The 259,149-nt window shown below is 43.1% G+C and overlaps 6 protein-coding genes across 8 annotated transcripts; 4 read left to right on the top strand and 2 right to left on the bottom strand.

The window, feature by feature from the left end:
* Nucleotides 1-30,486: 30,486 nt before the first annotated feature.
* On the bottom strand, nucleotides 30,487-47,147 carry LOC139584498 (carbohydrate sulfotransferase 1-like). Of its 2 annotated transcripts, none has more exons than XM_071416439.1 (3): nucleotides 46,778-47,147; nucleotides 36,451-36,625; nucleotides 30,487-32,866 (listed from the first exon to the last, which is right to left on the bottom strand). In XM_071416439.1, exons 1-3 carry the CDS (start codon nucleotides 46,778-46,780, stop codon nucleotides 31,722-31,724), a joined length of 1,323 nt encoding a protein of 440 aa, XP_071272540.1. In that variant the 5' UTR covers nucleotides 46,781-47,147; the 3' UTR covers nucleotides 30,487-31,721. The 2 variants fall into 2 exon arrangements, with proteins under 2 accessions (XP_071272540.1, XP_071272539.1); XM_071416438.1 differs by having other exon boundaries at nucleotides 36,451-36,739; nucleotides 46,778-47,085.
* A 24,760-nt stretch (nucleotides 47,148-71,907) lies between these two features.
* LOC139584497 (transcription termination factor 2, mitochondrial-like) lies at nucleotides 71,908-74,069 on the top strand. The gene is made up of 2 exons (XM_071416437.1): nucleotides 71,908-72,026; nucleotides 72,441-74,069. Exon 2 carries the CDS (start codon nucleotides 72,452-72,454, stop codon nucleotides 73,595-73,597), a length of 1,146 nt encoding a protein of 381 aa, XP_071272538.1. The 5' UTR covers nucleotides 71,908-72,026; nucleotides 72,441-72,451; the 3' UTR covers nucleotides 73,598-74,069.
* A 7,638-nt stretch (nucleotides 74,070-81,707) lies between these two features.
* On the bottom strand, nucleotides 81,708-100,063 carry LOC139584496 (cryptochrome-1-like). Its single transcript, XM_071416436.1, has 9 exons — nucleotides 99,312-100,063; nucleotides 90,115-90,223; nucleotides 89,580-89,722; nucleotides 88,855-89,128; nucleotides 88,202-88,654; nucleotides 87,942-88,093; nucleotides 86,667-86,869; nucleotides 84,842-84,940; nucleotides 81,708-82,745 (listed from the first exon to the last, which is right to left on the bottom strand). The coding sequence occupies exons 1-9, from the start codon at nucleotides 99,467-99,469 to the stop codon at nucleotides 82,660-82,662; spliced, it is 1,677 nt and encodes a 558-aa protein (XP_071272537.1). The 5' UTR covers nucleotides 99,470-100,063; the 3' UTR covers nucleotides 81,708-82,659.
* A 3,013-nt stretch (nucleotides 100,064-103,076) lies between these two features.
* LOC139583975 (ankyrin repeat and BTB/POZ domain-containing protein 3-B-like) lies at nucleotides 103,077-220,636 on the top strand. Of its 2 annotated transcripts, XM_071415463.1 has the most exons (17): nucleotides 103,077-104,215; nucleotides 187,417-187,566; nucleotides 195,739-195,943; nucleotides 200,044-200,196; nucleotides 201,363-201,525; nucleotides 204,969-205,058; nucleotides 206,493-206,594; nucleotides 207,353-207,446; nucleotides 207,644-207,779; nucleotides 208,000-208,232; nucleotides 209,384-209,562; nucleotides 211,229-211,334; nucleotides 211,524-211,626; nucleotides 217,128-217,209; nucleotides 217,436-217,504; nucleotides 218,071-218,184; nucleotides 218,830-220,636. In XM_071415463.1, exons 1-17 carry the CDS (start codon nucleotides 103,348-103,350, stop codon nucleotides 219,037-219,039), a joined length of 3,057 nt encoding a protein of 1,018 aa, XP_071271564.1. In that variant the 5' UTR covers nucleotides 103,077-103,347; the 3' UTR covers nucleotides 219,040-220,636. The 2 variants fall into 2 exon arrangements, with proteins under 2 accessions (XP_071271564.1, XP_071271565.1); XM_071415464.1 differs by lacking the exon at nucleotides 206,493-206,594.
* A 7,125-nt stretch (nucleotides 220,637-227,761) lies between these two features.
* LOC139530932 (membrane protein MLC1-like) lies at nucleotides 227,762-239,512 on the top strand. Its single transcript, XM_071327744.1, has 8 exons — nucleotides 227,762-228,054; nucleotides 228,517-228,606; nucleotides 230,094-230,243; nucleotides 233,777-233,893; nucleotides 234,078-234,134; nucleotides 234,232-234,354; nucleotides 235,201-235,362; nucleotides 239,501-239,512. Exons 1-8 carry the CDS (start codon nucleotides 227,821-227,823, stop codon nucleotides 239,510-239,512), a joined length of 945 nt encoding a protein of 314 aa, XP_071183845.1. The 5' UTR covers nucleotides 227,762-227,820.
* On the top strand, nucleotides 237,829-254,580 carry LOC139583974 (pannexin-2-like). The gene is made up of 6 exons (XM_071415462.1): nucleotides 237,829-238,603; nucleotides 243,371-244,243; nucleotides 246,684-247,798; nucleotides 250,812-250,944; nucleotides 251,199-251,387; nucleotides 251,732-254,580. Exons 2-6 carry the CDS (start codon nucleotides 244,015-244,017, stop codon nucleotides 252,037-252,039), a joined length of 1,974 nt encoding a protein of 657 aa, XP_071271563.1. The 5' UTR covers nucleotides 237,829-238,603; nucleotides 243,371-244,014; the 3' UTR covers nucleotides 252,040-254,580.
* Nucleotides 254,581-259,149: the final 4,569 nt, after the last annotated feature.

The raw sequence follows: 259,149 nt of genomic DNA, 5'->3' as shown, positions 1-259,149 counted from the left end.
CACTTTTTGTACATAGTCCCCAAAAGTATTTAATTCACTTATGTGTATTAAAGTAGTAATGAATTAAGCATTTGGTCCAATATTCATAGCATGCAATGACTACATCAAGCTTGCAACTCTACAAATGTGTTGGATGCATTTGCTCTTTGTTTTGGTTGTGTTTCAGATTATTTTGTGCCCAATAGAAATGAATGAAAATAATGTATTGTGTCATTTGAGAGTCACTTTTATTGTAAATAATCAAATCAAGTTTATTTTATATAGCCCTTCGTACATCAGCTAATATCTCGAAGTGCTGTACAGAAACCCAGCCTAAAACCCCAAACAGCAAGCAATGCAGGTGAAGAAGCACGGCGGCTAGGAAAAACTCCCTAGAAAGGCCAAAACCTAGGAAGAAACCTAGAGAGGAACCAGGCTATGAGGGGTGGCCAGTCCTCTTCTGGCTGTGCCGGGTGGAGATTATAACAGAACATGGCCAAGATGTTCAAATGTTCATAAATGACCAGCATGGTCAAATAATAATCAGGAGTAAATGTCAGTTGGCTTTTCATAGCCGATCATTAAGAGTGTCTCTACCGCTCCTGCGGTCTCTAGAGAGTTGAAAACAGCATGTCTGGGACAGGTAGCACGTCCGGTGGACAGGTCAGGGTTCCATAGCCGCAGAAGAGTTGAAACTGGAACAGCAGCAAGGCCAGGTGGACTGGGGACAGCAAGGAGTCATCATGCCCGGTAGTCCTGACGCATGGCCCTAGGGCTCAGGTCCTCCGAGAGAGAGAAAGAAAGAGAGAAGGAGAGAATTAGAGAGAGCATACTTAAATTCACACAGGACACCGGATAAGACAGGAGAAGTACTCCAGATATAACCAACTGACCCTAGCCCCCCGACACATAAACTACTGCAGCATAAATACTGGAGGCTGACAGGAGGGGTCAGGAGACACTGTGGCCCCATCCGATGATGGGACAGGGACAGGGCCAAACAGGAAGGATATAACCCCACCCACTTTGCCAAAGCACAGCCCCCACACCACTAGAGGGATATCTTCAACCACCAACTTACCATCCTGAGACAAGGCTGAGTATAGCCCACAAAGATCTCCACCACAGCACAAACCAAGGGGGGGCGCCAACCCAGACAGGAAGATCACGTCAGTAACTCAACCCACTCAAGTGACGCACCCCTCCTAGGAACGACATGAAAGAGCACCAGTAAGCCAGTGACTCAGCCCCTGTAATAGGGTTAGAGGCAGAGAATCGCAGTGGAGAGAGGGGAACAGGCCAGGCAGAGACAGCAAGGGCGGTTCGTTGCTCCAGAGCCTTTCCGTTCACCTTCACACTCCTGGGCCAGACTACACTCAATCATATGACCTACTGAAGAGATTCAGTAAAGACTTAAAGGTTGAGACCGAGTCTGCGTCTCTCACATGGGTAGGCAGACCATTCCATAAAAATGGAGATCTATAGGAGAAAGCCCTGCCCCCAGCTGTTTGCTTAGAAATTCTAGAGACAATTAGGAGGCCTGCGTCTTGTGACCGTAGCGTACGTTTAGGTATGTACGGCAGGACCAACAATAAGAATATAATATGTTTCTAAACACTGCTACATTAATGTGGATGCTACCATGATTATGGATAATCCCAAATTAATTGTGAATAATGTTGAGTGAAAGAGTTACAAAGGCATAAATATCATACCCCCAAAATGCTGACCTCCCCTGTAATTGTAATGGTGAGAGCTTAGCATGTCTTTGCGTTATGATATTTGTGTGTCTGTAACTCATTTGAAATGGATCTGGCAGACTGTGGCCTTACTTCACAGATAGATGACAAACTCAATGTATTCAAGGCCGAGATGGAGAACTCTGTACTGACATTGAGAGGACACAGAAGGATAGGTAAACCTACTGCAGTAGAGCAGATAAAAGGCCTACCTATGTCCTCACAGTCCAGGATTAATGTCATGTCACATACTGTAGCTGTGGAATGTGTGACGCAGTGTGGGTTTGATTAAACTCCATCACTTAAAATGATAGAGGAACTCAGTGAAGAAAGTCCCTTGATGAAGCTGTAAACATTTTGAGGAACAACTACAGAAACACTTAAAGTAACGAGGCTGAAAACGGAAAAAGTCTCCTGAATGTACAATGGCAAATTGTGGGGAGTGGGGAGTAATACTTGCCAGGAGTCCAGTGTGTGCATAGAGTCAGTGCAAGAGAGTTTGTTTAAAAAAATAAAAGGTCAATGCAGGTAGTCCGGGTAGCCATTTGATTAGCTATTTAGCACTCATGGCTTGGGGGTAGAAGCTGTTCAGGGTCCTTTTGGTCTCAGACTTGGTGCACTGGTACCGTTTTCTGTGCGATAGCAGAGAGAACAGTCTATGGCTTGGGTGGCTGGAGTCTTTGACAATTATTTGTGCCTTCCTCTGACACCGCCTGGTATAGAGGTCCTCGATGGCAGGGTGCTCGGCCCCAGTTATGTACTGAGTCGTACTCACCACCCTCTGTAGCGCCTTGCAGCCGCGTGCCTTGCAGTTGCCATACCAAGCGTTGATGCAGCCAGGCAAGATTCTCTCAATGGTGCAGCTGTATAACATTTTGAGGTTCTAAGAGGCCATGCCAAATCTTTTCAGCCTCCAGAGGGGGAAGAGGTGCTGTCGTGCCCTCTTCACAACTGTGTGGTTGTGTGTGAACCATGTTAATTCCTTAGTGATGTGGACTCCAAGGATCTAGAAGCTCTCGACCCGCTCTACTACAGCCCCATCAATGTGGAGGGGGCATGCTCGCCCCTCCTTTTCCTGTATTCCACAATCAGCTCCTTTTGTCTTTCTGACGTTGAAGGAGAGGTTGTTGTCCTGGCACCACACTGCCAGGTCTCTGACCTCCTCCCTATAGGCTGCCTCATCTTCATCGGTGATCAGTACTACCACCCTTGTGTTGTCAGCAAACATAATGATGGTGTTGGAGTCGTGCCTGGCCGTGTAGTCATGAGTGAACAGGGATTGCAGGAGGGAACTGAGGGGGCCCGTGTTGATGGTCAGTGTGGCGGATATGTTGTTACCTACCTTCACTGCTTGGGGGCAGCCCGTAAGGAAGTCCAGGATCGAGTTGCAGAGGGAGGTGTTCAGTCCCAGGGTCCTTAGCTTAGTGATGAGCTTGGAGGGCACTAAAATGTTGAACACTGAGCTGTAGTCAATGAACAGCATTCTCACGTAGGTGTTGCTTTTGTCCAGGTGGGAAAGGGCAGTGTGGAGTGTAATAGAGTTTGCGCCATCTGTGGATCTGTTGGGGCGGTATGCGAATTGGAGTGGGTCCAGGGTTTCTGGGATAATGGTGTTGATGTGAGCCATGACCAGCGTTTCAAAGCATTTCATGGCTACAGATGTGACTGTTACGGAGTGGTTGATGAAGGGGAGAAGACAGGTTAGAGAAGGATTTTTAAGCCTTGAGACAATTGAGACATGGATTATGTGTGCTATTCAGAGACTGAATGGGCAAGACAAAAGATTTAAGTGCCTTTGAACGGGGTTTGGTAGAAAGTGCAGTGGCAATTTTAGCATGTAAATCTTGGTGGGGGAAAAAAATGGGATGCATGCCAGCAAAGCCACAACACTAAACAATACATTAATTGCACTATAATGGTGACAAACGGTGCCCACAAACTGTTAGGGCCAACATAAAGCTGTCCCAACACCTTACCACTGCTACACCTGGCTATCAGCGGAGCCTTGTCTGGCAGTGAAACAGTTCATTCAGCCTCATTTACTACCTTTTTAAAAAACATAGCTGATATGGCTGACTTGCTGTCAGGACCCGGTGCGAGAAACAGTCACTAATAATCGTCAGAACCCAGAAGATGAGGCAGACACAGCAGTACTAGAGATGGTGGTTTAATTAAAGAACAAAATCTTCAGGCAAAGAAACTAAATCCACAATGTCCAAAAATAAAGCCAAGAGGCACAAAATGGAAATCCTCCAAAATACAAAAGAAACTCCACAAAGTGGTAAAAAACAGCAGGGAAAAAACAAACCTCAAAAGACTACTCAAAATATACACAAGAACTAAACCAGAGAACCTCTGGAAAATCCAATAAAATAAATATCTGTAAAGAACAAGGCTTGGGCTGAGGCTGGGTGCTAACTTACAAACACTGAGCAAGGAACTGAGGAACACACAGGGTTTAAATACTAACAAGGGAATGACCTACAGGTGCAAACAATAATTAGAGCAAGAAAAACAAAAGGTACAAAAAAGGTGCAATGGGGACATCTAGTGACCAAAACCCGAACAGTCTTGGCCAAAACCTGACACTTGCTTAAACAAATTGGTTTCTACTGACAATTGAGAGGTACAAACTATGGCATAAGGGGACGATAAGAGGCAATCCGTAATTTCGATTAAGACATTAATGAGCGAGCTAGGACGGACATAGTCAATATAACTATTTGTTCAGCACTTTTGAAATATACAGTAACAGAATTCAGAACATGGGCCGTTCTTACAGTGTTCTCCCTGTACACCAAGTCAGAACCGTAGGATAAATAAAGGGGGCATATAAGCAGACAATGAAAGCTCTTAAAATATTCAATGATTACATTTGTCAAAAACAGGTTATAGGGTACATGTGCACCACCAACAGGTTATAGGGTACATGTGCACCACCAAGTCAGAACAGTTGGCAAAATTAAGAGGTGGAAATAGACTAAATTATTAGGAAGAGGCACATGGGCTACTAACAGCTTACTACACAACATACACTTAGTATTACTGTCTTAGCTACAGTATACATATCTCCCTGGCATATTACATTATTTATGCAGCAGCATACAATACATTTGTGGACTCACCTTGTTGTGCTGCGCTCACTTGAACAGGAAGGGGGCGCGGCAGTCCTTTGTGGGCAAATGTTGTCATCAAACTTTGTCATCAAAGACTTGCATTCTCTGGATTTATGGTGCTTTCACGACAACTGGGAACTCAAAAAAAAAGGTTGAATCATGATGACGTCAGTGATCTTCATGTCGTATCTCTAGAAAGAGGCCCGAGTTCCGAATATACAATTCCAAGTTGGATGAAAGTTCAAAATGTATTTACCCAGTCGTAGATCATTTTTCCCGAGATCCCAGTTGTCTTGAACTCACTAAAGTCAGATTTTGCAGTTCCGAGTTAACAGTTGTTTTGAGCGCGGCACAAATCAGGTTTCATTGACAGCATAGCCAATGTTGAATGTTTATAATTTTAAACTAGAGAAAAGAGACCTGTAGTCTTATATTTGGGACCACACAGCCACTCCACTGAATAGCCGGCTAATGATTGCTTTGCAATACTTGCAGTTAGCCACACTGATTTCTTCCAAACCACTCATTGTTGAATTTGCGATTTCCAACTTGTTGTGTAATGTTTATGTCCAATGGCCGATGAGCACCGATACATTTTATCTATAATTTCTCTTCATTATTTCTCTTCATATGACAAGGATAAAAAAGGATTTGCCAGTAGATTGTCGACTTGATTCATGATGATGACTGCTAGCTAAGATTTTGAAAGTATGATGTTGACATGATCAGTCCAATTAAAGCTACTGTATTGTGATTTGATGTCATTTTATCTGTGGCCAATAACCTTGAGCCTTCTTGGATGGGCACTTCTAATATAACTCTAGGGCAGCACCCAAGGGGCAAAATTTTTCGAGCTCTACTTGACTTGGCGGTGATGTAGTGTACCCATGAGTGACAGAACACTGAGCCAATCACGGCGCAACACTTCGTAGCACTGAGCTAGGCTGAAACACCTGCATTTTGGAGCTGCCTTACTCAAGAAAACAAAAAATAGACCACATTTGTATGCAGCTTTATTAACTCAATTATATATATATTTTTTTTTTTATTGTTTGCAAACTGAAATGTGACACATATTAATTCCAAAATAACATGCAAAACAGGAAACCTACCCTGAATGACAGGTCATCACTGTGTCAAGAACTACAACGCTGCTGGGTTTTTCATGCTCAACAATTTCCCGTGTGTATCATGAATGGTCCACCACCCAAAGGGCATCCAGCCAACTTGACACAACTCCGGCATCCTTGGGATGTCCCTACCCCATTGAAGTTGAAATTTAAAATGGTTACGGTTAGGGTAGCGGTAGGTATTAATGTTAGGGTTTAGGGTAGGGACGTCCTATGGATCTCGGATAGTACTGACCCTTCTTCAGTCTGGCCAGAGTCCGTTGAAGAACAGGAAGTTACTTGTGGTTGTGGTTTTTGACGATGGGTTTATTGGATCGCTAGTCAGCAACTTGTAAACAATTACACATTACTATAAGTGAGTAGTATTTTAATAGTACGTAAAAAATAATACACTTTGGCTGTTAAGCCAATTATACTTTCTGACTGTTGCCTCCCGTTTTAGTTTATTGTGATGGTAATGACGTTTGTTTTTGATTACAATTACTAAGTGGAAGTAGCTGGCTACAGAATAGCCTAGCTCAAGGATGGGCAACTAAACGATATCATAAACAATATCAGAACTGCCATCGATAAAAGACAGTACTGTGCAGCCGTCTTCATCGACCTGGCCAAGGCTTTCGACTCTGTCAATCACCATATTCTTATCGGGAGACTCAACAGCCTTGGTTTCTCTAATGACTGCCTCACCTGGTTCACTAACTACTTCTCAGATAGAGTTCAGTGTGTCAAATCGGAGGGCCTGTTGTCTGGACCTCTGGCAGTCTCTATGGGGGTTCCACAGGGTTCAATTCTCTGGCCCACTCTTGTCTCTGTATTTATCAATGATGTCGCTCTTGCTTCGGGTGATTCTTTGATTCACCTCTACGCAGACGACACCATTCTGTATACATCTGTCGCTTCTTTAGACACTGTTAACAAACCTCCAAACGCGCTTCTGACCTAGAATATGTTGACAACTATAAATACCTAGGTGTCTGGCTAGACTGTAAACTCTCCTTCCAGACTCACATTAAGCATCTCCAATCCAAAGTAAAATCTTGAATTGGCTTCCTATTTCGCAACAAAGCCTCCTTCACTTATGCTGCCAAACTTACCCTCGTAAAACGGACAATCCTACCGATCCTTGACTTCGGGGATGTACAAATTGGCCTCCAAGCAAATTGGATGCAGTCTATCACAGTGCCATCCGTTTTGTCACCAAAGCCCCATATACTACCCACCACTGCGACCTATATACTCTCGTTGGCTGGTCCTCGCTACATATTCGTCGCCAAACCCACTGGCTCCAGAACATCTATAAGTCTTTGCTAGGTATACAGTTGAAGTCAGAAGTTTACATACACTTAGGTTGGAGTCATTAAAACTCATTTTTCAACCACTCCACAAATTTCTTGTTAACAAACTATAGTTTTGGCAAGTCGGTTAGGATATCTACTTTGTGCATGACACAAGTCATTTTTCCAAAAATTGTTTACAGACAGATTATTTCAGTTATAATTCACTGTATCACAATTCCAGTGGGTCCGAAGTTCACATACACTAAGTTGACTGTGCCTTTGAACAGCTTGGAAAATTCCAGAAAATGATGTCATGGCTTTAGAAGCTGCTGATAGGCTAATTTACATCATTTGAGTCAATTGGAGGTGTACCTGTGGATGTATTTCAAGGCTTACCTTCAAACTCAGTGCCTCTTTGCTTGACATCATGGGAAAATCAAAATTTAGACCTCCACAAGTCTGGTTCATCCTTGGGAGCAATTTCCAATTGCTTGAAGGTACCACGTTCATCTGTACAAACAATAGTACACAAGTATAAACACCATGGGACCGCTCAGCCGTCATACCGCTCAGGAAGGAGACGCGTTCTGTCTCCTAGAGATTAACGTACTTTGGTGCGAAAAGTTCAAATCAATCCCAGAACAGCAGCAAAGGACCTTGTGAAGATGCTGGAGGAAACAGGTACAAAAATATCAATATCCACTGTAAAACAAGTCATATATCGACATAACCTGAAAGGCTGCTCAGCAAGGAAGACGCCACTGCTCCAAAACTGAAATAAAAAAGCCAGACTACGTTTTGCAACTGCATATGGGGACAAAGATTGTACTTTTTGGAGAAATGTCCCTTCGTCTGATGAAACAAAAATATAACTTTTTGGCCCTAATGACCATCGTTATGTTTGGAGGAAAAAGGAGGAGGCTTGAAAGTCGAAGAACACCATCCCAACCGTATAGCACGGTGGTGGCAGCATCATGTTGTGGGGGTGCTTTGCTGCAGGAGGGACTGGTTTACTTCACAAAATAGATGGCTTCATGAGGGAGGGAAATTATGTGGATATATTGAAGCAACATCTCAAGACATCAGTCAGGAAGTTAAAGCTTGGTCGCAAATGGGTCTTCCAAATGGACAATGACCCCAAGCATACTTCCAAAGTTGTGGCAAAATGGCTTAAAGACAACAAAGTCAAGGTATTGGAGTGGCCACCACAAAGCCCTGACCTCAATCCTATAGAAAATTATGGGTTAAAAAGCGTGGAGGCCGACAAACCTGACTCAGTTACACCAGCTTTGTCAGGAGGAATGGGCCAAAATTAACCCAACTTATTGTGGGAAGCTTGTGGAAGGCTACCTGAAACATTTGACCCAAGTGAAACAATTTAAAGGCAATGCTACCAAATACTAATTGAGTGTATGTAAACTTCTGACCCACTGGGAATTTCACATTCTTAAAATAAAGTGGTGATCCTAACTGACCTAAAACAGGGAATTTTTACTAGGATTATATGTCAGGAATTGTGAAAAACTGAGTTTAAATGTATTTGGCTAAGGTGTATGTAAACTTCCGACTTCAACTGTAGCTCCATCTTATCTCAGCTCACTGGTCACCCTTAGCAACACCCACCCGTAGCACGTGCTCCAGCAGGTATATTTCACTGGTCATCCTTAAAGCCAACACCTCATTGGCCGCCTTTCCTTCCAGTTCTCTGCTGCAAATGACTGGAACGAATTGCAAAAATGACTGAAGTTGGAGACTTTTATCTCCCTCACTAACTTTAAGCATCAGCTGTCAGAGCAGCAGCTGTACACAGCCCATCTGTAAATAGCCCATCCAACCAACTACCTACCTCATCCCCATATTTGTTTTTGTTTTTCTGCTCTTTTGCACACCAGTATTTCTACTTGCACATCCTCATCTGCACATATATCACTCCAGTGTAAATTGTTAAATTGTAATTACTTTGCCACTATTGGCCTATTTATTGCCTTACCTCCTTACTTAATTTGCACACACTGTATACATATTTTTCTATTGTGTTATTGACTGTACATTTGTTTATCCCATGTGTAACTTTGTGTTGTTGTTTTTGTTTGCACTGCTTTGCTTTATTTTGGCCAGGTCGCAGTTGTAAATGAGAACTTGTTTTCAACTGGCCTACCTGGTTAAATAAAGGTGAAATATATATATTTTTTAAATAAAAACTAATGTCTCAACTTATTGTTGAGATTTAGAGTAGTAGAATACACAAGGTGGAATTTTGAAATTTGGTTGTGCATCAGCAGTTTTTCTCTTGTTAAGTCAGTCAATCAATTAGACCAAGTCTAGCCAGCTATCTAAACTTGTAGAAATAATTTCAATTACCGATCCGGGGGAAAATTTATTTTGTTCGTCACGCTCACTCAGATATCATATTAAAAATGTCAAACCTTTCTCTTCGCCCAATGACAAAATTTGTACAATTGCAGGAAATTAGCTGTAAAACTGCTGATTATTCTCTCCGCCCCATGGCAAAATTGGTAGAATAGCAGCCAACGTTGTTTCAACGTCATTTGTCAATGTATTGTGTCATGGAATCTACGTGAAAAATACATTGGATTTAAAAAAAGTAATCAACTTAAACTGTTGTTTTGAGAGTGACATTTCAACCCCATGATTATGTCATCATTGTAATCAAATTTCAAATAGACAAACCTTGGCTCAGATGGAACTATCCAAGCAGTAGATACAGCTTCTTGAAATGTTGATATTTGGTCGAGTTTTCAACCAAACAGAATTCAATATGATCTTTTATAATACTGTAAATAGCTTAAGGCTTAACCTATAAGGTTAAGGCTATTTTACAAACTAATGTAACATTCGACCTTAAAATGAGTAACACATCCATGACCACATTTTGAGGTTACTGTAACTATACATTTATTTTTATGTAATCATATAAAGCGTGCATGTTCAGGCCGTCACAACTCAATATCTGACATTGTATTTCCATTTGAACTTTGCTGTGCTTTTAAATGGTTCAAAGCGCAGTGAAGCAAAAAAGAGAAAAACATCTTGTTCGTGAGTGTCTCCCCTTTCCATAGTGTTCCATATTACTTTGTAGCTCAAATGTTTTTTTGACGCTACAGACAGAAGTTGGCATACCGACTTCAGACGAGTCCCGTGACACTTGTGGGGGTCGTAGAGCAAAAACTGAGAGTCTTCGCTTTCCATAGAGTGGTCATAATAGTTTGTAGGCTGGAATTTCTCATGGTCTGACAAACACCGCTGTAGCTCGGCCACCTTCCACCGCAGATGCGGAAGGCCGACATAGGCAGATGCGTTAGATTATATATATTTTTATCCTGAAAACTCCCCAGTGCTTAACTATTACAAGCATATTTTTATATTTTTAGTAAATTTTTTACCCCTTTTTTCTCCCCAATTTCTTGGTATCCAATTGGTAGTTACAGTCTTGTCTCATCGCTGCAACTCCCATACGGACTCGGGAGAGGCGAAGGCCGAGATCCGTGCGTCCTCCGAAACACAACCCAGCCAAGCCGCACTGCTTCTTGACACAATGCCCACTTAACCCGGAAGCCAGCCGCACCAATGTGTCAGAGGAAACACCGTACACCTGGCGACCGTGTCAGCGTGCACTGCGCCCGGCCCGCCACAGGAGTCGCTAGTGCGCGATGGGACAAAGACATCCCTGCCGGCCAAACCCTCCCCTAACCCGGACGATGCTGGGCCAATTGTTCGCCGCCCCATGGGTCTCCCAGTCGCGGCCGGCTGCGACAGAGCCTGGACTCGAACCCAGAATCTCTAGTGGTACAGCTAGCACTGCGATGCAGTGCCTTAGAACCCCTGCGCCGCTCGGGAGGGCCCAACGATTACAAGCATACCCATAACACGATGCAGTCACCACCATGCTTGAAAATATGGAGAGTGGTACTCAGTAATGTTTTGTATCAGATTTGCCCCAAACATAACACTTTGTATTCAAGACAGAAAGTTATTTGCTCTGGCACATTTTATTCAGTATTACTTTAGTGCCTTGTTGCAAACAGGATGCATGTTTTGGAATATATACAGGCTTCCTTATTTTCACTCTGTCAATTTGGTTGGTATTGTGGACTAACTACAATGTTTTTGAGCCATCCTCAGTTTTCTCCTATCACAGCCATTAACCGTTAAACTCTATAACTGTTTTAAAGGCACCATTGGCCTCATGGTGAAATCCCTGAGCGGTGTCCTTCTTCTACAGCAACTGAGTTAGGAAGAACGCCTAAATCTTTGTAGTGACTGGATATATTGCTACACCATCCAAAGTATAATTACGGTAATAACGTCACTATGCTTAAAGGGATATTCAATGTCTGCTTTTTTTTTTTTTTACCCATCTACCAATAGGTGACATTTTTTGCGAGGCATTGGAAAACCTCCCTGGTCTGTGGTTGAACCTGTGTTTGAAATTCACTGCTCGACTGAGGGATCTTACAGATAATGGTATGTGTGGGGTACAGAGATGAGGTAGTCATTAAAAAATTCTGTTAAACACTTATTACACACAGCGAGTCCATGCAACTTATTATGTGACTTGTTAAGCACATTTTTACTCCTGAACTTATTTAGGCTGCCATATCAAAGGGGTTGAATACTTATTGACTCAAGACTTCATTTTTTAGTTTTTTAATTCATCTGTAAAAATGTCAAAAAACATAATTCCACTTTGACATTATGGGATATTGTGCGTAGGCCAGTGACAAAAAAATCTAAATTTAATCCATTTAAAATTCAGCCTGTAACACAACAAAATGTGTAAAAAGTCAAGGTGCGTGAATACTTTCTGAAGTCACTTTACATGTAAACAGGGCTGAAAAGTGACTGGTATTTTCTCTGTACTATCAGAAGAGTTTTTCCTGACCACATGACCTGATCAAGAAAAAGTCCAGACCCTAAGGCTTTTTCAATCTCACCTCTCCTTTTTCTTATGACCTTAATTCATACAACAACGCAGGTTTCTTCTACTGCAGCACAGTAGCAAAACAACAGGCCCACTTTGACTCTCAGTTGTAAAGACCAAGACACTCCTTGTATTGTAAAATACTCATTAGAGAACCTGTGGGGTAGAATCCAGGAAATCAAGTAAACAGTTCTCTGAAGGACTGACTTGGTTATTTCCCTTTATGTAGTGGAGTCGTAGTAACTGCACGGATGTGCCTTTGGGAAATACAACCCAGCCAAAGAGGGTTGGGTAACCTTGTTAGTGTGTGCGTGCGCGTGTGTGCGTGCGTGTGGATGTTTGCAGGCGTTTGTGTGTGTGCAAAATAGTTTGTCTGAGGCTGTTGAACCATGTGTCTGGAGTTTCTGAAAATCGCAGTTTTTAGAAGTAATTTGCCTTTCAACTAATTTTAGAGTGTAATATGCTCTAAGCTCTGGGCATGCTGAATGGTGTTGGTACAGAGTCTCATTGTTTGGCCATCAGCAACCAGGTGCAGTCATTATACACAATCATTAAATAATACCCAACGACCTGCATGGATTGACACTAGGGTAGCTGGACTAGACATTCGAACAGGGTTGGATTGTTTGGATTGTTTATGGTTGTCACACTCTTTCTACACCCACGTTGGTGTACTGTACAGTTCAATAGTTAATTGGTCAACTCAGTAGTTCAACTCAGGTTATTATTGATCCCACACCATGATATCTCTCTGGCAAATGTTGTGATTGGTCCTTATTGGTAATTAAATGTCCCCGTTAATTGTCTTCAGGTCCATTTCTCCAGGACACTAGGTCAACAAGAAGGTCAGAGCCAAAGTTATTTTGTTCGTATTGTCTTAATGGCATCTGCATAGTTGATCAAGGTCTTAAACAAAATTGTGGACTCAACATTCACAGATGGTGATTAGTCGAGGTTTCTCAACACAGTTGTCAGGAGACAACAGCAGAGTCCCATCGCAGCAGGTTATGCTCGGCACTTTGTTACGCCAGGCAGAGGGATAGAGAGAAAGTAAGAGAGAGAAGAGAAAGTGAAAAAGAAAGAGAATCCCTGTCTATGATACGTGACACTCCACCACTCCATCGCAAGGTTCTGGCTTATCACACCTCAGAGCTTAAGCTGCTAAATGTTTCCCCTGGAGATGTGCTTAATCATACAAATGTCACCACAACAATATAATGAAATAGGTTGTTTCCCCCTCTAATGACTCCTGCTCCAAAGGCAGCAGTGACACGATAGGTAGTAAGGAGGCATTCTGAGCTTCCTGGTGGATAGCACATGCAGAGGGAAGATGGATTGTGCAAGTAGCAGCAGACCCGCATGCCTCTATAAATATTCCACATGTTACAGTCGTTACATAATATCTTTGAGAAATTAGGACTTTGATTTGTGAGTTTTCTCATAGCCAAACTGGTTTTCCAAATGTAACCGGTGGAAATCAAACCTGGGTTTCCGGCTTGCTAACCCAATGTCTTAACCTTCGACTTCCTTCGGGTCGAAGGGTGACAATTGAGTTTATGTCTTCCCTTCGCTATACACAAATATTCCTCAAATTAGACAGGAAACCTTTAGCACCTTATACCAATGAAGAAAAAAGACTGTCTTTCTGTATTCTTATAGTTAGCCAGCTTCCTCTCTCCATTTGGCAAGGTATCATAGTACCCAATGGGACAAGGTCATTGATGTTGGATTGTGTAACTCACAACCATTTAGTTAAACAAAGGTACAGATTATGGAATATGATATTATGAGTACTGTTAAATAGCTGGATATTTGACAATTAAATGAACTGAAGGTGAACTGAAGACGTAAACTCAGGTGTCCTGACTCCACACAGCATTCCATTCACTGAGCACCCACTCTCTCAGACAACATTCTAGATAACATTTTACAAGACTGAGATTAGTGAGAAGCTCCCAGAGGCTTTTTAGCTGGTTGATTGCTTGAGAGTTGTTATTGTAGGACACACAAACCTGTTTTGGTTCTTGAATTATGTTCTGAAAGGCTTATTTGTTGTTTTGTTGATGTATTCATGCTCTGTCCCTGCTGTATGCAGTCCAGCTCTAAGGATATTGATATGCTCTTACTGTTCCTATTAGCCTGATGGACAAGCCCAGCAATCCATGAATGCACTTGAGAAAAAGAGAGTAAAATACAGGTACCTAAGAAACAAATTACACTGACAGATTACACAAATTGAGAACACGTGGCTTTGAGTTTCTTTCACTCATGGTCATGGCAGTATAAAGGTCTCATTTATTCCCATGTGATCAATAATGATTTTATAACTGGCCTAATTCAACTTGCTGCTCAAAGGTTTCATTGACTAATCTGTCAAACATACAATTTGCGCTGTGTGTGTTTTTAGATTCCCCGGGAAAACACAATCGAGCAGAGCGGACAGTTCATCTTGTGCAGACATCCGTAGACACCCTATTCATTCCACCTTTTGCTTTCAGCACACACAGCACAGGTAATAGTAATGGAGAACAAACCCTCAGTCGGTGTTACAAGGAGACTTGTCTTGCCGAAGGGTGTGTTCCTCGAATCTCGTTTTCTCCCCTTGTCTCGTCTTCAACACTTAATACACTGTATGAGTGGGAGGCTGCGGCAAACATGCTGTGAGCCTCTTTTCTCTCCAAAGAAGTGGGTGTCTGGGCTGGCTCGGTGGCCTGATTGGGGGAGAGAAGCAGGGTTCTCCTCCAGCAAAGTCACTGTGGCCCTCCCGGCTCACGTTGGCAATGGTGTGGGTCATGCTCCAGGAGCACAGTCATTATGCTAAAAAAGCCCATAGCAAGATGTAACAACCAACAGCCTCTGCTGCTGCTCAACACAGTTCATATGCAGAGCCCATGGGCTGTGTGTACTGTAGGTTCAGAACTTCTGAGAAATAGCACAATTGAAAATATGTCAAATAAAAATCAGACCTGGATGCTCTTCAGAGATAGATGAGAGGGGTTGAGGGTAGCTGAAGGTAGGGACCAAAAACGAACGAAAGATAACTATTGTGAAAAATACTGTGTCCGTCAAATGTATATAGCATGTATAAGCTGGAAGTAGAATCTTAACACGGAACCCAAACCGGCTGCGCGCGTGCGCCATCGTGCATACATTTATTTTGTCCCCCTACACCAAACGCGATCACGACACACAGGTTAAAATATCAAACAAACTCTGAACCAATGACATTCATTTGGGGACAGGTCGAAAAGCATTAAACATTTATGGCAATTTAGTTTGCACTTACTAGCTAATTTGTCCTATATAGCTAGCTTGTTGTTGCTAGCTAATTTGTCATGGGATATAAACATTAGGTTGTTATTTTACCTGAAATGCACAAGGTCCTCTACTCCGACAATTAATCCACACATAAAAACGGTCAACTGAATCGTTTCTAGTCATCTCTCCTCCTTCCAGGCTTTTTCATCGTTTAACTTATATAGTGATTGGCATCTAAACTTTCATAGTATTACCATGACAACCGGCAACAGTTCATCTTTCAATCACCCACGTGGGTATAACCAATGAGGAGATGGCACGTGGGTACCTGCTTCTATAAACCAATGAGGAGATGGGAGAGGCAGGACTTGCAGCGCGATCTGCGTCAGAAATAGGAATTACTTATATTTTAGCCCTTGGCAACACAGACACTAATTGACGCGCGCGAGCAGTGTGGGTGCAATAATTGAATAACATAGATTCCTACATTTATTTTGCAACGCTCGCGCACGCGAAGCGAGCGGTGTGGTCAGCCTGTAAATCTTGTTGTACATTAGGTTACTCCAATTAGGGGAGGGGTGATAGGGTTAGGGGAAAATAATAAAGAAAAATATATACAAATATGTATATTTTATATATACAGTTGAAGTCGGAAGTTTACATACACCTAAGCCAAATTCATTTAAACTCAGTTTTTCACAATTCCTGACATTTAATCTGAGAAAAATTCCCTGTTTTAGGTCAGTTAGGATCACCACTTTATTTTAAGAATGTGAAATGTCAGAATAATAGTTGAGAGAATTATTTTTTTCAGCTTAAATTTTTTGCATCACATTCCCAGTGGGTCAGAAGTTTACATACACTCAATTAGTATTTGGTAGCATTGCCTTTAACTTGGGTCAAATGTTTCAGGTAGCCTTCCACAAGCTTCCCACAATAAGTTGACCTATCCCACAATAGGTTGTCCTAATTTAGGCCTATTCCTCCTGACAGAGCTGGTGTAACTGAGTCAGGTTTGTAGGCCTCCTTGCTCACACATGCTTTTTCAGTTCTGCCCACAAATTTTCAATAGGATTGAGGTCAGGGCTTTGTGATGGCCACTCCTATACGTTGACTTTGTTGTCTTTAAGCCATTTTGCCACAACTTTGGGAGTATGCTTGGGGTCATTGTCCATTTGGAAGACCCATTTGCGACCAAGCTTTAACTTCCTGACTGATGTCTTGAGATGTTGCTTCAATATATCCACATAATTTCCCTTTCTCATGATGCCATCTATTTTGTGAAGTAAACCAGTCCCTCCTGCAACAAAGCACCCCCACAACATGATGCCTCCACTCCCGTGCTTCACAGTTGGGATGGTGTTCTTCAGCTTTCAAGCCTCCCCCTTTTTCCTCCAAACATAACGATGGTCATTATGGCCAAACAGTTCTATATTTGTTTCATCAGACCAGAGGACATTTCTCCAAAAAGTACGATCTTTGTCCTCATGTGCAATTGCAAACCATAGTCTGGCTTTTTTATGTCCGTTTTGGAGCAGTGGCTTCTTCCTTGCTGAGCGGCCTTTCAGGTTATGTCGATATAGGACTCGTTTTACTGTGGACATAGATACTTTTGTACCTGTTTCCTCCAGCATCTTCACAAGATCCTTTGCTATTGTTCTGGGATTGATTTTGTACTTTTCGCACCAAAGTACGTTCATCTCTAGGAGACAGAACACTTCTCCTTCCTGAGCGGTATGACGGCTGCGTGGTCCCATGGTGTTTGTACTTGCGTACTATTGTTTGTACAGATGAACGTGGTACCTTCAGGCGTTTGGAAATAGCTCCCAAGGATGAACCAGACTTGTGGAGGTCTACAATTTTTTTTCTGAGGTCTTGGCTGATTTCTTTCGATTTTCCCATGATGTCAAGCAAAGAGGCACTGAGTTTGAAGGTAAGCCTTGAAATACATCCACAGGTACACCTCAAAGTGACTCAAATGATGTAAATTAGCCTATCAGCAGCTTCTAAAGCCATGACAGAAATATTCTGTCTGTAAACAATTGTTGGAAAAATGACTTGTGTCATGCACAAAGTAGATGTCCTAACCGACTTGTCAAAACTATAGTTTTGACAAGAGATTTGTGGAGTGGTTGAAAAACAAGTTTTAATGACTTCAACCTAAGTGTATGTAAACTTCCGACTTCAACTGTATATATACAAAACATATATATGGGGGATTGGAAATAATGCTGACAATTACGTTGATGGAAGCTGATCTACCCCCAAAAAATCACAATAAATATATCTAAATGATGCCCCTCTGTGTTGGAGGGGGAGAGGCTCAGAGATGTAGGCTATTTGCAGGGGGGCATCAGAATCCCAGTTGGGGTTCTTTGCTAAAGTGAACATAAGATAATTCAAGTATGGTAATGGACCACAGATGTTGAAGGCAGGTTTGTGGTGGAGATTGCCAAGAAGAGTTTTTGCCCAGCATTGTGATGTGTTTCCTTGAAATTCATACGCCAAGGGCAAGAATTAGCGCTCAAAGAAGATGCCATCCATAAAAGGATAACCCTGTGCCTACTACTTCTCTGAGGATATCCTTAACCATGGTGACCTGTCTGAATTCAGTAGAGTGAGGTTTAATCCATTCAAGTTTTATCTTCATTTTTTCCTTTTTCAAGTTCCGATCTCTTCTCAGAAAGAAAGATAATGTTGTATGAGATTTCACACTTACCATCATACGACTTAAAGGTCTTTTCAAAATGGTGAAAGTGTGGCTTTCAGAGCCACAAATTTCCTGTGACTTTCGTGTTTATCAGAATAAAGGGGGCCCTTTCATGTTCTGCATGGTTGACAGAGTCAGTATTCATCTTTGGGAGCTGTAGAATGAGAGCCTTTTCATGGCTATATTCTTCTCTTTGACCGCAGAAGTCCTTTCCCTCTCCTGAAACTGGAGATATAAACCAGTAGCCACACTACTAAGGAAAAGGTTGAATGCAGTCTAATGCTAACCATGCTGCATCTCTGTATCTATGGTTTCTGACTTTAGTTGAAAAGTTTTCTTATTGATAATAAAGCCAGGCACTTTAATAACTTGAAAGTATTTTTTCAACCTCTCACAGCCACTCTTGACTTCCAAGAGTTGAAAAGCTAAATTGTTCACTGTTGTAGATGGAAACCGGTGCTCAAATTAAAATGTTTGTCATTTAGCAGGCACTCTTTTACAGAGTGATTTACAGGAGCAATTAGGATTAAGTGTCTTGCTCAACGGCACGTCGACAGATTTTTCACCAGCGACCTTTCAGTTATTGGACCAACACTATTAACCGCTAGGCTACCTGCCACTATCAAATGCACAGAATTGTATTATTCTCTTATTGCGTTGTGAGGTAGCCTACATTTGGCTATAAGCCTATTTCAAACCAATTCAGGTCAGTTCACTCAAATGCTTTCTGAAAAGGCAGCATGCTATAGGACCTACAGTATGCTACTACACTAAATAGCTAAGTAAGGCTACTGCTGTAAAGATAATTTACTTTTAAAGTAATTTCATTTCAACATTCAAGCCTACTTGAAGGGGCCTGCCAGCAGACACAAGCCTCAATCATTTTAATCAGATTTTTAAAATAGCATGTGCATGAGCCAATGCTTCTCGGTATCTTCTTTAATATATTTGTCCATTGGCAAGGGCGGATCTACACAATCACAATTTGAGACAAGACCGTTGTGTTTATTCTATTAGTGGCAAGAACTCGGATTATAAAAGCTTGCTTAAAACCCTGCTTTATGTCCCCGATAAGCCAATAAATTCTTCTTCATCAGTTTAATGTTCAAATCCATTAGAGGGACCACTCTCTTAAGAAAAATTACCCAAAATGCTTATAAAAGATACCACTTAAGTAATATGAAAACAGACACACAATACTCCTGGGGTCAGAAAGATATCTGGGGTACTGGGGTCAGAAAGATATCTGGGGTACAAAAGCCTGCTTCACAGATATCATTTTCAGACAAATCAGATCCTGTAAATGTTTTTCCAATCTTTTGGGGCATATTGTATGTGTGTGTGTTTGTGTGTGTGTGCGCTTGTTTGCATTTGTTTGTGTATCTGCCCCCGTGTGTGTGTGTGTGTGTGTGTGTGTGTGTGTGTATATATATATATATATATATATATATATATATATATATATATATGTGCTTTTGTGTGGAGACCAAGGCTCAGGTGGCCAGGAAGCATGCTAATTAATTCAGCAAGTGAACTCAACAATGTGAATTGGGCTGGAAATGCCTGTGAATCCCACACTATGGGCCGCACTGCAAGAAATGGTCTCAACCAGGTCTAACACATCTATGGGGAGGGAGATGAGATGGTTTACACTAATTAAACATGCCATATGTTGCCACTCTCCCCCAGCACAGCAGATGCTCTGACAAACGATCAATTATTGTGCAAATTAAACCTATCAGGAGGACATAGACAGCAGAGACCTTCAACACAATGATGACTGCTCAAATCTAGGCTGTCCTGGCATATAGACTATATGTTAGCTCAGCTACAGCACTGAATACTTTGGTTTCTTCTGTTTGGGAGTCATTAACAGGTGCCCATCACTGTCCAAGTACCCATTAGCTACTTCTGCTTGTTTATAGTAATCAAATGAGGTGAAGACATAATTTCCCACAGTCTTTCATAATACAAAGTTTCAGAATTCATCATTTGATTTTCTATGAGAATAGATATGATGTGCTTTGTTGGTATTAACACCTAAGGAAACGGTAATAAACAGCAATGCTCACTCGGCTTACCATAGCTAGCATCAAGAGCCTCCAGATCTCTTGCTGCGTCTGAGGGCAACGTGAGGAGCAGAGAAGATTTTCTGTTGTCAGGATACTGATGTTCTCAAGGGACTTTCGGCTGCCTACATCTGTGCTAATTAGACCCTCAGTCTTTGAGAACCTGCTAGAACCCGTCAATTGTATCTTTGTTAAGATCATTTGCACCCCGACATGTTTTAAATCTACAGACTGAAGCTCTGGACGCCTAGTCGATATAGCTAGCGTTCTCATGGACCAAAAGCTGGGCCTCTGGATCGATGATGATGATCCTCAACAACCATCAACTGGGATTACCATTCTCAGGATGCGTTTGAGGCCAAAGTAGCTAAGACTCGTTTAAAGCTAATTAGGTTTGCTATTATTGAGAGTGGAGGCTTTTGAAAGAGGCTCCGATTCAGCAGAACATGTTGTTTGAGCCTATTCAATGACCCTTCCTAAAGATTCTGTCAACGTTGGAAAACGTTAGTACAGGCTATATTCACGCAGGAACGAAGAGGATAAAGTATGTAAATTGCTAAATATTGGGCAATGGGCATAATAGCTGACTATGGTCAAATTATGAATGAGCCATGCCATTGTTTTCAAGTTCACTTCCATTCATCACTTGTGATTCTTTTAACCAGCAGTAGTCACTTATCTTCTGGTACAGTATATTCATTCTCTTCATCAATGTAAATGTATCTGGTGTAGTTCGAAGCAATACTATTCCCAGTCTCATACACAAAAACAAATAATCATGATTGCAGAGGGGGCATCAATTACTCTTCTATTAACCAATCAACCTAGCTGGGGCATTTTCACTTGTTACTTCCTCCTCCCATTAGATCGGCTGACAAATGGGCTGGCTGAATTGGTTTCCTGTTCATTATTCTTAGGACGCAAAACAACGTTGGGTCTGATGGATGAACATCAATAGCGTGAGTTTGCCATGTGGGCACGTTCCCTGTTCTGTTGTTAATCTGGTTGCAGTATCTGTGTACTCTGAAAAACAGGACAGAGGAGAGAGCAGCAGTATACAGACCCTCTGATTATATTTATGAAATTCAATTACTTTGACATAGACAGATGGAGCCGCTGTCAGGGGGGAGGTCCGTCATTTGTTAGCATCAGCTGATGTGTCAGCCAGGGGTGCTGATGGGACCCAACCTGTGTGACTGGAAACAAGAGGAGTGGGGGAGCAGAGAGGAAAGGAGAGGAGAGAGGAGGTTTGCAGTGAGGGCAGCTGGTCTGTCAGGTTCAGGGCAGATTTTCCATTGGTTGCTGAAAGCCCAGGATTAGACTGTATGCCATCTTTCCCAACAGTTACTCACAGGTCCGTTCAAACTCTTACTACTTCCACTGAGTTTGGATCTGTGGCATAAAAAATATAAACAGCTTTAAAAACACTTAAATGACCACCTTTGAACCAAAAGAGACAGCTTCATGTGTGTGTCACAAAAAGCTATTGCTACAATATCTCGTATATGGTTCTATCTCCCTCTCTTTGCCTGTTTCTATCCCTTTCGCATATTGAAATGAGCAATACCTTGGGACTAGAAAGTCTGAAAAAAAAAATTCAAAAATTTGTTTGTCACATGTAACGGATCTTTAGATGGTTCTTCATAAGTCTGTGAAGTTAGATTTTTTGAATAAGTAAGTGAAAAAAATGAACAACTAGAAAATTCTGTCTGCATGAACCCATTTGAATTTATGGTTCTATCTGCAATCCAATCACAAGCCTGAATTTATACAGATGGACCAATCAGAACACGTCTTTGCCATCTCCCTATAAGTATGGTCTAGGCTAGTCTAGCCAGCGATAATGGCACACAAAAAAAACAACTAAACTCAGAAATCTTAAGGTAAATTATGTTGTCACATTGTTGTTCAGTGATGACAGTTATTAATCTTAATGTATTTCATAATGTGTTCTGACTATATCTTGATAAAATAAGGATATAATTTATGTATTCAAATAGCTACAGATTTTTCAACTCAACATGTCTAATTCAGAAGTGTAAGATAGAACCTCAAACCCAGATTGACATTTCAGAGCTTTAAGGTTCTATCTGCAATTGCATCCCCCTAAAGAATCTGATTTACAAATGTCTCAGGATTTTGATACTCTGTACCTTTGTTACCTTTAAAGTAAGGACCTTAATGGGATATGAAAGAAGAATTCTCTACAAACAGTTCTGAGATCTGGCATGTGAAAACTTTGATTCTCAATATCTCAGAACTATGCTACAGTGCCTTGCAAAAGTATTCATCCCCCTTGGCGTTTTTCCTATTTTGTTGCATTACAACCTGTAATTTAAATGGGTTTTTATTTTGATTTCATGTAATGGACATACACAAAATAGTCCGAATTGATTAAGTGAAATTTAAAAAATAACTTGTTTAAAAAAATTCTAAAGAATTACAAATAGAAAAGTGGTGGGTGCATATGTATTCACTCCCTTCGCTATGAAGCCCCTAAATAAGATCTGGTGCAACCAATTACCTTCAGAAGTCACATAATTAGTTAGATTGCACACAGGTGGACTTTATTTAAGTGTCACATGATCTATCACATGATCTCAGTATGTATACACCTGTTCTGAAAGGCCCCAGAGTCTGCAATACCACAAAGCAAGCGGCACCATGAAGACCAAGGAGCTCTCCAAACAGGTCAGGGACAAAGTTGTGTAGAAGTACAGATCAGGGTTGGGTTATAAAAAATATCAAACTTTGAACATCCCACGGAGCACCATTAAATCCATTATTTTTTTAAATGGAAAGAATGTGGCACCACAACAAACCTGCCAAGAGACGGCCGCCCACCAAAACTCACAGACCAGGGAAGGAGGGCATTAATCAGAGAGGAAACAAAGAGACCAAAGATAACCCTGAAGGAGCTGCAAAGCTTCACAGCGGAGATTGGAATATCTGTCCATAGGACCACTTTAAGCCGTACATTCCACAGAGCTGGGCTTTACAGAAGAGTGGCCAGATAAAAAGCCATTGCTTAAAGAAGAAAATAAGCAAACATGTTTGGTGTTTGCCAAAAGGCATCTGGGAGAATCCCCAAAAATATGGAAGACTGTACTCTGGTCAGATGAGACTAAAATTGAGCTTTTTAGCCATCAAGGAAAACTCTGTCTGGTGCAAACCCAATACCTCTCATCACCCCAAGAACACCATGTTTTTCATCGGCAGGGACTGGGAAACTGGTCAGAATTGAAGGAATGATGGATGGTGCTAAATACAGGGAAATTCTTGAGGGAAACCTGTTTCAGTCTTCCAGAGATGGGCCTAGTCAAAGCCCAGACCTCAATCCAATTGAGAATATGTGGTATGACTTAAAGATTGCTGTACACCAGCGGAACCCTTCCAACTTGAAGGAGCTGGAGCAGTTTTGCCTTGAAGAATGGACAAAAATCCCAGTGGCTAGATATGCCAAGCTTTTAGAGACATACCCCAAGACTTGCAGCTGTAATTGCTGAGAAAGGTGGCTCTACAAAGTTTTGACTTTGGGGGGTGAAAAGTTATGCACGCTCAAGTTTTCTGTTTTTTTGTCTTATTTCTTGTTTGTTTCACACCAAAAAATATTTTGCATCTTCAAAGTGGTAGGCATGTTGTGTAAATCAAATGATACAAACCTCCCAAAAATCCATTTTAATTCCAGGTTGTAAGGCAACAAAATAGAAAAAATGCCAAGGGGGTGAATACTTTTGCAAGCCACTATATGCGCAGATTGAACCTTAAAGTCACAATTCGCTGCCTCGCTAATTTACACACATCCTATTGAAACAAGACCAAGAGGTAAAGCTAGTTGAAGAAGCATATTACCCAGTTAGGTTCAGTTCCGTTCTGTGCCCTTTGCCAGTGAATTATGTATGAGTTTCCCTGTGAAGATGAGAGTAGTGTGGAATTCATTGAGGAACTGCTGACAGTTCTGGTGCACCTTTATCCAGAGGGGAAAAAGAAACAAAAATAAAAGGAGTCCAATGTAAAGTGAGCCTATCCCCTTCAGGGTGTTGGAATATTAGCATAGAAGGAGAGAGTGCTGCAGCATTCCCCCAGACCCCACCATTATTCTGGCATAGCATGGAAGTTCTATATAAGGGGGCGTGGAGCTCCCGGTAACAGGGGAGAGGTAAATGGTACTAATATAAGCAGCATGTGTGATCTGTTGAGATTCAGGGAGGTTTTGATCCTAGCACACATTCTCACCCTCTCTCAGATACATTATGTCTGAGGTCTCTACCCACTGGGCACAGACATCGTACTTTTTGAAAATCAAATCAGTTTTCCATGTTGAATCACCGTCATCACATTACATTTTTGGGTTGAAATGATATGGAAACAATGTTGATTTAACCAGTTTTTGCCCAGTGGGTAGTCTCTCAACTCCTTACCTCCCCTAATCGTCAGGGTCGGTATTCATAAAGCATCTAAGACTAGGAGTGCTTATAAATTCAGGTCCCCCCTCTTATTCTTTATGACTTAAAAGGCGAATATGATCCTAGATCAGCACTCCTGTTCTGAAATGATTACAGACCCAGCTCTAGAGTTCCATGAAAACAAAACAACTTCCTCCTTGAGATGTCTATTAAAAAGCAAAGCTGGATGAAATAGAAGAAGGGAGAGCTGCAAGCCAGTAGGGAACAATAGCCACGTTGAAAAAAGAGTGTAGCCGCTCACTGTAAGGGATCTGCCTGATGATAGATGTGAGTATCCCACTGAGATTGAAGACTTTTATAGTCTTGAAAAGTTTAGCCGAGAGAAGATTCACAGGCACAAAGCAGCCTTTAAATCAGTGCTCTTAGCGATGTGCATTTCATATGTGAAACAGTGAAAGGACACATACTGTAGCCTACATTTAAAGAGCTACAGAATTTACTCTATAGCATCTAGATTTCCCTTTCTTCTTTAAACTGGAACTCAAGCACTTTAACCGTTTAATTTAATATACAGTATTGTTCCAATTTCAGTAGACCAATGTTATGTATAATAACTACAGTATTGGAATACTCACAACATCTATCCAAGCCTATGTGAAGGTCTGTTTCTGATTTTGCTCATGGAATTGTCATGCCAAATGTGAGAAGAGAGCAGTAACAGACTGACACCCAGGCTACATCAATCCATACAGGGATGTACATCATCCGTCACTGTGTTTTCCTTTCTATTTCAAGTCCTTATCTCTCTCCTTTAATGCCATACTACATATAAAATACTTAAAATAGCTCTCCCCTCTTTATGAAAATATGACGCCGTTTGAAATGTCATTTTATGACATCTATTACCTCAAATTGTAATATGCCTAATTACACTTAGCGTTATCACAGCAATTTAGCAATCATCATATGCCCTTGTGGTGCAGCGAACATTCTACTCAATCGGCCACTAAGGGATGGGATCAATTAGCCATTTAATTATTGTAATGATGTGGACCTATGATTTAGCTCCCACTGACAGTTTCAAGAGAGTCACAGATGTGTGTGTAGTATTTAAATGGGTTGCTGTGGTTGACCTATATGTATAAAGCTTTAGTGCAGCGGTTGGTATGGAGTGTTGTGAGTGCTTGAGTACATCATCGTGCTGCCTTTGTGAGCTGTGTAGTGTGTAGTATCGCTGACAGTACTACATTTGGTGTTGCTGGCTCGCATTTAGCTTGAGGAGTTGTATTCAAGACGCTACTCTGCTGACTGGACTGCTCACTATGAAAAGCCTGGCTCATGTAAGTCAACACATAGAAGATACAACGGCTGCCAGCAATGGAATATAGGCCAGAGTACAAGACAATGGAATATTAATAATGAAACTTAAACTTTAGAAACTAATATCTGATAGTGATGTTATACAGTGCCTATGGTGCATGTCAGAGGAGGCTGGTGGGAGGGGCTATAGGAGGACAGGCACATTGTAATGGCTGGAAAGGAATAAATGGAAACCACGTTTGAATCCATTCCATGAATTCCATTCCAACCATTACAATGAGCTCGTCTTCCTATAGCTCCTCCCACCAGCCTCCTCTGGTACATGTTAGGCAGACTGTATATAGGCCTAACCATGTTGAAAAATGTAGTGTGTTTGTGTGTGCCATGTGTGTGCCTTGCCCGTCGTGTGTGTGTACAGTATGCGTGCACCGTGTGCACACATGTGCGACCACGTGTGAATGTCAGAATCTTCCCATTAAATCCATCATGAGGATTCCACTGTCAGTGCAGTAGGTGAGGAATGAAATATAGTTGAGGTGTAGGACTATGAGTGTGCTAGAAGTGGTTAGGAGGCAGTGGCGGGATGAGGATGGAGGGTGCATCTCTGAGCAGGAGAAAATAACAGTGTGTGAGTGATGAGGATGACAGAAGCTGATGTGTGCTCAGGGCCTGTGTGGCTCCTGTAATAAAGATACGGAGCCACAGAGTGGTCTCTTAACCGCTCCTTAATCCCTCAGTAAATGACATGTTCGGCTCCCCAAGAGGCGAGTGAAAAATGCTAACAGTTTGTCCACTGTTGGGACCTTGATAGCGTCTGGAAAACATTTTGCATACTGTATAATATCAAGGAGAGATCATTTTTTATTTTGGATTTTGTATAAAATAAATTTGAACCTTTAGGAAGTCTAAGAACAAGGCGTAGCCTAATGCTAGAAATATCAAAGAAATGACAATTGATCATTTCAGCTGTGGACCGATCTTTGAGTGCAAGCTGGATAGCATTTCACAATTGGTTTCCGTAGCCGTTGTAACTGGAAAGTCTGCTTTCTTCTTTCACCAGCACGTGGCCTTTGCTTGATCAATGTTTCCCGAGAAGGAAGTCGTTTGTGTCTTTCACTGAAGAGCAGAGATGGTTCTCTTCTCTCCCCCCATTGGCTGTAAAGTGTCCTCTTTATATTGGAATCAATGGAATGGAGTCAAACACGTTGTCTCCATGTGTTTGGTACCATTCCATTGATTTCATTCCAGCCATTACAATGAGCCCATCCCCCTATATCTCCTCCCACCAGCCTCTTCTGGTGCACACGCACACAAAGCACTCACACTTTACAATGTCAGCACTGTATCTGATGACAGCCAATGGTGATGGCCAGCCTCGATAAGTCCAAATTTGTCAGCAGGGTTAAGGACAGAGAGAAGAGAGAGAGGGGTATCGAGTGTGAAGAGATGGGCGATTAGCTAGCGGACTGAGTCAGGCCACTCGCAGCTTTGTGTGTCAGAGTAGGATGGAAAAGCCAATGAAACACTTCTCTAAGGGTGTCATAAACCCTGCTTTATGGTTGGTTTGTGTAGCCTTGCAGATTAGGTTCAAAGAAAGACAGCTCCTCTCTTTCTCGCCACGCATCTTAAATCCTGTTTCTATTCAGTTTCCTCTGTAGATAGATTCTCAGGGCGGCTGTGAAATATCCCCGGAGTCAGCAGCTATGGAACAGCTACGGGGTCGGGTGAAGTTACATTACCACAGGGACTATTTAACTATTTGAGCACAGGAGAGAAGAGCATGAATATGCTAATCAAAGAACACACATTTCTGCCATTTTGGTATGATTTGCTCTTGGTATTGGCATTAATAGTTCCTAAGGAAGCTGAGAATATCTGTGTTCAAAGGGGAAAGCTGCAATGTCTGCACTTGAAAGGGTGGGAAATCAAAATCCAATCAATATTGCTAGCTATATACAATGATTAATGCAATCCCAGCTAGCACATTTGGCTCCTTGGAAGTGGTGGGAACGTACGTTTTTGGTTTCCCATTGGTTCTGGATAAGAAGCCATGAATTTTTAGGTTGCAGGGAGGTTCTGAGAATGTTTTACTATGGTTCCCTGAAAGCTTTCCTGGGAGGTTTTATTAACGTTCCAAGAACAGAAATGGTAGGTTATTTGAAGGCAATTAAATAACCTTCAGAGAACATGTTTCTTTTTTTTTTTTTATTAATTTTTTAATTTTACCCCCTTTTCTCCCCAATTTTCGTGGTATCCAATCGCTAGTAATTACTATCTTGTCTCATCGCTACAACTCCTGTACGGGCTCGGGAGAGACGAAGGTCGAAAGCCACGCGTCCTCCGAAGCACAACCCAACCAAGCCGCACTGCTTCTTAACACAGCGCGCCTCCAACCCGGAAGCCAGCCGCACCAATGTGTCGGAGGAAACACCGTGCACCTGGCCCCCCTTGGCTAGCGCGCACTGCGCCCGGCCCGCCACAGGAGTCGCTGGAGCGCGATGAGACAAGGATATCCCTACCGGCCAAACCCTCCCTAACCCGGACGACGCTAGCCCAATTGTGCGTCGCCCCACGGACCCCCCGGTCGCGGCCGGCTGCGACAGAGCCTGGGCGCGAACCCAGAGACTCTGGTGGCGCAGCTAGCACTGCGATGCAGTGCCCTAGACCACTGCGCCACCCGGGAGGCCCCCAGAGAACATGTTTCAATAAGACTTTTAATAACACTGCTAGCTTAGGTTGATTGCTTTGAACCAATAAAAAAAGAAATGTGTTTGCATGATTAATGCCTAAGCAAATAACCATGTGTCCTATCTGTGCTTGGAGTTCCCACCTGAACACACTTAACAAGATAGAGGATAGAGAGAGTTATGTTGATGCTGAGAACGGCATGTATATGTTTTTAAATAACCTTTTTATAACTCTGAACATTACTGAAGTTTTCTTGTGGGAGGAGGTCAGACCTGGCCGTGTGGTGCCAGGACAACAACCTCTCCCTCAACGTGATCAAGACTAAGAAACAACATGTTGTTTCTTAATGTTCTCTGAACTATTTGAGAACATTCCCAATGACAAACCGGTTGGAGAACATTCCTCGGACATTAACAACGTTTTAATTAAATTGAACCATGTTTGAACTTTTAGGAAAGGTTTTGTTAAAGTAATGAAATAGCAATATTTTTTGTTGTTGTTGTCAAGTTACTTAAATGTGCTGAGAATGTTCCAAAGCCAAGCTACTATCCTACACCATTCCCAGAAAGTTGTGGGAAGGTTGTTTGTAAAATAACCATAGGACAACCACGCTCTCACCAAGCTCTAAGAAGCATATGGTTTTTAGAACATTATGTGCTAGTTGGGCAATGCGTTTCCTTCAGGAACTACTTGCGGAACTCATCTCAATAAGTAAGCCTGAGGAGAGTGTCTCAACAGTGAAATGGTGTCTCGAGATGGCACGTTACCTCTCACTGTTTTGGGCACTGAGGCCAATTGCAAATGGGAAACCTGGCAAAGGACCCATGGCTGTCTCCTCTCCTGTTTGTGAGATGCAGCCTGCCATAGAGAGGCTGTTAGATGAACTAATTGAATCATAGGCTGCCCAGCTAGCACATTTGGTTCATTGGATGTGGTGGGAACGTACGTTTTTGGTTTCCCATTGGTTCTGGGAACGAAGCCACACGTTTCCTGACAGATAAAACTGAGCATTTTTTAAAGGTTCTGAGAACATGAAAATGAATTTGCTTAGATATTTCAAAGATATTTCTTTTTTTATTGTGGCACGGTGTTGGTGAGATTCGAACTTATGTTCTCTATCCATGGAATTAGTCCACTGTACCATCAGGATAGAGCTAGCATGCCACGTTTTTTTAAGTCATTCAAAGCTGTTCATTTTAGTCTATACAAACCCCATTTTAATGAAAACAAGCACTCATTAAGATCAGGTGTGGCCAATTAGTGGGTGCGGCCAACACACCTGAACACGCTGAACAAGATAGAGGATAGAATTTTGTTGATGCTGAGAAAGGAATGTATGTTTTTAAATAACATTCTTAGAATGTTTTCTTGTGGGTTTTTTTATGGAAAGTTTTCTTAATGTTCTGAGAACATGACTTTAAATAGAACCATGAGGAAACCTGTAGAAAATGTTATGATGAATTACTGAAATTCTCACCTAAGAAACATGGTTCTCAGATAATCAGATAACATATGGTTCGCAAAATAATCATAGGAGAACCATGCTTTCACCAAACTTTAAGAAACCTTTAACATTATACATCAATTCTGTCCACTAGGATTCTCTCAGAGTCAATACTATTGATTGTTTATTTCCCCACATCAGCAATGACAAGATTTAGGTTTGGTTTGAAGACAATCCAAATTCGATAGGAGCGGAAATAAAATGATAGATGTTGAATTAGCACCAGGCTCAGTTACATAAATTATTCTAACCACAATGTCCTTGTCTGTAGGTTTTCATTTTGATATTGAAGGATTGTCGTTTGACTGACTTCAGCACAATTAGCCTAACTTAATCAAATAAACACAATTTGTTTATGTTAAATCGATTTATTTAGAAAATATTACATTTATAAACATAGCTTTATGATATTTTGACAAACATGATTTACAGTTGATGGTTACAGACTTAAGACAAAGCACTGACACCTTTTATAACACATATATTATAGTATATACAGTGTACCAACCAAAGGCCTCTGTCTGAAGTGTTCTGAAGTGTACATTTGAAATCAGGTTGCAATACAAAGTAGGATACAGGCTCTGATCTTCATGGTGTGGTTACCTGTGACATTTTAAGCCGTTTCCAGGCATCATTCAGAGCATTTTCGAAGATGCTTTGTCAGGCAAGCACTATAATTTTCATTTCACAAAAATCCCCTCCATCCCTTTAAGGTGAGCATAAATGGATGACCTGCATCGAGCCATTCTCAGAAAACATAACACCATTAGAGTGACTTGAGGCTAGAATTACTGTACTAAGCGCTGGCATCAGTGCAACGTCAGCAATTGATATTCTAGGAAATAAAACATGAATACATTGGACATAGACACATTGAATTTCCAGGAAAAAGAACATAGAAACAATATTATTTCCAGGATTAAAAACATAACATTCTAAGGTAAAGTATAAATATGGCCTTAAGTATACATGTAGCTTCCCCGGGTCATTGCTGTGAAAGAGAATATGTTGTCAGTCAATTTACCAGGTAAAATAAGGGTGAATAAATAAGAGCAGAGCCAGGAACTTTGAATGGAGCAGCACATAAACACGTACACTAAGAAGCTTTATCTAAGACAACTCAAAAACCTGAGATTCTCCTCGATACTGTCAGGTAACATACTGGACTGGCAGTTGAGTTGTCGGTTTTTGGAGTGTAATTTTCAAACCACATGCAAACTGTAAATGAAATGCATTAAATTCCCAACAATTTTGGGGGTAAATATCTTAAATTGCTAGGCATAAACAAAACATGCTTGGAGATATTAAATGCAATGAAGACACACACAGACAGAGTCATAATCATAGTCATAAAACGTTTCTGTGAAATAAAACGTTGTATCATTGGCTGCATTTACACAGGCAGCCCAATTCTGATTGTTTGCCCAATTATAGGCAAAAGAGCTGATCTGATTGGTCAAAAGACCAATTAGTGGTTAAAGAACAAAATTGGATTGCCTGTGTTCGAGTGAAGACACAGACAACATATCAGTTACACTATGGAGCTCTTGTAGCATTATATCCAACCACCTGCATGGTCACAGTTATACGAGAGTCTGAAAAGGCCTGGGCTCCACCAGACTATTAGACATGTTTCTCAGATCAGCCACAGAGTGGACCACCCTGTAGCCTAAAAGAGAGAGTGTATCATTGCACAAAGTCTGCAAAGTCCTCACTATATCAAACCCTAGTCTCAGCCTCCAGCTCTCTGCTGTGGCTTTGGAGTCTCTGGTGGTGGAGTACTTATAGTTCCACTCGGATGTAGGAGGCGCGCTGTTGTTGGTGTTATGTGCGATCCACGAGCGCACGCTTTCATCCATCTCCAACCCCACAAACCTGTAGATCTCCTGAGCCTTCTCCTTGGGGTTGAGGGCCAGGTCCTCGTAGCGCACCAAGAGGTAGCGTCCACGCAGCCACGCCGGCCTCTGCAGCATTGTCTCTGCTGAGTCTGCCATGTCCCTGCAGGTGCTGGTGATCTGAGCTAGGTCTACGTAGCGCGGCTGCCTGCCTGTAGCGTTCCAGATCTTCCAGGCATGAAACTGCTCAGAGAATGCCATCATGCGCGAGGCCAGGATGGCTCTGGGGTCGCGCACCAGGTGAACGATCCTTAGGTCTAGCCGAGGGTCCTCGGTCAGGGTGCGCAGGTCCCCCACCTCAGGGACACGCACTGTCTTGATGGCCACGTGGCCCCGTGAAAGACACGCGATGGAGGCCAGGGTGAGGTTCAGCGCCCCGCACTTCTTGGGGCACCAGGTCTCATCAGGCTGACTCCCAGAGGCTGAGGCCCCCTCACCACCCTCGGGGCACACAGGGGGGGAGCAGAGAGCTCGGCTAGAGCTCCGGCGGAAGAAGGACCCAGTGATGTGGTCCTGGGGCTCAGGGCGGATGTAGTTCTCCAGGAAGCGTAGGTCACAGGTGTAGAGGTTAAGGAGGAGGTCCCGGTAGGCCCCCAGCAGGGCCCGGCGGTCCAGGGCCCGACGCAGTCTGCCACTGGAGTTGGTGAAGGCCTGCTGGACGTGGTAGAGGGGCTCGAACGCGTAGAAGATGGCCGGATGCTGATTGAAGAGCTGACCGGTGAAGGAGGAGCCGCTGCGGGTGGTGGCGAACAGGAGGATGTGGCGCCGGGAGGCCATGGCCGATGTTTCCATGGGCAACGTGTTGTCCTCACACAGAGCTCTCCACCTGGAGTCTAGAAGGACAAGGGGACAAGGAGATGATATCTGTACCCATGTAATACACATAGCCTATTGTACTGTGATAGTTGCAATAACTACAATAGCTGCATATCTTTCTAGAATATGATACAGTTGATTAAGTATTTAAAAAGTCTATATACAACAGTATGGGTCTTAGTTGACTTATTTAGAGGGCAACTTCATGATTGTTCTTTATTTTACTACTTTATAAGTAACTGTTAATATTAATTGGTTGACTTTCATACAATTTCAGATAAAGACATTCTGCAACCAATCCTAAGCTCTTGGCACATGGACACGTGGAATGAAAGAAGTTTATAAAAGTAAAATAGAATCCGGTATCATCATCATAACAGAGGACTAAGAAAAACCAACTGAAGACTCTATCCAGCCAATTTGCTTAAATAATTCAGAAAGTAGGCTAAACATGCATGAGTAAGATGCTTGTCTGCCGATGTTTACCCAAGGACTGGTGAAATGTCTCTTCTCTAAATATAGAGCGGATTGCTAACGTGTAATTACTGCTGATGAGAAGTTGATTGCAAAGGGGTCGTTACTTTTATCTGGAGACGAGCTTGACGAAAGGCGTATACAGCCACCCCGCGAAAGCTGATTAATGAGGATAAACTGGAGGATAATTGTCAAATGAATAAAAATGAATCACAGATATTACATCTCTCTCATCCTCTCCTCAATGAAAAGGGGACTTCCCTTGGGTAAGTATTAGCTTACTATTTGCTCTCTCCCTCTGCTCCTCGAGAGTCACTGACTAATGACCCACGCAAACAAACTTTCTTCCCGTATGAATACCACATAAATGTTTTATGTGGGCAAAAATTCACAAAATCAAACTTGTGAACCCTGAATATATATACTCAATTAGGAGGTTTTTGAAATATATTATCAAGCAATTGTAAAATAAAATGTCTATGTATGCCCTCTACTGGTCGCATTTAAAGTGACTGCTGGCCATCAGTTGAGTCACAAGTTATTTCTACTGTCTAATCAGTGGCTGTCAGTGCCGTTTAAGATGAGGGAGGACGATTATTTTTTTCATGAGCATGGCCTTATTTCTATTACAGCATATTGGATGACTGTCATTCATATTCCATTCACCCAGTTCAATGTAACATTGATAGGTTTATGCTACTACATGATACAACAATTTTCCCTATACCCATCATGAGTTTGCTACAACCTAGCCTATGAATGAAAGTTACAACGTAGGTGCACACAGGTCGAGAGGAGAAAGATTTTAGGTGACAGACAGTGACACATGGACAGACAGTGACACATTCAATACCAAGTTACACACTCTTGCCTGTACCTAGCTGATCAGGAATATAATCTCTGAAACTGGAAACACTTAACTCCCTCACTAGCTTTAAGCACCAGCTGTCAGAGCAGCTCATAGATTACTGCACCTGTACATAGCCCATCTATAATTTAGCCCAAACAACTACCTCTTTACCTACTGTATTTATTTATTTATTTTGCTCCTTTGCACCCCATTATTTCTATCTCTACTTTACACTTTCTTCCACTGCAAACCAACCATTCCAGTGTTTTTTTTACTTGCTATATTGTATTTACTTCGCCACCATGGCCTTTTTTATATTTTTATTTATTTATATATATATTTTATATATTTTGTTTGCCTTCACCTCCTTTATCTCACCTCACTTGCTCACATTGTATATAGACTTATTTTTCACTGTATTATTGACTGTATGTTTGTTTTACTCCATGTGTAACTATGTGTTGTTGTATGTGTCGAACTGCTTTGCTTTATCTTGGCCAGGTCGCAATTGTAAATGAGAACGTGTTCTCAATTTGCCTACCTGGTTAAATAAAGGTGAAATAAATAAATAAATAAAATCATTAGTCCAGCAGTTGCAAACGAGAATTTCTATTGGACAAATTCAGGTATATTTATCCCCGTTTCGTTCTGTTTGCTTCCGTTTAAGAAACGTTTTTCAACAGAATCCTTTCACCTTTTCCCTTTGCTTGTGGACTTCAATGCACAGCACATCAGCTGTCTGTTGGCCAGGCAAAAAAGCCTTTCCAAGCCAAACCTTCATATCATAACCGCTACAGAGAGCCTACATTGTTGTCACCATATTAGCTAAAGCAACATCATAGTCAACATAGTTAATAGAATTAACGCGTTAGTAAACCCGCTACAATCGTGTAGTGCAGTATACAGCCTGTAAGCCGTTTAGTAGTTAAACCGGTGGGACCCGGTGGCAATAAATTAGTAAAGCCAAAAGCTTACCTTGACTTGGAAGAGTTCCAGTGTTGGATAGTCATAGCCAGCTAGCTAACATAGCATTCCTCTGTTTGAGCAGGGTGTTTGAGTAGGCTAAACTACAGTAGCTAGCTGCATTTGCTACCTAAATAAGTGAAAGTAAAAAAATATATCTCACTTGCTCCTCCTTCATTTTTGAATTAATTAATTTGTTCAAAACTGTTCACCTATTGTCTTTCTCTCACTTTGAGTCAACTACTCACCACATTTTATGCACTGCTGAGCTAGCTGTAGCTTATGCTTTCAGTTCTAGATTCAGTCTCTGATCCTTTGATTCGGTGGACAACATGTCAGTTCATGCTGTAAGAGCTCTGATAGGTTGGAGGATGTCCTCCGGAAGTTGTCATAATTACAGTGTAAGTGAGAACCATGATCCTCCTAGGTTTTGTATTGAAGTCAATGTACACAGAGGAGGACGGAAGCTAGCTAGCTGTCCTCCAACTACACCATGGTGCTACCCTACAAAGTTGTTGAGGCTCCTGTAGACCTTCGTTGCAAAACTGTGTGTTTTAATTAATTATTTGGTGGAATGTGAATATATTTTGTGTAGTTTTATCTATATAAAATATATTTTCTTAAATGAAATTCACTGTGGAGGATGGTTCTCCCCTTCCTCCTCTGAGGAGCCTCCACTAGTCTAGCTACATAATAGAGGCCTCAGTTTAAACCCTACCAGTTACTGAGCAAGACTAGAACACAGTCTCAATTAAAATTCTACTTTAATTAAAGAACAAAATACATACAGTCGAATGTATAGCTACTTCTGTTTGTTGCTCAGTCTTGTTATGTGCTTTGCAAATAGAGCCTTACCTTTGGGCTGTTGGCTCTCACAGCGGTAGACACACACTAAGTACATACAGTATAATGCAGGCTCCCATGTGTGCTCCCTAAGCCATATATACAGTCCAGCCACTTTGTGCTTGTTCTATATTAGTGGTTACATGCTTGGCAGAGATATGCCTAGACCTTTGGGCAGCTGGCTTTGGCAGTGGTAGACACACACAAAGTAGGCTAGAACATACAGCAGAATGTGTGCTCCCTAAGCCATATACTAGCATAGCCACTTTGTGCTTATTTTTCTGAGTTAGTGGGGACATGCTTGGCAGAGTTTTGACCCTACCTTTGGGGTGTGGGCTCTGGCAATGTAAGACTCCTCAGTAGACACACAAAGTAGATACACTGGAATGTATGCTCCCTAAGCCATGTAGAGTACAGCCAATTGTGCTTGTTGTTGTGCATTAGTGGTTTCATGCTTGAGTTTTCTCTTACCTTTGGGCTGTCGGTTTTGACAGTGGTAGACGCCACCGTGGCAGGGCCCGGACAGGGAGTCTCTCAGGGTGCGGATGGCTGTGTACTGGACCCCCAGAGAGGCACACACCAGCAGCAGCACTGTCTTCCAGGAACACTCCATCCTGCGTCCTCCTCCGGCCTTACATCCTTCACGCTGCAGCCACCAGGGGAAACACAGAGAGGTGACACTCCTCACACACTGTCCTCAGGGAGAACAAGAGCGATGCAGAAGAGCAGTCCTCTGGGATTTTAACTTTCTGCAGACATTCTGACCAGAGCAGGAAATAAAAAAATATTTTACGAGCAGCTTTTTTCCTTCTTCGTAACGTTGCAAAAATCAGAAACTTTATGTCAAAAAAGTATGCAGAAAATGTATCCATGCCTTTGTCACAGATTAAACTACTGCAATGCTCTACTATCCGGCTACCTGGGTAAGGCACTAACTAAACTTCAGCTAGTGCAAAATACGGCGGCTATAACCTTGACTAAACCCCAAAAAGTGTGATCATATTACTCCAGTGTTAGCTTCTCTACACTGGCCTCCTGTTAATGCTAAGGCTGATTTCAAGGTTTTACTGTTAACCTATAAAGAATTACATAGACTTGCTCCTATTTACAGTGCCTTCAGGAAGTATTCACACCCCTTGACTTTTTCCTCATTTTGTTGTGTTAACAAAAAAATGTTTGATTTTGAATCACTGGCTTACACACAATAACCCATAATGTCAAAGTGAATTATGTTTTTAGGAATTTTGACAAATTAATTCAAATCAAAAGCTGAAATGTCTTGAGGCAATAAGTATTCAACAAATTTGTTTACATTTAAAAAATAATCATTATCTAACCTTTATTTAACTAAGCAAGTCAGTTAAGAATAAATTCTTATTTACAATGACGGTCAAACCCGGACGGCGCTGGGCCAATTGTGCGCCGCACTATGGGACTCCCAATCACAGCCGGTTGTGAGACATTGTTATGGCTAGCCTAAATAAGATCAGGAGTGAAAATGTGCTTAGCAAGTCACACAATAAGTTGCATGGACTAAGTGTGCAATAATAGTGTTTAGCATGATTTTGGAATGACTGCCTCATCTCTGTACCCCACACATAAAATTATCTGTAAGATCCCTCAGTCGAGCTGTGAATATCAAACACAGATTAAACCACAAAGACCAGGGATGTTTTCCAATGCCTCGCAAAGAAGGGCACCTATTGGTTGATGGGTAAAAATAAAAAAGAAGACATTAAATATTCCTTTGAGCATGGTGAAGTTATCAATTACACTTTGGATGGTGTATCAATACACCCAGTCACTACAAAGACACAGGCATCCTTCCTAACTCAGTGGCCGGAGAGGAAGGAAATAGCTCAGGGATTTCACCATGAGGCCAATGGTGACTTTAAAACAGTTACAGTGTTCAATGGCTGCGATAAGAGAAAAATGTGTTTTTAAACAAATTAGAACGTAACTGAAAAGGAGATGAACCATTGAAATGAAACAAGGAGGGGGTGAACAGTGGTAAGTTCTTGACTTAAAAAAAAGAAGAATATAAATATATATACAGTGGGGAGAACAAGTATTTGATACACTGCCGATTTTGCAGGTTTTCCTACTTACAAAGCATGTAGAGGTCTGTAATTTTTTATCATAGGTACACTTCAACTGTGAGAGACGGAATCTAAAACAAAAATCCAGAAAATCACATTGTATGATTTTTAAGTAATTAATTCGCATTTTATTGCATGACATAAGTATTTGATACATCAGAAAAGCAGAACTTAATATTTGGTACAGAAACCTTTGTTTGCAATTACAGAGATCATACGTTTCCTGTAGTTCTTGACCAGGTTTGCACACACTGCAGCAGGGATTTTGGCCCACTCCTCCATACAGACCTTCTCCAGATCCTTCAGGTTTCGGGGCTGTCGCTGGGCAATACGGACTTTCAGCTCCCTCCAAAGATTTTCTATTGGGTTCAGGTCTGGAGACTGGCTAGGCCACTCCAGGACCTTGAGATGCTTCTTACGGAGCCACTCCTTAGTTGCCCTGGCTGTGTGTTTCGGGTCGTTGTCATGCTGGAAGACCCAGCCACGACCTATCTTCAATGCTCTTACTGAGGGATGGAGGTTGTTGGCCAAGATCTCGCGATGCATGGCCCCATCCATCCTCCCCTCAATACGGTGCAGTCATCCTGTCCCCTTTGCAGAAAAGCATCCCCAAAGAATGATGTTTCCACCTCCAAGCTTCACGGTTAGGATGGTGTTCTTGGGGTTGTACTAATCCTTCTTCTTCCTCCAAACACGGCGAGTGGAGTTTAGACCAAAAAGCTCTATTAATGTCTCATCAGACCACATGACCTTCTCCAATTCCTCCTCTGGATCATCCAGATGGTCATTGGCAAACTTCAGACGGGCCTGGACATGCGCTGGCTTGAGCAGGGGGACCTTGCGTGCGCTGCAGGATTTTAATCCATGACGGCGTAGTGTGTTACTAATGGTTTTCTTTGAGACTGTGGTCCCAGCTCTCTTCAGGTCATTAACCAGGTCCTGCCGTGTAGTTCTGGGCTGATCCCTCACCTTCCTCATGATCATTGATGCCCCACGAGGTGAGATCTTGCATGGAGCCCCAGACCGAGGGTGATTGACCGTCATCTTGAACTTCTTCCATTTTCTAATAATTGCGCCAACAGTTGTTGCCTTCTCACCAAACTGCTTACCTATTGTCCTGTAGCCCATCCCAGCCTTGTGCAGGTCTACAATTTTATCCCTGATGTCCTTACACAGCTCTCTGGTCTTGGCCATTGTGGAGAGGTTGGAGTCTGTTTGATTGAGTGGGTGGACAGGTGTCTTTTATACAGGTAACGAGTTCAAACAGGTGCAGTTAATACAGGTAATGAGTGGAGAACAGGAGGGCTTCTTAAAGAAAAACTAACAGGTCTGTGAGAGCCGGAATTCTTACTGGTTGGTAGGTGATCAAATACTTATGTCATGCAATAAAATGCAAATTAATTACTTAAAAATCATACAATGTGATTTTCTGGATTTTTGTTTTAAATTCCGTCTCTCACAGTTGAAGTGTACCTATGATAAAAATTACAGACCTCTACATGCTTTGTAAGTAGGAAAACCTGCAAAATCGGCAGTGTATCAAATACTTGTTCTCCCCACTGTATATATATGTAATGTAACTTGCAATGTATGATATTAATCCAGTTTAAACATAATAAATCAAATCAAATGTCACATGCCAAATACAACAATGAAATGCTTACTTACAAGCCCTTAACCAATGATGCAGTTTTAAGAAAATACCTAAAAAAAAAAGAAGTAAGAGATAAGAAAAACAAATAATTAAAGAGCAGCAGTAAATAACAATAGCTGGGCTATATACAGGGGGTACCAGTATAGAGTCAATGTGCGGGGGCACTGGTGTCGAGGTGTTTGAGATAATTATGGACACGCAGGTAGGGTTGTTAAAGTGGCTATGCATAGTTGGGGAGGTGCAAATAGTCTGGCTAGCCATTTGATTAGCTGTTCAGGAGTCGTATGGCTTGGGGGTAGAAGCTGTTTAGAAGCCTTTTGGACCTAAGCGCTCTGGTACCGCTTGCCGTGCAGTAGCAGAGAGAACAGTCTATGACTAGGGTGGCTGGAGTCTTTGACGAATTTTAGGGTCTTCCTCTGACTCCTCCTGGTATAGAGGTCCTGGACGGCAGGAAGCTTGGCCCCGGTGATGTACTGGGCCGTACACACTACCCTCCGTAGTGCCTTGCGGTTGGAGGCCGAGCAGTTGCCATACCAGGCAGTGATGCAACCCGTCAGGATGCTCTCGATGGTGCAGCTGTAAAATCTTTTGAGGATCTGAGGACCCATGCAGAGTCTTTTCAGTCTCCTGAGGGGGAATAGGTTTTGTCGTACCCTCTTTATGACTGTCTTGGTGTGCTTGAACCATGTTCGTTTGTTGATGGTGTGGACGCCAAGGAACTTGAAGCTCTCAACCTGCTCTAGTACAGCCCCGTCGATGAGAATAGGGGCGTGCTTGGTCCTCCTTTTCCTGTAGTCCACAATCATCTCCTTTGTCTTGATCACGTTGAGGGAGAAGTTGTTGTCCTTTCACCACATGGTCAGGTCTCTGACCTCCTCCCTATAGGCTGTCTCATCGTTGTCGGTGATCACGCCTACCACTGTTGTGTCATCAGCAAACTTAATGATGGTGTTGGAGTTGTGCCTGGCCATGCAGTCATGAGTGAACAGGGAGTACAGGAGCGGACTGAGCACACACCCCTGAGGGGCCCCCGTGTTGAGGATCAGTGTGGCGGATGTGTTGTTACCTACCCTTACCACCTGGGGACGGCCTGTCAGGAAGTCTAGGATCCAGTTGCAGAGGGATCTGTTTAGTCCCAGGGTCCTTAGCTTAGTGATGATCTTTGAGGGCACTATGGTGTTGAACGCTGAGCTGTAGTCAATGAATAGCATTCTCACATACAGTAGGTGTTCCTTTTGTCCAGGTGGGAAAGGGCAGTGTGGAGTGCAATAGAGATTGCATCATCTGTGGATCTGTTGGTGCGGTATGCAAATTGGAGTGGGTCTAGGGTTTCTGGGATAATGGTGTTTCAAAGCATTTCATGGCTACAGAAGTGAGTGGTACGGGTTGATGGTCATTTAGGCAGGTTACCTTAGTGTTCTTGGGCACAGGGACTATGGTGGTCTGCTTGAAACATGTTGGTATTACAGACTTGTGAATGTTGACCTGTTTAAAGGTCTTACTCACATCGGCTGCGGAGAGTGTGATCACACAGTCATCCGGAACAGTTGGTGCTCTCATGCATGTTTCAGTGTTACTTGCCTCGAAGCGAGCATAGAAGTTATTTAGTTCGTCTGGTAGGCTCGTGTCACTGGGCAGCTCTCGGCTGTGCTTCCCTTTGTAGTCTGTAATAGTTTGCAAGCCCTGCCACATCCGACGAGGATCGGAGCCGGTGTAGTACGATTAAAAATAGCCAAATTATTTTTTTCAATCAACAAAGAAATTACAATCAGTTGTTTGCATCATTTCTTGTTTTGTATCTCATGAAATAGAAAATAAGCAGATAAATGTGGTTTTAAAACTGATCTTGTTTCAAATAAAGAATTTATAAATAAGAGAAAACAGAGGATGGATCAACAACATTGTAGTTACTCTACAATACTAACCTAAATGACAGAGTGAAGAAAATAAGGAAGCCTGTACAGAATAAAAATATTCCAAAACATGCATCCTGTTTGCAATAAGGCACTAAAGTAAAACTGCAAAAAATGTAATGCCATAGAAAATAACTTTATTTCCTGAATACAAAGCGTTATGTTTGGGGAAAATCCAAAACAACACATCACTGAGTACCACTCTTCATATTTTCAAGCATGGTGGTGGCTGAATAATGTTATGGGTATGGTTGTAATCGGCAAGGAATTAGGAATTTTTGGGGATAAAATGAAACGGATAGGCAAAATCCTAGAGGAAAACCTGGTTCAGTCTGGTTTCCAACAGACACTGGGAGACAAATTTGTCACGAATCCCGCTTCCTGAGTCTGTTTTTGCCTGTGTTCTGTCCTGGAGTGTTTTTCCGGTGTCCTGGAACGCACCCTGTCTGGTTGCCGGGCGTAGTAGCTAGTTGGGAGATCTCTGATTACCCGCACCTGTATCCCATCAGCTATCTGCACACCTGGTCCTGATCATCACCCCTCCACTTCATAAGCTCTGACCTGACATCCATTCCCTGCCGGATCGTTAGCCATGAACAGTATGTTGTGCCAGCGTATCAGCCTCCAGTTTGTTAGAGTTTGTTTTGTTGTTTGGTACGTCTTGCTTGCCTTGAACTTACCTCCGTTTGTTCTGTCTACAGTCATTTACCCAGAACACTCACCCCATCCCTGCCTGGTCGTCGGTGGCTTCTGTTACTCCCTTGGATCTGCCTATTCACTCCCATCAACTCACCTCCGCTGCCCGCTCCGCCACCTGGATCTTTCTACCTCTACGTTTACACTTGTAAATAAATACTCACCTTCGTCCTACTCTCCTTGTCCTGGTCTGCTTCTGGGTTCTATTTTAGAAGACCGTGACACAAATTCACCTTTCAGCAGAACAATAACCTAAAACGCAAGGCCAAATATACACTGGAGTTGCTTACCAAGTAGACATTGAATGTTCCTGAGTAGGGTGGAGGCGGTCACGAAATTTTGTCCGCTGGTGATCATCAAGCAAATAACTGTTGGTCTCACGGTAATTGACCGTTAATTAACATAAACACATTTAGCATCTCCTGGCTTCCAGCCCACCGATGCAGACCTTTGGAACATCTACATTTTAAAAAGTCAAATAAATCCATGTCATATAGCCTACAACTTCACAATAAATCCATTATTTATTTTAGACTGGTCTAAAGAAGCATGATATGAAAAAATGTAGTCTATTTCAGAAGAACAGAATAGCATACTCTGAGTTGTCCTTTTGTTAGGTCCTGATCTGGCTATGCCAAATGGCTGTGGGTTACACTAGTTCATAGCAGACAAGATTTTCTTAGAATTCCGTGGCATTATTTTATATTCTGTTATAGTATGAAGAATACAATTGAACAAAGCTGAATAAAATAGAAAGGATATTTCCCCCAAACGATTTGAGGAAGTTTACACATGTGGCTATTCTGTGTTGAGCGGTTAACAAAGAAATAGGTACTCCTATATGCTTAATTTAGAGTTATTAATGTAACTTTAGTTGTTCTACAAATGTTGAACTCTATGTTTTGATTTTTAATACATTGTAAGGCTGCATGATGCAACAATAATTTAGTTTTTTTTAGTTGCTTGAAAAGCATGAGCTCTGCTTAGTTTTTTTGCACAGGCTGTACACACTTCGTCAGTCTCTCATTCACAATTTTAGAAGCACCTGATAATGCCACGAATTTCCCTGCAGCATCCCCTTTGTGTGACCACGATGCACCCTAAAAAAAATCCAGGCCATTTGCAGCCCTTCTCCCTAAATGCTGCTCGCTCTGAAGCACCTCTCATCTCACTCACACAGCTCTCCATCACGTGATCGGGTCTTTCTCACAGGCTACAAGTGAAGACTTGACCTATTCTATTCTGTGCAAGAAATAAATATTCCAAACATGGTCTGGGACAGTTGTGGGATGCGATAGATGCCAAATTAATACAACCACGCAATGAGGCTATTGAACAGATGAGAACATTTAGCTTAAAATGTTGATAAACTATTAGGCTATTTCTTCATATTATAAGCACAGCAATGCACACATGGCAGTTGGCTTTAAGCGTGAATGATCCATTAGTGGGAAAACACCATTATCAAAAGTGACCACAAATGTGATTATGCATGTAATGCTTTTATTATAAAGGCGCATTTTTATGGTGAAAATGATCTTCCCCAAACTTGAAACTCACACGCTGCTTATGTATGCCAGTTAGGCTCTACACCCCTTGTAAAGCGGATTAATGTGCTTAAATTTAAGAAGTTATTTGGCCCCTTTAGTTGTGATACAAACCTTATTAAAACATATAGGCCCTATGGGCTAGGCTACATGAGGTGTGCGACTATGATTGAAAAACTCGCAAAAAAAGGCTTTTTCTTATGGTAGACATCATTCACAAGTGATAACATATAATTCACAAGTGATAGGCTAATATTGTCACCAATCAGACTATTCTTGATTTAATCTTGTCTTTACATATACTAAATAATATGTGTGAACCATTTTTTTAAATTTAGAATGAACCATTATCATGCACCTGTATCGAAACAGGGGCAGCAGAAAAATAGCGAATGGAGGACACTTTTCCCCGGTGGTTTATTTTCATGCCAGCCAGGTAGGCTATACTCCTGTTGTAAATACAAGCAATGTGCTTAATATTAGGAAGGTTATATAAATATAGTAGGCCTAGCCTATAGAAACTGATCCTCCTCTTTTCAGTAGAGGCTTATCACTCTGTTTTCTCACGCAATTGCATACATAGCCTATTGAAATGGGCTCTCATGAAGTGTTTGATTAGATTTTCAAATACATTTGCATTGGTGTCAGAGTGATTGGAGGGACAATAGAGTGCTGAGTACCAGGCAGTTGGTAGGCTACTAATGACCATCAGTAGCATCAGAGCTTGGAGAAGCCTAATTACATGACCAAACGGTCACATGGAATTTGACTGCCTTCATGACTCGTGACCGCCGGTAATACGGTCACCGCAACAGCCCTATTCCTGAGTGGCGTAGTTAAAGTTTTAGCTTAAATCGGCTTGAAAAGCTATTTCAAGACTTGAAAATGGCTGTCTAGCAATAATCAACAACCAAATTGACAGAGCTTGCAGAATTTTTTAAAGAATAATATTGTGCAATCCAGGTGTGCAAAGCTCTTAAAGACTTACCCAAAATGACTCACAGCTGTAATCGCTGCCAAAGGGGATTCTAACATTGACTCAGTGGTGTGAACACTTAAGTAAATTAGATATTTCTGTTCTTAATTTACTATAAATTTGCCAACATTTCTAAAAACATATTTTAACTTTTTCATTATGGGGTATTGTGTGTAGATGGGTGAGAAAAAAAAGTATATTTAATCCTTTTGAATTCAGGCTGTAATAACAAAATATGCTTTTTCTGGTTTCCTGTGTGATCTTAGGTATGCTCTCTCTCTCCCCTCCCAGAGAACCTGAACCCTAAGACCATGCCCCAGGCCTGACGACTCCTGGCTGTCCCCGTCCCCAGTCCACCTGGTGGTGCTGCTACTCCAGTTTCTGCTGTTCTGCCTGTGGCTATGGAAACCTGACCTGTTCCCTGGAGGTGCTACCCAGACCTCTCTCTCTCTCTCTCTGCTCGGCTATGAAAAGCCAACTGACATTTACTCCTGAGGTGCTGACCTGTTGAACCCTCTATCACCACTGTGATTATTATTTGACCTATGAATGTTTAAACATCTTTGATTTGGCTTTAATGGCCATGTACTCTTATAATCTCCATCTGGCACAGCCAGAAGAGGACTGGCCAACCTTTGGGCCTCGTTTCTCTCTAGGTTTTTTCTTAGGTTCCTGCGTTTCTAGGAAGTTTTTCCTAGCCACCGTGCTTCTACATTTGCATTGCTTGCTCTTTGGGGTTTAAGGCTGGGTATCTGTATAGGCACTTTGTGACAACTGCTAATGTGAAAAGGGCTTTATAAATACATTTGATTGATAGATAGATAGCGGGGTTTTAGGGAAGCAGGTGAAAGAAGTGACAATGGACAATGCTGACAGCTAAAAGTATGAATACACCATTTTAAAAAATTGGTTAGGGCCCCCCTGAGTGGATCTTGCTTGCCAGAATCTCCCCCAACTCTCTCCTCTGCCAGGGGGGCAAGTCACATACAGTAGCTGACATGCAACAGCCACAGGCAGACCAGCTGAGAGAGAAGGGCGCACAGAGAGAGAAGCTCTACTGACCTGAGGCTACAGACTAACCCCGGTGATATGACAGAAGATGAATCTAGTCCTACATGTCTCCCTGTACCTCACAGAAAAGAGAAATGCAAACTGGCACTTTGAGATGTGGAAAGGTCAATTGTGGATCTTATCTTGTACATTTTGACTTACAGCACCTGTCTTTACACTGAATGCATAGACATGATTATTAAACAGGACATAAATGCCTCATGCAACATGCAAACTTATGCAGGTGTGTGCATTTACACACACACAATCACATAGGCTATATACAACCCACAGAGCATAATCAAGTAGTTAGAAAGACAATAGATAAACTACAAAGGAAATATCTAACATTTGATGGTGGTGGTGTTGTGGTGCTCATGAAAGTTTATAATCATCTCATGTAAAAAAATGGCAAGTGTTAATAAAATATTGAACATATAGGTGCATTTTAAACAAAATAGTGATATCTAAATGTTATTCAAATAAAACGTTATATATGTCTCCTCCATCAACTCAGAGCAACAGGGTGTAAGGCGTCGTGTACATGGTGCCAAGAAAATGCACAGTCAATGACATGTTCTCTAAGATATAAGATAAGAAATCACACAATAATGCAAACTATCGGTGGCGCGGCGCCAACATCCTCCAACATAACCGTAGCCTATATGTTGCACGGTTCGGTAACCTGTGCAGTCCAGGTAAGCCTAAACGTGAGTTCAAGTCCGTCGTAATTCATCACTGGCAGTTACTATATCTGATAATAATAACAGTGTAGATAATATACTAGTTCACAGTCACACAAATGTTGCCGTATGAACCAACACTAAATACAAAACAGCAATAAATAAATAAATGCATCTTACCATATAAACTCTGCCAAATCAGCTCGGTAAAGTCAAATTCATTGGTGGCACCCTTTTAGAGGAGCTCCGTAAGCATCTTCGTGTTCTCAACGGTTTGTCCAGTAGCGGAGTGGGATGAGCAGTGGGAACTGAGAGGACGAGCAGCGCCGGGTTGTGGAAACGCGCAAAGGAATTGAGCAGCAGAGAGCGCTTGAAGAGGCAAAGCAGTAAGCCTCCCCCGTGTCATTTTCAGCCCATAGCTGACTCAATAGTTGGTTTCTTTCGATGTCTTATATAATAGGCTTATAATAGGCTTTGAATCATCACACATTTTAGAATAACTGTAAAACTATACTAGATTTGGGAAAGCAGGTTCATATGGTAACCAAAACAACCTGCCCAGATAGCACATTTTGTTCCTTTGAAGTTGTAGGAACAAATGTTTTTGGTTTCACATTGATTGTGGGATCAAAGCCATAGGTTTCCTGACCGGTAAAATGTAACGTTTTTTAAATGTTCTGAGAAGAGATGTAAGAGTTTTCCCTGTTCGGGTAACATTTATTTTTAGGTTCTAGGGAGGTTCTGAGAACGTTTTACTCTGGTTCCTTGAAAGTTTTCCTGGGAGGTTTTATTGACATTGAGAATGGAAATCATAGGTTATTTGGAGGTTTTGAATAACTTCCTCAAAACTTTAACTGAATGTTTCAGTAAGACTTAATGACACTGCTAGGTAATTTTGCGTTCACTGTTTTAAACTCCAAGCACAGATAGAACACATGGAACTTAATTTCCTTAGGCATGCAACCACATCGGTGAGACTCAAACCTACAATCCTCTGTTTTCTGTCCATGGAATTAGTCCTCTGTGCCACCAGGATGGAGCTTTTTGCTACGCATACAAAGCTGGTCATTTTAGTCTATTCAAACAGACCCCATTTCAAAGGAAAACAAGCACTCATTAAGATCAGGTGTGGCCATCACACCTGAACACACTTAACAATATAGAGGATAGAGAGAGTTTTATTGATGCTGAGAACGGAATGTATATGTGTTTAAATAACATTCTTAGAATGTTTTCTTGTGGTTTTAATGGAAAGCTTTCTTAATGTTCTCGCAACAATTTGAGGACATTACTTTAAATAGAACAATGAGGAAACCAGTAGGAAACGTTATGCTGAAGTACTGAAATTCCCACAGAAGAACGTTGTTTCTTAACATTCTCGTAACAATTTGAGAACATGACTTTAAATAGAACCACGAGGAAACCTGTATAAAACCTTGTGCTGAAGTACTGAAAATCCCACAGAAGAATGTTGTTTCTTAACGTTCTCTGAACTATTTGAGAACATTCCCAATGTCAAACCAGTTGGACAACGTTCCTATAACATTACCAAAATTGAAATTAAATACAATCATGTTTGAATTTTTATGAAACCTTCTGTTAAAGTAATGAAATACCAAGAAAATACCCACTGGGCACAGACGTCAGCTCAACATCTAGTTTTGTATTACGTTTGGATGAGTTGTCAATTAACGTGAGTTCAATGTGAAATCAACCAAAATTAGGTGAAGAAAATAAGAAATTCCCTTACGCTGATGACTTTTTTCACATCCAATCAGTTTTCCACGTTGATTCAGCAATTGTTTTGCCCAGTGGGTAACGTTTTTTTGTCAAGTCCCTTAAAAGTGCTGAGAATGTTCCAAAGCCAAGCAACAATCCTGCACCATTCACAGAAAGTTGTGGGAAGGTTGTATGTAAAATAACCATAGGACAACCACGCTCTCACCAAGCTCTAAGAAGCATATGGTTCTCAGAACAGTATGTGCTAGCTGGGTGATAGGATATTGGTAACTATTGAAACTCTTCTCTAACATAATATATCAGTGCAGTGTGTCCGTTTTGGTCAGCCTTATGTGGATATATACTGTAATTCGGCAGTGTGCAGAATATCTCAACAGACACGGTCGCCCTAGTCAGAATCAAGCAGCGTTCATACCTGCCGAGTATATTACTCGCTAATGTTTAGTCCCTGGACAATTAAGTAGACGAGCTCAGGGCAAGGATCTCCTTCCAAAGAGACATCAGGGACTGTAACATAATCTGTTTTACGGAATTATGTCTCTCTCCGAATATATTGTCTCTGTCCATCGCACTGACAGGAAGACTGAACTCAGGAAAATAAAAGCGGATTGTGGTAATGTACTGGAACTCAAGTCCTCACCATTAACTGTTGACCGCATTATCAAATGTTGACCGCGTTACCTCCCGAGATTATTTTCTTCGGTCATCGACACTACTGTGTATATTCCCTCCAAAGCCGACACCGCGATGGCTCTCAAGGAACTACACGGGACTATATGCAAACTGGAAACCTGAGGCTACAAGGCCCTCCCGCCCCCCCTTTGACAGATCATATCAAGCTTCTATTCTGCTCCTCCCCACCTATAGGCAGAAACGTAAACAGGAAGCTCCCGTGGTAAGGACTGTTCAACATTGGTCTGACCGATCGGAATCTATGCTTCAAGATTGTTTTGATCATGCGGACTGGGAAAGGTTCCAGGTCACCTATGAGAATAGTATAAAAGTATACACTGACTCTGTGACGTGGTTCATCAGGAAGTGCATAGAAGATGTTGTTCCCACTGTGACAGTTAGAACTTATCCAAACCAAAAAACATGGATAGATGGCAGCATTTGCGTAAAATTGAAAGCGCGAACCACTGCATTTAACAATGGCAAGGTGACTGGGACCATGGACGTGTACGAACAGACCAGCTTTGACCTCCGTAAGGCAATCAAAGAGGCAAAACAATAGTACAGGGACAAAGTGGAGTCGCAATTCAATGGCTCAGACCCAAGACGTATGTGGCAGGGATTCCAGACAATCACGTATTATAAAGGGAAAGCCAACCACGTCGTGGACACCGACGCCTCGCTCCCGGACTAGCTCAACACCTTCACCCGCTTCAAGGAAAACCACATCGAGATGCCGACGTAGGCCCCCGATGCTTACGAGAACTGTGTGCTCTCGTTCTCTGTGGCCGGCGTGAGTAAGTCATTTAAGTGTGTTAACCCTTGCAAGGCTGCCGGCCCAGACGGCATCCCAAGCCGCATCCTCAGAGCATGTGCAGACCAGTTGGCAGGAGTGTTTACGGATATATTACATTTCTCCATATCCCAGTCTGTTGTTCCCACTTGCTTCAAGATGTCCACCATTGTTCCTGTACCCAAGAAAGTGAAGGTAACTGAATTAAATGTCTATTGCCCCATTGCACTCACTTCTGTCATCATGAAGTGCTTTGAGAGGCTAGTTAAGGATCATATCACTTCCACCTAACCCAACATCCTAGACCCACTACAATTCACATATCGCCCCAACAGATCTATGAACGACGCAATCGCCATTGCACTGCACAATGTCCTATCCCACCGGGACAAGAGAAATATCTATGTAAGAATGCTATTCATCGACTACAGCTCAGCCTTCAACACCATAGTACTCTCCAAGTTCATCTCTAAGCTCAGCTCAGTCTGAACCCCTTCCTGTGCAACTGAGGCCTGGACTTCCTGACAAGCCGACCGCATGTAGTGAAGGTAGGCAACAACATCTCCGCCACGCTGATCCTCAACACGGGGGCCCCACAGGGGTGTGTGCTCAGCCCCCACCTGTACTCCCTGTTCCCCCATGACTGCGTGGCCATGCATGTATCCAACTCATCACCAACAACGATGAGAAGTCCAACAGGGAGGAGGTAAGAGCACTGGCGGAGTGGTACCAGGAAAATAACCTCTCCTTCAATGTCAATAAAACGAAGGAGCAGATCGTGGATTACAGGAAACAGCAGAGAGAGCATTCCCCCATCCACATAAACGGGGCCACAGTGAAGAGGGTCAAAAGCTTCAAGTTCCTCGGCGTGCACATCACTGACACCCTGAAATGGTCGCTTCACACAGACAGCGTGGTGAAGAAGGCGCAACAGCACCTCTTCAACTTCAAGAGGCTGTAGAAATTTGGCTTGGCCACTAAGACCCTCACAAACTTCTACAGATATACCATTGAGAGCATCCTGTCGGGCTGTATCACCACCTGGTACGACAATTGCATCGTATGCAACCACAGGGTTCTCCAGAGGGTGGTGCGGTCAGATCAACGCACCACCCAGCACTCTACCCTGCACCGTATAGACTGCTGCCCTATGTACATCAAGTCATTGAACACTGGTCACTTTAAAAATGTTTACATACTGTTTTACCCACTGTATATGCATATACTGTATTCTAGTCATTGAACACTTGTCACTTAAATAATGTTTACATGCTGTTTTACCCATTTTATATGTACTGTACATACTGTATTCGAGTCGTGTCTCATCCGATATAACTAGTGCTGTACACACCTTTTCTATTCATATACTATCCATACCATCGTTACACACCATTGTATATATATATATATATATATATATATATATATATATATATATATATATATATATATATATATATATATATATACAGTGGGGAGAACAAGTATTTGATACACTGCCGATTTTGCAGGTTTTCCTACTTACAAAGCATGTAGAGGTCTGTCATTTTTTATCATAGGTACACTTCAACTGTGAGAGACGGAATCTAAAACAAAAATCCAGAAAATCACATTGTATGATTTTTAAGTAATTAATTTGCATTTTATTGCATGACATAAGTGTTTGATCACCTACCAACCAGTAAGAATTCCGGCTCTCACAGACCTGTTAGTTTTTCTTTAAGAAGCCCTCCTGTTCTCCACTCATTACCTGTATTAACTGCACCTGTTTGAACTCGTTACCTGTATAAAAGACACCTGTCCACACACTCAATCAAACAGACTCCAACCTCTCCACAATGGCCAAGACCAGAGAGCTGTGTAAGGACATCAGGGATAAAATTGTAGACCTGCACAAGGCTGGAATGGGCTACAGGACAATAGGCAAGCAGCTTGGTGAGAAGGCAACAACTGTTGGCGCAATTATTAGAAAATGGAAGAAGTTTAAGATGACGGTCAATCACCCTCGGTCTGGGGCGCCATGCAAGATCTCACCTCGTGGGGCATCAATGATCATGAGGAAGGTGAGGGATCAGCCCAGAACTACACGGCAGGACCTGGTCAATGACCCGAAGAGAGCTGGGACCACAGTCTCAAAGAAAACCATTAGTAACACACTACGCCGTCATGGATTAAAATCCTGCAGCGCACGCAAGGTCCCCCTGCTCAAGCCAGCGCATGTCCAGGCCCGTCTGAAGTTTGCCAATGACCATCTGGATGATCCAGAGGAGGAATGGGAGAAAGCCATGTGGTCTGATGAGACAAAAATAGAGCTTTTTGGTCTAAACTCCCCTCGCCGTGTTTGGAGGAAGAAGAAGGATGAGTACAACCCCAAGAACACCATCCCAACCGTGAAGCATGGAGGTGGAAACATCATTCTTTGGGGATGCTTTTCTGCAAAGGGGACAGGACGACTGCACCGTATTGAGGGGAGGATGGATGGGGCCATGTATCGCGAGATCTTGGCCAACAACCTCCTTCCCTCAGTAAGAGCATTGAAGATGGGTCGTGGCTGGGTCTTCCAGCATGACAACAACCCGAAACACACAGCCAGGGCAACTAAGGAATGGCTCCGTAAGAAGCATCTCAAGGTCCTGGAGTGGCCTAGCCAGTCTCCAGACCTGAACCCAATAGAAAATCTTTGGAGGGAGCTGAAAGTCCGTATTGCCCAGCGACAGCCCCGAAACCTGAAGGATCTGGAGAAGGTCTGTATGGAGGAGTGGGCCAAAATCCCTGCTGCAGTGTGTGCAAACCTGGTCAAGAACTACAGGAAACGTATGATCTCTGTAATTGCAAACAAAGGTTTCTGTACCAAATATTAAGTTCTGCTTTTCTGATGTATCAAATACTTATGTCATGCAATAAAATGCAAATTCATTACTTAAAAATCATACAATGTGTTTTTCTGGATTTTTGTTTTAGATTCCGTCTCTCACAGTTGAAGTGTACCTATGATAAAAATTACAGACCTCTACATGCTTTGTAAGTAGGAAAACCTGCAAAATCGGCAGTGTATCAAATACTTGTTCTCCCCACTGTATATATACTACCGGTCAAAAGTTTTAGAACACCTCAAGGGTTTTTATTTATTTTTTACTATTTTCTACATTGTAGAATAATAGTGAAGACATCAAAACTATGAAATAACACATATGGAATCATGTACTAACCAAAAAAGTGTTAAACAAATCAAAATATATTTTATATTTGAGATTCTTCAAATAGCCACCCTTTGCCTTGATGACAGCTTTGCACACAATTGGCATTCTCTCAACCAGCTACATGAGGTAGTCACCTGGAATCCATTTCAATTAACAGGTGTGCCTTCTTAAAAGTTAATTTGTGGAATTCCTTTCTTTCTTAATCTGTTTGAGCCAATCAGTTGTGTTGTGACAATGTAGAGGTGGTATACAGAAGATGGTCTTTTACCAATTAGGGCTAAGTCCATATTATGGCAAGAACAACTCAAATAAGAATAGTAGGTGTTCTAAAACTTTTGACCGGTAGTGTATAAATATATATATATATACACACATTATACTGTATGAATATACATTTATATTCCAGTCTCTGACATTACTCATTCTGATATTTCTTAATTGCTCTTGATTATGTGTGTATTGTTTTCAACATTTATATTGCTAGGTATTACTGCACTGTTGGAGCTAAAAACACAAGCATTTCGCTGCACCTAACATCTGCAAATCTGTGTACGCGCCCAATAAACTTTGATTTGATCATCAAGATCTATTTTCATCAATGCAGCCAGGAGGGATGCCCCACTGCTCACCCAGATCATCAGAGGCAGTTTACAATACATCACTGCCACGCTATAAACAGGGATTTACCCTGGACCCGCTACTTACTCCTCAAATGGAGCGGCAACAGCAAGCATTTCTCTCCATGTCAGCACACACACAGCCTCCCCACGAGATTACAGTGACACAATGACCCCTATTTTTCTTCATTTTCTGTGGAGGACACCTGCTGTCATAACCCATGTAGCCCTGATAGCAGCCTAGCAGGCTCGCTCAGTTGACTCTGTGCCTGTGGGGGAAAGGGTCCTCTAGCTCCTCTTGACCGAGGGATTATTTAGGGGTCAGTGCTCACCTTTAACAGCTCAATTACTCCCGGGTGGTCGATTTTGTTAACCGTGTTTCAGATCTATCCCACTGTTTCCACGCTATGACAAAGTCACATTGCAAACGTAGGATATTGGCTCAGAGACTGGCTACACATGGCAGCAGCTGTCTTGGAGATGATATTTCTCAGACGTCCGAGTATATTTCCTTTATTGCAGTTCAGGATAATTTTTTGTAGCTGCCCTTTCATCTTAGAATTGTTTGTCCCTCTGACAGTGCTATTTATAACCACCTGAGTTTGTGTGCCCTATTATGACCCTTGTTTTAACCTTTAAACGTCTCCAGAAAACACAGCAAAACAAAGCAAAAACAAAAGTGATCCCCAAGCAGGGTTTTGGGCCGCATCTACCTACACAGAACACTGCTACATTAAAACACAAAGCTAGGCCAAGCAAGATTTCCAGACAAAGTTATCCTGTACTGTACAAGGCAAGCACACACAAAGGAGTTTGAGCTGCCAAAAACACTGAGGGGGTGCGTTGCTCTCAACTGTATCTCTCTCTGGTCCTCCATTCCTGCCTTTCTATTATATTGTACCATCCATCCTCAACTCTAACCAACATAATGCCCACACATCTCCCTTAGACGACTAATCTTGAATTTCTGTGGGGGTTTAGACCGCCATTAAGAGAATAGTGATTTTTTACTGTGTGTGATGTAAGACTCCCTGGGTCGCCCTGTTGCCTCATGCCCACTATTGCAACTTGGACTCAGGGGTAGATGTAACATAGTAAACAAAGATCCAGGACCCTCAAATTTGTATGATATGTTACATTTGGTATGGTGTGTATTAATTTGTGGATGTCCATCAACCATTTCATATGATATGTTACGAATTGCAACCTTTGGCTTGCTAGACGTTCGTGTTAAATGCCTACCCATCCACCCCGACCAACCATTTTTGCCTTAAGTAACCTTCTGTCTTATGTAACCATACCAAACTTAACATATCATTTTAATATGAGTGGCCTGGATTTTTGTTTACTATGTTTCGTCTAGTCTGTGAGACCAGCCTGACTATTGAGCTTGCACCCCCCCATTACTATTGAGCTTGCACCCCCCCATTACTTGTGACAGATCACCCCCCCCCCCCCCCACTTCGGTTGCCAGCTGTACAGTGTTTCCTCCAGCAAATTGGTGCGGCTGGCTTCCAGGTTAAGTGAGCAGTGTGTCAAGACGCAGTGCGGCTTGGGTCATTTTGGAGGATGCATGGCTCTCGACCTTCGCCTCTGCTGAGTCTGTACAGGAGTTGCGGCGATGGGACAAGACTGTAACTACCAATTGGGGAGAAAAAGTGGTAAAAAGTACAAAAAAAGAAAGATACTCTTTGAAGAGACAGGGTTCCAGAATTTTTTGGGGAAGAAGTTTTCAGTAATATGGCAGTAATATAGAAACAAATACAGTTTATACCCTACAAATATATTTAATAGTTTGAAATATAAGTAGTTTATTAATATAGTTTAACTTTATACAATGTGACATTCATTTAATTGGCCAGTCTCTTAGCCTTAGTTTATTATCTATGTTTTGAGTATCTTCAAAGTTTGTGTAGAGATGTTGTTTCAACGTTTCATTACTACAGAATGCTACATTCTGTGATCAAATTGAAATTTAACTAAATTAATTAATGAAAAGTTACAGTAGATCAAATCTCAGGTCACAGATGACTCTATGGACATTTTTTATTTTATTTTTACTTTTATTTATTCAGGGGAACCCTTTGAGACCAAGGTCTCATTTACAATGGTGCCCTGAGGACAGCAATACAACACATTCAAAATGATCAATAAAAATGTAATAAATTACACATTACAGAAACAACACTACAACATCAAATACCACAAATACAAGTATTTACATTAAATCCAAACAGTTCCAATTCTCATTAAAGTCATTCAACATTAAAGTCCTAAATTGCCCTAGAAGCACCAGAGAGTCAAGATGTAGGGAGTTTTGTAGGCTATTACAAAAATGGGGGGCACTAAAATTGAAGGCGTATTTTCCCAGATCGGTATGTACTAGTGGAACCTTGAGAGTTAACCATCCCTGGGAACGGTGGTGTCTCATTTTTTAAAATTTTGACAGTGAAGTGAGGTAGGTCAGAAGCTTGTGTAGTAGAGCTTTGTTAACAAAAAGGGAGTAATGAAATGATCTACGGGACTTTAATGAGGACTATCAATTTGAGCATGGCTGGGCAGGTGATGATGGTTTGTGTGGGTGGGTTTTACATCTCTGTGTATTAAATGTGTTTCTTCTGGCATGTAATCATCTATGTGTTTTGCTTTAAACATGACTGTAGGATTGTTTTTTGAATGGGAGCTCACTTATAGATGATCTCATTTTGACTCCACTTGTGCTCAGGAACATCAGTTACTCCTCACCCGAAAGAAACGGAAAGCATAGATTGACCATAATGGGATGTGGGTTGTTTGCATGATACAACCTTACCTCATATCCTTTTAGGATTTTATTTTTCAACTACAAGATGCTCATGTGAATGGACAAGTCTATATTTGAATACTGTTCAGAACAGAACTCAGACATTTACAGAGTCTCCGAGGTCTGCTGAGTTTCATCGGCTCCGGGAAAAGGTGAGTCGGCAGACCTCGGAGACTCTCGGGGGAACTCGGGTAAGCTCAGATTCTCTCAGGGACGTAGACGCCGGGGACTTCCGGGGTTTCTCGGAGGCAAGGTGGGATCCTTGGGCGAGCGATTGTGACCAGAATCAGACCTCCTCTCCCTCCTTCGTTCCCGTAGCCACCCATCGATCCGGATGATCAAGGCGATAAGCGAGACCTAGACTGTCTCCAGCCGAATGCTTATCGAACTTAACAGCCAGAGTTGTCTGTATTGCGGAACTGCCGGTCATTATGTGTCTACCTGTCCATTGAAAGGACCAGGCTCATCAGTAGGTACGAGTACTCTGGTGGGCCATATGGATAATTTTTCTTCTCCCCTTACTCACACCCCTCTTCATGCCATCCTGCTGTGGGGCGACCAATTGAACTCTCCTCGGGTTCTCATTGACTCTGGGGCCGACGAGAATTTCATGGACGCCACCCTGGTGTCCAGCTGGGCATCCCCACTCAGCCCCTCTCCATTCCCATGGACGTTAGAGCACTGGATGGGTGCTCTATAGGCAGGGTCACCCAAAATACTACTCCTATCCACCTCTGTGTGTCTGGGAACCACAGTGAGTCTATACAGTTTATGTTCATCAAGTCTTCTCAGGCTCCTGTGGTATTGGGGTTTTTGTGGCTCCAGTGCCACAACTGGACTGCTGGTACTATCATGGGCTGGAGCCCGTTCTGCCATGCCCATTGCCTGGGGACGTCTTCCTGTGAGCTCGGATGTTTGTCCCAGATGCTGCCCGCTCCCCGGTCCTGGAACGGGCTCATTCCTCCAGGCTTGCCTGCCACCCTGGCTCCCGTCAGACCCTGGCCTGCGACAACACTTATGGTGGCCCAACATGGTCCCTGACGTCTCCGCGTTCCTAGCCGCCTACACTGTTTGTGCTCAGAACAAGACTCCTCGGCAAGCTCTGGCTGGCCTCCTTCAACCTATTCCTGTCCCTCACCGTCCCTGGTCACATATATCCCTGGATTTCGTCACTGGTCTCCCTTCGTCTGATGGAAACACCACTATCCTCATGGTGGATAGATTTTCCAAAGCTGCCTATTTCATTCCCCTCCCCAAGCTACCTTCTGCCAAGGAGACGGCCCAGCACATGGTGCAGCACGTCTTCCGGATTCATGGACTTCCGGTGGACATGGTCTCCAACCAGGGTCCTCAGTTCTTGTCCCGGTTTTGGAAGGCGTTCTGCACACTCATTGGGTCATCGGCCAGCCTGTCCTGCGGGCTTCATCCTCAATCCAACGGCCAGTTGGAGTGTGCCAATCAGGACCTGGAGACGACTCTTCGGTGCCTTGTCTCGGCCAACCCCACCACCTGGAGCCAGCAACTCGTGTGGGTGGAGTTTGCCCGGAACACCCTTCCCTGCTCGGCCACTGGGCTCTCGTCCTTCGGGTGCTCTGTGGGTTATCAGCCCCCACTCTTCCTAGAGGAAGAGGTCAACATACCCTCAGCCCAGATGTTCATCTGCCGCTGCCGGCGTACCTGGAAGAGAGCTCGGTTCGCTCTTCTCAAGACCACCTCCAGGTATCGTCGACAGGCAGACAGCCATCGGACCCCGGCTCCCCGCTATCATCTCAGGCAGAGGGTATGGCTATCCACTCGGGATCTAACCCTCCGGGTAGAGTCCTGCAAACTTTCCACCCGTTTTATCGCCCCTTTCCCCATCTCCAAGATCCTTAGCCTCTCTACTGTTCGTCTTCTGTTGCCCCCCACCCTCCGTATACATCCCACGTTTCATGTATCAAGGATTAAACCTCTGTCTCACAGCCCTCTGTCTCCTCTTTCCCGGAGGAAATTTATACCTGTGTTTTCTGTTTGTCTGTTGCCAGTTCGTCTTGTCTCGTCAAGCCTACCAGCATTTTTCCCCGTACTCCTGTTTCTTGTTAGTTCCTGTTTTCTAGTTCTCCCGGTTTTTGACCATTCTGCCTGCCCTGAACCTGAGCCTGCCTGCCGTTCTGTACCTCTTGACACTGCCCTGGATTACTGACCTCTGCCTGCCTGTCGTTTGCCTGCCCCCTGTTTTGTAAATAAGCATTTGTTATTTCGAACTGTCTGCATCTGGGTCTTATCCTGAGGTCTGATATTATTAGAATGATTCACTGTCCTGGTTTTATGGTGAGAATGTCCGTGGCGCGCACACAAGCAACTTCTTGAGAAGTGTGAATGCGATCTGTAAGATGGTTCCAATATGTAGGCCTATATAAAACATTATATTTGGGAGCAGTATAAGGGTGAGTGGACATTCTCCCTTTCTCTTTATATTGGATCTTTGTCCAGCTACTGTAAAAATGTTAGATGGGCTTAAAACCCTCCATAGTCTGCGTTGTTTTAATACTATATGCCCAAGGGAAGCAATTACGGTGCCTGTAAGTATATTTAGACATAGCCTATTTAAAAGAAGTTGTTGTTTTAATTTGTTTAAAATTTGAATTATTTCCTCTCTTTTTAGTGAATTTAATCTTTTAACATTTGGCATGTCCATGCTCAGCCATAATGCAATTTACAGTAGGCCTATCCCCTCTATCAGTGCGAATGCTATGTATATATTTCAACATTGAAGCCATGAAATTAATCAGAACAATGTGTACTGCAAACAGGTTCAAGTTAACATATTTAGCAAATATGGGATAGGTCTACATTTTGTTATTTTGTTTCTGTAAGCTGTATAATAAACTATAACTAACATTGGAATTGGAGTTGATTCCAAGGCAATACATGAAAGACCGTAAATACACAACTTGAAGCAATCACATATTTAGCCATGATGCACGTTCTGATTGGCCAGTGAGGGACCAAGACTCGAAGCACCCACAACTAGTTTATTCATCAAAACTCAGCCCTTTCGCGCCCACGCCAGCAATTGCGCTGATATGTTGTCATAGAAAAATGAACATAAATCTCTGTCTCCCCTGGACAGAATAGACACCTGACAGGAGAGACCAAACCAGTAATTGTGTGTTCAGACCCCAATGACTTGTCCTCACCCCTGTCTGGCTCATATTGTTTGGGCAATTCCCTCCCTCCCTCCCTCCCTCCCTCCCTCCCTCCCTCCCTCCCTCCCTCCCTCCCTCCCTCCCTCCCTCCCTCCCTCTCTTTCTCTGTCCCCCCCATCAGCGCTGCTCTCTGGTGCATAATTGGGGCCATTAACACAGCACATCGCTCTCCAGACACCAACAGCCCAGCCACCTCTCTCTCCTCTCCTCTCCCCTCCTCTCCTCTCTCTCGCCAACTATTTCACACTCACAGTCACAGGGCTCGCATCCATTATATTCACAGGCAGGAGTAATGGACCTGGCAAATTACAGCCAAGCACACTAAGCAGCACCACAGGCTCAGCCAGTCAGGCAGCTGCCAGGGACTCACCAGGGACACCAAGCAGCACATAGCCTGATTCTACATGCCCCCTGATCACATGAGGCTGGAGGGGCAGTGAGGAATCTTGCCTGCATCTGTTGATTGTGATGGTGAGAGATGTGGGATAGATAATCAGTGTTTTGGGATTCTGGTCAGTGGCAAAATGTTTTCTGGAGAGGGGTGTACGGGCCCAAGTGAAACAAAGGGAGATTTTGGGCAAACAGTTGGGCTAGCTTAATTTCCTTACATCATTTCATTGGTGAGCTTGTAGAATATTTAGTTATGCTTTTTTTTCATTCCTTACTGTACCATGTGTTGTTTTAATATCTTCCTCTGTTAAGATCCCTTTTTTTTGCATTACACACACACACACACACACACACACACACACACACACACACACACACACACACACACACACACACACACACACACACACACACACACACACACACACACACACACACACACAGTTAGGCTGATCCATTGCCAGTCTTATCACTCCCACTTTCACCCTACAAACTAGAAAGTGTGTTTGAGGGGTGTTCTTTGCTATCACTTTTGCGTGTTTGAGCTCTCAGGGCCGGTGTGTGTCCATTCTTAAATAGGCATGAGAACCTGCAGCAGCTGCTCATCTCTAACATCTGTGAAGTTATCGATCCACGTTCCGGCCTCCCTGTGACAAGTTGAATTTAAAACAGATAGAAATCTGTGATAGTTGATACATGTGTGTGTGCGTGCGTGCGTGCGTGTGTGTGCGTACGTTTACTTATATGTGTGTGTGTGTGTGTGTGTGGATGTGTGTGTGTGTACTGTGTGTGTTATTGAGTGACATAAAACTCAATTACACATTTGATCCATTATATTTCCAAATAAACCTTCAAAAATGGACTGTGTTTTCTCTCTCTCTCTCTCTCTCTCTCTCTCTCTCTCTCTCTCTCTCTCTCTCTCTCTCTCTCTCTCTCTCTCTCTCTCTCTCTCTCTCTCTCTCTCATACACAATGAGTTGGGGAACCTAGATTTATAATGAAGTGTTCCTGTCTGCAGTGTATCAGTGTATCTAGCAGTGAATTATACTCCTGATTATGCACTGAGACTGCCCTTTGTTCTAGTGAAGGTGAGTTGTACAGCTTGTCCCCTGAGTATTTATGTCTTCTTTAATGTAGTTATTTAATGTCATAATGTAATGTATTATAGAATCATTTATGAAAGCTGAGGGTCACCTTGCAAAAAAATAGGACTAAATATATATCCTTATAAAAAATTATACATGTTTATCACCTCAGCAGAAATCTTTTAAAATAAGATGTTCTATTTTCATTGCATTAAGTTATTTTTCATTCCATATACTGTTTGTGGCAAATCTGTAAAGTAGTTTAAGTCAGTAATGCTATGCATATTTGTATGAATAGACTTGTACACATAAAACACATAATTATTAAGATCTTATTACGATAATAAGTGTATCAATTTCAACCCACTGTAAAATCAGATACTCATATCAGTTACAAGACGGAAACCTAATCCCACCAATTTAAAGTCCTCTCTTCTAAAACATATAAAAACAACAAAGACTTCAAATGCATTTTGACAACATTAAACCACCATGGCAACATGAACATAAAGGACTATATGGTAGGTAAGAATAATTCCTCTCAAGCTTTGGGAAAGCTTTTCAATGTACTTTTTAAAGTCTGTTTATTTTCGCATACCGACTGCATTTTATGCATATATTCGACATAAAGGACTATATGGTAGGTAAGAAAAATTCCTCTCATGCTTTGGGAAAGCTTTTCAAATTACTTTTTAAAGTCTGTTTATTTTCGCATACCGACTGCATTTTATGGCCTAAAGCTGTTTCAGATTACAGTCATACCTCATTTCAGTTATGTATCTGTACCAAATATATATTTTTCTTTCTTTAGATTCCATTTGAACAAAAAAGGTCTGTTATGAATATTTACAGTAACGTTGCCTTGTTGTCTCTGATTACACTACTTTTGCAAATCAGACCTTTTTTGTGGTGCGCATGTACTCTGTATACCACAAATCACTTTTTAAAACACAGCATTATGAAAGCATATCATCAGGAAATAAGGAGAATGACAGAAACCTAGAGCAATGATTAGTAAAAAAATATATATCTGGAGATCAGCTGAGAAAGTGTCCATTTAAACCCATAGATTCATGGAGTGCCTAGTGGGAAGAGCATTGTGCCAGTAACCGAAAGATCTCTGGTTTGAATCCCTGAGCTAACTAAGTAAAAAAATTATGTGCCCTTGAGCAAGGCATTTAACCCTAACTGATCTGGATAAGAGCATCTGCTAAATGACAATAATGTAAAATGTATGTTCTATTGGCCCAGTACACATCCTTAGGATTAGGCTATCAAATTAAGCTCTGCATTGAAAACAGAATCATGACACGGGATCAACCATTCGATCCATCAAATCAGTAAATAGTTTTGAACTAAGTATTTAAAGGGTAAAAAAACAAACATAACACAAGTCCAAAGCTGTTAGGGGCCTTGTCCATTTGGGTCCAGTTTTTCCTCCTCACTCAGCCCAGTGTCCATTGTTTTCGATCCAGACCCCATGGCCTCTCCTCTCTCTGTATCGGCGGCTTTTCTCCGACGCACAACCACCACAGCTGCTATGACCACCACGACTACAAGCCCAGCCAGCACTCCACACACAGCAATTACCATTGTGTTGGAGTCATTGTCTGGTTCTGGTTCCGGTGATGTGTTGGGGTCGGTTCCTCTGCATTTGACTATGTCCTCTGGTTTCTCTCTTATCAGAGTCAGAGAGGTCACCTGTTTAGAAATGCATGTGTCTATGTTGTCCTCTAGCCAGATGATGTCCTTGTTGCCATCATCATCATTGCCCTCAGTGTATTCATCATCATCAAAACTGCCTGCGTAGTCGTAACCGTCAATATAGTCTGGGCTGCCCAGAACCACGCACCAGAATTCCCCTCTGTCCCCCTCGTTGAGGTCAGACAGTTGGAGAGAGGAATCCTGCTCAGAGAAAACCACTCTGCCCCTCAGATCAGCAGGAATGGCAATAGTTTTATCATTCGAGTCCAGAATCAGTTGTTCTTCTTCCAGTGGTCTTCTGTAATACCACTGCACACGGTGAGACTCCTCTTTGCCTTGGGAACATTGTAGAACAGCATCCCCTCCATAAGAAAACTGTCTCTCAGTGAGTTCTCCACTGGGGCAAAGAACCAAGGCATACTCAGAAACAAGTAGTGAGGCAGAGAAACATTTATATTCCCCAGAGTAGTTGGCAGAAAGTACATGAACAACCAATGAGAACTTCTCATCATCATCATCACCACTGACCAACATGTCAGACTTTACTGACTCAGAGTTAACATTGCCCATTGGTGTCTCCCATTTCTGATCATGGCTCTTCGCCTCAGAAGGACAGGTGAGAAGCACTTTCTCTCCCACAGATGTGAAGACAGTCTTGGGGTTGACATAGTCAATGTTGGGGATGTACATGTTCTGAAAGCTGAGGCATCTCTGTCTATCCATCACCAGGCAGTAAAAGTGATGACTGTCCTTCAGCATGCTACCAGAAACATTGAGAAAAACGCCTCTGTCCTTCACCTCGATGACCCCCTGTAGCTCCTCCTGTAGGGGTACCAGAGACACACTGGTGTCCAGGAAAAGGGTAGCCTTATATTTGGGGAACACCTCATGGTACCATCGAATGGTCTTCCCCTCCAGACTTGTGGCAGTGATGTTACAGTTCAGTTCTGCCCCTCCGTCTGGCCGCTCAGAAATCTCAACAGAGCTGATTTCCAGGTTACACACAGACAGCACGTGTTCATGCTTGTTGGCCAGCGCCTTGTCCTTCCAGCATTCCCTCCTGTACATGCCTGAGTCGGACTGTCTGAGCTGGCTGATCTGGAGGCCCAGCAGCTGGAGCTGGTAGGTGAGTTTGATGCGGCCCTCGAAGTCTGTGGGAGGCGAAAGGGGTGCCGTCTCATCCGAAGAATTAACCAGTAGCTGGTCTCCCTCAAGAGCTGATCTGAAAACAGTGATGTAGTCGACTCCAAAGCAGTATCCCATTTCTATGACACCTCCCTCTGTTCTGAAGATGGCCCCTGGTACCGCTGGCGCCTCACAGTAGGCTGTGTTGACTATAAAGAACAGTAGAAATTCCCTAACAGTGGTCATTCTGTTCTGTACTTTACTCCTTGTCCATGTGGTAGTCACACTCTGGGGATGTGCTCTCCAACTATGCCAACTCAGAGTAACCTTTTATGGGTTGTCAATGAGATCCTCCCCCTTAGCCCATATCTCAGCTGCCTCATCTCCCCCCCCACCCCCACCCCCACCCCTCCACACCCAGTCATGCACACACACAAAGAAACACACACACACACACACACACACACACACACACACACACACACACACACACACACACACACACACACACACACACACACACACACACACACACACACACACACACACACACACACACACACACACACACACACATACATACATACATACATACATACAAACACTAACACTTTCTCTTTCATTATTTTAGCTAGGGTGGACCTGAGTATGGAAAAAGTGTCAGGTGTAGGTGTAAAGTCATCAGAGTCATTATTCTTTCATTCTCTACTCTGTGAAGAGCGCTAAGAAGACAGCAATAAGTGTGTGGAAAGAAATATGAATTAAAAGTCATGTTCCCTGATGTCACTTTGCAGTGTCTATGCATGGTTGGACTGGTTTGACTCAGTCATGGGTGCAGTTTATTACCATGCCAAAGGCCTCTGAGGGTGGATCCAAGTGTGTGTGTGTGTCTCCTTGCGTGCGTGCAGGCATGAGTGCATGTATGCAAGTGCATATGTGCATTGTTATGTTCCTCGCCATTGTGCAACGAGCTGGAAGTTGCAACTTGCTCTGTATTTGGCACGATTTGATCAGTTTGTTGTTTGATGATAGTCATTTAGTGTACATGGTGTAATACAACCAACGCCAAATCCAAAGCCAAAATACTTTGGTAGGTTATGGATGGGCAGAATAGCATGCAGAAACATCATTCTGCTGCACCACATTCTACATGTGGCTACATTGTACAGTGTGGCTTTGATTTTAGGTAACCGTTTCATTTCAGACCGGGCACATTGCAAGTTGCAATTTTTTTATTTCTTCACACAAGGCATTTTTTCATATCTAATTTTAATCATTTTAGTCGTGACAGGATGGCAGGAAGGGATGGCAGGAAGCTTGGCCCCAGTGATGTACTGGGCCGTACGCACTACCCTCTGTAGTGCCTTGCGGTCGTAGGCCGAGCACTTGCCATACCAGGCAGTGATGCAACCAGTCAGGATGTTCTTGATGGTGAAACTGTAGAACATTTTGAGGATCTGAGAACCCATGCCAAATCTTTTCAGTCTCCTGGATGGGAATAGGCTTTGTCATGCCCTCTTCACGACTGTCTTGGTGTGTTTGGACCATGATAATTTGTTGGTGATGTGGACACCAAGGAACTTGAAGCTCTCATCCTGCTCCACTACAGCCCCGTCGATGAGAATGTGGGAGTGCTCGGTTCTCCTTTTCCTGTAGTCCACAATCATCTCCTTTGTCTTGATCACGTTGAGGGAGAGGTTGTTATCCTGGCATCACACGGCCAGGTCTCTGACCTCCTCCCTATAGGCTGTCTCATTATTGTTGGTGATCAGGCCTACCACTGTTGTGTTGTCGGCAAACTTAATGATGGTGTTGGAGTCTTGCCTGGCCATGCAGTCATGGGTGAACAGGGAGTACAGGAGGGGACTGAGCACGCACCCCTGAGGGGCCCCCATGTTGAGGATCAGCGTGGCAGATGTGTTGTTACCCACCCTTACCACCTGGGGGCAGCCCGTCAGGAAGTCCAGGATCCAGTTGTAGAGGGAGGTGTTTAGTCCCAGGGTCCTTATCTTAGTGATGAGCTTTGAGGGCACTATGGTGTTGAACGCTGAACGCCCTGACCAAACCAAAATAGAGACATAAAAAGGATCTCTAAGGTCAGGGCGTGACAATATTTATGTATTCTTATTCCATTCCGTTCCTTATTCCATTAGGTATGTGTTGTGGAATTGTTAGATATTACTTGTTAGATATTGCTGAACTGTCGGAACTGGAAACACAAGCATTTTGCTACACTCGCAATCTGCTAGCCATGTATATGTCACCAATAAAATGAAGTTGGCCTTATCGAGTGTCTGAAGTAAATCCTTTGCGTCCGACTTGTTAAAGAAAAAATCTTTGTCCAGTACGAGGTGCGTAATCGCTGTCCTGATATCCAGAAGCTTTTTTCGGTCATGAGAAATGGTGGCAGAAACATTATGTACAAAATAAGTTACAAATAACTGGAAAAAACACACACAATAGTACAGTTGGTTAAGAGCCCGTAAAACGGCAGCCATCCCTCCTGCACCATTCCTGCTTGGACTCGAGGCAGAGTCACAAATTTAATGACTTAAGACTCAACTTGATAGAAAATAAAATAAATTGAGACTTGACTTGGAGCCTCAAGACTCGGGACTCGACTTTGGCTTGAGACTGAGGACTTTAACTTATCTGGACAGGTTTTGTCATGTTTTGTCACTCATTTTGTGGCACAGAGTCTACATGGATTACTCTACACGAGGCAAGAGACAGTAGCCGCAGCATCGCCCTTGGCTAGTGAAACGGAGCAGCACACTGTCAATCAACACAGGTCGTGTAAGCTAGCGAACAGATTGCTGATTTGCTGTGGTGTACAGCTTTAGGATCGGGTGCAGCTCAAACGTCAAATTGTAGGAAGAGAGGATTGCCATAATAAATAAATATGCAGTTCCAAAAATGGTTTGGTGATCAAGAATATTAACTTTGCAAGCTCACTAGCAACGGAGCAACAATTACTAGCATAGGCTTACTGGTCTTTTGTTGTGTATTAATTGCTCGAAATTGATAATTTATTTATGAAGCTTGCATTTGGAATTTGTTGTTAAAATTAATTATTACTGTGGCGAAAATGCACTATTGGCAAGGCTCTTCACTAGCTCTCTCCAAACTCCCGCCAGTGGAGAATGCTTTTTTTCTCTTGTTGAAATGTTTACTGTTGCTTTAAATACATAGGCCAGTGGCGGTCGGTGCCATTTAAGACAATAATTTTTTTTCATGAGCATGGCCTTATTTCTATTAAAGCGTATTGGATGACTGTCATTCACATTCCATTCACCCAGTTCAATGTAACAGCGATAGGTTTAAGCTACTACAGTACAAGGATTCTCAAATTTTCTCTATACCCATCATGAGGTTTCTACAACAGCCTATGAAATAAAGTTTACAACATTTGAGGTAACAGACAGTGACACATGGACAGACAGACTGACACATTCAATACTGCCTTGCAGTTGCAAACGAGAGTTTCTATTGTACAAATTCAGCTATGTTAATACCAGTTTCGTTACGTTTGCTTCCGATTAAGAAACATTTTTCAACAGAATCGGCGGAATGAATACGTGTAGACATAGTTCACTTTCATAGCAGCCACCTTGTATTCCTTCTCGAATCTATGCGCTCTCCTCCTCTCACCTTTTCCCTTCGCTTATGGACTTCAATGCTCAACCCATCAGCTGTATGTGACCAGGCGAAAAAACCTTTCCAAGACAAACCATATAATAACTGCTACACACAGCCTACATCGTTGTCATAATATTATCTAAAGTAACGTAATAGTAAACATAGCTATTAGAACTAATGCATTAGTAAACCCGCTACAATCATGCAGTAACGTTAAAGTGTACCGTCAGTAAGCAGTTTATCACTTATACCGGCAGGCCCCGGTGGCAAAATTTGTAAAACCAAAAGCTTACCTTGACTTGGAAGAGTTCCAGTGTTGTGTTGGATAGTCATAGCCAGCTAGCTAACATAGCAACCCTCTTTTTGAGCAGGGTGTTTGAGTAGGCTAAATTAGCTAGCTGCATTTGCTAGCTAAGTAAGTCAAACTGAAAGTGAATAAAAATGAAGAAATCTCTCTCTCTCTTGCTTCTCCTTCATTTTGGAAGAAATTAATTGACTACTCACCACATTTTATGCACTGCAGTGCTAGCTAGCTGTAGCTTATGCTTTCAGTACCACATTTATTCTCTGATCAGCTGGGCTAGACAATCTGGACCCTCTCTTCCTAAAATTCCTAAAATCCGCTGCCATTGTTGCAACCCCTATTACTAGTCTGTTCAACCTCTCTTTCGTATCATCTAAGATTCCTAAAGATTGGAAAGCGGCCGTGGTCATCCCCCTCTTCAAAGGGGGAGAAACTCGAGAACCAAACTGTTACAGACCTATATCCATCCTGCCCTGCCATTCTAAAGTCTTCGAAAGCCAAGTGAACAAGCAGATCACCAACCATTTCGGATCCCACCGTACCTTCTCCGCTATGCAATCTAGTTTCCGAGTTGGTCACGGGTGCACCTCAGCCACGCTCAAGGTTCTAAATGATATCCTAACCACCATCGATAAATGACAGTACTGTGCAGCTGTCTTCATCGACCTGGCCAAGGCTTGCGACTCTGTCAATCACCGTATTCTTATCGGCAGACTCAACAGCCTTGGTTTCTCAAATGACTGCCTCGTCTGGTTCACCAACTACTTCTCAGATAAAGTTCAGTGTGTCAAATCGGAAGGCCTGTTGTCCGGACCTCTGGCAGTCTCTATGGGGGTTCAACAGGGTTCAATTCTCGGCCCGACGCTTTCTCTGCGGGTGATTCTTTGATCCACCTCTACGCAGACAACACCATTCTTTTTTATTTTTTTAAATTAAAATAAATAAATAATTTTACCCCCTTTTCGTGGTATCCAATTGCTAGTAATTACTATCTTGTCTCATCGCTACAACTACCGTATGGGCTCAGGAGAGACGAAGGTCGAAAGCCATGCGTCCTCCGAAACACAACCCAACCAAACCGCACTGCTTCTTAACACAGCGCGCCTCCAACCCGGAAGCCAGCCGCACCAATGTGCCGGAGGAAACACCGTGCACCTGGCTCCCTTGGTTAGCGCGCACTGCGCCCGGCCCGCCACAGGAGTCGCTGGTGCGCGATGAGACAAGGATACCCCTACCGGCCAAACCCTCCCTAACCCGGACGACGCTAGGCCAATTGTGCGTTGCCCCACGGACCTCCCGGTCACGGCCGGCTGCGACAGAGCCTGGGCGCGAACCCAGAGTCTCTGGGCGCCACCCGGGAGGCCAGACAACACCATTCTGTATACATCTGGCCCTTCTTTAGACACTGTGTTAACAAATTTCCAAACGAGCTTCAACGCCATACAACACTCCTTCCGTGGCCTCCAACTGCTCTTAAATGCTAGTAAAACTTAATGCATGCTCTTCAACCGATCGCTGCACGCACCCGCCCTCCTGACTAGCATCACTACTCTGGACGGTTCTGACTTAGAATATGTGGACAACTATAAATACCTAGGTGTCTGGCTAGACTGTAAACTCTCCTTCCAGATTCACATTAAGCATCTCCAATCCAAAATTAAATCTAGAATCGGCTTCCTATTTTGCAACAAAGCCTCCTTCACTCATGCTGCCAAACATACCCTCGTAAAACTGACTATCCTACCGATCCTTGACTTCGGGATGTCATTTACAAAATAGCCTCCAACACTCCACTCAGCAAAGTGGATGCAGTCTATCACAGTGCCAACCGTTTTGTCACCAACGCCCCATATACTACTCACCACTGCGACCTGTATGCTCTCGTTGGCTGGTCCTCGCTACATATTCGTCGCCAAACCCACTGGCTCCAGGTCATCTATAAGTCTTTGCTAGGTAAAGCTCCGCCTTATCTCAGCTCACTGGTAACCATAGCAACACCCACCCGTAGCATGCGCTCCAGCAGGTATATTTCACTGGTCATCCCCAAAGCCATAACCTCATTGGTCGCCTTTCTTTCCAGTTCTCTGCTGCCAATGACCGGAACGAATTGCAAAAATCACTGAAGTTGGGGACTTATCTCCCTCACTAACTTTAAGCGTCAGCTGTCAGAGCAGCTTACCGATAGCTGCAGCTGTACACAGCCCATCTGTAAATAGCCCATCCAACCAACTACCTACCTCATCCCCATATTTGTTTTTGTTTTCTGCTCTTTTGCACACCAGTATTTCTACTTGCACATCCTCATCTGCACGTATATCACTCCAGTGTAAATTGCTAATTTGTAATTCCTTCCACACTATTGGCCTATTTATTGCCTTACCTCCTTACTTAATTTGCACACACTGTACACAGATTGTTCTGTTGTGTTATTGACTTTCTTTATCCAATGTGTAACTCTGTGTTGTTGTTTTTGTCACACTGCTTTGCTTTATTTTGGCCAGGTCGCAGTTGTAAACTTGTTCTCGACTGGCCTACCTGGTTGAATAAAGGTGAAATAATATATATTTTTTTAAATCATTTGATTGGGCGGACAACATGTCAGTTCATGCTGCAAGAGCTCTGATTGGAGGACTCCCTCAGGAAGTTGTCATAATTACTGTGTAAGTCTATGGAAGGGGGTGAGAACCATGATCCTCCTAGGTTTTGTATTGAAGTCAATGTACCCAGAGGAGGACGGAAGCTAGGTGTCCTCTGGCTACACCATGATGCTACCCTACAGAGCACTGTTGAGGCTACTGTAGACCTTCATTGCAAAACAGTGTTTTTTAATAAATTATTTGGTGACATCAATATATTTACTATAGTTTTTTCTAAAAAGGATAACTTTTTAAATGTTTTACAAGGCCCTATGTAGTAAATCTATATTCCATATAATATTACAATAATTTGCTAGCGTTTCATCATTCCATCACCGTACTGTCACCGTTCACGTTTGATAGGCTTACGATACATTTTAATTTAGCCAACCATTCCTTTCCCTGCTCTGAGTGGGCGCGATGTTTATAGTGCATTTGAACGTTCACAAGACTCAGGAGGTAGAAGTTCTGTTTATTTAATTTAAAGTATGGCTTCCTTCGTTCATATTTCTTGGGTTATGTCGGAGTTCCCTGTTTCTGTCCTATAGTCTCTGTCATTATGGTTGTGCATGATAGGAGCAACATAGAAAAAAACAACCTAGATTACCCACCCTAGTCACACCCGACCTAACCAACATAGAGAATAAAAAGTCTCTCTATGGTCAGGGCGTGACATGCGTCCCCAAAAATTGTCCAACCTCAGTCTTACTCCCTGACCTCTACAAAAACTAAGGGGTGCTGATTACATGAGCTACATACAATAGTACTGCTGATTAGGTAGATCAGATCTAATTATGCCATAGTACCTGCCTGGCTGCCTGCATTCAAGCCATTATCCCCAGGTGCCTTTAAATATTATGCAGACTTACAATAATGAGCTCCAATTTCCTCTCAGTCACCAGATTGGGAAGCTACATACATTTCCTGAACTGGGCTGGCAGAACAGCCTGTGGAGCTGGTGATCAAGCAGTGTGATTAAGCCCCAACTGTGAGAAACTTTCCCTCTCTGTTCACTCCAGTTTAGCTCTGTGCTGATTACAGTGATCAGTGTCTGTCCCATATGTTGCTGCTTCTGAGATGCATCGACTGCTATTTGATTTGAAATATACATTTGCCAAAATACCCTAATTACTGGAAGTGTATGGTGCAAGACCAGAGCTCTGACGGAGAAATGTAAAGATAAGAAGATCAGAGAAGGATACTGGGAGTTGTTACTGTTCTGCTTCCTGCAAGCAAGTTTAGTCAGAAGCAGAAGGAAAGCACTGCTGCATTACATCTCTTCTGTGATCTATAGGATCTATGTAAACTTCGTTTATTATCCATTTTAAGCTGGAATAATTTTAGTCTGCCTTTCAGTGGCTTGAGGGATGAGTTTAGATTTTTGCATACTGTGTCAGCTGTGCATTACCGTTCTTGTACAATGAGTTGCGCTGTGGTGCATCTGCAGATAGTACCACACAGCCATACACCAAAGAAGAAAAGTTCAGTTTCATAACGAAACGTCACACCCGCTGAACGCTGCTAACAAACTCAGGTACAGTTATGTACTTCTCTTTTGTTTCTGTTTGGAAAGTACAAGGGACATGCATTTTAATTGAATCAATTGTCAGTTTGCAATAGTTTTGTCTTCACAGCATCGTCGGGTGTCATCACAATTGATCCTGCTTGCCTTTAGCAACCTATCATAGCTGTCAAGGCAGCTAGCTAATTTAGCTAACCTTAGCTAGATGACTAACTCAGACATTGACAGACCAATGTTATGACCATATGACTGATGTGATATTTGTACAATTCTTCATTATTACTAAGTTGTTTAGTGCTGAGTTTATGTTCCCTTTGTTTTGATTCACAAAAAATATATGTTTTGTATTTTTTATAGTCAAGAGTCTGTAGCAAGCTATTTTGAAAAAGAAAGGTCATATTACTATCTTTGTTATATCACCCCTAGGTCAGACCTGCATGGTCTGTGACTGTGCACCCATGTTGCGATTAGTCACAACGTCGCTATGCCGCCACTGTCAGCGGGTTCGACGTCTCCCCCCTCTCAGGGCCTTCTCAAACCCGGGAGGCCCAGCAGAGAACCAGGTGACCGTGGAAGCCCTCTATGACCTTTCTGTGGACATCCAGAAGATCCGCCAGCTCAAGGGCTGGGTCCTGCATCAGAGCCCTGCCTATGTGAGTGAGACGGCCAGCCTGCTGCGGGACATGGGAGCAGAGGGGCCCATGATTGCCCGGGTCCTGGAGCTCTACCCCGAGGCGGTCCTCTGCAGCCCGGAGCAGCAGCAGGCCCAGAGGGAGCTGTGGAGGTCCATCTGCCCCAGAGAGAGAGACCTAGTGGGCATCATTGAGAAGTTTCCCGCCTCCTTCTTTACCTCCAGTCACCACGCCAACCAGAGGGCCAACATCGACTTTTTCCAGAGTTTACACCTAAACAAGCGTATTGTCACCAAGCTGATGGCCAGCGCCCCCCAGAGTTTCAGCTGCCCCGTGGGGCAGAACGAGGAGATGGTCTGCACACTGCAGCAGGCCTATCTGGAGCTGGGGGGCGACGCAGCTAACATGAAGATCTGGCTGCAGAAGCTGCTTAGTCAGAACCCCTTTGTCCTCCTCAAACCCCCGGAGGTGCTGAGGGACAACCTGCTGTTCCTCAGAGACCGGGGTTTCACCACCTCAGAGCTCCTCCGCCTCCTCTCCAAACTCAGGGGGTTTGTTGTCGAGCTCAACCCGGACAGCATGCGCCACACCCTGGCCTACTCGCAGGTGACCCTGGGCTGCTCAGAGGCTGAGCTCCGGGACATGGTCCTCAACTGCCCAGCCTTGCTTTACTACCCTGAGGTCATCCTGGCTGAACGCTTCGATGGCCTGCTCAGAGCTGGAGTCACTATGGCTCAGATTACACAGACTCCGACCATTCTGGAGCTGACCACACAGATTGTAAGTTACCGGATCCAAAGACTGAGGTCATATGGCTATGATGTACGGACAGGCAGCCTACAGGCCCTCAACGGCACTAAGAAGGACTTTGAGATGAGTTCTGGTAAACTGCAGCTGCGAAGGGAAAGACCACTCTTCAACCCTGTTGCCCCATTAAAGGGTGATGATTGACCTTGATTTCATGGTCTAAAATGCAGAACATTCTTATATCACCATAGGGAGAACTTGAATCAGGATTTTCTTTCAGCTGAATTGTATTACTGAGGTTAGGAGACAAGCTTGTCTTGAAAGTAGTCTTAAACAGCAGACAATTCCTCCCCAAGTGCATTTAGCCTGGGGATAAGGTTACCTTGTGCATTTAGCCTGGGGATAAGGTTACCTTGTGCATTTAGCCTGGGGATGAGGTTACCTTGTGCATTTAGCCTGGGGATAAGGTTACCTTGAAAGAGGCAACGCTTCATTTTATCTGTGCAATATTTAAATACTATTAGGATAACAATAATATTTCGATATTATGATGCAATGTTGAATACGTGTTAAACAGATGTTTTGCTGTGTGTTGGGAATTGCCTATGTATTGAAGCCAATATGTGTCAAAATAACCCCCTCAAAACATCCTAATAAAACAATTTTATTGATTATTCATGGTTTTGTGTATGAAAGGTATCATTGAAGGTACACTTTTATAAACAGTAATGAGCCATAAACTTGTTTGCTCTACAGCCAGTGTCATTGTCGATAACATAATCTCAGTGTCTTGATGGCAGCATCACTTTTGTCCCCTTAAGCAAGTGTTTTGTACAGGGTTTTTGTTTTATTGGCTGATAAGATTACTCTATTAGTCTTTGAAGTGCTGGAATCATATTCCAGTTAATTTCTGCCTGACTGGGAAAGCAAAATATGATTTATTTGGTTGGATTTGCAAGAACTTTATTACCTGTGTGTATAGGTCTAACACACACTGTCATGTCTGATTTGTCATGGGTATAGAACTGATATTGATCTGTCAAATGCAGCTGCCAACTTGGCTTGTATTGAGAACTGAAGTGGAGTTGCATTCAATATGTGCAGAAACTAATTTGGACAGCTTTTCACCTGCCTTACACCTGCCGTGGTTTTAGATTAGTGCGCAAGGTAAAAATCACTATGCAGCCTTGCTAAGCATATAGGCCTACCCCAAATACTGTACTGTAAGCTTCTTTTAAAGGCCTCGCTGAGAGTTTAAAGCCTGCTGGAGCCCTTGAAACATGTTCAGAGTGCTTTTTAATGGGGAATGAGCAGCACAGCTAACAAAGTCATGACTTTATGCTTCAAGGTTTCCAGCTCACTGCCAACCAACAAACTTTGGCAGCATCTGAACCAGCACCCTATTGCCTATAGAGAACTACTTTTGACCAGAGCCCTAGTGAATAGGGTGCCATTTCAGATGCTTCTATAGTCTGACCAGAGCCCTAGTGAATAGGGTGCCATTTCAGATGCTTCTATAGTCTGACCAGAGCCCTAGTGAATAGGGTGCCATTTCAGATGCTTCTATAGTCTGACCAGAGCCCTAGTGAATAGGGTGCCATTTCAGATGCTTCTATAGTCTGACCAGAGATCCAGCTTAACAAGACTGCTGTAATCATGGCAATAACAAAAGTATATGTACATGTTAATGAATTTGGGTTCTCCAAAGGGTATTTTTATATGATTTGGGTCTAGTTCCGAGTCATGTACAATTTCAAAACCAGCCGGCTATAAGGATATGTTTGGGGACATATTGCAGTGCCAAAAGTTCACTTTTATTTTCTACAGTTGGTTTCAATGTCAGTGACTTCTCCCTCGTACGTTGTCACACCGAGTTATATTCAGTAACCTCCAAATTTGGTGCCATCATTTTAAAACAGAGTACTACCCACTGACCTCTTTTGGTACAACCTCAACTTGTTTTATGAGCTCAAATACAGTATGTTTTCTGTTAAAAGGTTTGCTTCCATTTGAGTGTAATGAACAAGACCATGCGAAGTGTATAAATGCAAATTCCGTTTTCACTTCTTTCTCCCTCTCTCTTCCTTGTTCCCTCTCAATGATGATCCACTGTCACCATGTCCTGTCTGCTGCCCTACGGCAACTATGTCAGTCTGAATTATCTCTTAAAGCAGGAGAGGTTAATAAGAGGCCGTATAAATTGTTATTTTTCATTTCAAATGTGACACCTGGTATTATTAGCCTGGGTTACACATTGTTTTTATGGGGCATAAATCAGGTTAAATATGAAAATAGATGACACCTGCAATTAAAATGTATGATTTTCAGCTGCAGCGATAGCATTGCAGTGTATTAAGGTGGTAAATATTCCATGAACGAGGTCAGTAGGACTTGGAGAATGAATGTGTGCTCAGAAACCACGGCTAAGCATCTTTCTCCTCAGCTGTTATAATACCAGGATATCCCCAGACATAATGTGCGTCCCAAATGACACTTTATTCCCTATGTAGTGCACTACTTTTGACCAGGGCCCATGAGGATTTAGGTGCCATTTGGGACATATCGATAATGTCTCTCAGTAAAGGTGACCCTTCTGGGATACATTTCCATATAGTAATTTCTGTTGTGTTGTGGTATACACAAGTTGTCTGAGTGGATGTGGACAAGAAGTTCTTTGATACACAATTATATAGAGGACATAAGGTCCTAATCTGTCTGACAGTAATCAGTCAGTTTAAGTAAAGTTCTAAGAAACTGGTTCACACACCACATCATATCCACATCCATGACATTGGATAAATGTTGTAGTAAGAGGGAGGGAAAACGGAAATTGGTTTCAGGGGCCGTACCCACTCTTTTCTCTATGTCCTGTCTTATGTCTCCATCTAGAGGATCACTTACTCCAACACTGTATACTGAAAGATGGAGTTGAATGAATTATTACTGATGACAAGTATTCGATTAGCCATGATGACAAATACAATATCACGGCAAGTTGAAGAATTTCTTCATTCTTCAATAGTAAATATTTGCAAGAAATCTAATGGCTCTTCTACACCTTTCAAGAAACATAATTCAGAATAAACATTCAATAATATATATTTCCTGTATCATTTAAAGCACCAGTTGACATGAAACACTTTTGAAATCATCATAATTACAAGTATTAAAACCATTCCAGCCTTTGGGTGGTGACTCCATACCGTAAATTGCCATATGATATGAAATCTTCAGTCATAAATATCAGCGCATACGTTAGAGCAAGAGTGGCATGGGGTGAGTCATAGCAATGTGGGCACTTCCAGGAACAACCCCCCCCCCCCCCATCCCTGGTACCCATGTTGCTATTACACTCTTGCTCTGATGTAGGCTCTGAATCAGAGAGAGCCATTGGTTTGGACCTTGCAGAATATTACTGATGAGGGGAGAGGATAACAGGGGATTTATTATGCATCAGACAAGGAAGGCCACTATATGGGACAGCAGTGGCTCAATCGTCAACTAATTTGATTCATGAGTGTTATGGAACTGTGCTGATGCAGTCACAGACACATGAGATGAGAGGCAGAGTGAGTGGGGCATTTGTAATATACAAATGGATAATAATTTTTATTAGAATTGCACTGGACAACAGAACACAAGGTTCCGATAGGATACCCTTCTTATTGTATGTGGTGTAGTAAACATTGTTTAGTGCATTCATACAGTTCTTCACTACATTTTATGTTAGTTTCACTAGTAGATCTGAATAAACATCATAAAAATAAAACAGGATATACATGAGTAGAAACCGACATCAACATAACATCTCAATCCACAATGCCAGTTAAAAAAGGCACTGAAGGTCTGACAAAGAATAGTCAGAATGTTTGTATTTATTCAGCTCCACAGATCTCCCTCTTGAAAACTTCAAATTTAAATGTAACCCCATTGTCCTCTTGAATCTCATTTGGTACTCCAGGAAACCTAGTTTGAGGTTAAGGGAAACAAAGGGACAATTTAGACAGATTGATGATGACGCAAAGAGCTTTCTAACACTTGGCCTGACGTGTGTGGAGTGGACCTGGTCAGTCAGAACAGAGAATATATCCACTTATCAAAACAGTCCAAAGTGTAAGCAAACAGTGCTGCATTGCTTAGAGCCAAGAGAGCAGAGAATAAAATATGCTTCCTCACCTCTCTTGTTTTCTAAAAATGCTTCGGTCAAACTGCGGGGAGAAGACATCACAGTGGAAGTCAGCCATTTATTTGTCACATACACATGGTTAGCAGATGTTAATGCGAGTGTAGCGAAATGCTTGTGCTTCTAGTTCCAACAATGCAGTAATAACCAACGAGTAATCTAACCTAACAATTCCACAACTACTACCTTATACACACAAGCGTAAAGGGATAAAGAATATGTACATAAAGATATATGAATGAGTGATGGTACAGAACGGCATAGGCAAGATGCAGTAGATGGTATCGAGTACAGTCTATACATATGAGATGAGTAATGTAGGGTATGTAAACATAAAAGTGGCATAGTTTAAAGTGACTAGTGATACATGTATTACATAAAGATGGCAAGATGCAGTAGATGATATAGAGTACAGTATATACATATACATTATATATTAAGTGGCATTGTTTAAAGTGGCTAGTGATACATTTTTGATACATTTCCATCAATTTCCATTATTAAAGTGGCTGGAGTTGAGTCAGTATGTTGGCAGCAGCCACTCAATGTTAGTGGTGGCTGTTTAACAGTCTGATGGCCTCGAGATAGAAGCTGTTTTTCAGTCTCTCGATCCCTGCTTCGATGCACCTGTACTGACCTCGCCTTCTGGATGATAGCGGGGTGAACAGGCAGTGGCTCGGGTGGTTGTTGTCCTTGATGATCTTTATGGCCTTCCTGTGACATCGGGTGGTGTAGGTGTCCTGGAGGGCAGGTAGTTTGCCCCCAGTGATGCGTTGTGCAGACCTCACTACCCTCTGGAGAGCCTTACGGTTGTGGGCGGAGCAGTTGCCGTACCAGGCGGTGATACAGCCCGACAGGAGGCTCTCGATTGTGCATCTGTAGAAGTCTGTGAGTGCTTTTGGTGACAAGCCGAATTTCTTCAGCCTCCTGGTCGCCGAGGAACTTAAAACTTACTACCCTCTCCACTACTGTTCCGTCGATGTGGATAGGGGGGTGCTCCCTCTGCTGTTTCCTGAAGTCCACAATCATCTCCTTTGTTTTGTTGACGTTGAGTGTGAGGTTATTTTCCTGACACCACACTCCAAGGGCCCTCACCTCCTCCCTGTAGGGCATCTCGTCGTTGTTGGTAATCAAGCCTACCACTGTAGTGTCGTCCTCAAACTTGATGATTGAGTTGGAGGCGTGCATGGCCACGCAGTCGTGGGTGAACAGGGAGTACAGGAGAGGGCTCAGAACGCATCCTTGTGGGGCCCCAGTGTTGAGGATCAGCGGGGTGGAGATGTTGTTACCTACCCTCACCACCTGGGGGCGGCCCGTCAGGAAGTCCAGTACCCAGTTGCACAGGGCGGGGTCGAGACCCAGGGTCTCGAGCTTGATGACGAGTTTGGAGGGTACTATGGTGTTAAATGCTGAGCTGTAGTCGATGAACAGCATTCTCACATAGGTATTCCTCTTTTCCAGATGGTTTAGGGCAGTGTGCAGTGTGGTTGCGATTGCGTCGTCTGTGGACCTATTGGGGCGGTAAGCAAATTGGAGTGGGTCTAGGGTGTCAGGTAGGGTGGAGGTGATATGGTCCTTGACTAGTCTCTCAAAGCACTTCATGATGACGGAAGTGAGTGCTACGGGGCGGTAGTCGTTTAGCTCAGTTACCTTAGCTTTCTTGGGAACAGGAACAATGGTGGCCCTCTTGAAGCATGTGGGAACAGCAGACTGGGCTAAGGATTGATTGAATATATCCGTAAACACACCAGCCAGCTGGTCTGCGCATGCTCTGAGGACGCGGCTGGGGATGCCGTCTGGGCCTGCAGCCTTGCGAGGGTTAACGCGTTTAAATGTTTTACTCACTTCGGCTGCAGTGAAGGAGAGTCCGCAGGTTTAGGTAGCAGGCCGTGTCAGTGGCACTGTACTGTCCTCAAAGTGAGCAAAGAAGTTATTTAGTCTGTCTGGGAGCAAGACATCCTGGTCCGCGACGGGGCTGGATTCTTTTTGTCAGTGAGGTAGACAAGGTCACACCAGGGATGCATTAGGACCTCCTGATTACAAGGGAAAGTAATGACCTAATTTAGTAGATGGACTGTCCTAGTATAATGAACAACTTAATCCATTTTGATCCACTTAAAATTCCTAACCCATATATTGGATTTAAAGTCCTGGGCCCATTTTAATAATGCATCTCAGAGTAGTGCTGATCTAAGATCAGGTCCCCCCATCCATGTAATCTTATTCATTATGATCTAAAATGATAAACTTATCCTAGATCAGAATTCCTACTCTGAGAGGTTTTATGAATAAGGGCCCAGATCATACTGTACAACAAACTTCCCACCAGCCACAATGAGATACAACAGTTACCTGATAGACCTGTGGGCCACCCACCACCCAGATGGTCTCCACCAGATCACAGAGGGGTTGAATAATGCTAACAATCACTGTTGCGTCAAAAAACAGAACACTCAAAACATGAGCACAATGGCAGCTCTTCCTTTAAAGAACTCCAGGCCTCAAGAGGGCAGATAACCCAAAAACACGGGTGGAACTAAAAAATTGAGCCAGGATTTCTGGAGGGACTACTTTTACATGCGCACCTGGCAGATAAGCATGGGTATAAAATGTTTGGGCTTAGCTTTGCTTGGGTCCTCAACATACAAACAGCTCATTGTTCAACCCTAAAGACGCAACTGGTATGTAATGTTTGGAATTATTTATTATGTTGCATCCAGTGCTTAGCACAATTTACATGTTTAACTCTGGTAGGAGTGGTGACTTCTTTTGTTGTGGATATTTTTTGACTGCAGAAGTAATTGCTTGAAGTGCTAGATTAAATTGTTTAAACTTTTACTTTATTCAAAGCCATGCTTTGTTGCTGTGTCATGCATTGTTTATTGTGTAAAATAATGCATGTTTATTCTCTTTATCTTCCTATTTCCGATTCCCTAATCCTTATTCCTCTGTCATTCAACTACTCTATTCAACAAATCAACTGTTTCAACATATTCAACAAATGGCATCAACACCATAATAAAACACTAAAAAGGAATTGAGTTGTCCCTTTGCATCCTTCACGTGTTGAGCAAGCCGTTTTCAAGTTTGGGCAGAGCTGAAATAATTATAACACCTAGACAACTTGACTATCACGCAATTGTGTAATTTGTAATGCTGGCTTTTAAATAGCCTACATTTGAAACAGTTACATTATAAAACATCGCCTAATACAAAATCCATAAGGGAAAAGGAATAATGAGTTCTCTCACGGTAAATGCCATTGCAACTGTTCATTTTGTCCTATTCCCATGTTGCACGCAGCGACGATGAGCCGCAGAGGTTTCCTCTGTACTTTGTCCGCACACATCACCGATACAATCGAAGGTATAACTGTCTGGTTTACAGACAGTTGCAACGTGGTCTCAGAGCATTTCGTATTATTCAGTAAGTAAATCTGAGAACCTATAGTATAATATGTTACATTTCGTATAGTATGTATTAATTTGTGGATATCCATCAACCATTTCGTATGATATGTTACGAGTTACATGTTACGAATTGCATTAAGTACAAATGGCTAGGATTAGGGTAAGGGTTAGCTAACATGCAAAGTAACTAAAAAGTAGTAAGTAGTTGCAAAGTTGCTAATTAGCTCAAATGCAAAAGTTGTCCATGATGAGATTCGAACACACAACCTTTACTTAATTTGGTTGCTGGACGTATGCTTATATGCCTAACCAACCATTCCAGACATTGTATTTGATATCTTCACGGTTGTCTGATCCCTCCTGATGACCCAGTTGGACATGACAGGTCCACCAGGAGGGATCAGCCAATGAAGTTGGAAGTCCCACCCAGTTGACTTAATTTTTATGGTGGAAGCCCTCAGTGGCGCTGCCAATGTTAATAGTCTTTTGGTTACACATCTGGAACAGGTTTTCTGGATGCAACGTGACCAAAGGGGCTCCATGTTTACCACTGATTACAGCATAGATACATTGCAGCAATTGGAAGCTTTTAGTTTTGATTCATTTAATTTGCATCACTTTCACTTTGCATTCCTCATTGCGCTTTACAACAAACAATATTTGCATATCCATGACATAAAACAAACCATTAGCCTACAATAAATATTACTTTGAGCCGGTGTTACACTTTGCACCTTTTATTACAGCACTATACAGAACAGTCAGTCTTTATACAAAAATAACAATTGGTTTACAACTTCACCAGAAAAAATAATAAAACAAAAAACATGCAACATACCACTTTTACTGTATACATTTTGAGTTGAATTACTCACACGCTTATACAGAAACGTTTACATCATTCCCTTAAGGTTTTACAGAGGTTATGCTGCCTTGAAAATGTTTATTGGAACCTCATATTTCTGAACTTCTGACAGCATTATACCTCATAGAATAATAAGTGTTTCCTGACCAGTTGACCTGACAATTCCAAGTTGGGTCATCAGGCATCAGCTTAAGGCTGATGCCATTCTCCATGCCTAGGACTGCACATAACATGCCCTCAGGCTCAAACAGTCACCACCCAGTGTTCTTTCACCAAATATAACGTGTTCCTCCATGTTCTATACATACATGTATCCCCAAAGGGACCACATATTTTTCCATAGACATTTTGGGGCAAGAGGACAAACGTGTGCGTATCATCTTTTATTAGGCGTGTATTCCCAGCACCACAAAGAAGACAGTTTGGTGGTGTGCATGTTAAAGAGTATTGGGAGTCATCTTGTGAAAGGGCTTCTGTCCTGACACCATCACCTCTATCTATTAACACTGGGAACAGTGCGACTGTTTGCGATTCTCCACAGAGGTTGAATGTCACAGACCGCGATGCTGCGATCAGTTCTCTGGGCATCATGTGATTTGATGTTCCCCATAGTTCAATGTGGGATGTTAGCAGCCTCCTTTCCTCTGCTCTATCTCTTCCTACTGCTGCTCACACCACTGAGGTAGATGTGCTCCTGTAGAGTTGAAGAGTCAGGGGAGGAGGATGCAGTGCTTCAAGTGCTGGTGGAGCCTACTGGAGATCAACAGGGTAGCTGGTACCCCATCTCCTCTACCCTTCACATCAGGGACTAGTTGCTGGTCTGCCTCTGGGCCTTGTTGCTACCCCCCGGTGTGAGGTCCTCATTGCTACGCTTCACGGCAGCATGTCCTCTGCCTGAAAAAAAATAGATGATATTGTTCCCTATTAAATTGGTTATGGGTGTCTGCTTTGACTCTTGTAACTTCCACCCACGGCCCACATCTGAGATGGATGAAGTCACAGTTCAATCTTGATGTAGATGAGATGGGCAGATAACATGCAAGTTAACTTTTACTGCCTCAGAAACCCGGATCCGGGAGCACCCCCCACCCCCCACACACTGATTAGCATAGATAGCATAGCTTCAGAAGTAGATAGTAGCATCTAAATATCATTAAATCACAAGTCCAAGACACCAGATGAAAGATACAGATCTTGTGAATAAAGCCACCATTTCAGATTTTTAAAATGTTTTACAGGGAAGACAAAATATGTAAATCTATTAGCTAAACACGTTAGCAAAATACACCACTATTCTAACTCCATCAGTTTCTTACTCCTTCAGGTGCTATCACCAATTCGGCTCAACTAAGATATTGATAGCCAATAACCTATAAAAAAACCCATCAGATGACAGTCTGATAACATATTCATGGTATAGGATAGTTTTTGTTAGAAAAAAGTGCATATTTCAGGTAGAAATCACAGTTTACAATTGCACCGACCATCACAAATCCACTAGAATTACTAGATAGAGCAACGTGTATGACCAATTTACTCATCATAAAACATTTCATAAAAATAGACAAAGCATAGCAATGGAAAGACCCAGTTCTTGTGATTTCAGACCATATTTCAGATTTTCTAAGCGTTTTTCAGCGAAAACACAATAAATCGATAAGTTAGCATACTACATGTTCCAACGTTACCAGAGCATCGATTCCAGCCAAAGAGCGCTATAACGTAACCACCGCCAAAAGATATTAATTTTTTCACTAACCTTCTCAGAATTCTTCCGATGACACTCCTGTAACATCATTTTACAACATACATATACAGTTTGTTCGAAAAGGTGCATATTTAGCCATACAAAACCGTGGTTACACAATGAAAATACTAGGAAATCAAGCCTCAATATGTCTGACGTCATCTATCAGAGTGATCTAGTTTAATTAAAAGCTAATCATATACTTGACTAAAAAATACAGGGTTGACAGGAATCGAAAGACAAATTAGTTCTTAATGCAACCGCTGATTTACATTTTTAAAATTATCCTTACTTTTCAATACAGGGTTGGCCAAGTGAAGCTATACCAAACAAAATGGCGATGTATGCGTTTAAAATATTTCGACAGAAACACGGTTTATCATATTAAATATTGCTTACTTTGAGCTGATCTTCCATCATATTCTTGGGCAATGTATCCTTTCTATGTTATAAACGTCTTTTGGTCGATAGATGTCCTCTGTCCTTCGAAATGTCCACTAACAACGACCGAGACCGCGAAACGTTCCCAAAGCTAGAAAGTGCACGACAAATAAATTCCTCAGAATCGCACTAAACGGATATAAATTGCTATAAAACGGTTAAAATTCACTACCTTATGATGTTTTTAACAACTATAACGACTGAAAACATGACCGGAGAAATACTGCTGGTTAGAAAACGATTTGGAACGAGGCAGGTCCGATGGCCTTCACGCTTGAGGCGCACGTTGAGAAAGAGGGGTCTCTGTACATTTTTGTCATTTATAATGGCTGTGAACGTCCCATAGAGTTCATTGAAAACGTGATGACGTACAGACACCCAGAGGAAGACGTAGGTAGTGTCGGTTTCTTCATAGCATTCACTGTGGCCTTATAAACAGACCCCAGATCAGAGGTAAAAATTTCTGAAATCTGAACCCTGTCATGAAAAGTGCTGTAGAAATTGTTCTGTACCACTCAGAGACAAAATTTCAACTCCTATAGAAACTATAGACTGTTTTCTATCCAATAATAACAATAATATGCATATTGTACGATCAAGAATTGAGTACGAGGCAGTTTAATTTGGAAATGTAAAAAAAAAAATAATGCTAACAGCTCCCCCTATTGACAAAAGGTTAAAGGACAAGTTCAATTTGGTTAAAAAAAAGTGAATTTGTCCTTTAACCCTACTCTTTAGAAAATGCAGGTTTTGCTGTGGTAAGGACAGCCAAGGAACCGAGGAGGATGGAGAGGGTCTTTACCTGCTTTACCTTTACCTGCCTCATGCTGGATTTCTTCAGGGGAGGTCCCCACACCATTTCCACCATTGTTAGGATTGGCAGGCACTGTCGCGAGCAGCCCTGTGAAGTGGGGACAAAAGAAGAGTTGTGCAGTCAGTCTACCACACCCCCATAGAGAACAATTGATAATGATAATATAAAAGACAACAAAGTCACTATCGGCAAAGAATCTCAGAATAGGCGTACTGATCTACGATCTCCCTTATTCATTATGATTGTCATGACGTTGGCAGTGGGGGTAGGTTTATGACCGTCATAAATACCTCTTTCCCCCCTCCCCCGTTCCTCTTCCCTACTGATGTGACATAAGAAAACCCCTTGGTTAACATAGAGATTCTGGGGACATCAGAAAGTGGGGGGAAATGAACTATATTCTGGTAATCCGACCAACTGAACACATGCGGTGGTACTTAAGGTATATTATGTCAGTTCGGTTGCCCTCTGACACATCCTCATCAATGATAGAATGACAAACTCTACTGTAGAAAGTCTAAACGTCAGAGGTATCGGATTCACATGGAATTGTTGTTTAATTGAAATGTTTGAATATGACATTATTTGTGAAGAGGTGAAATGTAATTTTAGCTTCCAAATGAGAGATCTGTGCTTTCAGAAGTTTTCCTCTGCTCACAGTGGCCCGCCCCTGTGAAGAGGCATGGGTTAGAAACTTTTCAGACACACCCCTCTCCCTCCACTATATAAATCCATTGACAAGAATATAACTTCCTGTTCCGGGTACACCAGGATGACGGTCCTGTGTCAGAATGGTTCAGACAATAACTACAGAACTAGGCCAACATCAGCATGGACTTTGATTGTGAATGGTATGAACTTTGAACTCGTATTCACTACAGAAGTGATATCTCCTAACCGTTGAGTTAGCAACAGCTAAACGCAGGTTAGGAAGGACAGTCCGAGTATCCCGTCTACTACATACAACGTTACTACAACGTATCCCGTGACAACCAGAGACATTCTTCAAAGGACAGAGGACTCGGGTTGGCGACACGGTCCATCTACCACCAACCTACTGAAGCGCAGCTCAGAGTAAATATGTATTGCATTTTCTTTTTCAAATGGGCGGTAATTTAGAATGCATCAGATACTGTATTTACGACAGCACAGCTTGCCTATGTTCCAGTCTCCCGCTCTTTCACTAAAATCCCGCCCCTTTCCTTTGTGTAACAAGCTGTCATATCTATAACGCCCGCTAGGGACGTTTTTCTGTATGACGTAATTTGTGATCAAGTGATTTAATTGTGTATGTGTGTTTCTGTGTGATTAGTTAGGTATTTAGTAAATAAATAATTAAACCCAATTTTGTATTGCTGATTCAACTTGTTAGCCAGGATTCTTGCAGATAATCAAGGACTTACAACTTTCAGATGAGACTGAATAAAATGACGATTAATGTGACTGCTATTTAGTAAAATATTACTAAATCTTTAAGAGTTTATTCGAAAGATAACAGCTCTATAAATATTATTTCGTGGTGTCCCTCTCTAGTTAATTAATATTTACATGATTAGTTCAATCAGGTAATATTAATTACGGAGAAATTATTTTATAGAATAGCATGTCATAGCAATCAATCTGGCATAGTCAAAGACACGACATGATTAAAAAGGCAAAACTGATCCTAGATCAGTATGCCTATTCTGAGACACTTTGAATAGCTGAATAGTTTATCATTGAAATCATTTGAATAAGTACCAGAAAATGGCTGATTTTAAGTGGATTTTCAGGCTATTAGCTGTAGTTTCAGCAGGTTGTGCTCGGTGCTCACCCAGACCGCGGTAGCAGGAGAGCTGTTGGTAGATCTGCGTCATCCTCTGGATGTTGAGGCGGCTGGCCTCGGTGTGGTGCACTATGGTCTTGGGGTAATGCATGCCGATCACGCACTTGGCTGCCTTCTGCACGCTCTCGGGCGCGTTCCAGGGGTCGAAGATGTACTTGGCTGGGAAGGCCTTCAGTATGGGCAGATAGCGCCTGGAAGAACCAAACAGAAATTACATTGTTTAAAAAAAAAGAACCACAGTGACACACTTCTTCTGCAATGAACAATCGAGAAACAAATGTACATTTCTAGTGGGTACAGCATGGACATTTAACCAAGACTCTATGAAGTGTATGACATGACCTCTAGCAGTTTGTCATGGTATTCTACATGTTGTCACAAGCATGGTGAAATAAAGCACTGAGGTCTATTACTTTGAGAGTACTTCAAAGGGAAAATAACTTGTGTACCACACTGGCTAAATATAGTGGAGGGGTGGACAACCGGGTGTAGGGAGACAACCGGGTGTAGGGAGGGTCTAACATCAAGGCGGTGACCCGTTCCTGTAGGTTCATGCTCTACAACATTCGCAGAGTACGACCCTGCCTCACACAGGAAGCGGCGCAGGTCCTAATCCAGGCACTTGTCATCTCCCGTCTGGATTACTGCAACTCGCTGTTGGCTGGGCTCCCTGCCTGTGCCATTAAACCCCTACAACTCATGCAGAACGCCGCAGCCCGTCTGGTGTTCAACCTTCCCAAGTTCTCTCACGTCACCCCGCTCCTCCTCTCTCTCCACTGGCTTCCAGTTGAAGCTCGCATCCGCTACAAGACCATGGTGCTTGCCTACGGAGCTGTGAGGGGAACGGCACCTCCGTACCTTCAGGCTCTGATCAGGCCCTACACCCAAACAAGGGCACTGCGTTCATCCACCTCTGGCCTGCTCGCCTCCCTACCTCTGTGGAAGTACAGTTCCCGCTCAGCCCAGTCAAAACTGTTCGCTGCTCTGGCACCCCAATGGTGGAACAAACTCCCTCACGACGCCAGGTCAGCGGAGTCAATCACCACCTTCCGGAGACACCTGAAACCCCACCTCTTTAAGGAATACCTAGGATAGGATAAAGTAATCCTTCTAACCCCCCCCCCCCCCCCCCCCCTTAAAAGAGTTAGATGCACTATTGTAAAGTGGTTGTTCCACTGGATATCATAAGGTGAATGCACCAATTTGTAAGTCGCTCTGGATAAGAGCGTCTGCTAAATGACTTAAATGTAAATGTCTTCTCACCGTATGTAGTCTCCGTTTGGGTCCGTCCTCCTGCCGAAGCCCACAGGGCAGTAGCAGTGGAAAAACTGCTGGAAGAAGGAGCTGCACGAGAGCCACATCCAGCTGCCTGCATTCACACTCCAGTCTGCATCCAGGAGCAGCTCCTCAAATACCTGACAGGTAAATAAACACACAGGTCAGATATCACAGTCATACATTTTCTACCTACTTGTCATTTTGTCTCCCCACTCCCTCTAACATCCCCTTCCTCCAGTATCTACCTTCATGCCCTCCTCCCAGCTGATCCACAGGTCTCCTCTAGTGAGAAAGCAGGCCACAGCATGTCTGGCCAGGTGGTGGATCCAGCCCTCCTGCCTCAGCTGGGTCATGATGGCGTCAATCCAGGGGAACCCTGTCCTCCCCTCGGCCCACTTGGCCAGTGCTTCCGGGTTGCGGTCCCAGGGGATCTGCACACACACCGGATTGCCCTCCATTTTGTCGAAGCGGGGGTTGTTGGTGGCTGTGGTGTAGAAGAACTCGCGCCACAACAGCTGGCCATAGAGCGAGAGGGGCGGAGAGCTGTTTTTCTTCACCTTCCTGTAGAGGTCAGTGAGTTTGAAGTAAAAGAGGCGACAGGAGAGGCAGCCGAAGCGGAGGTAGGGGCTGAGGCCTGTGGGGCTGGCCAGCAGGGAGTTGGCGTTCATCCGGGGACGCTCAAAGTTGGCCACCCATGCCTGGAACACAGAAGGTTAGTGTTTGGGTCACAGTGCAACACACTGACAAGGAGTTCAGAAAATAAAGTCAACAAGGTAGTTTTTTTGGAGGGGGGTTGAATTGACTGAATTGAAATGGAATTGACCCCAACCCTAGTACTGTATGTGTCCACCACACTGGTTCAGTAGTGCTGGGATATAAAGAAGGGACTACTCCTCACCTTTCTCTCCAGGTGCCTCTCCAGGCGAGTGAGGGCCTCCGTCTCTCCCCCCGGCCATACTGCTGTAGCCAGGCCTTCGGTCTCAAAGCCAAGCTCCTCCAGGGAGGGTACGGCAAACTTGTCGTCGTGGTCATCACTGATGGGCGTGGCACACTTCCTCATGACCTCAGCAGTGATGGTCTCAGCGGGCGATTCCACGGCATCCATGTGACTGATGAGCGCCTGGAAACGCTTGTAGGTGAGAGGGGACTGGCCTCCGTTTAGCTCGATGATCCTACAGAGACACATGGACAGACATGGAGGTATTTAGTGCATCACATAACACTAGCATCATGGTATTATTCATGAATATGTTGCTAATACATAATGTTTGCGTATTTGCACAACTTGATCACTTGGGTTGTATTCTCACAATATTTACTGTGTGTGTGTCTGTTTCTTGTGGGGACCAGAAGTCCCCACAAGAATAGTAAATGAACAATAACTTGACCAACTGGGGACATTTTGTTAGTCCCCACGAGGTCAAATGCTATTTCTAGGGGGGTTAAGGTTAGGATTAGTGTTAGGGTTAGAATTACGTTAAGGGTAGTTTTAGGGTTAGGAGATAGAGATAGAGTTAGGTTTTGGGTTAAGGTATGGGATGGGGTTCTGGAAAATATAATTTTGAATGGGACTGAATTGTGTGTCCCCACAAGATTAGCTGTACAAGACTGTGTGCCACTCACTTGTCCAGGTCGTAGAGCGTGTGGGAGACTTTGACAGTAACCTCCACACCGGCCTCGCTGGCCAACTTCTGGATGGCGGCGTCACGTTCCTTGCCAAAGGGCTCAGAGTCGTACTCATAAGACAGCTGTCTGGTCTGCCATTCCTGGGAAGCAGAGAGAGAGGGGAACAAGGTCAGTCAACATGATAAATAGGGGACCTTTACCGTTGTAAATATAGAGATAGTGGATGTCACAAAGGTCCTCATAGAAAATAACATGGATTCCAATGGAATTCAAATACTTTCACATATACACTGAATATACAAAATATTAATAAACACCCCCCCACCCCCACTGTATCAGCATATCTGATAAAGTGGACTTACGGTTCAGTTACTGTGACAGTGTTTCTATGGGGCATACTGTATTTCTATGTGACATAGCCTAATGTATTTCTATGAGTTATAGGCTACATGAATATTACCGTAAGTGTATGTATGGTACAGTAGTGTAATGGGTTTACTACAGTAAAGTAAGTATGACTGTATGACTATACCTGGAACAGCCTAGGGAAGACATCAGTAGGCTGGCCCCGGATGACAAACAGACGGGAGTTGAGCTTGCGGAGGCTGGCGTCTAGGTCCTCCAGACATTGTAGTAAGAACCTGGAATCAGAGGGGATGATCAATCAAGTGATTGTATATCAGAGAGGAAATAGTTTTAGGCATTGATTTAGTTAAATACAGTAAATTAATGGGTACTGCAGTGAATTGGGTACTTGTCTTCAGGAAAACAACAGGTCATGGTATTTCAGTTGAATGATGATCCAAAAGCCACATTAGTGACTGAACAAATGATCCATGTTTCATATGATCCATCATGTGAGGCATGTTGTATCATAGGTCTTCATGTCAAAAGCCTTGGCTTCTTCAAAATGATAATAGCTTGAGCCGGAAAGATCAGAGGGCTAGTGGAGAGGAAGTACAAACATGCAATGCTACTTCTCTCAGTTCGTCACATTATTCAGAATGACTTAGCATCTTAGCCTATCGAACAATGTCCTCCTGAACAACAAGTCAATCAGTTAGGCTAGAAGATGTTAGATGAATATTCCCTCAATCAGTTTCCCTCATAAACACTCAAACAAACAGGTGACAATATAGGCTAGGCTAATGATGAAAGAAAACATTTCACCACCAAAATGATTCATGCCCTCGCATTTAACCTACATACATAGGCCTTCTCCTCTGTCTGCTGGTATAGAACTGGCCTAATTGGCCTACCATTTAAAACATCAAGTGGAAACATCCAGTGGACAATCTTGACCGAATGAAACTTACATTCCATTACCTTAACAATAAGGTCACTAACATCCCAGCCTTGTAGTACACTTCAGCCCACAGCAAAGTAGTTCAACAAAATTACAGCTGCTTGCCTCCCTCAACAGGCAAATCACAGCTAGTGCAACAAGGCCTCATAAGAATGGGAGTATACATTCCTGATTAAGCGAACACAAAGTCTGTATCAACATTTAAAGAACATCTCTGGCTAACAGTAGTTCTCCGCTGAGGTAAACTAGTATACTTTGTGATAAGCCTGGGCCCCTGGGGCAGGACTTCTGGACTGACCCTCTACAACAATCCTCGGCTCGACCTTCTCCATTCTGCTGTGATATTGTCCTCAAACTACATAGGCAGTGTTGATGACAACACAGTGGTCCTCTATAGCTCAGTTGGTAGAGCATGGCACTTGCAATGCAAAGATAGTGGGTTTGATTCCCAGGACAACCTGTTCGTAAAATGGATGCACGCATGACTAAGTTGCTTTGGTTAAAAGTGTCTGCTAAGTGGCATATATTAGTGTCGTCATTGTGTTATGCAGCCAATAAATTTGCCTATTGTTTGATATGACAACATGGATATCAACCAAGTTAAGAGAGGGCGACTGACATTCTGTTCTGTGTTAGGTGACTAACTTCCCCTAGGGTGGCATCCCATCACCCGGCCTATACCCTCAACTGAGAATGGTGTCCTCCTGTTGTGTTTTTCAATTCACACTTCAGTAAATGCTGTCTGGGGCTTGTCACCAGCTGTACTCTACTTGGAACTCTTATGAAACATGTAGAGTGGTTAGCAGTAGCACTGCAGGGAGGTTTTAAAATGTGATATCTGAAAGGGTAGTGTAGCCTATGACTTATGACAACTAGTGGCCCTACAAGAAATGTAATTTTCATGCATACACTTGAAAAGTGGGGTAATGCAAGGTGACCACAATGCGAACATAGCACAATATCGAAAGGTTGCAAACTGAATTTGAATGAATGCAAGCCTCTGTGTCCAATGGTGAGATGTTACCAGACTACAAAATAGATGCTATGGGGCTCAGGGACAGCGTTATGGACGGGTTTGTGGACCTGGCCTGCCCAACCTCCTTGCCAGTCAAAATAAAATATTTGTATATTATTTATTTGCAGAGCCGGTGCCAGAACGAATCAGATGGACACTCATTTGATTTCTATAGGCAGGCCCGTTTTTTTTTCACGGGACCTCCTGTGTGCAATGGGTGTTCTAGTAAAGACCATAGGCAACTCGTGAGTTTCAAGTTTGGGGAAGCTTACAATTTATCCTACCAATCTACGTGGCAGGTATGATAATTTTTTTATATGCGCATTTTCGTGGTAAACAGTTTCATTTTAATAATAACGTTTTAGTTTCTCAAAATAATTGACACATGGTTAATCATAAAAATGCAAGATCACCAGCCTTTGCCATATGGACACATTGGTACACCGTGATCCATGGGCGACTAAAGAAATGAGAACATGGAAGTCAGAGATAGGCAAATGCAGCAGTAGGCCTATAACTTCCATCGTCAATTAAGTAAAATACATAGGCCTAAAGCCGACAAATACATTTATTTTTTGGGGGAAATATCCTGATGGAAATTCAGGTTCTTTCAATCGCATGAATCACTACTCCGCCTGTCTGCCTCCCTTTCTATCTGACTTGACATATCATATCATTAGTTAAGTGCAACATTGTATCAACTCAGAAGGTTGGCAAGCTTGTTCCCTCAACCTTAGCAGGACAGAGAAACCACATAGATGCTCATTGTTCACATGGAGCATTACAAACAAAATATGATTTTATTTTACAAAACCCCTAAATGATGGTTATGACATAAACCAAAACTAGTTTGTCACAAGTGTAGCAGGTTGTGAACTCTGCAAACAATGTTTCCACTCCGAGGATGAGAACAATAAATGACTAATACAGAAATTAATGTAACCAAATGACAGGGATTAACGGTACATTTACTAGGCCTAATGGTTACTAGGTCTAATGGGGAATTGATAAAAATAAACAATCAAAGGGCAAACAATTCACACAATGAAACAAGGAATGTGCAAGAATTGGCAGGAGACAAAGGAGCACATTCTGGAGAGCTGGGTGCATGCATTCTGGAGAGCTGGGTGCATGCATTCTGGAGAGCTGGGTGCATGCATTCTGGAGAGCTGGGTGCATGCATTCTGGAGAGCTGAGTGCATGCATTCTGGAGAGCTGAGTGCATGCATTCTGGAGAGCTGAGTGCATGCATTCTGGAGAGCTGAGTGCATGCATTCTGGAGAGCTGAGTGCATGCATTCTGGAGAGCTGAGTGCATGCATTCTGGAGAGCTGAGTGCATGCATTCTGGAGAGCTGAGTGCATGCATTCTGGAGAGCTGAGTGCATGCATTCTGGAGAGCTGGGTGCATGCATTCTGGAGAGCTGGGTGCATGCATTCTGGAGAGCTGGGTGCATGCATTCTGGAGAGCTGGGTGCATGCATTCTGGAGAAAGACACCCATATCTTTGACACACACCCCTCCCATTCTTGTCTCAACATTTGAAATTATACTCAAGACATTATCTCCACACATTTTAGATGATTTTCACTGACAGCCTCAACTCAATAATCAGTTAGGCCTATTGCCACACGCTCTGCCCAAATTGCTGGCTTCCCAAATAGGCATAAGCACTTGTGATTTGAAACAATCCACAGCAAAAAAAATTAAGAAGCTAATGATCCTCTGTGGCTAAGCCAAGCTCTATGGTAAAATATTTTGAATGATTTTATTTAGACTGGAGTAATTATATAATTTTGCCAAAACATCAATTTACTTTAGGGGAAGCCAGCATCCCAACAGTGCACCTGCCAACTTACCATTCTAATTCACAATTGGCTGAAACCAGAGTTCTGTATACAATGACGAGATGCTCATGTCTCTGCTTAACAATGTGAGTCATTGTCCCAACGGCGGGAATACAGGTGACAATCTTAGGTCTGCATATTATGACCATAGAAACACATTGGGCTAATTCAGGATAGATTTTGGCGAAAGTGAGCTCTCTCGCTTCGCCTCTTCCTCTCTGCTGAAACTAGCGAGCGAAACAGTGTCGCTCGGGTCTTACTACAAGCATTTCGCTACACCTGCAATAACATCTGCTAAATATGTGTATGCAACCAATACAATTTGATTTTACTATATGTATCTGATGCTGTCTGGACAGAAAAACGCATGACATGCTGTAATCTTTTTGTCCAGACAGCATCAGATACATGGTCTACACCTACGGCGACAGAGGGGCGTCGTTTCGTTCGCTCTGATGATTTATCTGAGATTGATGGGTCTCTTTCTGTCGGCGCACATCTAGGTCAAAGAAAAAAAGCCAGGTTGATGATAACGTTGTTTTGCGTCACCCACCCAGAATGAGTAGACGCTCGAGCAGGGACGATGACTACTACTTTACTAGTACATAATGAGTTATTAGCCCAGGTATAGATAATGTGTAGTCAGCAATGTGGGAGTGGTTGCTTTCTACAAGAGCACAAAATGTGGACATTTCTAGACCTCTTTGAAAAGTGTCAGATAAAAAATATTTTTGTTGTCTTAAAGGGCCAATGTTGTATTTGTTGCTAAGTAGCCAATAGGCAGTAGCATAATGCGTCTGATTCTCTGTAATAATGGTATGGGAATAATGCATTTTGTTTTGTAAAGTGGTTTCTTGCATCAAACACAACATTTACATAAGTATTCAGACCCTTTGCTATGAGACTCGAATTTGATCTCATGTGCATCCTGTTTCCATTGATCATCCTTGAGATGTTTCTACAACTTGATTGGGTTCCACCTGTGGTAAATTCAATTGATTGGACATGATTTGGAAAGGCACACACCTGTCTATATAAGGTCCCACAGATGACAATGACTGTCAGAGCAAAAACCAAGCCATGAGGTCGAAGGAATTGTCCGTAGATTGTGTCGAGGCACACATCTGGGGAAGGGTACCAAAAAATGTCTGCAGCTTTGAAGGTCTCCAAGAACACAGTGGTCTCCATCATTCTTAAATGGAAGACGTTTGGAACCACCAACCACTCTTCTTATAGCTGGCCACCTGGCCAAACTGCAATTGGTGGAGAAGGGCCTTGGTCAGGGAGGTGACCAAGAACCCGAAGGTCACTCTGACAGAGCTCTAGAGTTCCTCTGTGGAGAAGGGAGAACCTTCCAGAAGGCCAACCATCTCTGCAGCACTCTACCAATCAGGCCTTTATGGTAGAGTGGCCAGAAAGAAGTCACTCGTTAGTAAAAAGCACATGACAGCCCACTTGGAGTTTGCCAAAAGGCACCTAAAGACTCTTAGACCAAGAGAAACAAGATTTTCTGGTCTGATAAAACCAAGATTGAGCTCTTTGGCCTGAATGCCAAGTGTCACGTCTGGAGGAAACCTGCCACCATCCCTACGGTGAAGCATTGTGGTGACAGCATCCTGCTGTGGGGATGTTTTTCAGCAGCAGGGACTGGGAGACTAGTCAGGATAAAGGCAAAGATGAACAGCACAAAGTACAGAGAGATCCTTGATGAAAACCTGCTCCAGAGCGCTCAGGATCTCAGGCTGGGGCGAAGTTTAACCTTCCAACAGGACAATGACCTTAAGCACACAGCCAAGACAATGCAGGAGTGGCTTCAGGACATGTCTTTGAATGTCATTGAGTGGCCGAGCCAGAGCCCGGACTTGAACCGGACCGGACAGCTCTGAAGAGACCTGAAAAAAGCTGTGCAGCAACACTCCATCCAACCTGACAGAGCTTGAGAGGATCTGCAGAGAAGAATTGGAGAAACTCCCCAACTACAGGTCTGCCAAGCTTTTAGCGTCATACCCAAGAAGACTCGAGGGTGTAATCGCTGCCAAGGTACATCAACAATGTACTGAGTAAAGGGTCTGAATACTTCTGTGATATTTGCGTTTATTTTTAATTAATTAGGAAAACTTGTAGAAACCAGTTTTTGCTTTGTCATTATGGGGTATGGTGCGTAGATTTATTTTCACTATTTATCTAGCACTCTTGGTGCTTCTAATGATGTTTAGGCTACTGATGTTTTCATAATTTAACCACGCATCTTGCTGACCGTGCATCTTGGAGGTTGGGGTATTCATTTTTTTTTGTCGTGATAAAAATAAGCTCTTTCCGCATTCCGTCACATCCTTTCTGTTTCATAGTTGTAAAAAAGGCACTCCACATATTTTTTTTATTGAACACTTGAATGTGTTTTTACATGCATCTTACAGTTACAGAAACTAATAAATGCTTTTGTATTATTATTTGAAGAAAATGTTTTTCTAATATTACCTAAGTTATTCATAAACACAACCAAATGATTATTTTTGCAATACCATATATGAAATGTATTAATTACATTGTTATAATGTTTTAGTCAGAATAACTGCTCATTAGCTCGAGGTCCAGCGACTCTAATTTAAAAATGTTTTATTGTGCAGCGCATGCACACATAGGAGGTCCCGTGAAAAAACACATACCCCCTTATGGAAATCAAATGCCAGTCCAACTGATTCATTCTGGGGGCGGCCCTGATGATCAGATGAAGCAAACCATTCAGAAAAATATATAGGAACAGAAACAATGTCTATGACTAAAATGCATACATTTTAATGAATATTTCTGGCGTTGTTACAATTAGTCTAATAGTAACGGTTTATATCCTCTGGACAGCGCACTCCGACACCAGGTCAAACACACGCTCTCCAGACGAAGCCTCTAAAGGGCTGGCTAGGCTAAATCCTGTCTAAGCTTCAGTTGTTCCATTGACCTGGAGCAGATTACACACACACACACACAACTTTATATTGCCTAGGCCTATTTATAAACTGGGTGGTTCAAGCGTTGAATGCTGATTGGCTGACAGACGTGGTATATCGAAACGTATACCACGGGTATGACAAAACATGTATTTTTACTGCTCTAATTAAGTTGGTAATCAGTTTATATATGGCCAATATTCCACGGCTAATGGGTGTTTCCAGGCACTCTGCGTTGCGTCGTGGTTAAGAATAGCCCTTAGCTGTGGTATATTGGCCATATAGCACACCCCTTGGGCCTTATTGCTTAAATATACACTATATACACTACCAGTCAAAGGTTTGGGCACACTTACTCATTCAAGGGTTTTTCTTTATTTTTTACATTGTAGAATAATAGTGAAGACATCAAAACTATGAAATAACACATTAACCACAAGTGTTAAACAAATCTAAATATATTTCCGATTTGAGATTCTTCAACGTAGCCACCCTTTGCCTTGATGACAGCTTTGCACACTCTTGGCATTCTCTCAACCAGCTACATGAGGTAGTCCACTACCTGTAATGCATTTCAATAAACAGGCGTGCCTTGTTAAAAGTTCATTTGTGGAATTTCTTTCCTTCTTAATGCGTTTCAGCCAATCAGTTGTGTTGTGACAATGTAGAGGTGGTATACAGAAGATAGCCCTATTTGGTAAAAGACCAAGTCCATATTATGGCAAGAACAGCTCAAACAAGCAAAGAGAAACAACAGTACATCATTACTTTAAGACATGAAGGTCAGTCAACGTGAAAAACTTCAAGTTTCTTCAAGTGCAGTCGCAAAAACCATCAAGCACTATGATGAAAATGGGTCTCATGAGGACCGCCACTGGAAAGGAAGACCCTGAGTTACTTCTGCTGCAGAGGATAAGTTCATTAGACTTAACAGCCTCAGAAAATGCAGCCCAGATAAATGTTTCACAGAGTTCAAGTAACAGACACATCTCAACATCAACTGTTCAGAGGAGACTGCGTGAATCAGGCCTTCATGGTCAAATTGCTGCAAAGAAACCACTACTAAAGGACACCAAAAAGAAGAGACTTGCTTGGGCCAACAAACACGTGCAATGGACATTAGACCGGTGGAAATCTGTCCTTTCGTCTGATGCGAGTAGGTGAACGGATGATCTCTGCACGTGTGTTTCCCACCGTGAAGCACGGAGGAGGTTTGATGGTGCTTTGCTGGTGACACGGTCTGTGATTTATTTAGAATTCAAGATTCAATTTAGAATTCATTTGTTTTTCAACAGGACAATGACCCAACACACCTTCGGGCTGTGTAAGGGCTATTTGACCAAGAAGTAGAGTGATGGAGTGCTGCATCAGATGACCTGGCCTCCACAAGCACCTGACCTCAACCCAAGTGAGATGGTTTGGGATGAGTTGGACCGCAGAGTGAAGGAAAAGCAGCCAAGTGCTCAGCATATGTGGGAACTCCTTCAAGACTGTTGGAAAAGCATTCCAGGTGAAGCTGGTTGACAGAATGCCAAGAGTGTGCAAAGCTGTCGTCAAGGCAAAGGGTGGCTACTTTGAAGAATCTCAAATATAAAGTATATTTTTATTTGACACTTTTTTTTGGTTACTACATGATTCCATGTATTATTTCATAATTTGATATCTTCACTATTATTCTACAATGTAGAAAATAGTAAAAATTAAATAAAACACTTGAATGAGTAGGTGTGTCCAAACTTTTGACTGGTACTGTAGGTCACAGCTGCATAGGTCAGAGCTGCGAGGAGAGCAGAGTGCCATAACCACCCTAATGACACAGTGCCCCGTTTCCCCTACTAAGCCCTGCCTTCCAGGGTAACTTACATCATTGTTACTGCTACGCATGTTCTCAAACCTGCAGAAATGTACTCTCCTGAACACATGTTTCAATGAAGAACACATCACCACAACGCTCACCATTGTTATGGTCCTAGAAACTGAGTTTCCCCACATACAGGGTATGTTTTCTACATGTCATTCTCCCTTTCGCTTCTCTAAACTGAGTATGTTATTCTCCCCTTCTCGTTATGCTTTAAATTAAAATTGTCATAAGTGTCCAAACTAAAGCAACATAGTATCTGGGCTAAATGAAAGGGAATTCAAGGTCAAGCAGTTATTGCACCAGTCATTGGTCCCTTGGAATGCCATCGCTTCCAGTTTTGCACATAGTTGTTTAACTCAATTTACTGTAGGCTAATAATTTTCTCAGTATTTTTTTGTAATAAGTTAGTCATTTGCAGTCAATGTACTATAACTGTGTACATAAGTGTGGTGCTTTTAGGGATACCCTTCTTTCTTGCCTAGGGGCACACACACTAATGCCATTCATAACCACTAGGCCCTACTTTTAAAATGTACTATAACTGTTTTCATGCACTGCATAACAATATCCTATTCCGCGTGGTGCTTCTAGGGATGCCCTACTTTACTGCCTAGGTGGCACTCCAAACACACTAATGTCATTCATAACTAAATATTTCTGAATGCAGGATGTGTGACCTACATCTGCGCTACACACATCTGTGTTTGGTGTGAGTGCAACACATTGTGAGATGGCAAAACAAAAAAAACGTCCTTGCCTCCACCTGCTGATGCCCACGTTGGAGGACCCTGCAAACCAGGGGTCTAGGATGTAAACACAGCGAAGGGTGTCAGCTCCCCGTATAGACTCCTTCAGCGAGGGGTTGTCGTGGAGCCGCAGGCCCTTCCTGAACCAGTGGATCGTGTTGCCGACCATTTCACTTGCTGTCCCTTCTTGTTATGTACACGAGTCTTCTTTGATGCCGCAGAGTTGACCACAAAACGCTCACGAATTAAAACAATATCCTCGCCTGCCCAAAATGTGCTTCGGTTCTGTCGCCTTGCTGGTTTTATAATGTAGAGCTACTAAAGTTATCTAACCTTGTTCCACCAATTTGTCCATTGTGATGAGTTCTCTGTTGCCGCATTGATTTGGTGGCCTCTGATAAATACAGTGTAAGGACAGGTCTCGCTCGCATCAACTTTGTATAGAGCGCATTAAATGTAAGACATTGTTTTATATTTGCTAATTATTTTCAACACGAAAGTAAAAATACCACTTAAAAAGGATGTTCGACCTGCTATCTTGCTTGTTTTCCTATAGCAGTTCGAAAAAAATGAATCCTTGCGTTGTCGTAGCGAGTGAACTAAAATAGGCCTATAGCAATATCTAGCTAGAAAGTTTTGATCAGAAATTAGTGTTCCAATATCATTCGAATGTATTCCAATAAGCAATTGTAATGTTCGTTTTCAGACGGCATTGTCAACCACACGAAATAAATGTTATTTGCCAACATCTCCACCCACAGAGGTACAGGATAGAGATGGACGAATCTGATTGGTCAATGTCACCAGTTATGTAAGGTTCGCTCGCTCACGTTTCTGTGGTGTGCTTACATTGGCTTACTTCTTGCTATTTTGTTTTTTCCCACAAAGGCATAATTTATAGTTACTATCCTAGCAACACAATGTGTTATGTTTAATCAGTTATTTACAGCCTACTTTAAACACCATAGTTTGAATATTGAGTTTATTTTGTAGGTTGTTGGCTAAAGTGTTTGCTGCCTGCCCGCGTCATGAATAGTTGCGCACGACCCGGATAAGCACGTGTACTAAGGAAAGGCAAAAAAATATTACACAATGTATAGGTAGGCCTAGTGGGCAGCCCATCACAATCACAAGCCTACGCATGTGATGCATCTTTATTATGTGTTGCCGTGAGACTATGTATGGACCTATATGTATTTATGTTAAAATGCTATCATTTCAAAATTGATTTCAACCAAATAACGCCTATTTTAGCCTAGATATTAGCTCTACCAATGCAGAATTTCAGATGTGATCAAATTTCAATCAAAAACCTCTGCAAGGATCATAAGGTAAACACCATCTCTGAGATTAATCTAATATTCAAACCCTATTGTATTATGGCCTAAAATGTAATTACATTGTCCTGAAGCATGCGGTAAGGGGAACATCATAATTTGGGTGATGGTGAGCGTGATACTGTAGTTAGTAGTTTGTATTCATGAGACAAGGGATTGGTGGGTAGTTGGGTGAGGTAAAAACATGCAGTTTGAATATCTAGACACTAGATGGCAACATGCAATCACTATATAGGTATAGTATAGTGGATGATATAGGCTACGTTTATCAAGGAAAGGTTCAGAGACATGACTGTGTGACCTTTGCATATGTAAAACAAATATGTAAAAATTGTTTTGATTAAGTAGCCTTCCTTATCTGGAAATGTATGGTGGGGATAGATCTTTGACATATTGATTGAGGTTTGTAAACTGAGCACCATGGTGCAGTGTTGCTTCAATGATAAGCAGCCTACAACTACAGTCTAATGTACCAACAAAACAGTGCCCCATATCAGGATGATTTACAGTTAAATTATAAATATTCTATGTCCCAATTATCTCTCCTTCCTCCCAAAGTGTGTGATAGTTTACTTCCCTTTACTGACTAATATGGTGGAACATCCCACTAGCCCAAGCCTCCACCAATCCAATGCTTTTAAATTTGTCTGAAGTAGCCTAGTGAACAAGTGTACACTTTAGGAGAAAGGAAATATTATTGGGATGCGGCCATGGCTATCTATGGCATAGGGCTATCAATCAGCTATGGGACATTTTCTGTTGTTGCACATGTTGACAATATGGTATGTACATGTCTCTCTCGCTTTCTCTATCTCCCTCTCTACTCCTCTATCTATATGTATATTGCCCTCTCTCTACTCCTCTATCTATCTATCTGTCTATCTATCTATCTATATATCTCCCTCTCTACTCCTCTATCTATATATCTCCCTCTCTCTACTCCTCTATCTATATGTATATCTCCCTCTCTCTACTCCTCTATCTATATGTATATCTCCCTCTCTCTACTCCTCTATCTATATGTCTATCTCCCTCTCTCTACTCCTCTATCTATATGTATATTGCCCTCTCTCTACTCCTCTATCTATCTATCTGTCTATCTCCCTCTCTCTACTCCTCTATCTATCTATATGTCTATCTCCCTCTCTCTACTCCTCTATCTATATGTCTATCTCCCTCTCTCTACTCCTCTATCTATCTATCTGTCTATCTCCCTCTCTCTACTCCTCTATCTATCTATATGTCTATCTCCCTCTCTCTACTCCTCTATCTATATGTCTATCTCCCTCTCTCTACTCCTCTATCTATATGTATATCTCCCTCTCTCTACTCCTCTATCTATATGTATATCTCCCTCTCTCTACTCCTCTATCTATATGTCTATCTCCCTCTCTCTACTCCTCTATCTATATGTATATTGCCCTCTCTCTACTCCTCTATCTATCTATCTGTCTATCTCCCTCTCTCTACTCCTCTATCTATCTATATGTCTATCTCCCTCTCTCTACTCCTCTATCTATATGTCTATCTCCCTCTCTCTACTCCTCTATCTATCTATATGTCTACCTCCCTCTCTCTACTCCTCTATCTATCTGTCTATCTCCCTCTCTCTACTCCTCTATCTATCTATATGTCTACCTCCCTCTCTCTACTCCTCTATCTATCTATCTGTCTATCTCCCTCTCTCTACTCCTCTATCTATATGTATATTGCCCTCTCTCTACTCCTCTATCTATATGTCTATCTCCCTCTCTCTCAAACACATTCAGTTTGTGGGTGCCTGTAACACTTTTCAGCCTGTCGAAGGCTCAATCCACACACACACACACACCTCTCTCTCTCTCGCTCTCTCTGATTGTGATCAAGCCTTGGTCAATAAAATGATGCATCTTTAATAGTCAATGATGCAGTATAATGTCTGACCTTGGCAAGGAATTCAGATGTCTACTTTTCAATGAGCTCTAGCTATCTCCTTGTAAGGGACCACAGAGAGAGATACATTATGCATGTCATCCATTATTAATGGCTTTGAGTCATGTTACCATTATTGCTGTCAGAAAAGATGCCTAAGGGACTTTGCTATCCATAGCATGACACATTATGTGGATAATCACATTATCCAGTTTATCCAATCCATTACAGTCAGACCATTAGCCTTGAATTTTGAAATCGTGTTCAAGTTACAGCATGTGAAAGGACTGCTTCATTTATGAAGGTATAGTTTCAAATAGTAAGTAAAAAAAAAAGAAAAGAAAGGAAATTAGATGAATTTGAAGAGAAAATAATTATATAGATATTTCATATCCACTCCCCATATGGGCTATACATTGAATTGAGTAGCCTAATGTAAATTCAATTGTATGATGAGGTGATCCTAATTCAAAATTTCTCTCACTGCTCGAGTTATGCCGAGAGTGTATTGGCCGTTTGAAGAACATAGCCCCGCCTCCATCTACCAGGATCTTACTGCGTAAAACACAGACCACTGTAGCTGCTCTATGTGCTATGATGGAAACACTTCGAAGTTTTAGTTTGGATTGAGAAATATCAACTTGATTCGTTTCCACTGAAGGCAACGGGATAAAATATTGACACTTCAAAATACATCGCAGTCGGGCTTTAATTGCGTTCATTTAATTGCATTGGGCGACGTTGTGAGACATTTTGAGCCATTCATTCCAAAGTCCTCTTTACAGTATGAGGTGCAGTTATGGCAAGCAGTAGTAAGAAGTCAGTGGCGAGGACCCTGGAGGATCTGACGCTTGATTCGGGTTATGGTGGCGCAGCAGACTCCTTTAGGTCTTCCAGTGCTTCACTGTGCTGTTCCGAGGCACATATACCTTATGCGCATGGGGGGAATTTTTGGCATTTAACCGACTCCATGCACAGTCGCCACAACAGCCTGGACACGGTCAACACAGTCTTGGTCGAAGACCCCGATATCCTGGATTGCTCCGGCCAGTGCGCTAAACTACCCGAGCTCGAGGACGTGCCATGGAGCCTCGGGGAAGTAGAGAGCGCACTGAACAAGGACGAAGAGTTGAGGCTGGGGGTCGTGTCACAGGAGATCCTGGCTAGGCTCTCGGTCCTCATAAGCCGCGCACTCGTGAGGGTCGCCAAGGAAGCGCAGCGCCTGAGTTTGCGCTATGCCAAATGCACCAAATATGAGATTCAAAGTGCCATAAAGGTTGTCATGTCTTGGACAGTCTCGGTGAACTGCATCACCGCCGCACTCAGTGCCTTGTCTATGTACAACATGAGCACCGAGGACAAGTTCAGCCGCGGAAAGTCACTCAGATGCGGACTCATTTTCAACGTGGGGAAGTTCTTCAGGTGGATGGTGGACAGCCGAGTTGCGGTGAGGATCCACGAGCACGCTGCCATCTACCTGACAGCATGCATGGAGAGTCTTTTCCGAGAGGTGTACGCACGCGCACTGCGCAGCGCGCTCGTGGAGAAAGATAATGGGATCCCTAAGTTCACTGTTGAGTCCCTCGAACAGGCCATCAACAACGATTCGGAGTTATGGGGGTTCCTGCAGCAGTATCAATACCTCATTTGTGGGAAGAATGCAAGTGGTAAGTTGTGTGTACATGACTAGTTCTGTGACGCATCTACTCAGTGCGTAATTCTAACGAATTGTTCATAATTGTGCCCAAAACACGGTGAAGTGATTTCTTTTCACCATCTGTAATAAAGTCATTATCAAGTTAGGAGTTTACTTTCTCACACTACAACATTTCTCGATGGACAGTGACAAATAAGGAGAAATAATCATGACTTCACATATCCCCTCTGAATTAGCCCATGTATTTTTTCCTGTGTCTGACATGGCAGGATCATCCTGGGTCCTGGGTAACCTCTTTGTTGAGTTACTCTATTCAATATGTTGATGTATGAGCACAGAGAATGGCCCCTTCTGCCACTGACATCAATGAGCATGGTTTATTTATGATCATGGAAGGGAGCACCTAACCCCTCTTGGCTATAATCCATCTATTTAATAGATGACATTCTCAGAGTTCTTCTTCAGTGTTGTGGTACTGTGAATGCATGGTACATTGAAGCAGGCTATAATTCACCGGGGGAATATCTTGTGGATTTTTGTTCATGTCTTTAGCTTCTCATGCTTATAAGGGAATTTACCTCATTGCTGTGCAATACAGCTTTCGAACCTAAAAAAGGCCCATTTTAAACGTAAGCTCTTACCTTCAGACATCTTCATTGCTCATCCATACAGCAATACATTTAATCAGTTATAACCTAATGTAATAGCAGACTGTATTACCTCTGTGGTAGATGCATTTAAAGTGCTACTGTGGCTCCATACTCCAACAGGGTTATGTAATACAGAGCCCCAGGACACATAAGTGTTATCATGCGTTATTTTGAGTGATGTGAATGGGACTGAGTTGAAAACACAGAGGAGAAGTCCCTACTGATGCTGTGTTAAAGAGAGCTAAGGGGCAGGAGAAAGAGGACATGTCAAATGGCTCACACAATGGTCAGAAGGTGGTGGCTCCTAAAGCCAAACAATTTTTACATTGCACATTGTCACACCTATTGCAATGGCGACAAGAGAAGGCCTTAACTGTGGCTTAACTGTAGAAGGTCATGACTTTCACAGCATTCTCATTTCCAATCTGTAACGATTGATCAATTATCTCAGTGCTGGTTGGCCTTTTCACCTCATCCCAACCTCAACCCCTTTATATCGTTCCAGCCATTCTTTCTCTGCCAAGTAGGAGTAGGCTAATTGAGGTGATTTTTCAGTATTATGGTCATGTCGGCTCCTCTCTCAGACTCAAGCGATGCATATCTTAATAGCATCTCTGTTGCAAACCAGAGCTATTTTCTTTCGCTGGTGCTTTTCATAAATATAACTCCAAATACATTGAGGTGTTTAAATCTCCCTGTATGACTCCCGCTCCCCTCTTCATCCATCCTCCCCTCCCTGAAGCCCTGGAGTAGAACCCCTTTGCTGGCAGCGTGGGCTACTTGGTCAGAGAGTGTATTTGTCCTGCAAGTTGGAGGTCAGAACACCTATTTTGCAAGTGTAATTGTTATAGGGCTCAGAGTTTCTCCTGACCATGTGATCTGACCAGGGAAAACTCTGGGCCTTATAGGCTAAGGTCCAAGAGGTCCTCGTCAGGTCATGTGGTTAACTAAAACTAGGTTCCAGTAGTATTTACTAACGCCTTACTTTTCAAATGTCAAAGACCAAGAGAGCAGCATGTTATATCTAAAGAAAACAAACTATCATTCATTGGAAAGAGCTGTTATTATACAATCCTCTACATTCCCCACTTTCCGGTGTGAAGTAAAGACGTATTAATGTACTGTATGTGGTGAGCATTTCAAGTCATGGAAACCATTGGAACACAACAGGGTCCATTACCTCGACCACACACTGCTTCTGCTTACACAACACTCTTCCTCCTATTCCTTCCCCTGTTCTCACGTATACTGTAGTTACTAGCGGTTCTCCGTTGGCACATCAGGCATATGGTAACCCTGGCTCACCCCTCCCACACACCCGGGGGTTCAATTCAGCAGCTACTGCCTCAGTATTCTGCTCAGGTGTTGGGTTCCCCTCTCTGGCTTTGGTATCCTGTCAAGACAGGAAGCTTGTTCGGTGGTGGAATTGCAGTGGCAGCCCCCGCAAGCTCAATGCAGGGGTTGCTTGTAATTTCCCTTTGTACATGTCACAAAAAATGTATCGAGAAACAGGACACTGATGCCCAGGGGTTTCTACCACCTGAGGATGACTCATAATCACACCTTGGCTGTGAGATGTCATGACTTTAGTGATGCACCTTTTCAAGTCTGGGCAGATGTTATGGAGATAGATGGTAGCTGGGAGGAGGGTCTCACCTCATGTGGTAGAACCCTCTCCCATGGCATTTGACCCTTCACACAGCTCCCACTCCATCAAACGGTGACATCCAAGTACAGAAATGCTTCGCAGAGTACATAGCTCTTTGAGATGCAGGAAAATACAGCACTAGAATGAATAGGCCTTCTGGGAATGGCAATCAAAAATTGACATTTAAGCAACAAAAATCTAAATATATTTTCCTCCATAATTGTATTTTTATTTTGCTGCATGCAGCGCTAGTTAGACACCTGAGGCTTACTTCGTTTAGGCTTAAGTTAATAAGATGTTTTATGTCAGTATGATATGCTGTGTATGGGTGTGTGTCTCTAGAGTCTATGAAGACTGCAGCTGTGAGAGAATGTGTAGGTTGAAGTTCCATTCAGGGGGTTCCATTCAGGCCAGGGCTCCTTTGTGCCTTATCCAGTGTTTCCCTGTGAGGTCGGTGCCTGGCGGCTGGTGCCCACAGTATGACATGTGCTGTGGTAAGCATTGTGGTCCACCAGGAATGACAGCGGTCTGCTGTGGTACCAGCCTGTACCAAACACTGTAATGTCTGGGGCTGGGATATCTGTGGCAGATAAAAACACACACATACACAAATTCATACACGCACACGCATAAAGTGTACACACACACACACACACTGTCTCACACACAGTCACACACACGTTATGTTATTCTATCCTCATGGGGACCTAAAATACATTTCCATTCAAAATCCTATTTTCCCTAACCCCTAAACCTATCCTTAACCCGTAACCCTAAACCTAACTCCTAAACCTAACCACTAACCCCTTACCCTAATTGTAACCCTAACCCCTAAGCTTAAAATAGCCTTTGTCCTCATGTTTTACTATCCTTGTGGGGACTTTTGTGGATTTTAGGTCCCCACAAGGATAGAATAACCAACACACACACACACACACACACACAAGCCCCTTGCAATTACAGAGCAGAACTGGGTTTAATAATGAGGAGCTAGGGCAGGCAATGTTAATGTTAGATGGTGTGTGGCAGTGATTTCACAGACATTTGAGGCGAGGAGGGATTCTTGCCAACTTTACCTCAGATGATCAAGCACTAAGACGTGATCAAAACCAGGCAACTCCCCACCCTGGACCCAAGGTGGAGATAAACTTTAGAAGCACAATCTATCTTCAACATTAGGCCTTAGAGGCCTAAAAGGATTTCTGAAAAACATTTAGCCGTCTTCCTTTCTCATCCACTGCTGCGCATGATGACACATGTAGCTGGCAGACTGGCACTAAGTACTGTCACTTTGCACCAGAAAGACAGAAACTGAGCATCAGCACTATTGTATCCAAGAAGAGCTTGGAAATATAATCCTATGAAAAACCTGCAGTCTGCAGTGCTGTACCAGCAAGCAAGTGCATGCAATAGGGAAACCACAATAGTTATCCGCCAGGGATTTGAGACGTCGGGGTGAATCCTAACTTCCAAATGTATGTAGCCTCCCATTGATATCACTGCATGACTAAGTAAACATTTTATTTAAGTGTAAGTTAGGATTCAACCCATAGTGAATGGTTCATGGTGTGTGGAAAATCTGGAATTTTTGTAAAGAGGCTTTTGGCATGAGGAAGTTAACAACAGATCAGTACTTCTGAATTTAGCTGGAAGAAGACAGTTTACAAGTTTCAACATGTGGATTAGTCAGACAAAACTGTGCTGTCACACAATCATTCTATATAGCCTTGCTACTAGTGATTACTTATCTTACTGTAGCTTGGAGGCACAATCTAGTTCAGCATGCAGTATTTGGGTTGAACATTTGTTCTGGATGAAAATGTATTAAATAAACTAGCAATAGTTTATATATTATTTTGTTTTTCATTTTATGTAATTGCGCAATTCAAAATGAATATAGCCAACAATAGAATTTGATTTGTAATTTGTTGTCATTTAATACAATGCTGCAAAAGGCTTATTGTCAGTGACAATGTGTGTTTCACCTTGCTGCTGCCTATGGGAAGGAGAATAGCTCAAATTGACTCACAGTGTGGCATGTCGGGGCAAGACATGATAGGTGAACTATGAACAATGGTCTCTCTGTCTTTCTCTCTCTTTCGCTCTCTCTCTTCCCATTGTCTTTTCTCTGCTATGTTTCTGTTTCCCTCAGCCGACACCAGATTTAGTCAAATAAAGCCTCTAATCTGGTCAAAGATCAACATCAGGGTCTTTCTATAAATAAAGGGGCCAATGTGTGACTTCAGGGTAAAAAAAATAATGGTTTGATATACATTTAAATATACATTTTCTTGCAGCTTCACATGTGTAGTTAGAGGATTAAGAGTCTAGATAGGCACAATGAGACCGTAACTCTTAGCAACAACAAAACATCTACATCATTCAAAATGTCACATGAAATATGGACATTGAATGTTTCTTTGTCATGCCTAGTTGCCAGGTCTGATTGTGCTTTAGTCAACATCTATATCATTTATAGCCATGCTAATCCTTCCAGAAGAATGAAGAAGATAAACAACAGCATTTCTATATATTTGTTAATGGTTGATATAATCATGTAATACAATAATATAATACAATGGGTTCTGTCAACAAAGTCACTGATAATAATAATAACCAAGAATGAAATCATTATAATCAGTAAACTCTTCAAGCAGTGTGTGTGTGAACTAGACAGCACATTCTTGCTTCCTATGTCCTTGTTTTCTCCACTCCTTGCCTCTCCTTGAAAGTGCATTGGAGACAGTGGGGAGGAACCTTCTCTCCTCTCCCTCAATGTGCTTTGTGAGGAATGGAGGAAACAAAGGGAGAATCTCAATTGCATTTCCTTCATTCCTCACGTCTGATCTTCACCTCTGTTCTCATCCAATGGGTTTTGAGAATGAGACGAGGAGAGAGGATGCAGCAAATCAAGGAAATGCTATTGAGGACAGAGGAAGCAAGTATTTGACAGCTATTAACAAGTTTTGACAGTGCCAGACTGACTGACTGACAAACTGAGCTACCATAAAACCCATGGCGTGTCCAGAAACATCCCCTAGCCCCTACTGCACAGAGTCTAGACACTTGTGGAGATCTGAGCGGGATTGATAGGTAGTGACATGGTGAGAGCTCCACCTTACCCTCTGAAAGTCTTTGTGCAATTTTGGCAGTATTGCTTACACCTGTCCAGTTTTCTCAGATCTCCACAAGTGTCTATGGGTAGGGCTAGCGGTTGTTTCTGGACAGGACCCCACAACCATTCAGGTGTGTGGTGGACCTACAGCAAGACACTTGAGGTATTGGTTGGATGTTTCATTCCATTGCTATACACACACAGATTTGCACAGGTGTAAGCTGGACACACCCACAACAACCCATTAGGCTGATCAGACAGGTTTGGGTAGCTGGAGACCTGCTGCAAACAGTTAAAGGATATATGTACATGTCTACTATTCACACCCGTGCTTCATTCCAGCTAGTTAGATGTGCAACCACTGACTAACTATAGTTAAGCCATATCTATTGTATAGCAATATATAATGTTGTTTTGGCTGTATAGCATCATTTAATAAGATTTTTTAACTAGGCAAGTCAGTTAAGAACAAATTCTTAATTACAATGACGGCCTAGGAACAGTGGGTTAACTGCCTTGTTCAGGGGCAGAACGACAGACCTTGTCAGCTCAGGGATTCGATCTAGCAACATTTCGGTTACTGGCCCAACACTCTAACCACTAGGCTACCTGCCTCCCCAGATTACCAATGGTTAGCTAGGTAGCTAGGAATTATCAGTCAGCTAACCATGTACAGTAACAGCAGTTCATTAATAAGTTAATACACAGTAAATCTTATGCAGAAATGTAGAAATCTTACCTTATCTTGGAACTGTGGCACGGTATGAGCAGAAATGATTGAATAGATTTATAGAATGGAGTTGGAAGGGTGACCTCCTACTTTGAAAGGACAGGAAGAGTTGGCTCTGCACTTGACCAGGCATTCCACATTTAACCCCAACCACATTTGAACAGCAAAATATCAAGTAGTTTTTTGGTTTTATATGCAAAAACAAAAAAACATCAATTTTTGGTGGGGATTTCTATTCAAAAACGAATAAACAGGCAGTTTTCATGTTCCCGATTGCTCAGTTTTAACTTGGAAAACAAAAGACCAAAACATACACAGACAATAATCTTATCTTACGAATCTTGATTTAATGTTGTCCGGGAAGTAGGCTAATTATCTTGAGCGTCATAACAACAGACAAAATGCTCTGTCAATCCTCCAGATCAACATTCATTCCAGCCCTTTGGCTGTTAAACTGCGTGCAGTATCACACTCTTTAACACTCGACTGTCATTCAGAAAATTATTTCCTGAATCAGCTGATGTTGCGTGATAATGTCCCCGTGAAACTAAACAGCTAGACATCAAACGCGCATCAAACAACTATTATGTGTAATTATTGAAGAACCCCGTTAATGACAGTATCGATTTTTGTTTTATTACTCATATTAAAGTTACTCTTTCTGTTTGAAGCATTGTATTTTGCAATCACATACATTATTTTGCATCAATGTGTAATTCAATTGATAAATGCTTAGTATATTATATAAGAAGAAGAACATGTATCATAAATGTAAGGAAAGAAAGGTAGTGTTTAAAGTCACCCCATTTTTGTCAAATCTGTGAAGATTACAAGCGTTAGAAAGGGTTTATACATAGATTTTGATTCAACTCATGAAATATATTGAATGTATCTATGTTCCCCGGTTATATCTTAATGTATTCACATGTAAAAAAGGCTGAAAGCTCCAAACAGTTGTCCACTTGTCACGCCCTGACCTTAGTTCCTTGTTTATGTCTCTATTTTGGTTTGGTCAGGGCGTGAGTTGGGGTGGGCATTCTATGTTTTGTTCTATGTTTTGTATTTCTAGGTGTTTGGCCTGGTATGGTTCCCAATCAGAGGCAGCTGTCAATAGTTGTCTCTGATTGAGAACCATACTTAGGTAGCCTGTTTCCCACCTGTGTTTGTGGGTAGTTGTTTTCTGTTTAGTTTTATTGCACCTTGCAGAACTGTTCGTTTGTTGCTTTGTTGTTTTTTGTTCAAGTGTTAGTATTTATTAAAAGTTAATATGGACACTTACCACGCTGCACCTTGGTCCTTTTCTCCTTCTCCCGACGACAATCGTTACACCACTACAACAAATGCTCACTGGTACCCTAGTTTATAGAAAGACCCATCAACAGAAAGGCTTCCAGATTACCAAAAAGATCTTCTTGATTACAACAAATCCACCACCCTATTTCTCACCATTGAAAGAAACAGTGAGGACCTGCACTCCCAATACCCCCTAACAAACTCTGATTCTCTGACTGATCGGCCTCGGCTGGTGCAGTGCTGGTCCGTACTCCGCTTTAGGATTACCACACGCTCAGAAGAGTTTACACATTTACATGCTTCTCCCCACTCAAACACCAGCCATTACATCACTGTTGATGGGTTTGAAAGGTCTCTGATGATCACCTCCTCCACTAGTCTATTGACACTAAGAAGATGGTGAATAGGGCCTGATTGTATGATTACTGAACCTATGGGGTATTACGTAGTAATGGTGTGTGTTTATCTCTACAGAACACCCTTCATATGTGTTATCCGAGGATAGCTGGGGTGATTTTAGTTGTAGATGTTTGCATCGCTTATCCAGTCACTTGAATATGGGAGCTCAAGACTGGTTGAGAGAGTCATAAACAGACCAATAACTACAGAGATTGAAACCAATTGAATGAAATAAAGATGGCTAGATACCTAATCGACACCACTGACTCTTAAAAAGGTATTGGTTTAGGATCATTTACTTTATTATAATTTTCACTTAAATTATTTAGCAGACACTCTTATCCAGAGTGACTTCCAGTAGTGCGTGCAAACATTTTCATAAATTTTTGTACTGGTCCCCCGTAGGAATCGAACCCACAACCCTGGCGTTGCAGCTGAGCCACACAGGATTATAATATATTTTGCCACATTCTGAGGTGTTCTTAACCTTTAACAGTTGTTTGATGGTATGAAATGCCAATGGGAACACTATAATATACTATTTCCACTAATCCTCAGCTATGGCAATGGGGCTCTGTCTTGTGGCTTTGTGAGATAAAGGTATAGGGACACTATTATTCTAGCCTTGTGTAAACCACTTTGTGTGCTTCCCCTACAGAGGGGAAATAAATTACTATCAGCTGTACAAACACAGAGCCTGATGTAGTTCATATAGAAGATATAAACATCTTCGCTCCAGGCATGTCACCGTCTCAGAGAAATAAACATGTACCTTTTCCCATGTGATTTCTCATTTGTAGTGTTATTGAAGGTAAAGACGGTTCAGGGCACGGGGAACAACATTAAGACAATTTATTCAACATACTGACGATGTCACCGCAGACATGATCCGTGTGTGTGTGTGTTTGTGTGTTTGTGTATGTTTGAGAAAGAGAACAGCAATCACATAATTATACTTTTTTTGCTGGGTCACTTCCTAGAGCCCAGTGGAACTGCTGATGGAATACTGATTCTGCTCCGAAGGACCACTATCCCATTACCTCCCATGTGAGATCAGAACGGTGACCTCAGGATTGTGTGTGTGCACTTCCTCCCTCTGCCCCTAACAGCTCTCACAGCCATGGCCCTTGCTTCAGTCCAAAAAAACTCTAACCTCCCTCCACCCTAGTCGGATGGATTCCATAAGATTACTCCTGAAAAGAGAGGATATCTCTATTCTCTCTCTTCTCTGAGTCTCCTTTCTCAGTGCATTCATAATGAGGCACCTTTCTGTCATGGCTTTTATTCAGAGTAAGAGAGGTCGTATTCACTACAGTTCTATTTAATTGAATTAGGCAACAAATGGAAGAAAATGGACTGAAACAGGGAGAAACTACCTGAACTTGTCCAATAAGAAACACTCATTTTCTATGGAATTTGTTTTGCTACGGTGTTCAGAACCATGAGTTTGGGTGACCTTGTCCTTTCCTGGCTGTCTGGCAGGGGTCTAATAGTGCTGTCAGTCCAGACATTGAGGGCCCCGCTGGGAACCCATTCCTCCCTTCAGCCCTGCCTACTGCAGACTGAGAGACAGACACATTTATTTTTATTTTTTTTATTTCACCTTTATTTAACCAGGTAGGCTAGTTGAGAACAAGTTCTCATTTGCAACTGCGACCTGGCCAAGATAAAGCATAGCAGTGTGAACAGACAACACAGAGTTAAACATGGAGTAAACAATAAACAAGTCAATAACATGGTAGAAAAAAAGAGAATCTATATACAATGTGTGCAAAAGGCATGAGGTAGGCAATAAATCGAATAATTACAATTTAGCAGATTAACACTGGAGTGATAAATCATCAGATGATCATGTGCAAGAAGAGATACTGGTACTGGTGTGCAAAAGAGCAGAAAAGTAAATAAATAAAAGCAGTATGGGGGGTGAGGTAGGTAAATTGGGTGGGTAGTTTACAGATGGACTATGTACAGCTGCAGCGATCGGTTAGCTGCTCGGATAGCAGATTTTTAAAGTTGTTGAGGGAGATAAAAGTCTCCAACTTCAGAGATTTTTGCAATTCGTTCCAGTCGCAGGCAGCAGAGAACTGGAAGGAAAGGCGTCCAAATGAGGTTTTAGCTTTAGGGATGATCAGTGAGATACACCTGCTGGAGCGCGTGCTGCGGGTGGGTGTAGCCATCGTGACCAGTGAACTGAGATAAGGCGGCACTTTACCTAGCATAGCCTTGTAGATGACCTGGAGCCAGTGGGTCTGACGACGAACATGTAGCGAGGGCCAGCCGACTAGGGCATACAGGTCGCAGTGGTGGGTCGTATAAGGTGCTTTAGTAACAAAACGAATGGCACTGTGATAAACTGCATCCAGTTTGCTGAGTAGAGTGTTGGAAGCTATTTTGTAGATGACATCGCCGAAGTCGAGGATCGGCAGGATAGTCAGTTTTACTAGGGTAAGTTTGGCGGCGTGAGTGAAGGAGGCTTTGTTGCGGAATAGAAAGCCGATTCTTGATTTGATTTTGGATTGGAGATGTTTGATATGAGTCTGGAAGGAGAGTTTGCAGTCTAGCCAGACACCTAGGTACTTATAGATGTCCACATATTCTAGGTCGGAACCGTCCAGGGTGGTGATGCTAGTCGGGCGTGCGGGTGCAGGCAGCGAACGGTTGAAAAGCATGCATTTGGTTTTACTAGCGTTTAAGAGCAGTTGGAGGCCACGGAAGGAGTGTTGTATGGCATTGAAGCTCGTTTGGAGGTTAGATAGCACAGTGTCCAAGGAAGGGCCGGAAGTATATAGAATGGTGTCGTCTGCGTAGAGGTGGATCAGGGAATCGCCCGCAGCAAGAGCAACATCATTGATGTATACAGAGAAAAGAGTCGGCCCGAGAATTGAACCCTGTGGTACCCCCATAGAGACTGCCAGAGGACCGGACAACATGCCCTCCGATTTGACACACTGAACTCTGTCTGCAAAGTAGTTGGTGAACCAGGCAAGGCAGTCATTAGAAAAACCGAGGCTACTGAGTCTGCCGATAAGAATATGGTGATTGACAGAGTCGAAAGCCTTGGCCAGGTCGATGAAGACGGCTGCACAGTAATGTCTTTTATCGATGGCGGTTATGATGTCGTTTAGTACCTTGAGCGTGGCTGAGGTGCACCCGTGACCGGCTCGGAAACCGGATTGCACAGCGGAGAAGGTACGGTGGGATTCGAGATGGTCAGTGATCTGTTTGTTGACTTGGCTTTCGAAGACCTTAGATAGGCAGGGCAGGATGGATATAGGTCTGTAACAGTTTGGGTCCAGGGTGTCTCCCCCTTTGAAGAGGGGGATGACCGCGGCAGCTTTCCAACAGGCTGGTAATAGGGGGTGCGACAATGGCGGCGGACAGTTTCAGAAATAGGGGGTCCAGATTGTCAAGCCCAGCTGATTTGTATGGGTCCAGGTTTTCCAGCTCTTTCAGAACATCTGCTATCTGGATTTGGGTAAAGGAGAAGCTGGGGAGGCTTGGGCGAGTAGCAGCGGGGGGGGCGGGGCTGTTGGCCAAGGTTGGAGTCGCCAGGAAGAAGGCATGGCCAGCCATTGAGAAATGCTTGTTGAAGTCTTCGATTATCACGGATTTATCGGTGGTGACCGTGTTACCTAGCCTCAGTGCAGTGGGCAGCTGGGAGGAGGTGCTCTTGTTCTCCATGGACTTTACAGTATCCCAGAACTTTTTGGAGTTAGAGCTACAGGATGCGAATTTCTGCTTGAAAAAGCTGGCCTTTGCTTTCCTGACTGACTGCGTGTATTGGTTCCTGACTTCCCTGAACAGTTGCATATCGCGGGGGCTCTTCGATGCTATTGCAGTTCGCCACAGGATGTTTTTGTGCTGGTCGAGGGCAGTCAGGTCTGGAGTGAACCAAGGGCTATATCTGTTCTTGGTTCTGCATTTTTTGAACGGAGCATGCTTGTCTAATATGGTGAGGAAGTAACATTTAAAGAATGACCAGGCATCCTCAACTGACGGGATGAGGTCAATATCCTTCCAGGGTACCCGGGCCAGGTCGATTAGAAAGGCCTGCTCGCAGAAGTGTTTTAGGGAGCGTTTGACAGTGATGAGGGGTGGTCGTTTAACCGCAGACCCGTGGCGGATACAGGCAATGAGGCAGTGATCGCTGAGATCTTGATTGAAGACAGCAGAGGTGTATTTGGAGGGCAGGTTGGTCAGGATAATGTCTATTAGGGTGCCCATGTTTACGGATTTAGGGTTGTACCTGGTGGGTTCCTTGATGATTTGTGTGAGATTGAGGGCATCAAGCTTGGATTGTAGGACTGCCGGGGTGTTAAGCATATCCCAGTTTAGGTCACCTAACAGAACAAACTCTGAAGCTAGATGGGGAGCGATCAATTCACAGATGGTGTCCAGGGCACAGCTGGGAGCTGAGGGGGGTCGGTAGCAGGCGGCAACAGTGAGAGACTTATTTCTGGAGAGATTAATTTTTAAAATTAGAAGTTCGAACTGTTTGGGCATAGACCTGGAAAGTATGACAGAACTTTGCAGGCTATCTCTGCAGTAGATTGCAACTCCTCCCCCTTTGGCAGTTCTATCTTGACGGAAAGTGTTATAGTTGGGTATGGAAATCTCAGAATTTTTGGTGGCCTTCCTAAGCCAGGATTCGGACACGGCAAGGACATCAGGATTGGCAGAGTGTGCTAAAGCGGTGAGTAAGGCAAACTTAGGGAGGAGGCTTCTGATGTTGACATGCATGAGGCCAAGGCTTTTTCGATCGCAGAAGTCAACAAATGAGGGTGACTGGGGACATGCAGGGCCTGGGTTTACCTCCACATCACCCGAGGAACAGAGGAGTAGTAGGATGAGGGTGCGGCTAAAGGCTATCAAAACTGGTCGCCTAGAGCGTTGGGGACAAAGAATAAAAGGAGCAGATTTATGGGCGTGGTAGAATAGATTCTGGGCATAATGTGCAGACAGGGGTATGGAGGGGCGCGGGTACAGCGGAGGCAAGCCCAGGCACTGGGTGATGATAAGAGAGGTTCTATCTCTGGACATGCTGGTCTCAATGGGTGAGGTCACCGCATGTGTGGGGGGTGGGACAAAGGGGGTATCAGAGGTACGGAGAGTGGAACTACAGGGTCCATTGCAAACCAAAACAATGACAATGAAAACTAGCCTGAACAACAGTATGCAAGGCATATTGATATTTGAGAGAGACATACAATAAGGCATAAAGTGATTGCAGGTCTTGATTGGGAGAGCTAGCTAAAACAACAGGTAAGATAACAGCAGCAATAACAGGGTGCTAGTCTGACACAGCAACAACAGGTAAAAATGGCGACGACTAGGCAGAGAGGGTCGGATTAACTACACACAGATCCTGAGTTAAAGCACAGAGCCGACAGATAAGACACAAATAAACAGAATGGAGTACCGTGAATTAATGGACAGTCAAGCATGCATCAGCTATGTAGCCAAGTGATCATAGTGTCCAGGGGGCAGCCGTAGATGGAGCAGAGGAGGCCTCCACTAAGCTAGCACGCGGCGTGTAAAGTTAGTAGCCCGGGGGGTGGTCTGCTCAGACGGAGGGGGTCTGCTCAGACGTGGTTGTGTCGACAGAGAATCCAAGCCAGATGGCGATGGCGAAAGAGAGGTTGTGAATTGTAGAATAGTGTTTGCTAACTGGTGCTAGCTTCGTGGCAGTGGCACTAGCTCTTCAGCTAGCCGGCAGATGGGCCTAGCTCGAGGCTAGCTCAAGGCTAACTGGTGCTTGCTTCGGGACAGAGGTGTTAGCCAGTAGTAGCCACTCGGTTGCAGCTAGCTAGCTGTGATGATACGGTGTAATTGTCCAGAGCTTGCGTCAGGAATCCGGTGATGTGGTAGAGAAAAAGCAGTCCTATATGCTCTGGGTTGATATCGCGCTTGCAGCTAGCCGGCAGATGGGCCTAGCTCGAGGCTAGCTCAAGGCTAACTGGTGCTTGCTTCGGGACAGAGGTGTTAGCCAGTAGTAGCCACTCGGTTGCAGCTAGCTAGCTGTGATGATACGGTGTAATTGTCCAGAGCTTGCGTCAGGAATCAGGTGATGTGGTAGAGAAAAAGCATTCCTATATGCTCTGGGTTGATATCGCGCTGCAGCTAGCCGGCAGATGGGCCTAGCTCGAGGCTAGCTCAAGGCTAACTGGTGCTTGCTTCGGGACAGAGGTGTTAGCCAGTAGTAGCCACTCGGTTGCAGCTAGCTAGCTGTGATAATACGGTGTAATTGTCCAGAGCTTGCGTCAGGAATCCGGTGATGTGGTAGAGAAAAAGCAGTCCTATATGCTCTGGGTTGATATCGCGCTTGCAGACTGGCAGGTATCGGCCCGGTATTGAAGCTGGCTGTGTCCGAGTTAAGGGCGAAGACCGCGGCAGTGGCTAACTGACTACTAGCTAGTAGCTAGTTATCTGGCTAGCTTCTGATTGTGGTTACGGTTCTAAAGTATATAAAAAATAGCAGGTCCGTACCACATTGGGTGAGGCGGAATGTAGGAATGTATATTCAGTTCCTAGATGGAAAGTGAAATTAAAATAAATACGAAATGTATACGAAAAATACGAATACTATTTACACGGGACAAGACAGGACAAAGACACATCCGACTGCTACGCCATCTTGGACACATGTGCCTGGGCCTTGACAGATATCCCCCTATCCAGCTTCCTTCTCTAGTTTCAGTATGTGTGTGTCTGTGATGGGTGGAGGTGGGTAGATGGGTATGTATGTGTGTGTGGGTGCATGTGTGTGGGTCTGTGGAAGTGTGTGTGAGTCTGTGTAAAGTGAAAGCCTGTCAGAAACCACATTCATACAGGCAGCTCTCTCTCTTCCCCCCTAACTCTTAGACACTGACTGAGTAGCTCCGCTCAGCCTTGTCTAGTACCCACGACATATGGTACGCATTACTCCTCGAAATGCATTACTCCTCGAAATGCATTACTCCTCAAAATGCATTACTCCTAAAAAACATTACTACTCGAAACACATTACTTGTTGAAACGCAGTACTCATAAAAACACATTACTCTTCAAAATGCATTACTCCTCGAAATGCATTACTCCTAAAAAAACATTACTCCTCGAAACACATTACTCCTCGAAACGCATTACTCCTCGAAACGCATGACTCCTAAAAACATTACTCCTCGAAATGCATTACTCCTTGAAATGCATTACTCCTAAAAACATATTGCTCCTCGAAACGCATTACCTCTAAAAACATTACTCCTCGAAATGCATTACTCCTCGAAATGCATTACTCCTGAAAGGTATATGTATTTTTGTTTCATTACATTTTTTTATTGCAAACAGATGGTGGTTTCTGTGTGACTCTTATTTCATCCTCACTGAGGATCAGTGACACACAGAATAACAGGCTCGTTGTGACAAAACAGATGGAGTGTAGGTAAAGCATGGCCCTTCATTTTGGCACCTTATTCCCTACATAGTACGTCCATGTGTTGGGGGAGAGGGAAGGACACTTAAGATTAGATTTATATTTGCCTTAAATAACCGAAATAAAGAATCTCAAATTGTTTCTCTATCGAGGGAGCATTTTGTAGTTTTACTTAAAGCTAACTGTTTGTTTTGCCATATATATTTGCTTTATGGCTTAGTAACATGGAGTAATGAAGAACACTTCAAAATCTCAGTGCTTTACAGGGTAATGTTCAATAAGGGAAATATTTATTGTGCAGTTGTATCTGGTAACTTGATCTATTCAGCAGAGTCCAGAAATTACAATAATTGGACTCAAGAGAGATTAAAGGGGTACACACAGAGGGAGAGAAGGAGAGAGATAGGTGATAGCACTTGCAACAGTTTGAGATTTTATCAGCTCTAACTCCAGAAGGCTACCACTATTTCACTGTTGTGTGTTGTTCTGTACTAGATGTGTTCAAAGTTAGTTCACCCTAGTGATTTCTGATTAATGGCCAGTCACCACTGGGTGGTAGATAAGTAGATGATGTGGTCGTTGTCTTTATTTTCTCAGTATCAGTCATCAGACAGACACTGAAACTAAATGTACAGTGATTCACAGGGACTGGCAGAGCAGGTGACAGGTTAGCTTGTGACAGGTGTGTCAGGCCTTGTCTCAGCATGTCACCCTTTGTGAGCCAGACAGGTGTGTGTGAGAGAGTCTGGCACACTTCCTGCACTGTGGAAGTCTCCTGTTCAAAGGCGCCACAGATCAAGTAAGGACGTTCACTAAGAACAAGTTACCAACAGGTTTGCATAGCTAGAGACCAGGCTGGAGTTAGAGTGGTGATATGGTATATAAGTATTCTTGAGAGGCAAAAATCTAATTCGGAAATAAGTGAAATAAGTGTAGTCAGTGACTTTGTGTCGTTTGCTACCGTGGAGTTATCAGCCATAACAAGCCTAGGCAGTGCAGTTGCTTATATTATCAAATGAATAATTAGACACACAAACTCCTACATTAAAGCCTTTCTAACTCACATCCCCCAAATGAATGAACACCTTCATCAGATTTCCTGTTCCTGTGTCTGTCTGTGGGCCCATGCAAGTGAAGCTCAGTCACAGAGAAGAAAGCTCTCAGGTCACATGATTCAAATAATGAAGCTCTCTCTCATTAAGTCCCTGACTGTGGGCCGTGGAGCTGAGTGCTGTGTCTGGCTGGCTTGTCTGTGATCACAGAGACAAAAGACAGTGTGTTTGATGAAATTAAACAGCGGCAAGCTAATTACGGTGATGAATGCTAACAAATGTGTCTCTTCCTATCTGGGGTTGTAAGGAAGGAGGTTAGCTAGTCCAGTAGAACTCCAGTGGTTCTGTAACGTTCCTCCTAATGTTTTATGGTAATATTATTATTCTCAGGATGGCAGGGGGCCCGGGGATAAGGGACGAGGGACTGTGTTGAAATGGCAAAACCGCCATATTTTTCTCCCATAGCTTTTTAGTAAATGTCACATTCAGATCTGAAGGCACTGGTTCAATACTCATCTATATTGAAGTTCCCTTTTGGAAAAATAAAGTTATTCTATTCCATTCCATTCTACTTTATTGCTCCCCAGAAGACTATGATAGATGTTAAAACAGTATTATCTGCCCCTATAACCTTCTGCAAACCTGCAGACCTTATCACCTCCTAGTTGGTCATCTCATTCACAGCTGCAGTCAGTGAGAGACAGACTTTGACTGGTTGGTGCACATCGTATTGCTACCAGATCCAGAGCTGAGCGATAGAGAGATAAATAAGGAGGCACAGAGAGTGAGAGAAAGAAAGAGATAAACAGAGACAGAGAGAGGGGGAAGTGAAGGAGAGAAAGAGAGACAGAGAGAGAAAAAAGAGCACTAAGCCCTGCACCCTGCAGTGAACTCCTGGGGCTGTCTGCAGCGTGCTGGCAGGGTGAATCTGAATCCATCCAATTTGGTCTATTTGCTCTGCTAACGGTGTCTAAAAGTAGGCCAGCCTGTGCCTAAAAGCAGAGCTGCCAAAATGACTGCACAAGCACAGGCCTGCGCTTGACAAGGAGGATGACAAGAGGTCTGGCAGGAAGGGCAGGACACAGGGCTGCGATTGAGAAGAGGAAGTCCTTAAATATAAGTCAAAAGGAGACCTGGACAGCCGTACTATTATTACTACAACCAACCAGCCCACATTGTTAAACAAAGCTAAGCTGTGTGGTATGGTGCTTCATGCTTGTGGTAGCTAGTAAACTGGTTGTGTTCTACTATAGTACACTGTCCTTCTCTCAGCACATGCAGGCTAAGGTTAAATCTAGACTTGGTTCCCTCTATCGTAATTGCTCCTCTTTCACCCCAGCTGCCAAACTAACACTGATTAGTGTTAGACGTAATTTATAATTTATAGATTGGCAGGTAAGGGTGCCATCGATCGGCTAGATGTTCTTTACCATTTGGCCATCAGATTTACCACCAATGCTCCTTATAGGAGGCCTCCCTCCCCACTATCTGAGATACCTACTGCAACCCTCGTTCTCCACATACAACACCCGTTCTGCCAGTCACATTCTGTTAAAGGTCCCCAAAGCCCACACATCCCTGGGTCGCTCCTCTTTTCAGTTCGCTGCCACTAGCGACTGGAACGAGCTGCAAAAAACACTCAAACTGGACAGTTTTATCTCTATCTCTACATTCAAAGACTCAATCATAGACACTTACTGACACTTGTGGCTGCTTCACGTGATGCATTGTTGTCTCTACCTTTTTGCCCTTCGTGCTGTACCATGCTTGTGCTGCTGCCATGTTGTGTTGCTACAGTGTTGTTGTCATGTTGTGTTGCTACCATGCTGTGTTGTCATGTGTTGATACCATGCTGTGTTGTCATGTGTTGCTACCATGCTGTGTTGTTGTCTTAGGTCTCTCTTTATGTAGTGTTGTGGTGTCTCTCTTGTCATGATGTGTGTTTTGTCCTACTTTTTTTTTATCCCAGCCATCGTCCTCACAGGAGGCCTTTTGTCTCTTGATAGGCTGTCATTGTAAATACGAATCTGTTCTTAAATGACTTGCCTACTTAAATAAAGGTTAAATGAAAAAGAAAAACAAAAAACAAAAACAAAGCTCAGAGAACAGAGCAAAAAAGACCAACGGAAATGTATGGCTATAGGCTAATACTAGCACCATTTGGTCTTATGCTTATTTTGTTATGTAATCTTTTCATCACATTGTGCTATAGGCTGCAGATGGATGGTGATGCATTGTGACACCCTGTACAGGGATGTACACAGTCATAGCCATAGCCACAGGGCAGTGTCCTGTGATAATGGGGTGTAAGGGCATTCTGATAGACCCTTGGCCCCCTCTGCTCTCTCTATCTCTCAGCACCTCCAGCTGTGTGATAACCAAAACAGAGGCAGAGGGTCGTCAGGACGGACGATTGATGCTGACCCCTGTGCTCTCCACTCTCCCCGGGGGTCCCGAGTTGTCACGTGGACCTCAATACACCCGCAGAGGCTACCACAGGCTATAGGGGGGTGTTGAGTAACCAGCCGTGTGCCCCCAGGAAGTGAATAGATCCATACTTGATTAAACGATTTAACATTCCACAGCATCAGATTCAGAGAACTCTTTTGTTGTTCTGAAAACCCCTCCCACCCCTCTGAATAGAAAGGTCCAATGCAAAGCATTGATTTTCAGACCAGTTTCTGCTCTAATGGATAGAACGATGGGCTTCATTTTGCTGTGATGGGAGCCTGTCAAGCCCTCTGGCCATAGTCGATAGTGATGGGCCAACTATCAGCAGCAAAGCTAGAGACTAGAGAAAACTAGAGAAAGACAAACGGATAAAGAGAGACAGCTCTTATTGCCCAGAGGGATAGGCTAAGGTGGCTGTGAAGCCAATATTCCAACTGACCCACCTCACCCAGCCACAGGGGAGGGCAAATCTGTCATGCTGTTTATAGCAAGATGTTCTTTGCTTCTCATCCTATAGGAATCATAGTGAGAGAGCCAGATAGCGTTTTCTTGAGTAATAAGGGAAGAGAAAGGGAAATGGGATATCTAGTCAGTTGCACAACTGAATTCCTTCAACCGAAATGTGTCTTCCGCATTTAAACTAAGCCCTCTGAATCAGAGAGGTGCGGGGGGCTGCCTTAATCGACGTCCACATCATCGGCACCCGGGGAGCATTTGTTGTTGAGGTTAACTGCCTTGCTCAAGGGCAGAACGGCAGATTTTTCCACCTTGTACATTGTAACATACATTGTAACGATCAGTAGCATGTTTCCTATACCCAAGAGGAATTAAATAGATGTATCTGATGTTGCTGTAACATGTTTTTTTAAAGGACAGTGGGTGCAATTCAATGCATGATAAAATCCTTTGCATGTCAGTGCTGGCAGGCTGAAGAAATATGAAAGCGTACTGTCCTGTCTTTTATCACAATGTGTATATACAGTTGAAGTCAGAAGTTTACATAGACCTTAGCCAAACACATTTAAACTCAGTTTTTCACAATTCCTGACATTTAATCCTAGTAAAAATTCCCTGTCTTAGGTCAGTTAGGATCACCATTTTATTTTAAGAATGGGAAATGTCAGAATAATAGTAGAGAGAATTATTTATTTCAGCTTTTATTTCTTTCATCACATTCCCAGTGGGTCAGGAGTTTACATACACTCAATTAGTATTTGGTAGCATTGCCTTCCTTGGGTCAAACATTTCAGGAAGCCTTCCACAAGCTTCCCACAATAAGTTGGGTGAATTTTGGCCCATTCCTCCTGACAGAGCTGGTGTAACTGAGTCAGGTTTGTAGGCCTCCTCACTCACACACACTTTTTCAGTTCTGCCCACAAATGTTCTATAGTATTGAGGTCAGAGCTTTGTGATGGCCACTCCAATACCTTGACTTTGTTGTCCTTAAGCCATTTTGCCAAAACTTGGAAGTATGCTTGGGGTCATTGTCCATTTGGAAGACCCATTTGCAACCAAGCTTTAACTTCTTGACTGATGTCTTGAGATGTTGCTTCAATAGATCCACATAATTTTCCGTCCTCATGATGCCATCTATTTTGTAAGTGCACCAGTCCCCCCTGCAGCAAAGCACCCCCACAACATGATGCTGCCACTCCCGGTTTCACGGTTGGGATGGTGTTCTTCGGCTTGCCAGCTTCCTACCCCCTTTTTCCTCCAAACATAACGATGGTCATTATGGCCAAACAGTTCTATTTTTGTTTCATCAGACCAGAGGACATTTCTCTAAAAAGTACGAACTTTGTCCCCATGTGCAGTTGCAAACCGTAGTCTGGCTTTTTTATGCTGGTTTTGTAGCAGTGGCTTCTTCCTTGCTGATCGGCCTTTCAGGTTATGTCGATATAGGACTCGTTTTACTGTGGATATAGATACTTTTGTACCTGTTTCCTCCAGCATCTTCACAGGGTCCTTTGCTGTTGTTCTGGGATTGATTTGCACTTTTCGCACCAAAGTACGTTCATCTCTAGGAGACAGAATTATATATACCGCTCCTTCCTGAGCGGTATAATGGCTGCGTGGTCCCATGGTGTTTATACTTGCGTACTATTGTTTGTACAGATGAATGTGGTACCTTCAGGCATTTGGAAATTGCTTCCAAGGATGAACTAGACTTGTGGAGGTCAACATTTTTTTTTCTGAGGTCTTGGCTGATTTCTTTTGATTTTCCCATGATGTCAAGCAAAGAGGCACTGAGTTTGAAGGTAGGCCTTGAAACACATCCACAGATACACCTCCTATTGACTCAAATTATGTCAATTAGCCTATCAGAAGCTTCTAAAGCCATGACATAATTTTCTGGAATTTTCCAAGCTGTTTAAAGGCACAGTCAACTTAGTGTATGTAAACTTCTGACCCACTGGAATTGTGACACAGTGAGTTATAAGTGAAATAATCTGTCTTTAAATTTTTTTTGAAAAATTGCTTGTGTCAGGCACAAAGTAGATGTCCTAACCGACTTGCCAAAACTATAGTTCGTTAACAAGACATTTGTGGAGTGGTTATAAAACAAGTTTTAAGGACTCCAACCTAAGTGTATGTAAACTTCCGACTTCAACTGTATATTGGATTCTTGATGTGAGGGATAACTGAATTGCCTGTGCTCCAGACATTGTTTAGGGCATCCATGAAGGTTAAGAGTATGATTGTGTAGGGAGATTTATATGCCACCATAGAAGGTTATTGTGTATATAATCTAACTGCGTAGACCATGAGCTGTGCAAATTGTGTTAGGATTTGAATCATTTCCTCGGGTTCTGTTTCAGACTCCCACAAATAAATCACTTCTTATCACAGGAGCTTTGCCTCTCAAGGCCTGATTGTCAATGGAGAAAAATGTGAAAGTAGCGGAGGATGATTTTGATCTGTTCAGGGACCTCATACAAATAAATCACGCTACATCAGTCACTCCAGCTAGCAAAGTCACATTCACCATCCATTCTCATCAGAAATAGTGACAGTTGAAAAGCAACTCAGACAGGAACTACAAAAACTTGAAGTTAATGCATTACATAATGCGTTCAGAAGTCCAAGTGGTAGGGTTACACTTGTAGCTCTACTTATGAATGCATTCATAAAGCCTTCATAACAGCTATGTAAGACCTAACATTCATCATAGGCAGGCATAAACATTATGAACAATGGCATAAGAGAGCAGTCAGGCTTTCTAAGTAATTAGTTTCCTTCTGGGTGTGATAATGAGATATTGTCAACTAATGTGGTAGTTATTAGATATTTCTTCTGGCATCTCAGAATCTCAGGAGTACATTTGATGGCTGGAGGCCTGTATGAAACCCTCCCCAGCCTAGCCATCCCGTCCTAGATGATAGGGTTTGATGAAGTGAAAGTCAGTCAGAGTGACAGGGACCGTGTCCTGGGATGCTTGGCCAAGCTTCGTTCACTTCTGGTGCACTCACCCATCACTATTGCTCAACCGTGCCTAGTCAGAGAAAAACCTCACAAGCTAAAAGTTTATTCAGCGGTACGTAGGTATGTACAAACGTACTATCTCTGCAACACCGATCTCTACCTGTGGTAGAAGAATGATGGGCGTTATTCTTTATTTGAAAATGCAGTACATGTTTTTGTTTTGCCTTTGGGGTATATAACTATCAGTGTGTTTTCAGCTGTAACTATCCGGTGTGTCCGTGTTGTAGAGATGCATTAGAACTGAAATAAAAGAGACTGCCACAGTATATGAACTGAATCAATTCAGTCTTGTCAAAGACCTCTCTAGAATCTGGTAGATATACATTTTGTTTTTTCATAGCTGCTGCTCAGTGTTCTACTGTTAGACCTGTCATGGTTCTGAACATGGAATAATCTCTTTCTTGGAAACACTGTAGAGAACATGAGAAATATGAGACTACAGTCATTTTTTATTGCCATCCATTATGTTGTCCCTTCTGTGCATTACATTGATCTTTATTTCCCTGCCCGGTCCTGTCTTTCCCCATCCAAGAATAAACCACTCATAAGTCTTTATTGCCTTAAGAGGCAGGGGGTTTACCTACATTACATTTTGAATGACGATGAATGCATACGAGCATTGACTGTATAGGATATCTCTCTGAAATCATGTCTCATATGGGCTGCTCTCTTTGCTCAGAAATTGTATCTCCTCACCCAAGTGGAAGGCATCATAAGGCATCATGGGAAAATGACTCAAGATACTCTATGCTCAGTAGGACCATTAAGCTCTTTACTTTCCACTGAATTCACTCTGTGCGACTGGCTGAGCCTCAATGGCGTTCAAGCGCCATTAAGGGTCCATTAAGTTATGCTTTATTTGAAAATTAAATCCACTTCATTAGCCTTGGGAAGGAAAATAAGTGCTTTGCCTTATTTTAGATAGTGCCGCGGTTACCGACGAAGCTAATGGCATTATATGAAGCTAGCTATTAGGAATGCTATGCAGTTCCTTGAAAGAATTGTGTTTGGTGACAGTCTCAGAAGGTATAAGTAGTTCAACAGCAAGGGTATATTGCCATATGGAATATGCCCCAGTCAGTCACCTTCTAGGCTGTGAACACTAGTAACGCTAAACCCATGCTTTAAATACATCACAGTCACTTGAAACTATCTCAGGAATCCCCCTCAAACACCCAACAAAATTATATCATCACCCCTCGCCACATTCAAAACAAACACACTTGGGCAGCCCACTCCAACCCTTTGTGTATTCCAAAGCATCAGTTATTTTATGTGTTCAGTGCTGCTAATGAGTACAGTGCTCTTAGGGTATGACTTTATGCATGATTTATTTATTTTTTACCTTTATTTAACTAGGCAAGTCAGTTAAGAACAAATTCTTATTTCCAATGACGGCCTAGGAACAGTGGGTTAACTGCCTTGTTCAGGGGCAGAATGACAGATTTTTACCTTGTCAGCTCAGGGATTCGATCTTGCAACCTTTCGGTTACTAGTCCAACGCCTCTGGACCTATTGGGATCTGGGATGGGAGAGGGGACCAACATGTTTGGTGGCTTGGTTTGTGGGTTTGTTGGCATTGGGGGTTTTCAGGCCCTTGGTATAATGAGGGAAAGATGGCACTGAGCCTTATAAAGCAAAGAGCCATTATGAGAACAACATTCCCTTATCCACAAGCAAGAACCCCCCCAAGAACATGCACTGTGTGATGACAGCAGTCCATTCTCTGATGCCAGGCATATACGCTGTAGCTCGATGTGAAACAACAGAGGTGTCTATTTATTGAGTTTGACTGGATTTGTTGAAGTTGTACTCTCGTAAATTGTTCAAACACGGGTTAATATGGGGATTTTCATGTTCTTTATAGGTTCGGAATAATAAAAAGACTTGGGTTTCATGGCTGGTATTTAGACAGTCAAACAATATATACGAAAGTTTTGTAATATTTTTTTTTTTACTGTTTGTGTATGATTATGTGACATTTTAGTGATTTGTTTTGTGTTTGTTCAGGACTTGTCAATAATATAGATTTAGGCTATACAGACAGAAACATATTTCATAATGACCTTATATCACAAGTTCAATTTTATGCTGATGTAGACATAAAAGCTTGCGGAGATGGAACGAAAGATAGAGATAGAAAGTGAAAAATAGTGATGGATATATATACGTATATAAACTGAGCAAAAAAAGAAAGGTCCCTTTTTCAGGACCCTGTCTTTCAAAGATAATTCGTAAAAATCCAAATAACTTCACAGATCTTCATTGTAAAGGGTTTAAACACTGTTTCCCATGCTTGTCCAATGAACCATAAACAATTAATGAACATGCACCTGTAAAATGGTCGTTAAGACACTAACAGCTTACAGACGGTAGGCAATTAAGGTCACAGTTATGAAAACGTAGGACACTAAAGAGGCCTTTCTACTGACTCTGAAAAACACCAAAAGAAAGATGCCCAGGGCCCTGCTCATCTGCTTAAAGGTGCCTTAGGCATGCTGCAAGGAGGCATGAGGACTGCAGATGTGGCCAGAGCAATAAATTGCAATGTCCATACTGTGAGATACCTAAGACAGCGCTACAGGGAGACAGGACGGACAGCTGATCGTCCTCGCAGTGGCAGACCACGTGTAACAACACCTGCACAGGATCGGTACATCCAAACATCACACCTGCGGGACAGGTACAGGACGGCAACAACAACTGCCCGAGTTACACCAGGAACGCACAATCCCTCCATCAGTGCTCAGACTGTCCGCAATAGGCTGAGAGAGGCTGGACTGAGGGCTTGTAGGCCTGTTGTAAGGCAGGTCCTCACCAGACATCACCGGCAACAATGTCGCCTATGGGCACAAACCCACCGTCGCTGGACCAGACAGGACTCTTCACTGACGCGTCACAGTTTTGTCTCACCAGGGGTGATGGTCGTATTCGCGTTTATCATTGAAGGAATGAGCGTTACACCGATGCCTGTACACTGGAGCGGGATCAATTTGGAGGTGGAGGGTCCGTCATGGTCTGGGGCGGTGTGTCACAGCATCATCGGCCTGAGCTTGTTGTCATTGCAGGCAATCTCAATGCTGTGCGTTACAGGGAAGACATCCTCCTCCCTCATATGGTACCCTTCCTGCAGGCTCATCCTGACATGACACTCCAGTATGACAATGCCACCAGCCATACTGCTCGTTCTATGCGTGATTTCCTGCCAGACAGGAATGTCAGTGTTCTGCCATGGCCAGCGAAGAGCCCTGGTCTCAATCCTATTGAGCACGTTTGGGACCTGTTGGATCGGAGGGTGAGGGCTAGGGCCATTCCCCCCAGAAATGTCCTGGAACTTGCAGGTGCCTTGTTGGAAGAGAGGGGTAACATCTCACAGCAAGAACTGGCACATCTGGTGCAGTCCATGAGGAGGAGATGCACTGCAGTACTTAATGCGGCTGGTGGCCACACCAGATACTGACTGTCTTTCAAAGCACTCCATGGCTACAGATAGAGATGACACGGAAAATTTCATATCACGGTTATGGTGACCAAAATTATCACGGTTTTCAGTATTATCGCGGTATTGTTAAAATGTGCTGGAAATGTTCAAAAAGTACTGATACACACACTGGAATCATTTCACCAAGTTTTATATGAAAACCAACAAACAACAAATAAAATTAGCAGCACTATGCACTTTTTGTGTGCATAAACATTAAAATAATAACCTTAACATTAAAGAATGCACCATATGGCCATGAGAGGTAAGTTTCCCTAGTGCAGGTTTAAATGAACACAACCTTAAGTAAGCAAATCCAATAAACAAACAGCAAATAAAATTAGCAGCATTCACTTTGTAGTGAGGCACGGCAACCTTCATCAGCCTCAGAAAGCCAAGCCTCTCAACAATATGAAATGGCATCATGTCCTTTGCAATGTAATATGAAAGGGCTGCAGTGAGGTCTTGAGCATGTTTTGATGTGGGTGCATAAGCAGACTGCCTTTTAAATTCTTGCTCGAGTGTCTGTGTCACAACTGTAGACGAGGAGGGACTAGTAGCATCACTGGGTTTGCTTGCTGCACACCCACTCTGTAAACAAGGGAATAGCAAATGTATTATTATTATTATTGGTGTTGTTACATTATATTTATTATTATTATTATTCTCACACACACACACACACACACACACACATACACACACACACACACACACACACACACACACACACACACACACACACACACACACACACACACACACACACACACACACACACACACACACACACACACACACACACACACACACACACACACACACACACACACACAGACAGTCTATCTTCTGTGTTGCATTTGTGTATATGCAATGACCCCATGCACAATATACATAAATACAAATTAGTCTTAAACCTCTCTAGGGTACGTGAGACGGTAGCGTCCCACCTCTTCAACAGCCAGTGAAACTGCAGGGCGCCAAATTCAAAACAACAGAAATCCCATAATTAAAATTCCTCAAACATACATGTATTTTACACCAATTTAGAGATACACTTGTTGTAAATCCAGCCACAGTGTCCGATTTCAAAAAGGCTTTACGACGAAAGCAAACCAAACGATTATGTTAGGTGAGTGCCTATTCACAGAATAACACAGCCATTTTTCCAGCCAAAGAGAGGATTCACAAAAAGCAGAAATATAGATAAAATGAATAACTAACCTTTGATGATCTTCATCAGATGACACTCATAGGACTTCATGTTACACAATACATGTATGTTTTGTTCGGTAAAGTTCATATTTATATCCAAAAATCTGAGTTTACATTGGTGCCTTACGTTCAGAAGTTCCAAAACATCCTTTGATTTTGCAGAGAGCCACATCAATTTATAGGAATACTCATAATAAACATTGCTAAAAGATACAACTGTTATGCATGGAATTTTAGATGCACTTCTCCTTAATGCAACCGCTGTGTCAGATTTGAAGCTTTACGAAAAAAGCTAACCATGCAATAATCTGAGTCGGCGCTCAGAGCCCAATCAAGACACAAATATATGCGCCATATTATGCAGTCAACAGAAGTCAGAAGTAACATTATAAACATTCACTTACCTTTGATGATCTTCATCAGAATGCACTCCCAGGAATCCCAGTTCCACAATAAATGTTTGTTTTGTTCGATAATGTCCATCATTTATATTCAAATTCCTTCTTGTTGTTCTAGCGTTCAGTACACTCTCCAAACTCACGACGCGCGGGCAGGTCCAGCGGAAAGTACGGACTAAAAGTTTAAAAAGTTATGGTTTTTGAGGATATGGCTCAGATTAAGGAACATTCCTCCATTCCACTTGGCAGTGTTCAAAACTACACGGTTTCGTGTAGTGGCAGGGGGTATGCGATACCATATCCTCAATTCACGGGGTTGCATTCCCTTTAGACCCGGAGGTCTGTCTACTGGGCAACTTTACTAACACCAATCTTAGGCAAAGCCATACTATAAAGCTAACAGAAATATTGCTAGCGATTGCCAAGAAATGTATTGCCTTGAAATGGAAATTGGATTCCTCCCTGCCAGTTGCAATGTGGCTATCAGAAGTTAATAGTTGTATCCCACTGGAGAAAATTACTTACTGCTTGAGGAATAAGTTAAAGACATTTTACAGAATTTGGCAACCTTTTATTGACTATATGAAGAATCTCCCCCCACATCACATTGAATGAATCTCTATATTATCCTTATATAATGTTTCACACGTAATGTATAATATGTAGCATACGGCAGGTGACCGACCATATGATCCAATGTCTCATTATTATTATTATTTTTATTGTATGTTTGTATATATAATTATAATTTGTTTTATTTTTTCTTTCTTTGTTACGCTCGTCTGTTACTGTCACTTTGTCCTATTGTTGTCTAATATCTTTTCACTTTTGTCTTGAGTGTTGTTAATTGGAAAATGCAAAAAAAAAAAAAAAGTTATGTTTTTAACATAATTCTTCAATAATGTTCCAACCGGAGTATTCCATTGTCTTCAGAAGTGCGATGGAACAGAGCTCGCTCTCACATGAACGCGCATGTTCAGGTCATGTTAGACCTGACTCATTCCTCTCTGCTTCGGCCCCACTTCACAGTAGACGCATCAGACAAGGTTCTAACGACTGTTGACATCTAGTGGAAGCCTTAGGGAGTGCAACTTTACCAATATCCCACTGTATCTTCAATAGGAGCTGAGTTGAAAATTGACCAAACTCAGATTTCCCACTTCCTGGTTGGATTTTTTCTCAGGTTTTTGCCTGCCATATGAGTTCTGTTATACTCACAGACATCATTCAAACAGTTTTAGAAACTTCAAAGTGTTTTCTATCCAAATCTACTAATAATATGCATATTCGAGCTTTTATGGCTTTGTAGCAGGCCGTTTACTCTGGACATGCTTTTCATCCGGACTTGAAAATACTGCCCCCTACCCCAAAGAGTGATAGTAATTGCAATGAGCCCAACAATTGACATAAATGCAGGAGTCTTGTATAGGAGTCTATAGTGTTTCTCCTGTTGGAACACTTTTACAACCAAGTGGACGACTGCCGGGTTTTAAATGAACAAAATATGTTGGTTGGGTGACTAAACTACATAACGTGTTATCGTGTGCAATGAGCGAATAGAGTCTGCAGACACATGACGCATACAGCAGCAGAACAACGTGTAGTGTTTTTACAAGAGTAGGTAACACTGAAAGCTTTAGTTCACATTATTGACAAGCTATTAGCAAGTTACAGACAAACCATGACATGTTCCCCCATTCCGAAGTCCCCACATCATGCATTGAGCTAAAAGTTAACTTACCTTGCATTCGCTATAAAGTAGTAGGTGGTGGTCCCGAAGATGACTCAAGATATTTGAAGTATTGCCCCCTTTCGCAGCATTTTCTTTCTGCATGTTCTGCAGAAAGAGTGACCATCTTTGATTAAGTTTCCCTCAGCACTCTTGTAAAACCGAAAATATGACCACAAAATCTCCGGAGCGCTGTCACTGCCTTCCGCCATGTTTTCACACAAAACAAAACCCACGTTGCGTGCTTTTGATCAAACACGGTTTTAATGATGATACAAATTTGAAATGGTAATACTAATCGTCAGGAATTTTACTGTGGTTTATCGTGAAACCGGTAACCGTTTCATCCCTAGCTACAGACGTGAGTGCTACGGGTCGGTAGTCATTTAGACAGGTTAACTTAGTGTTCTTGGGCACAGGCACTATGGTTGTCTGCTTAAAACATGTTGGTATTACAGACTCAGACAGAGAGAGGTTAAAAATGTCAGAGAAGACACTTGCCAGTTGGTCAGCTCATGCTCGCAGTACATGTCCTGGTAATCCGTCTGGCCCTGCGGCCTTGTGAATGTTGACCTGTTTAAAGGTCTTACTCACATCGGCTGCGGAGAGTGTGATCACACAGTCATCCGGAACAGCTGGTGCTCTCATGCATGTTTTAGATTTATTTGCCTCGAAGCGAGCATAGAAGTAGTTTAGCTCGTCTGGTAGCTTGTGTCAACTGGGCAGCTCTCGGCTGTGCTTCCCTTTGTAGTCTGTAATAGTTTGCAAGCCCTGCCACATCCGACGAGCGTCACAGCTGGTGTAGTTCGATTCGATCTTAGTCCTGTATTGACGCTTTGCCTGTTTGATCAATGCGAGACGCTGCGTCTCTGATCCATAACCCTGTGCTCACTCATTCAGTCATAAAGATGCATACAGTATCTATCCCTATGGGTTCAGCAGTGTAGTCCTCACATCAATGGCCTGAACTAACATAGGCAGAACAACACACAACAGTGAAATAGTGGTAGCCTTCTGGAGTTAGAGCTGATAAAATCTCGAACTGTTGCAAGTGCTATCACCTCTCTCTCTCTCTGAGGGACTTATTTGACTGTGGCATCTGGGAGTAGTTTTAGTATAAATGTCGAATCAATAAAAAACACCATATTTTTGGCTGTAAATTCATGCCTGAGAGACGCTCTCCTTTGTGCAGTGGATTCAATCAGATCAGAGCCATGAGTTATATTGCTGGCTGCACACCACAACTGCCAGCTGGGTTAATAGCTCTCTGTGCCTTTCTTAATCTTTATTTTGCCCCCCCCTCACACCAAACGCGATCACGACACGCAGGTTAAAATATCAAAACAAACTCTCAACCAATGACATTAATTAGGGGACAGGTCGAAAAGCATTAAACATGTATGGCAATTTAGCAAGTTAGCTTGCACTTGCTAGCTAACGTTAATTTGTCCTATTTAGCTAGCTTGCTGTTGCTAGCTAATTTTTCCTGGGATATCAACATTGAGTTGTTATTTTACCTGAAATGCACAAGGACCTCTACTCCGACAATTAATCCAAAACGGCCAACCGAATTGTTTCTAGTCATCTCTCCTCCTTCCAGGCTTTTTCATCTTTGAACTTATATGGTGATCGCATCTAAACTTTCATTGTATTACCACGACAACTGGAAACAAAGTTCGTCTTTCAATCACCCGCGTGGGTATAACCAATGAGGAGATGGCACGTGGGTACCTGCTTCTATAAACCAATGAGGAGATGGGAGAGGCAGGACTTTCAGCGCAATCTGCGTCAGAAATAGGAATGACTTCTATGTTAGCCCTTGGCGTCGTAGACGCTCGTTGGCGCGCGCGAATAGTGGTGCAATAATTTAATAACATGGATTTCTAAATTTATTTTGCGACGCTCGCGATGTGTCCGGTCTGGTCAGCATGTTAATCTAAACATTTTTCACTTTAAACTCTCACACAGTCACAGCCAGGCCAACTACACTACATGGTGATCTTAGGCTTGTGTGCGGCTGTTCGGCCATGGAAACCCATTTCATGAAGCTCCCGACTAACAGTTATTGTGCTGACATTGCTTCCAGAGACAGTTTGGAACTTGGTAGTGAGTGCTGCAATCGAGGACAGACGATTTTTACACGCTTCAGCACTCGGCGGCCCTTTTCTGTGAGCATGTGTGGCCTACCACTTCGTGGCTGAGCCTTTGTTGCTCCTAGAGGTTTCCACTTCACAATAACAGCACTTACAGTTGACTGGGGCAGCTTTAGCAGGGCAGAAATTTGATGAACTGACTTGTTGGAAAGGTGGCATCCTATGACGGTGCCACTTTGAAAGTCACTGAGCTCTGCAGTAAGGCTAATCTACTGCCAATGTTTGTCTATGGAGATTGCATGGCTGTTTGCTCGATTTTATACACCTCTCAGCAACAGGTGTGGCTGAAATAGCCTAATTCACTAATTTGAAGGGGTGTCCATATATTTTTTTATATATAGTATACATACCTCAAAAAACAAAGAGAAAAGGTTGATCCACTGTCAACAATTCAGCTTTTATTTGAAGGTCTTACCACTCAAATGGCTTTTATGTCCAAAGGGCAGTCCATGTGTATTGCAGTGGGGCTGATCAATGTCACATGTGAGGACATGAGTGGTACAGGCAGTACACTAACTAACTCTATCCTAGGGCAGTATGGGCATGGCCTAATATGGCATTGGTAGACAGTGGCCATTCAGCACTCTCTGTTCAGTACAATGGGACAGAGTGAGGTACAGAACAACAACAATAACAGAATCATGGCGACTACAATAGAGGATCCCAGCCCTCCCACAACTTCTACTGATGCAGAGGGTGAGCTACCATTACTCATTTCAATAAGAATAACAAGCTTCAGCGTTTATGGTCCGCTCACACTGCCCCCCCAAAAAAGCCAGAAGAAGCAATTTCATTGGTTCTAGCCAGCAGAATATGGGGTGTGTCTGTGCAAGGTTGCGGTTCATTGGTTTACTTTCTGGCATCGATTTTTTTACGCAAGTAGTGTGAAGGGACCCTAATGTTAAAAAAATGCATATTCATGCTTTTGAATGGAGTACTTTCTGGCAGTGAATGGAGTACTTTCTGGCAGTGAATGGAGTACTTTCTGTACCTTTGTACTTGTTTTTAATTTGACCAGATAAAAGTACTTACACTAATACTACTACAGAGCTGCCAACTCTCACACATTGGCTGTGACAAACACTCTTCTCACACACTCACGGCCCACCTCTTACATCTAACTCATTGAAAACGACTGCTTTTATTTTTCTAATTTGTCCGTTGTTTTGAACTCAAAGCATCTGTGCCTGCAAGTTGTGTTTCTTACATTGGATAAAAGTAGCGACTCAGAGCTAGAAAATGGTACATCATACACTACAGTTGAGGAACAATGGGAAAGTAATTCTGCTTTGAAAGTTGATAAACTTGTAACCCCACTTTTGAGAAAATGGTCTTTGAATGTTTTTGTAAATCTACTGGATAGCTCTTCTTTATCTACACCTATTCAGCATCGTTCACACCCTCTTAAGCCCCACCCATCTCTTTAATGATTCACATGCCATGTGCTAAACAGAGTACTCTAGTGTACTAAACAACCAAAGATTTCAAGACTGAAGGCTGGTTTATACTACGTCTATCGACATGTCTGTATACAGTTGTCGCAGTGACATCATGAACATTATATTATTGTCCGACATCAAACTTGTCGTTGCCGTTTATGTAAAAGTATAAACACAAAAACGACAGGCTGCAGGACATCAGCAGCCTGGTAGTCCAAAATAGCATAACTGGTGTATTTTAACACCAATAAACCTATCCGTTTAAAAATGTATTTAGTACATATTGATCTAGCAAACCAGGCAACTAAAATCAACTTTCTAAACAATGTTTTGGTTTGTTTCTGGCTTGTTAGCTAGCTAGCTAACCTTAAATTACCTGGCTAGCCAGTTCATATAATAACCATATCATATAGTTGACAATGTCTTAACTTTAGCTAATTTGTATTCATTATTACAGGAAAATAAACTCACAACAAGATCATTATTTACAAGTTAATGGCGAGCTAATTACAGAAAATAGCTTATGTTTGTGAGTGTGAAGAATTAAAAGCAGGGCATTCTACCGGAGAATTTTAGAACCTGGACACTGTCTTGTTGGCCTAACGTTATATCCTAATTTGACTTTGATGCAGGTCATGTTCTTTTTCACATTACCATCTCTCACTATATCAAATAAAATCTAAGTTTATTTGTCACATGCACAGGATACAGAAGGTGTAAACGGTACAGTGAAATGGTTACTTGCATAGTGGAGTCTTCTGTTTAGACATGTAGCTAGCTAAACAATTAACCATAATCCCTACTCATAACATTACTACCCTCATAACGTTACTACCCTGCAACGTTACTACCCTACAGGTAGCTAAAGCTAACCAACTAGGTTCAATGTTAGCTAGCTAGCTAACATTAGGTTTTAACTAGCAATGCAAATGGCTCTGAGATACAAATAATATTTCTACACAGATCATAAATGTAACATTAGCTAGCGAACCAGCCAGCTAATGTTAGCTAGCTAGCTAACAGTACGCTTTAACTTGCAATGAAAACAACTTTCTGACAATATCTGAAACGTATAATATCTAAAAATGTAGCTAGCTAGACTCTCTTACCCCTATACATGGATGAATGCTTCTCCCTCTGTCACAGATACCATGGTTGCCCTTAGTTTGAAGATGTAGTCCAGAGACAGGTGTTTTATACAACAGCCTTCTGTATTCTCTTTTCAACTCCCTCCGATTTGCAATCAAACGCCTGAATTTTCTCTATCTCCTTAGCTATTATACTCTGCTTCCACCAGGCCTTCCACTGATTTCAAAATTCGGTCCTCCAGAAAGTGGAGAGCCTAAACTCTTTTACAGTTATTCATGATATCTTTTTAAAAAAAAGGCGCTTTAGGAAGCTTTAAAAAGGCGCTTTAGAATCCTGAATATATTTTATTTTCACCCTGGTCATAGGCCTAAGCCATGCCAAAATACGTAGAGTTTGAGGAAATTAGCTTTAAAACAGTAACATTTTCCCAGTCCCCCTTCTAAGGATTGTGACGGGGGCAATGAAATTCTCGCTCAAAGCTTTCTTCAAAAGTTGGCAGCCCTGCTACTACCTCCCACCTGTGTTAACGACCTGCAGCAACCTACATCATGCCCGTCTTTTATCAGACAGCCCTCCCCTCTTTCCCTCCTTCCCTTTTATGTGATTTATGCACCAAGTTGTGTTTTATGGAAATCGTACACTTATACTAAGTGGACTAAAGAGTCGGGTTTGTAGTAACCCTTTGAACTGCCATATTTTCCCTGGTGTTTATTTTGGTGAGAATATTCTGCTGTTTTAGCTGGCTCAGTGTGAACACTGTTACTAGCCTAGACAGGTAGCTATAATGACCAGTCTCAGATATCATGTTCCATCCCTGGGACATTTGTCTCAGTACTCAGTTTCACAGTTGAGAATTAGAATTTGTCCGACAGGTCACCCATGAACTACTCAGAAGTATTTTCTCTGCATTTGCATGATTGTCCTTCATTTATTCTAAGCTCAGAATGCAAAACCAAATTACACACTAGCAATCTTTAATTGAGATTGCTAGCTAAAAGTTTGTCATTACTCAGGAGATTAGATTTATTCCAAAATATTCTCAAATATATAGGCCTACAACTGAAACTCATCTGCTTTTCGAAAAATATGGAAATGACTGTCTGCATTGTAAGCGCAGGCCGCAGAGATTCCTGTAATATATGGAGCCTGATTTTCCCATGAACTGATCAGAGAGCCTCCTACACCCCACAGTCTGCATGCTGTACACATTAAACCATGGGTTGGTGAGGTTTCTGGCCTACGCTCTCGTGTCAGTCCAACATGCAGTTCTCAGATTGCTCTCTGCTCTGTCAGTTCCACGCCTTGTTGTTATGTCTATGATTGGTCAAACAGTAGCCTGGTCCCAGATCGGTAGTTGCTTTAGCCAGCTATTCTGACAGAGTTGGCTAAACCACATACATATCTGAGACAAGGCTAGTTGGTGTGGTAGTGGCCTGTCAGTTTTGTGTTGAGGTTATGTCACGCCCTGACCTTAGTTCCTTGTTTATGTCTCTATTTTGGTTGGTCAGGGCGTGAGTTGGGGTGGACATTCTATGTTTTGTTCTATGTTTTGTATTTCTAGGTGTTTGGCCTGGTATGGTTCCCAATCAGAGGCAGCTGTCAATCGTTGTCTCTGATTGAGAACCATACTTAGGTAGCCTGTTCCCACCTGTGTTTGTGGGTAGTTGTTTTTGTTCAAGTGTTCGTATTTATTAAAAGTATTATGAATACTTACCACGCTGCACCTTGGTCCTCTTCTCCTTCTCCCGATGACAATCGTTACAGGTTATCCCTTCAGTTTATCAAGGCGATGGTTGGAGTGGTGGAGAGTGATGGCTAGCTCTAAATGGACAGCTGTGGGCCAACCCTTGGAAAGGCCTCCAGCCAGTGAGGTCATAATGGCTTTAGTGGTGTCAACACCCTCAAGACATGTGCTCATCAATGTTATTTTGTAGCCATAATACAACTTTAGGCAGCTATTCAAGCCAAGCAGTTTCGAGGTCCACCCTTTAAGCGTTTTGGTCTTCCATGCTTATTATACTTTGTGCATGGACACCCTTCATTAAACAGAAGAGATGGGAGTTGAGGAACTCCAGAAAAGAGGGAGAAATCTGTCACAGGGCTAGCCTGTTTCAAACTAACCAAAACAAATGATCACTAACTCTGTGTTTGGCTAGCCCCAAAGAGTTGATGTTAGCTCCAGAGCAGGGGCAGCTAGCTATGCCCTAGGCTAGGTTTGGTGCTATCCTTTCAAATTTGTGTGAAACATTGCTAAGCCCTGAGCTTTAGAGCTCTCTTAGCTCTGGGCTAAGCAGAAAATGTGTAAATCCTTTTCCCCCAAACTATCCCGCTGCATAATTTACTTCAATAAACTATGTTTATTGGGCCTATTTTAGAGTTGCGTGGCTGTAAAAGTGGCATGGAGCTGGGAGCTGACGAAGGTCTGCTTTATATTTCATATGCTCCTGCAACCAGCCTCCAGAGAGGGGCTATAAGGACACCCCTGACCTGCAAAACTATGAACTAAAATCTAAAACTGACCCTTACCCTAAACCTAACCTTAACCAAACCGTTAATCCTGACCCTAACCCTAACCCTAACCGTAACCTATTTTTAACCAATTTTGAAATGAAATATTGGTTTGTAGGTCAGGACTGTCCGTATAGCCTTTTCCCAGCCACCAGCCTTCTTTCTTGTGGACAGACATTAGGCAGAACTTGTTTCTAAGCTGCCTGCTGCAGATAATATAATTTTGTATTTTTTTATCAGTTGCATGTTTCTTGCCAAGGTCATTAGAGGAGACACTGTGTGTAGGGAGGGAGACATCGACTGAGACATGGGACTGATTAACAATCACGTTGCTGTCATTTTAGATCTCCATAAATTACAGTATAATGTCAGGGAAAGTGACTCTGTTAAATCTATGCCAGCATTGGCTCGTTGGCTCAGTCTGCTGTATATGCCTGATAACTGTCTTTATGTTATGTGGTTGTCTCACCTAGCTATCTTTGGATAAATGCACTAACTGTAAGTCGCTCTGGATAAGAGCGTCTGCTAAATGTAACTGACCATCACTCACTCTCTCCTTCACCTCATTGATTTTCCTTTTTGCTCTAATCGTTCATTCCTTGCATTCATCACTCCTCCCATTCATCCTTTCTCTCTTTCTTTGTCTCCCCCTGTCTCTCTCTCTCTCTCTCTTTCTTTCTCTCTCTCTCTCTCTCTCCCACTCTCTCTCCTTCTGTATGTCTCCTTCTTTCTCTTTCTGTGAAGGTAGATTACAGCATGACTCAGTCTAGAGGGAGGGGGGCTGCATTCATATCAAACACCTTTTTGCTACAGCCAAATACTGTTATTTTGCTGTTATCCAGAGCCCAGCTGAATTTGAAACACTCAAGGGATGCAAATATAGCACTGGGAACTTGAGAAATAGATATATTTCATACTGCTCATACACCTGGGAAATGTAATTAAATTGATGTAAGTACAGATATGTGAATATATGTATACTATATACATAAATTAGTATGTGGATGTAGCAAACTGCTGAATATGATGTTTGCTTGCAAAGAAGAGAAATGTTTCAGAGAGGGAGAGAGAGTAGTTTCAACCCAATGTGAATAATTCAGAGCTTTGGGGGGGCCTTCTATCAGAAGAGAGGAACAGGAGTAGAAACACGCCCAGGCATCACAAACACACACACCTGTCTGAGTGATGTGGTTGCCATCTGGTGGAGAGTTGTTTTCCTCCAAGGTGGTGACTCGCCTGTCATTCATGAGATAGCAGTCTGATGACACAGGTGGAGAGTTAGAATCCTGCTCCAGTAGTGTCCCAATCCAAATGAAGTCTGTCTGTTAGTTTTATCCTTTGAGGGATGTTCTACTTTTGTTGCTTCTCAGGCCATGAAAATACAAGTGGATTACTGTATATAAATAGACCATCAATATTATAGACGGATCATAAAGTTGTCCTGTTTTAGAGCGCTAGTAAGTGTTTATATACAGTATTACTAGGGCCCAGAGTTTTTCCTCAGGTCAAGTGGTCAGGAATAATACAGAATCCCAACAGGATCTCTTGTAGAACCTCATGTCTTATGGGTCGCACACATCACACCGAATGTAGATCTCCTGTTCGTCTACCGTTCGTTCAGTGTGCTGTTGACGTCTGACTGTCAACATTTTTGCACAATGTAAAATCGGTTTGCACTCTCGAACTCTCGTCAGGCAAACAATATTGGTCTGTTCGAGCCCTTAGGTCTATAAGGCCTGCTAAGGCTTTATTTGTTCCTGTTAGGTCGGGGTGTGACTAGGGTGGATAATCCAGTTTTTTTTTCTTCTATGTTAGCCTGGTATGGTTTCCAATAAGAGGCAGCTGTTTATCGTTGTCTCTGATTGGGGATCATATTTAGGCAGCCATTTCCCTACTGTTTTTTGTGGGATCTTGTTTATGTGTAGTTGCCTGTGAGCACTCCATAGCTTCACGTGTCGTTTGCTCTTTATTGTTTTTTGCGTTTCACTAATAAAAAGATGTGGAACCCATATCACGCTGCGCCTTGGTGCGAATGTTATTTCGACGATCGTGACAGTTCCTTGCCTTTACTTACAGTGCCTTTAGAAAGTATTTAGACCCCTCGACTTGTTCCATATTTTGTTACCTTACAGCCTTATTCTTAAATGTATTAAATAAATACACATACTATTTGTTTCAAATGTATAAATGTTTCAAATGTATAAAAACCCGAAACACCTTATTTACATAAGTATTCAGACCCTTTGCTCTGAGACTCGAAATTGACCTCAAGTGCATCCTGTTTCCATTGATCATCCTTGAGATGTTTCTTCAACTTGATTGGAGTCCACCTGTGGTAAATTCTATTGATTGCACATGATTTTAAAACCCTCTTAGGCCTCACTCCCCCCTATCTGAGATATCTACTGCAGCCCTCATCCTCCACATACAACACCCCTTCTGCCAGTCACATTCTGTTAAAGGTCCCCAAAGCACACACGTCCCTGGGCCGCTCGTCTTTTCAGTTCGCTGCAGCTAGCAACTGGAACGAGCTGCAACAAACACTCAAACTGGACAGTTTTATCTCAATCTCTTCATTTAAAGACTCAATCATGGACACAATTACTGACAGTCGTGGCTGCTTTGCGTGATGTATTGTTGTCTCTACCTTCTTGCCCTTTGTGCTGTTGTCTGTGCCCAATAATGTTTGTACCCTGTTTTGTGCTGCTACCATGTTGTGTTCCTACCATGTTGTTGCCATGTTGTGTTGCTACCATGCTGTGTTATCATGTGTTGCTGCCTTGCTAGGTTGTTGTCTTAGGTCTCTCTTTATGTAGTGTTGTGTTGTCTCTCTTGTCATGACGTGTGTTTTGTCCTATATTTATATATTTTTTAATTTTTAATCCCAGCTCCCATCCCCACAGGAGGCCTTTTGGTCGTCCGTCATTGTAAATAACAATTTGTTCTTAACTGACTTGCCTAGTTAAATAAAAAAAGTACAAAATAATTTGGAAAGCCACACACCTGTCTATATAAGGTCCCACAGTTGACAGTGCATGTCAGAGAAAAATCCAAGCCATGAGGTTGAAGGAATTGTCTGTAGAGCTCCGAGACAGGATTGTGTCGAGGCACAGATCTGGGGAAGGGTACCAAAACATTTCTGCAATATTAAAGGTCGCCAAGAACATAGTGGCCTCCATCATCCTTTTTTTTTACAGATTTTTCTTTACAGCTTTTTCTCCGCAATTTCATGGTATCCAATTGATAGTTAGTCTTGTCTCATCGCTGCAACACCCGTATGGACTTGGGAGAGGCGAAGGTCGAGAGCCGTGCGTCCTCTGAAACACAACCCAACCAAGCCGCACTGCTTCTTGACCAAATGCCCACTTAACCTGGAAGCCAGCCGCACCAATGTGTCGGAGGAAACACCGTACACCTGGCGACCGTGTCACCGTGCACTGTGCTCGGCCCGCCACAGGAGTCTCTAGTGCGCGATGGGACAAGGACATCCCTACCGGCCAAACCCTCCCCTAACCCGGGCAATTCTGGGCCAATTGTCCTCCGCCCCATGGGTCTGCCGGTCGCGGCCGGCTGCAACAGAGCCTGGACTCGAACCCAGAATCTATAGTGGCACAGCTAGCACTGCGATGCAGTGCCTTAGACCATTGTGCCACTCGGGAGGCCGGCCTCCATTATTCTTAAATGGAAGAAGTTTGGAACCACCAAGACTCTTCCTAGAGCTGGCTGCCTGGCCAAACTGAGCAGTTGGGGGAGAAGGGCCTTGGTCAGGGAGGTGACCAAGAACCCGGCGGTCACTCTGACAGAGCTCTAGAGTTCCTCTGTGGAGAAGGGAAAACCTTCCAGAAGGAAAACCATCTCTACAGCACTCCACCAGTCGTGCATTTATGGTAGAGTGGCCAGATGGAAGGCACTCCTCAGTAAAAGGAACATGACAGCCTGCATGGAGTTTGCCAAAAGGCACCTAAAGACTCTTAGACCAAGAGAAACAAGATTTTCTGGTCTGATAAAACCAAGATTGAGCTCTTTGGCCTGAATGCCAAGCGTCACGTCTGGAGGAAACATGCCACCATCCCTACGGTGAAGCATAGTGGTGGCAGCATCATGCTGTGGGGATGTTTTTCAGCGGCAGGGACTGGGACACTAGTCAGGATCGTGGCAAAGATGAATGGAGCAAAGTACAGAGAGATCCTTGATGAAAACCTGCTCCCTAGCGCTCAGGATCGAAGGCGAAGGTTCACCTTCCAACAGGACAACAACCCTAAGCACACAGCCAAGACAACGCAGGAGTGGCTTCAGGACAAGTCCCTGAATGTCCTTGAGTGGCCCAGCCAGAGCCCGACTTGAACCCGATATAACATCTCCGGAGAGACCTGAAAATAGCTATGCAGCAACGCTCCCCATCTAACCTGACAGAGCTTGAGAGGATCTGCAGAGAAGAATGTGAGAAACTTTCAAAATACAGGTGTGCCAAGCTTGTAGAGTCATACCCAAGAAGACTCGAGGCTATAATGGCTGCCAAAGGTGTTTCAACAAAGTTGGGCGGCAGAGTAGCCTAGGGGTAAGAGCGTTGGACTAGTAACCGAAAAGTTGCAAGTTCGAATCCCCGAGCTGACAAGGTACAAATCTGTTGCTCTGCAGGCAGTTAACCCACTGTTCCTAGGCTGTCATTGAAAATAAGAATTTGTTCTTAACTGACTTGCCTAGTTAAATAAAGGTAAAATAAATTTTAAAGAACAAAGTACTGAGTAATGGGTCTGAATACTTATGTAAATATAATATTCAGTTTTATTTGTACATTTCTAAACCTGTTTTTGCTTTGTCATTTGCTTTGTCATTGTTTTTGCTTTGTCATTACACACAATTTACATTGTGTGTAAATTGATGAGGGATTAGATTTAAAAAAAAAATACATTTTAGAATAATGTATGTTATGAACAGAGTCCTTTTAATTAATTAATTGAGTCTTCTCCTCTCACAATGGCCATGGCATGACTCACTGGGCCAATTGGTACAGAGATTAGTGGCACTCCATCTCCCACACTGCTTCAGGATATGGATGGATAGGGAGGTAGAGAATCAGTGTCTCTAAATGAGCTTTATTGATCACTAGGGAAAGGACCAGGGAATGAAGTTGGGCATCATTTAAAGCACCTATCTGTACTCCCCATAACTGCTCGCATTATCCTCCTCAGTAAGAGCAGTGCATTGCTGTGTTTAGTCTTCATTCTGAGGGCAGACTTAATCATAATCAAAACATAATTAAGAGTAAAGTGTCTCGGAGGGCCTAGTCGCATCACTTTTGTGATTGTTTTCTTCACCAGTCAAATGAAAAGCCATTAAACGAGTGTTAGTGGTGGGCCATAATGGATTCATCCTGAATGGTTTGGCGAACTAGCCCCTGTCTCTGTATGAGCCCCATTTCTGCAGAGAGGGGTTTTAGGCCCCGTCAGCTAGATCATTCTCACTGCACACAACACATATACACACACACATATACACACACACACACACACACACTCTATAACATTTCTCCACAGATAGCAGGGCAGGCAGATCTTGTGTTCCTCTCCCTGGGGTGCTTTTAATCAACCTGTGCCTCATGGTTTTTCATTAATTGTCTCTGTGGGAAAGTAGGCTGTCTTCTGGCTCTGGCTGTCTGGCAGGGTAATCTGGTGTTTTATTAGGAGTGGGGTGGAGAGGACTGCGAGCCGTTAGGAAGGTGATCAATACATGTCTCTTCATTGTCTCAGACTGATCTCTTTATCTCAAGGTGCCTATCTGCCCATCTGAGTGTCAGGAGAGTAAGGAAACCAAGAATTTGGCAAACTGTAATATAATACTATTACTGCACATTGCTGACATCTCAATAATTGATGAAAGTAAGTTTATCTGGGACTGGGAAGGAGGGACAGCATGTTAGCCTACAGCTCATCATCATGACGTCAATGACTCCACACAACCACAGACACCTCCAAAAAGCAGATTTGAGGTTGGGCACTCAGAGCCAGATGCACTCTGTAGTCCTTGCTTAGTGGTATAATGTTTTGTACAGGAATGAGAGATGAGCCCTATGTAAAAGACTGAAGGAGATGTCTGAACCTGCTGAGTGGATATCCTCTGGTAGCCCTCACTGGTTACCACCTGGTCCTGTGTAAAACACGGCCCCTGAAATAGGAAACTTCAGCAGGTTCCATGAGCCCGAGGAAGAGTAGTGTAAAAAAAGAGTGGATGTTTCTAAACTGCATTTAGCCATGATTAATGATTCCTTGTACTGGTTTATGGTGCTGTTTATAGGAAAAGGGAAAGGGGGATACCTAGTCAGTTGTACAACTGAATACATTCAACTGAAATGTGTTTTCCGCATTTAACCCAACCCCTGCTTTATTACTTAATCGAAGTAGTTGATACAACAGAATAAGGATGTTTGGAGTTTTTGAATATAGGCCTACATTTCTTCAGGAACATCATTCTTAAGAATGTTATATTTTGCTAGTAAGATAATATGTATTTGGATCAAATGACATGTGCAAACAATATGTGAAAGTGATGAATTATCTTCTGTTGTGAAGGCAGCTTCCTGCTGAGTTTCGATCTTCATGGCCTCACAGAAGACTGAACTAAACGGTCATGGTAGGAGAGACATGGAAAAAAGATACATTCCAAAGTCACTAGGTAATATTCTGACTTTCAAATTGAGAACACTGACAATCTGTTCCCTCCTGCGTGAGTGGGTTGAACTGACTGAAATGGTAGGACCTTTAAACAGATTGTATCAGATTATTTTAAATATATGTGGGCAGGGTAATAACATATGTGTCCTGAAGCAAGACAGTCAAACCTGTGTCACAGAGTAAGAAAGAGAAATGAATTGAAACTTTGTTCCTTTAGGGCAAATATGTCTAGCAACATACAGCAGCTCCTGGAATACATACACAAAATCACAAACACAGGACATACAACATACAGCAGCTCCTGGAATACATACACAAAATCACAAACACAGGACATACAACATACAGCAGCTCCTGGAATACATACACAAAATCACAAACACAGGACATACAACATACAGCAGCTCCTGGAATACATACACAAAATCACAAACACAGGACATACAACATACAGCAGCTCCTGGAATACATACACAAAATCACAAACACAGGACATACAACATACAGCAGCTCCTGGAATACATACACAAAATCACAAACACAGGACATACAACATACAGCAGCTCCTGGAATACATACACAAAATCACAAACACAGGACATACAACATACAGCAGCTCCTGGAATACATACACAAAATCACAAACACAGGACATACAACATACAGCAGCTCCTGGAATACATACACAAAATCACAAACACAGGACATACAACATACAGCAGCTCCTGGAATACATACACAAAATCACAAACACAGGACATACAACATACAGCAGCTCCTGGAATACATACACAAAATCACAAACACAGGACATACAACATACAGCAGCTCCTGGAATACATACACAAAATCACAAACACAGGACATACAACATACAGCAGCTCCTGGAATACATACACAAAATCACAAACACAGGACATACAACATACAGCAGCTCCTGGAATACATACACAAAATCACAAACACAGGACATACAACATACAGCAGCTCCTGGAATACATACACAAAATCACAAACACAGGACATACAACATACAGCAGCTCCTGGAATACATACACAAAATCACAAACACAGGACATACAACATACAGCAGCTCCTGGAATACATACACAAAATCACAAACACAGGACATACAACATACAGCAGCTCCTGGAATACATACACAAAATCACAAACACAGGACATACAACATACAGCAGCTCCTGGAATACATACACAAAATCACAAACACAGGACATACAACATACAGCAGCTCCTGGAATACATACACAAAATCACAAACACAGGACATACAACATACAGCAGCTCCTGGAATACATACACAAAATTAAAAACACAGGACATACAACATACAGCAGCTCCTGGAATACATACACAAAATCACAAACACAGGACATACAACATACAGCAGCTCCTGGAATACATACACAAAATCAAAAACACAGGACATACAACATTTCACTTGTGGACAACACATACAGTATCACAAGACATACTTTGGGCATATAGATACATGCTGTAAGTGTTGAGTTATGGTTTATAGTCCGTCTGTGTTTAGGAATGCATGCCCGGTCTGTTCTGTAGAGTGGGATTTTGAGTCTTTGGTCGGACTGTAATGTTTGGTACTTGGCGTTCAGCAGGTGTGTGATGTCTTTATTGATCTGTTAGGCTTTGTGGATGGTTCTGGTTTTATAGAGGGATGAGACGCTTTGGTACTTGACACCGCAGACTTGAAATGTTGACTGTTTTGTGAATTGTGTTGGTGTTTGTTATTGACAGTGAACCATACCAGCCAAGGAAACAGAAGGTGAGAATGCTTTCGATTAGTTTCTTATAAAAGAGGTAGAGTATTGTGTTGTCCACATTGGAGGAGGTGCAGTCTTTGTTGTCCTTTTTTTGAATATTGCCTGTGTTAGAATTCCAGGTTAGTTGAGAGTCAACGATTGTTCCCAGGTAGCAGTATTCTTGTACAGTGTCGATATTGTCCATTTTGATTTTGACCGGTTCCAGATCCTCAGCTTTGGTTCGGAAGTCGATGATAATTTATTTTGTTTTTCTTGACAGTCAGTTGTAGTGAGTGGTTTTTGCTCCATTCTGTGAATGTGTGTATTTCTTGCCTGTAGTTGTTTTCTCTCTGTCTGTAGCCTTACAGGGTAGCTCCCAAATGGGACAGTGTATTAGACAAAGAACCAGAGAATTTTGCTGCTTCAAATAGTGGAGTTCAATAGCATTGTCTGTCTGTCTGTCTGTCTGTCTGTCTGTCTGTCTGTCTGTCTGTCTGTCTGTCTGTCTGTCTGTCTGTCTGTATTGCTTAAACAAGGCACAGCTGTGAGAACTGAAATGACTACAGTATGTGTGTGAACAAGTTCAGAAAAAGGAAAAAGTAGTTAATGAGACGTTGTAACAAATGGTGCATATACTGTAGTGTAGTGAGTATTGATCTATATGAGAAGAGTGAAGGACATTTAGCAGCCTTGGACATGGACACATGCCCATCTGTAAGTTGGAATAGAAACACACTGATTATTATGTAGACTGCACACATACTGTATGCTCAAAGGCACTTTGACTTTTGACTCTAATGCACGCTCTCTTACATACTCACACACACTCACGCACACATACACACTTACTTAACCTAGCTTCGAGACACCAGAGAGGAAGTATTGGAAGGGGGGATTATTAAAATAAAATAAATTCATTCCACAAGTCTAATAGCCAAGTCAAAGTTTAACTTTGATCAACCCTCTGATTGGATTGGGCAGCTAAGTGTTTTGGAAAACTCTTCTAGAAGGTTTGCTGCCTTTGGCTTTGAGGCGGAGGCCCTCTATTCATAAACATAGTCTCCGTCAAGAGCTTGGCTGTCATTTCTCTGGCAGCCGACTCTGTGTGTCTATTGTGAAAAAGGCAAGAGACTGCTTTAACCCTTTACGCTGGTGGGAATTGGCCTTTATGGATAGGGCTGAAATGTTTCTTACAGAAGAAAAATGAAATGCATAAGCATGGTAGCAATTGAAAGGGAACAATTTTGAGATTATGGGAAAATTATTCGACCAAAGTTGAGGACACAACAGTTCACCTGACACAAGACTGAATCCAAGCATTACACTGTTGATTTTACGTGCATTTTACATTTATTGTACTTTTTGCCACATTTGTTGATAATGAAATCTGAAAATACTCTGGATACATTCAGTAACATGATAAGAATATTATTGGAAAATATGGGGGATTTGAGTGAAAGGACTAACTGGTGTTTCCAAGTGGCCACAAACCTCTCCAACGTGATCACAGTTCCTAAGTCATTTCAATTCACTTTTGTGACTCAAAGAAGAGTCTTCAACAATAAGGTGCTTTTTTTGAGCTCTCCTAGTTGTGCCGTTGAGGAACTACAGCAAGCACACTTGTAGTTGTTTGGTTTGGAACACACCCCTGCATCCCGCCATCACACAATTACTGTTGTTGTTTACGCAATCCAAAAACGGTCCATTATAAATCGCATTCTGGATCAGGTGGGAATCATTTGAAAGCTTGACCAACATGACTAGTTAAGTTATAAAATATGATCTTACAGTGTTAGGCTTTCACAAGGCAATTCAAAGAAACAGATTGTTATTTTGGTGCGCATAGCAAGGAGTCAGAAGTGCATTCATGTGTGTGTTCAGCTGAAATTTTCTTCACAACAGACAAACAGGCTCACTCTGTTCAGAACAACACAGGTTATGATGTACAGGAGGTTGGTGGCACCTACATTCAAATCAAATCAAGTTTATTTTATATAGCCCTTCGTACATCAGCTAATATCTCGAAGTGCTGTACAGAAACCCAGCCTAAAACCCCAAACAGCAAGCAATGCAGGTGTAGAAGCACGGTGGCTAGGAAAAACTCCCTAGAAAGGCCAAAACCTAGGAAGAAACCTAGAGAGGAACCAGGCTATGAGGGGTGGCCAGTCCTCTTCTGGCTGTGCCAGGTGGAGATTATAACAACATGGCCAAGATGTTCAAATGTTCATAAATGACCAGCATGGTCAAGTAATAATCAGGAGTAAATGTCAGTTGGCTTTTCATAGCCGATCATTAAGAGTATCTCTACCGCTCCTGCGGTCTCTAGAGAGTTGAAAACAGCAGGTCTGGGACAGGTAGCACGTCCGGTGGACAGGTCAGGGTTCCATAGCCGCAGGCAGAACAGTTGAAACTGGACCAGCAGCAAGGCCAGGTGGACTGGGGACAGCAAGGAGTCATCATGCCCGGTAGTCCTGACGCATGGTCATAGGGCTCAGGTCCTCCGAGAGAGAGAAAGAAAGAGAGAAAGAGAGAATTAGAGAGAGCATACTTAAATTCACACAGGACACCGGATAAGACAGGAGAAGTACTCCAGATATAACCAACTGACCCCAGCCCCCCGACACATAAACTACTGCAGCATAAATACTGGAGGCTGAGACAGGAGGGGTCAGGAGACACTGTGGCCCCATCCGATGATCCCCCCGGACAGGGCCAAACAGGAAGGATATAACCCCACCCACTTTGCCAAAGCACAGCCCCCGCACCACTAGAGGGATATCTTCAACCACCAACTTACAATCCTGAGACAAGGCCGAGTATAGCCCACAAAGATCTCCACCACAGCACAAACCAAGGGGGGGCGCCAACCCAGACAGGAAGATCACGTCAGTAACTCAACCCACTCAAGTGACGCACCCCTCCTAGGGACGGCATGAAAGAGCACCAGTAAGCCAGTGACTCAGCCCCTGTAATAGGGTTAGAGGCAGAGAATCCCAGTGGAAAGAGGGGAACCGGCCAGGCAGAGACAGCAAGGGCGGTTCGTTGCTCCAGAGCCTTTCCGTTCACTTTCACACTCCTGGGCCAGACTACACTCAATCATATGACCTACTGAAGAGATAAGTCTTCAGTAAAGACTTAAAGGTTGAGACCGAGTCTGCGTCTCTCACATGGGTAGGCAGACCATTCAATAAAAATGGAGATCTATAGGAGAAAGCCCTGCCTCCAGCTGTTTGCTTAGAAATTCTAGGGACAATTAGGAGGCCTGCGTCTTGTGACCATAGCGTACGTGTAGGTATGTACGGCAGGACCAACTCGGAAAGATAGGTAGGAGCAAGCCCATGTAACGCTTTATAGGTTAACAGTAAAACCTTGAAATCAGCCCTTGCCTTAACAGGAAGCCAGTGTAGGGAAGCTAGCACTGGAGTAATATGATCAAATTTCTTGGTTCTAGTCAGGATTCTAGCAGCCGTATTTAGCACTAACTGAAGTTTACTTAGTGCTTTACCCGGGTAGCCGGAGTAGAGCATTGCAGTAGTCTAACCTAGAAGTAACAAAAGCATGGATTAATTTTTCTGCATCATTTTTGGACAGAAAGTTTCTGATTTTTGCAATGTTACGTAGATGGAAAAAAGCTGTCCTTGAAACAGTCTTGATATGTTCGTCAAAAGAGAGATCAGGGTCCAGAGTAACGCCGAGGTCCTTCACAGTTTTATTTGAGACGACTTTACAACCATCAAGATTAATTGTCAGATTTAACAGAAGATCTCTTTGTTTCTTGGGACCTAGAACAAGCATCTCTGTTTTGTCCGAGTTTAAAAGTAGAACGTTTTCAGCCATCCACTTCCTTATGTCTGAAACACAGGCTTCTAGCGAGGGCAATTTTGGGGCTTCACCATGTTTCATTGAAATGTACAGCTGTGTGTCATCCGCATAGCAGTGAAAGTTAACATTATGTTTTCGAATGACATCCCCAAAAGGTAAAATATATAGTGAAAACAATAGTGGTCCTAAAACGGAACCTTGAGGAACACCGAAATGTACAGTTGATTTGTCAGAGGACAAACCATTCACAGAGACAAACTGATATCTTTCCGACAGATAAGATCTAAACCAGGCCAGAACTTGTCCGTGTAGACCAATTTCGGTTTCCAGTCTCTCCAAAAGAATGTGGTGATCGATGGTATCAAAGGCAGCACTAAGGTCTAGTAGCACGAGGACAGATGCAGAGCCTCGGTCTGACGCCATTAAAAGGTCATTTACCACCTTCACAAGTGCAGTCTCAGTGCTATGATGAGGTCTAAAACCAGACTGAAGCATTTCGTTGGGAAGGACATTGGGGAGGACTGGCTAGTGGTAATGGCTGCAGCGGAATGGTATTAAATACATCTAACACATGGCTTCCATTGTGTTTGATGCCATTCCTTTCGCGCCATTCCGGCCATTATTATGAGCCTTCCTCCCCTCAGCAGCCTCCTGTGGTATGACGCCATGTCATCTTGTAACTGTACATCAAACATAATGATCATAAACGTTGACACTGTATATGACATGACTTTTATGATATGGAAATGTGAAGTGCACATTTGGACTTGCTTGTATGACATCAAAGCGGTATTTATTATAATCCTCAATGACTCATCTTTCAAAATACATAGTCCTCTTCATTTACAACATTTCCCTTACTCAGACAACAAAAAAATGCAACTTCTTGTGCGGTGCTCAAGTTCAGAACGTCTGTCAGTCAAAACCCATACAGAGCTGTGAAGCGCAGAGCCTGAGCTCTGACATCATTTATAGCATGTTACTGTAGAGCCACTGCGTTCCAATTTAGGTGTTTATACGGGTACGAGTGTAAAGGGTTAACGGCTTAAGGGTAATGAATAACACAAACAGAGAAAATCTATTACATAGATCATTATGACCAAGCAGAACAGCAAGCCCCTCAATTAAGAAGGAAGGGTGGTTTGAGAAAGGTGGTTTGAGAAAGTCTATAAAAGAAAATGTTAGCAGAACTAAAACTTTACTTTTTACCTCAAAGATGAGTTGTTATGGTACTTTTATATTCTGCTGCCATGTATTACTGCATCAGTCAAGGCCTCCAAATGTCAGTGATCTTAAGAATGACTCACCTTGCCCAAAGTGTCTGTCTGTATCTGTCTGTCTGTCTGCCAGTGAATATCTTTCCCATTTCCACTCTTCACAGTGATTTACTCGTACAATGACCTGCATCTAACGCTAATTAATTTCACATTCAATCAATGTCATCTTCTAGCTCTTTCAAAAAATAGTGATTTGTATAATAGCAGCCAAGTATTCAACGAGGCCCGTCCTTGGTCACTATTCGAAACTATTCTGATTCTGTGTTGAACTTCCAGTCCTTATAGCTTAAACACTGCATGTACAAAACATTAAGAACATCTGCTCTTTCCATAACACAGACTGACCAGGTGAATCCAGGGGAAACCTATGATCCCTTATTGATGTCACCTGTTAAATCCACTTCAATCAGTGTAGATGAAGGGGAGGAGACAGATTAAAGAATAATTTTTAAGCCTTGAGACAAATGAGACACGGATTGTGTATGTGTGCCATTCAGAGGGTGAATGGGCAAGACAAAATATTGAATTGCCTTTGAACGGGGTATGGTAGTAGGTGCCAGGTGCACCGGTTTGAGTGTGTCAAGAACTGCAACGCTACTGTGTTTTTCATGCTCCACAGTTTTCTGTGTGTATCAAGAATGGTCCACCACCCAAAGGACATCCAGCCAACTTGACACAACTGTGGGAAGCATTTGGGTCAACATGGACCAGGGGGTGGCTTGAAGCCCTTTTCTACTACATGGAGCTGTGGTAAAGCACAACTATGACTCTCCGGACCCTGGAGAGGATACTATTGCTTTACAATCCCTGCAACACATAAAATATGATGTCAACTTGAATTTTATGCTCGGACTATTGGTTAGAGTAACAATGGTACTATTGTAACATTGTTTTCGGGTGTACTAAACTTTTCCTTTTTCAAAAGGTCTTCAGCATCATAGCCTACATTCCATAGTACTGCCTTGATATTTTGGAAAATAAAAATGACCTTGCCAAATACCCAATAGGCAATCTCAAGACTGTTCCCAACTTCTCAAACCCACAAAAACCGATTTAGCTGTAGCATCATGCAAATCGAATGGCTCTGCCTTGTTTAGAAAGGTCAGGTTTTAAGTTTGAACTCTGTGGTCATGTAGGGCCATTAATCCACAATGGGCCAGCAATGCCTGGAGCAGCTTGGGGAATGGACCACTGTTAATTAGATAATGACTTGAGCCTTTGCCTGATGATGATAATGATGGACTACATATGTACATTGATGAAGATTATGAAGAATATGAGGACGAGCATGATGCTGATAGATGATAGACCTATGAACCAACATGGGCCAGTACTTCAGTACTGTATAAGCTGTAGCCATGAGAAAGTTCAGCAGTTTTACACTGGAAGTACAACTGTAGAATAATTTAAAGTGAGTTAGCCCAGTCACTGGGCTATAGAGTCCACTGCTGTTTTAAAAGGTGCACCACGCCTAATAAACTAGTCCAACACTGGGCCTATACAGCCAGTTCAACAATGATTCCCTTTTGACATTCATATTGCATCTCTGTGTTCTGGTCAAAGTTGGACTGGGCACTGTGTAAAGTGAAGCAACAACAGGGTTAAGGAAGAAAGTGTGGGAAGTATGTGTGTACTATGTGTGTGCTTGCTTGCGTGCGTTCATGCACATGCATGTGTGTGTGTGTGTACAGTATGTATATACTGTATGTTTGCTTGGGCCCTTTCCAGCCAGTTTCCTCCAATGTTAAAAAAAATAATAATTGTCACCAGGTAAGCTAGTTGAGAACAAGTTCTCATTTACAAGTGCGACCTGGCCGAGATAAAGCAAAGCAGTGCGACACAAACAACAACACAGAGTTACACATGGAATAAACAAGCTTACAGTCAATAACATAATAGAAAAAAAGAAAGTCTATATACAGTGTGTGCAAATGGCGTAAGGAGGTAAAGGCAATAAATAGGCCATAGTAGCGAAATAATTACAGTTTAGCAAATGAACACTGGAGTGATAGCTGAGCAGATGATGATGTGCAAGTAGAAATACTGGTGTGCACAAGAGCAGAAAAGTAAATAAAAACAATATGGGGATGAGGTAGGTAGATTGGGTGGGTTATTTACAGATGGACTATGTATAGCTGCAGCGATCGGTTAGCTGCTCAGATAGCTGAAGTTTAAAGTTAGTGAGGGAAATATAAGTCTCCAGCTTCAGCGATTTTTGCAATTCGTTCCAGTCACTGGCAGCAGAGAACTGGAAGGAAAGAAGGCCAAAGGAGATGTTGGCTTTGGGGACGACCAGTGAGATATACCTGCTGGAGCGCGTGCTACGGGTGGGTGTTGTTATCGTGACCAGTGAGCTGAGATAAGGCGGAGCTTTACCTAGCATAGACTTATAGATGACCTGGAGCCAGTGGGTCTGGCGACGAATATGTAGCGAGGGCCAGCCGACTAAAGCATACAGGTCGCAGTGGTGGGTGGTATAAGGGGCTTTGGTAACAAACGGATGGCACTGGAATAGACTGCATCCAGTTTGCTGAGTAGAGTATTGGAAGCTAATTTGTAGATGACATCGCCGAAGTCAAGGATCGGTAGGATAGTCAGTTTTACTAGGGTAAGTTTTGCGGCGTGAGTGAAGGAGGCTTTGTTGTGAAATAGAAAACCGATTCTAGATTTGATTTTGGATTGGAGATGCTTAATATGAGTCTTGAAGGAGAGTTTACAGTATAACCAGACACCGTGGTATTTGTAGTTGTCCACATATTCTAGGTCAGCACCCGCTAGTCGGGCGGGCGGGTGCGGGCAGCGAACGGTGGAAAAGCATGCACTTGGTTTTACTAGCGTTTAAGAGCAGTTGGAGGCTACGGAAGGAGTATTGTATGGCATTGAAGCTCGTTTGGAGGTTAGTTAACACAGTGTCCAAAGAAGGGCCAGATGTATACAGAATGGTGTCGTCTGCGTAGAGGTGGATCAGGGAATCACCCGCAGCAAGAGCGACATCATTGATATATACAGAGAAAAGAGTCGGCCCAAGATTTGAACCCTGTGGTACCCCCATAGAGACTACCAGAGGTCCGGACAACAGGCCCTCCGATTTGACACACTGAACTCTGTCTGCAAAGTAGTTGGTGAACCAGACGAGGCAGTCATTTGAGAAACCAAGGCTATTGAGTCTGCCGATAAGAATACGGTGATTGACAGAGTCGAAAGCCTTGGCCAGGTCGATGAAGACGGCTGTACAGTACTGTCTTTTATCGATGGCGGTTATGATATCGTTTAATACCTTGAGCGTGGCTGACGTGCACCCGTGACCACCTCAGAAACCGGATTGCACAGCGGAGAAGGTACGGTGGGATTTGAAATGGTCAGTGATCTGTTTATTAATTAACTTGGCTTTTGAAGACTTTAGAGAGGCAGGGCAGGATGGATGTAGGTCGATAACAGTTTGGGTCTAGAGTGTCACCCCCTTTGAAGAGGGGGATGACCGCAGCATCTTTCCAATCTTTAGGGATCTCGGACGATACGAAAGAGAGGTTGAACAGACTGGTAATAGGGGTTGCAACAATGGCGGCCCCTTTTTAGAAAGAGAGGGTCCAGATTGTCCAGCCCAGCTGATTTGTACGGGTCCTGGTTTTGCAGCTCTTTCAGAACATCTGCTATCTGGATTTGGGTGAAAGAGAAGCTGGGGAGGCTTGTGCAAGTAGCTGGGGGGGGGGGGGGGGGGGTAGCTGTTGGCCGGGGTTGGGGTAGCCAGGAGGAAAGCATGGCCAGCCGTAGGGGAATGCTTATTGAAATTTTTGATTATCATGGATTTATTGGTGGTGACCGTGTTACCTTGCCTCAGAGCAGTGGGCAGCTGGTAGGAGGGGCTCTTGTTCTCCATGGACTTTACAGTGTCGCAGAACTTTTTGGAGTTGGAGCTAAGGATGAAAATTTCTGTTTGGAAAAGCTAGCCTTTGCTTTCCTGACTGACTGCTTGTATTGGTTCCTGACTTCCCTGAACAGTTGCATATCGCGGGGACTATTCGATGCTATTGCAGTTTGCCACAGGATGTTTTTGTGCTGGTCAAGGGCAGTCAGGTCCGGAGTGAACCAAGGGCTATATCTGTTCTTAGTTCTACATCTTTTGAAAGGGGCATGCTTAATTAAGATGGTGAGGAAATTACTTTTAAAGAACGACCAGGCATCCTCGACTGACGGGATGAGGTCAATATCCTTCTAGGATACCCGGGCCAGGTCGATTAGAAAGGCCTGCTCGCAGAAGTGTTTTAGGGAGCGTTTGACAGGGGTGGTCGTTTGACCGCGGACCCATAGCGGATGCAGGCAATGAGGAAGTGATTGCTGAGATCCTGATTGAAAACAGCAAAAGTGTATTTGGAGGGCAAGTTGGTCAGGATAATATCTATGAGGGTGCCCATGTTTACAGATTTAGGGTTGTACCTGGTGGGTTCCTTGATGATTTGTGTGAGATTGAGGTCATCTAACTTAGATTGTAGGACTGCCGGTGTGTTAAGCATATCGCAGTTTAGGTCACCTAACAGAACGAACTCTGGCAATCAATTCACATATGGTGTCCAGGGCACAGCTGGGAGCTGAGGGGGGTCTATAACAGGCGGCAACAGTGAGAGACTTATTTCTGGAGAGCTTCATTTTTAAAATTAGAAGCTCGAGCTGTTTGGGCATAGACCTGGAAAGTATAACAGAACTTTGCAGGCTATCTCTGCAGTAGATTGCAACTCCTCCCCCTTTGACAGTTCTATCTTGACCGAAAATGTTGTAGTTGGGGATGGAAATCTCAGAATTGTTGGTGGCCTTCCTAAGCCAGGATTCAGACACAGCAAGGACATCAGGGTTGGCGGCGTGTGCTAAAGCAGTGAGTAAAACAAACTTAGGGAGGAGGCTTCTGATGTTAACATGCATGAAACCAAGGCTTTTCCGATTACAGAAGTCAACAAATGAGAGTGCCTGGGGACACGCAGGTTCTGGGTTAAACTCCACATCACCCATGGAACAGAGGAGGAGTAGGCTGAGGGTACGGCTAAAGGCTATCAAAACTGGTCGTCTAGTGTGTTGGGGACAGAGAATTAAAGGAGCAGATCTGGGCATGGTAGAATAGATTCAGGGCATAATGTGCAGACAGGGGTATGGTAGGGTGCGGGTACAGTGGAGGTAAGCCCAGGCACTGAGTGATGATAAGAGAGGTTGCATCTCTGGACGCGCTGGTTATACTGGGTGAGGTCACCGCATGTGTGGGAGGTGGGAAAAAGGAGGAATCTGAGGCATGTAGAGTGGGACTAGGGGCTCCACTGTAAACTAAAACAATGATAACTATCCTAAACAACAGTATACAAGGAATATTGACATTTGAGAGAGACATAAAGCGAGGCATAAAGCAATCACAGGTGTTGATTGGTAGAGCTAGCTAAGACAACAACGGGTAAGACAGCAACAGCTAATCAACTAAGACAACAACAACAGGTAAAATGGCGATGAATGGGCCGGTTAACTACACACAGGGCCTGAGTTTGCGGCTGGGGCCGACAGATAAACAAAAAAATTCTAATAAACAAAATGGAGTACCGTGATAAATGAACAGTCCAGCAGGCATCAGCTATGTAGCCAAGTGATCATAGGGTGATCATCAAGTCCAGTGAACAGCAATAGATGGAGCAGGGAAGCCGCGGCGTAGTCGTTACTACGCTAGCACACGGGAGACACAGCGTTTAAAGTTAGCAGGCCGGGGTAAGTAGAAGCGTCTGCTCCGACGTCTGCGGACCAGTCGTGGTGGTACGGCAGGGCGTCGTGTCGACATAAGGTCCGAGCCAGATGGCGAAAGAGGTATTGTAGTTGTAGTAATTTAGTTTGCTAGTCGGGAGATACGCCTGGCTCGCGGCTAACTGGTGCTAGCTTCGGGGCAGGGGCGTTAGCCACTATAGCCACTCGATAGCAGCTAGCTAGTAGCGATGATCTGCTGCAAAGGTCCGGAGCTTACGGCAAGTATCCGGTAGGAGTAGTGGATTCTAGCCGTGTCCGGGAGGCTTCGGCTGGGTAACCGGGTGATCACAGAGTAGGCCGGGAGGTGGGCCTGGCTCAGGGCTAGCTTCGGGGCTGGGTCACTCGGTGGCAGCTAGCTAGCTGTGATGATTAGGAGTAATGGTCCAGGGTTTACGGCAGGAATCCGGCGTTGTAGTGGAGAAAGCAGTCCGAGGCTGGTAGGTATTATCCAGGCAAAAAAAATACGGTTGGTACCTGTGCAGAAGGTAAAGGATGCTAGAGGTGGCTAAGAATGACTAAAAACGAGTAGCTAATTAGCTGGTTAGCTACTGATGGAGGTCCTGGCTATAAGGTCTAAAATAAAATAGCGGATCCGTGTCACATTGAGTGAGGCGGGTTACCGGAAGGTATATTTAATTTAAAAATAGAAAAGAGATTGAAAATAAATTGAAATACAGTAATCCCTCGTTTATCGCGGGGGTTACGTTCCGAAAATGACCCGCGATAAGTGAAATCCGCGAAATAGAAAACTTTTTTTTTTTTTTACAATTAGCAACTATTACATGTATACAAATACAGTGACTCACGTGTAGGCCGTTTCGTCGACATTATGGGTTTAGGAGATGTTCGAAATTACAAGATAATTTGGCCAACTTAATGTAAATTTGCCAAGCTGTTTTATGTACGTACACATAACTGCACGAGACGACAAAATGATAGCACAATTCGTAGCATGTTTTGATACAAGAAGCGGGAGTGAGTTTTTAGCGAATCAGAATGCAGAGCACAATGCACCCAAAAAAAAAAAAAATGCATTATGAAAATCCGCGAAATAGCGAATCCGCGATAAGTGAACCGCGAAGTGGCGAGGGATCACTGTATATACAAAAAAATACGAAAAATAAAAAAAGTAAACGAGAGGACGACGAACCACGTCTGCACTGCTACGCCATCTTGGATCTGAATCCAAAATGTGCCTGGTTCCCATAGCAGAGCCAGTATGCCTTGAGGGTGAGGCTGGGAAAACGTGTGGGGAAACAGATCCTACCTACCTGCCGCCCACAGCTGACTGTAATCGAAGAAGGGCAGACTCCCAGAATGTGATACTTCAATTTTTGGCTTGGAAATATTGGGGAGATTCGTTTAAGATATGCGCTACAGTTGGGGAGGACGGTTTTAACCTGCAATAACAATCCTAGTTTGGTTGCGTTAGGTTTTGTAGTCCTCTGTAGAAAAACAAACTCGTCTGAGTCGTTGTTTGACGCTTAAAGTTGTGCTCTTGGTGTTATGTATCCCCCACCCTCTTTGCGTTGCATGTGTACAGTACAGCTGAATGTGTCAGTGTGAAAGACTTGTTGGAAGGACAGTGAAGTCAACACTGTAATCAGCTCCCATTCGTTGTGTGACTCATTGAACCCAACATGAAAAGCATACTTCAAACTGCACTAATAAAACTTTGAGCTGATGTTAATCATCATCTTCAGGTCCATCACTATAGTTCAAAATCAACCGGAAAACAACGGGGACATTGTTTCTCTATGTGGCAACATTTTCAAAATTTCTCTCTCAAAAGAGTGAAGTTGACCTCAGCTCTTCCTCTGAAATTATTCTTAAATTCCCTGCCGTGTAGACGTGTTGAATGTAGATGACCCTTCCACCTTTGCATGGTGTTCTTCCATTTGAAAGTGACAGAGAATTGGGCTACAGTGGCCCCTAACAGTTGGGTCGTTCCCTTGAGAAGTCAACCACGGTACAGCATGGCAACACAAGGCCCCAGTCTCATCACTCTCTGCCAATGTGGCCCCACTTCCATTGTCCACTATATTATACCCAGCTACTTTGCACAGTCAAAATGATAGATTACGCTAGGTGAGTTAAACAATTACCCAACCATTTTGACCTCGCTCGCTCACAAATAACCCCTCGGTTCCCAAAACAACTCTGAGAAGACTAATGATTCCACACTCTTAAGAGGGAAAGAAAAACGTTTTAAGATAATACTCTGTGATAGTAATGCTTTCAGGAAGACCCTCTCTTCTAGATGTACTGTCAGTCAGTTGAGTGTTGTGTCATTTCCTTGGTTGATGATGGATGGAATGTCTATTTTTAAAACCTCACACACAACTTTCTTCTTTCATAAAGGTCAGGAGGAGAGGAAGAGACCCACAGCATTGGGTTTGGCTGTATCTAGCAGATGACTATTAGTACAGCTACTCTCTGCCCATTATCTGGTACAGTATGCCAGGAATTTGGGTTTTTCATGAATGAGAGCAGGGCAGAGGAAGTGTGTGTGCGTGTGCGTGCGTGTGCGTGCGTGCGCACAGGGGGAATATGTCTGGCGTGCTTCTTTCTGTCATGATGCAGGAAACAGTGGGGGACTGACTGCTCTCTGTTGGGCTCTATTGGGATGGCTGGAGCTATCAGTCATTAATTCTGGTAATTTCTGGAATTTTCCCCAAGGGATTATACAGATATGTTGTTCGATATCGCTCTCACAATGAGGTGTTATGTTATGAATATGGAGCATGGTGTTGTTTGTTTGCGTGTGTGTGAATAAGAAAGAGAAAGGGGCAGTGTGTGTGTGTGTGTGTGTGTGTGTGTGTGTGTGTGTGTGTGTGTGTGTGTGTGTGTGTGTGTGTGTGTGTGTGTGTGTGTGTGTGTGTGTGTGTGTGTGTGTGTGTGTGTGTGTGTGTGTGTGTGTGTGTTTGTTTGAATAAGAAAGAGAAAGGGACAGGGTGTGTGTGTGAATAAGAAAGAGAAAGGGGCAGTGTGTGTGTGAATAAGAAGGAGAAAGGGGCAGTGTGTGTGTGTGTGTGTGTGTGTGTGTGTGTGTGTGTGTGTGTGTGTGTGTGTGTGTGTGTATAAATAAGACAGAGACAGGGGCAGGGTGTATGTGTGTGAGAGAGAATACAGAGTAAGTACAAGAGGTTAGGGATTTATTGATGTAGATGTATTTTGATTGCATTCTGTGTGAATAGGGTTTGTTTGTTATTTTACCATATCCATGAGAGGTAGAGGAATAGGCCTGGAGTGAAAAGAAACTGTTGTGGAATGGCTTTTTTATTGTGGCTCTATCCATTTCTCATTTTCAACTCCATTAACCCTTGATGTTTGAGTATGAGAGAGAGAGAAAGAAGGGAGAGAAGGGAGAGAGAGAGAATGAGAGGGATATATATATACAGTTGAAGTCGGAAGTTTACATACACTTAGGTTGGAGTCATTAAAACTAGTTTTTCAACCACTCCACAAATTTCTTGTTAACAAACTATAGTTTTTGCAAGTCGGTTAGGACATCTACTTCGTCATGACACAAGTAATTTTTCCAACAATTGTTTACAGACAGATTATTTCACTTATAAATGACTGTATCACAATTCCAGTGGGTCAGAAGTTTACATACACTAAGTTGACTGTGCCTTTAAACAGCTTGGAAAATTCCAGAAAATTATGTCATGGCTTTAGAAGCTTCTCATAGGCTAATTGACATCATTTGAGTCAATTGGAGGTGTACCTGTGGATGTATTTCAAGGCCTACCTTCAAACTCAGTGCCTCTTTGCTTGACATCATGGGAAAATCAAAAGATATCAGCCAAGATCTCAGAAAAAAATTGTAGACCTCCACAAGTCTGGTTCATCCTTGGGAGCAATTTCCAAACGCCTGAAAGTACCACGTTCATCTGTACAAACAATTGTACGCAAGTATAAACACCATGGGACCACGCAGCCATCATACCGCTCAGGAAGGAGACGCGTTCTGTTTCCTAGAGATGAACATACTTGTGTGAAAAGTGCAAATCAATCCCAGAACAATAGCAAAGGACCTTGTGAAGATGCTGGAGGAAACAGGTACAAAAGTATCTATATCCACAGTAAAACGAGTCCTATATCGACATAACCTGAAAGGCTGCTCAGCAAGGAAGAAGCCACTGCTCCAAAACCGGCATAAAAAAGCCAGACTACGGTTTGCAACTGCACATGGGGACAAAGATCGTACTTTTTGAAGAAATGTCCTCTGATCTGATGAAACAAAAATAGAACTGTTTGGCCATAATGACCATTGTTATGTTTGGAGGAAAAAGGGGGAGTCTTGCAAGCCGAAGAACACCATCCCAACCGTGAAGCACGGTGGTGGCAGCATCATGTTGTGGGGGTGCTTTGCTGTAGGAGGGACTGGTGCACTTCACAAAATAGATGGCATCATGAGGTAGGAAAATTATGTGGATATATTGAAGCCACATCTCAAGACATCAGTCAGGAAGTTAAAGCTTGGTTGCAAATGGGTCTTCCAAATGGACAATGACCCCAAGCATACTTCCAAAGTTGTGGCAAAATGGCTTAAGGACAACAAAGTCAAGGTATTGGAGTGGCCATCACAAAGCCCTGACCTCAACCCTATCGAAAATTTGTGGGCAGAACTGAAAAAGCGTGTGCGAGCGAGGAGGCCTACAAACCTGACTCAGTTACACCAGCTCTGTCAGGAGGAATGGGCCAAAATTCACCCAACTTATTATGGGAAGCTTGTGGAAGGCTACCCAAAATGTTTGACCCAAGTTCAACAATTTAAAGGCAATGCTACCAAACACTAATTGAGTGTATGTGAACTTCTGACCCACTGGGAATGTTATGAAAGAAATAAAAGCTTAAATAAATCATTCTCTCTACTATTATTCTGACATTTCCCATTCTTAAAATAAAGTGGTGATCCTAACTGACCTAAGACATGGAATTTTTACTAGGATTAAATGTCAGGAATTGTGAAAAACTGAGTTTAAATGTATTTGGCTAAGGTGTATGTAAACTTCCGACTTCAACTGTATAACACAGGAGGCTGCTGAACGGCTCATAATACGTGCCGGAACGGAGCAAATGGAATGGAAACCATATGTTTATTGTATTTGATTCCATTCCACTGACTCCGCTCCAGCCATTACCATGAGCCTGTCCTTCCCAATTAAGGCGCTACCAACCTCCTATGATATAGAGAGAAGGAGAGTGATAGAGACATAAGAGCATAAGAGAGGGGAGAGAGAGCGAGAGAGGGAGAGAGAGAGAGATGGAGACAGAGAGAGAGCAAGAGATAACCCCATACGGTCTATTATCTGTCACTGTCACTGTCACAGAGAAGCATTTGCCACCAAACACATGGCTGAAATACAGTTGATAAATCTCTTCCTGCCTTGTTCATCCCACTCCCACATTCCTAGTGGTCTTTCTAGTGGTGTCTGACTCATCGGACTCTGCCCTTCTGATTGCTGTCTCAATCTGATGGATCCTGAGCTATCTGCTCTGACATTTAGTCAATAGCGACACGGCATAGAAGAGGAATAATCACAATGGTTGTTGGTGCAGAGGTTGGAGACCTATCATGATACGTAGAAGGGATACATCACGGTTCCTTTAGGAGAACATCCTTTAGATCCTAGGAGAGAATTCACATATTTTAGTATCATGCTGTAGTTACTGGCCAGGTTTTTTTTATGTAAGGTTGGATGAGTAGACCTACTGACTGTCAGTTTAGACTTCAGCACTGAAGCTCCATTCGATTACCTCGACCAACCCAGTATCACAGATTATTGAGAAATAGACACAAATTGCTTATTGGAAATGTGTGACAGACACACCAAAAAAGTAAAACAAATGTGTGTGCAGAACAGGATTTTGTATACAGTGAATTTCAATCACAGATAAAGACAATAGGTTACTAAAGACAGAAACAACAGGAGGGGGTTTGATCAGGGAGCAAGGGTGGGCATATACCGCGAACGTCTAGCAACCCAAAGGTTGTGTGTTCGAACCTCATCACGGACAACTTTAGCATTTTAGGATGCCTGTCACGAATTTGGAATAAGTAATTTGTGTCTATTTCACAATAAGCATTGATAGTGTGTTGACCTGGACTGTGCATAAACTGCACTGCCACGAGGATTCTATTTCCCTTATTTGACATATTTGATTTTCATACACAGCATCCCGTGGCGTCAAGTGGGAAGTTTGTAGACATTGAAAAACATTGACTTGAAAGGTCCATGTTAACAAATGGCAGGATATGATGTCATCTATGTACAATGACTCAGAGGAAAAAATACCCCTACAGCAAATGTCATTTTATGCTATTAGTCATATTATTATTTCCACCAGAGCCTCTGAAGCTAAATGAGTAATTACTATAGCACAGTGTTGTGTTAAATATCGTAAAATGGAAAGTGTGTTTGTCAACAGTTAATTTGTCCTCTCAAAGAAGTATGTTTTAGTCATCGGGGCGGGGATTTTATATAACAATGCCCTCACCACACACACAGATGACACTGTTATGTACGCTATTTCCCCTACGGCTGACCAGGCTATGTTGGAGCTAGAACTGATTTTGTTGCCTTGCAAAGTTCTGGTTGATTAAAAATTGGTACTTAATGCAGGAAACACTAAATGGATGCTGTTTGTTAATTCTCGTAGAAATATTTCAGATGGCTTACACAATGATGCATTGCATGGTTCTTTCATCCAGCTGGTTCCTGCCTAGAAATATCTGGGCTTTGGATTTATAATTATTTGACCATTAAAAAACATACGGATGAGCTAGTTAAGAAGCTGAGATTTAAAGTAGGCTTTTATAGAAATAGATCATGCCTCTCCCTGAACAGCAGGAGGCAGATTGTACAGTTAACTTTTCTGCCAGTTCTTGACTACGGTGACACCATTTATCGGAATGCAGCAGCAACCACTCCTAAATTCGCATCACTGCATCCTGAATCAAAAGGTTGTCTGGTCCTCATTAAATTCCCATAGATCACTTAATTATTCCCTTTTTGTTTACAAGGCTCTACTATACAAGCTTCCAACTTCGTTGTTTAAATAAAACAGGGTTGGTTAACTCTTGAGATTCCTCTGGTCTCCACCGAACTAGGTAAATCCAGGTTTAATGCTCCATATTTTTGGAATCACTTACAAAATTAATTACATTTAGATTCTCTGGTTCCACTAAGGCAGTTTAAAACCCTGAGGTGTGCAATTGTTTTGACTGATTGACTGTAATAATTTGTTTATGATGCCTGTGATGTTTGTGATGTTCTAATATACTTGTTATTGTATCTTGTTATTGTATCATGTTATTGTATCTTGTATCTTGTAGTTTTAGCTTTTATTTTATGTTCTCAGGGCACCATTGAAAATGAGACCCTGGTCTCAATTGGGCTCCTCTGATTAAATACAAGTGATTAATAATAAGATACACACACTCTCACACACACCCCATCCCCTGGCCTCGGTCCACTCAGATAAAACAGATGTGGTTGATGTCAAGTGAAAGAATAGACAGGACATGACTAGCTGTATCTGCATGCTTTGGGGTAGATACAGTCACAGAGGAGTGAGCAGAGCACAGTGACTTCTCTCTCTGCTGCCTCTGATTGCTAGCATTGTCTGGAAAGCATCCTGCAGGGAGCATGCGACTCATGGATATTACACACAGTGTTATTAACCTTGACAGAAGAAATGACATGAAAATAGGGTAATAACAGAGAGTGAGTAAGCTATTACCTCAGGATAAAAGAACAGGGCTTACAGAAAATAGTTTTTCCTCAGATTGGAGGGAATTGTGTAATGCTGGTTGGGGTTGTTTTCCTGTGGTGTGTCAGTCAGACCTTGTCCTCATTTCCTCCTATGTGTGTGTGTGTGTGTTTGCGTGTGTGTGCGTGATTGTGTGTGTGTCCGTATGTGGCAGTATGTGTGTTAATGTACATGCCTGTGTGTGCACATACGCATTTATCCATGTGTGTATGACAGCAGAGCCGGCTCTGGCCTTTTGGGGGCCCTAATTGAGATTTGGTCTGGGGTCCCCCACCTCGTGGCAAAACATTTGTGGCCCCCCTCTTGACAGTGGAGAGAAAAATGTCAGTTTTCTGGAATTCTACATATTTTGCCATGGAGCAGATGAAAAAAAAAGTGCAATTCACAAGAAAACCGCTCCACAATACTAACCTAATTGACAGAGTGAGAAGAATGAAGCCTGTACATAATAAAAATATTCCAAAACATGCATCCTGTTTGCAACACGGCACTAAAATAATACTGAAAAAAATGTGGCAAAGCAAATACAACACATTACTGAGTACCACACATATTTTCAAGCATAGAGGTAGCTGCGTCATGTTATGGGTATGCTTTTAATCGTTACAATTGAAGAGCTTGAAGAATTTTGAAAAGGAGTTTTTCAGGATAAAAAATTAACAGAATGGAGCTAACCATGTTCACCTTTCAGCAGGACAATATCCTAAAACACAAGGCCAAATCTACACTGGAGTTGCTGCTTGAAAATCTATGGCAAGACTTGAAAATGGTTGTCTAGCAATGATCAGCAACCAATATGACAGAACTTGAAGAATTCTGAAAATAATAATTGGCAAATGTCGCATAATCCAGGTGTGGAAAGCTCTCAGAGACTTACCCAGAAAGTCTCACAGCTGTAATCGCTGCCAAAGGGGATTCTAACACGTATTGACTCTCAGGGGTGTGATACTTATGTAAATGAGATATGTCATTTTCAATAAATTTGCCAACATTTCAACAACAACAAAAAATCACTTAGTCATTACAGGGTGTTGTGTGTAGATGGGTGAGAAAAAATATATATGTAATCCATTTTGAATTCAGGCTGTAATACAAAAAAATGTGGAATAAGTCAAGTGGTATCAATACTTTCTGATGGTACTGTATGTGTATGTGTGTCTTTCGGCAAGGTTGGGTTAAAAGCGGAGGTCAAATTTCAGTTGGACCTTGTGTGCAATTGACCAATAAAGTGATCTTAATCTTGTATTGATTTTTACCATGCTAATAAGATATCTGAGTGAGAATGACTAACTCAATCAATGTGGGCCCCCTGGACATGCCCTGCATGCTCGGTCGGTATTCAGATATCTGGCTAGACTAATTACTAATAAAAAGATGTTTAGCTGACATGGCTAATTGAGTGACTGTCAGGGGTCCCCTAGTGGCCGAAGGCCCTAAGCGACCGCTTATATCACTTATGCCTGGAACCGGCCCTGTATGATAGTATGTGTGGCTCAGTAACACGCTCATGGTTTATCTCAGGCTGTCAGTCTCTGTGTGATGCCATCCACCCTGGGCTGTTGCCAAGCTGCTCTGGGACCAGGGATTTCTCTGTTTATGCTGATGCATCTGCCTTCAGTCTATCTGTCAGCCTCTCTCTCTCTACCTGAAGGTAATCCTTCAATCAGGCCCAGTCATTTAATACACACGTGCGCAAGCATGCACGAACACGCACGCACGCACGCACGCACGCACGCACGCACGCACGCACGCACGCACGCACACACACACACACACACACACACACACACACACACACACAATGTAGATACAAGCTTGTTTGTTTTGTCATCTAATTTTGAAGATAAATAGCTAATTACAGTAGTTGTAATGAGATATTGATTTCCCATAGAAAAGTAAGCCGTGAGCTCCAGCTCTGAGGGTCGCGTGTCAATCCCAGTGCTAGACACTCGTTTTTTATTAACACCTATCCCAACCCGTAACCATTCGGAATGAATGCCTAAACTTAACCGTGGAGTTGTTTTTGTTTTAACCCTATTCCTAACCTTAACCCTTAACCACTTGGAATTAATGCAGGAGGAGCTGCATAAAGGAGGAGCTGCAGCAGGAGGAGCAACTCAATGTGTCCAAAACACCTTGAAATTTGATGTTTAGAACAACTTGAAATGGGTTGTTTGGAGAAACCTAGATAAATGTCAAATTTGTCAAACTGTGAGATCTTGTTGGTCAAGAGGTAGCCTGGTCCCAGATCTGTTTGTGACGTTGTGCCAACTCCTATGGTCTTGTTTGGTAATGAGAGAAGATGAGAGAAGAGACTAGATGAACATATAAAAAACAAATATATATATAATAATCATTTAGCAGACACTCTTATCCAGAGTGATTTACAGGAGCAATTAGGGTTAAGTGTCTTGCTCAAGGGCACATCGACAGATTTTTACCTAGTCGCCTCGGGGATTCGAACCAGCGGCCTTTCGATAACTGGCTTTGGGTATATGATGTACAAGGATCAGACAGTATGGAAGTATAGAGAGGCTTTCAATCTAAGTCAACAACCGTGACGCCATACGATGGTAATCAAATGGCTGGTGAAGTGTCAAATGACTCACTCTATATTGGCGTCTGGAAACAGGTTGTTGCACACATATGCACTCTGATTTCCTTTGCTATTAATGTCAGCACAAGGGCACATTAGAAGTTCCTTTTTTCCGAGCTACATCATTTCTTATTTTCTATCTCTTTCCTGGCCTTTTATACACCCTAGCAGTAAGTGAGTTTTCCGACGTAATGGAAATTGTACCTGTATGCCATGTACTGTCAATGGTGGGTGTAGCTGGTGCATGGAAGTCAGGCGCAGGAGAGCAGAGATGAATGGACAAAGCACTTTACTTAGGAAATCATAATACAGAACGCAACCGCGTCACAAAAACAAATGCCCAAAGAACAAGTGAGGCAGCACAAAGTACAAAACCCAAGTACAAAGTACCGGCTGCCACAAAGCATGTGTATAAAACAAAACCCGGCGCAAACCAGCCGGAAGCGTATTAACTTTGACAATAAACAATACCCCACACAGACATGGAGGAAACAGATGGCTAAATACACATGTTAATTAGTATGAGAGGTAAACCAGGTGTGCAGGAAGACAAGACAAAACAAATGGAAAATAAAAGGTGGATCGGCGATGGCTAGAAGACCGGTGACGTCGACCGCCGAACGCCGCCCGAACAAGGAGAGGAACCGACTTCGGCGGAAGTCGTGACATGTACAGTGACTTCAGAAAGTAGTCACACCCCTTGACCTTTTCCATATTTTGTTGCATTACAAAGTTGGATTAAATGGATGTAATTTACTTTTTGGGGGGACGGGAGGTCTACACAAAATACTCTGTAATGTCAAAGTGGAAGAAAAATGTGAACATTTGTAGAAAACGTATGCCATATAAAACACTAATATATCTTGATTACATAGCTATTCAACTCTTTGAGTCAATACATGTTAGAATTACCTTTGGCAGCTCTTGAAAATATGGAGAGTGGTACTCAGTAATGTGTTGTATTAGATTTGCCCCAAACATAACACTTTGTGGACAAAAATAGTTTTTGCAGTATTACTTTAGTGCTTTCTTGCAAACAAGATGCATGTTTTGGAATATTTTTATTCTGTACAGGCTTCCTTCTTTTCACTCTGTCAGTTAGGTTAGTATTGTGGAGTAACTACAATGTTGTCGATCCATCCTCTGTTTTCTCCTGTCACAGCCATTAAACTCTGCAACTGTTTTAAAGTCACTATTGGCCTCATGGTGAAATCCCTGAGTGGTTTCCTTCCCAGTGACTGGGTGTGTATTGATACACAATTGAAAGTGTAATTAATAACTTCACCATGCTCAAAGGGATATTCAATGTCTGCTTTTTTTACCCTTCTACCAATAAGTGCCCTTCTTTGCGAGACTTTGGAATACCTCCCTGTTTTTTTGGTTGAATCTGTGTTTGAAATTCACTGCACGACTGAGAGACATTACCGATAATTGTACATGTGGAATACAGAGATGAGGTAGACATTCAAAATGTTAAACACTATTACTGCATACAGAGTGAGTCCATGCAACTTATGTGACTTGTTAAGCACATTTTTTACTCCTGAACTTATTTAGGCTGCCATAACAAATAGGTTGAATACTTATTGACTCAAGACATTTCAGCTTTTTGAAAAACATAATTCCACTTTGACATTATGGGATAATGTGGGTAGGCCAGAGACATACATTTTCTTTATATATATATTTTTTTAAATTCAGGCTATAACACAACAATATGTGGAAAAAGTTGCGAGGTGTGAATACTTTCTCAAGGCACTATATGTCAATAACTGTTCTATGGATGTGTGTGTATGTGTGTGCGTGTGTGCGTGCGTGTGCGTGTAGGTGTGTAGGTTGGTATATTCTGTATGTATGGGAGTGTGAGGGAAGAGTGAGGTATGGTGAATATGTATATGTGTAGGAGGGTGGGAGAGAATGGGTGTTTTTATTGTTTTTTTTCACCTTTATTTAACCAGGTAGGCCAGTTGAGAACAAGTTCTCATTTACAACTGCGACCTGGCCAAGATAAAGCAAAGCAGTGTGACAAAAAACAACAACACAGAGATACACATGGGATAAACAAAAGTACAGTCAATAACAACAGAAAAATCTATATACAGTGTGTGCAAATGGAGTAAGGAGGTAAGGCAATAAATAAGCCATAGTAGCAAAGTAATTACAATTTAGCAAATTAACACTGGAGTGATAGATGTGCAGATGATGATGTGCAAGTAGAAATACTGGTGTGCAAAAGAGCAATTTTTTAAAATAAAAACCAGGCGAGGCAGTCATTTGAGAAACCAAGGCTGTTGAGTCTGCCGATAAGAATACGGTGATTGACAGAGTCAAAAGCCTTGGCCAGGTTGATGAAGACGGCTGCACAGTACAGTCTTTTATCGATGGCGGTTATGATATCGTTTAGTACCTTGAACGTGGGTGAGGTGCACCCATGACCAGCTCTGAAACTGGATTGCACAGCGGAGAAGGTATGGTGGGATTCGAAATGGTCAGTGATCTGTTTGTTAACTTGGCTTTCGAAGACTTTGGAAAGGCAGGGCAGGATGGATATAGTTTGGGTCTAGAGTGTCACCCCCTTTGAAGAGGGGGATGACCGCAGCAGCTTACCAATCTTTGGGAACCTCTGAAAATACGAAAGAGAGGTTGAACAGACTAGTAATAGAGGTTGCAACAATGGCGGTGGATAATTTTAGAAAGAGAGGGTCCAGATTGTCTAGCCTCGCTGATTTGTACGGGTCCAGGTTTTGCAGCTTTTTCAGAACAACTGGGTTTGGGTGAAGGAGAAGCTGGGGAGGCTTGGGCAAGTAGCTGCGGGGGGTGTGGCCGGGGTTGGGGTAGCCAGGAGGAAAGCATGGCCAGCCGTAGAGAAATGCTTATTGAAATTCTCGATTATCAAGGAATTATTGGTGGTGACACTGTTTCCTAGCCTCAGTGCAGTGGGCAGCTGGGAGGAGGTGCTCTTATTCTCCATGGACTTTACAGTGTCCCAGAACTTTTTGGAGTTAGAGCTGCAGGATGAAAATTTCTGTTTGAAAAAGCTAGCCTTTGCTTTCCTGACTGACTGTGTGTATTGGTTCCTGACTTCCCTGAAAAGTTGCATATCGCGTGGACTATTCGATGCTAGTGCAGTACACCACAGGATGTTTTTGTGCTGGTCGAGGGCAGTCAGGTCTGGAGTGAACCAAGGGCTATATCTGTTCTTAGTTCTATATTTTTTGAAAGGGGCATGCTTATTTAAGATGGTGAGGAAATTACTTTAATAGAACAACCAGGCATCCTCTACTGACGGGATGAGGTCAATATCCTTCCAGGATATTCGGGCCAGGTCAATTAGAAAGGCCTGTTTGCAGAAGTGTTTTAGGGAGCGTTTGACAGTGAACGGATGCAGGCAATGAGGCAGTGATCGCTGAGATCCTGATTGAAAACAGCAGAGGTGTATTTGGAGGCCAAGTTGGTCAGGATAATATCTATAAGGGTGCCCATGTTTACAGATTCAGGGTTGTACCTGGTGGGTTCCTTGATAAGTTGTGTGAGATTGAGGGCATCTAGCTTAGATTGTAGGACGGCCGGGGTGTTAAGCATATCCCAGTTTAGGTCACCTAGCAGAATGAACTCTGAAGATAGATGAGGGGCAATCAGTTCACATATGGTGTCCAGGGCACAGCTGGGAGCTGAGGGGGGTCTATAACAGGCGGCAACAGTGAGAGACTTATTTCTGGAGAGATTCATTTTTAAAATTAGAAGCTCGAACTGTTTGGGCATAGACCTGGAAAGTATGACAGAACTTTGCAGGCTATCTCTGCAGTAGATTGCAACTCCTCCCCCTTTGGCAGTTCTATCTTGACCGAAAATGTTGTAGTTGGGGATGGAAATCTCAGAATTGTTGGTGGCATTCCTAAACCAGGATTCAGACATGGCAAGGATATCAGGGTTGGCTAAAGCAGTGAGTAAAACAAACTTAGGGAGGAGGCTTCTGATGTTAACATGCATGAAACCAAGGCTTTTACGGTTACAGAAGTCAACAAATGAGAGCGCCTGAGGACACACAGGGCCTGGGTTAACCTCTACATCACCCGAGGAACAGAGGAGGAGTAGGATGAGGGTATGTCTAAAGGCTACAAAACTGGTCGTCTAGTGCGTTGGGAACAGAGAATAAAAGGAGCAGATTTCTGGGCGTGGTAGAATAGATTCAGGGTATAATGTACAGACAGGGGTATGGTAGGGTGCGGGTACAGTGGACGTGAACCTAGGCATTGAGTGACGATGAGAGAGATTGCGTCTCTGGAGGCACTGGTTATGCTAGGTGAGGTCAACGCATGTGTGGGAGGTGGGACAAAATTGGTATCTGAGGCATGTTGAGTGGGGCTAGGGGCTCTGCAGTAAAATAAAACAATGATACCTACCCTAAACAACAGTATACAAGGCATGTTGACATTAGAGAGAGACATAAAGCGAGGCATAAAGCAATCACAGGTGTTGATTGGGAGAGCTTGCTAAGACAACAACGGGTAAGACCACAACAGATAATCAGCTAAGACAACAACAACAGGTAAAATGGCGATGAATGGGCAGAGAGGGTCAGTTAACTACACACAGGGCCTGAGTTCGAGGCTGGGGCCGACAGATAAACAAAATAAACAAAATGGAGTACCGTGATTAATGAACAGTCCAGCAGGCATCAGCTATGTAGCCAGGTGATCATAGGGTCCAGTGAACAGAAATAGATGAAACAGGGAAGCCGTTAGGTAGTTGTTGCTACGCTAGCAAGTGGGAGACACAGCGTTCATAAAGATAGCAGGCCGGGGCTAGCAGAAGCGTCTTCACCGACATCCGGCAAAGGCCGGTTGAGGGCACAACGGACGGAATTATGTCTGCAGACCAGTCGTGATGGATCGGCGGGGCTCCGTGTCGACAAAGGGTCCAGGCCAATTGGCAAAAGAGGTATTGTAGCTGGAGTAATTTTGTTTGCTAGCCGGAAGATGTGCCTGGCTCGAGGCTAACTGTTGCTAGCTTCGGGACAAGGGCGTTAGCCACTATTGCCACTCGGTAGCAGCTAGCTAGCTGCGATCATCCGATGCAAAGGTCCAGAGCTTACGGCAGGAATCCGGTGATGTAGTGGCTTCTAGACGTGTTAGTGAAGAGTTCGGGATGCATCAGCTGTGTAGCCGAGTGATCATAGGGTCCACTGAGCAGGCCGGGAGATGAGCCTGGTTCAAGGCTAGCTTCGGGGCTAGGCCACTCGGTAGCAGCTACCTAGCTGCGATGATCTGGAGTAATGGTCCAGAGCTTACGGCAGGAATCTGGTGATGTAATGGAGAAAAGCAGTGTGTGGATGCATAGGGTATATGTTGGGCGGGAATGAATGAGAATGGATGAGTAAATCGATGGGTGTAAGGGTGTCTGAGAGTTAGGGAGGGTGGGAAAAGATGGGAGGTTGGGACAAGCTTTACTTGGGTGGGTAAGGTTGGGAAAGGATGGGAGGTAGGGACAAGCTTAGCCTGGGTGGGAAAGGATGGGCAAGGATGGGTGGTAGGGACAAGCTTAGCTTGGGTGGGCAAGTATGGGAGGTTGGGACAAGCTTATCTTGGGTGGGGTGAAGGGGGGAGAAAACAGGAAGGGGGAGGTAGAGATGGTACAATATAGTACAATGTAGTTCTTAGTTCTGGACAGATTAGGAGAAGATGTTGAATCCTTATTATTCCTTTTTTGTCAGTATAGCTAAGATATAATGGTGGTTATTGGTAAGAGGGGAGAGGGGCTCTATCCGAGGGACTGGGACGGGGAGACTGGGAGGGCATCAGACACTTTTCTGAGATGTGTGTGGGGCCTCCACTCATTTCACTTCAGTCTCTCGGTGGACCCACTCTCCCCAAGTAGACCCCCACCAGCCACTATATTTTCATTTAATTTACAAGGTAATACAAACTGACCACAATACTTAAATGGCAGGATATCTCCAATGTATGTACAAAGAAATAATCCACAGGCTTTTGGTACATCAGGAGAGGAGTTGGAGTTTAAAAGCCCTAAAAGGCTATAACAAAAAAGTTATTTGCTTTGTGACTTTTGTGTATTCTCTGTTAAATGTCTGCTCAGCCCACATGCTCACACACTCTATATGCACTATATATACAGAAGTATGTGGACACCCCTTCAATTAGTGGAATCGGCTATAAAATCAAGCACACAGCCATGCAATTTCCATAGACAAACATTAGCAGTAGAATGGCCTTACTGAAGAGCTCAGTGACTTTCACCATCATAGGAAGCAACGTCAGCACAAGAACTGTTTGTCGGGAGATTCATGAAAAGGGTTCCCATGGTTCGAACAGCCGCACACAAGCCTAAGATCACCATGCGCAATGCCAAGCGTTGGCTGGAGTGGTGTAAAGCTTGCCACGATTGGACTCTGGAGCAGCGGAAACGCATTCTCTGGACAGATGAATCACGCTTCACAATCTGGCAGTCCGACGGACGAATCTGGATTTGGCGGATGCCAGGAGAACGCTACCTGCCCGAATGCATAGTGCCAACTGTGAAGTTTGGTGGAGGAGGAATAATGGTCTGGAGCTGCTTTTAATTCTAGACAATTCTGTGCTTCCAAATTTGTGGCAACAGTTTGGGGAAGGCCCTTTCCTGTTTCAGCATGACAATGCCCCTGTGCACAAAGCAAGGTCCATACATGTCTATTTTCAAATGATGAAGCTAAGAACATTAAACACTTCATAGTTAAGAACAGTACAACACTGTGGAAGAAAATTTTACTTATTTTACAAGAACCAATACCACTCCATAAAACACACAACACTAAGGAACAATCCTAGATCCTAGATAGATAGATAGCTTTTCAGAATTCACAGATAAATTGGTTTACATGGCAAACTTAAGGCATAGAAACTGTAAATGACTTGGAAATCAATGTATTTCCATGACAGAATAAAAAGCAATTTTGGACTGACCAATGTAGATATTTGCAAATACTTACAAGTTTCATATCAAGAAATTCCGAATTTGGGAATCATCTGTCTGCTTACACCAGGCATTCCACTGATTTCAAAACTCGGTCAACTTCTTACGTGACAACAGCACTATTGATCACCGTTTCTTCTGATGACAGTGATTTTTACGTAAGTCATTCATTTGTCTGATTCATTTTCAGAGTCAGAGAGAGTCAGCATGGCATGATCATCCTCCAGGAAGTAGTCCATCACAACTGTTCCCGCTGATCTTTGTTGATAGCGCTATTAATTTCAAGGCAGCAATACAACACTTTTTCAGTTCTTCATGATATCTTTCAAAAAAAGCCTCGGTAGAAAGGATTTTCCACGCATACTGAGCAGCTCATGTTATAGACGGAAACATGCTACATGGGAGACCAATCCGATCTCCTCTCTCGGCCCGTCCAGCCCATACATTATCACAACCAATCATGGCTAGTGGGAAGGTTCCTGTATTTTTCTGTGGCTAAACCGACTAGGCTCTTAATTTAACAATTGTATTGGTATTTACAGATGGCATACAAGTTTGTTATTGAGGCACAAGAAAGTTCACATGTTCCAGAAGCATTTCTGACAAAAAACACATTTTGATATATATTTGTTTTTATTCAAATGCCTCTCCTGTGAAGTAGTGATGTCCGACATACTCCTAGCTTCGTGAAACGGGTTGCAAATGCTTTACTGTCTATATGTTGAAAGTGTGTGGGGGACGATGAGAAACAAAATGGTGCAGTTTGAGGCCATGTGGCAGAGAGTGATGCGGGCGGTGGAGATGGGGGTGTGAGCAGGTGGGTCTTGGCAGGGGTGATGTTGTGGATGTTTGTAAGCGTCTGTATGTTGTTGTTTGTATGTGTATGTTTTGTATTGTTTAAAAATATATAAAAAATCATTAAAAAATGAAATTGTATCTGCTTGCAAACGTGTTCAAAGGATCCACATGGTTCTCTCCAAGAGGAAACCCACACCTCCACTGAAACAAGGTTCAAGGAGGCAGAAAGCGTTGAATGCTTGACAGATGGAATTCATTAGGTTTTGTTGATGTGTGTTTGTGCATGTGTAGATAGTTGCCTTTGCGTGTGTTTGTGTGAGATCTAAATGGAAGTTTATATCTGATATACGTGTTATTGTAAGAGAACTACAAAATCTTGTCCTTGTACTGGGACGTATAGACTACAGCGATGCATCGTTTGAGGCATATTTATGTCTCTGTCGTATGGTATGTTTCTTTGTGTGTGTGCTTGCATGGATGCGTGTGTCGTGCGCATGCATTTGTGTGTGCATACATGTGTGTGTTCTTGCATGTAAGTATGTGTGTGCTTATGTGTGCATGTGTATGTACTGTATGTGCGTGTTTACAATATGTGTCTGTCTGATAGCATGTTGACATGCTCTCTCCCCAGACCATGTTCTATATAAGCAATAAGGCCCGAGTGATTGTGGTATTTGGCCAATATACCACGGTACGGGTTGTTCTTACGCACAACGCAATGTGGAGTGCCTGGATACAGCCCTTAGCCGTGGTATATTGGCCATATACCACAAACCCCCAAGGTGCCTTATTACTATTATAAACTGGTTACCAACATAATTAGAGCAGTAAAAATAAATGTGTTGTTATACCCGTTGTATACGGTCTGATATACCACAGATTTCGGACAATCAGCATTCAGGGCCCGAACCATCCAGTTTATAATACTAATAGAAGCATACATGTGCATGTGTTGGTCTTTTCTCCCAGGTCCTGTGTGATCTCACTTCAGAGTGGTTGTAGCCTCCAACTTCCAACACGTCCCTGTGGCTGCTATACAGTACTAACCCATTAAAGACTTGTGGTCGGTGGCCGTCTTAGACCGTACTGTGGTTGCTGGGTATCCCAGACCAAGCCCATACTCAAGCACTTGTACAGTCATCCCAGGCATGTGTACTCCGCCTCTCATCTAACTCACATACAACTCTAGACATTTCACTCACAGTTGTATTTGTACCACTGAAAATTGGCCTACAAATGTCAATGCATACGAGGAAATAAAGCTGTTATACAATGTACCGTATGTTATATTCTCTCTTCTTTCTCTGCATTTCTGCATCACTGTTTCTCAGGCTAGCTCCATCATGTCTGATTCCTCTCTCTGTATACATATGGCCACCATCTGGTCTGGCAGGGGGATGTCAGAGCCCAAAGTGAGCCAGCTCCCTCAAAAGACTATGTGCAGTATCAGGGTTAACCCCTTACAGGCACACCTGGTACAGTACATGGTGCAGTACACTCTGCAAAGAAAGAAAGGTACAATAGGAAAGACTCTCTCTCTTTTTCCTTATCTCTTTTCTCTATCTTTCTCTCTACCATATTCTTGTTTTTACATACAGACATTTCTTTTTCTCTTTTCTTATTTGATTCAAGTCACATGCCTCTGGTCTAAGTTGTATTATTCATCTCTAAATCCCCTAGAACAGTGAATAAAGTACACAGAGGACAGAGTGACTTAGCAGACAGACGGACTGCTATATTTCAGTGTCGTCCCTGCTCTGTGAGAAACCCAGGGAAACTAGTCCCATGGAGCTGCAGAGTTTTCTGGGGAAGAACCAGGCTCTAGTGCGTCCCTCGAAAATAGATTTAAGTGCAGGGTAAAGCCACATCGAGGTCACAACTCCTACAGTCAAGCCTGGGGAAGTCAGAGAGGCAGAGCCTGCCTCTCCAAGCAGGGCTGGTCCTGCATGCTAGGCATTCAGCCCTACAGACAGGGGGTGGCAGAGATAGACAGTCTATAGTAACCCTGCTTTGTTCCCTCTTTTCTCCCTACATAGCTCCTCTAATAGGCCTAAATAGTAGCTCAGATGGATTTGTGTGCTCATATGTCAACATTTATAAGTAAAGCAGTTATTTGATAATCAATGTTTCAACAGCAAAGTAAACAGTAATTGTTTTTTTTACATGTAAAATAACTGTAACTACTATGTTCTCCCTGTGGCAGTAGAATGGAGTCAGTGTTCCAAACCATTGCTTTTAATGTCCCAGGTCTTTTCTTTGAGGCTGTATGACACTGTCCACTTTAGAACGACCCTATTATTGAGTACTAAGCATTCATTATAGAGAGTGATCTGAATGGGGGGCTCCTCCTGTATACAACCAATTAGTCATCATTCAGTGATGAGTGGCTTGCCTGGAGGATCTCTCTCTCTCGCTCTCTCTCTCCTTCTCTCTCTCCTTCTCTCTTTTTCTATCTCTCTCTCTCTCTCTCTCTCTCTTTCTCTCTCTCTCTTTCTCTCTTTCTCTCTTTCTCTCATTCTCTCTTTCTCTCTTTCTCTCTTTCTCTCTTTCTCTCTTTCTCTCATGCATTTAAACCTCATGACTGAATAGCACTAGCTGTCACTTAGCCCAGGTAGTTAAATAGATTCAAAGTCTGAAATGTATTATTCAAAAGACACAATGGCTACTGGATCCCACCACTGCCACCATATGTCAGACAGGCCTCTGTCATTGCAAAAACATTTATTCTGTCACATGCATTTTTGATAACAACAACATCAGAAAATAATTTCATCATCTAAATTAATAATCTAATCTCTGGTGGCTGAATATTGCCAGGTTTGAACCACAGCACAGTGACAGGGACATAATCAGGAGAGGAGTCCAGGCTTGGCTTTTTTGTCACGCACAGAGAGAGTGGTTACTGTACTTTGGTTGTGGCTGGAGTGTGTGTAAGAATGTCTTGCTCCCAGACAAGCTAAACACCTTCTTCACCCGCTTTGAGGATAACACAGTGCCATCGACGCGGCACCCTCCCAAGAACTGTGGGCTCTCGTTCTCGTTGGCCGACGTGAGTAAGAAATTTAAGCGTGTTAACCCTCGCAAGGCTGATGGCCCACATGTCATCTCTAGCCGAGTCCTCAGAGCATGCACAGAGCAGCTGACTGGAGTGTTTATGGACATATTCAATCTCTCCCTATCCCAGTCTGCTTTCCCCACATGCTTCAAGATGGCCACCATTGTTCATGTACCCAAGAAAGAAAAGGTAACCTAACTAAATTACTATTGCCCCGTAGCACTCACTTCTGTCATCATGAAGTGCTTTGAGAGGCTAGTTAAGGACCATATCACCTTTATCTTACCTGACACCCTAGACCCACTTAAATTTGCTTACCGGCCCAATGGATCAACAGACGATACAATCGCCATTGCGCTGCACACTGCCCTATCCCACCTGGACATGAGGAATACCTGTGTAAGAATGCTGTTCATTGACTACAGCTTGACTACAGCTCAACACCATAGTACCCTTCAAGCTCCTCATCAAGCTCGGGGCCCTGGGTCTGAACCCCGCCCTGTGCAACTGGGTCCTGGACTTCCTGACAGGTCGCCCCCAGGTGCCAGGTGGTGAAGGTGGGAAACAACACCTCCACTTCACTGATCCTCAACACTGGGGCCCCACAAGGGTGCGTACTTAGCCCCCTCCTGTACTCCCTGTTCACCCATGACTGCGTGGCCCCGCACACCGCCAATTCAATCATCAAGTTTGCAGACGACACAAACATAGCAGGCCTGATTACCAACAATGACGAGACAGCCTACAGGGAGGAGGTGAGGGCCGTGGCGGAGTGGTGCCAGGAAAATAACCTCTCCCTCAATGTCAACAAAACGAAGGAGCTGATTGTGGACAGTGGGGTGAAGAAGGCGCAACAGCGCCCCTTCAACCTCAGGAGGCTGAAGAAATTTGGCTAGGCCCCTAAGACCCTCACAAACTTTTACAGATGCACCATTGAGAGCATCCTGTCGGGCTGTATCACAGCTTGGTGCGGCAACTGCACCGCCCGCAACTGCCCAACGCATCACCGGGGGCACAATGCCTGCCCTCCAGGACACCTACAGTACCCGATGTCACAGGAAGGCCAAAAAGATCATCAAGGACAACAACCACCTGAACCACTGCCTATTCACCCCGCTACCATCCAGAGGGTGAGGTCAGTACAGGTGCATTAAGCTGGGACCGAGAGACTGAAAAACAGCTTCTATCTCAAGGCCTTCAGACTGTTAAATAGCAATCACTAGCCGGCTACCACCCGGTTACTCAACCCTGCCCTATATACATAGACATGGAATCACTGGTCACTTTAATAATGGAACACTAGTCACTTTATTAATGTTTACATACTGCTTTACTCATCTCATTTGTATATACTGTATTCTATTCTACTGTATTTTAGTCAATGCCACTCCGACATTGCTCGTCCTAATATTTATATATTTCTTCATACCATTATTTTACTTTTAGATTTGTGTATTGTTGTGAATTGTTAGATACTACTGCACTGTTGGTGCTAGGAATACAAGCATTTCACTACACCCGAAATAACATCTGCTAAATATGTGTATGTGACCAATAAAATGTGATTTGATTTGAACTCAAGCAGTTCTTCCCTGAGGGCAGTGGCTTCACTGGCTTGCATTAGAACACAGTGAGTCACCTTGCCCCAGCCAAGCCTGTGAGCAGCCTGCACTTCACTGTCAGCTGGTCTTGCACCATCACTGCATGATTCTGCACCCTGCGTCACAGTAAGGTCAAGGACTGGGAAAGTTAAAGCCAAAAGCTAAAGTGCAAACTTGCAAGGTGTTTTTCAAGCACATACTCTCATTTATAAATCAATTAATACATTTTGAGGACATTGGCAAAATTACAGGCTCGAAAACTGTGAGTGAACCCAATTTTTTCTTCAGGGTCTTGATACGGGTCTTTACTTTGGCCAAGTTTCATAGTAAACAACTCTCTGGCACCCCTTGGAAATCCTGACTTTTCAGTGATCTTCCGCGTAAAGCCTGTCCATCTCCAACAGAACTGTGTTGGTCTGACTGAAGGATGGCCAAGGGATGGAGAGATGACCAGGGGAGCCAAGAGAGAACAGGAAGGAGTCTTACCTCGCCCATCAGTATGAGCCTCTTCTCTCCATCCTCCTTCTCTTCTTCCCTCCTGTCTCAGGTCACACACAGGACTGGCACCCATGGACTAAGTGGATGTTCAGGTCATGGCCTGCATGTTGAGGGCCTCTGTGGCAACTGGCAAGAGGGTGCCTCTGCTGCCAGCCAGCCCAGCTTACCTTTTGGGAAATCAAGGTGACACTTCAGTGTTTTTGTAACTCATAGCATCCCCCTCATAGAGTCCTCCTGATGTCGGCTTTTCTATCTTTGACTATGGCATGATGCTCGATATTTACCTCCAGAATAATGTGGCTGTTATAACGTTCCCCACAAAAATGATGGGTGTTTTCCTAAATCACTGCACATCAAAGGTTGAGGAACACATTTAGCTAGCTGTATAATGGTGTGAAAGTGGTGGCAGGGGAGGGGAGAGATGCCAGGACAGCTCCCCGCTGCTTTAAGTGCTTAAAGCTGGATTTCCTGTAGCGTTGCTCTGTGAGCTGGCAAGATAATAAAGAAGGTGTTTCAGAGAAATCCATATTGTGCCTATGTGCTTGCTGAATATGTGTATGTGACCAAGAAAATGTAATTTGATTTGATTGAGGTAGCCTGGTCTGTGGTCCCGGATCTGCTGTCTTGCCAACACCTACAGTCTTTGTCATGTATTGCACAAACAGATCTGGGACTAGGCTACCTACCTGTAAAAGTCTTCCACCAAGGCATTGGTTGATACTGTACGTTAGGTTTGGCTGGTGCTGTATCAGACATCTGACCCTATCCTACTGAAGCAGATGGTTGGGTCTCATGTCCTTTGTTAGAGGGACATGTGTTTGTACGTGGTCCCCCGTAGTGTACCTAACTGAGGTGTATAATGGGAGGGGTGATGAACACTGAGCAGTGCGCTGTGGCTCTACACCACACAACACCTGTTATCCCTGCGTCACGGCAACCAGTCACCCCCCACTGGCTCTCCGTCTCCATGGTGACTGACTTTCATTACTGTCAATAGTCTGACCATCTTCACCCTGGAGGAGAAAAAAATAGAAAAATATGTTTGGAATCAGAAATTAGCTGAGGTCTCTATTCTATGTGTAACAAATTAGTCTAGTCATGTGTAATTGGTCAGAGGAGGATTACTAAATTCCCTTGAAGCCATTTTTTTCCTTAGAGACTGATGAATAGTGTAAACTGCAAGGCCAGGCAGCAAGTCAATTAAATTAGCTGCATATTGAGGAGGAAGTGTTCAAACCAAAGCTACTTTCCCTTTTCCCTAGGGAGTATAGGGCCATTGGTTATAGCCATTTTGTAATTTGACACACCGCAGGCGTGAGTCGTGGGAAGCGGCAGCAGCACTGCGCTGCTGTGGAAGAATAGGAAATGGGAAGGAAAGCAATCTGCCTCGTCATCCCCTGAGCAGGAGAGAATGACTAATGTAATTTGTGGCTGCAGCTATGATGAAACTGCCTCCATGATATTAGTTTAGGTAGAACACTCCATCTGAGCCAAACTGAAGAGGGATAGGTACAGCATACAAATATGAGCACATACCCTCATTTCTGCAGAGCTAAATAACCATATTTGAAATGAGGAACTAGAATTTAACATGGCCACCTGATGGTTTAAATCTGAATAAAATAACACAATAAGTAGGTGTGGAATCATGTGATAAAGTAAGGTGTCTCACTGCCAAGGGAGATGGCAGTCGAATTGAATATACATAATGGATCGACAACAACAAGAAAGACTAGATTATTCAACTGTTTAGCAACAGTGGACTACAGCTATTTAGCTCACAACAAGCATCTCGTATTGAAACGTGAGTACGGAGACAGGCAGGTAACTATCAGCAGCAGTCTACCCCCTTCCTAAAACAGACTGGCATAAATACCAGTTGGTAACACTGGTAACACTAACTACCTGGCTTGGGTCCTACCCAACTCACTTGTATTTATGAGTTGTATTTACTTGTATTTATCTCTAAAATACATCAAAGTAGCATGGCATTCATAAATTAATCAGCATTTAACCAACAGCCATACAATTCATTAACTAAAAATAATACAGAGCTCTTACATGTATATAATAGCAGATGTTTGGGCATACAGTGGGGCAAAAAAGTATTTAGTCAGCCACCAATTGTGCAAGTTCTCCCACTTAAAAAGATGAGAGAGGCCTGTTTCATCATAGGTACACCTCAACTATGACAGACAAAATTAGAAAAAAAAATCCAGAAAATCACATTGTAGGATTTTTAATTTATTTATTTGCAAATTATGGTGGAAAATAAGTATTTGGTCAATAACAAAAGTTTATCTCAATACTTTGTTATATACCCTTTGTTGGCAATGACAGAGGTCAAACGTTTTCTGTAAGTCTTCACAAGGTTTTCACACACTGTTGCTGGTATTTTGGCCCATTCCTCCATGCAGATCTCCTCTAGAGCAGTGATGTTTTGTGGCTGTTGCTGGGCAACACGGACTTTCAACTCCCTCCAAAGATTTTCTATGGGGTTGAGATCTGGAGACTGGCTAGGCCACTCCAGGACCTTGAAATGCTTCTTACGAAGCCACTCCTTCGTTGCCCGGGCGGTGTGTTTGGGATCATTGTCATGCTGAAAGACCCAGCCACGTTTCATCTTCAATGCCCTTGCTGATGGAAGGAGGTTTTCACTCAAAATCTCACGATACATGGCCCCATTCATTCTTTCCTTTACATGGATCAGTCGTCCTGGTCCCTTTGCAGAAAAACAGCCCCAAAGCATGATGTTTCCACCCCCATGCTTCACAGTAGGTATGGTGTTCTTTGGATGCAACTCAGCATTCTTTGTCCTCCAAACACGATGAGTTGAGTTTTTACCAAAAAGTTATATTTTGGCTTCATCTGACCATATGACATTCTCCCAATCTTCTTCTGGATCATCCAAATGCTCTCTAGCAAACTTCAGATGGGCCTGGACATGTACTGGCTTAAGCAGGGGGACACGTCTGGCACTGCAGGATTTGAGTCCCTGGCGGCGTAGTGTGTTACTGATGGTAGACTTTGTTACTTTGGTCCCAGCTCTCTGCAGGTCATTCACTAGGTCCCCCCGTGTGGTTCTGGGATTTTTGCTCACCGTTCTTGTGATCATTTTGACCCCACGGGGTGAGATCTTGCGTGGAGCCCCAGATCAAGGGAGATTATCAGTGGTCTTGTATGTCTTCCATTTCCTAATAATTGCTCCCACAGTTGATTTCTTCAAACCAAGCTGCTTACCTATTGCAGATTCAGTCTTCCCAGCCTGGTGCAGGTCTACAATTTTGTTTCTGGTGTCCCTTGACAGCTCTTTGGTCTTGGCAATAGTGGAGTTTGGAGTGTGACTGTTTGAGGTTGTGGACAGGTGTCTTTTATACTGATAACAAGTTCAAACAGGTGCCATTAATACAGGTAACGAGTGGAGGACAGAGGAGCCTCTTAAAGAAGAAGTTACAGGTCTGTGAGAGCCAGAAATCTTGCTTGTTTGTAGGTGACCAAATACTTATTTTCCACCATAATTTGCAAATGAATTCATTAAAAATCCTACAATGTGATTTTCTGGATTTTTTTTTCTCATTTTGTCTGTCATAGTTGAAGTGTACCTATGATGAAAATTACAGGCCTCTCTCATCTTTTTAAGTGGGAGAACTTGCACAATTGGTGGCTGACTAAATACTTTTTTGCCCCACTGATACATTCAGCAACAGGTAGAGTTTAATCAATGTCAGGAAAACACTGGAAAGGCGGCACTAAGCCGCATCATCACAAATCATATATATATATATTCGTTTTTTTCTCTAAGCAATAATACTCTATGAAACACAGGCAGTCAAATGGGACATTTCTGAAATTGAGGGGATGAAGTATCCTCTCCCTGTTCCAATGCCTCAACTTGTAAACAGCAAACGATTACACCCTAGCTCAGCGACAAAGACTGCCAGGCGTTGTTCCTCACACACAGTGATTGCTTGTGTAGACAGAAACACAATACAGTATACTCCTCAATGTCCCCTCTACGAATATGGCTGACAATGAGCTTTAGGGACAAACCATTCACCTGTTGCAGTGCAATACAAACCAACATATCTAATGAACATAAAGCTTTCCTGCAATGGAAAAGTCACTTCTCCTTACTTAAAAAGAACCAACTCATGCTGTATTATGATTATTGTAACTTTTCACTTATTTGACATTTTGTTATCCAGTGAGTCTGGGTCCATCGTGAGTCTGACTACTGTGTTTACACATTGGTTTGTTCTTAACCACCTGTCTCTTTTCTCTCCTCTTCCTCCCTCTCAACCTCCTTTCTCTCTATCTCCCCCCTCTGCCACTTTCCCTACTGCAGGTGTGCTCAGCCTACCAGAGAGCCTGACTCTGCATCGGGACCAGCAGCGGTCAGGGAAAAGTGGGGAGGGCCACTCCTACAGTCAGTCGGAGCTGCGCTCCATAGAGCAGTGCCTGCTAGCCACACGGGTGGGCAGCATCTCAGAACTCAGTGAGTATACTTAGACAGACATACAGTATATATTGTACACTGACACACATATTGGGTTTTTACAATGCCTTTGTACATTGTGTGTGTGTGTGTGTGTGTGTGTGTGTGTGTGTGTGTGTGTGTGTGTGTGTGTGTGTGTGTGTGTGTGTGTGTGTGTGTGTGTGTGTGTGTGTGTGTGTGTGTGTGTGTGTGTGTGTGTGTGTGTGTGTGTGTGTGTGCGTGCGTGCGTGCGTGCGTGCGTGCGTGCGTGCGTGCGTGCGTGCGTGCGTGTGTTAGAGTAAGCCCACTCAGGTCTCTTTTTTACCCCAACAGAGTAATTTCTCCTGAAGCATCCATATGATTTGCCTTCTAAGATGAACATGTACCCCAGAAGTCCAGATAACGAGGTCAATGGCAGAGAATTCCAAATCTATCCATTATTCAAACAATTTAAGTACCGTAGGCATTTGAATGGTCAATACATTTCTAGGAATAGATTTACATATGCTTTAAGGATTAGGACTGCAGAGAGGTATTCTATTTCACCTACAGCCTTTCAGGGAGTTCAAGGATCACTATGAGACATATGTCTTCTTTCCCCATGTTGTCATCTGTTGAAAGTGGAACAACTACTGCAACTGTTCCCCAGATCCTTGCAAGAAACCTGGTAAATTAATATACAGTGCATTCGGAAAGTATTCAGACCCCTTGACTTTTTCCACATTTTGTTACATTACAGCCTTATTCTAAAATGGATTAAATTGTTTTTTCCCCTCATCAATCTACATACAATGCCCCATAATGACAAAGCAAAAGCATTTTTTTTTTGCAAATGTATTTAAAAAAAACTGAAATATCACATATACATAAGTATTCAGACCCTTTACTCACTAATATGTTGAAGCACCTTTGGCAGTGATTACAGCCTCAAGTCTTCTTGGGTATGACGCTACAAGCTTGGCACACCTGTATTTGGGGAGTTTCTCCCATTCTCTGCAGATCCTCTCAAGCTCTGTCAGGTTGGATGGGGAGCATCAGTGCACAGCTATTTTCAGGTTTCTCCAGAGATGTTCCATCGGGTTCAAGTCTGGGCTCTGGCTGGGCCACTCAAAGACATTCAGAGACTTGTCCCGAAGCCACTCCTGCGTTGTCTTGGCTGTGTGCTAAGGGTCGTTGTTTTCATCAAGGATCTCTTTGTACTTTGCTACCGTTTTTCTGACTAGTCTCCCAGTCCCCGCCGCTGAAAAACATCCCCACAGCATGATGCTGCCACCACTATGCTTCACCGTAGGTATCGTGCCAGGTTTCCTTCAGACGTGACGCTTGACATACAGAAAATCTTGTTTCTCATGGTCGGAGAGTCCTTTAGGTGCCTTTTGGCAAACTCCAAGCGGGCTGTCATGTGCCTTTTACCGAGGAGTGGCTTCCGTCTGGCCACTCTACCATAAAGGCCTGATTGGTAGAGTGCTGGAGAGATGGTTGTCCTTCTGGAAGGTTCTCCCCTCTCCACAGAGGAACTCTGGAGCTCTGTCAGACTGACCATCGGGTTCTTGGTCACCTCCCTCCCTCCCCCGATTTCTCAGTTTGGGCAGGCGGCCAGCTCTAGGAAGAGTCTTGGTGGTTCCAAACTCCTTCCATTTAAGAATGGTAGGAGGCCACTGTGTTCTTGGAGACCTTCAATGCTGCAGAAATGTTTTGATACCCTTCCCCAGATCTGTGCCTCGACACAATTCTGTCTCTGAGCTCTACGGACGATTCCTTCGACCTCATGGCTTGGTTTTTGCTTTGACATGCACTGTCAACTGTGGGACCTTATGTAGACAGGTGTGTACCTTTCCAAATCATGTCCAATCAATTGAATTTACCACAGGTGGACTCCAATCAAGTTGTAGAAACATCTCAAGGATGATTAATGGAAACAGGATGAACCTGAGCTCAATTTGAGTCTCATAGCAAAGGGTCTGAATACTTACGTAAATAAGATATTTCAGTTTTTTATTTATAATACATTTGCAAACATGTCTGAAAACCTGTTTTTGCTTTGTCATTACGGGGTATTGTTTGTAGATTGATGATAAAAAAAAAAAAGTACATTAATTTTTGCATAAGACTGTAACGTAACAAAATGTGGAAAAGGGGAAGGGGTCTAAATACTTTCAGAATGCACTGTACATGTATGTTTTTGTGAAAACCTCTTCAACTTGAGAATATGTTGAGCTCTTGTATAATGCTCTTAGGGCCATACACAGTACTGTATCTCTTCCAATGGCATTTCGATAAACTGTAGTCCGTTAAGGCCATTTTTTGGTGAGTGAGTGTGTCCTTCATTTGAAGAGACACCCAGTTCAGTCTGGGAGTGTGGTTGAGTTTGTGTCCTCAGCTCATTTCAGCTGACTAACCAAGAAACGACCTGTGATGTCCAGAAGTGCTGAAACCTCTAGTCTAGTCAGTGTAGATACACAGAGCAATGTCATTCTAAGAACACATGTAGCAACACAGAAAGGCTTTAAAGATGTCTCTTTCAGACGTGAGGTCTCTAATGCTGTCTCTTTCAGACGTGAGGTCTCTAATGCTGTCTCTTTCAGATGTGAGGTCTTTCCTGATGTCTCATTCAGACGTGAGGTCTCTGATGCTGTCTCTTTCAGACGTGAGGTCTTTCCTGAAGTCTCATTCAGACGTGAGGTCTCTAATGCTGTCTCTTTCAGACGTGAGGTCTTCTAATGCTGTCTCTTTCAGACGTGAGGTCTCTAATGCTGTCTCATTCAGACGTGAGGTCTCTAATGCTGTCTCATTCAGACGTGAGGTCTCTAATGCTGTCTCATTCAGATGGGAGGTCTCTAATGCTGTCTCTTTCAGACGTGAGGTCTCTAATGCTGTCTCATTCAGACGTGAGGTCTCTAATGCTGTCTCATTCAGATGTGAGGTCTCTAATGCTGTCTCTTTCAGGCGTGAGGTCTCTGATGCTGTCTCTTTCAGGCGTGAGGTCTCTAATGCTGTCTCATTCAGACGTGAGGTCTCTAATGCTGTCTCATTCAGACGTGAGGTCTCTAATGCTGTCTCATTCAGATGTGAAGTCTCTAATGCTGTCTCTTTCAGGCGTGAGGTCTCTGATGCTGTCTCTTTCAGATGTGAGGTCTCTAATGCTGTCTCTTTCAGATGTGAGGTCTCTAATGCTGTCTCTTTCAGATGTGAGGTCTCTAATGCTGTCTCTTTCAGATGTTATGTCGATATTTGGCCAATGTTATTGCATCTGACACGATGAGCGACCCAAAGCACCCTGTGTGTCCAGCGTCAACACTTATCATCAGAATAAACACTGATCCAATTCTAATCTGGATCAAAATGGAGTCCCAGGCATACAGAGCGCTAAGTTACATCATCAGCGCTCTGTACATGGAATATTTATGGGGTCACTCTGGGACTCATTCAACTGTGTTGACACTGCAAATACAGTGACACAGCTGTAGCGGCCAAGGATACCTCTCGATGCCTCTCGAGCTTATTTCCAAAGGTAATATCAATGCAGGAAGTTTATCTTGTAAATAGATCGGATGACGTGAAAGCATATGTGCAAAGTTCAAACTGCAGAATGAATTATGGAGAAAAGCAGAAACATCAACAATGGACAAGCTATCAGACTGTCATGGAGGGAGAGGGAGAGGATAAAGACAGATGATAAAAAATCTGGCAAAGTTAAATTTAGAGATTTGCATATTCTAGGTATAGTGTTTTTCCAATGGCATTTAGATGTCCATTTTAGAGTTAGCGATTTTTCTGCTCTGTTAGTTGTGTCATTTATTTTGTGTTAAATGCCATATAAGCATATTTGAAACAGCAGTCTGTCAAAGTCCCCACAAAACGAGCTGTCATCTCTGACATGTTTCAACAATACCTCAGAGAATCATCATCAGTCAGTCAGAGATTAAATTAGGTAAAATCTTCCTCTGAAGTAGAGAGAAATTGATCATGTAATTATGTACATTTAACAACAATGGCCTCATCCTATTCTTGGAAATGTCAATATACTCAGCACAGGCTATTTTCATATGGAAATCTGTAGAAGCAACCACTAGGGGAAAAGTACCTCAGGAAATAATGTCAAAATGATGACCTCCGTGATTGCTTTCTACACCACCAGAAAAACTGTTTTATGTTCATATAATGTGGGGTCCTTATTGGAGCCCATTGTCGGATGTTTAGGAACAAATGAGGTGGTTAATTGATTTTGAACCAGAATCAATTTGGATCAGGACTCAAATCTGAACACAGATCTTATCATCTCCACAGATCTCCCTGTATCATAAAACACACACACACACACACACACACACACACACACACACACACACACACACACACACACACACACACACACACACACACACACACACACACACCACACACGCACACACATTTTACATTTATTTATTGATAATAAACATAGGCAATACATTTTTTAAACAGTTTAACCTGCTATGTTCCTATGCTTCTGTCAGCCTTGGAGAGAAACGTCCTGGACCTACACAGGCCACTCACAATTAAACACTATCATGGCTGATTGGCAGCAAATCAAAGTACAAATAGCTCTGACTTCACCTGCACAATTCTGTGCATTACACTACACATTCTCCAACTGCAAAGACCAAATATGATAAGAAGTTGTGTACAAAACATTTCTAATACCGCTTCTACTTTCTGTCTACTGGTAAATGTTGGGTCATGGCTCCTGTGAGATGTACTCCGCTTCTACCCCATTAAACAGTCATTACACATCACGCTCTAATGAACGCTTGGCTGTTATGTGTGCACTGAATAGCTGGTAACTCACCCCTAAGGTGTCAACACTTCTAAATTCCCCTTGTAAATATAAGCGGTGTGAATGTACTCCTGAGAAACAGAACTAGACGAGAACCCAGCTCATTGCAACAGTGAACAGGTTTTAGGAGATTACCTTTTGATAACCATGTAGATCCTGTAGACAAAGCGGATGGTGCCCTGCTGAACACTTTAAAAAGGCATTATAGTTAAGATGCATACCCAAAGACTAGAGCTATGATACCAGTCTGTCTCCTACTTCCCTGCTCACTGTTGCTGGAAAGAATGAGCTAGGTGGGATGAAATTAGCAGTAGCTTGAATCCCATTGATAAACTAATGGCATTGTAGACTAGCTCTTAAATGGCTCTCCTTCTTCCTCGCCACCATTATGAGCTATATTGTCACGTTCTGACCTTAGTTCCTTTTTTATGTCTTTATTTTGGTTTGGTCAGGGCGTGAGTTGGGGTGGGCATTCTATGTTGTTTTTCTATGTTTGTATTTCTGTGTTTGGCCTGGTATGGTTCTCAATTAGAGGCAGCTGTCGATCGTTGTCTCTGATTGAGAATCATACTTAGGTAGCCTGTTTTCCCACTATGGGTTGTGGGTAGTTGTTTTCTGTGTCTGTGTTTTACCATACAGAACTGTTTCAGTCTCGGTCATTCTCATTTTGTTTTGTCATTCAGTGTTCAGTTGGTTTTCATTCAAATGGACACTTACCACGCTGCACATTGGTCCGATCTTTCATACTCGTCATTAGACGAGGACGAGTACCGTTACATATATGGCTAACACAAAGTACTGTCCAGTCCAGTATCCATGGTGACAGGACAGCTTTTATTAGAGGACATGACAGCTAGCCGTTTCCTATTCCTGCCTATTATATATCCATCTGTAACATATCAGTGGTTGTTTTCTGTACTTCAGAAGAAACTCATTGTCTTTGTGTAGAGAAAGGCACAGTTCTGTGGCCGAGAGTGTTGCTGTTGGCTTGTTGTGTATAGTTATCTCACTCCTCAGCCCTACGGCTGCCTGCCTGCCTGCCTGCCTGCCTGCCTGCCTGCATGCCTGCATGCCTGCCCGCCACCCAACTCCAGGAAATGTCACAGGCCAACATCAATAAGAGATGAGGATGGATGTTAGACCATCACGCTGAGCTGCCTGCCTCAGTCCCCCCTCCCCCTCATTCCACTGCTTAATTAGGGCACTATTACACTGTCATCACACTGTATTGTACTCCCTTTGGTACAATTAGTGTAGGGGGGGTGTAGTGTGTGGGTGTGCAGTGTGTGTGCGTGCGGTTGTGCTGCTAGCATGTCAAGGCTATAGGGTCTCAATTATACATCTGAATTGCCAGTGTGTGGTGGTTGTTGTTTGTTTTCATCAGATCCACTAGCCCACTCTGTTCTTTGCATTGCATCATACTGTTCCATACAATGCTGCACTGTTTCTCTTATCAGTCGAGCACTGACATCTCCCAGGTCTGCTGTCTGAAAGATAGACTGTTGATTCCAAGCATCCAATTCCCCCCTTTAAGTCATGCTTCCACATGTGCCCTTCTCTCATTGTCAAGGCAAAAACAAAATCTTGACAACAGGCAAGCCACACAATTATGATGCTAAACAAACCATTTGTCTCTTTGAATGACAGTCCCCATAGACTCATCCCTTTATTGGTACGACTGCTTGCTGTTGCGTTTCCACTGAATGAGTTTGGTGAGAAATAGATCCCTCTTAAATACCACTGTTTAGTCTTTAATTGAATGCAATGTGTTGTGATTGTGAAACAGACCCCTACAGTATGTGTGAATGTGAAACCAATGGAACGTGCCATTACACTATAACTCTATTACTTGACTGACAGACTAGCACCATGTCAACCTATATCAGGACGATATATATGTGTGTTTATTTGGATCCCCATCAGCAGCTACTCTTCCTGGGGTCCACAAAAAACACAAAACATGACAAGTAACAAAACACTGATACACTGATAGACAAGGACAGTCACACAAATTTAACGTACAACGATATACAAACAATACAACAACAAAAAATGATGTGTTAGATGCATAATAATGTTATATAAACAATGTGTTTTTCTGTTGTATGCACATTAACAAAAGTGTACGGACTGATAGGGCCCAGGACTCTCAGAATGTCATGCTATGATAGAGACGCAGAACAATCTGCAGTATGTTTCTAATGTATAGTAATGGTGTCATATCGACAAGATGTGCTTTTCTGCTCTATATAGTAGAAATAGGGTGAGTACTGGTACTCGTTGTGTCTATGAGATAGCATAAATAGTGCAGCCTTTTGAAAAACCCTCATGTACAGTTTTACTGTGTCTCAGTGGGATTCTAGTTGGGCCCAGCTGTCTCGTTGTCTGGCTTCCAGGTCTGCAAGGCATTTGAAGGCAATATGTCCTGTCCCTTTCAGCTCAGTAAAAATTTTGTGGAAAACAGTTTTTGCCATGCCATTTGAAGCATCTGGAGAATATTCACATTTTATGAGGAAATCCTTTTAAGCAGAGAGTTTGAGTGAAACCGCATGACCTAAAAGTACTGGAGGATTATGCAGAGCATGAGGAAATAGCAAGGAGAATATTATGTTCCTAAATATTCATATTTCATAAAAAACAGTTGTGGCTATGCTTTTACTCGGCGGAAGCTCCTTTAGAGAGGATGGTGATGAACCCCTGTCTGTCTGTCTGTCTGTCTGTCTGTCTGTCTGTCTGTCTGTCTGTCTGTCTGTCTGTCTGTCTGTCTGTCTGTCTGTCTGTCTGTCTGTCTGTCTGTCTGTATATATATATATATATATATATATATATATATATATATATATATATATATATATATATATATATATATATATATATCTATCTATCTATCTATCTATCTATCTATCTATCTATCTATCTATCTATCTATCTATCTATCTATCTATCTGTCTGTCTGTCTGTCTGTCTGTCTGTCTGTCTGTCTGTCTGTCTGTCTGTCTGTCTGTCTGTCTGTCTGTCTGTCTGTCTGTCTGTCTGTCTGTCTGTCTGTCTGTCTGTCTGCCTGCCTGCCTGCCTGCCTGCCTGCCTGCCTGCCTGCCTGCCTGCCTGCCTGCCTGCCTGCCTGCCTGCCTGCCTGCCTGCCTGTCTGTCTGTCTGTCTGTCTGTCTGTCTCTTCACCATGGGGTCTAGATATTCTCTATATTATCTATCTCCCCTGACAGTGTGCGTGTGTACACGTTTGTGTGCGTGTGTGTACGCATGCGTGTGAAAACAAGAGGATATTCCCTCCATTTCTCTATGACCTTCTTATTGTCCAGCTCCTGACTTTATTGTGGATGTGTGTGTAACCCCACCCCTCTTTTCATTGTGTTCTGCAGGTGACCTGGTCTCCCGGGCCATGCACCACCTCCAGCCGCTGCATGTGAAGAACCATAGCAACGGGACGCCCATCCACCAGAAGAGCAGCCCAGTACACTGGGAGCCTGAGGCGCTCTACACTCTCTGCTACTTCATGCACTGTCCCCAGGTGGAATGGGAGAACCCCAACGTAGAACCCTCTAAGGTTACCCTGCAGACAGAGAGGTAACACACACCTCAAATGAGACTGTTATATATATAGTAAATCTCTACATTGACGGTGTAGATAGACAGTTATGATTCACAGCTCAGGAGATTCTCTGTCCTGTACTGAACCTCCACATTCATCTCTTGATCAGATAGGTATTGACACAAATATCATGGTAGTACTTTAATTCTATGGTGAACCAAAGCCATTCTGAAGTATGTCAGACAAATCTGTATTCAGTTTTAACAGTGAACCTCCAAAGTCTCCCCCACATCCCTAAACCAGATGTTTTCCTGTCGAGGAATAATATTTCCATTGGTTCAATGGAAATGGAGTCAATTGACAGCTTGTTAAGGCATAGTAAGCCCTAACAATCACCTGTGTGGGAAAACAGCAGGAAATTACTTTTGAAACAGACTCATATCCACACATGCACAGTCAAAGTTGATGGCTTTGATTCAGTCGGTGTCACTAACATAGTCATTACAGTTCAATACAAGTTAGAGGCTGTATGGAGTCCATGTTTTAGAATGTATGGAGTCCATGTTTTAGAATGTATGGAGTCCATGTTTTAGAATGTATGAAGTCCATGTTTTAGAGTGTATGAAGTCCATGTTTTAGTGTGTATGAAGTCCATGTTTTAGTGTGTATGAAGTCCATGTTTTAGAATGTATGAAGTCCATGTTTTAGAATGTATGAAGTCCATGTTTTAGAATGTATGAAGTCCATGTTTTAGAATGTATGAAGTCCATGTTTTAGAATGTATAAAGTCCATGTTTTAGAATGTATGAAGTCCATGTTTTAGTGTGTATGAAGTCCATGTTTTAGTGTGTATGAAGTCCATGTTTTAGAATGTATGGAGTCCATGTTTTAGAATGTATGAAGTCCATGTTTTAGAATGTATGAAGTCCATGTTTTAGAATGTATGAAGTCCATGTTTTAGAATGTATGAAGTCCATGTTTTAGTGTGTATGAAGTCCATGTTTTAGTGTGTATGAAGTCCATGTTTTAGTGTGTATGAAGTCCATGTTTTAGTGTGTATGAAGTCCATGTTTTAGTGTGTATGAAGTCCATGTTTTAGAATGTATGAAGTCCATGTTTTAGTGTGTATGAAGTCCATGTTTTAGAATGTATGAAGTCCATGTTTTAGAATGTATGAAGTCCATGTTTTAGAATGTATGAAGTCCATGTTTTAGAATGTATGAAGTCCATGTTTTAGTGTGTATAAAGTCCATGTTTTAGTGTGTATGAAGTCCATGTTTTAGTGTGTATGAAGTCCATGTTTTAGAATGTATGAAGTCCATGTTTTAGTGTGTATGAAGTCCATGTTTTAGAATGTATGAAGTCCATGTTTTAGAATGTATGAAGTCCATGTTTTAGAATGTATGAAGTCCATGTTTTAGAATGTGTGAAGTCCATGTTTTAGTGTGTATGAAGTCCATGTTTTAGTGTGTATGAAGTCCATGTTTTAGAATGTATGAAGTCCATGTTTTAGTGTGTATGAAGTCCATGTTTTAGAATGTATGAAGTCCATGTTTTAGTGTGTATGAAGTCCATGTTTTAGTGTGTATGAAGTCCATGTTTTAGAATGTATGAAGTCCATGTTTTAGAATGTATGAAGTCCATGTTTTAGTGTGTATGAAGTCCATGTTTTAGTGTGTATGAAGTCCATGTTTTAGAATGTATGAAGTCCATGTTTTAGAATGTATGAAGCCCATGTTTTAGAATGTATGAAGTCCATGTTTTAGTGTGTATGAAGTCCATGTTTTAGTGTGTATGAAGTCCATGTTTTAGAATGTATGAAGTCCATGTTTTAGTGTGTATGAAGTCCATGTTTTAGTGTGTATGAAGTCCATGTTTTAGTGTGTATGAAGTCCATGTTTTAGTGTGTATGAAGTCCATGTTTTAGAATGTATGAAGTCCATGTTTTAGAATGTATGAAGTCCATGTTTTAGTGTGTATGAAGTCCATGTTTTAGTGTGTATGAAGTCCATGTTTTAGAATGTATGAAGTCCATGTTTTAGAATGTATGAAGTCCATGTTTTAGAATGTATGAAGTCCATGTTTTAGTGTGTATGAAGTCCATGTTTTAGTGTGTATGAAGTCCATGTTTCAGAATGTATGAAGTCCATGTTTTAGAATGTATGAAGTCCATGTTTTAGTGTGTATGAAGTCCATGTTTTAGTGTGTATGAAGTCCATGTTTTAGAATGTATGAAGTCCATGTTTTAGAATGTATGAAGTCCATGTTTTACTGTGTATGAAGTCCATGTTTTAGTGTGTATGAAGTCCATGTTTTAGAATGTATGAAGTCCATGTTTTAGAATGTATGAAGTCCATGTTTTAGAATGTATGAAGTCCATGTTTTAGTGTGTATGAAGTCCATGTTTTAGTGTGTATGAAGTCCATGTTTCAGAATGTATGAAGTCCATGTTTTAGAATGTATGAAGTCCATGTTTTAGTGTGTATGAAGTCCATGTTTTAGTGTGTATGAAGTCCATGTTTTAGTGTGTATTAAGTCCATGTTTTAGTGTGTATGAAGTCCATGTTTTAGTGTGTATGAAGTCCATGTTTTAGTGTGTATGAAGTCTATGTTTTAGTGTGTATGAAGTCCATGTTTTAGTGTGTATGGAGTCCATGTTTTAGTGTGTATGAAGTCCATGTTTTAGTGTGTATGAAGTCCATGTTTTAGTGTGTATGAAGTCCATGTTTTAGTGTGTATGAAGTCCATGTTTTAGTGTGTTCCCCCAAGGGGAGCTGTTCATCTGCGTTTATCTGCCTCTCATTTTGGCGCAGTGTGTTTTAGGGAGTGACTGACAACATTTTTGAGCAATTTGGCTCAGAACCATTTTGGCTCAGATATACCCTCTGGGTATATCAAATTCAAGAACATACATTTTTTCTTCTTACAGTCCTACGCAATATATTTTTCAGTAATTCTGTGTTTGATGACTTTATGGCAAATAGTTATCTATCTACAGAGTTTTTCCTTGCCATATCACATGGTGAGGAAAAACTCCTGTACATTATCTCTATACATTATATAACCTCACCGGCCCAGTATGTCCACAGGCTATGTGGAAACCCCTGTCAGGGGGAGGGGAAGTGGGGGAAAAAGCTGAAAGTTGGTTATGAGCAGGCCTCCTCTGGAGATCCAGACTTTACTGCCCTGTAATGGAGAGCTAACGGCTAATATGTCCCCCAGGTCTCTTTTTCCCAGTCTGCTTCAGCTCTGCGCTCTGCAAAGAAATGTTCCTAACGAGCAGATTTGTAGAGCGGAATTGGGAAAGTTGTGTGATTCCAATCACGTTTTAAAACTTGGCTAGGTCTATGCCTAATTGTGAGTCTTCAAAGATAATGTAATATTTTGAAAACACGTGTACAAATTACTTCATAATGCCTCAAGGTCACATGTTTCCCATGTCTTTGAAGAGAGTAATTTGCATTTGTGCAGTGATGAAACCTTGAATCACTAAAGAGCAGGATTCTCCCTCAGGTTAGAATAGCATTGATGAATGACAGATTGATGATGAGTGACATATAGCTATTACAAATAAAGGAGTGAAGCTGGGGTCAAGGACATTCAACACATTGAACCATCCTGTATGAGATATCAAGCAGTGACTTAGAGAGTCACATCAATATTATTCAATATCAACATGACATATATATTCATATTAATAATAATATGTCTATGACAGACAGGTGCAGATACATATTAATATGTGTAATGTAATTTGAAATGGGAACCAGCTGTTAGGGTCTCTGAATAAAGGATTAGGAGGAAACTTTGCCCCAAGACACAGATCTCAAGTCAGTTTTGTGTCCCTCCAACCCGGATCCTCTGAATGGCAATGGTTTGAATTTCTGTAAGCTAAGCTTATCCAAGGTATGTACTGAAACAAGACTACAACCAGACTACCATTCAGCCGATAGCTGATATTGATGACTCCTGTGTGTGTGTGTGTGTGTGTGTGTGTGTGTGTGTGTGTGTGTGTGTGTGTGTGTGTGTGTGTGTGTGTGTGTGTGTGTGTGTGTGTGTGTGTGTGTGTGTGTGTGTGTGTGTGTGTGTGTGTGTGTGTGTGTGTGTGTGTGTGTGTGTGTGTGTCCCCCTGCAGGCCGTTCCTGGTTCTACCTCCTCTAATGGAGTGGCTCAGGGTGTCGGTGGCCCACGCAGAGCACCGCCGTAGCTTCTCAGTGGACAGTGACGACGTCCGGCAGGCCGCCAGGCTGCTGCTGCCAGGGGTGGACTGTGAACCACGCCAGCTCAAGTACGGCATGGAAACACACACACAGGGCACGCAGGCACACACGCAGGCTTGAAACACACACATTCAGTATGAACTCAGAGACACACGCATGCACATACATACATACATACACACACATTGAGACTTATATTTCCCTAACTAACTTTAAAGATCAGCTATCTGAGCAGCTAACCTGTCACGTTCTGACCTTAGTTCCTTTTTTATGTTTTTATTTTAGTTTGGTCAGGGCGTGAGTTGGGGTGGCCATTCTATGTTGTTTTTCTATGTTTTGGTCTGTACGTTATATTTCTATGTGTTTGGCCTAGTATGGTTCTCAATCAGAGGCAGGTGTCGATCGTAGTTATTTTCCGTTTCAGTGTTTGCACCATACGGGACCGTGTCGGTTTTCATTTATTCTCTTGTTCATTTTTGTATTCATTCTCGATTAAAAGTTATTATGGATACGTACCACGCTGCATTTTGGTCCTCCTCTCCTTCCACCAATGAAAGCCGTTACATAACCAATCACTGCAGCTGTACATAGCCCATCTGTAAATAGCCCACCCAATCTACCTACCTCATCCCCATATTGTTTTTATTTACTTTTCTGCTCTTTTGCACACCAGTATTTCTACTTGCACATCATCATCTGCTCATCTATCACTCCAGTGTTCATTTGCTAAATTGTAATTACTCCGCTACTATGGCCTATTTATTGCCTACCTCCTCATGCCTTTTGCACACACTGTATATAGACTTTCTTTTTTTCTATTGTGTTATTGACTGTACGCTTGTTTATTCCATGTGTAACTCTGTGTTGTTGGCCAGGTCGCAGTTGTAAATGAGAACTTATTCTCAACTAGCCTACCTGGTTAAATAAAGGTGAAATAAATAAAACACACACACACACACACACACACACACACACACACACACACACACACACACACACACACACACACACACACACACACACACACACACACACACACACACACACACACACACACACACACACACACACACACACACGCAAACCCAGGATAACCTCATACAGTAAGCATTTGTCCTCACATTGACACTAATCAGTTAACATGCAAATCATGTTCATCCAGAGGATTGATAGGAAGCTGAGTGTAACTCTAAATTCAGCTAATTGATTTCCTTTCCTGTGATTTCCCTACCAGGACAGATGACTTCTGTGCGTCCCGGAAGTTGGATGCAGCATCCACAGAGGCTAAGTTCCTCCAGGACCTGGGATTCCGTATGCTCAACTGTGGCCGGACCGACCTGGTCAAACAGGCTGTCAATTTGCTGGGGCCTGACGGCATCAACAGCATGAGTGAACAGGTTAGTTAGACACACACATACACACACACACAAATGCACGCACGCACATACACACTCTTACATGAAAAAAACTCACATTCTCTCTCTCTCTCTCTCTCTCTCTCTCTCTCTCTCTCTCTCTCTCTCTCTCTCACACACACACACACACACACACACACACACACACACACACACACACACACACACACACACACACACACACACACACACACACACACACACACACACACACACACACACACTGCTTGGGGAATGATGTGAGGATTTGACTGATGATGTGAGGATTTGGCTTACGTTACTTACAGCAGACGTGGCACCAGTCCACAGGGAATATCTTGCAGGCAGGCAAGCACTGGCAAAGATGCTCACACTCTTACAAGCACGAATGCACCCCTTCGGCCACATGTACACCTGGATGGATATACACACACATGCCCATACCCCCAACCACCCACCCACATTCTCAACTCAATTTGACGCTCCACTTTTTTTTCTTCTTTCATTTTAGGGTTAAATTGCAGATCGATTGTGGCTTCTATCAGTGTAATTGTCTGCATAATTTCCAAACCGTCATATATTTTGTTTAATATATATATTTTCCTTTATTATTTTCCCCTAACTCTTTTTTTCCCCCAACCCCTCCCATCCATCTCTGAACACCATCCAGTTTTGATTTCTATTTGCCATACATTTGTAACTGTGATGTTTCACAAGTTCTGAACCTATATACATTTTTCAGACACAGAATATTTTACATTAGTTATCTTGTTTTTTTTGTTCCACCCTTCAGCTCCACTCAACCCCCCCATCCATCTCTGAACACCATCCAGTTTTGATTTCTATTTGCCATATATTTTTCAACTGTGCTGTGATGTTTCACAAACGTTCTAAACCTTTCTATTATCATAGTTTCTACAGATGGTAAATGAAAGATAAGAGTATTATTATATTATTGATCGATTAACTATGACTTTTCAAATAACCCAGCAGTACTATTTGCAGAGTTAGCTTCAGGTAAATGTTGCAATTCTTCAGCCATTCCTGAACCTGCAACCAAAAACAAGCTACATATGGATAGTACCAAAACAAAGGATCTAATAATTCTGTCTCTTTGCAGCAAAATCTGCATTGTATCCCCCATATATATAACATTCTATTGATTGCAAGAATTTGTATAATAATTGAAATTGAAAAACACAAAGTTTTGAATCCAGCGTCATTTTGCTGCATTTAGTTGGTTGTAATTTTGGGTAGAGCATATATTTTGTTGGCTGCATGTGTGACATAACTCCACCAGTCCTATTTATTCTCCCAAAATATATGTCACGACTTCAACCGAGGCAGGCTCTCCTTCCCGTTCGGGTGGCGCTCGGCGGTCGTCGTCACCGGCCTATTTGCTGCCACTGACTCTTTTTCCTCCCCCTCCTTATGTGTTTATTTGTATCACCTGTGTTCAGTTAAGTTGTTAATTAGTGTGGCTTTATTAGTCAGCCAGCCCGTAGGCTTCTTTGTGCGGGATTGTTCGTCTGTAGCTGTGGATTTCGGGAGTGGTTTATTGTATTGTATACTGGGTTCGTCTCCCGTATTTGTAGACAGGTGTTTATGACACCCAGTAAGTCCGTGTTGGACATTTTGGTTTGCCGGTTGGGAATTAAAAATCACCGTATTGAAGCTCTGCTGTTCCTGCGTCTGATTTCACACCCCCCGACACCCAGGTCGTTGCAATATATATATTTTTATCAATTAGTATATTTGAGTTTAACAATAATATTTGTTGTATTATTTATTCTTTCTTTTCTGGTGGATTAAACTGAAATTGCAACCAACTTTCTATGGCTTGTTAAAACAAAATCGATATTTTGGAGATTATTTAATTTTAAAATAACCGAAAGTGAGACGTTGTAATCTGAATAAAGGGAAAAATGTCATTCTTGAACACGGAGTGAGACATTCCCTCAAATTGTGAGAACAAATTTGTTTGCATCCCTGTTAGTGAGCATTTCTCCTTTGACAAGATATGCCACACCCGTCAGGTGGATGGATTATCAAGAAGCTGATTAAACAGCATGATCATTACACAGGTGCTCCTTGTTTTAGGGACAATAAAAGGCCACTCTAAAATGTGCAGTTTTATCACACAGCACAATGTCATAGATGTATCATGTTTTGAGGGAGCGTGCAATTGACATGCTGACTGCAAGAATGTCCACCAGAGCTGATGCCAGAGAATTTAATGTTAATTTCTCTACCATAAGCTGCCTCCAACTTCGTTTCAGAGAATTTGGCAGTACATCTAACCGGCCTCACAACCACAGACCTTGTGTAACCACGCCAACCCAAGACCTCCAATTGTTGCATGTTGAGTTAATACTTTTGTTCAGTATATGTTGAAGATTAAAACATTTTTTTTTTGCTTTTTGCTGATATTTGCTGATATTCCATACAGTTTGCTTTATTTTTTATAATATATTACATTTGATATTTTTGGAATAAGTTCCTCCATTTCTTTTTGTTTTTCCTCTAACTTTCAGTGCCTCTATGGTACAGTTTTTATTGTTATCTTTCTGTACTGTTAGCCCCTCTATGTTCTTTGTTAATATGAACTCTTTTGACGTAAATAGTTTTTGTTTTAAAGATGAGTATTGAATTGCATGGCCTCTAAATGCATATTTAAAAGTGGCCCATGCAATAAGGGAATCTGCTGTACCTATGTTTTGTTGGAAAAAGTAAGTTATAAATTCTTCTGTCTTGGTTAAAAAAAGGTTGTCATCCAAAAGGCTTTGATAAAATGTCAGATACCCCCCCCCACACACATCTAATGTACCAGCCACATTCATTTTTAATGGAAACCCAGTTTTTAGTTCTAGGCTGTTCTGAGCTGAGGAACCCAACTCATTCCCTTCAGACTGTGTGTCTTTGATGTTTAGACTGACTGAGTAGCCTAGTAGAAACACTGGCTGTTCCCAGTCACTTAGAGCTACGGAACACTATGACCCACTCCACATGCTAGTTAATCAAAGTGGCTGGAGGGGAAGTGAGTCCAAGTGAGTCCAAGTGAGCTGTGAGCACATCCAAGAAGTCAGATACCGGTCAAACTGAGGATTGTTGTGTTGATGGCTTCGACCTGTGCACATGTAAGGGAGGTGGTTCCACGTTTGCATGATGAGTAACCTTGTCTGAGACCCGAAGACTTGTGTTAGCTCCCCGAGATAGTGCCTAAGCTTTAGCTCAGCGGGCTAACACAGTATTAACTCACAGTATAAAGACAGTGTAAAGCAGCCATACACTGTCATACAAAAACAATGGCCTTGACATCTGCTTTATTCAACTCACATAACCCTGAACATCTGGAATATCTGTCAAACAAAACAACAGTCCACCCTAACTGTAAGTTGACCAATTAATCATCTGACCCCTGACTCCCTGTGTGATTCATCTACCAGGGAATGACCCCTCTGATGTACTCCTGTGTGAGAGGGGATGAAGCAATGGTCCAGATGCTGCTGGACGCTGGAGCCGACATCAACAGTGAGGTCAGGGACGATGGCAACACCATGTTGTGTAGAATGATTTGTGTGTAGCCTGATCCCAGATCTGTTTGTGCTGTCTTGCCAACTCATATGGTAATTTTTATGTTGTGACAAGACAGCACAAACAGATCTGGGATCAGGCTAATTTATGTGGTGTGAGATAGGAGAAAACTCAGATTGTGTTGTCCCTCATCTGTCCCCACTCCTCCTCTCCTGTTGCCATGCTGTATAGTGTGTAGAAGGTCATTATTTCGAGGCATGGGCCACCATACTGTTTACTGTACAAAATATAATAACACTGTTTACAATTTAATTACACAGACACAACTGTAAGCTCACCTTTTAGCTGTACCTTTGATACGAAGAATGATAAGATAATGTTAAATACTGTACTAATATGTTTGAGTCATTTCTCAAGGAGCCCCTGGTAAGCTTAGGGGGTTCTTTGGTTGTAGCCTACTTACATGTAATGGTGGCCTATGCCTGTTGGTCCTAGCCTTGGCTAATCACCTCATGCATGTGTAACCCACCAGCCATCACGCCAGAGTTCATGTCACCCATAATAGTGATAAACCCCAGAACCGCTCATTATCATCACAGTGAGGTCATAACTTATCGTTAATGCAGCAATGATTCATCTCAATAAAGTTAAATGGAGCATGTGACTGATTTGATTGATTAGGAAGTTTTTTGCTTCCAGTATTTCTGAAGCACCGCAGACACACACACCAGTCAAATAGATTAAACATTCATTAAAAATGTTACTTCTGCCTCTGTGTATCCTCAGAGTAATTAAGGAAAAGTAAATTAAAGTAAAGCAAATTAGAGAAAAGTAAATTAGAGAAAAGTTTGAAACGAGTCTTTTTGCTTCAGAGGCTCTGAGAGATGCTCAAGGGAATATGAGTTTGTGTGCTTCGTTCACGGGTCTGTCTCAGCCCCTAACTGACTGTTTGCCTGAGAGGAGATGTGGTCTAGTTACTGAGGTCACCTTAGGTCAGTCTTGGACTCAGAGTCATGTCTATCGCTGTCAGACACACCAGGGCTGGAACAGAGTGGAAAGTTTAAAGTATCAAATAGGACTACAGGACTAAGCGGGACAAGACAGAACTAGATGGGATCTATCGAGTTGGTTAGAAACAAGTCAGGCTATTGTGCAGAGGATGTCTGCTTTTGCCAGTTACCTCAGGGTTGTATTCATTAGGGCAAGCAATGGAAAACTTTTTTTAAAGGTTTCGCAGAAACAGAAATGAAAGTTTCTTATTGGAAAAGTCCAAGTAAGCCTTCCCTGTTTCTGTATGTTTATTATGTTTGGTGCCTAATGAATACGACCCAGCACTCCTTTAGATTCCCCCCTTTAGCTGCTTGTCTTTGCTGCATAGACTAGCATTTTAATGGCTTCATATCTCTCTCCCCTGAACCTCCCCAATGACTTCCCAGGTGCCAAACACAGTGCACAAGTACCCCTCAGTCAACCCCGAAACGCGCCTGGGGACACCACTCACTTTCGCCGTGTTACACGGACATGTCCCTGTCGTGCAGGTAGTGACGTCATCCTTTTTCACCTCACTGTGTTTTCTGTCTGTTCACCTCCCATTGTGTATAGTGTCAGGTAGGGTGGGGGTCAATTCAGAAAATTCAGGAAGTTAACTGAAATAATCTTTTCATTTAATAGCAATGAGAAAAATTGGAACTGGAAGCTTGGTTTACTTCCTGAATTGACTGAATTGAAATGGAATTGACCCCAATCCTGGTGTCATGGTTATTATTATCATGACTTATAAATGGTAATAATAATGGCTAAAATGTGTTTTCTCCTTAATCCTATGAATGTTGTGTCTATTGAATGTCATTGAATGCTGAGTGAACTGAGCTTGAAAACTCAATGTAAACTGGTTCAAATGGAAACACTCAATACATTTAGGAGTGTTCGTCCCATTTTATTGTCAGAAAAGTACGAGCTGATTCTCTACTTCCTTCTTTCAGTGTGCACGCAATGTATTAACTTAGTGGAAACAGGACAATCTGTTTGTCCCCGTTGCTAATGGTTATCAAGCACAATGGACCAACATCGCAATGATTTTTCCACTGAACTGCTAGAACTAATTACTTCTACATCTCAAATGAAAAGGTGTAGCAGCACTTTTTCCACAGCCTCATGGAAGGGTTTTGAAAGGACATGGAAATCACATGGCTGAAAGCAGAAAAACAGCATTTGTGGTTGAATAAATGCTGATTTAGTGTCCAGGCTTTTTGGGGTAGAACTGTCCCTAAGCTGCCTCCCCCCCTGCCCTCCATAGCTGCTCCTGGATGCCCGGGCCAACGTAGAGGGCTCCCTACAGGACGGTATGGAGAACTACACAGAGACCCCGCTACAGCTTGCCTCCGCTGCAGGTACACTATGCACTATGCAGATCTAGAAGATGTAGCATACACATACTGTACACACAGACACCTAGCAGATATAGGCAGACTAGCTGAGATGTTCATGGACAGACACACACAACATCCACAATAAACCACCTTCATACACACATTCTCAGTTCAACTTGACCCTCAACTAATATAGTATATATTGACCTCTTCCCCAGGTAACTTTGAGCTGGTCAGTTTGCTGTTGGAGAGAGGAGCAGACCCCATGGTGGGAACAGTGTATCGTAACGGTATCACTACTGCCCCTCATGGAGACATGAACTCCTACAGTCTAGCAGCAGCACATGGACACAGGTAACACGGACTATACTCACAACACACGACAATGAGCAAGAAATTATAGGTAGAGAGAAAACATATCTCTCTCTCGCGAACACACACACATACCCCCCCCCCCCCCCCCCACACACACACGTCACCATACATTTAACATCATAGCTTCCCTGCATTATCACTACATTATCACCACTATCATTACTATCACATATCTCTGTCTGCTATCCTCCCCATAAAGGAACGTGTTCCGCAAGCTGCTGTCCCAGACGGAGAAGGGGAAAGGGGACGTGCTGTCCCTGGAGGAGATCCTTGCCGAGGGGACAGAGGAAGAAAGGGGCCTGGAGGAGAGGAACCCCTCCCAGCTGGACCTGGTCCGGACAGGCAAGGCCAAGCTCAAGGCCCTGAGAGAGGCCATGTACCACAGCTCTGAACACGGACATGTGGATATCACCATCGACATACGCAGCCTGGGTTAGTGCATACTTTAGTAACACTTTATAGTCTATCTACAGCAGGGGTGGGCAATTCCAGTCCTTGAGGGCCTGATTGGTGTCACAGTTTTGCCCCAGCTCCAGCTATCACACCTGACTCCAATAATCACCTAGTCATGATCTTCAGTTTAGAATGCAATTTGATTAATCAGCCGTGTTTGTTAGGGATGGAGTTAAAGTGTGACACCAATCAGGCCTCGAGGACTGGAGTTGTCCACCCCTGAACTACAGTATAGATCAGTGGTGGCTGGTGGGACTTTAAATCAGAGGACAGGTTAATGGCTGGAATGGACTAAATGGAATGGTATCAAATGCATGGTTTCCATGGTTTCCATGAGTTAGACACCATTCCATTAATTCAATTCCAGACATTACTATGAGCTGTCCTTCCATCACCAGCCTCCTCTGGTATAGAGGCTCAATAACCAAGACCAGATTAGTAACATGTTGAGATGCCAACTGCATGTCTGTGGACTTGCAACAGGGAACGATATATAGACGTTCACCTCATCAACCATGGACTTAGTTTCAGGTCAACTGCATATTTGTAAACAACATGTACTTTCTTTAGGTCTTCACAATGCAGTAATTACAGTATAGATATGCGCAGCCTTTTGTCAGTATAATAGCTATACATTCAGGTCTGACCTATACATTGTAATCTAAGAGATCCATATTGCCGTGGCCATTCGCTGCATTCCAGTCACACGGAGCAAACTATAGATGTTCTGCCTGTGTTGTTGTTGTTTTTCCAATGGAATGAAGGCCGGCTGTTTGTGTAACAACCTTGTGTTTTTTTTCCATTTGTCTCCTCATTCCACTAAGGTCTGTTAGTGTGTTCTCACCATATTATATTTATTATAGTTTTGTTGACAAGATATATTGCTGGCAATATTAACAATGGGAATCAATGTAAGCAGGCGGGAGGAGTTGGAAGCAGACAGGAACATTCTAGCTAATGAGATGGCAGATTTACATGTGAACAACAGGCACGACTCTGATGTAAAGTGTTTTTTCTCAAAGTTGGTGGAATGTCAAGTGTGTGTGTAGATGTAAACATCTCTGTGTGTGTAGATGTAATCATCTCTGTGTGTGTAGATGTAAACATCTCTGTGTGTGTATGTGTCTCAGGGGTCCCCTGGACACTGCACACCTGGCTGGAGTCTCTGCGGACGTGTTTCCTGCAACATCGGAGACCACTGATCCAGGGCCTGCTCAAGGAGTTCAGCTGTATTGAGGAGGAGGAGTACACACAGGAGCTCATCACCCACGGCCTGCCACTCTTGTTTCAGATCCTACGAGCCAGCAAGGTGACTGGATATCATGGCCTGTATTCAAAAAGTGTCTCAGACAATTGCTGATCTAGGATCAGGTCCCCCATCTTATTCATTATAATCTTAAAGGCAAAATGTATTCTAAATCTGAATTGGGCACACATCTAACTTTCTACATTCAGCTTTTTTCCGTATCCATATCCCACTTTCTTCAACTTTCAACTGTATTGGTTGCATTGGGAAATTGGTCACATACAAAATAAACGTAGAGACAAGAGGAATTTCAGAGGGAATACACAATGTGAAGCATGCGGTCAGATCCCAACATCCCCTGTTCTTCTTTACCTCCATATCTGTCTCTTCTTTCTCTCCTGACAGTGAAGATAAACATGTCTTCTTTCTGCTTCACAACCATACCCTTAAGAAGGAACCTATGGACATTCTTATTCCCCTTTATAGAAACATGGCCTACTCGCTTGGCTCAGTCTCCTCTGCATTCCTATGAGCCCTGGTCAACAGTAGTACACTAAATCGAGAATAGGCTGGCATTTGGAACATGACCCATTTGTCTTATTGTGATTATATAATGCAGCCCTCAGCTCCACACTGACTGGCGGAACCCCCCAGGTCCAAACCATTTCAATTAGTGCATTGATTTATGATTTATGCCCTCTGCTTCTAAATTGTACCCATTCTTCAAACCCCACCCATCTCTCTTTATCCCCTCAAGATTCACTGCAGCATTAGATCCAACATAATACCTCAATAATATATTAGAACAGTTAAATGCCTTTTCTTATATATCAACTAACTGTTGGCCTGTCATGTAGTTGCGTTTGTGCATTATTGCTGAGAGGGAGCAGATGAACACACACATATGCATGGACACTCACACACACACATGCACACCCACGCATGCACACACACATACATACACACACACACACATACACATAAATACACAAACACAGACAAATGTACAAACAGACAAAGCCCCCGCCACACACCGCCCTCTCCTGTCCCATTCCAGCAGCTGCCCTTGTCCCTGTCAGGGTTGATCTATGGCAGAGACAGTGATACCTACTCTATGAGACGCCAGGGACCCCCGTCACTGTTTGTCCTGTCATATCCCCGCTAATGATGTGTGACTTCAAGGTAGAGAACGTTCATCTTCCTCTAGCCAGACTGTGTGTGTAACAGTCTATTTACACCTCCTTGTTTAACACACACACACAAAGGGCAGACTGATGCACAACAGAGAGTAACACTGAGAAAATGTGTATGTTTTCATGTTCAGGATGTGATTTGAGAAATGTGGACTTATTCTATAAAGGGGACTTGATATTATGTTCTCCATACTGGTGTGGCACACAATACATTATAGCACCAGTTACTGCAAAATTAGGGTTTTATTCAGTCCATCAACAAGTGTGGGTCTGTTACGTTGGGTCCTCTGTGGTCTGCAGATGTTATTTTTCATCCTTCTGAAAGCAACACTAGATAATCTACTCACTGATTGACTGTGAACACCAGTGCTTGTTTAATCAGCAGCCTTTGTGACTTGACCTACTGGGCAATGTGGAAGTGAATGTGGTAATAGATACCTGTACCTGCCTTTATCTATATTGTGTGTATGGAGTGTATAAAACCTGTCTGATATCTAACTCCCCTGTATTCCCTCTCCATATCTGCGATGTTCCAGAATGAGGTGATCAGCCAGCAGCTGTCTCTGATCTTCACCCAGTGCTACGGGCCGTACCCCATCCCCAAACTCTCCGAGATCAAGAGGAAACAGACCTCACGCCTGGGTGAGCAGGAGAAGAAGGTCTTATTGCTTAGTAGTAAAAGTTAGATTTCTGCTATGGAGCACGTCATACATAACACTGCACTGATTCACATCAGCATAGACAAATGCTCCATTTAGTGGCCAAAGATTGTCATAAACTAGAAATTCAGAAGTGAGCTGCAATAAAATAGATGATGAATCTGCCTTCCAGATCCTCATTTCCTAAACAACAAGGAGATGTCAGATGTGACCTTCTTGGTGGAGGGGAAGCCATTCTACGCCCACAAAGTCCTGCTCTTCACCGCCTCAGGCAGGTCAGAACACGCTCTCTCTCTCTCTCTCTCTCTCTCTCTCTCTCTCTCTCTCTCTCTCTCTCTCTCTCTCTCTCTCTCTCTCTCTCTCTCTCTCTCTCTCTCTCTCTCTCTCTCTCTCTCTCTCTCATCTCTCTCTCATCATCATCATCATCATCATCATCATATATATATATATATATATATTATATATATATATATATATATATATAAAAGGCCAGTTTCCCTGGACACAGATTAAGCCTAGTCCTGGACTAAAACACACTAATCTAGGATGGTGTTAAACTGCATCTGGGTATATTCCTACTTTCCCCCTAATAGGGACTTATGTAGATCTGAAATGATTGGATAAGTAGAAGAAATATGATATAAATTCCACCTTAACTATCTGCAGGCAAGTGAGGGCAACTACCCATACATAACTCCTGTTCCCAACTACCCATACATAACTCCTGCTCCCAACTACCCATACATGACTCCTGTTCCCAACTACCCTTACATAACTCCTGTTTCCAACTACCCTTACATAACTCCTGTTCCCAACTACCCTTACATAACTCCTGTCCCCAACTACCCTTACATAACTCATGTTCCCAACTACCCTTACATGACTCCTGTTCCCAACTACCCTTACATAACTCCTGTTTCCAACTACCCTTACATAACTCCTGTTCCCAACTACCCTTACATAACTCCTGTCCCCAACTACCCTTACATAACTCCTGTTTCCAACTACCCTTACATAACTCCTGTTCCCAACTACCCTTACATAACTCCTGTTCCCAACTACCCTTACATAACTCCTGTTCCCAACTACCCTTACATAACTCCTGTTCCCAACTACCCATACATAACTCCTGCTCCCAACTACCCTTACATAACTCCTGTTCCCAACTACCCTTACATAACTCCTGTTCCCAACTACCCTTACATAACTCCTGTTTCCAACTACCCTTACATAACTCCTGTTCCCAACTACCCTTACATAACTCCTGTCCCCAACTACCCTTACATAACTCCTGTTCCCAACTACCCATACATAACTCCTGTTTCCAACTACCCTTACATAACTCCTGTCCCCAACTACCCTTACATAACTCCTGTTCCCAACTACCCTTACATAACTCCTGTTCCCAACTACCCTTACATAACTCCTGTTCCCAACTACCCTTACATAACTCCTGTTCCCAACTACCCTTACATAACTCCTGTTCCCAACTACCCTTACATAACTCCTGTTCCCAACTACCCTTACATAACTCCTGTTCCCAACTACTCTTACATAACTCCTGTTCCCAACTACCCTTACATAACTCCTGTTCCTAACTACCCTTACATAACTCCTGGTCCCAACTACCCTTACATAACTCCTGGTCCCAACTACCCTTTCATAACTCCTGTTCCCAACTACCCATACATAACTCCTGTTCCCAACTACCCTTACATAACTCATGTTCCCAACTACCCTTACATAACTCCTGTTCCCAACTACCCTAACATAACTCCTGTTCCCAACTACCCTTACATAACTCCTGTTCCCAACTACCCTTACATAACTCCTGGTCCCAACTACCCTTACATAACTCCTGGTCCCAACTACCCTTACATAACTCATGTTCCCAACTACCCATACATAACTCATGTTCCCAACTACCCTTACATAACTCCTGTTCCCAACTACCCTTACATAACTCCTGTTCCCAACTACCCATACATAACTCCTGTTCCCAACTACCCTTTCATAACTCCTGTTCCCAACTACCCTTACATAACTCCTGTTCCCAACTACCCATACATGACTCCTGTTCCCAACTACCCTTACATAACTCCTGTTCCCAACTACCCTTACATAACTCCTGTTCCCAACTACCCTTACATAACTCATGTTCCCAACTACCCTTACATAACTCCTGTTCCCAACTACCCTTACATAACTCCTGTTCCCAACTACCCTTACATAACTCCTGTTCCCAACTACCCTTACATAACTCCTGTTCCCAACTACCCTTACATAACTCCTGTTCCCAACTACCCTTACATAACTCCTGTTCCCAACTACCCTTACATAACTCCTGTTCCCAACTACCCTTACATAACTCCTGGTCCCAACTACCCTTACATAACTCCTGGTCCCAACTACCCTTTCATAACTCCTGTTCCCAACTACCCATACATAACTCCTGTTCCCAACTACCCTTACATAACTCATGTTCCCAACTACCCTTACATAACTCCTGTTCCCAACTACCCTAACATAACTCCTGTTCCCAACTACCCTTACATAACTCCTGTTCCCAACTACCCTTACATAACTCCTGGTCCCAACTACCCTTACATAACTCCTGTTCCCAACTACCCTTACATAACTCCTGTTCCCAACTACCCATACATAACTCATGTTCCCAACTACCCTTACATAACTCCTGTTCCCAACTACCCTTACATAACTCCTGTTCCCAACTACCCATACATAACTCCTGTTCCCAACTACCCTTACATAACTCATGTTCCCAACTACCCTTTCATAACTCCTGTTCCCAACTACCCTTTCATAACTCCTGTTCCCAACTACCCTTACATAACTCTCCTGTTCCCAACTACCCATACATGACTCCTGTTCCCAACTACCCTTACATAACTCCTGTTCCCAACTACCCATACATAACTCCTGTTCCCAACTACCCTTACATAACTCCTGTTCCCAACTACCCTTTCATAACTCCTGTTCCCAACTACCCTTACATAACTCCTGTTCCCAACTACCCTTTCATAACTCCTGTTCCCAACTACCCTTACATAACTCCTGTTCCCAACTACCCTTACATAACTCCTGTTCCCAACTACCCTTTCATAACTCCTGTTCCCAACTACCCTTACATAACTCCTGTTCCCAACTACCCATACACAACTCCAGTCCCCAACTACCCTTTCATAACTCCTGTCCCCAACTACCCATACATAACTCATGTTCCCAACTACCCTTACATAACTCCTGTTCCCAACTACCCATACATAACTCATGTTCCCAACTACCCTTTCATAACTCCTGTTCCCAACTACCCATACATAACTCCTGTTCCCAACTACCCTTACATAACTCCTGTTCCCAACTACCCATACACAACTCCAGTCCCCAACTACCCTTTCATAACTCCTGTCCCCAACTACCCTTACATAACTCCTGTTCCCAACTACCCTTACATAACTCCTGTTCCCAACTACCCTTACATATCTCCTGTTCCCAACTACCCTTACATAACTCCTGTCTCAATCAATCAAATCAATCAAATGTATTTATCAAGCCCTTTTTACATCAGCTGATGTCACAAAGTGCTGTACAGAAACCCAGCCTAAAACCCCAAACAGCAAGCAATGCAGATGCAGAAGCAGGGTGGCTAGGAAAAACTCACTAGAAAGGCAGGAACCTAGGAAGAAACCTAGAGAGGAACCAGGCTCTGAGAGGTGGCCAGTCCTCTTCTGGCTGTTCTGGTTGGAGATTATAACAGTACATGGCCATTAAGGCCAGAGGAGGAGAGAGAGAGATGGGAGAATTATGGGGAGCAAATTTAAGTTCACACAGGACACCAGATAGGACAAGAGAATTACACCAGATAGGACAGATTGACCCTAGCCCCCCGGCACTTTGAAGAGACACACACAAAGGTACAGAGATATGCATACGCATACATTGTGATATTGTTTTATGGTGGTATTAAACATTTTGTATTGTAGATATGTAGTGGTGTAATAATGTTATATGATGTACTGTTTTATATTTTGTTTTATATGTAATGTAAGTGCTTTAATATGTTTGGACCTCAGGAAGAGTAGCTGCTGCCTTAGCAGCAGCTAATGGGGATCCTTAATAAATACAAAATACAAATACATAGACTATTGCAGCATAGATACTGGAGGCTGAGACAGGGGGGGATCGGGGGACACTGTGGCCCTGTCCGACGATACCCCCGGACAGGGCCAACCAGGCAGGATATAACCCCACCCACTTTGCCCCCACACCACTAGAGGGATATCAACAGACCACCAACTTACTACCCTGAGACAAGGCTAAGTATAGCCCACAAAGATCTTCTCCACCGCACGAGCCTGAGAGGGCGCAAAACTGGACAGGAAGATCACGTCAGTGAATCAAGTCGAGATGAGTCTTCAGTAAAGACTTAAAGGTCGAGACCGAGTCTTCATCTCTCACATCGATAGGCAGACCATTCCATAAAAATTGAGCTTGATAGGATAAAACCCTGCCTCCAGCTGTTTGGTTAGAAATTCTAGAGACAATAAGGAGGCCTGCGTCTTGTGACTTTAGCATACGTGTAGGTATGTGCGGCAGGACCAAATCGGAATGATACTGTAGGTAGGAGCAAGTCCATGCAATAGCAGTAAAACCTTGAAATCCTCCCTAGCCTTAACAGGAAGCCAGTGTCGAGGCTTGCACTGGAGTAATATGATAACATTTTGGGGTTGTATTCAAGAGCTAACAGCTGTGTTTAGCACTAACTGAAGTTTATTAAGTGCTTTATCCAGGTAACCAGAGAGTAGAGCATTGCAGTAATGTAATCTAGAAGTGACAAAAGCATCATTTTTGGACAAAACGTTTCAGATTTTTGCAACGTTACGAAGATGGGAAAAGCTGCCCATAAAATATTCTTGATATGTTCGTCAAAAGAGAAATCAGGGTCCAGAGTAATGCCGAGGTCCTTATTTGAGACAACTGTACAACCATCAAGATTAATTGTCAGATCAAACAGCAGATCTCTTTGTTTCTTGGGACCTAGAATTAGCATCTCAGTTTTGTCTGAGTTTTATTGTAATACATTTGCCGCCATTCACTTCCTTATGTCTGAAACACAGGCTTCCAGGGTAGGGAATTTTGGTGCCTTCCTCATGCTCCAGCAGGTATATTGCACTGGTCATCCCCAAAGCCAACACTTCCTTTGGCCGCCTTTCCTTCCAGTTCTCTGCTGCCAATGACTGTAACGAATTGCAAAAATCTCTGAATCTGGAGTCTTTTATCTCCCTCTCTAACTTTAAGCATCAGCTGTCAGAGCAGCTTACCGATCACTGTACCTGTACACAGCCAATCTGTAAATAGCACACCTGACTACCTCATCCCCACTTTATTACTTACCCTCTTGCTCTTTTGCACCCCAGTATCTCTACTTGCACATCATCATCTGCACATATATCACTCCAGTATTAATGCTAAGTTGTAATTTTTTTCGCCTCTATGGCCCAACCTCCATACTCTTCTATATTTGCACACACTGTACATAGATTCTTTCTATTTTTCTTTTATTTTGTGTTATTGACTGTACGTTTGTTTATGTGTAACTCTGTGTTTTTGTTGCACTGCTATGCTTCATCTTGGCCAGGTCGCAGTTGTAAATGAGAACTTGTTCTCAACTGGCCTACCTGGTTAAATAAAGGTGAAATAAAACAAATAAAAAAATGTTTTATTCTCTCTCTGTCTTTCTTTCTCTCTGCTTAAGGTTTAAGTCTCTACTGGCGAACAGACCAGCTGCTGAAAACACATGTATTGAAATCAGCCACGTCAAATACAACATATTCCTGGTGCGTTCATAGACAAAACAACTATTCTGTTTACTTAGACATATGTTTTTCCTTTGCAATCTAATCAAATTGATACATGAATCAGACAACGGTGTGATAAATTCTCAAAGGGGAATGTTCATACAAAAAATACCCAGATTCTTTCCCATGACAGTGTAAATCCATTGGTAGGTTTGTTGTGTTGTGTGAATGTTGGGTAAACGTCAGTTCATTCGTACTGTTACAGCTGGTGATGCAATACCTCTACTGTGGTGGGACGGAGCATCTGCACATCAGAAACACAGAGGTTATGGAGGTAAGACTGTTAGTCCATTTGCCACGTTGTCAGTCGAGTCATGTTTTCTAAGATGTAATAAGACTTAGACCACTATACAGCTGGTTGAGAGAATACCAAGAGTGTGCAAAGCTGTCACCAAGGCAACGGATGGCTACTTTGAAGAATCTAAATATCAAATATATTCTGATTTGTTTAACACTTTTTTGGTTACTACATGATTCCATATGTGTTATTTCATAGTTTTGATGTCTTCACTATTATTCTACAATGTAGAAAATAGTAAAAAATAAAGAAAAACCCTTGAATGAGTAGGTGTGTCCAAACTTTTGACTGGTACTGTTGATAGATGCATCCGTGTTCATAACCAATACAATTTAGATACTTCCCGATACAAGGTGGGCAGTCCCAGTTAGTGAAGAGCAGTATTACAGTCCAACAACATGTACTACTTAACCATAATAGGGTCATGTTACTAGCCTGGTGACTGGGCCGAGATCTGTCTCATTGTTACCATACAGCAGGATAAGGCAGCCTAAATAGATCTGGTGCCGGGCTATAATTGTCTTCTTTTCTGGTGTGTGCAGCTGCTGTCAGCGGCCAAGTTCTTCCAGCTGGAGGCGCTGCAGAGGCACTGTGAGATCATCTGCTCTAAGAACATCAACACAGAAACCTGTGTGGAGATCTACAGCCACACCAAGGTGAGGGGGTCGAGTTGAGAATGTGTTGTACAGCAGTACGGTGTGGGGGTCTGCTTGTGTATGTCTACTATCTATTCATGCACGTGTGTATGAGGCCGTGGGTGTGAGTTTGTGTGTGTGTGATCATGTGTAAACATATTTGCCTGTGCTTGCCTTCCTGCTCGGTGTTTGTGCCGTTTGCAGTGTGCACTGTAGGAATGCATGCAAATAAACATGTTTGATACACAGATTCTTAAGTAGATGTCTCCTTAATTAGTTTGTGCAGCACTGATGAGGGCATAGAAGCCGAAACGTATGCTCCTTTTACAATACAAAATGTTTAATACCACCATACAATAATATCACAATGTATGCGTATGCATGTCTCTGTACCTTTGTGTGTGTCCTTCTACACCTTGCACTTGAACCTTTTGTATTCTTTTGAGCATGGATTAAATTAAGTATATTATTTTAGCATCTCTGCCTCCTTGAGTTATTCCTTTGTCATGGTTTGAGTGTGAGTACCTTTTGAACTCTACTGATACACAGATTCCTCACGCAGTGTGTGTGTGTGCTTGCTTGTGTGCATGAACAAAAATGTATAGGTTTGGCATCCAACTCAAGCTAGACAACACTCAACTGTTCTCAAACCTTCTGCTCCATCAGTTCCTGGATGTCCCAGATTTGGCTGTCTACATCGAGGGCTACTTCCTGAAAAACATGGTGGTGCTGATTGAGCTGGAGCCCTTCAAAACATTGCTGTACGACACGCCTCCAGACAGTCCCGCCACCGACGTACTGCTGGACCTGGAGAAGACCCTGGGCATCCGCATCCAGTCCATCCACCTGTCCTCCTCCAAGGGCTCCATTGTCTGATTGGTTGATTTATTGAGCTGCTAATGGGACTGGAACTGTCTGTCTGTCCCCATTGACCCCAGTTCAACACATAGCTGTACTGAACCACACTCGACAGTGACACTTTTAAATTGCTTGCTGTGCTAACACGCCATTGCCATTCTCCTGCAGCCTACTGAGCTTTGGGCCGAGCACTTAGGCAAATGGACAGCTCTGGAACCCCAGAAATTGTGAAAAGGAGATTTTCATAGGGCTGAAGTAAAGCTGACTCATCACAGCAATAGTGGGACTATATCGCTGAGATGCAGTGAGGAATGTGTGTGTGTGTGTGTGTGTGTGTGTGTGTGTGTGTGTGTGTGTGTGTGTGTGTGTGTGTGTGTGTGTGTGTGTGTGTGTGTGTGTGTGTGTGTGTGTGTGTGTGTGTGTGTGTGTGTGTGTGTGTGTGTGTGTGTGTGTGTGTGTGTGTGTGTGTGTCTGGGATCATTCGTAAAGCCCCAGTCAACATTACTTCGCTCCTTGACATTAGTCTCCAGACTGCAGTCAGACCTGCCATTGTCCATGTGTCTACTGGACAGAATCATTGTTGGTACTTTTCTCAGCATGGTTCTGCAATCCTACATAGCTTTATAGTCTATTTATAACTGGGCCTAGCCAAACTTAACATAAGAGCAGACCTGAGTTCAATATTATTTGAAATAAAATACTTTTAGCATTTGCTCTAGTCTGCCCGGGGTGTCAGATTGGTGCAGTTTGCACTTTTGTGACTATTCTATTGGTTCCATTGTGCCAAGCAAGCTCAATCACGCCTAGATAAAGTATTTAACATGATTTCGAATAGTATTTGAACCCTGGTCTGCTACATGTAAGAGTGATATGTGGATATACTGTATGTCATGTGGTAGTATGTTTTAAGGGACTCATGCAAAGGAGAGAGGCATTGGGAAATTCTTCAAGCTACGTTTGGGAAAGCTGGAGAACAGAAAACACATTTCCTTCCTTCATCCTCTGTTAGAACTGTGTAAATATTGTGAATAAAACACAGAGCTATGGCTCCTCTTGTAAGTTAATGTATATATCCTACAGATGTTTCTTCTCATGCGTCTACTCATTGGATATGGCTTTATAAAATGCTGTTCTTTTCAATGTGTTATCGTTCTGTATGTTTCAAGTTGCATGTCATGAGAATGACTGTTTTGCTTGTGTTCAGTTTGGTTTAAGAGTGGCATGAGACTTTAAGAGAGGAAGCAGGAACGGTAGAGGAGCAATATTGTCAGCAGGTGTCTCTAAATATGTAGACGTGTACTGGTGTCTTCATTTCAGGAGAGAACGGCTATGGGCCTGTATTCAAAAAGCGTCTCTGAGTGGGAGTGCTGATCTAGAATCAGGTTCCCATGTCTATAATCACATTCATTATGATCTAAAAGGATAAAACTGATCCAGCACGCCTACTCTGAGACACTTTATGGATAGGGGCCTAGTTCAAAAGATGATCAGGGTCTATCCTAAACCGGAGAAGCGTCATCTGTTGTGTTTTCCAGACATTGTGAAACTACATGTAAGTGTGACTTAATATCCGTTTCCTCCATAAAGATTAATATAAAGAATGATATGAATCCTCCCTAGATATCAACTGGTACAATTCTTGTCTCAAACAACAATCTCAACGACTTTTCCACTGTGAAACCTTAGTAAATGGTCTCCAGTTGTTGTTGGGACCTATGGATTTACCCTCTGGTGTTCTGTCATTAGCTGGATCCCTCATGGCGGAAGGTTTGGGAGTGGTCATGTGACATCATCACACACTTCACAAGCTGAACTACAGAGAATAAATTAGCTTTAGGTTGCAACCCAATTGTCCACCCTTCTCCCAAAGTGTGCACTTGCATACTTCCCGTCATGGATTTCACAGTGGTGGAAACTTCCTTCAGCCAATACTTACACCAATCCAACTGTTTTAAATCCATGACATGGAGTGTTCAAGTGCGGTCGGAAAAACAGGGAGAAGGTTGGAAAATCGGGATGTAGCATAAGAATACAATCCTGACAACTTTGTCTTGCTGCTAGGGAAAGGGGGATACGTAGTCACTTGCATTCAACTGAAATGTGTCTTCTGCATTTAACCCAACCCCTCTGAATCAGAGAGGTGCGGGGGGCTGCCTTAATCAACGTCATCGGCACCCGGGGAGCATTTGTTGTTGGAGGTTAACTGCCTTGCTGAAGGGCAGAACGGCAGATTTTTCCACCTTGCTGGCTCAGGGATTCAAACCAGCAACCTTTTGCTCCTAACCGCTGGGCTATCTGCTACTGTTCAAACTTAACTGTGGTCAATAGATATGAATGTCTGTAGCCTAGAATCCAAACTGATATGCTCAGTTTCACTATGGTTTAACTTCATGAAAGGGAGCAAATCAGTTTGGATTCTGGGCTAATGAATGTCTACAGAGCACTGCTGAAGCCCTTGAGACAGTGCTCAATGCTGGGAACACATACAATGCACAGTGCAAATAATGCAGGATACAAACAGGATTAAGATATTATGAGCCATGGACCTCTTAGTGCCTAGAGGGAGAGAGATCAAGAGAAGACAAGTAGACAGAGAGAGGTAGGCAGCATTGGAGAAGGAGAGAAATAGAGAGAGTGACAGGCAGCTACTGTAGTCAGAGAGAAGAGAGTGAGAGAGCACTCAGATGAAGAAGAGAGATGAGCAAGTATAAGAAGAAGAGAGAATCAGTGCCATTGTGAATCAAGAATCTGTGGTTTTACTGGACAGGACACTACTAGCTGAATGAAACTGTTTCATCGTGGACTCCCAGCTTTACTCCTCTCTTTCACCATAGTGTTTTTTCCCTTGGCTGTTTATTAAAGGGACGGACTGTTTAGATTCATCTTGTGAATGTTATTTGTAATCTAATTCAGTCACCACTGTGCTAGGCACAGTGTTTGGCAAGCCAGGCCCACTTAGCTGCTACCACAGTACTGACACAGACAGACAGACAGACAGACAGACAGACAGACAGACAGACAGACAGACAGACAGACAGACAGACAGACAGACAGACAGACAGTCAGTCAGTCAGTCAGTCAGTCTGTCTGCAGTCTGTCTGTCTGTCTGTCTGTCTGTCTGTCTGTCTGTCTGTCTGTCTGTCTGTCTGTCTGTCTGTCTGTCTGTCTGTGTCAGTACTGTGGTAGCAGCTGTGGGCCTGGCTTGCCAAACAACATGATGAATCACAATCAAACCATTACTCCTGATATGAATAAGATGACAGGACTACAATGACACGCCAGGTTAGCTTGCTCTGTTTTTTTTTTCTACACGCCAGGTTAGCTTGCTCTGTTTTTTTTTTCTACACGCCAGGTTAGCTTGCTCTGTTTTTTTTTTCTACACGCCAGGTTAGCTTGCTCTGGGTTTTTTTTCTACACGCCAGGTTAGCTTGCTCTGGGTTTTTTTTCTACACGCCAGGTTAGTTTGCTCTGTTTTTTTTTTTCTACATGCCAGGTTAGTTTGCTCTGGTTTTTTTTTCTACACGCCAGGTTAGTTTGCTCTGGGTTTTCTTTTCTACATGCCAGGTTAGTTTGCTCTGTTTTTTTTCTTTCTACACGCCAGGTTAGTTTGCTCTGGGTTTTCTTTTCTACACGCCAGGTTAGTTTGCTCTGGTTTTTTTTCTACACGCCAGGTTAGCTTGCTATGTTTTTTTTTTTCTACACGCCATGTTAGTTTGCTCTGGGTTTTCTTTTCTACACGCCAGGTTAGTTTGCTCTGGGGTTTTTTTCTACACGCCAGGTTAGTTTGCTCTGTTTTTTTTTCTACACGCCAGGTTAGTTTGCTCTGGGTTTTTTTTCTACACGCCAGGTTAGTTTGCTCTGGGTTTTTTTTTCTACACGCCATGTTAGTTTGCTCTGGGTTTTCTTTTCTACACGCCAGGTTAGTTTGCTCTGTTTTTTTTTTCTACACGCCAGGTTAGTTTGCTCTGGGTTTTTTTTCTACACGCCAGGTTAGTTTGCTCTGGGTTTTTTTTCTACACGCCAGGTTAGTTTGCTCTGGGTTTTTTTTCTACATGCCAGGTTAGTTTGCTCTGGGTTTTTTTTCTACACGCCAGGTTAGCTTGCTCTGGGTTTTTTTTTCTACACGCCAGGTTAGTTTGCTCTGGGTTTTTTTTCTACACGCCAGGTTAGTTTGCTCTGTTTTTTTTTTCTACACGCCAGGTTAGTTTGCCTTGGGATTCTTTTCTATTTGCAGGTGTGTACATTATTATTTTTTTAACGATAGATGGATAACTGTCCTCTGATATGACCTTAGGCACAGTGGTACTGTGTTGGACTACAGGCCTACAGATGTAGGATCTTAATTTGAGCCAGATTGCTATGACAGGAAAATAATCCATCAGCAACAGAACATTTGAATTATTATGTGGATTATAATTATTGTACATTTTTGTAGGAGTTAATACATTTTTCGTAAGAGAAAATCAAGTCTGACATTTCAAATGGGAAATTACACACTCCAGAAGGCTTTTTAAACCTCAAATACACTACAGTTTACAAGTCTTCTCCTACAACATGGTGATCAAATTAAGAACCTACGTCTGTATGCTTTACTGAGACTGATCAGTCATGCAGTGTATGTGTTCTTTGTATTGTGCAGTGTGTGTAGAGGGGACAGAGTAATGGGGAGGGGGGTGAAGGGAGGTAGAGGGGTGGAAGAGTTGTTGAGTATCCATAGATACGGCTGTCCAGGAACAATATTAAGCTGTGAGTATACTGCTGTGCTCAGAGTCTGAATAGAATCAATGATTACGCAAACATGCGCATGCACACACACACACCTTCCTGTGGCTGCAGCAGTCCTCTGCGGAGTGTGCTGACAGAAATAATAACACACACATACTCATCCTATTTAAAAGGATGTGATTTAGGGAAAAACAATTTGGGGAAGCTGATTGGGAACACTGGAATTAACTTCAATCAGATTCACTGTGTCAGATTGACCGAACCAAATGCATCTCTGTCTCTTTTATAAAGCCCTGCTGGACAACTTGATTTACCGGACTGTGAAGTGTAGCTGGAGCTACTGTTGGTTGGGCAGGGGAAAGGAGGAGGGGCGAGACAGGAAATCCTAGGGGGGAGAACCCCAAGTTATTTAACTCAACCAATTAGAATATTTTCTTGTGTGTGTGTTTCTGTGTGTGTATGTGTGTGTGTATTCAGTGTACATGTCATAGTAAGTGGGCAGAAGTACACTATATATACAAAAGTATGTGGACACCCCTTCAAATGAGTGGATTCGGCTATTTTAGCCACACCCATTGATGACAGATGTATAAAATCGAGCACACAGCCATGCATTCTCCATAGACAAGCATTGGCAGTAGAATGGCCTTACTGAAGAGCTCAGTGACTTTCAATGTGGCACTGTCATCAGATGCCACCTTTCCAACAAGTCAGTTCGTCAAATTTCTGCCCTTCTAGAGCTGCCCAGGTCAACTGTATTTGCTGTTATTGTGAAGTGGAAACATCTAGGAGCAGCAACAGCTCAGTTGTGAAGTGGTAGGCCACACGGCTGGCCCTTGGATGCACACAAAGAGCTAACATTAATAATATGCATGTCAATCTCTCTTGGCTCAAAGTGGAGGAGAGATTGACTTCATCACTACTTGTATTTGTGAGAGGTATTGACATGCTGAATGCACCGAGCTGCCTGTTTGAACTACTGGCATACAGCTCGGACACCCATGCATACCCCACAAGACATGCCACAGAGGTCTCTTCACAGCCCAGAACAGCCTATGGGAGGCGCACAGCACTACATAGAGCCATGACTACATGGAACTCCATTCCACATCAAGTAACTCATGCAAACAGTAAAATGTATATTTAAAAACAGATAAAAATACACCTTATGGAACAGCAGGGACTGTGAAGCAACACGCTACCTGCTGAAGCGCGTAGCGTGTCCTCGGTTGCAACACTCACTACCAAGTTCCAAACGGCCTCTGGAAGCAACCTCAGCACAAGAACTGTTCGTCGGGAGCTTCATGAAATGGGTTTTCATGGCCGAGCAGCCGCACACAAGCCTAAGATGCAGTTTATCACAGTGCCATTTGTTTTGTTACTAAAGCACCTTATACGACCCACCACTGCGACCTGTATGCCCTAGTCGGCTGGCCCTCGCTACATGTTCGTCGTCAGACCCACTGGCTCCAGGTCATCTACAAGGCTATGCTAGGTAAAGTGCCGCCTTATCTCAGTTCACTGGTCACGATGGCTACACCCACCCGCAGCACGCGCTCCAGCAGGTGTATCTCACTGATCATCCCTAAAGCCAAAACCTCATTTGGACGCCTTTCCTTCCAGTTCTCTGCTGCCTGCGACTGGAACGAATTGCAAAAATCTCTGAAGTTGGAGACTTTTATCTCCCTCAACAACTTTAAAAATCTGCTATCCGAGCAGCTAACCGATCGCTGCAGCTGTACATAGTCCATCTGTAAACTACCCACCCAATTTACCTACCTCACCCCCCATACTGCTTTTATTTATTTACTTTTCTGCTCTTTTGCACACCAGTATCTCTTCTTGCACATGATCATCTGATGATTTATCACTCCAGTGTTAATCTGCTAAATTGTAATTATTCGATTTATTGCCTACCTCATGCCTTTTGCACACATTGTATATAGATTCTCTTTTTTTTTTCTATTTTTTTTTTTTTTCTTTTCTACCATGTTATTGACTTGTTTATTGTTTACTCCATGTGTAACTCTGTGTTGTCTGTTCACACTGCTATGCTTTATCTTGGCCAGGTCGCAGTTGCAAATGAGAACTTGTTCTCAACTAGCCTACCTGGTTAAATAAAGGTGAAATAAAATAAAAAAAAATAAAAAAAGATCACCATGCGCAATGCCAAGCGTCGGCTGGAGTGGTGTAAAGCTCGCCGCCATTGGACTTTATCATCTGGCAGTCCAACGGACAAATCTGGATTTGGGGAACGCTACCTTCCCCAATGCATAGCGCCAACAGTAAAGTTTGGTGGAGGAGGAATAATGGTCTGGGGATGTTTTTCATGGTTCAGGTTCCTTAATTCCAAGGTAGGGAAATCTTAACGCTACAGCATACAATGATATTCTAGACGATTCTGTGCTTCCAACTTTGTGGCAACAGTGTGGGGAAGGCCCTTTTCTGTTTCAGCATGACAATGCCCCCGTGCACAAAGAGAGGTCCATACAGAAATGGTTTGGCGAGATCGGTGTGGAAGAACTTGACTGACCTGCTCAGAGCTCTGACCTCAACCCCATCGAACACCTTTGGAATGAATTGGAATGCCGACTGCGAGCCAGGACTAATCTCCCAACATCAGTGCCCGACCTCACTAATGCTCTTGTGGCTGAATGGAAGCAGGTCCCCGTAGCAATGTTTCAGCATCTAGTGGAAAGCCTTCCTAGAAGAGTGGAGGCTGCTATAGCAGAAAAGGGGGGACCAACTCCATATTAATGCCCATGATTTTGGAATGAGATGTTCTATGAGCAGGTGTCCTCATACTTTTGGTCATGTAGTGTATTTGTTTGTATGTTCTCAGTGTGTGAGCAGATGGGAGGGAAGGGAAAGGGGTCTGCCCTATCCAGCTCTGCCCCTAGCAGAAGCCCCTTCTCCTCTCTCTCTCTCTCCTCATCTTCTCTCCTCTCCTCCTCTCCTCTCCCCTCTCCTACTCAACATCTCCTCTCTCTCCCCTCTGCTCTCCTCTCTGTCTCCTCTCCTCTGCTCTCCTCTGCTCTCCTCTCCTCTCTGTCCCCTCTCCTCCTCTCCTCTCTCCTCTTCTACTCTCATCTCCTCTCTCTCCCTTCTCCTCCTCTCCTCTCTCTCCCCTCTCCTCCTCTCCCCTCCCCTCTTTGTCATTCACAGGCCGTATCTCTTGGGCACAGAACGCGCTGTCAGCTTGAGGGGCATGTGTTTTTGTTCTCCTCTGTGAAAACAGCTAGCTCCAGAAGTGTTTCCCTCTTCTAAAGAGAGTGAGAGAGAGGGAAGGAGAAAGTGGGAGAGGGAGGGAGTGAGGGAGTGGGAGAGAGAGGGAGAGGGAGAGAGCGAATAAACTTTCTCAGACCAACAAAAACAAGTGTCTTCTATATGGGATTATACAATTGCTGTGTCCATTGAGAGATAACTTGTGGGTACATTGGGGAGATACTACAAGACAGAAGACTGAAGAGGTGAGTGGGAGAGGAAGATGGGGAAAGGGGAGAGGAGGGGATGGGAAGGAGGGGGTGAAAAGGGTGATGTTTGAATCAGAAGAGACCTTTAGGACAGATGGGCAAGGACTATTGTAGGATTAAATTATGTGTACATTTATTTGCACATATTTTCTATTTGTATTGATCTTGTTTCTTGCTGTCCCCTCAACGTTATAACCACTTTCTACTACACACCATTTTCACTCAGAACTAAATAATGCTCTCAGAGTATAGCTGAATTATTGTGATTAATATAACTCATAATAAATCTTGTTGATCTTATATTTTTATATTGGAAAGAAGATATAAAAAAAATCAAGGTTAATGGTACAGAAAACCATTTTGTCTTATGACACTTTGTACAAAATCCTTATTTATCAACTGATAATTAACTGAAATAAATAATCATTTCCATTTGTGCAACCATATTATACTTCCTAAAGGACCAAAGACGATGAAGTTATCGTTCCGATTCTGATTCTGATTACTCAGTGTCTGAATGTCCACTCTCACAGACACATTTCCTCAGACCCAGAGTGACCGTCCCATTGGACCGTCGGGGGGCACTGTCAATCATCTCACCATGATGCAGCTGGACGATCTGTCTGCCGTGGAGGAGTTCAGCTACGCCCAGATGCCCACGCTGGAGAGAGGAGCTGGTGGGGCTACAATGGGACGGCAGGGGTGTGTGGAGAGGAACCGACCAGAGAGCTACACGGTGGATGTCAGGGCCAGTGACCTGCAGCTTGCCCACTCTGAGAAGCCCATGCACCCCTGCCTCAGTTATAGGACCTGGCTCTACAGTGTTCTCATTGGGGTAAGAGGTCAGGAGGTTAAAGTTCAAGGGTTAAAGGTTAAACGTTGCTACAGCAGGGAGTTGGCCAACTCTAGAATTCCAGAAAACACAGTGCTGCTGGTTTTTTGTTTGTACCAGGAATTTATTGTAAATGATTAGTCATAGTCAATGCCATTGACTGGTTAGAGAGTCCACACACCTGGTTACTCCATTCACAGTCTGATTTGAAGGCAGAAAAACAGCATAACAGCATTACAGCATCCTTCGAGGAGGAGATGTACACCTCTGGTTTAAAACTTTTTCTTAGGGGTGAAAGCAGAGAGAACAGGGGTAGCGCGACAACTTTTTGGTAAGTGAACTCTCCTCTAGGCAGTTTACGTACTAACCACTGTGTGTGTGTGTGTGTGCGCGTGTGTTTGTGTTTGTGTCTGTGTCTGTGTCTGTGTCTGTGTCTGTGTGGGTGGGTGGGTGGATGGTCCACAGAGCAGTCTGCTGGTCATGGCTGGCTTCTCTCTCTACCTGGGCAACGTGTTTCCTGCTGCTATGGACTACCTGCGCTGTGCTGCAGGCTCGGTGAGGGGCTCTTCTAGCTCTTAGGAAACGTTGCTGCAATATTTCGATTTTTTATGTGTTATTTCTTACATTATTAGCCCAGGAAATGTTTTGTGTTATTACTTACAGCCGGGAAGAACTTCTGGATATCAGAACCGCGGTAACTCACCAGAATTACCAGCATTACGACCAGGAATACGACTTTCCCGAATCGGATCCTTTTTTTGTACCCTCCAGGCCAATTTAACTGATTCCAGAGGCTGTTCCAATACATCGCCGGCGGAAAAGAGGTACTCGGAGGTACTCAGGAGGTGCGCACACCACCCACCGCTTCCGAGTATATTACTTGCTAATGTTCAGTCTCTGGATAATAAAGTTGACGAGCTCAGGGTGGGCTCTCCTTCCAGAGAGACATCAGGGTTTGTAACATACTCTCTCTCTATATATACTGTCTGAGTTCGTTCAGCCAGTTGGATTCTCAGTTCATCGCACAGACATGAATACATATCTCTCCGGGAAGAAGAAGCGGGGCGGGGGTTCATGTTTTATGATTAACTACTCATGGTGTGATTCTGATAACATACAGGAACTTAATTAAGTCCTTTTGTTTACCTGACCTAGAATACTTCACAATCAAATGCCGACCATATTACCTTCCAAGAGAATTCTCTTCGGTTATAGTCATAGCCGTGTATATTCCCCCTCAAGCCAATACCACGATGGCCTTCAAAGAACTTCAAAGAACTTTATGCAAACTGGAAACCACATATCCTGAGGCCGCATTTATTGTTGCTGGGGATTTTAACAAAGCAAATTTGAGGAAAACTTTACCGAAGATCTATCAACACATTGACTGTAGTACTCGCGCTGCTAAAACACTCAACCACTGCTAGTCCAAATTCCGGAATGCCTACAAGAACCTCCCCCGCCCTCCCTTCGGCAACTGAATTCACGACTCCATTTTGCTCCTCCCTTTCTATAGGCAGAAACTCAAACAGGAAGTACCTGTGCTAAGACTATTCAACGCTTGTCTGACCAATCAGAATCCGCGTTTCAAGATTGTTTTGTTCACGTGGACTGGGATATGTTCCGGGTAGCCTCTGAGAACAACATAGACAAATACACTGATACGGTGACTGAATTTATCAGGAAATGTATAGGAGATGTTGTACCTACTATGACTATTAAAACCTGCCCTAACCAGAAACCGTGGATAGATGGCAGCATTCGCGCAAAACTGAAAACGCGAACCATCACATTTAACCATGGCAAGGTGACTGGGAATATGGACGAACACAAACAGTGCAGTTATTCCCTCCGTAAGGCAAGCAAACAGGGCAAAACGTCAGTATAGAGACAAAGTGGAGTTGCAATTCAACTGCTCAGACACAAGATGTATGTGGCAGGGTCTACAGACAATCACGGACTACAAAGGGAAAACCAGCCACGTCGCGGACACCGACGTCTTGCTTTCAGACAAGCTAAACACCTTCTTCACCCGCTTTCAGGGCAATACAGCACCACCGACTACCAAGGACTATGGGCTCTCCTTCTCCATGGCTGACGTGTGTAAGACATTTAAGCGTGTTAACCCTCGCAAGGCTGCCGACCCAGACGGCATTCCTAGCCGCGGCCTCAGAGCATGCGCAGACCAGCTGGTGTAGTGGAAATATTGAATCAAATATTTCTCAGATACCGGAACTTGTAAATTCAAATAGACTTTATTACAAAAGTAACAGAAGCTGAGCAATTCCATGGAACTACTGAATTCTCTTGTTACAGACCTCAGGCTTTATAGGTTTCCACCTTCTGTAACGGCAGATTTCCTCCTCTTCGTCTGAAGAGGAGGTGTAGCAGGGATCGGACCAAGACGCAGCGTAGTTAGTGTTCATCATGTTTAATAACGACAAAACCGTAAACACTACAAAATACAAAATAACAAATGTGGCAGAACCGAAACAGTCCTATCTGGTGCATAGAACACAAAGACAGAAGACAACCACCCACAAAACCCAACACAAAACAGGCTACCTAAATATGGTTCCCAATCAGAGACAATGACTAACACCTGCCTCTGATTGAGAACCATATCAGGCCAAACATAGAAACGGAAAACTAGACACACAACATAGAATGCCCACTCAGCTCACGTCCTGACCAACACTAAAACACAAAAGAGCTATGGTCAGAACGTGACAGTACCCCCCCCCCCCCCCCCCCCCCAAGGTGCGGAGGGGAGGGTCTGGGTGGGCATCTGTCCGCGGTGGCGGCTCTGGAGCTGGACGTGGACCCCACTCCACCATAGTCTTTGTCCGCTTCACTGACGTCCTTTGAGCGGCGACCCTCGCCGCCGACCCTGGCCTGGGAACCCTAATAAAGGGCCCCACCGGACTGAGGAGCGCCTCTGGACTGAGGGGCGCCTCTGGACTGAGGAAACTCCTCCGGACGGAGGGGCAGCTCCGGACTGAGGGGCAGCTCATGACTGAGGGGCAGCTCATGACTGAGGGGCAGCTCATGACTGAGGGGTAGCTCATGACTGAGGGGTAGCTCATGACTGAGGGGTAGCTCATGACTGAGGGGTAGCTCATGACTGAGAGGTAGCTCACGACTGAGAGGTAGCTCATGACTGAGAGATAGTTCAGGACTGAGGGGCAGCTCCGGACTGAGGGCAGCTCCGGACTGAAGGGCAGCTCTGGACTGAAGGGCAGCTCTGGACTGAAGGGCAGCTCTGGACTGAAGGGCAGCTCCGGACTGAAGGGCAGCTCATGCAACTCCTGACTGGCGGACGGCTCTGGCGGCTCCTGACTGGCGGGCGGCTCTGGCGGCTCCTGACTGGCGGGCGGCTCTGGCGGCTCCTGACTGGCGGGCGGCTCTGGCGGCTCCTGACTGGCGGGCGGCTCTGGCGGCTCCTGACTGACGGATGGCTCTGGCGGCTCCTGACTGACGGACGGCTCTGGCGGCTCCTGACTGACGGACGGCTCTAGCGGCTCAGGACAGACGGGCGGCTCAGATGGCGCTGGACAGACGGGCGGCTCAGATGGAGCTGGACAGACGGGCGGCTCAGACGGCGCTGGGCAGACGGGTGGCTCAGACGGCGCTGGGCAGACGGGCGGCTCAGACGGCGCTGGGCAGACGGGCGGCTCAGACGGCGCTGGGCAGACGGGCGGCTCAGACGGCGCTGGACAGACGGGCGGCTCAGACGGCGCTGGACAGACGGGCGGCTCAGACGGCGCTGGACAGACGGGCGGCTCAGACGGCGCTGGGCAGACGGGCGGCTCAGACGGTGCTGGGCCGACGGCGGCTCAGACGGCGCTGGGCAGACGGGCGGCTCAGACGGCGCTGGGCAGACGGGCGGCTCAGACGGCGCTGGGCAGACGGGCGGCTCAGGCGGTGCTGGGCAGACGGGCGGCTCAGGCGGCGCTGGGCAGACGGCAGACTCTGGCTTGCTGAGGTGCACAGTAGGCCTGGTGCATGGTGCCGGAACTGGTGGTACCGGGCTGGGAACTCGCACCACTGGGCGAGTGCGGGGAGCAGGAACAGGGCACACTGGACTCTCGAGGCGCACTATAAGCCTGGTGCGTGGTACCGGCACTGATGGTACCGGGCTGAGGGCACGCACCTCAGGGCGATGCGGGGAGAAGGAACAGTGCGTACAGGGCTCTGGAGACGCACAGGAAGCCTGGTGCGTGGTGTTGGCACTGGTGGTACTGGGCTGGGAACACGCACCACTGGGCGAGTGCTGGGTGCTGGAACTGGAGCCCTAGTACGTGGTGCCGGCACCGGAGGCCTGGTGCGTGGGGCTGGCACAGTCTTCACCAGACGGCTAGCACGCACCTCAGGACGAGTATAGAGAGCTGACTCAGGTGACATCAAATCCCCGACACGCTCCGTCGGGCGGATGTCGTGCCTTATGCACCAAACCAGCACCTCCCACATAACTCTCTCCTCCAATCTCCCCATTAACTCCTTTACTGTCTCTGCTTCGCTCACCTCCAATACCGCACTGACCGGCTCTGGTTCTATCCTTGGCTCCTTACGGTAAGCAGGGGGAGTTGGCTCAGGTCTGACTCCTGACTCTGCCACACTCCCCGTGTGCCCCCCCCAAGAAATTTTTGGGGCTGCCTCTCAGGCTTCCAGCCACGCTGCCGAGCTAGCTCCTCATAATGATGCCTCTCTGCTTTCGCTGCCTCCAGCTCTGCCTTGGGGCGACAATATTCGCCTGGCTCTGCCCAGGGTCCTTTACCGTCCAACTCGTCTTCCCATGTCCATTCCTCCTTCTCGCGCTGCTCCTGCTGCCGCTGCCTGTTACCACGCTGCTTGGTCCTTGGTTGGTGGGTGGTTCTGTAACGGCTGTCTTCTGTCTTTGTGTCTATGCACCAGATAGGACTGTTTCGGTTTTTCACATTTGTTGTTTTTGTATTTTGTAGTGTTCTCGTTTATTGTCGTTATTAAACATGATGAACACTAACCACGCTGCGCTTTGATCCTCTCCTTCGTCCACAGAAGAAAGCCGTTACACCTTCAGATAACACACATGGTCACTCCTCTCTATGTAAATGATTAACACCCCTTGTCCTCTCGCCACCATTGTCTTTCTGTTTCAATTATTGCTTGTTAACTCCCACATCTGACGTATCTTTGCTCAGTTTATATTATATTGGTGGCGGCGCCATAGTATTAATACAAAAAAGAATACATTTATTGCATATACAGTGGGGCAAAAAAGTATTTAGTCAGCCACCAATTGTGCAAGTTCTCCCACTTAAAAAGATGAGAGAGGCCTGTAATTTTCATCATATGTACACTTCAACTATGACAGACAAAATGAGAAAAAAAAAAACAGAAAATCACATTGTAGGATTTTTAATGAATTTATTTGCAAATTATGGTGGAAAATAAGTATTTGGTCACCTACAAACAAGCAAGATTTCTGGCTCTCACAGACCTGTAAATTCTTCTTTAAGAGGCTCCTCTGTACTCCACTCGTTACCTGTATTAATGGCACCTGTTTGAACTTGTTATCAGTATAAAAGACACCTGTCCACAACCTCAAACAGTCACACTCCAAACTCCACTATGGCCAAGACCAAAGAGCTGTCAAAGGACACCAGAAACAAAATAGTAACTGCCGTGTATTCCCAATAGTCACTGCTGTGTCTTCCCAATAGTCAAGGCCGTGTATTTCTGACAGGTGATTGAGGTGATAGTAGGAATCTCGGCTGTGTTTGGCGGTATCATCGCTCTCAACATAGACGCCTTGCTCCTGGGTCCATACCTGTCTGTCACCTTCTTCTGGATCTTAGTGGCTGTAAGGCTGTGTGTGTTACAATGGGTCTACACCATTGGTTCACAAATATTTTGTACCCCGCCACAGACACAAAACTGCTTCCAGACACATCCAGTCTTTATTCATGATCCAATAGAGAGTCTGGCTGTGACTCAACAATGGGTGAAAGACTGAAACGCCTCTATTTTGTTCCCTGTCTCTGCAGTGTTTTCCCAGTGCCATTGCCAGCCATGTCGTAGCAGAATACCCCAACAAGTGTCTGGTGAGTTTTTAAAGGTTATGTATTCTGGACAGGTGTCATGCTCAACCATTACCTCACTGAATGAAGACTATCTCTTTCTCTCACTCCTCTCCCTCAGGTGGACATGTTGATTGCCATCAGCAGTGTGACCTCCCCCCTGCTCTTCTCAGCCTCAGGCTTCCTCTCCTGCAGTGTGCTTAGTTTCATTGACATCTTCTTGTATGAGGTGCCTACAGCTAAGGTGAGCTGCCTAGTGTTCTGTGATAGATAGAGTCTCTGTACATAGGATGAGTTCAGTAGGACTGCCTCAGGTCAGCCTCCAGCTCAAAGTCATTGTCACTTGTGAATCCAACCTTTTTGAGAATCATGGTCAAGGTATAACTAACAACTCTGCAGAAATTGTAAAAACATACAGAGCTTTTCATGATTTTTTTATTTTAAATGTAACCTTTATTTAACAAGGCAAGTCAGTTAAGAACAAATTCTCATTTACAATGACAGCCTACATCGGCCAACCCCGGATGACACACGCCTCCTTATGGGACTCCCAATCACAGCTGGTTGTGATACAGCCTGGATTCAAACCAGGTTGTCTGTAGTGACACCTCGGGCACTGAGATGCAGTGTCTTAGACCGCTGCACAACTAGGGAGCCCATGTGGTGGTATTAACTCAGATATTGAGTGAATCCATCGTTTTGAGAAAGGGACAATCAACATGTTCAAAACGTATATACTTAAAGATGTCCTTCAGCGATTGTTGAACTTTTACTGTTGAAAAGTGATATCCCAAATTTGATCAAATTAGTGTTTTTTTAGACACAACTGCAAACTTCAAGGAGTAGGACATTCAATGAGTTAGTCTGATGGGAATTTGTGACGTCATCGGCCTCCCCCTTTGGCAGGGGAAATATAGAGGAGCAATAGATTTGTGTAATGCCATGGCCATGACCTGGACCACCTATTCAGGTGTTCAGGTGTAAATCAGGTGTTAAGTGAGGTGAAAATGAGACTGGAGTGCCACTTTAATGACTCTGTGGTTACAACTCAGATGGCGTACCAAAACAATATGTATGTGTGTGTCCCTAGCAATCATATGACATCCTGCTGCTGATTCTGTTGGTGTTGCTGCTGGTGCAGGCAGTGCTGACTCTGGCCACCGTGGTGCACTGTGCCTCCTACAAGAGTCAGCTCCACATGGGGGCTCCAGAGTGGGATGACAGCCAGCAGCTCCCAGCTCTACACTTAGAGGTACATTACAAACACATTCTGTACCTACTGTTTACACAGTCATGCAGATTCACATAGACATGAACTAGGACTGCTGCACACATCAGGCTCTCTCCTCTCTCTCTCTCTCAAACGCAAACACACACACACACACACACATTGAGTTTTGGCAGATGAGATGTTGTGCTCTATGACTAACTGATGTAGAGTCACTGATGCTTAGATAGCTGGTACATCTCTCACATCAGTCTCTCTGGAAATGTCACTGACGTGTGAGGAGGACTGACGCTTATGTAGCACATGAAGATGTGGGAAACTTACTCCGCAGCATTGTATCCATGTTTACATCGCTCAAGAACTAGCTTTTGAGTGGCACGACGAGTATAGATGCTTGAGGGAGGGTCACGTGTGTTTGTGAAGCAGAGGTCCCGGGTTCGAGCCAAGTACAGTGCATTCGGAAAGTATTCAGACCCATTGACTTTTTGCACATTTTGTTAAGTTACAGGCTTGTTCTAAAATTGATAGAATAAATGTTTTCCTCATCAAATCTACACACAATAATCCATAAAGACAAAGTGAAAACAGGTTTTTAGAAATGTTTGCAAATGTATTAAAAATAAAAACAGAAATACCTTATTTACATAAGTATTCAGGCCCTTTGCTATGAGACTTTGAGTTTGACTTTGAAATTGAGCTCAGATGCATGCTGTTTCCATTGATGGTTGTCCTTCTGGAAGGGTCTCCCATCTCCACAGAATAACTCTGGAGTTCTGTAAGAGTGACCATCGGGTTGTTGGTCAACTCCCTGACCAAGGCCCTTCTCCCCCAATTGCTCAGTTTGGCCGGGCGGCCAGCTCTAGGAAGAGTCTTGTAGGAAGAGTCTTGGTGGTTCCAAACTTCTTCCATTTAAGAATGATGGTAGCCACTGTGTTCCTGGGGACCCTCAATGCTTCATACATTTTTTGGTACCCTTCCACCGGTTCTGTGCCTCGACACAATGCTGTCTCGGAGTGCTACGGACAATTCCTTCAACCTCATGGCCTGGTTTTTGCTGTCAACTGTGGGACCTTGTATAGACAGGTGTGTGCCTTTCCAAAGCATGTCCAATCAATTGAATTTACCACAGGTGGACTCCAATCAAGTTGTATTAACATCTCAAGGATGATCAATGGAAACAGGATGCACCTGAGCTCAATTTCGAGTCTCATAGCAAAGGGTCTGAATACTTATGTAAATAAGGTTTTTCTGTTTTTTATTTTTAATACATTTGCTAAAATTTCTAAAAACCTGTTTTCGCTTTGTCATTATGGGGTATCATGTGTAGATTGATGAGGGGGAAAAACTATTTAATACCTTTTAGAATAAGGCTGTAATGTAACAAAATGTTGAAAAAGTCAAAGGGTTTGAATACTTTCCGAATGCACACAGTACCTTCGGAAAGTATTTAGACGCCTTCAGAAAGTATTTAGACCCCTTGACAGTCAAACGGAAATACAAAAAATATATTTTTGACTGTGATCCTGACTCAGTTGACATGCCAGTAAGTGAAATCAAACAGGTGATCAATCTGTCATGTGACCAAATGCTGCAGACAACACATTCATGGGTCACTATGGAGGAGTTTTGGTTCCTCACTCAAAGGAAATAGTGTGCCGTCTCCCTCCGAGCACTACAACTCATGCTATGCTGATTCAGTGCTGTCATCCGCAATAAAAACAAATATCGATCCAGGTTGGATGTGACAGCACTGTCGACCACGCCGCCTGACTTTGAGACCTCGGTGGCGACATGCATCAAGCACACCCATCTCATTGGTGGTGGTGAGATAAGAGATATGTCAGTTTAATTTGCAATTGAATGTCATAGCCTCACATTAAAAGTGTATGATGGTGAGTTGAGAATAACATCAGCAATACTGTTAGAATGTTTTACAATTGACTGCAATAGTCCCAATTAAAAAAGTGAACATTGGCTGTTAATTACATAATTATTTTTCACATGATTAGGGTCTTGAAAATGTTCAAATATCAAAATGGGGTTGTGGGCCAAAAAAAGTTTGGGAACCACTGCCTTAACTCTTTTAGCTAAATCGTCCCCTAACCTTAATCCTTTAACCTAACTCCTAACCTTAACCCTAACCCCTGGCTTAGCTAATGTTAGCCACCTAGCCACTTAGTTATTGTACGTTTTGCAAATTCGTAACTTATTATACGAATCGCAATTCATAGTATATTGCACGAATTGCAATTCGTAACATATCATACGAATTGTAATTCATAATTTATCATCCGAAATGAATGATGAACATCTACAAATTAATACATTCCATACAAAACGTAATATATACAACTAAATGGAGTGTCTCCGTTTGCAACCACAACACATTCAATTGCTTTCTTGATCACCATTGCGATGCAGCAGTGGTGGAGAGGAAATCCTATATTTGGAAGCAGTTATGAGGAGCGGCATCTAACCGGTGAAAACCGGCTAGGAACCTGACCAGAGTCTGAAGCGCGCGCCTTGGCTTGCTTGCTTGCACGCTTGCTATCGATCTGACCTGTACGGGAGTCTTGCCAGAAACAGCCAACCTAAACAGCCTAGCTATAGCCAATCGTGAATAACCAGAGGCACCACATCTCTGAGCAAAAACACAGCTGCTGCGGGTGGCGTGACTGGGGGTGAGCGAGTTAAGACAGAGTGTTTGTTCCCTGTTTAGCTGCTGGCTGTTCTCCCACTGGGACTTCAGGAGTGTGTGTGAGTTTGAGGGAGTGGGGAGTTATAATGCCTACTTCACAAGGAAGGATTGATTGACTCACTGTTCCTCTCCTCCTGAAACGCAAGATAGCGACAGCTTCGTAGGCTAGCCTAGACTATATGAGGAAATCCTCAGAAGCTTGCATCAGTGTGCCCAATTTATTTTTACTGATAATGTGAGACCTTTTATAAACTACATCCAAAGTGTCGAGTTTGTTCCTCCACCTAAAGATCACAACCCATTGTCTGGGTTTTCACAACACAGTCAAATGGACATTTACATCAGGATTTGTCATTTCAATTTGCGCAAGGAGAGAGGAAGCAATGATTTGTTGAATCCTAATGCGTTACCTATCTCATCTTTGGTTCTGGGGAGAGGAGAGAGACAAACCCCGGAAGGGAGGGTGAGGAGGGGTAAAGGCGGAACAAACCGGTGTGCCCGGATACACGCTGTAGCGGCTCGCCCGCACTGCAGTAACTCTTAGCACGCCGAGGATGCACATGACCTGTGAGTACATTATATTTCCTCCTTGTGTTAAATGGGTGAATTTGAACCCACAGTGGATTCTCGGGCTTGATCTATTTTCCTTATGGATGGACCGTGAATTTTCTGTGCCTGTCACTGATATGGACAGGTGGACTGCAGCTAATACATGTAGAGCTGAAAGTCTAATAAGAGTCCTTACTCAACCCGTTTTAGACTAATACACTCAGATTTTCAGCGCCCCGTCTACACTTCGGGAGCTGTCCACAGCACCAAGTGCTGAATTGGCGTGCACATTAGTTGACTTGCAGCGGAGTGTTTTGTTTTGTGCACCGCTCCTTTGATGTAAGTAGCCAATAGCATGTGGATGACTAGACAACCAACAGTGCGGCATGTTTGAGAATGACTCTTGGACAATTTCACAAGATTAGTAGAGGAAACTCTATCATATCATATGATAGCCTGTATGTAGCATAACCACAATAGCTTTGTTGCTCTGTTATTGTAGCATTTTGTTTAGCAATGGACTTGCATTTGGTGTAACAGTAGCCTAACGCTATTGTTTGCAAAAATAATAGTATTTTTAAATTTTGCTTAACCTGTCATTTGTGCACTTGAAAAATGCAAAGTGAATAGGCGTTATATCGGGGACTGTGCATTGTTGAGGTGAAATTCCACTATTTGCCATGCTCACTTTACAACAGGAGTAGCTAGTTTGGAAGTTTTTGGACGGAGTCCAATCTATAAACTCATGATCACACTCGGAATGGATGCTCACTAATGAGGAGGACCGGTGAGAGTACTTGAAAGATCACACAGTTCCACTCACAATCCTTTAAACATGTAGCCTACAGTGAATTGTGTTCACCTCTTCAGCAAAAGTGAGTCTGATTACACCAAGTGTGTCTATCTGTGTAACAGGGACAGCCTTAACCAAACATGGCATACTGTAGTACTGGCAACTGAATGTGGGCATCCCCTTTAAACACGTGTAGCAGGTCCAACTGTGGGGCATAATCTGTTGTTGGACTGGTGCCAAGGGCTCACCACTGCCAGAAGCCGAGTTTCTGAAATGAGATATTGTCTCCTACAAGACAAAATCGATTTAAAATTGGCAACTGTTGGTTGTAAACCAGATTTTTGGAACTGTTAGACAGACAATTACAAGAATCATCAGGTTATAAATATTAGGATATTGTTTTATGTTAAGGACATTTTTGTGCCCAAGTAAAGCATGTTCAATAATGAAGGAATACAAATAATACATGTGCTACACAGAAGGGCCTTTCCCAGAATCAAGTAGCCTGAAATGTAAATTAATTGAACTGGCCCTTTCACCTACAGTATGTCTCAGGGCTTTCTCATTGTCTGATCCAAGGATCCCGCAAAGATCTTCAGAGTAGGAGAGGGTGTTATCGATTGCGCCAGCGGTGGTCGACGATGTTTCCCCTAGGTACAGATCTGGGACCAGCTTCCCATCCTCCAATCCTATCCTTAACCATTAGTGGGGGAAATGCTAAACTTACCCAAGCACAGCATCTAGGGGAAACTTCACCCTACACCGTTATCTATTCACATAGTCAGTAGTCACTACCTATGACTAATGTTTCATGACTGGTGGCTTGACAAGTTTATATTTTATCTCACAATGATTTATTTATTCAAGATAATTTTACAGCAGATGAACTTCAGCCTATTCTATATATCACATCACATTATTCTCAAATACACTCCATTTGTCATCATAAAGGAGCATAATGCTCTCAAAAATAATATGAATGATTGGTCTTAGCCAGGGGCAATTTATTGAGTAGGTCATGATGCTAACAATTAAGTTGGTAGGCAGGATTTCTGTCCCTCTATCCCTGCACAATGTAATCCACTCTATCTGCAGACTGTATGGGCCTGCTTCTGTGTGGCTCAAGGACTATGGATATTTATGCCAGATTGAGAGAGAATGAGAAGAAGCAAGAAAGAGATGGAGAGAAAAAGAGATGGAAAGAGAGGGAGAGAGAGTGTAAGATGGAGAGAAAGACAGATGGGAGGGGTGTGTGTGGTGGAGTGAGCGGGGAAGATGTGATCACACTCCCCTCGAAGGACATTCACGTAACCGTCCTGGAGTGTGCATGCAGCAGCAACCCCCTCCTCACTTGCAGAGTGCAGCAGTGGCAATGAGACACACACACACACACACCATAAAGCAGCATCCCCCTGACAGGTGTCCTGGATTCTGACATTCAAAATCCCCAGGTTTGACAGTGTTCATTAAAGATGATGTCTCACAGCTCCATGGGAAATGGTTTCACTGTAACGCTGAATGAACAGAACATGAGCATAATGTCATATGACTAATGATTACATCACTGATATGAATCGTAATCTAATAATATCGATTGACTCAGCCAGGAATCAAAACCTTTTTTGGTACCATGTTTGGGAAAAAAAGGCATGTCCTTGTACTCAGTGGTGCATAAAAGTTTTTTAAAGGCTTTTCAAGGTCATCATTCTCATCAGAGCGGGTGACTTCGCCCTTCACAGACCTTGTGTAATCAAAGGCAAATATTCCCCACAGATGTGACCACACTGACAAACTCACTGAAAACTGAGCTCCCACTGCTACTACTGACACAGTAAGCAAAATTACATAGAAAATGTATTTTCAACATATTTTTCTGACATTGAAATCAGGTGCATTTTAGGTGCCGAATGAAAGTTAAAAATATGCATTTTCCGGATGTTGAAAACAATATTTTACGAACTTCGAAAATACATAATTTCCAGACATCGAAAATATGTATTTTCTGGATGTTGAAATCAGGTGCATGTTAGGTGCTGAATGAAAGGTGAAAATACGTATTTTCCCTATGTCAAAAAGATTTACAGACATTGAAAATCTGTCTTTTTCAGTCATTGATTCTATGTCCAAATTTCTGCAAATACGTTCTTTCAAGCCTCTTAATATACTATAGGAAAGAGGAACCAACTGAAGATTGTGACAGAATATGTATTATTGCTCCCATCTGTCACATGCACTTATGCTAGCTTTTCAAAGCATTCCAACCTACAGAATAAACCAACAGACCACTTCAACTACAATAGCATTCTCAGTAGCAGTAAAAAAAAATAACAATCTTGCTATGACTGTGATAAGTTTTTGTTTATCTACCTTAGTTAGCTCTGTGTCTGCTGAATTACCAAAATGTAAATGTAAAAAAAACACTTGAAAAGCATGCTGGGTATTATTCTAATGAGCTCCTCTCCCAAACAAGTACATATTTGATCTGAACAAATCATAGACCTCTAAGCTATGTTTCACAAGTTTAACATCACAGTACGACACAGTTTAGTACAGTAGAGCACAGTAGAGTGCAGTGCGCTACAGTACGGTATAGGATAGCAGAGTTTTATTCAGTAGAGTAGACTACAGTAGATTATGGTACAGTTTAGTTCAGTAGAGTACATTAGAGTAAAGTAGGGTATAATACAGTACACTTTACTTTTCTTTACTGTGCTCTACTGTATGTTTATTTACTGTGCACTGTACTCTGCTGTGCTCTATTGTATTGTACCATGCTGTCCAAACTTGTGAAACATAGATATCTATGATTGGTTCAGATTTGGTTCCCAAATCTGAACCAATTATAGACGTTTATGTTTGTGCCAAATATAGGCCGATCCGGACGTCTGTGGACATTGAAATCAAGGCCGGTCCAGACCGGACAAAATCTGAACCAAACACGGATGTCTATGTTTGGTTCAGATTTTGTCCGGTCCGGACTGCATAAAAAAAAAGACAAAAAAAGACCGGTCCAGACAGTACTAAAGAAAATACATCCAAAAGACATTGCCGTCTGTAAATGCTTAGCGGGGAGTGGGTACAACAGGAATTTAGCTGCATATGGCGATGCAGAACACTACCTTTGAGATGGTGTACCTGAGTGGTGTACCTGAGTATGGTGTTGGTTAGAGAGATAATCTCAACCAGATAATTTACTTGAACTAAACTGTTGGATTTATTTTCAGTGTTTACTGAGCTAGTGTTTTGTTATTGCTCTCTCTTTTAGAAGAAAAAGCCAACATTTTGCAAGTATAGATATAGTATGTTTCTTGACAATCCAACCTGGTCTCAGAGCATTTCGTATTATTTTTATTTTAAATCTGAGACACTCCATTTAGCATGATATGTTACGTTTGGTATGGTTACATAAAACAGATGGTTAGTTAAGGCAAAAAATGAAAGTAGGGTAGTTGGTTGGGGTGGATGGAAGGGTATATAACACAAACGTCGAGCAACCTAAAGGTTGCGAGTTCAGATCTCATCACGGACAATTTATTTATTTTTGCTAATTAGCAACTTTTCTACTACTTTTTAGCTACTTAGCTACTTACCACTACTTAGCATGTTAGCTAACCCTTCCGCTAACACTAACCCTAACCTTTTAGCTAACCCTTCCCCTAACATTAACCCTTTAACCTAACTCCTAAACCCTAGCAAACGTTAGCATGCTAGCTAATGTTAGCAACCAAGCCACCTAGCTAGAATTCGTAACATATATGTTTTGCAAATTCGTAACATATAGTACATTTTACAAATCCGTAATATATTGTACATTTTGCAAATTCATAACATCTGTTATGAAATGGGTGTTGAATTGTAAATCACAATATATCACACAAATTAATACATACCATACGAAACATAATATTGCATACTAAATGGAGTGTCTCGGATTTACATACAGAATAATACGAAATGCTCTGAGACCAGGTTGGACAATCTGTCTTTTGCAGGAAGATGGAATCGGAGTAGGTATCCCTATTGATCTGGGTATACTATGAATCCATACAAACTCATCCACCGGAGACCACACTCTTTGAGAACCGAGAGAAAGATCATCTATCCTTCCTTTTACCTGACACACTGTGTGTGGACCAAGGCCAGTTAAAGGTGAGAGAACAAAAGCACAGAATGTACACAGCACAACTGGAACCCACAGTAAACCACTGACTGAACACAATGTCCTTCCTCGGTGAGGGAAGAGACAGTCAGAGAGCATCAATCTGTCTGACTCACCGTCAGTGAACATATCCAAGACTGTCCATCAAAACCCAGTCGTTCCTGCCACGCCACATGACCAGCTCTGGCATTGAGACCGCCAGTCCTGTGTGAGTTGGTGTGTAACAGTGTGAGTGGACGTAGCTAGGAGGAGGGAGGTCCCACTTACAGTCAGTGAAGATCCCAATACACCCAAGAGACTGTCCATCACATCAAGACCCAGCCATTACTGACTTTACATAACCACATAACCAGGTCTGGCCTGGAGACAGCCAGTCCTGTGTGTGTGTGTGTGTGTGTGTGTGTGTAAGTAGCCCAGTGTGTGTGAGTGGGTGGAGGTATCTAGGAGGAGGGGGTGGCCGTTGTCTTCTCAGGCCAGATGCAGAACATCCTCGAGCAGAACTTAGACATGGCCACGGCTCTGCTGGCGGGAGAGAAGCTGAAGGAGCTGATCCTGCCTGGCTCTTCCCAGGATGAGAAGGGAGGAATGCTGGCCGGCCTTATGGTCCAGCTTAAACTGGAGCTACCATTTGACCGCGTAGTCACCATCGGCACCGTCATCATACCCATCCTGCTCGTCACTCTTGTCTTCACAAGGAACTTTGCAGGTCAGTGGGTCGGCAAGATGGCAGACCTGGCTTCAACTATTATTTGAAATAATATACATTAGTTGTGCTTGTCTGGGGCAATTGAACCAGTAGAATAGTTGCAAAAGTGCAAACACCGCCCCTTTTGGCACTCCAGGCAGACGAGAGCAAACTAATATTTTGAGAGTTTGCTCTCGTCTGCCTGGAGTGCCAAAAGGGGCGGTGTTTGCACTTTTGCAACTATTCTACTGGTTCAATAGTATTTGAATCCAGGTCTGGCAGATGGCCACTAGAGGGGCCTGTGACATTGCTATGCTGCTGCAGTAAACACCAAACACACACAGCAGGTTGGGAAGGGAACTGTATGTCTTAACTGTTGTTGTTAACTCACATCACATCAGCCTTTCACTTTACACTGAACCAGAACACAGATACCAGTAGACAGCTGTAGTAGCTTTATGTTATTCATACTATGGCATTGGTATATTAAAAAACAACAACAAAGGTTTCTCTCACAGACAATGCCCCAACAACATTGGCATTCATAATGTCTAACAGTAGGACATTTTCCTGGAGAGTTTACTTGTGCTCTATTGGTGCTTTTCCAGTGAGTCTTACCCCACACCAGGTTGTCACCCGTGTTTTATGTTAATGTGAGCTCTAAGGTTATCGTGTTTCCATCAGGAGTGTGATTTGTGGTGAGCTGAATCAACAACCTCTGCATCATTTCATGTTGTGTTTGCTGGCCTAGCAAAACGCCTCCTGCCTCCATGTTGTGTTGCTACCATGCTGTGTTGTCACATGTTGCTGCCATGCTATGTTGTTGTCTAAGGTCTCTCTTTATGTAGTGTTGTGGTCTCTCTCTTATCGTGATGCGTGTTTTAATCCCGTCCCAGGGGCTGAAAAAGAAAAGACAAAACACACATCACGACAAGAGACACCACAACACTACATAAAGAGAGACCTAAGACAACAACATAGCATGGCAGCAACACGTGACAACACAGCATGGTAGCAACACAACATGGAGGCAGGAGGCGTTTTGCTAGGCCGTCATTGTAAATAAGAATATATTCTTAACTGACTTGCCTAGTTAAATAAAGCTAAATTAAAAAAATGAAAATCATGACTGTTGGTTTGTAAGAAGGTGTTAAAGTTCACAGTTAGCCATTGTTATGTAAATTAAAGCTTAAAAGTGCCTAGGGCCTTGCCTTGGCTCCAAGTCTGAGCAGGTCTGCTGGAGCCATGGCACAGTGAGACACGGGGGCCGGCCCGCGTCGATGGAAACAGAAAAGTCAGAATCTTTTGGGTAAAACACTCGGGTAAATCCTCAGACGAAATGCACCATATGTTATTTTTTGATCAGAATGATAGATCTGGGAAATGTAGGGTTAAGTATGCAGTGCTTTTGGTTTTTGGTGTGAGAGATCAGTTCAGAGATTAGACTGGGCTACTGTAGTGAATAGAGAGGAGAGAGGAGAGAAAGGAAAGCTCAATGCTGAGTCAGGCTGTCTGCATAGCAGCACCAACCAGCTGTGACTGAGCATTTCACTTAGTACCGGGCGGGAAGTACTGGTCCGACAGAGGATGGGATTGGGTGGGAGCCCATCTCTGTATTCTCTGCACTACTCCTCTTCAAAACATGGGTTGCCAACGGGACCCATTTGATAGGCCCCACAAACCTCAAGTGCCATGGCAACAACCGAAGACAGCAGTGCAACGTGCACTATATTACATTTATGTACAATACTTATTGTATTGATGTCATTGGTTGCTACCCTTAAATTGAACAAATTATGTTGGATTTAAGTCTTAGGCAAAGTCCAATACCAAATGAAGGAGCCTACAGGCCAAATATGAACGTGTGCAAATTTGAAGAGCAATCACATAAACTTTCTCAAGCCTGAAAAACAGCCCTTTCCCAGACACTGTACCCACCCCAGCCCTCAGACACCTGGCTCAGCACTTTGCAGTCAGTGTGTAATGTTCTCATGCTCAGTTCAACAATCATTAAATGAAAGTCACAAGTGCACCTCAGGGCTAGATGCACCCCTGAACCTACCAGACCTTGTCAGTCGGCCGTCGAATGGCCTTGCTGCTACCACACTCAAGCATAACAGGGAAAGAATGGATGGAATACAAGTGTGGCTTGAAGTGCGGCCTCCTTCTCTGTCTCCTCTGCAGATGGTTTTATACCATGAATCAGCACTTCCAGAGAGTAATGAAATCTGAGAAGTCTTCTGACACAAATGGATGAAATTAATCAATGGTATTTCCCCCACATAGGAAACATCTATAATATCAACATTATATCAAGGACTGACTGTTAGAGGAAAGTTTGACAACAATTTTTTTTGTTGTTGATTCACTTACTGTAAATAGATTACAAACATCCATTACCCTCAGTCATGTTGTAATGTCAGATTATGAGGCTAACTCTCTCCTTCTTTTCCCCTCTCAGAGGAGTCAATCTACTGCTACACGCCTCACAACTTCACCCGTGACCAGGCCCTGTACGCACGAGGCTACTGCTGGACAGAGCTGCGTGACGCCGTTCCCGGGGTGGAGCCTGACCTTCGACCTTCGCTGTTTGAGCACAAGTTCCTACCCTACGCCCTGCTGGCCTTCGCCGGGATTATGTACATCCCTGCTTTGGGCTGGGAGTTCATGGCCTCCACAAGACTTACCTCTGAGCTCAACTTCCTGCTTCACGAGATTGACAACTGCTACCACCGGGCTGCCGAGGGCCGGGCCCCTAAGATCGAGAAGCAGATCCAGTCGAAAGGACCAGGCATCACGGAGAAAGAGAGACGAGAGATCATCGAGAACGCGGAGAAGGAGAAGAGCCCCGAGCAGAACCTGTTTGAGAAGTACCTGGAGAGGCGAGGCCAGAGCAACTTCCTGGCCAAGCTGTACCTTGCGCGCCACCTGGCCATCATGTGCCTCAGCTCCATCCCCATCTCCTACCTGAGCGCCTACTGGCACCGCCAGCGCCAGAACGAGTTCAGCTGTGCCCTGGGGGAGCCTCCAGACTCCAGCAGCATCCCTGAGCTGAGGCTCAGCGTCAACTGCAAACTGCCAGCCGTGCAGCTGCAGCGCATTATGGCCGCCGTAGACATCGCCCTGCTGAGCACCATGAACCTTGTCATCCTGGTCAACCTGCTGCACCTGTTCGTGGTGCGGAAGTCCAACTTCGTGTTCGACAAACTGCACAAGGTGGGCATCAAGACGCGGCGGCGCTGGCAGAAGTCTCAGTTCTGTGACATCAACATCTTGGCCATGTTCTGTAACGAGAACCGCGACCACATCAAATCACTCAACCGCCTTGACTTTATCACCAATGAGAGTGACCTCATGTATGACAATGTGGTGAGGCAGCTGCTGGCCGCCCTGGCCCAGTCTAACCATGACGCTACACCCTCTGTGAGGGACTCAGGCATCCAGACCCTAGACCCCAACATGGACCCCTCTCTCTTGGGAGTGGGGGAGCTGGGAGGGGAGCCGCTGGTCATCAAACGACCACGCAAGAAGATGAAGTGGATCCCCAGCTCCAACCCCCTCCCCCAGCCTTTTAAGGTAGGTCCCCATGCATAGGCGGCCTAAATGCTACCTGCCACAGGTTTGCCTAAACATCACTGTTACCATGGTTACCCCATGGATATTCAGTATGAAAGAAGTCTGCCTAAAAAATATGCAAGTCTACAAGTCAGAATGTTGAATAAAATGATATTTACACTTACTTTACCGGTTGTCCGTGCTGTTGGTGCTTTTGACGGTAGGAGGTGGAGATAGGGTATCCACAGGAAAGTGTTGTTTACCTGACTTTTTGTGTTCTGTCACTTGCATTTTCAATCTCCTGATGCATGATGTGCAACATGTAAACAATAGCCAAATGTACCGAACATAGTCAATCGAACCACGTTTCCTCGCAATCAGATGGAAGCGTTTGTGAAATTTGACAGCTGATTGTGTGGGACAACATTCACTCTGTGGTTCGGTTAGACTTGGTCATATTGTGCATGCAAAAAAAATGATGTACAGACCAGCGTACTGAAGGTCGGGTTGATAACACTTCCCTGTGGATATGTTGTCTCAGATTGCCTCCGACATAGGCACAAACTCAGCGGACAAGAGATTCTAAAAGAGGGTAGCCACAGGTCTGCATATTCTGGCCAATTATCATGGGCTGGAAATGCAATCTGTTTGTCTAAAACTGAATTACACATAGTCGGCTAAATCTATTATTGTTATGACTAATTACCACCAATGAAAAAAGGATATTCCTGATTTCCAACTCAAATTAACTGATATTGATTCATCTTCTCACACTAAGAAACCAACCTGTGGATTTCCATCCGATTAATGTCTTAGGATATTAATCTAAATTAATATGCAATAAAATAGTCTTCACCCACTGTGCTGAAGCGCACATGTTACAGCACCACTTACTGTAGAGTCGGTTTGTTCAGTGTACTAGAACAATATCTAAGATATTCGTATCAGCATTTATTGAGAAGACTTGACATGATGTTTCTGATTGAAAAGGCCCTTAGAGAAATGAGGCCCTCAGCAAGAGATGGTACCAAACTCTCTAAAGGAAGAGAACCTACTCGGTTTTAAGAGATCTGTCATGGATTCCCCCTTAGTATGTGTATATACTGTATGTGCGCTCTGTTCCCCATTGTCCTTGTTGATTATTGTTCCATGTCCGTTGGTCTTGTGAGTACCTGTGCTCTGTTGTGTCGGCTTGCGTGTTACTGTGTTAATGTGCACTTGTTATTACGGGTCTCGTTCCGTGTCTTGTTATTATGGGTATCGTCCAGTGTATTTATTAGAGGTTTACACCTCGCTCTTTGTTTGGGTTACAGCCTTGTGTTATACACTGCTCAAAAAAATAAAGGGAACACTAAAATAACACATCCTAGATCTGAATGAATGAAATATTCTTATTAAATACTTTTTTCTTTACATAGTTGAATGTGCTGACAACAAAATCACACAAAAATTATCAATGGAAATCAAATGTATCAACCCATGGAGGTCTGGAATTGGAGTCACACTCAAAATTAAAGTGGAAAACCACACTACAGGCTGATCCAACTTTGATGTAATGTCCTTAAAACAAGTCAAAATGAGGCTCAGTAGTGTGTGTGGCCTCCACGTGCCTGTATGACCTCCCTACAACGCCTGGGCATGCTCCTGATGAGGTGGCAGTCTGTGGTGCAACGTGGCGTTGGTGGATGGAGCGAGACATGATGTCCCAGATGTGCTCAATTGGATTCAGGTCTGGGGAACGGGCGGGCCAGTCCATAGCATCAATGCCTTCCTCTTGCAGGAACTGCTGACACACTCCAGCCACATGAGGTCTAGCATTGTCTTGCATTAGGAGGAACCCAGGGCCAACCGCACCAGCATATGGTCTCACAAGGGGTCTGAGGATCTCATCTCGGTACCTAATGGCAGTCAGGCTACCTCTGGCGAGCACATGGAGGGCTGTGCGGCCCCCCAAAGAAATGCCACCGCACACCATGACTGACCCACCGCCAAACCGGTCATGCTGGAGGATGTTGCAGGCAGCAGAACGTTCTCCACGGCGTCTCCAGACTCTGTCACGTCTGTCACATGTGCTCAGTGTGAACCTGCTTTCATCTGTGAAGAGCACAGGGCGCCAGTGGCGAATTTGCCAATCTTGGTGTTCTCTGGCAAATGCCAAACATCCTGCACGGTGTTGGGCGGTCCTGCTGCTGGGTTGTTGCCCTTCTACGGCCTCCTCCACGTCTCCTGATGTACTGGCCTGTCTCCTGGTAGCGCCTCCATGCTCTGGACACTACGCTGACAGACACAGCAAACCTTCTTGCCACAGCTCGCATTGATGTGCCATCCTGGATGAGCTGCACTACCTGAGCCACTTGTGTGGGTTGTAGACTCCGTCTCATGCTACCACTAGAGTGAAAGCACCGCCAGCATTCAAAAGTGACCAAAACATCAGCCAGGAAGCATAGGAACTGAGAAGTGGTCTGTGGTCACCACCTGCAGAACCACTCCTTTATTGGGGGTGTCTTGCTAATTGCCTATAATTTCCACCTGTTGTCTATTCCATTTGCACAACAGCATGTGAAATTTATTGTCAATCAGTGTTGCTTCCTAAGTGGACAGTTTGATTTCACAGAAGTGTGATTGACTTGGAGTTACATTGTGTTGTTTAAGTGTTCCCTTTATTTTTTTGAGCAGTATATATATATATATACGTGTTTGTTTTGGGCTTTGTCCCCGTCATGTTCATGATGTACGCTATTTTGGGTAGAGAAATAAAAAAAACGATTTAGTATTCCTGCGCCTGTCTCCTATCATTATACAACGTAACAGGATCGTTCACTTTTTAAGTTTGAGCTTTTTTGCTAATTATCTAGGGTGTTGTTGTTTCATCCCAAACATTTTAAAGTTTGTTAAAACCAGAGGTAACCCTTAGTAAGTCGGAAAAAACCCTTGGTAAAATAAGCTAAAACTTCACAAAAGTGAACCATCCCTTCAATAATCTAATTCTACTTGGGATAATTGTACTAACTGTCCATGTCTGTCCATGGTGAAGGAACCTCTGACAATGACGCGTTTGGAGAACAGCACTAAGACTGAGAAGCCCAAACCGGTGAGGAGGAAACCAGTGGCAGAGAACTATGTTGCTCCATTAAGCAAGAGCACACAGTACCCGCCCTCTGCCAAAGGTACTGTACTGAGAGCAGTGACATTACTGTAGAAATTATGGTAATAGAAAGTTGAGTAGGCTAATATACATTTTATGGTTACTCAGAATTTTGCTATATTTTCTATTTTGGATATTTGACTAAAACTGCTTTTGCATAGAAAAGTGCTTCAGGAATGTCACATACTGTAAATAAAGTTGTGCAACTCATGCACAATTTGGTCATGCTATTGTGTTCTATCCCCCTTACCATATCTGTTGAATGCCTGACTCTAGATATGAGCGCAATGGAGAAAAAGCACAGTCGCAACTTTACCCTGGATGTTCACCCATACATGCTGACCATCCGTAAGCCCACCAAGGTAGAGACAGTCAGCACAGAGCCTCTGCCCCCTGACCACACCCTGGACTCTGTGTTCATCGAGGGCACACACACCATCGTCCATGTCTCTGCTTCTATCACAGGTATTATTGCCATGCCTCATCTCAGGAGGAATCTGTCACCAAGGCAACCAAACCTTATTCTATATATTCCTGTCTCCCCTGATTTATTTTTGGCATTTTAGAGAAAGGAAAGAAAGGAGAGAACTGAGAAAAAGCCAACTCTAACAGAATGCTTAACCTAATGCAATGGTGACCGAGTTTGCGATGGTGACCCAGAGTTTTTCATGACCACTTTGTCTTTATAGACTACAAGTAGGCTATAACTAGGGTCTAAAAATGTTCCTGGTTAGGTCATGTGGTCAGGAAAGAACTGTGGGCCTGTGTACAATTGTACCATAGTTTTTTCTCTCTCTCTCCCTCTTCAGAAAAGAAAGATTGCACCCCAGAGTCCACCAACACGGTCTTCTCTACAATGACCGTCCCCACCAGCATCTATCTGAACGATGCCACTCCCAGCCCCAACCCACCCTCCCTCGCTGACTGCCACCCTACAGATTCCCTGATCAAACAAGAGGAGCCCGAAGCCCAGCCTGCAGTCTTTACTCGGATCCCTTCCCACCAGCTTCTAAGTATGCACCAGATACTCAGTATGGAGGAAGAGGGGGCTGGAGGCCAGGGGGCCAGACTGGCTGAGAGACCCGTGGGGGAACTAATCGCTGCTGGGGAGTGCTGAGGAGGAGACACACACGTCCCCCCTCAAAATGTCCCCAAACACCGCAACATGTACTCACCACTTCCATGCCAATCACTGTCTGCCTATAGAAAAAAAACCTTGTCCTCCTGACCACACAGTTGTGCTGTGCTCACAATGCACCTCTTCTCTGGTGAAGGGACTGAATGAGGGTGCCGATGGTGCTGAACCATCATTTTTTTATGAAGATTTAACAAGATGCAGCAAAAGAGAGGATACTGGTTCAATGTGTGCTAATCAACCCTGTCATCTGCTGTAACTCGCTCAGCACTTGATTTGTCCAGGATGGGAAGCAAGGAGACTTTGTTGAAATGCAGACAGCATTTGTTGCTCATATCCTTGACTTGGAGAGGAAGCAGCTCATATTACAAAAGCTAGGAAAGAGAAAAGGGAAGGTGGAATGCTTTTTACACACATTTTAGTAAAGCACACCATGTAAAAGACTGCTTTACCAACAGTTAAATTCTGAAAACATGTTTATAAAAACATTACTATCATTGCTTATTGTCCCTCTATCCAAGTATACTGAAAGCCCATGCAATACGTTTAAAAATCTGCACTGCAATATATGCAAAAGAATATGCAATAATGTATACACTTCCAACTTACAAGACATTTTACATACTGTAAATAATCTATAGACTCTGTAGCCCTATGTCGGTTGTTGTGGTGTGCTTCACACATAAATGTTCAATTAGTTAATCAGTGTCATTTGACCACACAGAGGACAGAGGAGGCGAAGTGAGAATGCACCTACCTTACTGAAGATTGGGCTCAGAAGTTGCAATCTGTAACTTTAATTTTCCCAGTGGCACACACCTATCCAAGAAGTGAAACAAAAACAAATGGTTACATTAGTTTTAGTTCCCCTTTAGTTTACAAACAAGTGCAGGGGCAGTACTTTTGAGTGGGAATGAAAGTTACAGATGGCAACTTTAATGGGTTCCTCTCACACCACTAGTGCACTTACTATGTGAGGTTGATTGATCCATCCAATAAGGAAGTCATATAATAGATTTTCTTGTGTAAAATACATGTCAGATTCAGAAACACTTCCACTTTAATGAATATAGGCAAGAATATGCATAATAATTTTTTGCCAACATTTTGCATTCAAGTTGCATTCATCTTCTTGCTATGGATCTACAAATGTGTTCCAACCTTGCCACCTCTCAATGTCAGTGTTTGTCCCTATATGAGCCCTAATTACTGTGATAGTTACTCTGAACTGTTGAGCTGTCAAAGTACAGTCGTCTTTACACCAGCACTGCATTTCAACTGAAACCTGGACTCATTTGGGGACATTACAGTCAACCCCAGCTGGACATTGCAGTCCCTCCCAGCTCTTCTTGTGAAAGTTTTGAAGAATAAGTGAAGTGGTACGTAGATAAAGAAAACATTGTACACAATGAAATATACAGCATCTGAATGCTTTGCTTTTGACTGTCCTACCATTTCACCATAGCCATAGGCCTGCCTTGCCACGTGCCACCACATTGAGAGCAACAACAGCACCCCATTTCAGTAACACTTTCTCATCGTGCTGTCTCATTACTCACCAAAGACAATGAAATTAACGAATGAAAAGTACAGTACTGTAGTTAGTAGAATCGTTATCAGGATATAAAAGCACCTTTCACCGGTTATGATGCCATAGACAAGGGGATATGTGTAGCAAACAACCACCATCAACCGTATGTCTGAGCAATTGGTAGCCAAAACTGAACAGTGATGGCAGACCAATCTACAACAAGCAGGTATTTTTCATGAACACACTATGAGGATTCCTCTATGCTGTGAATCTGTCATCTTGGGCAATAAAATATGTATAAAAGGGCATGTAAAAATGTGCATGTAAAAGGATTAGAAATCCTATAATATTACTTAACCTACCAGTGAGATATAGGGTAAGTGTATTTGGCAATGTAAAGTTGACCTTCCAAATAGATTGATGGTTGTGATGTTCACAGTCTAAAATCCACTAAATGCATGGTTTGGGAAACTACCTGCCTGGTTAGGCTACCTTAGACATATTATTCAGCAGATGCAATCTGAAGGGTGCTTGTCTGGCAATTTTTTAGACGACAAAAAATACATAAATTTCATGATCTGTGGTTAGCACACTATCCCCTTGATGTACTCAGCACACTAATGCCTCCAAAGGCACTTTAAATATGACATGTAGCACAAGTTTATGAGTGTGAACATGTTGATAGAGCAGCGCTCCTCCTCATGCTTTCTTCGGAGTTGGGGACCTCAGATTGGGGAAAGAAATGGTTTTGTTCCTGAAGGCTCTGTCTAGGTAGATTGCCTACATTCCCTGCCTGGGTACAGATCTAGAAACAATTTATCCACCCCAAATCCTAGTCCCAGTAAAACAGAGGAAAGACAGTGTAACTTGATCCTGCTCCTTCTTAAGGTGGGTGGTGTTTCTCTGGTGAAATAAGAGTTGTGGGGGGTTATAAGATGTAGTCATGAGTAATACACTTTAAAAAAATAAAAGTTGAACATGAGTTCTTTCTATACATGTTTCTGTAATTAATAGCATATGCATGAAAATAGATATATAAAATACACAATAATAAGAACTACAAGCATATTTCCACCACGAACTACAAGTACCAGAAGGCAACGACAACAGACGAGTCACAGTCTGACTGAGTACAGGTAAGAGCACACAGGTTGGCTAGCCTGTAAGTTTGCATTCCTATTTATTATATTAACGTAGCTTTAATATTGTAAACTGATATACACCTGTTTACCAAGGAGTTAGCAAGCTATCAGATATGCCACCTAGCTAGCTCGTCCAACTTGCTCACTAACACCCTAAATTAATACTAACTAACTAGCTAGCTAGATTGGCTAGCTAGATAGATAGCTAATATGTGGAAAATAAGGGAATATTTTTTTTCTGTGAGTAAATGTGTCACTAGAAGCTAGCTATCTAGCTAGTAAGTGTGAAACCATTAGCTAATGTGACTTGCTAGCCAGCAAAATAGCTGGCTGTCAACAAATGTGTCAACAAACTGTTTATGAAGATGATGTAGCTAATCTTGCATGAAGTATGCAGTTTCGTAGCAGGAAATAGCTATTTTTTAATCATGATGAAAGTAGGGTTGGGCGGTATCCAGATATTCATATCATCATACCATCCCTCTCTCATACCGGGATATACAGTATTACCGGCGTAGTACATAAGGGGGTGCCAACAAACGCTAAACAGCCCAGTGGGCGTTTATTACCAGAATGATAACAAAATTAGCCGAAGTAATAGCAAATTTCAATGGAGGCTGCTAGCTTCACATATGCTAAATATGCTAATGTGAGCCTATATATGCCATTTATCAGATTAAAATAAATGAAGAACGAAAATAAACGAATTGCAAAGACAGGCAATCCAGCTCATAAAGTTACACATATATAGGTAGGAGCTACCGAATGTAATTTTTGGTGAGTTTGGACATTTACAAGCGAATGTGAACGAGATACATTGTGCAAATGAATAATGTTTTTATGCATGCTTGTCTGAAGGAAGAACAATACTGGCTCTGGAGCAGCATGTGTAGGATACATGCTGTGTGGAGTCTGGAGTCGCTAGGGCAACGGGCCTACATGCTCTGCTTGGAGAGGAGAACGTAGAGGAGAAAAAACGCAAGGAAATCAAGATAGTGACAGCTCCACAAATAACTTATCCAATGGGCTTTGACCTTCCAAACAAGGCAGAAGGCTAACACAAAGCCCCTCCTCTCCCCTGTAACTATTCCCCAGGTCTTTGCTGTAAATGAGAATGTGTTCACAGTCAACTTAACTGGTAAAATAAAAATATTTAAAAAATGATGCTGTGCCACCTTATTAATTCAGCCACTCACTTAGATTCACTAGCAAGTTAAACTTAGCGGTCGCGTTAATGCAGGACAAAAAGATCAAACGTATAACAAATATCTTGCTGCGTTTTGTAAAATACTTCTTATTGTGATTTCTGCTCGGCATCAGACTAATTTCGTGCTTCAGTTGTTCTGCCCCTGAACAAGATAGTTAACCCACTGTTCTCCGGTAGGCCGTCATTGTAAATAAGAATTTGTTCTTAACTAACTTGTTAAATAAAAAATATTTTAAAGAATTGGGTAGTTCTCCCATTCTTCTCTGCAGATCCTTTCACGCTATATCAGGTTGGATGGGGAGCGTCGCTGCACAGCTATTTTCAGGTCTCTTCGGAGATGTTTGATTGGTTTCAAGTCTGGGCTCTAGCTGGGCCACTCAAGGACATTCAGCGACTTGTCCCAAAGCCACTCCTGCGTTGTCTTGGCTGTGTGCTTAGGGTCGTTGTACTGTTGGAAGGTGAACCTTCACCCCAGTCTGAGGTCCTGAGCGCTCTGGAGCAGGATTTCATCAAGGATCTCTCTGTACTTTGCTTCGTTCATCTTTCCCTTCGATCCTGACTAGTCTCCCAGTCCCTGCCCCTGAAAAACATCCCCACAGCATGATGCTGCCACCACGATGCTTCACTGTAGGGATTTTATTAGCCAGGTGGTGAGCGTTGCCTGACTTCCTCCAGACGTGACACTTGGCATTCAGGCCAAAGAGTTAAATCTTGGTTTCATCAGACCATAGAATCTTGTTTCTCATGGTCTGAGAATCCTTTAGGTGCCTTTTGGCAAACCATAAGCGGGCTGTCATGTGCCTTTTACCGAGGAGTGGCTTCCGTCTGGCCACTCTACCAAACAGTTCTGATTGGTGGAGTGCTGCAGAAATGGTTGTCCTTCTGGAAGGTTCTCCTATCTCCACAGAGGAACTCTGGAGCTCTGTCAGAGTGACCATCTGGTTCTTGGTCACCTCCCTGACCAAGGCCCTTCTCCCCCGATTGCTCAGTTTGGCCGGGGTGGCCAGCTCTAGAAAGTGTCTTGGTGGTTCCAAATTTCTTCGATTTAAGAATAATGGAGGCCACTGTGTTCTTGGGAACCTTCAATGCTGCAGACATTTTTTGGTACCCTTCCCCAGATCTGTGCCTCGACCCAATCCTGTCTCGGGGCTCTAAGGACAATTCCTTCGACCTCATGGCTTGGTTTTTGCTCTGACATGCACTGTCAACTGTGGGACCTTATATAGACAGGTGTGTGCCTTTCCAAATCATGTCCAATCAATTGAATTTACCACAGGTGGACTCCAATCAAGTTGTTGAAACATCTCAAGGATGATCAATGGAAACAGTATGCTCCTGAGCTCAATTTAGTTTCATAGCAAAGGGTCTGAGTACTTATGTAAATAAGGCATTTCTGTTTTTCAGGTTTAATAAATTTGCAAACATTTCTAAAAACCTGTTTTTGCATTGTCATTATGGGGTATTGTGTGTAGATTGCTGAGTTTTTTACATTTATTTAATCCATTTTAGAATAAGACTGTAACATTACAAAATGTTGAAAAAGTGAAGGGATCTGAATACTTTCCGAATGTATGTAAGTATGCTACATGACCGAAAGTATGTAGACAGCTGCTCGTCAAACATCGTATTCCAAAATCATGGGCATGAATATGGAGTTGGTCCCCCGATTGCTGCTATAACAACATCCACTCTTCTGGGAAGGCTTTCCACTAGATGTTGGAACATTGCTGCTGGGACTTGCTTCCATTCAGCCACAAGAGCATTAGTGAGGTCGGGCACTGATGTTGGGCGATTAGGCCTGGCACGCAGCATTCCAATTCATCCCAAATGTGTTCAATGGGGTTGAGGTCAGGACTCTATGCAGGCCAGTCAAGTTCTTCCACACCGATCTCTAGAAACCATTTCATTTCGACCTCGCTTTGTGCATTGGTGCATTGTTATGCTGAAACAGGAAATGGTCTTTCCCAAACTGTTGCCACAAATTTGGAAGCACAGCATAGTTTAGAATGTCATTGTATGCTGTAGCGTTAAGATTCCCTTCAATGGGGCATATCCACTAACCATGAACTACTGCCCCAGACTATTATTCCTCCTCCACCAGCACTATGCATTGGGGCAGGGAAAACCCAGATTCTTCCGTCGGACTGCCAGATGGTGAAGCGTGACTCATCATTCCAGAGAACACGTTTCCACTGCTGCAGAGTCCAATGGCGAGTCCAAGCCGAAGCTTGACATTGCCCATGGTGATCTTAGGCTTGTGTGCAGCTGCTCGGCCATGGAAACCCATTTCATGAAGCTCCCGACAACAGTTATTGTGCTGACGTTGCTTCCAGAGGCAGTTTGGAACTCGGTAGTGAGTGTTGCAACCGACCGAGGACAGGCAATCTTTTCACGCTACGTGCTTCAGCGATCCCATTCTTTGAGCTTGTGTGGCCTACCACTTAGCGTCTGTGCCGTTGTTGCTCCACTTCACAATAACAGCACTTACAGTTGAACGAGGCAGCTCTAGCAGGGCAGAAATTTGACAAACTGACATGTTGGAAAGGTGACATCCTATGACGGTGCCATGCTAAAAGTCATTGAGCTTCTCAGTAAGGCAATTCTACTGCCAATGTTTGTCTATGGAGATTGCATGGTTGTGTGCTCAATTTTGTACACCTGTCAGCAACGGGTGTGGCTGAAATAGCCGAATCAACTAATTTGAAGGGGTGTCCACATACTTTTGTATATACAGTATAGTGTATGTAACTGACTACACTTTAGTTTCCCACTGTTGTGGTAAAGTTCTCTCCCCAGCCAAGAGACGAGATTTTAGTAACTAGTTTTAGTGGCGCTAAAACTAGTTACTACACAGACAGTCAAGTGTCTCCTTTACTGTGTAAAGGGCTCATAGTAAGTTTGAGGACGGTAAACCCTAGGGAATAGGCTATTTCAGTTGTTATAGTGACTACATCTCTCTTCTGGGCACATAATTTACTGTTCCTCAAGGCATATGATCTGTTCTGGTTGGCGTTACACACAACCAGCCATACTGGTGGATACAGACAGAACAACCTAATGCTTAGACGTGTGTTATAAATACCTGTACTGTCGAAGGCAATGCCCAGCTCAAATTTGTACTGGTATTTTAAGTGAATTCTCATGATTAAATTTTTTCAAAGAACGCTGCATGTCAGCAGGTCAGTTGTGTGTAATGTATTGGTTGGACTTGG

This window comes from Salvelinus alpinus, chromosome 9, assembly GCF_045679555.1.
Source record: "Salvelinus alpinus chromosome 9, SLU_Salpinus.1, whole genome shotgun sequence".
Lineage (NCBI taxonomy): Eukaryota > Metazoa > Chordata > Actinopteri > Salmoniformes > Salmonidae > Salvelinus > Salvelinus alpinus.
This window is presented reverse-complemented; position numbering and strand designations above follow the sequence as displayed.

What these genes read in the sequence shown, in the direction of transcription:
- LOC139583975 (XM_071415463.1), top strand. Translation starts at nt 103,348, where the DNA reads ATGGCAAGCAGTAGTAAGAAGTCAGTGGCGAGGACCCTGGAGGATCTG. An exon ending in TCAACAGCATGAGTGAACAG is followed by an intron (nt 201,526 to 204,968) that starts GTTAGTTAGACA and finishes TTCATCTACCAG; the next exon opens with GGAATGACCCCTCTGATGTA. An exon ending in AGATCTACAGCCACACCAAG is followed by an intron (nt 218,185 to 218,829) that starts GTGAGGGGGTCG and finishes CTGCTCCATCAG; the next exon opens with TTCCTGGATGTCCCAGATTT.
- LOC139584498 (XM_071416439.1), bottom strand. An exon ending in TCAAAACCGACAGCCCAAAG is followed by an intron (nt 32,867 to 36,450) that starts GTAAGAGAAAAC and finishes TTGTCCTTCTAG; the next exon opens with ACTCCAGGTGGAGAGCTCTG.
- LOC139583974 (XM_071415462.1), top strand. Translation starts at nt 244,015, where the DNA reads ATGCAGAACATCCTCGAGCAGAACTTAGACATGGCCACGGCTCTGCTG. An exon ending in CCCTCCCCCAGCCTTTTAAG is followed by an intron (nt 247,799 to 250,811) that starts GTAGGTCCCCAT and finishes TCCATGGTGAAG; the next exon opens with GAACCTCTGACAATGACGCG. An exon ending in TGTCTCTGCTTCTATCACAG is followed by an intron (nt 251,388 to 251,731) that starts GTATTATTGCCA and finishes CTCCCTCTTCAG; the next exon opens with AAAAGAAAGATTGCACCCCA.
- LOC139584496 (XM_071416436.1), bottom strand. Translation starts at nt 99,469, where the DNA reads ATGGTCGGCAACACGATCCACTGGTTCAGGAAGGGCCTGCGGCTCCAC. An exon ending in GTGGGCATCAGCAGGTGGAG is followed by an intron (nt 90,224 to 99,311) that starts GCAAGGACGTTT and finishes CTCTGATTCCAG; the next exon opens with GTTCTTACTACAATGTCTGG. An exon ending in GGCAGGTAAAGGTAAAGCAG is followed by an intron (nt 82,746 to 84,841) that starts GTAAAGACCCTC and finishes ATTTTTTTTCAG; the next exon opens with GCAGAGGACATGCTGCCGTG.
- LOC139530932 (XM_071327744.1), top strand. Translation starts at nt 227,821, where the DNA reads ATGATGCAGCTGGACGATCTGTCTGCCGTGGAGGAGTTCAGCTACGCC. An exon ending in TCTACAGTGTTCTCATTGGG is followed by an intron (nt 228,055 to 228,516) that starts GTAAGAGGTCAG and finishes GATGGTCCACAG; the next exon opens with AGCAGTCTGCTGGTCATGGC. An exon ending in ATGAGGTGCCTACAGCTAAG is followed by an intron (nt 234,355 to 235,200) that starts GTGAGCTGCCTA and finishes GTGTGTCCCTAG; the next exon opens with CAATCATATGACATCCTGCT.
- LOC139584497 (XM_071416437.1), top strand. Translation starts at nt 72,452, where the DNA reads ATGGTCTGTGACTGTGCACCCATGTTGCGATTAGTCACAACGTCGCTA.